The 288,358-nt window shown below is 35.7% G+C and overlaps 2 protein-coding genes and 1 pseudogene across 2 annotated transcripts; all 3 read right to left on the bottom strand.

The window, feature by feature from the left end:
* Nucleotides 1–10,103: 10,103 nt before the first annotated feature.
* GFRAL (GDNF family receptor alpha like) lies at nt 10,104–65,739 on the bottom strand. Its single transcript, XM_004772416.2, is given in 9 exon segments — nt 10,104–10,636; nt 13,371–13,443; nt 13,530–13,625; nt 43,650–43,900; nt 46,779–47,109; nt 47,936–47,992; nt 59,663–59,843; nt 61,328–61,455; nt 65,718–65,739. Coding segments are annotated over 9 exon segments (1,209 nt in total). The 3' UTR covers nt 10,104–10,566.
* A 25,106-nt stretch (nt 65,740–90,845) lies between these two features.
* On the bottom strand, nt 90,846–201,174 carry HCRTR2 (hypocretin receptor 2). Its single transcript, XM_004772409.3, has 7 exons — nt 200,660–201,174; nt 129,596–129,774; nt 121,929–122,172; nt 115,094–115,209; nt 96,270–96,490; nt 93,328–93,449; nt 90,846–91,222 (listed from the first exon to the last, which is right to left on the bottom strand). Exons 1-7 carry the CDS (start codon nt 200,880–200,882, stop codon nt 90,993–90,995), a joined length of 1,335 nt encoding a protein of 444 aa, XP_004772466.3. The 5' UTR covers nt 200,883–201,174; the 3' UTR covers nt 90,846–90,992.
* Nucleotides 201,175–232,255: 31,081 nt separating this feature from the next.
* On the bottom strand, nt 232,256–232,352 carry LOC123389545 (annotated as a pseudogene).
* Between the last annotated feature and the right edge of the window lie 56,006 nt (nt 232,353–288,358).

Here is a 288,358-nt window from a genome sequence, read left to right as displayed (position 1 = left end):
ATGCCCTTCAGCGGACGAATGGATAAGGAAGATGTGGTCCATATACAATATGGAATATTATGCCTCCATCAGAAAGGATGAATACCCAACTTGTAGCAACATGGACGGGACTGGAAGAGATGATGCTGAGTGAAATAAGTCAAGCAGAGAGTCAATTATCATATGGTTTCACTTATTTGTGGAGCATAACAAATAGCATGGAGGACATGGGGAGATGGAGAAAAGGGAGTTGGGGGAAATTGGAAGGGGAGGTGAACCATGAGAGACTATGGACTCTGAAAAACAATCTGAGGGGTTTAAAGGGGGGGGGGGGTTGGGGTAACCAGGTGGTGGGTATTAGAGAGGGCACAGATTGCATGGAGCACTGGGTGTGGTGCAAAAACAATGAATACTGTTACACTGAAAATTAAATAAATAAATAAATAAATAAATAGATCTTTCTTTATTCATCAGAGAGAGAGAGAGAGAAAGAGATAGAGGCAGGCAGAGGCAGAGGGAGAAGCAGGTTCCCCATGGAGCAGAAGCCTGAGGCAGGACTAGATCAGAGGACTCTGGGATCGTGACCTGAGCTGAAGACAGATACTTAACAGACCAAGGCACCCAGACACCCAGAAAAGGAAGTTTTTATTCTTTGACCAACCTCTCTCCATTTTTCCCTAGACTCTGGTCTCTGGCAACCACCATTCTACTGTTTCTAGGAGTTCAGCTTTTTTAGATTCCACATATAAGTAGTATCATGCAGAGTTTGTCTTTCCTTATTTCACTTAACATCATGCCCTCAATTCCACCCATGATGTTACACAAATGGTGGGATTTCCTTCCTTCTCATGGCTGAATACTCCATTATGTGTGTATGTATGGATGGATGTATATCTTCTTTATCCAACAATCCATAGATGGACACTTAGGCTGTTTCCATAACTTGGCTGTTGTGCTGCAATGAACATGCGAGCGCAAATAGATCTTGGAGATCCTGATTTTATTTCCTTTGGATATATACCCAGAAGTGGGATTTCTGCATCACAGGGTAGTTTGTTTTTAATTTTTTGAGTCAACTCCGTACTGTTTCAATAGTGGCTACACCAGTCTATATTCTCAAATGTTCCCTTTTCTCTACTTTCTTGCCAAGACTTCTCTTGTTATTTTTGCTAATGGTCATTCTAACAGATATGAGGGGATAGCCCGTTGTAGTTTCAAATTGCATTTCCCTGATTTACAGTAATGATGAACATCTTTCCATGTGTCTGTTGGCCATTTTTATAGAGATAAAAACAATAAAACATGGGAAAAATAGATTTATTTTTTGTTATTGAGTTCCTTATACATTTTAAGTATTAACCCTTCTCAGACATGACTTGCAAAGGTTTTCTCCAATTTTATCTACTACTCTTTGTTTATGATTCATTTTGCTTTCAGAAGCTTCTTAATTCGATATACTTTGGATGTTTGTTTTTAGGATACCAAGATTATTTCTTAGCAAAAGCTTTTGTTATTAGTTAAAAATTTTACTCAATTTTTGGAATTGTCCATTTCTAAATGTCCTCTTTTCTTTCAAAAAAATACATTTACCTAGGTAGCAGGAACTGTACAACATATTGCTGATACACTGGTGAGAAAAGAAACTAGCCTCTGGCCTCAAGCAGCTGGAAGCCACAGAAAGGGAGAGATCTCATCAAATTACCACACAAATAGGTGATCACACATACAGCAATTCCTTCACAGGAGAGGTATCGATTATTATCAAAGGCTCTGTCAAGCTAGTCCTAGAGGCCAGTGATAACTTCCCCAAGGAAACAGTCATCTAAAATCTACATAGCATGGGATTTACCTTGGTGAGGAGGGGAGGAGATGAAAGGCAGAGCTAATATGAATGTCCGGTGGTAAGAAAGAGCTTCTGGATTTTAAGGGATGAAAACAAAACGATTGTGGCTGGAACACAGAGTGTAAATGAGTTGGAAGCTCCATAAGAGTTTGGGCCAGGGGAGGTAGGCAGGGGTCATCACACAGCTATTACTATTACTGCCAGTCCCTAACAGTAATTGAGCTCCTGCTACCTCCCAACACTGTCTTATGTAATTTATGTGTATCAAATAATTCAATCTTGACAACTTTAAGAGGTACTTACAGTTCCTTAAATAACTAATAAGCAATGGAGGCATGGAGAGTTTAAGTAACTTTCCTAAACTCACAGACTTAATCAGTATAGAATGAGGAGTTTCCATACCAGGGAGTCTTGCTGTGGTGACTATTCTTCCATTGCAAAGTTGTAGAAATTATTGTTTTAGGGCTGGGTTAAGAAATTAACCTGTAGTCTAAAAGCTATGAGATTAAACCTTTTAAGTAATAGAGGGAGAGAGAAGGGTAACAGGGACAGATAGGAGAGTCAAGCATGTATAGGAGAAAAGGGAGGGTTCCTACGTTAGCATCAACAAGAGATAGTTAAAATAGAAACTTCTGTCTTTCACAAAAACTTAAACATTTCTTATGTACAGAAGTACTTATCAGATCAGAAGAACAAGTTTTCCTCTGTAGTTACATATTTTATTATTTTTTAAAGATTTTACTTATTTGACAGAGATCACAAGTAGGCATAGAGGCCGGCAGAGACAGAGAGAGGGGAAGCAGACTCCCCGCTGAGCAAAGAGCCCCATGTGGGCTCTATCCCAGAACCCGGAGATCATGACTGGAGCCAAAGGCAGAGGCTTTAACCCACTGAGCCACCCAGGCGCCTCTGTAGTTACATATTTTAGAAATGCTTAGTGAAGCAAGCATATAAATACTTTGTCTTTCAATTGCCTGTTTTCAAGTGAACAAATTCATTTTATCTAACCATAGGACAGCAGGGAATCAGATCACCATTTCTCCATTTTCTTGATTTTCTCTTAGTACTAAAAATAATAAACAGGCAAGTAATTGCTCAACACACACAAGGTCACAGTTTTCAGGGGCTGGGACACTGCCTATTCCTCTTCTTGTTTGATTACTTTTCTCAACACTTGGAGAAAACATTTTATATCTAACAATCTCCCAAGCTAGGAGCAAGAATAATCACCCTGAGTTTTGCTGATGGCCACATTTCAAGCCTGCATGACATCACTACATACTCTTCATTCTCTTTGTGCTCGGTGATTTCCAGGAGGAAACCCAGGGCCATCTCATGTACTATGTAAGGCCCAGATGTCCAGACCATCCATTTTGTGCTTGCTTGTTCCTTCAGTCAGCTTATTTCCTAGTAGAATCCCATCTTTTATTACTTCCTGTCCTTCCATATCCTTGCACTGGGCGTTAGGAATTCACAATTGGTCATCAACCAACTTATCTTGTATCCTTAACCTCTTCATGTTACTTTCTCTTTGCCCTCATTCAATTCTATCTCATGGGGTGGATATTAGAATCTTCACAGAAGAGTTGTGCTAATGCACTGGACTATGTCACATCAGTTAAATCCAGGAGGAAGAGTCCTGCGCATTTATTAAGTCTAAAATTTCCCAGGTGAGGAGTATACAGGATTGAGAGCCACTAGGTCAATTGTTCTCAAAGCGTAACCTCCAGACCCGCAGTGGCAGCATCACCTGGGGACGTGCTAGAACGCAAATTCTCAGATCACTCCAAATAAACAGAGACTCAGAGATGGGGCCCAGAAAGCTGTGTTTAACAAACCTTCCATGAGGAGGACTGAGTTTAGGAACCATAACATAGGGCCAATGCGACTAACGATTGTGAACTCTATCCTTCCAATTTTAGGCAGTTTCCTGCCATAACTCACTTGTTTCTGGACCCAGAGGTTGGGTTTTACATTCTTCTTCAATCCCTTTCTGCTCCAAGATGTTTTTCCCTGTTGCTGCTTCAAAACATCCCATATCTTTGAAGAGAATATCATCAAATTTAGTTACCCATTATGTGATTCTTTTAGATACCATACTGATTTTTTGTGGGGGTGGGGTGGGGGGGTGGGGGATCATTTACTATTCTCTTAATTCCCTCTCACTCATGAAAATCCTGCTGCCTGGCTCACCAGTTTTGTTTTTCTTTGTTTTCCCCTCTACTGCTATTCCTTGGTGATATCAATATCCTTTCAGTCATCTGTTAACTACCAAACACCTGACCCTTATTCCTTACTAGTCTCATCTGTAATACTTTTTCCTCAATGTCCTCTTCAAATCAGTCTAGCACCCTCATGGTCCTACTAACTATAATTGTACAATTGATTCAGGTCCCATTTTTCTACCTCTCTTGTACCGGAATTCTCACCCAACAATCCCTGATCTCTACTGAGACCACAAAGCTTTGACCGGTCTGTGACCCATTTACCATCTTTCTAATCATTGCCAAAATGACTCAACTAGTTTTTAAATCAATCCCTCTCCCTCTTCTTCCCTCCATTGAACTTATCTTCAAAAATTCAACTATGTCAAAATTCAGCTTTTTACATCTGGTTAGTCAATGGCAAAAATAAAACGGAACAAAAACCAACCAAACAAAAAAAAAAAACACAACTTTGACATATGTATTTTACGAGCACAAATATCATGCCTGATGATTCGAATAATTACACAGAAAGCCCACATACACTTCTTACCATATGCAAAACAGTTACAGTGGACTTAAAAAAGACATTAAAAATTTATTTCTCTCAAAAGCTTAATGTAAATGCTATTAATCTTATTTCAAAGTTGAGAGAACCAAAGCTCAGAATCTAAGTACTTTGTCCCAAATCACAGAACAAGGAGCCAACAAGAATTTGAACAAAGATAAGCTTAGAAATGTTGCTGCTACAATACTTCCCTAATAAGTATACTTAACGCATTCCCCAAAATAACCATTTCACAATCTCTCTTCCATCTTTTCCCCTCAGTTATCAGTTGATGATCTCACATTCACAGAAATTCCAGACACATCCCATGTGCAATGCTAGAAGCAAAACTCTAACATTTGCCTATATTCATGGTTTACATTCTCTCACCTATCTCTTTCCTCTACGGTAACTGGGCTTTTGTGTCTACCAAGTCAGTAACATCTGCTCCAGATCTCAGGGACTTCTATTTCTGCTAACACCAAAATTAAATTACTTGTCCATCATAGATATTTAATGTTTGTGAATATTTTCTAAAGGACTTATTCCACTTTTGTATTTATAGCTACTTCTTTTCTTATGTTTACATTGCCCTAATAATACCATCTGCTCTTCTTAGGAGGCTCATTACTTTTAGCGATTCACTAAATTAGGATTTTCAGGCAGAAGAGCAGCAGTTACACTTATTGCAAAATAGTAAAGGAGTATAATAAATGTAAGCATTCAGTAAAAACTCACCTTATAAAAGTATTTCTGCAAGAACAGCTATGCAACATGATATTTTAGTAAAGTCTCAAAGTATTTATTTAGCCACCTTAAATACATATTCTTTTTTCTAGTATTATTTTATGTAAATTAGTAGGTTTTTAATAATCATGGAAATACGTCTTCCTTAAGCCTTTTTAAAGAACTTCTATCCAGAGGAAATAAAACAGTAATATATATGTTAAAAATTTTAAACCATCACATAAAGGAAATCAATATTCTTAAGAAAACAGAAAATAATTTCATGAGCATACACATATGATATTAAAATAAAAATTAACTCCTTAATTAGTAAACATAGAACCAAAGCAAACTCTGGGCTTGCAAATGAAGATTTTTACTTGAAAGATGGCTGTTCTATGTTTGTAGTTGTATTTTTACCTAAGCATAAAAGATTCAGAAAATATTTTACCTTGTCACAGTTCTCTCTAGTACAAATTCCATTACACTCAAAATGAGTAATTACATATTTTATAGACATATTAATAGACAGATTAACATACTTATATGCAGTAGATAGAGAAATTCTAGTTCTATGAAGTTTTATGGCTTTATCTAAAATTATATCTGACTAAATCTCTGTTTTAAAGGCCTAGTTTTCTTCTCTTTGTACAATCATGATAACAGCTACCTGTGTGATAAATCCCTCATTAAAGAAGATACATTTATTGAAACTGACTTCACTATGCAGAAAAGTTTTGGAAACACCCATTCCCAGAAAAAATTTCTGGATGTAACCACTGTGATCTGAATGGACACTCAAGTCTCAAAGCAGTATGGAGAGAACAACTTGAGATACCGGAGTGCAGTGAGTGATTGCAGCCTGATACTCCTCTTAAAGTTTTGAGGAGCAATGTGTGAAAGAATAGACGAGCAAGCCCATGGAAAAACATTAGTGGGGATCCACCAAATACACACGCTAATGTGGCATGCCTTTAAAGCAGTAATGCCATCATTTTGACGAACAATTCCTTAGATTTTATTTCTTTGGTTGTAGAACTCTCAAATTTGATGTGTTTTTTTTTTTTAATTTAAATTTTTTCAGTGTTCCAAGATTCATTGTTTATGCACCATATCCAGTGCACCATATCCTCTTAATACCAACCACCAGGCTCTCCCAACACCAACCCCACCCCGCCCCGCCCCTGCCAAAACCCTCAGTTTCGCAGATTTCACAGTCTCTTATGGTTCATTTCCCCCTCCGATTTCCCCCTCTTCACTTCCCCTTTCCTTCTCCTTATGTCCTCCATGTTATTCCGTATGCTCCACAAGTAAGTGAAACCGTATAATTGACTCTCTCTGCTTGACTAATTTCACTCAGCATTCCTCCAGTTCTCTCAAAAAAGAAAAAAAAAAAAATCTTTCACTTACTCTTTAAGTTGTTCATCTTCATTTCACTGTACAGGGCAACAAAAGGGACGCAGGTTTCGGTAAGTCCCAAAAATATGTTCTCAGAAGGCCCACAGGGAATTCAAAAGTAAGACTAGTTGGAAGCTCTGCCTTTAGAGTAACAACAAAGTCCTTGTTTTCTTTCTGCCTTAAATTCCTTCCCAAGAAGCCTTTCTGATTCATCTTGCTGAATCTCAGCTGATACCACTCTCCTGACTCCTGCCAAGGAACACCTGTGGGGTTTTATGCAAACCCCTAGGGAGAAAAAGTGGCTGTAGGTAAATATGTAGATGAAGCTAGAGGAACAAAACCCTATAACTGAGGGAATTTCTTTCTTTCTTTCCTTTTTTTTTTTTTTTTTTTTTTAAATAAAGATTTTATTTATTTATTTAAGAAAGAGAGTGAGCATGAGAGGGAGCACAAGCTGGGGTGCAAGAGAAGCAGAGCAAGAAGCAGATGCCCTGCTAAGCTGGAAGTCAGACCTCAGGGCCCTGTGATAATGACCTGAGCCTTACGTAAATGCTTAACTGACTGAGCCATCCAGGTGCTCCTCTGGAGGGAATTTAATCAATGTTCGAATTCTTCTGAGAAGTCTGTCATCTAGAAACCATTTTCACAATGTTGTTTTTTTTTTTTTTTTCCCCAGAAATCACCAACAACCTCTGGTGGTAAACTTGCTTTCTCCTGTTAGGGAGGGAGAGATAAGGAAAATCTTATAAAGTTCCAAATTCAGTAGATCTAGTTTAGATCCCCCTCAGTAATGCCATAACCATATTTTTCTGGTTGGCCACTAGAAAACTCCACATGGATATCCCACTGGTGTTCCAGTGAATGGTCCAAACCTGAAATAATTACTAAGAGCATTAGTCTGGGACGCAAAAGGAAACAAATAGTATACTCAAATTAGTATAAACTCCAAGTTATCTAAAACTCGATGACTAGAAGAGTTTGATTTAGGGAGTCTTTATACAGGTGTAGGTAGTTGTTGGAAAGCCATAAGGAGTAAACCAGTAACTCAGGAACTCAAGAATAGTATTAGCTGAGTCATTAATACTGCTAGTCCTGAAGGGAAAGGGAAATGTTTCTGGAATTCAGAAGGAGAGATTCATGTAGAAAAAGCCACACTGATAGAAACAGTGATACTCTGTTGTGATACAGTGATACAGAGTATCACTGTTTCTATCAGTGTGGCTTTTTCAGCTAGCCCAAGTTGGGCCCTCATGGAGGGATCCAGAGGAATATGTCCCCCCATCTTTTCACTATTGGCTAAACCCAACTGGAAGCCAGAGGACAAGAGAACCTATATTCATACAGGTCAGCCTCCTGGAGTGTATACAAAGCAGAGAAAACTGGTAACAGATCTGAAGCTAAATGGCAGACAGTCTTTTCCCATTCCAAGTTCCTCCTTTCCTCTGAGCCAGTTTTCTAGTTAGCACCATAGTTTATCTACTCTTAATCTCTGTTCCTGCCATGATCTTCATGATATTGTTCTCTGCAAATATCTAATATCAAATCCCTACCATTTTATTTATGAAATATTTATGTCCATGCTTTTCTCTCCTGTCACTGTTACTTTACATCACTCTTAATCTCCAACCTATCATTTCTTAGTAGCATCTATCACTTTCACAAATTACTGTCTTTACTTGTATGTACTCCAAATTTGGAACTCTGTCTCCAGTGTTCAGAACTCTTGTCTCCAGTGCCTAGTAGAGTGGCTGGTACATAGTATATATTCAGTAAATATATGTTGAACACATGAATTAATGCAAAACCTCAGTATCTATTGACTCCACATTACAGTGCATTTTTTAGTAGACTCTGTGACATTAATGTTAGCCATCTTCAGTCCACCATTTACATTTCTGCCAACATGCATCTTCTCATTCATAAATTGGAAGTCACTCCCCTGTTTAGAATTATTTAATGACACTTTATCACTTTCCGAATGAGGAAATTCACTCATTAAACAGCCTTTTTTTATTGACCATGTATAAAGGAAGGGAAATTTGAGATGAATCAAGATTCAATTAGAACATTTACAATTTACTATGGAAAACAATAATGAAAAATAAATCATAATAAGGTCAAGTAGTCCAAGATGGGTGGAGCACTGAGCAGGAGTTCCTAACTCTAGAGCAGGACCAGGCCGTGAGAAAAGGCTTTCTAGAGGCCGGGATGAGGAAGAGTGAAAGATGGGGGTGGGATGGTGACCATGTTCTGAAGGGGCCTGAAAGCTACATTTATGGGATCTTGACTCCTTAGCTACATAGTTAAGAACCTTTTGTGTCCCAGTCCTGATGTTTGTCGGTTTTATATCCCATATTTTCTCAATTTAGACTCCCTATCCAGGGACAGCTGATTATTTAAAGTTCTCTAAATGCTGCATGTGGATCCCTACTTCTGAAATTCTGCCCAAAAAGACCTATTCATTCTTGCTGGCCTAAAAGGTAAGATTCTGTTTTTAAAGGGCTCTCCGTTTCCTACTCTGTCCTTCCCTTCCCTGCTCAACACGGACATATTTCTAAAAGCAACTTGACTTCTTTCCTCAGTTTTCCAGAGATAGTCTGTTTTTCCTGGACATTAGCAAGATCATATTATATAGCAGGGATTTGGAGATAGAAATGCTTACATTCTCTTCATATAATTTAGGGAGCTAACAGACACTGGAATATATAGAACTTCTTGAGAGAGCTTTCTGACTTCCCAAATCATTCTTCCCTGATTTGAAAGATGGGTTTTTCAGTAAACGTAGTCAAATGGTAACTTCAAATTTAATTTAATATAGTGATTTAATCTGAAACATGGTAAACAGCAATCGATATGAGACCAAACAGAAAATGACCTTTAAATGTAAATATATCACTATTTATTAGTATGCTCAGTTTATTGAATATTTGTGTTCCTGTGCCACTATAGATAATAAAACCTCATATGTATTCTAGGCAGTGATACTAATATGATTGCAGACAGGTAAAAAGCACATATGTATCAAAAAGTAAACTAACAAACATCTTTTTCATGATTTTCTAATCACAGTTGTACTTTGGTGTCAAATCAGGCCAAAAGTAACATATGGAAACAATACAGACTATAATAATTAGAGTATTAGTTTATTATTGCAGAAATTCATAGTAGTTAGCATAGAAAAATTAAACTCATGAGTATGTCATTACTGAAATGCACATTGAGTTTTTCAGGCAATGTGTTACTCCACATTTTTATAGGTATGAAGTAAAGACATCAAGTTAAAGAAGTGAAATTCAACAGTATTTAAGTTACAAAAACCAAAGATCTCATTTCTGATATTTAAGACCAATCATCTAGACAAATATATGTAGGAACTTAAAATCAATGATAATGATGTAGCTAATGATTTGAAAATGGATGAGTACACAAATAACAAATTATACTGGATATCTCCATTAGCATTTTCCTTTTGGCAAGTCAATGGGAACTTATAAGATTGATCAGGAAAAATAAACCCTGCTAACTATATCATATTTTGATGTAACTAATTACTATTATATAGATTCAAATTTATTATGAAATAAATCATGCAGACTGTAACTTGGGGTAACATATTTTGCCTTCAAGGAAGACTTTAATTTTCTACCAGTGTCATAAAAGTTACCACCATACATTTTTACTTGAATACTTTCTTAAAAAAAAAAATCTAACATCATGCCATTATTACTATTTCTTACATTATTATTCTTAACTATCTAATATCAATGAATCCGTCTTCACATTTTCTTTATTGATGACAGCTGGGATATTCTGTTGACTGACTACAAAGACTTCCTGTAAAGAAAGTGGTTGTTAATGATCCGTGACTCTTAAAGAATCAGTCTTCCAGGTATTTGGATTGGTGAATGATCTCTTGTTTGACTTGATATCCTGGAAGTTCTATATAAAAGTAAAAGTTAAAGTTAACAACATGCCATTTTAATGATTTTACAAATGAGCTTCTATGTGCTTATATTTCTGGATGGATTTTATCCCTGGAGAGAAAAATACAATCAAGCTCCTGAATGTAAAGTCTCAATAGTCAAATATTCTATAATCTTTCTAAGAAGTATACATTTAACTGTGATTTCCAAGGAATCATTATTTTAAGAGTCTTTTAAATTACATTTAAGTTTTAAGTTATTTAAGACTTATTTCATATTTAAAATTTATTTATATTAATTTAATTTATTTATTTTAGAAAGAGAAGGGGTGAGGGGCAAAAGGGGAGTGTGAAGGAGAGAAACAGACTCCTCACTAAGCAAAGAACCCAAGTGGGGCTTGATCTCAAGGACCTGAGATCATGACCTAAGCTGAAATCAAGCACAGAAGCTTAACTGACTGAGCCACCCAGGTGTCCTGGTGCCTCAATATTTAAGTTTTAAATTATTGGCTTCTCTACAAATTCCTCCAAAAATTCAGGGTTGTTTTAATTTCACATAACACGAAACAAATGTAAAAATGTTAATTTGTGTTGCAGAAAGGTATTCCCAAATGCCTGAAGTGGCAACCAGCCTTCTTTCATTAAAAGGTGCTGGTCATCCCTAGTGTAACATGGGTTTTGTTGTAACTGATGATTTTGTTTATTTTGTCCTTTCCATGATGGCTTGTAATTTTGTCATTTACTTAACCCTAGATCATTTACTTTCTGGATCTTTCAGATTATGGGTAAAGATTATTTTAAATTGTATGGAAAATAATTTGTAACTACATGTGGTGTACTTAATAGTAGGAATGATTTGCCTTAAAATACACATTAGAGAAAATTCAAGATTCTTGTCGAAAACACCCACACTGAAATCCAGTAAAGGGATAGGCAGATGAGAAAGAAGGTGATCTTACACAGGGGATTTTGAAAGACAACACCTTACTTATCTGCGGTATAACAGTAATCTGTAAAAACGCAATGTGGTAGATATGAAGTTTATACATTATGTGTGTCTAAGAAATAAAGATTCAGAACCATTAAAATAAAATTTTGGCTAAACAAGAAAACCCTCTGTGTCTCTCTGAAATGATATGTCTATAATGAAATAGGTAGGCAGGTCCAGTAACTGATAGTGCTCTCAAGTATTTTAAACCAGACAAAGTCAAGTTTAATAAATTCCAATGCTATTAACCCCCTTAGAAACTAGAGCTATTTAGCCTTTAAACTGTATCTTGGGACCCAAGGAACATCTCATACACATACCATTTTAAGGCCTTGGAGAAAAGCAGTTTGGGTACTTGTGTTGGTGAGCACCAAATGAAATGCTCCATGGGTTGGGATCCAACGAGTGGATAAGTAGATACTGCATTTAAAAAATTCATTGGAATATATTTAGGCAGGGTGTAAACTCATCAAGGGCCTGACCTGTTGGTATTGCCATATACCTCCCCACGTAAGTATTTCATTTTATCTGCCTGCTTGTCAAGGTCTTAAAGTGAGAGATTTCTGGAGGGGCCATCAGTATACAAGCATTGAGTAGTGTACTGAGTTCTCTGTGATTGCCATAAGAGAAAGGTCTATTGCCATTGCTCTTCTCTAGACTTCATCTTACTGATAAATATATTCTGTGTGTGTGTGCCTATACATGATATAAATGTATATATGCAAACACATATATTTCTTCATTGCACGATACTCAAATGAGACACAAATACACACTCGTGTATAATGAACAAGAAAACAAACATCAGGGGCTTCTGGGTGGCTCAGTTGGTTAAGCGGCTGCCTTCAGCTCAGGTCATGATCTCAGTGTCCTGAGATCAAGTCCCACATCAGGCTCCCTGCTCAGTGGGGAGTCGGCTTCTCCCTCTGCCTCTGTTGCTCCCCGTGTTTGTACTCTCTCTTTTTGTCAAATAAATAAAAATCTTAAAAAAAAAGAAAAAAGAAAATGAACATCACTGATTCATAAATATGAAGGTTTTTTTTTTAAGTGAAAGGTAAGCAAATATACACCGTTTTATGTCTATTGGTCAATATTAAATAAGTGGAAAAATTTTAGATCCTGGACATATAGAAATATAGACATTGATAAATCTCTAATGTAAGTCCCACATGTTTGCTGGAGCATTACCGCATTCCAGCAATGAGGACAGCCAAGGAAAAAGATTTGGAAAGAGTGAATTAATGTGAGGAAATAGTAATGAGTGTTTCTAAGGGTACCCTGTGAAGTCTCATTAAATGCTTCTTTTAATAACTGTATATTAATACATGAATACAGTTTATTAGCATATAAGAAACTGAAGAGGAAATCTTCAGATAAATATAAACCGTACAAAGTCCACAACAGCTCTGTTAGGTAAGCTTATGATTGCAAATGATTTGAATGAGGAATGCAGCAAAGTTCAACTTGAAATTTGTAGGAAAACCAGGGGAAAGATTGATAACAGTTTAATTGGGGGGAACGATGCACATGTGCTGCTAAAATGCAACATTAAAGAAAAAAAAATCTCCCTGATCACATTTCTCTTGCATCTGAAGACTTACAGTAATGTTTCCATGGACCTATCCCACATTAAAAAATGATTTAGTATGTCTTAATGGAGAAGCTTTCATTCTCAGGCCCTTTGTAGGGTCTGCCATTGTGAAATGTGCTGTAACCAGGCCGATTCTGTTCCAGCCCTTCCCTTCTGAGTTGTATCCAGTTACCTCAGCTTGAGCATAACCAAGAGAAGGATTCCACAGGTGACCGTCATGCACATGACAGCATAGATTACTTCTCCTAGAAATGAAAGATTAAAAAAAAACAACTACTGAATTTTTGAGAGAGAATAAATAGTAAAAATAGAGGATGGATTTTTAACTGACCATTGAAAGGGGAATGAAATCCACTCAGAGTTATCTCCTTTGCAGGCTTTCTTTTATGCAATGCCATGCCTTTGGCATTAGACAGATTCAGATAATCTGAAAGAAAATAATGAAAATTAGATTAGAGTATTTAAAAGTCATACATAACTTTTTTCTAAGGGTTGTAATTTGTTTTATATTATATTACAAGGTAGCAGTTTATTTCTGATGCTCTCTTAATAAAATCTGATAGGTGAGGATGAAAGCAGGAGCACGTTCCTTACATTTTAACAGGTTTTTTTTTTCCACCTTTTAATAAGATAATTTCTCTACAGAGATTGCTGTTTTTTTTTTTTCCCCCAAAACCATGATTAGGGAAGTACATTATACTTTACGACAGTTCACTGTACCTTATATACAGACCAGGGGTAAAAATCAGCAACTTGAAGCTACCCATTGTAATATTAAAAAGTTTCCTGTTTGTTTTATGGGCATGATTATTCCAATGTGCTTTTAAGGATATTTCATTTCCCTAAAATACTTTGTATTTATGAATCTTAAAAAAAAAAAAAGAACCTTGTTTACTTATTTGAGAAAGATAAAGAGAGGGAGAGCACAGAGGGAGAATGAGAGGGAGAATCCGACTTCCCACTGAGCAGAGAGCCGAGGTGGGGCTCCATCCCAGGACCCTGAGGTCATGACCTGAGCTGAAGGCAGAAGCTTAACTGACTGAGCCACCCAAGCACCCCTCTATTTAAAAATTCTTATCAAGTCCCTAAAACAATCACTCTGTTCACCCTCAGACTTCAACATCCAACTTTCCTTATTTCCCTACTCTGTCTCTTGGAAATTCCTTCCCTGTCTATTGTTGTCAACTAACTTTTGTCACACTTACGGGAAAGGGTCACAAAAAGGGTCACTTTTATGGAAAAGTCAGTCTATGGCCCTAGTCTTTGTGGCAACATTTTGTTAAACACATTTCTATCTCACTTCACAACTCACAAGATAAAAAGATGGGATCCTTAAAACTAATTAACGGATTCATTTTTAGTGACATTCATTGATAACTTTGAAGTGAACTCACCCTTAGTTTTGATTCAGTTCAACACAGATTTGAATGTTAAATATACCAATAGCCCAATAACCAATTTCTTTGATGATGAAGATTCAGGTAGGATTTGAATCTTTAAAAAAGGGCAGGGGAGATAAGATAAAGTTTCCCCTTGAGAGACTGGCTGTCCTCTCTGTTTCGTGTCCTTAGAGACCTGAAAGTCCGAGTAGACTATTGTTTGTAGAAATGAGTGCATCAAATAGTGGAATCCACATCTGATGACAATTAGTGACAAGAGGCTCTGAGTAGGAAGGGAGATGGAAAGACATATTACCAATAGTCCCATCTAGTCCTTTCCTTACCAAGAGTTGTGGCTGTACACAAGCCAGCTGCTTGGAAGCCAAGATTTGAGGTCTAAGTTAGGAATAATCAGCAGAAAGCAGAGGAGACAGACTTCAGATCATAACAAAGCTCTCAGTATGGGTCCAAGAGAAGGAGCCAACATAAGAGGTAGAAAAGGGAAGATTTTGTTATTAGAAAACCCATTTTCAAGGAGTCTGAACTCTAATACAGTGAAGATGTTTTAGTTTAAGATTTTTTAAATTTCTAGACTTACATATTGGGTTATCATATATTTATAGAAGTCTGACTTTCTTAGGAACTGAAAAATCAATCTCTTCTAAAAGCAAAAGTAATAGAGGTAGAGTGTGTGAATTTTTTTTTTTCAATTTTGTGGTCATAAAATACATTTTGTTATTCACTATAAAGTTGGAATGGGAAAACTAAGCTATTTTAAATAATATCATTTTTATACTAGTGGTTCCTTTTTTGGGGAAGCATTAATTTTAATCAAGTTGATCTTACAGATTTGGTGAAATTATATTAAAATTTTATATTCAAATCACTTCAGAATATGAAGGATAGTTTTGTTTTTAAAAAAATTCTATGGCATTTTGCAATGTTTTAATTCTTTTAAATTTAAAATTCTATGGCATTTTGAGGCAGATCCATGGCTTACATATAGATGTATAATGTACATTGGCTAATTATTTGAATGATGCTATAGTATTTCTTTATGAAATTCTATCCCTAAGTACATTTGGTCTAGTTAGGTACCATGATTCATCTTTACATAAGAAAAAGGTTACTATTCTGACAAATTAGGCTGCCTCTTAAATATATCTGCCTAAGGTAATTGTTAAACATTCACCTACCAAAGTTTAGAAAGAATCGTCTCATTCACTAAATTTCACTCACATGGAACTCATTAACAAAGTTATAATAGATCAATGACAGAAATGTTAGCTAATGATCCCAGTGAAAATTTTAATGTGTCTAGCAATCACTCCACAATCTTAAATATTGCACCCTAGGAGGATACCAAGTATCAGTTAGAGAGATTAATGTTACAGAGGGTTTCTTGGCTACTGAAGCCCATTGGAGATTCTTCCCTGCCTTTTATAAACAATGAGGTTTACAGTGTTTTATAACCATGAAATTAAAGTCGGCAGAGTTAATAACCAACCTCAGTCCCACACCATCTGCTATATTTATAGATAAACACTGTCAGTGACTTGTTTATCTTAACTCATACCCTAGAGGAGTTAAACACTATTATGAACTATATTGTAAAATCCCTGTACATTTGACAGGAAATCAAGATTAATTTCAGGCCTATATTAAGAACAAATTTAAATAGTGTTCTCCTCAAATGACTACAGAGATGTGATCATTTCTTTTTTTTTTTCTTTTTCTTCCAAATTCTTGTGTAGCAGTGGCTGAGAGCTGATGGGATCTAAAATTTACATTTTATAATTCTTATGAAATGGTAAATGCATAAATAAAGATACAATAGATCAGATACAAAATAATGATTTAAAAAGAAATGTCAGAATAGTTGAAGTAGAAATTAAATATATCATATAGTGCACCTTTGTAAATCTTCGATTAAAATTCTGTTTACATATACAGGTCTGCATGGAAGAACAATCTTGACAAAGTGAACATTTTCATACAATAATTAAATATGTTTTATAGCTTTTTAAAACATTGCTAACATGTCACATAGCATAGTTAAATGTTATTGGCTTCTTTCCATTTTTAAATAAAAGGCTGCCAAAACCACGACAAAATTTCATTGAGAATAAAAATGCAAGGATGACCTTCTTGCATATCCAAGGGTTGAGGCTATTTCTAATTTGATCAATATTTCATTATGGTCATCTGAAGATACATCAATTCCCAAATTGGAAACAAGTTTTGAATTTTTTCACTTAATGATCAGTAGTGAGAGTCCATGTATCATGGACCTTTCTATCATTAGTGTATAAAAATCACCTTCCAAAATGGATCTAAGAGGCATTGCAGCTGGGGAGAAAGGAAAACATATAAACATCTTTAAGTTTGGAAAAAATAACACATTAATAACATGATAAACCAAGGTATTAAACCCATATGATGACAGTATAACATCACTGCTAAAATGTATGTTGTAAAGAGTAAATTGACCAAATACATGCTTTCCCTAAATAATAACATGCAGCATCTTCGTTCATTTAGTTGACAAATTCAAAGAAGATGAGATGATGTCTTGGATTTATCTTCTTGCACTATGTATGGCTAACTACGTTTGTCAGGCGCCAGGGGGAAAGGGGAACTTAGCAGTATTAGCCTGTTGGTTTGCAAACCTCAGGAGTTCCCTGGATGAAATCTGTTAACTGATTCTCCATACACAGAGGAAAAGGAAAGACTAAAGAAAGAGGCAGACCCCTCCAGATTGTTAGGTGGTTGTTTTAATAAGCAAGGGAACTTAATGCATGGGACTTGCCTTGGGCAGTCACGAGATAGTAGATCTTAGCACTCAACCACTAGAATTTTAAAAGTTTATACAGAGGTCTTAAATGGGGCTCAGTCACATCTATAGTCCATATGGTCACAACAACAACACATTGTTCAAGACTGCATCCTTGAAACAGCTCTGGCTATGGGAACAGTGAGTAGAATGTTACTCCAAGAACAGGGGAGGGGGCAAGGAGCCTCCCGTCTCCCTGGTACAGCTCACAAATTAACCAGCAGTAATATCCTTTGGATAGCCTCTTCCAACATAGTCAAAGGATATGAAGTTTCAGTTATGCAAAATGAGTAAGTCCTAGAGACCTACTATACATCATGGAGCCTATTGTTAATAATGCTATTTTTTACACTTAAACATTTTCTGAGAGGGCAGCTATTAAGCTGAATGTTCCTACCACACACGCAGAATAGTAATAAAAAGGGGATAGGAAGAAACTCATAGAGGTAATAGATATACTTATGGGACCGACTGTGGTGATGTGACTTTCATCATGTATATTTCTCTTCAAACTCATCTAGTTCTATCCATTACATATATACAGCTTTCTGTATGTCAACAAAAACAAAAGCAAAAAAACACATATTTGGATAAGCATGCACTGGAGAAGATTTGCCTTGATCTTTTGTCATGAACCAAAAGCTCTGTGTTAGTAACTGACTGTATTGAAAAATCTGGCACGTCAAGTTCTTTGGCCCTTGGTTGAGTAACAGTGTTACCCACACATCTAGTAGACTGCTTAGAGATTATAATGAGTCTGAGCTGTTCACATTTTCCTCAGTAGTTTCTGCAAATAATGAAATAGCAACTGAGGAAGCAATTAGAATGCAAATTATGCATTGCTACATAATAGCCAACACTAGATTAGATAAACACACTATGATTTATATATGATAAATATGCATAAATATACTATGATTGTTTTAGAAGGCAGCAATTTTAAATCTTGGAATTAAAAATATCTGTCACCTGTGGGCTCATGCAAAACAGATCTAAAGATATAGATTGGAGATAAGAATTAAATATTCATGTTTAGAATATATATCAATAAATATATAAGTATGCATGTATAGTAGAATCACAAAATTGGATAGGATGACTTAGATTATCTAATTCAAACTTTAAAGGCAATGATCCATTCTGCTTCATTATTGACAGCAGTAAACACTATTCCAGGAATAAGCCACTTAATATCTTTTATCTTTCCACTATTATTGATGGTCAGTTCTAGTTAAAATATAAAGTACTCTCCTAGACTTCTCTTTTAGCAACTTATGATGATAAATCTACCTTCTTAGCCTAGCCCTCTGGCTGCTCCATATATATGTGTGTGTTGGTGGAAAGAGAGAAAGATCAGACTGTAAGTAGACTACATGGAACAATGCTTTCCAAACTTTAACATTGTTCTTGTTTTACCTTAAAATGCCAATTCTGACTTAGTAAGTCTGGGATGAGACAGAAATTCTGCATTTCTTATAACTTCCCAGATGATGTTGATGCTGCTAGCAGAACATATATTTTCTCTGTGTGCCTGTGTGTGTATAGAGTATATACAGTGTATAAACACAGACCTACACAAGGAGAAATACATGTACATACTCATAGAATAAACAAAATGCTTTACTTCTATAAATACGGTGCTTAATACTTTAAAAGGCATTTTGACAAACACTGCTAAACTTCACAGTATCTACCAAATAGGAATTACTAGCTCAACTTGATTAAGAAACTCAGACTCAGAATAGTTGTCTTATCCAAGGTCAGAATTGGTAAATAGTGAAGATACAATCCATAAGAAAATCTTCTACAATATATATGTAAAATTTACCCCGTGGAGGTCACAAAAATTATGCAAAAACATTTTCAGTGTTTTCTAATATGGCAGCCATCTGTATTAAGTGATAAATTTTGAAAAGTAATAGAGACAAGTTGTATTTGATAGTGTTGCACGATGAGAAATATTTCATAGTAGTACTTGCTTGCAAATGTTCATGATCACATATTTCTGTTGCTGAAATCTACAATAGAAGAGGTGACACACATCTAAATAAAGCTTCTGAAATGACTCACATACATCTGTATGATGTTTCAACTTGCAAACCCTATTGAAATATGTTCATCATTTTCAGTGTAATGAAATAAATCAACCACTTTAACTTTGACATTTAACAGAAATATTAAAGAAATGCTGCAATCTTTAGAGCAATTATCTTAGACTATGTTATCAGTGTGAGCATTTTCTGTTTTTACAGATGTAAAGACTGTACATAAAGCTTTCCAGCATATTCAGCAGGCAAAGGGCACACAAAGCATAATGCACAAAAGATCGGTTGTAACTGTTTAAAATCAGATTTGGCTATTTCTTTGGTTGCTAAAATCTATGTCTACATTGATACAACCTGAGTCAGATAAAAATATAAAATAACCCCACTCTCTACAAAGTACCTCTATCTGGAATGAATTTATTGGAAAAAAAAATGTGTTCCCAAAATTGAAAAGTAATTTTTACCTTGAATTATATTTTACAAGCACTAGGAGAGCTTGTAATGAGACAAATGTAAGATAAGAATGGGAATAGTTTACACCATATTTTATCAACTTCATAAGTTTTTGTTTTCCTATATGGAGATTTCTTATAGAATTTTTTTTATGAAAAAGTATATGTGGCAAAACATTGTCTACTTGATATCTACTGATACCTCTACTTGGAACTGAATGATTCCCTAATGTCTACTGTTTTGAAAATGTGTAAGACTTTACCTGGCAGCTTCCACAATTTTTCATAGGCTGATTGAAAACACCAGGGACAAGAGAGCTAGGGAAAAAAATGAAGAAAAGGGATACATTTTGGAAAGTCTTCATAGACATTTGGGATGACGAGATAATTCGAAAGTTTTATAAATTACTGGGTTTTTAAAAGGAAAAAAAAAGGTATATAATTGCAGTATCTCTTCCCTAAACATAAATTTACAAATTTGGGGGAGAAAGCTGAATATAAAAGTATGATATATGTAGTTAGCTTTTCTTAGATAGCAAACTTCTTAAAAATAGACACCAGATTTATCTAATTTGCAGTGTAATATGGCTATCATAATGCCATGCCTATGCAATTATCTAATGGTCAAAAGTATATATTAGCAATTTTACCTTTGATATAGCATATCTGTCAATGTGTACTATCATCATGTATAGTGTATGATTATATAATGTTTAGTTTTTTATATTTGCCATTGACAAAGGGTCATTAGATAAATCACATATTTTTCACATATCATTATCATTTTTAATGAAAATTCAAGGACACCTAGTTGGTTTAGTCAGTTGAGTGTCTGACTCTTGATTTCGACTCAGGTCATGATCTTAGAATCCCAGGACAGAGCTCTGTGCTCAAGGGAGTCTGCTTGAGAAATCTCTCTCTCCCTCTTTCCCTCTGTCCCTCCCCTCACTTGTGTTCTCTCTCTCTCTCTCTCTCAAGTAATAAACTAATCTTTAAAAAAAAAATAAAATAAATAAAAATGAAAAATCATTGTCCCATCTGTAATGAATGCATATCATTATTGATCAATAGTAATGTGTTAAGAAACTATTTGCCTAGTAATTAGTTCTAAAAATCAGGTCTGTTTACTGATAGACAAAGAGTAAGTATCTTGATCATTGGATTAGGAGATATCTGAGAACAAAGAATTTTTTTTTTTTAAGATTTTTATTTATTTATTTATTTCATAGATAGAGATCACAAGTAGGCAGAGAGGAAGGCAGAGAGAGGAGGAAGCAGGTTCCCCACGGAGCAGAGAGCCTGACGCGGGGCTCGATCCCAGGATCCTGAGAACATGACCTGAGCTGAAGGCAGAGGCTTTAACCCACTGAGCCACCCAGGCACCCCGAGAACAAAGAATTTTGAGAATTTTTCTAAGCTTCAGTTCTCTCATTTGTAAAAATGAGACCAGAATACCTAGGTTCACAGAATTTTTTTGAGAATGAAAATATTAAAACTAATATTAGTATCAATAGGGTTTTTGGAGACGTCTGTGAGAAAGAATGTACAACCATAGGGAGGAATGGAAGGGAAAGCAAGGATAAGAGAAGCGATTCCTTTGATGGGTCTTTCTCTTTTCCTCTTCCCCTTGGGTCCTCCTTCTCTTCTTTCCTTTCCTTGGAAAGATCTTCTTGAGTCAATTCACTGAAGTAGAATCTTTTGGCATTTCTTATTTCAGAAATCGGACTTGAAGTCAACACAGTAAATTCAAAGTTTGTCAGAAGAGGCAGAATTGTCTAAATATTTCTTAGGAAATGCTAGTTCTATAGAACCCGTTTATGTGTTAGGCAAATTAAAGATCGTATAAACAAATTACTTTGGAAAATTTTAGATTAGACAAAATAAATTATGTCCTGGCTGCAAGTGTTTTACAGTGTTTTGTTTTGTTTTGTTTTGTTTGCTGTAGTAGAAGGGAAACTTTACCTAAGTTTATTTTCTCCATGGAATACATCTAGTAATCCATTAAAAAAGGAAAACAAAACAAAACAAAACCCTTGGAAAACATGGCCATATCTGATTGATAGACAAATATTTATATATTTAGGGTAGGCACAAACTGTTTATTGCAGCTTCTTCTTTTTGTATAGTTAGTGGAAAGTCAGAAAAGTCAGACTAATGGTATTTTGTGTTCCTGAATACAGGCATTATTTATAATCCTTTCCTCTACTAGACATACATATATACAAGCAAGTGATACCACAATTTCTCTTGTTCTCTATTCTTTAGAGTTAAACAAATTTTTTAGCCTGTAGCTTGGGAGATGCCTGACCCCCAAATGCTACTCCTATTACCCCTTAGAGAGGTTGGTGTGATGCAACATTAATTCCACATTTGCTGCCAGTTAATCTGCCATAAGTCAATTTCTCATTTGTCCTCACGAGATATGGAGAATTTAGAATCTGCCCTCTACTTAGGAGACCCATTCCAGCAGAATGAGGAGTTCACGGATCATTTACATCTAGTCACCTATGAATGTCCACAGGACCATGTGGCAGAAACCACCAGACCTGGACCCAAGTAAAGGTTTTCCAGATAAGTAATTACTTCCTACTTCAGAGCTAGCACAATGGCAGTCAACATGGGAATATATTGGTAGGATGATACATGACTTTGCTCTTATGAAGTCCTCAATCTGCTTTCAGGTAAGGGCAATAATTTAAATAAAGTGAGGTGGGAATCAACAAGGGACAGCTAAGGGAAAGGTATGCTTTGAGGAATGGTGAGAAGTAGGACCTGATTTGCATTCTGGGTGTTCTTGGGAATCAGATGAAGCTTACATGTGGGAAGGATGAAAGCAGGAGCAATGGAGAGCAACAGGTGTCTTTTGCAGACAGAAAAAATGCAATTAAGACACAGTTGGGCAATTAGTCTAGTCATAGTGAATCAGCTGGTTTGGTGAAGAAACTATGAAAAAATCAGATGTGAGAAGATGAAAACTAAAAATAGGTGGTAGAATCTATTGTAGAGAAAAGAGACAATGGATGGGTATATTTAAAACAAAGAGATTTTTGTTGGAAAACAGAATGGTGCAGAACATAGTAGCATTATAATTAGGCATGGATCAAAACTGCCTCTGTCTCACCTCAGCTCTGTCATTTTAGGCAAAGTTACTGAGACTCTGTTCCTTAATCTTTAAAATGGAATGATGCCTACCACAACGCTTATTGTTAAAAGTCAAACCAGATGATATGTGAGAAGAGCATGAAGTACTCATTCAATAAATTACATCCTTATGAAATACGATATAGCTTAGAGTTTTATTTGATATTGAAAATGCAGAGGACTAAATGAAAAGTGACTTTTAGGGACGCCTGGGTGGCTCAGTGGGTTAAAGCCTCTGCCTTCAGCTCGGATCATGATCGCAGGGTTCTGGGATCGAGCCCCACATCGGGCTCTCTGCCCAGCGGGGAGCCTGCTTCCTCCTCTCTCCCTGCCTGCTCTCTGCCTACTGGTGATCTCTGTCTGTCAAATAAATAAACAAAATCTTAAAAAAAAAAAAAAAAAGAAAGAAAGAAAAGTGACTTCTCGGTTCTTCAGATGACATGATGTTTTAAAATACTTCAGTGAATTGGCCCAAGAAGATCTTTCCAAGGAAAGAAAGGAAGAGAAGCAGGAAGGGGTAGAGAAAAAGAACCACCATCAGTTCTTCTCTTACCATTGCTTTCCCTTCTATTCCTCCCTACAACTGCACTTTCTCATGGAAATCTCCCAAAACCCCATTGATACTGAAATTAGTTTTAATGTTTTCATTCTGAAAAAAAATCTGGTGAACTGGGGTATTCTAGTTTCATTTCACAAATGTGAGATGGAAGCTTAGAGAAATTCTCAAAATTCTTTGCTCTTAGATATCTTCTAATCCAATGATAAAGATAAAATGAATGGTCAGGGTGGAGAATCATTGATAGTGAATTGAAAACATGATTTTGGAAGTGGACAGGAAGGAAATCAAATTCTAAATCACATTATAATAGGCTAGTGGAAAGTTCTTAATGAGAAAGAGAGAAGAAGTCAGGGATTTTTTTTTTAAGATTTTATTTATTTATTTGACGAGAAATAGACTGCACAAGTAAGCAGAGTGGCAAGCAGAGAGAGAGAGAAGCAAGCTCCCTGCTGAGCAGAGAGCTGATGTGGGGCTTGATCCCAGGACCCTGGGCTCCTGACCTGAGCTGAAGGCGGAGGCTTAACATACTGAGCCACCCAGGAACCCGCAGGGACTTATGTTTAATAAGGTAAAGGCCTTTGAAAAACCCAACAGTTGGTAGAGATTAACAAGATATAGGGATAGTAACTGCTAAGCCAGTTTTACTAACAAAAAAAGTATCTATTTGGATCAATAAGAGATGTTATACCTCAGAAGTTCTCTTTCAGCTACCCATCTGTATTAAAAGAACAAAGCAATCAATGTTGGATCACTATATTGTACACCTGAAACCAATATAACACTGTATGTTAACTAACTGGAATTAAAATTAAAACTTTAAAGAAAGAACAAAACAATTCAAAGCAACAATATTTCCATTGTAGAGGAGGAGGGGTGCTGGAATGGAAGTTTGGGCCAAAGAACAGTGAGAGAAATTGACTGGGTGGAAGCAGCCGCATAGACGTGTTGGAAGGAGCTATTAGGGTTGTAGACATATGCTTAGTGTACATTTTCCATGTAATAACTACCATATGTACTTTAAACAATATACCATTGTAAGTTTCAGGCTGTTATACTAAGAAGAGTGAGTGAAGAGAGATGCAGGTATTGAATCATGGTTTTTCTAGAAACTTAAGACATCAACAGGGGCATCTTCCTACACAGACCCCAATGACACATAGCAGTCTATCACTAAGATAAGCTGCCTTTTGAAGAAAACCCCACGATCTGATTTATATGGCTTCCCTCCTTGCAGATTACCTTGACTCCCAACTAAAGTAGACATATAATCTGGAACTAGTGAGCTCTAGCCTTTTTCTTCGGTTGAGTTATTCTGAAAGTCCCTACCATAGGCCTACAGTGAGATTCTGGCCACCTGATTCAGGTGCTAATGTAATAGTTAAGAACCGGTCCCAGAGTTCTGACACACTCAAAGCTTATCAGAACTAGGAAAGCTACTCTCCATCCTCAGTGGTAATCAAAGGAAGCCATTTTGCCCTAAGCTGGAAGCCAGCAGGAAAGAAAGGGACAATAGGCAATAGTTTCTGTTACAGAGGCACATTTTCGTAACATCACCAAGCACTCACTCTGGGCCACAAAGAAGGTTTCCGGCATTCTTTGCACTCTTTTATCTAGTTTGAAAACCAATTTGTTTACTGTGACTTGTGCCACAAGCTGCAAATAAATGCTTTCCAAAGAGTAATGAGTGAGAAGAAGAAAAATTATGTTGTGTCCATTCTTCAGTTTACTAGATATCTATGTGATGTTAGAGCATTCTTGCAAATTTGAGACTGAGAATGTTTGCTGATGTTTGCAATCTGCAAAAGGTTTTTCTGAAGCCACCAAAAAACTCTAGAAAGTGGTTTGAGACAATCTGATATACTAATGGAAGACAAATGATTATCATTATCAGTGAATTCTTAATAACTCTCTACTACTTGCTCACCTATCTTATCTATAGGATTTTATTTGTCTAAGTACCAAGCATTCTTTAATATAAGGGGTCTCCCTTTAAGATGATATCCCAGTATAGAGGTGCCAGGGCAATAACTATTAAGTGCCCACATATGGTGTTTTATGGGTATACATGTGATGCTATTATACTGTTGTCACAAGAATAGTTGGCTCTTTAAGCCAGGAATACACATGCTCATAATAAATTATTTTTATGACTTCACATACACAATCATGATGCACAGAAAGTATAAAGGAAAGATTGCTTATTTTATGCAGCTTTGGCACTAACTCCATCCCCAATTATAGGCAACAAGGGGATTGTATGAAGCCAATGAAAGCACAAGAGTGGAAAATGGAAAAGATAACACTATGCTTTCACATACTGAAACCTGTTATTGTTCAAATTGTAACAGTATTGTTGTTTTATTTCCCTCCATGATCTTAAATGCTCCTTCCTTCTCTAGCGATGCCAAAAGTTGAGTTGTCTCACTCATCAATGGCAACTCTTTAATCTTTCTTTTCTGGCTCAGAGCAAACAACAAAGGTAGTCATGGGTGATTCATACCATCATTCATGCTCAGAGGCAGGCTTTTCCCCCTCCTTTAAAAGCACCCAAGGCTTTAAGGGTAGAGGTGGGAGAAAGTGAAGGTAGGAGACAGCTGTTCTGTTGTTTCTGTTGAGGGTTTGTACACTTCAGTGTTTCCAGATTAAAGCTGTGTGAAGCATTTTCTGCAAAATAGGAAGCCAAGCCAAATTTGCTGGGTTTCAGGTCTGCAGACAAAATTTAAACCAGCTGGATTTTATTGGGAACTTTTGCATGCAAGTAAACGTAGTGGTGAAATTAGAGCCAGTGTTTGTCTCCACTGGAGTGGGCTACATCTTTAGGGGCTATCCCCTCCATGTCTCTTCCCTTGAAAGAGTTTTGAATTTTGAAAGGTCCTAAGAGAAACTTTCCAGATTATTCCTCAGAGTACCCATGAAATCTTAGCCAATGAAAAGCGGAAGGCGCAACCAGATTTGATGCCTTCATAGTCAAATCTTCAGAGAGATGAGAGGAAGCTTGGTCTCTTTCTGTGATCTGATTTTAAATTACCTCAATTAAAATAGTTAATGATTCTCTACACACATATATTCACCAAAACAAAAATCCTCTCCCTTTCCGACCCCGCAACACACACACATGTGCCTAGTCGAAGTAGCAAATTATGACAAACTTACTGGATTTGTACATAGCAAAATCCCAAACCATATTCTGAATATGCCCTAAGTGAAAATTACCATGTTCTTTGCTAAAATAATGTAATTATATGGTTTTAAATATATAAATAGAAGCAAATATACATGTCTTATTAAGACTGGATAGTGAAATTGGAATATGTTATTTATGAAGTTAATTATAATTTGGGCAATGAAACCATAGAAAATAATCCAACACTAGACAAAGCCATTTTTATTACAAATCTCAATTTAGATCTTGAGGAGAATTAGTATTTTTCAAGGGCAAAAAGAAATAAAATGCTACACCTTTTCTTTCTTTCTTTTTTTTTTTAAAGATTTATTTATTTATTTATTTATTTGACAGAGAGACATCACAAGTAGGCAGCAAGGCAGGCAGAGAGAGAGAGAGAGAGAGGAGGAAGCAGGCTCCCTGCTGAGCAGAGACCCCCCGATGCGGGACTTGATCCCAGTACCCTGAGATCATGACCTGAGCTGAAGGCAGTGGCTTAACCCACTGAGCCACCCAGATGCCCCAATGATACACCTTTTCTTAAAATTTTAGTGTAATCATAGGAAGAAAAAGTTCTTGGCCGTCTTGGGCATAGGAAATATAAATCACTTCAGATCTGTTCTTTTATAGACAGCATAGAAGTCTGCTGAAAGTGCATTGGCCTCAAAAATATATCCAGTCATCTAACCCAAGAATAATAACTACATCTAATATCAGAGGTCATCTATTTCTGTTAAACATTATCAAAATTTAATATGCAACAAATCTGAGAGGTCTAGGGAGAGGATAACTGACTTCCTCAATACCACCATGTGTAGTTAGGGCTCAAACTTGTTTCCTAGTTCTTGTTCTTTATATTACAACATACTGCCTCCCATCAAATACATTTTTTTTTCCTGATAATCACTTCGTTATATAGGCATCAGGTGACAATTCTAAATTTCCCATCATTAGATATAAAGAATGTATTACAGTTTTTAACATCAAAGTTTCTGGTGTCCAAAATTTCCTCATTTAAATTCTGCATTTATTGTCTTCTGTGTCACCTTGGACAAGTTACTAACATCTAGGAGTCTCAGTTTCCTCTAGGGTAAGAGGAGAAGCCTCTACTTCATGTATTGCTTGTGGAAATTAACCAGGACATATAAAATGAGTAGAATAATGTCTCTCACTTAGTAAATACTCAGGTTGTAGGACCCTGAGTAAGCAAAAAACAAGTAAGCTAGTGTTCATAGTCATGGTACAGCTTTAAATTGGGAAGCAATATCTTTAGATGTTTATTAAACCTTCATTTTAAGGATATTATATCTATTATAGCTTCAGTTTCTGCCGTGTTATCATTTTACAATGTTGAGATGAGTGTGCAAGCAAATCTATTAAAAATATTCATTGCAGTTTGTCAAAAAGTAGGATTAATTTCATGAGTTTGTCCAGATCCCAATATTATTAACATTATTAACATTGATACAGCATTTTAAAGATGTTCTCCTGGCCATTAGACCTTCACTCTTTTTGCAGTCTCTTTGAGGCAGGTGACAATTTTCTAGAAGAGCACCAACAGCTAATAGTCATGGATTTCATTATAAGTGAAGTCAGCTGTGAAGCTAAGGGCATGGGAGAAGCTAATCTATAGACTCTTCCTCTCTATACCAGATTGGTGCCTTTCAGAATAGCCCTGACCGAGTACACCACCAAAGAGGTTAGAGCATTTCAATAGTCTAATCTGATAACAGAGTCTAACTTTCTCAAAGCTATCCTTGAGAGGTTAGGTAAATCTAGGGTGAACTGATAGGTCCTGAGGTTATTCTATGTGTGGAGGAGTTCAGATGCAGATTCCAACTACCAAGACAAAGTGTTTGTTTGTTTGTTTTTATTCAAAGTGTTCTTTAGACTTACAAGAGTTAATATGGGAAGTATGACTTACTCAAATACATTAAGTTTTCATATTCAGGGTTCAAACAAGTAACTTTATCTAGTGGGTTCTACTCCACCCCTCTCCCCTGCCACCCCAACCCTTTGACTTCTCTTTATCTCCAAACCTAATTTCACTCAGTGTGGAGCACCCATTCTATACCATGTTTTTTCTCAAAACCATATATTATATGCTAAAACTCAACTGATGACACTATTCTGATGTTTTCTGATCATGACTTTTATCCATCAGATCAATGGTTTTCACGTGGACAATGGAATTTGAGGGCCAATTCTAGTGATCCATGTTTACTTTTTCATATTTATAACATGACAGTCTTGGCACTAAATACATCTGGGATATATTAATAATTTATTCATACTTAATAAAAAACAGACATCATTTCACTATTCTTTAATCAAAACCAGTGCCTCTTTTGCTATTGACTCTGGGGATGTTTTATTGTGTGGGGCTAAATGGGAGGTGATGAGATCTTCTGCTTCACTAACTTGGTAAGGAAATTGAAACATTTAAGAATCATGATTTTTAAGATGGTATCTTTTTTTTGCTGTTCCGAGACCAAATCCAATGTCGCAGGGGAAAGTTTCCCCACATCAACAAGCAATTCCCAAGGCATCAGCTAGGTGTCCTTTAATTCAACTCAATTCTGATACCACTACTCTGAGATAGTGTCGGATTCCATAGGTCAAGGTTTCAGCCCTATGACACCTTCCTCCTATCCCCACTTAAGATGCTAGTTCCAAGTCCAGGTTCTTAGCTATACTTCGGAATAACTGGTTATAAATTACAGGTTCCCACGACCTCCTCTTTGGGTTCAATTAATTTGCTAGAGTGTCCAACAGAACTGAGAGAAATGTTTTGCTTCCTGGATCCCTGGTTTATTATAAAAGGATATATATTAGGAACAGCCAGATGGAAGAAGTGCATATGGGAAGGCATGGGGAATGAATCCAGAGCTTCCATGTTCTCTCCAGGTGCACTACTCTCCCAGAATTTCCATGTGTTCTCCAAACTCTGTCCTTTTGGGTTTTTATGGAGCCTTCATTACACAGATATGACTGATGAATTCACTAGCCATTGCCTATTGATCCAAACTCCAGCCCCTCTCCCCTCTCCAGAAGTTGAAGCTGGGAGTGGATATTGAAAGTTCCAACCCTCTAACCACTTACTTGTTTGATTCCCCTGGCAACCAGCACTCCATCCTTAGGCTTTCCAAGATTCACCTAATTAGCAAAGGACACCTTTATCATTATTGTCACAGGAAATTCCAAGTGTTTTAGGAACTCTATGCCAGGAACAGGAAATATATATTTTTTATTATAAATCACAATATCACAGTATTTCAAAACAACCAATGTTGAAATGCCTCCAATAGAAGTACAGAAGTGTATGCTTATAGTGAAGACTCAAGAGAATATTGCTAGACTCCAGCTGACTTCAGGAAGAACCAGTGAGTATTCTAAGCCAGTGGTTCTTAAAGTGTGGTACTTGGTCAAGCAGTCTGTGCAACACCTGAAAACTTGTTGGAAATGCAGATGCCCAAGTTCCATCCCAGACCTATTGAATCAGAAACTCTGTGGTGAAGACCCAATTAATAACAAGACTTCAGGTAATTGACATGAAGCTGAAGTTTGAAAACCACTGTTCTAAGCTACTATACAAGAAGAGTTTTAGAAATTATAAGAACATCTACTTAAACTCTTTCATGACACTAAGATTCATAGTGTTCATGAAAAAGAGATTGCTACATTAACAAAATGCATTAGGTCGATTAAGTGTAGTCTATTTCTAAATAGTAGGTTGTTTTATATGAGACACATAAAGTATTTTACACACATACATGTGAGCATGTGCACATGCACACACATACACAAAACACATAAAATTAGTTTTTATTTTTTTCTTAAAAGATTCTTAAGAGGTTGTTTAAGTCATGTACTCCAAGTGTAATCCCTAGACCAAACATTAGGATCACCTGGGAGCTTGTTAGAAATGCAGATCTCAGCAACACCTGGGTGGCTCAGTGGGTTTAAAGCCTCTGCCTTCAGCTCAGGTCATGATCTCAGGGTCCTGGTATCGAGCCCCACATCAGGCTCTCTGCTCAGCAGGGAACCTGCTTCCTCCTATCTCTCTGCCTGCCTCTCTGCCTACTTGTGATCTCTCTCTGTCCAATAAATAAACAAAATCTTAAAAAAAAAAAAAAAGAAAAAAAAGAAATGCAGATCTCAGACCCCACCCTCACCTACTGAGTCAGAATCTGCACTGTAACTGGAAAACATGTGGTTCTAATATAAAGTTTGAGACCAATTGTCTGAATTCATTATCTGCCCTAAAATTATCCAAAGATAGGATGACAGTTCTCTTGAGAAAACATGATACTTTAAATAATCTAGAAATAATTGTCTCCCATGCCACCTATGTGACATCATATCATTTTCTAAATCCATCAAAACCCACTGTAAGAGTTAATTTTATTGAATTTCACTATGTTCTGGATATTTCATTACACAAATTAACTGATATAACCTTTGCACCAACATTTTGGATTAGAATTGATTATATTTTCTATTTCACAGAAAATACATTGTGGCAAAAAGAGAGTAGTTTTTTCAGTTATCTATCTTACAAATGGTAGAGAAATTATTTAAACCCTCACATGCTGGTGCCATATTGTCTCCGTACGGCTGTGCTCTCTAATAAGGTATATTAGCATTTCCAAACATATCACCTGATTATTAGAGGCTTTGCTTCTTCTTTCTTTTTTTTTTTTTTAAGATTTTATTTATTTATTTGACAGAGGGAGAGAGATTACAAGTAGGCAGAGAGGCAGACAGAGACAGGGGAAGCAGGCTCCCTGCTGAGCAGAGAGCCCGATGCGGGGCTCGATCCCAGGACCCTGAGATCATGACCTGAGCTGAAGGCAGAGGCTTTAAACACACTGAGCCACCCAGGTGCCCTCCCTTTTTATTTTTTTTAAAGATTTTATTCATTCGATAGAGATCACAAGTAGGCAGAGAGGCAGGCAGAGAGAGGGGGAAGCAGGCTTCCCACTGAGCAGAGAGCCCCCAACCTCAAAGAAATATCCAGAATTCTAGGACTACAAATTAAATAGCATAAAAGCCAAAAGTTACAGAATTTACTATGACTCTAAATTTTTACACTGGTTGGTAACTAAGTTATTCTAAAGAACTGGTTTATTTATTTTTTATTCTTTTCATTGCTAACTTGTAACATAGATGCCTGTTCTCTAAAGAATTTAAGAGTTTGCTATTAATGGAAAACAAGATCCTAAAGGAATAATCAGTAATTTCCAAGAGGAAAAATATACACTTACAAGTGAGTCTCTATGAATTTGACAGACTACAAATTCACTATGGAGCCACTTTAATCCAGAAAATACAAAATACTAGACTATTTAGAGGCTATGTTATAAATATGAATACAGAGGAGAGAAATTCTGTTGAGTGTTCCTTGGAAAACCAAGAGACTTTTTTAGCACCTGGACTGAATTTGAAGGAAACTGGACCTAAATTAGAGTTTTGTGTAGAAACCAAAAAATAGTCAGTGGTTTTGGCTAGGTGAAGTGATTTATTTAAAGCCAAAACTTAACATAAAGCTTCTGGAATACTAACCTATGTGAATTGGCCATGAGAGAAGATGGTGTGTGTGTGTGTGTGTGTGTGTGTGTCCACATGTGAGAGACATAGAGTGGGAGAGGGTTGGGGATATTTTTGCAATGGAAATGTCTCCCAAAATTCACTTAGCTCACTGTTTTATTTATAGTCTATATTCTTCCTTCCTCAAATAGATAGTGATCAGATGATAATAAAATTAAGAATATGTAAAAATGAGTTTGAGCCTTCACGAATCCACATTGCACAATCTTTAAATGACTTCGCTAAAAATAAATGTAAAATTTTATGTAAGATAACTATGTATTATGTACCTTTACACATATATGGGTGTGTTTAATGGACTTTCTAGTAAAATGCTCACTAACGGAATGTTATTTTTAGATAGAGACCTTCACTAGGAACAGACATGAAATGTTATAAGGCAAGAGGAAATGCAGTCAAATAATCTATACATCGAATGCAGAAAAACAATGAATAAAAGGGTCTTACTAGCAATCTTGATATCTAAGATGAGATGTCAATAGAGATGGGTGGAAAGAAGCGCTACACAAAGGAAATTAAGTGGTAGAAAAAAGGTACAAATAAGAAGGGCTCTTTTCTTAATTGTCTCAAAAAGCCATACACATTTTTAGGAGTTTATTAATACTTCAAAAAAAGCAAGCTACTTTTGCAAATCATTGGGAGATAAACTTTTTTTTTAAATCTTTTTGTTACTAGAGCTAAGCATATCATAGAGTTTGTTTAAAAATACACATATTTAAGAGGAAAACTGTGTCAGGATTAATTGCTTATTTACAGTGTTGACAACCATCTCAGGATCAACTGTAAAATAGTTTCCTACTATTCAGACTTTTTGAAAATAGGTCTATGAAGAAGAAAAGTGTTGGGAAACAGAAGGGGCTTGAAGTGTTTTTATTCAAGTGAACAGTAGTAGCCCAGTCTTGTTTAATTCCTGATTCTTTTGGTCAAATATTTGAATTGAAAATTCCAGCTTAAGTAGAAGCATAAATGAGTATGGCTGTTAATAAGGAAGCTGTATTATTAGAAGTGTTCTAATCAGGGAAAGAAAAACAATATTCAGAAGACAGTGCTGACACTATACATTGGTTCATTCATTCATTCATGTGTTCATTCATTCATTAGCTATTTATTGAGTGGCTAATGTATGCCAACTATGTTTTTAGGCACTTGGGGTAAAGCAGACCACCTTGAAAGCTGCGTGATATTAGTCTTGCCTTTCTGAACACAGACGTTTCTCATTCTCTGAGAGGTGTGAGCAAAAAGAGGCTTTGGGACCTATGGCCGGTGACCAGGTTTTTCCCACATGTGGATTAGAGCAGTGGTTCCCAAACTTGGTTGAAAATCACAACCACCTGGGTCATTTTTTTTTTTTTAAATATAGAGTTTTGAGCCCCACTCCAGGCCCACTGAATCAGAATAATTGGGTTAGATAAAATGTATTTTAAACACATTCTCTATATTTTTCTAATTAACAGGTTTGAGAACTAACAATTTAATGTCCATCTTCTTAATACTTTGGGGTTGCCTTTGTGATCATCAGGCTCTTCATTAACATTGTAAAGATTGTTCCTAACAGAATTGGGGAACCAGCTGGCTTTAGTGAAACATTAATATAGAAATTCCTAACAATGTGCGTAGTCTCTGTAAAACATTAGGGAAAGACACTCAATGCTTCAGTCCTGGATCTGGGACCAAAAACAATGTTTTTTATGAGCTGGACAGTTAAAATGTACAGAATATTTGCTGTGTAAAGGGCACTTTTTCCACTTAATTTCATTTACTTTCTAGATAAATATAGAATTTCTGGCAATCCCTAATAAGAGGGTTCCGGCTCAGATCCCTCATGCTCTGGAACAAGGTTATGCCACTGACAGTGGAAGATCATTTGCTATTTGAAATATAGCTCTTAATAGTCTACTGAGTATTATAAGATCCATTAAATCATTGGTTCCCAGAAAGAAGAACATTGTATATCAGTGCTAACTGTAAATGGACACCTGTCACACCACAGATCCACTTAGAACTGGCCTTAGAAGATAGTGGTGAAGGGAACCGGCCAAACGTGAGCAGTACATCTGATTGTCCCCTTTGTAGAGAAGAAGGTGGATAGAAGTTAAAACTGAAGTAATAAACTTCTTGATTAGAGAGATGAAAAGAACAAACCTGGATGACTGTAGACATGGTGAGGCAAATGAGGGAAAGAGACATATGGAAACACCCATGATAGTGGTACTAAGAAGGTAGATCTTTTTATCTTGGGTTAATGCCTTGCACAATATCTACTACAGAGTAGGCCCTCAACAACCAGGAAAATTGATGATCTACCTTGTGGAAGCAAATCTTACCTCCTATTCAGCCACCCAAGACCTGTGCAATGAGTGTGAAGAGAGAGCAGCTGTGGTGACAATGACAGTGGTTATGCATGGGCCCCACAGAATAGATTGTCTCTCTCTAAGGCAAATCCATCAGAGTTCTGCTAGTAATGAATACCAAACCTCCTAGCAACAACAGAGACCTACACTGTGCCCACAGTCTGGCAGGTAGGTGGCAGATTGATGATACCATTATCCTTTCACTCTAAAGGAGGCAACGATGCATATGGATGCATATGGATTTGTCTTTGTTCCTTATCATCAAAATGCTTCCCCAAATGCCTAATTTGTCTTTGTGCAGATGCAACATGACAGTGTTTACCTTGGCCTTTGCACCATACACGTTCTTCTTTACTCCTCAGTGATTTTCTGTCACTGCAGCGTGAAATGTACTTTGGGCTCCACTCCGCATTCACTGATACACTATCCACAATTTCCAGAGAATCAAGGCTCATGGGACCACTCCTCAGAAATGTAAGACAGGATCCAAAGGATCAAGGTTTTCCCCTTTCTTCTACCATACAGTTCCCCTTTCTTCTACCAGACAGTTCTATGATACATTTCTCCAAGCACCTTGAAAGGTCCCAAAAGGAGCAAGGCAACTTGAAAGAGCTAGAGTGATAGTGTGAATTCATTACTCTTGATGGCATTGTGCAGAGTTTTACAATAAAGATATGACTAGGTAGAAAAACGGTTGGTTTTTCAAGCAGAGACCAGCTAAAAATGAGGACTACCCAACACTGAAAGCTGACTGCCTCTGGATTCCAAATAGTAAGAGGTAAGATTGAAAAAAAAATCTCCAATCATAAAAAACCCAGCATTTCTGAGTTAAACAAATTGACTCAACTATGCAGTGAAAATCAAATTAAAGGTATTACATTTTCACTTACACTTTCACTTTAGTCTATTGTTCAAATTAATCATTACATGAGAGAGGGGGGCATAGCGTTGAGGAATCAAGGAAATAAGGCTGACTTGGAACCCAAGTACCCAAGTCAAGAAGACACTTTTTTTTTTTTTTTTAAATTATGGTTACTGGCACATATAGCTGAATAAAAGTTAAAAAAAAAAAAGATTAGAAACATAACACATTTTTTAAGAGATTATATTGCCAAAGGAGCCACCAGTCCATTGGCAAAAAATCTGTGACCACTAAACTTTTAATGCCTTAAACAGTGAACTGGATACAGTCTCTGAGACCTCCATATCCCCCAAGGAGGGTATTTTCCTCAAACCTTCTTCAGATATGGCTATGGAGGAAGATGGATAAGAAAGAAACTTCCAGAGTGCAAAATGGGAACCAGAGAAGGTAGTCCTTCCCAGTTAACAAAGAAAATCCACACTGCAAGAGAAGCTTCACAATGCCTATTAAGCAGGATTTCATTACTGTGTGCTATTATCCTCTCATTTTCCCTTGGAATGGAAACTTTTACTGAGGTTATGTTATCCCCGTTATATGCTATGCCTGTTACTGTATATATGTAGTACACACACACACACACACACATACATATAGGGTGTGTGTAGTGTTGTGTTGGAGCAGCTAACAAAACAAAGAGGCACCTCACAGACTGTTAGAAGATAATCACAAATGACACTACAGATAGAGGGCTGATACCCAAGATCTATAAAGAACTCAAACTCAACACACACAAAACAGATAATCCTGTCAAAAAATGGGCAGAAGACATAAACAGACACTTCTCCAAAGAAGACATACAAATGGCTAACAGACACATGAAAAAATATTCATCATCACTAGCCATAAGGGAGATTCAAATCAAAACCACATTGAGATACCACCTTATACCAGTTAGAATGGCTGAAATCAACAAGACAGTAAACAATAAGTGTTGATAAGGATGTGGAGAGAAGGGAAACCTCTTACACTGTGGGAGGGAATACAAGTTGATGCAGCCACTTTGGAAAACAGTGTGGAGATTCCTTAAAAAATTAATAATAGAGCTACCCTATTGCAATTGCACTACTGGGTATTTACCTCAAAGATACAAATGTAGTGAAAAGAAGGGCCATCTGTACCCCAATGTTCATAGCAGCAATGGCCACAGTCACTAGACTGTGGAAAGAACCAAGATGCCCTTCAACAAACTAATGGATAAAGAAGATATGGTTCATATATACAATGGAGTATTATGCCTCCATCAGAAAGGATGAATACCGAACATTTGTATCAACATGGATGGGAATGGAAGAGATTATGCTGAGTGAAATAAGTCAAGCAGAGAGAGTCAATCATCATATGGTTTCACTTACTTGTGGAGCATAAGGAATAACACAGAGGACATTGAGAGATGGAGTGGAGAAGCGAGTTGGGGGAAATTGGAGGGGGAGACAAATCATGAAAGACTGTGGACTCTGAGAAACAAACTGAGGGTTTTGCAGGGGAGGGATGTGGGGGGGTTGGGTGACCGTGGTGGTGGGTATTAAGGAGGGCATGTATTGCATGGAGCACTGGGTGTGGTGCATAAACAATGAATTTTGGAACACTGGAAAAATTATATTTAAAAAAAGTTGCTGCACACAAATGTATGTATGAAAATCAATCAATTTCTATTATTCAACTATAGTTTAAAAATAGATTTGATTTGGAAGATTTGATTTAAAGCAGCAATTGTAATATTTAGTAATATCTAGAAATAATTATAGCCAAAGTTATATTAGAAAATTAATATTGAGAAGTTATTTTTATTGACAAAAACTTACTGAAAGTCATCAAGGAAAATCTACATACATGTACTGGAAGGCTCAATATCATTAAAAATATACAAAAACAAATGTCTGGTGGCAAGTAAAGAGTGGGGAGAGAAGGAGCGTTGAGCCGTACCCAGGACGCCAAGGGGTGGGCAGGCAGTTGAGAACCTGTAGGTCCCTAGGAAGTGGCAGGAGGCAGGAGCATATATGAGATAAGGCTCCAAGCACTGCACTTATGCTCCACTGGAATCTATTTACAAAACACAAATTCAGTGATGCAATTATTAAAAACTTCAAGAACATGAAGCCCCAAGCTCAGGGCCCTTCTGAGCACACAGCCTGTGTGACTATGCTGACCATATGCCCATGAGACTAGCCCTCCTGACACCCATGTCTTGCTTTCACATAATGAAATTTTGTTGGTTTACTGGGCCTCAGAATTTTTAATCTCTTGGTGATTCTCATATGCAGTAAAGATTGAGAACTAACTGTCCTAGACAATATCATGTATGCGTATTTCTGTTATGTATCATGCATATGTGTACTGCTGTATAGTTTACCTCTGAATCTGGGAAGAAAGGATGGGATATGAAGAAACACTTAAAAAAAATAAAAAAACAGTTTAAAAAATAGGGACACCTGGGTGGTTCAGTGGATCTGACTCTTGATTTTGGCAGGTCATGATCTCAGGTTTTTGGGAGGGAACTGTGAGTGGGACTCTGTGCTCAGCAGGAGTCTGCTTGTCCCTCTCCCTCAGCTCCTCCAGGAACTCACTCACATACCTCTCTCTCAAATAATAAATAAAATCATTTTTAAAAAACAAAAAATAATGGTAATGTTCTTTATCTTAAATTGAATGGTAGATATATTATTTTCTATACATGTCTTTTTTTTTAAGATTTTATTTATATATTTGACAGACAGAGATCACAAGCAGGCAGAGAAGCAGGGGGGGTGGGTTGAGGGGAGGAAGCAGGCTCCCTGCTGAGCAGAGAGCCCAATGCTGGGTTCAATCCCAGGACCCTGAGATCATGATCTGAGCTGAAGGCAGAGGCTTTAACCCACTGAACCACCCAGGTGTCCCCATACATGTATTTTTTAAAAAATCATTCCCAAATTATGCTTTTTTCAGGTATAGGTAACATTGTGATATGCTAGTTTCAGGTATACAGTGTAACGATTCACAATTCTATACATTACTCAGTACTCATTAGCATAAGTGCACTCTTAATCCCCTTCGCCTATTTCACCCACCCACCTCCTCTCTGGTAACCACCAGTTTGTCATATATAGTTTAAGAGTCTGTTTTTGGTTTTGTATTCTACTTTTTCTTTAATAACTATTAATGGCAGTGGAGATTACCCAGTTGAACAATGGTTGACTATTCAAGAAATGATTTTAAAACTTCCTATTTACGTAACCCAGATAACACATAGCAGGTCAAGATCTGAGCAAAAGCCCAAATATAACAGATCATCACTTCTCCCTAAGAGATTATGAAATTAAGATTATTTTAAGAGGTGTGCAGATTAGTGAATTCTCACATATCAATACAAATTTCTGATACAGGTAACAAAAGTTCCACTTACCGATACTAAAAAAGGCAGATGTTTCAGGCAAAGAATATGAGTAGGTCAAAGACAGAACATTTCCAACAAACCACTGAACAAATGTTCAGCATCACTTATCATAAAAATGTCAATTAAAACATTAAGATTTTTCTAAGAATGTAATTGGAACAAGCTTTTTTTTTCTCCCCGTTTTAACCAAATTTAAAAATATAAAAATCCAATGGTCTACTAATCTCACTGTTTGAAATATAGTCTATTGAAATGCCAATTAAAATGTGCTATGACATTTATTGTAACAATGCCTATCATAATAAACAATCACTTTCAACATAAATGTCCACATTATTAGTTATAGATTAAATAAATTATGGTATACAAATGTGTACACATGTGTGTGTGCACATATACCGTGGGATGTTATGCAACTTTAAAAAAAAAATAAAGTCATCAAATATGTATGTATTACAAATGTACCACCATATATTTTCAAGTTAAAAAGCAAACTGTACAATGAATTCTGGAACACTGAAAAGAAAAGAAATAAAATAAAATAAAATAAAATTATAAACAAAAACAAAACAAAACAGAACAAAAAGCAAATTGTAAAGAATTATGTATAGTTTCATTCCATTAAAAAATATGTGTATATGTATGCATCAGTGTGGGGGGGCATGCATGCATACATGCATACAAGGTTTTCAAGTTACATATGTATTACAATAAAAAAAGTTTCAAAATAATGTGCATCGACTTTGTTAACCTTGACTCTCTTTAAAGAATGGGATTAGGGGCAGAATTTTTTATTTCTGTTTTCTTTAAATTTTGTTTAAACTTCTATTATATCTGTATTGATATGCTTTCCATTCCCCATAGGATTTAATAGAGAAAGGTAGTCTCTTTTTATTTTTATTCTTTAAAAATCATTCTTCAAAAAGAAAAGAAAAAAACTGAGTCTTTAAAGGCAGAATAGGGATGTGTTCAAATCTCTTTTACTACAGTTGACATTAAAAAAGGCAATGTTGAGCAAGGCAAAATAGAACATTCCTGTCAGTGCCAGGTACCCTCACATCTGCAGACTGAGTCCTTCAAGGGAACAAGGAAACACAGCAGTGCTCTTTCTGTTCCTTCCACTTCTGGAAGCTTATCTGTCTAAACCAGTTCCTCTCTCCTCCATTTTACCCACCTCTCTCTGAGCTCTGTCATAAATTTGCTCTGTGCTGCAAGATATCGGGGAAAAGGAAGTCTGTATGGATCCAAACGTGTGAAGTTAAGAGGAAGTTGGTGGCCAAATACACAATTTGTTCAGGAAAAAGCTAATTTGCCTAAATCCAGTCCTGCACGCAGGAATGGAGGTAGGTTCTTCTGCCTGTTTTCAAAGCTAGCAGAACTAAGAGGTTCCCACAGTGAGGGCTTTGGAGCATGCGCAGATTAGAGCTTGTCTTTACCATTTCACAGGCAGGAAGGAGAACAGAGCAGCCTCCATAGCAGGTTCCAAGTCAGCCAGCCTGGGTTTGATCCTAAGGCTGCTGCCTGCTCCCGGGTGTAGAACCCTGAGCAAGCCATTTTATCCCTTAGATTCCTTTTCCTCATGTATGAAATGGAGAAAATAATAGTATCTAACTCACTGAAATGTTAAGACTAGATGAGAAAATGTAACTGAAAAATAAGCATTCAATAAATGCTAACTACAATTACTTGTAATTATTATAAGACTGGCTTGGAGACATCCATGCCGATTATTTCCAGATGAACTTGTGCTCCAAGTAAGTGTTTTTCAAACTTCAGGCAACAACAGATTAGCTAGTCATGAAGTCATTTTAGTGGGAGTAGTCAGCATTGTAATTAATGGACAGTTAATGGAACAATTAATGTAATAGAAGACATTGCACATCAAAAACTAATGTAACATGCCTTGCCTTCTGCCATCTGGGGTCAAATGAATTTGAAAAATAATGCTTCTAAGCCAAACAAAGGTGGCAAACTGAAAATCTTCCAAAACTACCCTCTCAGCCCTACTCCATTCAGCTCCTTTCAAGAAGAGTGAGCCAAAGCTCAAGAGCTTTACAAAGGAGCTACATGGACGAATCATTCTGATGATGCATGAGCAGGCCACAGTGATGTGAGTACTCAGGGTGGAAACATGTTAGGGAAATGGTTCCTTCAAAACTGTTGTTGTGCTTCTTCTCAGTACCTGGAACAGGGAATAAGGGTTTGTAAGAACTAGCCAGGCTGAAGGACTTAGTTCTTGCTTTGTTTTGAAACATTTCCTATCAATTCAAGAACTATGACGGAAGGCCATGAACGTTCCTTTAATTCTTCAAAGCTATCACTTGAAACTCCTACTTTTAGTAAGTGATGTTTGAAAAGAAAATCTCACAAAGTTTAGTCTAAGTGAGTAAAGAAAGTGAAAGAGTTTTGAATCTTCATTTGTCCAGAACATTACATAGTACTTCGATGTTTATGGCTTTTTAAGTGTCCATTTCTCTTGTTTTCCTACAAATGTTTTTGGCTGTGTACAGGTTACAGCAGCTAAACACAATGCACATAAAGTATAACAATGATTAAAAACACATGGGAGAAAAACAGACTCGGAACTGGAATTAGGTTGTCGGAACTGGCATTTTTAGGAACTGATTTACTGCTGACATATAGAATCTTCCTATTTTTTTTTTCCTGGATATCATTTAATATGGAAAAACCCACTTATAAATTACCATGGTAATATAACTGTATTTATTTCTGCTGGTTTAAATTATTTTATTTGGTATTTCCTTCCATAATTCTATTAACCATTCCTTATAAGTACCTTTAGTTCTAACAGAATTATCCACCTAATATTCCATTATTTGGAATATGGCTCAACACAAGTAATGTTACAATTTTCCACTCTGTATCATGATTTCAATTGAATATGAAATTTGATTTGAAATGGTGCTAATTATAGAAATTGTAAAAATTCCACAGAGACCTCTGTTGGAATTAAAACCATGCACTCTGAGTTGTGTATCTATAATCTAATACACAACAAATCACAATTTTGATCACATTAGTTAATGTGTATCTTTTTAGTATCTAAGAAAAAAGAAAACATTTAAAATGTGTGTATCTATATATAGTTAAATGGGCATGGTATAGATATATTTGTAACAATATCTGTCAAATTTGTGTAAATATAAAAATCTGGTTTGCAATAAAACAGTAAACATCTATGATTTTCTCCTGGGAATAGTATTTGCAGGTTCCATGGTTACAATGAAGAGCCAGTGGGCCTGGGGTTATTTTAAGACATGGATAGCTATAAGGACAAACCCTTGAAGATGGATGACAGAGATGTCTTGAATTAATATGTGATCACATCCTTAGATTTTTTTTTTTTCTCTATAAGATGCCTACACATATTTTTGTCAACCACTTGCTTATTCTGAGGCTCTGGACCAATTAGTAAAATTCCTAAATCTCAGTTTTTTAATTCATAATATTGAGTAAATATTACCTTTAAAGAATATGTTTCCAGCCTCTCATTACAGGTAGATGAGCAGACATGTTAAAGACCAAAAGCAGAAAAACTAAATCCAAGAGTCAATGTTTTACAGAGGTTGGGACAGCTGTATTAGATGATTAAATTAATGATCACCCAAAGACTCTATTATAATATAATATAATATAATATAATATAATATAATAATAAAAATATATATCCTTGTATAGTTTCCTCTCATAGTGATTCTAAATTTGGTTATGGGACTTTCTCTGTCCAACAAGACATTAGCAAATGACAGATGTACTTACCAATTATCTGACAGATGCAGATAATTGGTAAGTACATGCAGATCAGGGCTTACCTGCTGGGAATGCTGATATCACCTGTGTAAGAGTCCAGAGTCAACTGCTAAAGAGGACACATGAAGAGAATCATGCATCCCAGTCAGTAGTGCTTGCTGGATACCATCTTGGACCATCCAGCCTCAGCTGAATCCCTTGATGACAGTAGCTACTTGAGTGGCCCCCAGCAGACCATCAGAAGAACAACACAACTAAGCTAAGCCCATTGTCCAGAATTATGAGCCAATAAGTGGTTATTTTAAGCTTCTACATTTTGGGGTTGTTGTTCATGGTAGATATCTGACATACCCAGTAATCTTGTAGGATAAATCCTGCATGCTGTTGATATTGAAATCAATAAATGATACCTAGGAGTGGCCAACCATATACATTAAAACACATATACCACTTACATATAAATGAGTAAAATGACAAATACACAAAACATAATCAGAAAATACATTTTAAAATGGAATAGCAGGTGCACCAGTATGGCTTAGTAAAAGGTTGGGCATCTGTCCTCAGCTCAGGTCATGATCCCATGGTCCTAGGCTGGACCCTCACATCGGGCTTTCTGCTTAGCAGGGAGTCTGCTTCTCCCTCTGCCTCCTCAACCTGTGCCTCCCCCCCACTGGCTTGTGATCTCTCTCTCTCAAATAAATAAAACACTTTAAAAAAACTTTTAAAAAGATAAAATGGAATAGCAAACATAAGGTTGTCTTTGTTAAATTTTCTATGCTGGATTATTACTTTGTGCTGCATAGACAAAAAAAAAAAAAAAAAAGTATGATCTACTGAATATATATAACTTACCGAAACATGATCTTCTATGAAGCATGTGTTGGAAAATCTTACACAGAGATTCTTCACTTTGTGCAATGGTCCTACAGGTGCACTGTACTTGAAGGACTGTCCCAAAGGTACCAATATAAGCTGCTTTGCAGTCATCACTTCCTGAGCAAATGAGGTCCTGCTGGCTTAAGGTACTGACGCAGAGCTCATCTTCATGGCACTTTCTAGTCACATGCTGCCAACATTTTGACTGAAATGTTCTATAGCGCCTCCTAGAAAGAATCAAGAAATGCAATTCCTCTGAATAATATTATCTTGCAATAGCACGTGATGTTGCCTCAGCTAATGAAAGACTGGCCTCAAACAAAAGACCTTCTAAACCCCAGTACATAGCTGAACACAGAGTTAATACATACAGGCATTCTAACAGAGACTGTCAAAGAAGAGAAACCTTGTGAATTATTTTCCTTTTGTGATGAAAGACAGAGGCTAAGTTTAGGATTCCCTGGATGAATCATCCTTCACTACTAATTTTAATTCAATGGGTGATGCTTTGCAGTATAAACTACTTGGTGGAATTATTAGCAGGATTTTTGAAGCAGAATGTACTTTTGTGGCTAGCATTTGGCCACTGTCTCACACCAAGTGATTTCATATAAGTCTCTTGACCTTTCCAGCCAGTTCTCACACAGGACGGAAGGTACTATACCTTTTTCTCAATATTTCTGAGCAGACTAATGAGAATTTATAAAAACTTTGAGCTTCTCCGGCAGTAAGAGCTAATTTAAAGCAAGAATTAGGAGTTTATTTAATGACTGAGATAACCCATTAGAATGATATCAATTCATAACTTTTCTGACTACGTATTTGATTTGTGCTATACTAGATTTGAATGAAAAGTCTGGAAAATGTACAATAATTTCATTTTTAAAACTTTCACAGAAAGAAGATATTCTCAGTGCAACCAAGGATATTAATCTGCCTACTTAATATTTATCACCTAAAATTACTTCTTACCCTTTCTTGAACAGATCACTGTCAAACAAGCATGAAAACCTTTGAGTATATAGGCATTTATTATGAGCTTACTTGTCCACATGGTGCTACTCCACTTATCCAGAAATATTATTTGTAATAATTTCATATTTTAAGTAACTTTAAAGGAATCAGTTTTTTAATGTTATGGGAAAAATAATCAGTGCCTATTAAAGTTTATATTTAAGAAGTTCCTACAAAAGTTTTGAGCCAGAAGAACAATTTAATGCAGTTAAAAGTTTTATGGAAAATATTATGTAAATCTAAGTGTTGACAGTATGGTTTATCATTTATGAGTTGATAGAGAGTAGTTTGTACCTAGGAGTCATTTACTCATTTTAAAATATGTGTTTTGCTATAGTTAAGTCGTGTGACTTATCTACTCTTCGAAGTTATTTCATTCAGAAAATTAGCTGTGAAATTCAGAAAAAAATGCAAATGTGACAAATGTGATCCTTCTTGCTCTGAGCTATCACACACTAGACTACTCTTCCACATTAAATGTTTATTTTGATCTTCAAGTGATTTTGCTATTTATGGAGTTTTATTTATTTAAATGAAATTAAATAGTCCCAAATTCAAGACACTGGGAAAACTGATATGAAGTTTTTTTTGAAGAGAAGCAAAAGATGAATCCATCTATTAAATTATATAATTTAATGTTGGTTGTTTAAATAAAGTTACTTAACTTGGTAACATCAATGTTACAAATCATTTTGATTCATCAGATTTATTCAGTACTCTCATTCTTTGCTGCATTTTCTTATTCATCCAAAGAGGCCCACTTCACTGTGAATTTCTTACCACACAAAAGATAAATTCATCTTGAATATACAAGGAAATGTGTTAATGAAGACTGTAGTGAGGGAAAGAAAAAGTCAGTGTTGAATTAGATTTATGGCTCCCAAGAGTAATTACCTGCAAAGGTTCCGTCTAGTCTCAACTAGCAGCAAGAGTAGAAGTTTTAAAAAGTCAACCAGTTCATTCATACTTCTGCTCAACATCCTCCAGAACCCCTCCCTTTCCCTGGGAGCAAAATCCAAGTCCTTAGTGTCCCCCTAAGCCCTATGTGATCTAAGCTTGCCTGCCCCACCATTCCAGTTTAACGTCTAACTGCATCTCCTACTGCTCTCCCCCATGTTCATTGCTTTTTGAACATGCTGTATTTTTTCCTCAACACTGGTTGACCTGTTTGGTATCTCTTTTTTCAGATGCTTACTGAGAGAGGCTCACTTTCCCACATCTTCAAATCTGGTAAAATGCTCCCTACTGGGACCTCACTGTTCGCACTGCAGCTCTTTCTGCCCATTCACAGAGGCACTCATTCTGTCCTCTCCCTTTGCCTGTTAATCTCTACAACACTCATTACCTTAGACTATACCTTTTGACTTATTATCCTTCTCCCCCTACTAGAATATAGTTTAGGATTCCCTGGATGAATCATCCTTCACTACTAATTTTAATTCAGTGGGTGATGCTTTGCAGTATAAACTACTTGGTGGAATTATTAGCAGGACAAGCATTTTGCCCTTGTATGCACTGATGACCGAAGAGTAGTAGGTGCTTGATAATTATTTATTTAAATAAACAAATACATGACTGTCATTACTCCCCTTGAAAATCAAGGGTGTGAGGTTGGAAAGAGGAGAATGGGTACATTTCTGACATCATAGCATACATATGTGCTGGGGATGTCCAAACTGGAGTCAAACTATCTTCTCCTCCCGGATCTCCAGCCTAAGAGAGAAAGATTCATTTTGAGGTTTGAAGAGGTGCCATGTCAAAACTCTATGGCATTTAAACTGACATGCCAGGCAGGTCTATTTACTAATTCATTAGTCTCACTTGGGTGTATAATTATAATAATACTATTTCATGGCTACCAGATCCTGACACACTGAATTCACTTATTCCAAAAACATGTTCTGCATTTGAATTTCAAAAAGACACTACACATGTACCCCAGATTGAAAAATACAAGTCGTCTGGCTTTGTTTACATCATGTTGGATGAGGGTGGGAACTCCAGCTAATGTAATGAGATCAAGTGTTAGGACTGGACTGTAACAAATAAGGTGCCGAAATAAGAAAGTAAGGTATGCGTGTTTTTACTCACCTGCATAATTCATCATTTCGGCAGCTGTGAATTACATCGAGGCAAGTAGGGGGTGGAACTATGTTCACTGCACATGGCTTGCTGTGAAGAGCTTCTTTGGATTGCTGACAAGGGATATCAGATTGAGCACAGTCACAAAAAGCCAACATCTGGGCAATGTTAAAAGGCATATTCTGATAGAAGAACCGTATGGCTGCTTGGCAATGTTTCACATCGCACAGATTTCCATTTGCTGAGCAAGCTTTAAGGTAAGGGGCCAACTGTGTGTTACAGACCATATCCCCTACACACGCCTCTGCCACTTCCAAACAGGACTGGATTCCTTTGATTCCTGAAAGCAAGGATATGTCCAGGTCATGGAAAAGTAAACACAAATCTGTACATACAGAATCTGCAAAACACTGAGAAGTCTATGAGCAAAACGCAATGATGTACCAATGTGCTACTTGGGGCCAACGTTACTTTCTCCGCAGCCCTCCCCCAAGAGTTAGTATAAATTAGCAGTGGACTATTTGAATCATCTTTCATTTATACTGGGTACATATTGTGATCTAGAAACCATGGGGAGTGTGTAGGGCTAAAACTGAGTGGAAAAAAAAAATCTTGAGTCCAAGTTTCTCAAACACAAACAATAAATCCTCAGAAATTGCATTTGAGATCTATAGCTTATGGTGAGTTCATGGGCTCAAATCAAAATGATTTTTGTTCTGTTGCACCTTTTATTTTGGGCAAAAATCTTGACTAAAGGCTCCACAGAGTTATGTATTTATTCTAGCACATAAAGATGTTCATATTCTGGAAAACACAACTACATGTGAGTGCTTCCACAACCCCCCCCAAACATATATACACAAAAACAGCCTCAAACAATTAACTTATGTGATCAAAATACCTGTGAAATTTAACCAAGATCTAGTCTTTGGTTTTAATTATAATGTATTCCTCAGCATAATTGTAAACAGAGGATGGATAGGTGAAACAGTTACTTAGATACATGAATGGAAGAAATACAGTAATTTTGTTGCAATATTAGACTAGTAAAAAACCGCAGAATTCATTTCATATTGGCATATCTTTAAGAAAGCTAGTAACTATGTTTTAAATTATACTGTCTAGTATTTACAGTGTAGATAAAAAATACAATGTATAAAAATTACCCTGATAGGGAAGAGTAGTTAGATTCCACTTGGATTGATTATCCTCTTCCATGTTACCTAGAAAGAAAATAAAGAGACTAATTCACTAGTAAACAATTTTTAAATTTAATAGAAGAATGTGGGTTACATTTTTATTTTATTTTGTTTTATTTTTTAAAGGATTTTATTTATTTATTTGACAGACAGAGATCACAAGTAGGCAGAGAGGCAGGCAGAGAGAGATGGGGGAAGCAGGCTCCCCGCTGAGCAGGGAGCCTGATGCAGGGCTCGATCCCAGGACCCAAAGGCAGAGGCTTTAATCCACTGAGCCACCCGGCGCCCCTGTGGGTTAATTTTTAAATGAATAATCAGGAAATAATCTATTTGAGCTCATGTAACACTTATTTAACCCTTGATACACAAAATTAGTTTAAGAAAAACACCCCCCCCACACCCCGAAATATCAAGTGAGTTAAATAGCCCTGCTCTGAGGATTTAGTTACTTGAAGATTTAAACAAATGCTGACAATCAGACCATGTGTACTGAAGTAAACAAAGAATCTGGGGAGAAATTACAGAAGCAATATTGTCTGAATTAAAAAAAAAATCCTTCCTAGTAGAGTCTTAATTAAATTGAAATACAATTTAAGGATGATTTGCACCTCTGATTATGTTAGTCTCTTAGAATTTCTAGGAATTATAATCACAGAACTAGAGAATTGTGTTGATGGAAGGGAACTCTCTGGTCAGCTACTTCCAAATCTTTCATTCAAGAAGTATTGGCTGAGTCCCTACTATGTACCCAGTGTCAGACTGAAGACACAGATATATAGTTCCTGTCCTGGAGCATCCACAGACTGGCACAGAATACAGAGATCTAATTAAAAAAAAAAAATCCAAACAAAATATAAGGAGTGTGAATAGACATTTGCATAAAGTGATAGGGGAAATAGTATGATCAGATTTGCATTTTAAAATAAAATTGAATTGTTGCCATTGACTATTAGGATAGTGACTTCTGTTATGATTTCATGATTCAATTTGTCCTTCATTGAGCTGCCTGCACAGCCTCCCTTCCTGCCCATCTGCTGCCCATAAAAAGAAGGTATAAGCACAAGAAAATTCTTTTTTACCCCCAACTGGGTCCAGAATCTGTTATTTTCTCAATTTGCTACCACATTGGCCCAAGATAGCATGCATTTCTCTGTTGACCTCATCTAGGCCATGGGCTTATTTATCATCTATAAGTGAATAACCACCCCCCTTAGACTTACACCTATTCTACAGATCCCATTTTGTTGTGTCATACACAGAATTTAGACAACAATTCCATATGTGGGGCTGCTAAATTTGATATATTTACTTGGGTATTTTATATCATTTTTGACTTAACATGTCCCAAACTGACCTCTGACTTCTCTGTCCCTTACTGAAGCTTCTTCCTCCTATGGTTGTTCTTGTAGTAATTAATGAAAATAATGGCAGCCGTATCCTTCTAGTAAGTCAGGACAAAAACCTTGAACTCAGCCTCCATTTCCTTTTTTTTTCCTTCCATCCTCACATGGTTTGCTATTAGCAAACTATATCCAGAACTGACAACTTCTCACAGCGGTCCATCATCTCTCAATTTTTCTCTGTCATTATAAACGCTTCCTAACTGGTCTTCCTACTTGAGCCTTTGCTTGTCTTCCAGTCAATGATCAATTAAAAAAAATCAGGATTATTCTTTTAAAAATAGGAACAAGATCATGACAATCTCTTAATGAAAATTCTTCAGAAATTTTCTGTATCCCTGAGGGAAAGAGCCAATGACCTAGAAAGTCCTACCTGATCTTGTCCTTGTTTTATTTCTGATCTTACCTCCCACACTCCCATATTCTTTCTTCTACCTATGTGTCTCCCCTTAGCTCTTCCTCAAACCTCCAGACACAGGTCCAGTTGAAGGCCTTTAACTCTCCATTTCTCCTACCTTAACTGCTCTTTTCCCAAATATCCATTAGGTTCATTCCCTTACCTCTTTTAGTCTTTGCTCAAACAGCAACTTAAGAGTGCAACTTCCTGGCTATCCTCTTAAAATTACAAATCACCCACTCAGACCTCTTTTTCCCCCTCTGCTTCAGTTTTCTCCTTAGCACTCACGTTGTTTAAAATATCCATCTTATGTGTGCCTGAGTGGCTCAGCTGGTTAAGCGATCGCCTTCAGCTCTGGTCATGATGATGGAGTCCTGGAATGGAGACCCGCATCAGGCTTTCTGCTCAGCAGGGAGTCTGCTTCTTCCTCTGACCCTTTCTCATGCTCTCTCTCTCTCTCAAACAAATAAATAAAATCTTTAAAAAAAAAATCCATCTTATGTCATTAATCCTTCTAATTTTCTCTTTGTCCCCATACTGGATTCTGTGGCCCAGTACTAAGACACCCCCCAGGCTTTCATTTCCTCGACTGCAGAAAATTTGGTTGGGTGATGACAGAAATCAGTTCCTTTCTAGGCATTGCCATCATTTGAAGAAAGTTGCCACAGATAAGGTGACAGATTTTCCCAGGGAACAGCTCATCCAGAAGGACTAGCCCCGAGGAGTGGGGCAAGGATCATGTCCCTTTTGTCAATGTTCATTCCATGCCCAAACTTCCTGTGGAATAAACAATATTGGTTGAGGCAGCTACTCTGTATTTCAGCTTCTCCCTCCACCTAATCCTGTTTTCTTTAGTTCCTTCTAGCTTCTGTTCCTAAACCCTCAGCTCAAACACATCTTTTGTGTGCAAACCTCTGTCTCAGAGTCTGTTGCCTGGGAAAATGATTCAAGATGCTCCTCAATGTAGAGTGTAAACTCCTAGAGAGCAACAAGTTGTGTGTTTCGTTTGCTTTTCCTCCAGGTCTGAGCACATGGGCTAAGACATGGTGGGGACTCAAAAGAAAGATCTATTAAATAAATAAATAAGAGCATGTAACCGCAATTTATCTATTTCTTTAATTTTTGAAATCTCCTAACAAACAACAACTTCAACAACAAACAACTTCTTGAATGAAGGCCAGGTGTTTGTTTTGTTATTGTGTTTTGTTTCTTTAAATCGTGCTGTATAATACCTAGCACATTTAAATGTCTCATAAGTATTTTCCAAATGAATGAATAAGTGAATACAATTAACATTATGCTAAAACCTTTTAGCATTTGCCTTGCTTGCCTCTTAATAATCCATTTTGGACAAAGTCATGGCATTCATTTTTTATTTTTAATTTCCTAAGAGAAACAGGCAGAAATGACAAAGCAGGGATCAGAAGTTAAACATTCTTTAATTAATATACGTTCCTAAGTTCTTCTTTAGAATACCAACCTGAAAAAAAGTCCTGTTTGAATCCATCTTCATAGTTGTCACTGAAAGCTGAAACTTGATTCATCTGAGCATCCTGTATACAAATGTCTTCAAACAAACTTTTCCAAATTTCAGTGCACTCTGCTTTTGAAGGGTCGTTGCAATGACAATTCCACAATATCGTTTCTTTCAGGCTTTCTCTTAATGCAGCACACAGGTAGCCTCCATCGAGGGTCTTGCATTGTTCTGATTCCTTCCCGCAGGTTTTCTTAAAATTTTCATACAACAGAGAGCAATGTTCTGATTCTTGGCAAATATGTGCTGCTATGACACAGTCACTCTCTTTTCCAACCATTACTGATGTGTCTTTCTGAGGCAGCCATTGTGTGGTATTTGACTGTCCAGCCAAATGTAAAGACAGAGCTGATTCTTCTTTAATTAAAATTTTAAAAATTGACAAAAAATTAAATAAGTTCATTTACTTGTGATATTTTAATGTTTTACATAAAGTATATAAACTTATTTTTTAAGGCATATTATTTATTTTAGAGACAGAGATGGAGACAGAGTGAGTGAAGGGAGGGGCAGAGGGAAAGGGAGAGAGAGAATTCTCAAGCAGACTCCACGCTAAGCACAGAGTCCTACCTGACGCTCAATTCTAGGACCCTCAGATCATGACTTGAGCCGAAATCAAGAGTCCGGCCCTCAAATGACTGAGCCACCCATGTGCCCCTAAGCTTATCTATTGTCTTTCAAAAACCATTAAAAAAATTTCAAGAGGGCTACAACAAATGATCCTGAATTTCTAAAAATTAGAACACGGATTATTGATAGTTTATATAATCACATAATGGTAATGCTCAATTGCTTTGGATGACATTTGGTTCTTATTTACTTTTGTCCAAAGTTTCATTACATTTTGATGATGACTGGTAGAAATCATGTGTAACTTAAGATACTTATAAAATAATAGATTATTTCCCTTGTATAAATTTTTAAAGATTTTTTAAAATTTATTTATTTGACAGAGAGAGATCACAAGTAGGCAGAGAGGGAGGCAGAGAGAGAGAGGAGGAAGTAGGCTCCCTGCCTAGCAGAGAGCCCGATGTGGGACTCGATCCCAGGACCCCGAGACCATGACACGAGCCGAAGACAGCAGCCCAACCCACTGAGCACCCAGGCTATATGGATTTCTCTTTTCTACTAGAAATGTACTCAAACTGTTTCTCCACCTTTTTAAAAAATTATCATTTTCCTCTTAACAAGCATTTTTAGACCTTTATTTTTCTAAGTCACCAACCTCCTTGTAAAATTTTAATTCCACAGATATAGTGTATATCTGTTTGGGAACTGGATGAATATCTCTGATTTAAATATAATAAAGAGTAAAAGATTTTTTGCCCAACCCCATGCACCAGTTTTCATCCCCTGGAGGTTTTATTCCTCATTGAGAACACATGTTCTACTAGATAGTTCCAACAAACCCATAATTCTATGAAAAAAAGAAAAGATGAGATGAGAAAAACAACTTCAACATGAGACTCCAAGTCAGCTTAGCATAGGCTTTATGATGTATACTGTCTACTTCTAAAACATCTTATCTTCTGAGGTACTTCAAAAAAGATATCCACAATAAAAAAATTCCTTGACCCTACCATTCTTCCAAAAGTCTTTTTTTTTTTTCTTTCTTTCTTTCTGGAGTATATGATCTTAAAAAAAAAAAGTTTAACTTTTTTTTGTTAAATTATTTTTCTTTTACCTTAGTTTCTACAAGACACCCTTATACAAGACATTAATTCATGATATGAAAATGTTTACTTAATAACTGCTAGGGCACCCTTATAAGCACTAGTCTAAGTCTAGCCTCTGTAATGCTGCATATGTTTGAAAACATACACTACTATAGCATTTTGCACATTTCTCAAATAAATCAGGCTCCTTTACTAGAATAGAGGCCATCTCTTCTATTCCTTTTGGCTAGCATGCTTACATCCATAAGATACATCTGATTTAATGCTGTCCTCATATAATTAGTTCTATTACACATTGGTAATTATATATTTTGAAATAATCTGTAAACCTGTCTATATGTTCTATCAAACTGTCTATCTAAATCTTTCTATTTATATATTTAATTAGCTGGGCTAAATGAAGTAATATGGCTAAATGTCAATTTTACTCTACTATGTTTTCAGCTATCAAGAGCTGGGACTGTTTTAGTCACCTCTTTTTTTTTTTTTTTTTAAGATTTTATTTATTTGAGACAGAGAGAGTGAGAAGTTGCAGGTGGGGAGGGGCAGAGGAGGAAGGAGACCATTTCAAGCAGGCTCTCTGGTGAATGCACAGCCCAATGTGCAGGGCTTGTCTCACAGTCCTGAAAGCATGGCCTGAGCTGAAATCAAGAGTCATAAGCTTAGCTTAACCAACTGAGCCACCTAGGTGTTCCATGTTTTATTCAGCTTTATATCTATCCTTCAGCATTTATAAAATGTCTACACATATTAACGAAATAATAAATACAGACAGACACATGATTTAGGGTCTCAAAAATATGTTTAACGAATTTAAAGTACTTACACGATATTCATTGGTCATTTACTAAGTATCAGGTATCAGGTACTACACTGGGTACTTTATCATATTAAGAAAAAAGGAAAGAAATGCTAAAGCTGATTTGCTCAAGAAGTTTACAAGATATCAATGAAGAATAGAAAAATACATGCCTATATATGTTGGGGAATGTTTTGAAAGTCTAAAGTGGGGAGAGAAGGAAGAAGAGTGGGAAGGGGACCAACGGGGGAGTAGGGAGGGACAGAGAGAGGGAGAGAGAGGGAAAGAGAATAGATCATGGCTTGCTGGACTGATGATCAAAGAGTCTAGGAGGGTACCATAGTTAAGATAGGATGATTGATAAGATTTTAATCATTTCATTTCTCACTCTAAGCTCAATGAAAAGCAATCAGCTAATGCTTCCTGTATCCATAACAACTAGGTCTTGTCCATCATGAAGTGCATTTGTGAGGCTATGTCAGTGTTCTCTTCTACAATGTTTTTATATTCCTGGCTTATCAATATTGCCACATAGTTGTCTTTAGTAAGTGTCTATTGTGTGTGTAGGGGGAATGGGGGGGACTGATTTCAGTTTAACTGATTTAACTTTGTATGTACCTGTTGACTGGTAACTATATTTTTTTAAAACCTGGTGTGATTAGAAGTGGCTAGAGAGATAAAAATTAAGTTGTCTTGTCATGGTGAAACAAAAGTCAATAAATATTTTAGTATTTCAATATGTCTTCATTTCAGCCTACTTCAGTCAAAAACTAGTAAAGACCTATTAATTAGCTAACTAATCTCATTTTGGGCTCTATCATTTTTTATGCCATCTCAGCATTTCTAACTGTTGACTATTTTCTCTCTATCCCTTTCATTGACTTCAAAAACTCTTTCTGTAGTTTTTTTCCATGTCTTTGAAATCTTTTTTCTCTTTAACTAGATCATGAATGTCATTATCAAAATCTTTATATTGTCACTTTATAGCCTTTATAGGCCAATCTTATCTTCCTTCTTATGGCTTTATCTGCTTCTTATAAACATATAACTCCAAAACCTGTATGTCTATTTAATTTTATCTTTTTGTGTGTGTGTCTATTTTAGATTACTCTCTTCAGGGCAAGATCCATGTTTCCATATGCAAACTAGATGACACACATTCCTTCAATTCTTTTTTGAAATTATTTGTATCATGTAAAACTTAAAACAAAATGTTAACATTCCTAACAGGAATGTTCCAAAGCACGCTACAGATGCAATGTCTCCAAAATATTACTCATCATCTCTGTCCCCAATCCTGTACTTTATTGCTTCTTCCCTATCTCAGTGTATCACGGTATCCTGTCCCAAGCCAGCAACTTGTAGAACATACTTCATACCTTTCATACTCCTCATATTCAACTGTCTCCAATGCCTATCAATTATAATTCATAAACATAACTTACTTTGGCTTTCTCCTCATAGTCCTCAGCACCAATGTGTTAGTTTAGGCATGCATCACCTCTCTCCCACGTGATTTTGATGACCTTTTAATTGACATCCCTGGCCTGCATCTTTCCCTCCCCTTTGTTCTGTCCTTTGCACTCCTGCCAGTGATACCCTTTGAAAAGCTGATTCTGCATTCCTCTGTTTAAAATGCATTAAGAGCTCCTTGCAATAACAGTTTGAAGTCTAATCCCTTTAGAAAGATCTCTAAGTTCAGCTTTCCTCCTTCTTAGAACATCTGGTTTCTTTCCAGCATCGTTTCCTAATACTGCTCTGTTCTACAGATCAGCTTCACAAAGGATTTGTTTCTCCTCAAATGTGTTCTGCTTCAATCTATTTCCTCTGTATAGAACATCCATGTTGTCTAATGAGCCAAATTAACCCAAAATCCCAAGTCTGTCATTTCTTCTATGAAACCTTCTGAGTCACCATTCTTTATTCGTCTATAACTTCAAGTACTTTGTGAAGGAGAGAGAGGGGGAGAGAGAAAGAGAGAGAGAGAGAGAGAGTGTGTGTGTGTGATCTAGCATGTTTCACATTGAACAGGTGATCAGCACTTACCATTTTAATTAAGAATTGAACTAAAAGTAAATAATAAAGGTACCTTGGAAATCCTCAAACATTTGGAAATTAAACAATAGTATTATAAATAAACCATGAATCAAAGAAGAAGTCACAAGGGAAATGAGAAAACATTTTGAACTGAATAAAAATGAAAATACAACATACTAAGATTTGTGGATGGACTAAAACAGTACTTGGGAAGGAGATTTATATAATGAAATGATTATAGGAGGAAAGACAAAAATCTCAAGTCAATGATATAAGCCTTTATCTTAAGAAGCCAGATAATGAGGAGCAACTGCAAGTCAAATCAAACACAATAACCAAAAATAATGAGCAAGACTGCGAGACAGAGAGAGACAAAGAGGGAGGAATACACAAATTCATCAGTGTCTGAAGGAAAGAGAAGATACCACTGTAACACCTATAGACACTTAAAGGACAATTTGGGGATAATAAGAACTTAGCAGAGAGATAGAAAAAGGTAAAAAATAAATAAATAAAATGGAAACTCTAAAAACAAAAATTCAACATAAATCCAACAAATGGGAACATTCACTGAAAGATACGAACTACCAAACTCACTCAATAAGGAATAGGTAAGTGAAACAGTCCTATAACAACTAAACACATTGAACATTTTAAAGCCGTCTAATAAAAAATAGCCCAGGTATCTGCACTGGTGAATTAAATCAAACATTTAAGGAAGAAATAATACTAATTCTTTGTATCCTGTTCTAGAATAAAGAATAGGAAGAAAAACTTCCCAGCGCATTAAGAAACCAACATTATTCAGACAATAAAATCGAGAAATACACTACAAGAGAACAATATTCCAATATCCCTCATGAACATAAATTAAAAACCCTTAATAAAATATCAGCAGATTGAATCAAATAATATATAAAATGAATAATACATCATCACTGAGTAGTATATAGCCTCAGAATAAAGGGTGAGAACAAATGTTCACAAATCAACAATAAAATTCACTATATAAAAGAAAAGTAAAACATAATCATTTCGATAGAGGCAGGAAAAATATTTGCAAAATTTAACATTTGTTTATCCATTCATGATAAAATCTCAAAGCTAACTGGGATATAAGAAGGAATTCTTCAGCCTGATAAAGGGAACCTGCAAAGGACCTACTGCAAAAACCATTTCTCTGAAGACAGATAAAAAGCAAGGATGGCCACTCCCAAGGATCCTATTTAACATCATCTAGGAGGTTCCACCCAGAACCATAGAGCAAAGAAAAGAAATAAAGGCCTACAGATTGGGAAGGGAGAAATAAAATTCTGTCTACTCACAGATACGAATATTTAGATCTATTCGGACAGTCCTATAGATTTTACCAAATAAAAGATACATAAGAACTAATCAGTGAGTTGAGCAAGTTACAGGATATAAGGTCCAGATAATATATCAATTTTATTTTGATAGGTTCTCTATACTCAATAAGTCACTATTTACAACAGCATCAAAAAATGAAGCATATTTGCATATATCAATACAATGTAAGAATTATATACTGAAAACTACAAAATATGATAAAAGAAATCAAAGAGATCCTAAATGAATGGGCAGACATATCATGTGTCAGTTCTATCCAAACTGATATATAGTTTCAATGTAAGCACCCCAAAATGCTAATTTTTTATAGAACTGACAATTCGATTGTAACATGTATATAGGAAGTCAAAAAATAGCCAAAACAATTTTTAAAAAGAACAAAGTTAAAGGAATTATACTACTTGATTATAAGAACCCCCATAAAGTTAAAATAAGTAAGACCATAGAGTATTGGCAAAAGTACAGAAATACAGATTATTGAAATAGGATAAGAACTCTAGAAATAGAGCCACTAATATACCACCCAAATGAGTTTTGAAGGTGAAACTCATAGTCTCTTTAGCAAATGGGTTAGAACAGTTGTTTATCCTTACAGGGAAAAAAAAAAAGGAAAAAACAAAAGGAATCTGACCCATTGTTTGTACTAAAATCAAAAATTAACTCAAAACCTAAACTACATTAATTTCTAGACCATATGAGAAATATTTCTGTGATTTGGGGTTGGATAAAGATTTCTTAGATGCAACATCACAGGTATTATTCAAGAAAAAAAGTTGGCATCTTGCCAACTGGGTGGCTCAGTTGGTTAAGCAGCTGCCTTCGGCTCGGGTCATGATCCCAGCGTCCTGGGATCAAGTCCCGCATCGGGCTCCTTGCTCAGCGGGGAGCCTGCTTCTCCCTCTGCCTCTGCCTGCCACTCTGTCTGCCTGTGCTCGCTCTCCCCCCCCCTCTCTGATAAATAAATAAAATCTTTAAAAAAAAAAGAAAAAAGAAAAAACTGGTTATCATTAAAGTTTAAAAAGCAAAAGACTTCTTTCTGGGGGAAGATATTCCTAAGGAAGTAAATAAAAAGACATAGAGGGGAAAACATTGTTTCCAGAACACATGTTCTGATAAATCCTATTTGATACAGAGAAGCAACTCTTAAAACCCAGTAAAGAAGCCAAAACTCAAATTTAAAATGAGCAAAATTTTGAAGAGATGTTTTACTAAATAATGTGTACAGATGACATGTAAGCACATGAAAATATGTTCAACATTACTATTATTTAAGTGGAAATTAAACCTACAATGTGAGACTATTAAATATATATTAGGATGACCCGCAAACAAAAACAAGTAAAAATCAAAATCAAGTGCCACTGAGAATGTGGAATGACTGAAACTTTTATACATTGATGCTTACATCAAATTTGGAATATAGTATGGAAGCTCTCCATAAAGTCAAACATACACTTTACCATATAAACCAACAATTTCTTACCCAAGAGAAACAAAAGCTTCTATTTGTAAAAATCTTGTATGTGAATATTTATAATTTCTAAAAATCTGGAAACAATGCAAATCACTTTCAATGATGAATGGATAACCAATGTGTGGTATACAATGGACTAGTACTGATAAAAGAAAAACTTGTACATGAAACATTGGTGAACCTCAAATGCATTATACTAAAAAAAAAATCAGGCTCAAAGGCTACATGTTATATAATTCCATTTATGTGAAATTCTGGAGAAAGCAAAACCACGGAACAGAAAATTGTCCAGTGAGCTCACCATGTATGATTTGAGAGGTGGAACAATGATAGATGAGAGGGAAATGGGATATTGGAAGAAATGGTGTATTTCTTAGGAAATGAGAAGTTGACTGTGAAAGAAGAGGCAAGGACCCCATGACAGCATGTGCATTCCCAAGCTGACCACTTTTCAGAGAGCACAGAGGAACACTGAGGATCCAAGCATTGATCACTTTAGAACTATTTTATCCACATATCCCTTTGAGAATCTTTATGAACTCTTAAGGACACACGCAGAATACTTTGATGGCCACTACCTCAGTGTCGGCCTGGCTCTTTGAACAGGCAGTAAATAAATGCATATTAAATGATTAAATGATCCTACCGAAAGGCAAGTATAATTCTAGATACATGGTTATATTTTGGAATTTCTCTAATATCTCTAATATCTTATTTGTCTTCTATCATTTAGATCTTGTGCAAACCCCACAAATACATGAATTGAGCAAGTGAATCTATAATCCTAATGAATTATAATTGAATGAAGCTTGCAATTATGGTTAGCAACTTCAGAAATATGTTAGGTACTTACTGAGATCCACAGCTCACTGAACCTTAAATTACACAGAGAACTGATCAAATTATCAAGAAAGGAGAATTAATTAAATTACATAGATGTGGTTAATTTTGAAACTCTACTTTTCTTTTTCATGACTGTAAATATTTCTGTATAACAATTTATTGTTACCTGATTCATTGATGCATGGTTCTCCAAGCAATTTGTTAATAGTACAATAGAGGTTATCAGTGCAGAGACAATCTTCAAATTGGAAATTACTTTCCACCAAGGACTGGATGCTCAGGTTACAGTTTGATGAGTCTTTCATCTTGCAGAGGTTACCTGGGTTTTAGTCAAACATATAATATTCCTGATATTAATCTGAATATTGTCCTATCCCAAATGCTTTTAATGTATTAATCTGAGTAATTCATTATTATCATAAGATTTTTCTGGGGTTGTTGCAAGAGGTCCACAGAAGTGACTTTTTAAGCACAAAGTTTCTTTTTACTGACTTTCTCCCTAGCATTTACTTTCTAAAATAGATTAAATCTTGCTGTATTTTAAAATGACTTTGTCCCCACTTAGAATGCCAATTTTTACTCTTCAATAGTAATCAAGGCTGTCCTTATATGAGGTGATCAGAATGATCTATAATCTTCATCACTCTGTCAGTTTAGCTATTTTATTTGCCATTTGTCATAATATTCTATTTTATTTTGTATGTCATTCTAAGATTATAATAACAGACATGCAGGTGGCTCAGAATTTACCATGAGAAACGAAGTGGTCCTGACAGTAAGCACTCAGTAAATATTATTGAATAATGAATCTTTCATAATTACCAGTATTTCATTTTCTGCTTTAATTTACAAAGCCATATTTATCTACCCAACAATTTTCTTTACTCATTTTTCTGAATAAAACTACTTGAATTCATTTCATCTGTGTATTTGAAAATATTTCTATGTCAGCTTCATGCATGGGATAATTATGCAAATATTACTGCAATTCACTGAAAATGACTTGCTATTTGTATACTGAAATAAATGTTATAATTCATGACACATTGAAGTAATATTTTAAATTGCCTTATGAAATATAATAAGAAGCTTCATCATCAAAACCAATAAGAAATTTTTTTTGTCATTGTCTTCTAGTCTCATCTTAAAGTTACTGTGTTACTTTGAGCAAATTATGCCTTTAAAATTCTTTTCCTGAACTGTAATAAGAATGTTGGGTTAGATAGCTGTAACTGTCTTTGGAGTTCGAACATTCTCAACACTTTGGGACTTTCCTCAAATATTTGGAATGTAGGACAAGTTAAAAATAAAAAAAAATATTTTAAATTGTTCTTGACACAGTTGGAAAGGAAGATAGCATATCTTCTGCAAGAAAATAAAATGTGAATTACAACATGTGTAACAGGTATTACACACATACAAACAAGTAACAGTGCTTTTGATCATCACAAATGTTATTTTTCCTATTTTATCATTGAGATATTCACTTGTAAGCAAAAAGATATTTGAAAAAATGTTGTCATACTTCTGACAAGCATACATATAATTATAACATTGCATGTGGTGATGTAAGTAAAAAAAAATAAACCAAAAAAAACCCTGAAGTCTTCCATAAAGCTACCCACAGTGCAGTAGGACTCTTGAGTTTTTGTAACCACATTTATTAATAAGCAAGTGAAGGTAATCATTGGAATATCAAGTCTGAGTTAAGTTGTTTATAGAGCAAAGCTAGCTTAGTTCCCAGGATAGTGACAGAAAATATCCAAATCTATTTTTATCTCAGTAAAAGGAAATAATTTGAGTATGGTTTCAATAATATTTTACCTGAAACGTTGCAGGAATCTTCCATTAGTCTCCATGCATATTTACACCCATTTGCATCACTTAGGCATTGCTCTCTTAAATACTTGCAATCAGTCATTTGGGGAGTGGATTCATGTTCCAAGGACAGTGCCATAGCTGAAATAACAACAGTAACAGAACAACAACAGCAGCACCTTGGCAATATTGCAGCATGGCATTTGTTTACCTCGAAACTAAGTTATTGATGATAAAGAGCAGAGTTAATAAGAATACAATCTCATACAATCGTTACAAGGGTGGAATGGCTCTTAGCTTTAGTTCTAGCTATAGATTTGTGTTTCTCCTCTAGAAGATTCTTCAATGAAGAGTTTACACTTGTGGGGCGCCTGGGTGGCTCAGTGGTTTGGGCTGCTGCCTTCGGCTCGGGTCATGATCTTAGGGTCCTGGGATCGAGCCCCGCATCGGGCTCCCTGCTCCGCAGCAAGCCTGCTTCCCTCTCTCTCTCTCTCCCTCTCTGCATGCCTCTCTGCCTACTTGTGATCTCTGTCTGTCAAATAAATAAATAAAATCTTAAAAAAAAAAAGAGTTTACACTTGTCCTCTCATTTGATGCCTTTTTGTGCCTCAATTTGTATTTTTATGACTTACTCTATTGAAACATCTCCTTAAACTTCTCTATTCATCTCCAAAACGTCAAGCTTCATAGTTTCAGGACTTCATCTTGCCTACTTTTATCACTGAGCATTTTGTGACCATTGCCATTTCCATCTTGAAACTCTCTCTTCCTTTGTCAACCCCCTCTTCTAGTTCTCTTGATACTTATTCATTTGATATTTTCTGACCATAGTTAGAATTCTTCCCAGGGTCCTTGTCTTTTTCTGGTAAACTATATTTTTAGCTTACTGTCTGTCCTCAGGTTTTTCCCATTCTCATTTCATACATTCTCTATGTTTATCTCAGTAAACATAGAGAAACATACCATCCTAATTTAACTAAAACCTCTAGATTGATGATTCTAAAAAGCATCACCCAATCCCATTATTTTTCAGTCTTCCAGTTACATCTGTTGATATCTCCACCTAAACATTCCAGACACATTTCCAGAGTACCCTATCTTTCTATCATCACCACTCCCGGGTAGACCACCCCGCTCCAACAATTTTAGCATTTTTGTAAGTACCTGCACTAGAAACCTTGGATTCATGACAGACTCCTTTTTTATCCCCAACTTCACTCTCCTATATTCATTTTTGCATAGTTTTCTGATTCTCATTTTGAATATCTGACCAACTCACAAATTATTCAACGTGCCTCCAGTTTCACTTCACTCACATAGGTTATTACCCCCCCCCCAAACCTGCCTACTGTACCATTCTAGTCCTGCCATTTCTCTGCTTCACCCTTTGGATGGTTCCTCATAGCATAATTCTCATATTCCTTATCACATGCACTGTGGGGAGTCCTTGGACATTTATAGTTTCCCAAATGCTCCATGTTGTCTTGTACCTCTGAGTATTTCGTCCATGATTATTAGTAGGGACTCCATTTCTTTTTCTTCTGGAATAGTTGTTGTTTTTGTTTTTTTTGTTGTTGTTGTTTTGTTAACACTCAACACAATGATCACCTGTTTTATGGAACACTTCCCTGACTTCAATACTCTCTGTTCCTTTATCCAAATTGATTTAACACACCTCATTTGTTTTGCGATCTCAGGATTTCCCCAACCATAGCTCTACTGCTCTGTAATAAAAATATGTATTTACATGCTTGTCCACCACTGGGTTCTAGGTTTTTATTAGATAGGCATTAGACATAATTCATAATCGTATCCTCATCATCAAACACAACACATTATCTATGTATATTGACTTAAACCAACTTTAAAAGTTAATCATGAGTTATAAATAAGTAATTGACACTATAATAAAAATAACATCTTTCAGATATTTACAAGTTATTTTGGGTAGAAGAGAAGTTTCCAGTCAGTTTTTCATAAAGTAGCAAGGCTAACTTAGTATATTGTTCAAATTACCTGAATTGATTCTGCAAGCATACAAACTGACACTTGATTAATCAATCCATAGAAAAATATGGGAACTGCAATTGAGTTATAGAGACAATATATTAACTATAATCAAGACACCTTAATATGTTTCAGAGACAAATTATTTGGATTTTTAAAAAGATGATATTAATTATGAATCACCTGTGATAATGCAGAGTTTTATAAGCTTCAAGTAAAACCTATAATCTTGTCTTTATCTTAGCTCTTCCAAATCTTTTCTCTTAAGGAGAATCCAAGACAACTCATAGGATCATATGCTCTATTTGCTGGGTCACTGCATTTGGAGATTAGGCCCAAGGGTATGGTTCAGTCACAGTTTTTCCTTGTTGAGGGCTACAGTGGAAATTGACATATCAGCCTTCTGTTTTTTCATGTGTTCATGGATAGCCGCACCTAACCAAAATCCTGTCCTAGGTTAGCAAGTCTAAAGAAAGAGAGTCCCTTTGATTTTGGCCCAAAGTCATTTGTTTGAATCCAGCTATGAAAGACCCTCTGGTATGTTGTGTCAGAAACTCAACTTATAAGAAATCAGAATTTTATTTGACATTGATCATTACATTTTGTGAATAGTTCCCTCAGAAAACTTATAGTTGATAGTGTTCTGGATATACCATCAAAACATTACCAGTACCTCAGTCTAGTGATGGGTAATGTATTCTATGTATTATCTTTCCCCAATTTATTTCATTTTCTTCCATATTTAAAAATTTAAGTCCCTCTTGATTGTTTATTTTACATGATTTTCCACACCTTCTATTTGGATGAAATACTGAATCTACTAGGAAAACCATCTCAGTGATCTGGCCCAAAAGAATGAAAATAACTTTAGCTTTCCAAAATTTTAGTCATTCCTTACTATGATTTGTAGTCACATATTTAATCCAGGAATTTTCAAGGATTCTCTTGAAATGCTCAGTGAAAAACAAGATCTGTTTTAAAATAGTAAAATGAAGAATACTGTACATAATATCACCCTCTTAAGGCTTATCATGATAATACATGTTATATTTTAAAAATTCACTATGTCCCACATTTCTTTGGCTATAAAACTTTCCCACATCACAAGACCTACTTACTTAGAAGATGTTAAACAAGTATGGGAATACTGGTTACTACCAAATAGTACAATTTTGACCCTAACAATATTAGAAGTCATTTCCTTCCTTCATGCAACCTAATGCCAAGGTTAATTTAGAAGTGAAACTTGAAAACAAGCGGCCATCCTTGCTTTTCAACTGGGGCCATAATGAGGTTGTAATGTATTTTGTGTGTTCTGTTTTATTGTTGCCTTATCTACAAAAGTTAAAGTTTCTGAGATTTGTCTTTATACCTAAGAATAGAAATAAGGAAATATTAAAATAAATACAAGAAGCAAAATATCGGGCTAATGAATATTATTTAAACTAAAGAAAAAAAACCTGAAGATATATAAAAGATTCCATTCCTTCTTCCCTTAATTTTTTTCACTTGATTTATTTTGATTCTCCTTTTATGTTCAACATAATTTGAAATAACCTTCTTCATTTTCATGCCCACAATTATGTTTTTAATCATCAATAGCTATTAGTGTAGAGTAAGCAAAAACTATATTGGCTTTGTTTTAATGAATGGAATATTAATATTCAGCTATAATAATAACTATCTCTTTCCTGAATTCATTTTATAGATTCTACTAAATTCTGAAGAAAATATAATAGCTTCCCCAATGACACATGTAGTAAGTAGATCTTTGTGGATTCTACTTTGAGTATAAATGAATTATTTTCTATCAACATCTTACAATACATTCACACTATCCAACACAAGAGGGATAAATCCAAACCTTATCTCTAGCTCACAAAAATTGACTGAAATGTGAAGCATCCGATGGGATGTTGTTTTATTCTTCAAAAGGACTCCTAGTTTGTAAATATTAATGCTTTAAAATTAAGAGAACTAAATGATAAATTAATCTCATTTTAATTTAATTTCAAAGAAAAATAGATAATTTGAAATTTGTCATCTTATAACTTATAAATAGATACTGGACGGTTTCATTTCTCAAAGACTCTATTATATATGTGAATTCCATAAATCCCAATAAATAACTCCAAGTAACTGGATTATCTTACACAATAAGAGAGAAACAACCTAAGAGATTAATGTGATTCCTGCAATACAGAAATGTGTTTTCTACAATAATAAGTGTACATTTTTGAAACAGTTATAAACCACCTTAAAGTATACATTTGTAATTGATACTTCTTACTATAAACCCATTAGTTTAATCAACAGATAAGTCAGATAAGATAGCTTTCAGTTCATGAAGAATTGGTGTTACACATCCAGGTAAACTAGAAGAATGATTTACTTACCAAAGAAAATGAAGACCATCATGCTGGACAACTTGGGGATATTCACCTGGAAGAAAGGCAGATGTGTTCACTCCAACCACTTCTTAACAGTAACTGTCCAGATAAGGCTTCAGCTTCTGCTCTTGCTTCCTGAGAGCATTACTGATTCAAGTCAGCTTCCTTTGTCACCATCTCCTCACAAATCCTTCCTGAGCTGTGAACTTTCCTAATTATGTCCAAATTCAATTATTTTCTTCTGAGCATACTAATGTCGGATATTAGGCTTCCAAGAAAGCCCACAAGCCAGATACTAAGAAATGATACATACTCAGCACATTTATGAGAAACGTTTCATTTTCCCTTTAACTAGAATGCTAAACTGTGTAAAAGGCTCCCAACTGTACCCCAGAAACTTCCTAGGTGCTTAAGTATCCTCAGTTTCTACTTCATTAATTAGCCTCATTACAGCAATTTTATGTCCTCTGAGAATATGGAAAAGGAGAAAAGTGATAAGCAGTGAGGTAGATATGTGGAGAATTCAAGTTCCGCTGGAATCAAACCAGTGTGCTTCATCTTCCCCAATAAGAAAATGTCTCTCTATGTGCCACACATTCCAGTATACTTTCAAATTGTACTGCTTCAGCTGCAATTCCCCAAACCCACCAGAGACAGTGAAAGTGTAAGAAATGACTCCTTGTAGGGGCACCTGGGTGGCTCAGTGGGTTAAGCCTCTGCCTTCAGTTCAGGTCATGATCTCAGGGTCCTGGGATCGAATCCCACATCAGGCTCTCTGCTGGGCATGGAGCCTGCTTCCTCCTCTCTCTCTCTCTCTCTGCTTGCCTCTCTGCCTACTTGTGATCTCTCTGTGTTAAATAAATAAAATCTTAAAAAAAAAAGAAAGAAAGAAAGAAAGAAAGAAATGACTCCTTGTAACAATGCAGAAATTCCTGGCTCCCCTAGGAAGGTAAGCATCCACTTGTGTTCATCACTTGAAAACTGTTTTACTCCTAGCTTCAGTGAGAGACATTGTTATGTTCTGAATATTTATGTCTCCACACAAGTTCTTAGGTTGAATATCTGACCCAGTAAAATGATTATATGCACAGGCAGAGCCTTTGGGAGGTACGTAAGATGTCAGGGTGGAATCCTCCTGAGTGAGATTATAAAAGATAATGAAGTCTTATAAAAGAGGCTGCAGAGAGATCCCTTTGTTCCTTTCCCCTGTGGGGGTCCAGCTGGAGGACACCAGTTACAACCCAAGAAGAGGGTCCTTGTGAGGATGTAACCATGCTGGCATCTTAATGTCGGACTTCTGGTCTCCAGATCTGTGAGAAATAGATTTCTGTGGTTTATAGGCTACCAGACTATCGATTTTTGTTATAGTAGCCTGGATGGATTGGATTTACCTTGTATTTCATCCTATTCTTCCTCACAAGACCCTAGAACATGTCAGCTCCACTGGACCATCATGAGGCTTCCACTTTTAAAACACCTGAGACCTTTCTGTTATGGATCCTTGGAAATACACAAGACTGTTTTGGCAAGAAATCAGGAGAACACAGGTGTGGATAAACTACTATCTTGAGATGAGACAGAAGCATTTTGTGTCCACAGTGACACAATAGAAGAAGTGTTGTTTCCAACTGCTCATGTTTGTTTTTCACTAGAGAGAAGTTACAACGTATTTCAGTTTCAGAATGCATAACGGAAAGACAGACCTGGGAGTCCAACGAGTTGAAATTTGTTTTTCTCTATAAATATAAACAACTTTGTCCTGGAAGGTGTTTATATTTACTTACTCCTCTGTAGAATGTTCTGATTGTATCCATAGTTGCCACATACGTTAAGTGTGCATATGGGACTTACTTATATCAGCGATCAACGAATGCCTATTAGGCTACAGCCAGTGACTTAATTATTTAACAAAAGAATTATACCATACGATTATTTACTTATTTCCTTGTAAAGATACTGAGTTATGAGCACCTGGGTGGCCCAGTTGGTTAAGCATCTGCCCTAGGCTCAGGTCAGGATCCCAGGGTCCTGGGACCAAGCCCCACGTCGGGCTCCCTGCTCAGTGGGGTGCCTGGTTCTCCCACTCCCTCCCCCTGCTCATGCATTTTCTCTCTCTCTCTCTGCTCAATCCATCTCTCAAATAAATGAAATCTTTTAAAGATACTGACTTCCTAAACTTGTATTATAAACTTTACTGAGATTATTGTTCTTTTCGATGTAGGTCACCTAAAGCTGGCTAAAGCTAGAGAGAGATTCAGTGGCTCTGTTGGTTCACAAACTGCCTCCCCCACACCCAACAGGGACTGCAAGGAGAGCCCAAGAAAGAGACAGGACACTGCAGACTGGTAGGCAGCAGGTTTAATAAGCAAGGGAATTTACACATGAGGCTTTTCTCCAGAAGCCTCAAGATGAGTAGATCTCAGCATTGCCTGCTAGAATCTCATGGAACTCTTACCTGGATTCTGTCATGTCTGTGGTTCAGAGGATCTCAATCGCACAGTTCTCTCTCAGCGCTGCATCCTTGAAACATCTCCCGTGGTGGGAGTCGTAACCGTAAACTGCATTCCAAGAACAGGGAGGGGTGAGGAGCTTCCTATTGCCTAGTTTCAGATCTCTCCGGTCAATTGGAGGTCATGTCCTCTCAATGACCTCCTTCAACAGGCTCCCACAGTTGAAGAGTCCAGGGCTAGAATTGACTTCGGGCATGTTTTAACCTTGTTTTAGGGCCTGAGTGTTTCCCCCAACCCCACCATGTTTCTTAGCTGTTTCCTTCTGTGTCCACTCCATTCTTAGGCAGCTTCTTTCCCCTAAAAGGGAAGAGGACCATCAGGCCTTTGGCGTACATCCTTCTCTCTTCAAAGCCAGAGCTGGCAGTGTGATTCTTTTCATAGTAAGATTCTAGATTTGAGTCACATCAGTCTCATGCCCTTCCTTCTCACCAAGTGGAACTGTACCAAATATCCAGTATCACAGATACAGATGGGACTGGTCCTATTCCAACCACAGAAACTGATGGTAGGAGAGGGGTGCATCACCAAGGAAGTCAAGGTATTAGAAGTCAAGTGAAGGGATCTGGGCAGGAAAAAAAAAATCTCATCAAAGCATCTAAATTCTGAATTAAATCAGGGCAACCACAAGAAAAATGAACTAATGAAACAAAGGAAAAGAATACCAAAACACAATTTCTTGCTCAAGAAAGGTGATTCAGTTATTACTTATAGAATGAAATGATACCCAAAAGCTAATGTTAAGATACACAATGAATGATGCTAATCTTGGCCAAATAGGTATAGCTGCTGAGGTCTAATACTTACGGGTAGAGAAAACATCTGTGCCAATATACCTACTCATCCCATAGTAAGAATCAGGTGTTTCATAATCTGAAGCAGAGGTTTTAAGCATTTTTTGGTCATTAGTTCCCTTCCTCCATAGAACTCTCAGAATATTTTTACAGGAGCACCTGGGTGGCTCAGTGGGTTAAGCCGCTGCCTTCAGCTCAGGTCATGATCTCAGGGTCCTGGGATCGAGTCCCACATTGGGCTCTCTGCTCAGCAGGGAGCCTGCTTCCCTTTCTCTCTGCCTGCCTCTCTGTCTACTTGTGATCTCGCTCTGTTAAATAAATAAATAAAATCTTAAAAAAAAAAATGAATATTTTTACAGGTACACATTTTGTTTTAAAGGATTACAAAAGAAAGTAATCATATTGAAATATATTCACCGGGCACCTGGGTGGCTCAGTGGGTTAAGCTGCTGCCTTCGGCTCAGGTCATGATCTCACGGTCCTGGGATCGAGTCCCGCATCGGGCTCAGTGCTCAGCAGGGAGCCTGCTTCCTCCTCTCTCTCTCTCTCTGCCTGCCTCTCTGCCTACTTGTGATCTCTCTGTGTCAAATAAATAATAAAATCTTTAAAAAAAAAGAAATATATTCACCAAAATATATTTTTATTTATCCATTTATTTATTTATTTATTTTGCTTGCACCAAAATATATTTTAAAACAAATTTGTGAGAAGGGTGCCAGGGTGGCTCAGTCTTTTGGGTGACCAACTCCTGATTTCCCTTTGGGTCATGATCTCGGGATCTTGGGATCAAGCTCTGTCTCTACCTCCATGCTCAGTGGGAAATCTGCTTCTCTTCTTCTCTCTCTCTGCCCCTCCTTCTGCTTAGATGTTTGCTCAACTGTATGAACTTGTTCTTTAAGATATAAATAAATCTTTAAAAAAACACACTCAAATTTATAAGAAAGCAAAAATTTTTAATAGTAAATACAAAAATTCGTGGGGGTAGTTTCTAATAATACTGTAATTTCAGTTTACTGACAACCATAAATGCTAACTTGAGATATTTTCTATAAATTCAATGTCATATAAAACAATCTGTCATTTCTACCGGTGAGAAGACAGCACAAGAAGTACTGAATTTCAAGAGTTTAGTAAAAATGGAATACGGCTTGGTCCCAAGCAAATTTATAGATACTCCAGATTAATAAACCTTAATGAAATGTAAAAACAAACAAACATACACCAACATGGGTACTTGCAAATCCATTAATTGCTTGGAAACTGGCTACTGAATCAGAACATTTTATAGGTGAGAGTAAATGATAAAATCATCAGCTTCAGTAGTTTACAACAATGGTGCGAGATTTTAAAAAGTGTCTTATGTTTTAAATAAATTGCTATTGATAAATAAATGAAAAAGAAAGCAGAGATGCTCTGGTTGAATTTGGGTGGGAAGGCCCAAGTTCTGTTAATTGGTTTTTGCCATCACCATTCACAGCTGTCATTGAGATATCAAAAGATTCCAGAACTCTTATTCAAAATTCAGTGATCTCATTTGTTAAATTATTTTCACATAAAAAATCCATTCTTATAACAATTAAATGAAATGCACTCAGCCTTGCACCTTGTCACTGGGCAAAAGATATCAGGATGTATATTCAGTAAACATTTACTAAAAGCCTACTATATCCACAGTTCTTTGCAAAGCCAAAAATAAGGAATGGTTCCTAGTATCATTTAGGTAAAATAAGGTGCAGATGAAACTAAGTATAAAAAAGAAAAAAAAATTGCTGAAAAAATATAGTATATGCACTTCCGAAGTGAGCACAGAATTGTTGAAAAATAAAAATATAGTAAATCAGTTAAACTTCTACATATTAGACATTTATTAGAAGACATTTTAGAGCATAAGGCAACTACTTTCTGACTAATGACATTTGACTTCTCCCCAACAACTCCTGCATTGTTTCAATATTTGTCCACTTAATATTTTGTAAGATGCTCATATCTAGAAGAGAGAAATAAAATCTGACATATATATCTGGTGATGAGTTCCTTGATTTTAAGGCCTATAAATAAGGCTCTAAGATGCTTAGTAATAAAGGAGACATTATGCAGCAAATGCGGGGGGTGGATAAGAGACTCACTGTCTTTTACTGGAGATCTTCACCAGAAAACAAAAATTAAGTCAGCATGATGATATACTTAATCACCTTGCCATGAACTGCTCACTGGTCTCCTCACTAACAAACTGATGGGAGATGGCCATGATTTAGGAGACAGGGCACCCAGGATTGAGAGAAGAAACTGAGAAACAGCATAGAGACAACCTTGAGGTATGTTTGGGGGACTAAGATGAACTATTATCTTTGAAACTCATGGTGGGTAGAGAGGAAAAGAGAAATGACCAGATTATGGGTAGCCTTTTATACCTTACCAAGGAGACTAGAGTTTATCCAAAAAGAAAATGGAAGCTTTGTTGAATTTGAAACAGGAAGCAACCAGGTTGATGTTTTTAAAAAGTGCTTGAGAAGTGCTATGGAGGATAGTTTGGAAACAAGGATGATTGCCAGTTTTGAGGTTATTTCAGTAGTTCAGGAGAGACATGGTAATGGATGAACTAAAAAGACTGACAATGAAGAGGAGACGGTAGATCCAAAATACTGAACAATTTGAAATTTATGGGATCTGGAGACCCTTTGAGATGAAAGAGGGGGTGGAGAGATGGAAAAACCCTGGAAAAGCCACTTACTGAGGCACTCATCTCATAAGTATATGCTCTATATATTTTATAGAACTCTATCACTGAAGAAGTTAAACATTAGGATGAAGCAAGAGTTCCTATGGTCTGTATGTCACTGGAAAAGAGCCTGCTGTATCCAAGACAGCTCTGCAAGACAGCGTTACCTTGGGGAATTTCTGCTATACACAGTCTGGCTCTCAATCTAATTGGATCAAGAGTGGATTCATCCTTTAGGAGTTCACTAACATAAAAAAAGGTCATAGAAACATTAATCATACTACCAATTTATTTATTCATAAAAAGAAACCTAGCTCGTAACCAATATATTTACTTCATGGAGGCATGCCAATAGCGAAAAGTTGGTAGATGAAGGGTTTGGGTTAAGGAGATTATATTCTTGCCTTCCTTGGGTAAATTAATCTATTTAATCATGGCAGCCCAATCTGGACACAGTGATAACTTTTTCAGTGAAACAGACAGTTTTCCTTCCATGGTTGTGTTTTATTGATTTTATAGTTTAGGTTTTGGTAGATAATTTCTTTCAAGTTCCAAGAAAACATTCCAACTCTAATGTAATAATATCCTTGGACACAAATAATTAAATTTTATACCAGAACATCACATATAATTAGGCTAACCCTAAGGGTCAAAGGTATGCTATAGAAGGTTTTGTCTATGAAGCAGCTAATATGTCTAACTGAAAATAGTTCTATATTTGACTTTGAACTGTTGTATAACTTCTATTAATGGGGTCAGATTTTCAGGAATTAGTGACACTTTTAAAAACATAATCAAGACCAATTGTAGAAAATTTTCTTTTCCTACCTTTGCATCTGCTCTCTGTTTCCCATTTCATGGTAATTAAATTAGAGTCTGTTGCACATTCTTACCATCGTGGTGGGAAGATGCTATGTGCCTTCTGATTTGGCAAATTTATTATTAATGGAGAGGGAACCGCTTATTAACAGATCATCTCAAAGCCCTATAGATTTATTTTTAAATTTAACATAGTTTTTCCTTTGGTTATAGGATATAGTAGCCTTTGAAATGAGGTCATCCACAGTGCAGTCATTGTCCTCCAGAGACGTGAATGATTGGGGGTAGTGGATAGATGCTTTTTGCTGGATTATAGACTGGATGATTTTTGTAAGACTAATTCTCCCGGGGAAGTATTGAAGAAAGGCTCTGGACATCCCATGGGAGAGATGTCTTACAATAATATATAAGGACATATTATTTTCAATATTGTTTTAAGTCTGCGGGAAACAGATTTATATTGTTTAAATTATCTTCTTTTTCTTCTCAAGGTAATTTTTTTCCACTATAAAATATTTGGCGCTTATGTATAGCATTTGAAAAATAAGAAATGAAAATATTTATATTTAGGCTACCAAGAGATATTTACTTTTTACATTTTGGTGTATTTTCTTTGTTTTGCTTTCTTTTTTAAAGCATCATTGTTAGATTTATATATGCATTTGTACAATAAAATGTTAATAGCATCTTTTAAATATTTTTTTGTCATCGCAAAGGTAAAGAAAAATCAATGACTTTATCACTGATGAGTAACATGTGAATATTTGGTTATATTTCCTAGGCCTTTTCATACATACATGTATCCATATGTACCCTACATATCATTTTTCAAACCATACATAACACAGATATATTAATAAGTTCTAGATGGTAATAATATGAAAAAATATGGTGAAAGTATCCATTTTAAATTTTCAGCTATTTCCATTAAAACTACACTCGCTTTATGGATTTAAAGAAAAAAAAATTTTTTTTTAAGTAAGACTTTTTGGGGCTCCTGGATGACACAGTCAGTTAAGCCTCTGACTCTTGGTTTTAGTTTAGATCATGATCTCAGGGTCATGGATTCCAGCTCTACACTGGGCTCCGGCAGTTAATGAGGAGTCTACTTAAAAGATTCTCTCTCTTTCTCCCTCTGACCCTCCCACGCTAGCATGTAGTGACTTTCTTTCTCTCTCTGTCCCTTTCAGATAAATAAGGAAATCTTTTTTAGAAAATCAGGTTTTTCAAACCGTAAATTTTAAGATAGAAATCCAAATAAGTAAAATTCTGTGACTAACCCATAAAATAAATGCTTTGTCCATGTAATGCATTTTTTTTTTTTTTTTTGCATGTTGCAACTACTCAGCTGTTTTTGGTAAATATGCAAGTAAACCTACAGTCATTGGTAAAAATTCAGAAAATATAGAAAATTCTAAGAAAATAAAAATAATGTATAATTTCATTCTCAGAGATAAATGGTGTTGAGATTTGATGTGCAACTTTCAAAAATTTGCCAGGCATAATTATAAGTATTCACCATATATAATTTAAGATTATATGCTATATACTGTTGTATAAATTGGTTTGTTCCGTTAACAATGCATCATGAACACCTTTCCATGTCCATATATAAATATAAACACTTTCTGATTTATGTCTAGGTGGTACTCTATTCTTTAAACTTTATTTAGTCTAATATTCTTTCATTCATTCAACAAATATTTACTTTACATGTACTACATTCCAGGTACAACTCGTGTTTTATAGCTAGCAAATTAAAGAGACACAGATTTTGCTTTCATAGAGTTTATATTCTAGTTGAGGAATATAAGAATAAACAAATCAAAATTAAATACCATCTATCTTAGGTAACTGTAAATCTAAGAAGAAAAATATGGCAGGAAAAAGGAGACACAAAATGCCGGAGTTATAGAGAAAAGAATTACTATTTTATATAGGATAAGTAAGTGAAGGGACTAGACACACAGCAGAAAAAGTGGAGAGAGATCCCAGGCAGAGAGAGATAGGTAACTACTAGATCTGCTCACAGATGAGCTATTAGGCCACTGTGGCTGGGGCAGAGTGAGCAAGGGGAAGAATAATACATCGGGTCAGACAGATGGTGGGACTTTGTGGGCTTATAGTATGGACTTTGATTTTTTTTTTTGTTTTTTAACTTGAATAAAATTAGGAGCCATTGGGGAGTATTGAGCAGATTTCTTTGCTTTGTTTAAAAGGATCCTAACTGCTGCTGAGGAGAATAACATATGGGGAGTCAAGATGATAGCAGAAAGCCTATTTGGGAGGCTAGTTCTGTGCCCTGGGTGCACTAAACTATGAGTCTGGGATGATGATAAGGAACTAGGAAGAAATGACGAATTGAGTGAAAGGAAATCCATGAGAACTGGACATCCTTGAAGCCAAGGAGAAATGTTTCCAGGAGAAGGGAGTAATCCACTACTAATAGTTCCAGTAAAATGAAGACAGAATATTCATTTAGCAATGTGGAGATTATTGGCGATGATAATAAGAGAAGTATTTATGGGATTTGGGAGCAAAAACCAAGATAGGGTACATTCAGGATAAAATGGAAGTAAAAAAAAAAAATTCTGGTAATTGGTTATTACCTCTTCCAAGGAAATTTCCTATAAAGAGAAGCAGAGAATCAGGAAAGTGTCTGGAGAAGGATGTGTGATCAAGGAAGAGATTGGAGATATTAGATTACATTTATTCTACACCTTAAACACGTTTCCTGAAGGCAAATAAAAATCAAATGAGGCTTGAGTCATGTCTATAATATAATCCTGGCTCTTCCCTCTAGCTCTTTGGCCTCTCAACTGGAAGCACCCACCTCAAGTCAGCTTTTTCTTGCCCTGCTGTGGTGTTACTGCTTGTTTTTCCCTCTCTGTATTCTATGTCTGTGTGCTGCCTCACTGGAACTGCTAATATGTTATATCATTTTAAGCAGATTATCATATGTTTACTTTCCTTTAATTCTTTCCTGGAAAGGACTTTGTCTACTTAATTAAATTATCATAAAATCATACCCAACAGCGTTTATTTGTTCCATCTCATTATAGATTTCTAAATAAATTCAACTTCTCTGTTGATGTAAAGCTGATTTCCAAAGCTCATATTTTCCTAATAGGTGAATTGCTACAAATAGGGCCAGAGATTAATCGTATCTGAATCTGAAGCTTTCCACGTAATCTGAGCTTTTCTTTCCTGAGATACTCAGAACAAATTTTCCTTTTGAATCAATTAGCATTTTCTGCAGAGTATTATTTTTCCTCTTTATTTCTCCACATTTCCAATGCATCAGGGTTTTTTTGTTTTTTTTTTTTTAAATCTATGCTATGTAAAAACTATCCATAATGAGTGTCTTACAACAATAATGACCTTCACTCACTGTTTCTGTGGGTCTAGACTTTGGGAAAGGCTTGCCAGTGTAGTTGTGGCTCAGGAGTTATTTCGGAAGGAAGATCTCAAAAGCATCTTCAGAACTTGACTGGCTCCTGCACTAGGAAGCTTTGAACACCTGGGACTCCTTGGGCATATCCCTATCTTTATGGAGTTTCGCCACGTGGTCACTCTAGATGGGAACTTCAGGATAGCTGAGCTTCTTACATGTCAGTTCAGGGCTCCCACAATGTTTGTCTCCAGAGAAAGCCAGATGGAAACCATTATTGCCTTTTGTGAGTTAGCTTCTCAGTTTATGCAGCATCACTTCCACTGCACACTATTGGTCCAGGCAATTGCAAAGTTCTCCTAAGTTTCAAGGAGAAATAGAACCTTCACCTCCTAATGAAGGAATACCAAGCTGGAGTTGTAAAGATAGCATGTGGGATTGGATATACATTGGTGCGGTGGCCATCTTTGAAAGATTACAATCTGCACTTGTCTCAAGCACACAGATCTGTTTTCTTTTCAAATCTTATTTCTTTCTCAACAAGATTATGTTCTTATACTTCAACATAATCATCGGTTTTGCCACTTTATTTTTTTATTCTCTCATCATTCTCCTGGTTTCACTTCCTTGTCTCTCACCCTGAAGCTTGTTAAGAAATTTCTTCACTCTAGTACTCTCAGATTCTTCTACTTAAGAGCCTTAAATACACTACAGCTGACCATCCCTAAATTGAATGAGCTCTGTGGCTGCACTATTGACCCATCCTGGGGAAGACTGTATGACCATGTTTTTGGTGGCAACATCATCATCGTCATTATTACTATTACTTTCTGTCCTCACCTAAAGTATTTGACAAAGGCAAACAGCACTTGGTCAACTAGTTAAAAATATTCCCCATTCGCAAAGATGGGTATTTTATAAATGTGATAAATGTAAACATTTATCACATTATAATTAAATTAAATTATATCACATTATAAATGTTTACATTTATCACATTTATAAAATGTACCCCATTTGCAAAGATGGGTATTTTATAAATGTACCTTTTCACAACTCTTGCCAGCAATTTTAGTCTTTTTCTAATAAAAATTTCTCTTATCTTCTGTTTTAATACCTCAACATTTAATTTCTAAAAATAGAAAATTAGTTCATTTATTTTCATTGTCTTTAATAAAATAACATGTTTTATTTTTCATTTTTATAGCTATATCTGCTTCACATCTATTGTTTTGAAGTATTCTCTATTTTTTGAATAATAACATATTTTAAACTTTAATTTTATTTTAAATCAACTATTATTTCAGAGCATGTTTCTTAACTTTTTAAGCTAATATATGTTTAGCACATGTCACATGCCAATAATGATTCTAAGTGTTTTATATATGGTGAATCATCTGATCCTCAAAAGAACCTGAGGTTTGCAGAAACTCTTATGATCCTGGCATTATGATCATTACACTGAGGTAAAGAGAAGATACGTAAATTTCCAAGTTTTCTACTACAAGAGTAGGCTAACTGTCCAGTTTATGTTCACAACCACTATATAACACTCCTTCTATTAATGCTAAATGTTATCACATTATTATTAAATCAGTTTGTGATATCTCTATGTTCTTGCCTTTGTTAAGATTTTCTGAGTGGCCAAACACATTTTCAATTATTTCAAATGTTCCAATCTCTTAAGATAATTTATATTGGTACTTTTCAAGATATAGAGTAGTATTAAGATGTAAGTTTTAAATATATATACTCACATATATTTTTATTTTTGTTTGATGTATTACTTTCTGCAATAAAAATATTAATATTGCCTGATAATCTTAATTTTATCAAGTTTTTTTATATTGTCTGTATTTTGCTCAATTATATTTTAAAATTTATTGTCATAAAATGTATAAATTTATGGTGTACAATGTATTGATTTGACACATTTATATATAGTAATATGATTACCACTATAACATTAGCTAACACCTCTATTTTCTCACATAATCATCATTTTGTTTATGGTGAGAACTTTAAATTTCTAGCCTTTTACAACTTTGAAGTATATAATACAGTATTGTCAACTATAATCATTGTGCTATACATTAGATCTTCAGAAGTCACTCATTTTCTATTTGCAAGTTTGTACACTTTGACTAATATTTTCCCAATTGCCCCACCTCCCAGTACCTGGTAAATTCTACTCTAAGAGTTTGGCTTATTTAGATTCCACAAATAAGTGACATCATACATGTATTTGTCTTTTTCTGTCTGACTCATTTCACTTAGCATAATGCCTTCAAGACTCAACCAGGTTGTTGCAAATAGCAGGTTTTCTTTCTTTCTCATGGATGAATAATATTCCATTGTATATGTGCATATACAACATCTTCTTTTCTATTCATTTTTTGGTGGACATTTAGGTTGTTTTCATATCTTGCTTGTGTGAGTAATGTTTCAATAAACATGGGAGCACAGGTATCTGTTTAATATCCTGTTTTCATTTTCTTTAGATATATATACCAAGCAGCGGAATTTCTGGATCATATGGTAGTTCTATTTTTAATTTTTTGAAGGACTTCCATATTGTTTTCCATAGTGAGTGCACCAATTTACATTCCTACCAGTAGCGCACAAATGTTCCTTTTTTCTACATCCTCACCAGTACTTGTCTTTTGTCTTCTTAATGATAGCCATTTTAACAGATGTGAGGTTTGATTTACATTTCCCTGATGATTAGTGGCTATTTGGGTATCTTGTTTTAAAAAATGCCATTCAGTTCTTCTGCCCCCCCCCCCCTTTTAAATCCAGGTGCTTGTTTTTCTGTTATTGCATTGTAAAATTTCCTCATGTAGTTTGGATATTAATCCCTTATCCGATATATGATGTGTAAATATTTTCTCCTATTCCATAGGTTTTCTTTTCATATTTTTTCATTGTTTCTTTTGTTGTGCACAAACTTTTTAGTGTGATGTAGTCCCATTTGTTGATTTTTTGCTCTTGTTGCTTATGCTTGGGTGTTATATCCAAAAAAATCATTGCCAAGGACAATGACAAGGAGATTCTTTTCCAATTTTCTTGTAGGGGTTTTATAGTATTAGGTCTTATATTTAAGTTTTTAATTCACTTCAAGTTAATTTTTGTGAGTGGTGTAAGAAAAAAGTATCATTTAATTTTTCTGCATGTGGTTATCCAGTTTTCCCAACACTACTTGTTGAAGAAACTATCTATTTTCCATTAAGTATTCTTGGCTTCCTGGTCAAATATTAGTTGGCCATACATGTGCTGAGTTTATTTCTGGACTCGCTATTTTCTTCTGATGATGATCTATGTGCCTGGTTTTGTGCCAGTATCATATTATTTTGATTACTAAAGCATTTTAATATAGTGTTTTTTTAAAAAAATATATTTATGGGGCACCTGGGTGGCTCAGTGGGTTAAAGCCTCTGCCTTCGGCTCAAGTCATGGTCCCAGGGTTCTGGGATTGAGCCCCACATCGGGCTCTCTGCTCGACAGGGAGCCTGCTTCCTCCTCTCTCTCTGCCTGCCTCTCTGCCTACTTGTGATCTCTGACTGTCAAATAAATAAAAATCTTAAAAAAATGTTTATTTATCTGACACTTAGAGAGAGTACAAGCAGTGGGAGCAGCAGGCAGAGGGAGAGGGAGAAGCAGATTCCCTGCTGAGCAGGGAGCCTGATGCAGGATCCCAGAACCTTGAGATCATGACCTGAGCTGAAGGCTGCTGCTTAACTGACTGAGCCACCAAGGTGCCCCATGTTAATACTAATACAGTGTGAAATCAGGAAATGTGAGGCCTCCGCCTTTTTCTTCTTGTTCAGGACTTCCTTGGCTATACAGGGTCTTTTGTAGTTCCATACAAACTTTAGGACTTTTTTTTTTCTATTTCTGTGAAAAATGACACATTTTTTACACCTTCACAGAATGTGAAAATTGGAACATCGGTTTCAGTGTTCCAGTTGAACATTGTCAATGGAACATTGATAGGAATTACATTAAATGTAATGTAATGCCATTAGAATAAGTACAGACATTTTAACAGTAATTCTGATCCATGAACATGTTATATCTTCTCATTTATTTGTGTCTTCTTCAATGTCTTTCATTAAAGTCTCATAGTTTTCATGGTACAGATCTCTCATTTTTGGTTAAATCTAGTCTTAATACTTTAATTTTTGATGCTATTCTGAATGGGATAGTTTTCTTTATTTCTTTTTCAGATGTTTCATTGTGACTAATAGAAATGCAACTGATTTCTGTATATTGATATTATTTTCTGCAACTTTACTAAATTCATTGATTAGTTTCAATAATTTTGTTGAGCTTTAAGATTTTCTATATGGAAGATTGTATCATCTGCAAAAAACAAAAATGGTACTTCTCCATTTTAATTTGGAATCCTTTTATTTCATTGTCTTGACTCTACCTAGGGCTTCTAGTACTATGTTGAATAAGAGTGGAGAGAGTAGACACTCTTGTCTTGTTCTTGATCTTAGAGGAAAAGTTTTCAACCTTTTGTCATTGACTATGATATTGGCTGACTTCTGCTCCTGCCTAGGCGAGTAATTCAAGAAGGTCTGAGGACTATAGGCTGGGGACCCTGAAATGGGATTTTCAATTTCATTTGACAGCAGGTGGCCCCTTGAGGAATAGCAGCCCAACTGTATGCTACCTCACTAAAGAACGTCTAAGACGTGGACTTGGGGCAGATTTCTATGTGAAGCTCCTTTAGATATTTATAACAAAAGAGGAGAAAATGTAGTTTGCTCTCTTCTATTTAGAGTAGACATACCTACACTCACAAACACAACTCACAAGCCCACACTCAAAGACAGAAGGGGAGAAGAGAGAATCCTCAATACCCAGACCTGGACGCGAAGGCCTCTATAAGCAGGGAGCAGCTAACAGAGCAAGTTGTGGTGTTCAAGGTGGTGGAAGATTTTTGGCTCTAAGACTAGCAAATTGGCAACAGTATTTGGGTGCCTGGGGCAACATATGCCAGAAGGAGGGGGCCGGCATCATTGATTTAGAGTGAAAAAGAAAGAGGACAGCTCACAGGGTGAATATCTACCCAAATTTTCCTTTCCCATAAACACACAGAGTCAGGAAAAAAAAACATGTTAACAAGAGGAAGACAAGTTCACAGATGTATTTAAAGCACGTCAGCGACAGAACAGCACTCCCTCTGTTAAAGTGGATGGTGGCTGAGATCCACTGTAAATAGAATTAAACAGTAATGTGACTTCACTTAGTCCCCAAATCTTCATCTAGATATTAAATCTAATGTTTATTTTCCAGCCCCTTTGCCACTGCCTTGGCCGAGACCCAGTCGTTATTCTCGAGGATGAATAGTTCCATAAAAACTTATCTGAGATCTAAGCTTACAATGTCCAACTCTCAAATTCACCAACTACAGCGCCATTAATATACTCTCCAGAACCCAAATCTAATCACATCACTCCTCTGGGTAGAATTCCTAAGTTGTTCTCCATTACGTAACACAAGTTTTAAATTTCCTTAAATATTGTAAAAAAAAAAAAAAAAAAAAAAAACCATAAACCTTCTTACCATCTACCGCCTCCCACCAACGTCTTTTTTTTTCCCCTTCTTTATCATTGGCCCCTGTTGTCCCTTCAAATTGTGTGCAAATCCTGAAGGGGTCATGCTGTGGCTCATGCCTATTGCATTGTGGCTCTGTCCCTTCTGCTCAGAACGCCTTCCTCATCTCTGCTTCAAATTCCCGCAAAGCCTTTTGCTTCCACAGCTACCTTTCCTTAGGCAGAGCCAAAAATGTCATCCTGTCTGATATCTAGCACCTAACAACTGATTTTTTTCTCTTTGTTTACATTCCTCCTTACAAAAGGGTCAGCTTCATGTGGGCAGGAATTGAGTCTTTCAGCTGTATAACCCTTCTTAGTATAGTGTTCAGGTGAGTTGTAAATACACAGCTTTTGTTCTTGATGAACAATGCCTCATACTGTTCTTCAAGCTTTCCAGAATTCAGTAAAGTAAAAGTACAACATTGGGTAGGGGCTCCTCACTGACTAAGAGAGTCAACAAAGAGGTATTGAGTGTTTACATCTTAGCAGGCACTGTGTGAGGCCCAGAGGCTGACACACAAATCTTATAAATAGAGCCTAGTTCCTGCTCTCAAATAATTTATGTGCTACTGGGGGAGAAAATGTCCAAATCTAATTTATTGAGGAAATATTAATATCTCAATAAAAATAACTGGTACTGAAAGGAGAGAAAATAATTGGACTCTGAAAGGATTTTTGGTATATTACTGAATTAATAATTTCTGAGAGGACAGTTGTTTATACTTCTTTGAAAATGTTTACCTTTTCAGTCTTAAGAAAATCATAACTGAGATGTTCACTGGGATATGAAACCTATCAGCTTGGAAAGGATTTAAACAGATTTGACATTTAAAAATAAAAGATAAAATATAGATATAAGGAAGGACACATACTTTGCAATGAAAAAGGTACAGCTTTCTAATAATATTTAGATTTGTTAAATCAATCCTGCAGAGCCAAAATGTTTGAAAGAAAAGGAATCCTTCTCTCAGAGTTGGAAAAATGCAGTAGGATTAGTTTTAGATTCCAAGGAAGAGAACTCTGCTGCTTTTTCATGGTATCAGAATGGGGTAAGTTCTACTTACTATAATAGCTCTCAATAGAGGGAATAAAGCCATATTTATTAAAAAAAAAAGCCTCATCTGCAGAGGTATTCAAAATGGATAATTTGCTCTTTTTAAAAGATGAATCAATAAGGAAATTATAAATAGCTCACTAAGAGAAAAGGCAGGATGACCTACTCCTGCCCTCAAACATACAAGGTTAAAAGTAGAGATTGGGGGTGCCTGGGTGGCTCAGTGGGTTAAGCCTCTGCCTTCGGCTCAGGTCATGATCTCGGGGTCCTGGGATCGAGCCACGCATCGGGCTCTCTGCTCGGCGGGGAGCCTGCTTCACCTTCTCTCTCTGCCTGCCTCTCTGCCTGCTTGTGATCTCTCTGTCAAATAAATAAAATATTTAAAAAAAAAGTAGAGATTGGACAATAGGAAGAGTTGTAGAGGATTTACAAGATCAAATTAAGCAAATTCATATGGTCTTAAGAATAATTTGTAAATAATGAAAATTTTTTCAAAACAACTTCTGCAAGATCAAAAACTAGAAGGGCCCCCGATAGAAAAAAAGAGGGCAAAGTAAGTAATGTGGTTCATGCCAAGGTCAACTCTCCATCTGGAGAAGTGAGTCTCTGGCATGTAATTCCAAAAAAAGAGAAGAGTGGTTGGCTCTCATGGCTGGACTATCAAACTCAGTAAGGTTTTATGCCTGGCTTGAATTTATTTTGGACACTATCTGAAAGAAGGCACTGTGTTGTACAGGAATTGTCATGATTTTCATTAAAGCAAAAAAGTAAGAATTTTTTTCAAAGTAAACAATGTCAGGTAATGAGTGTTGTGCTACCTGATGATCTTATTTTTCCCTGGATGGGGAAGAAGGTCAATCCAAGATGTGACTGAAAAACTAGGACTAAAATGAAAGGGTAAGGAATCCAGTAGTCCCTTTGGGTTTGAGGGACATTATAGTGAGAACACAAGCGTGAGATTAAAGGATAATAAATTGTTGCCTTAGAATAAATGAATGGGGTTTTGCACTTCAGAGGAGGGTGTGTTGCCATAGGAGATAATAAGACACAAAGTGCAGCCTCTGAACTGCACTAGCATAACTATGAGTGGTTTGGTGAAGAATAGTGGAAGTCAAAGTTTTACACACTAAGGACAACAAAGGAGTTTAGGGCTGGGTACGAGGTTCACCATCTACATGCATCCCTGGCTGGAGAGTGTGACTTCAATCCAGGAGCTAATGTATGTGAATGAGGGGAGGAGAGAGCAAGAGGCTGACACTGCTGGCAAGAGGCTTGACATTGCTGGCAAAAGAGAGAGGTCAATGAGGATAAAGCCCTCAGAAGGGCCAGGTTTTACTGATGAATGGAAAAAACAGTCATCTGGGCCTAGGATGGGTGACAGGGAGAGTCCCAATTCTATGGTGATTGGAGAATGGGAATTAGTGTTCTCAATGTATGGTTTAATTTTGTTTAAAAAAAAAAAAGACGGTCTAAGCACTGTAGATTCTGGGAATATAGGGCATTTTGTTCTAGTGAAAAAGTGGTTTCACAGAGCACTTATTTTTTGGGAAAAAATAAAGCAAAAAGATGAGTTGGAGAAAGAATTTCCATGTGATTTTTAGTAATCCAGTAAATCAAAAGGTTATTTATCAAGTAGCTTCTGTATACCAGGCATCATTCTAGGACCCAGGAATATAGCAGTGAACAACACAGAGAAGGTCAGTGGCATCAAGAATCTTGGATTCTTATGATTATTTATATAGAATTTTGGAGCAGAGAGGCAGTTTATTATAGACTTCTTTTCTTCACTTGTCCCAAATTATTATAGCCATCTGAATACCAGTCTAATAAACAGAGAAAGAAAAAGAAAGCTAAAAAGAAAGAAAGAAAGAAAGAGAAAAAGAGAGACGAAGGAAGGAAGGAAGGAGAAGAAAGAAAAATGAAAAGAAAAGATAGAAGAGAGAAAGGGAGGGAATGAGGGAGGTAGGAAGGAAGAAAGAGATGGTTTTGTTTTTAGAGAAAAATCGGTCTAGAACAGCAGAAATGTGAAACCTAGATATTTGTGTAGGAGAGGAAAACTAGCCACCAAACTAAAAGATATAATTGAAGGGAGGACTTAACCAAGTGAAGAAGGGACAACTTTAAAATTCTGGGGTGTGACATTAGCACACATTGGGGAATTTTCTCAGACTAAGTAATATCTATCTCAGGTTTTTTAAAGATTGTTTATTTATTTTAGAGTGAAGGAGAGAGAACGTGAGAGGAGGGAGGAGACAGAGGAGGAGAGAATCCTCAAGCAGACTCCCTGTGGAGTGAGAAGTCCCATGCAGTGCTGAATCTCAGGTCCCTGCGATCACGACCTGAGCCCAAATCAAGAGGAGGCAAACCATGAGACTGTGGTCTCTGAGAAACAAACTGCGGGTTTTGGAGGGGAAGGGGGTGAGGGGTTGGGTGAACCTGGTGGTGGGTATTAAGGAGGGCACCTGTTGCATGGAGCACAGGGTGTGGTGCATAAAACAATGAATCTTGGAACACTGAAAAAATTAAAAAAAAAAAAAAAGAGCTGGCCTCTTAACCAACTGCTCCAACCAGGCGCCCCATCTCAGTTTTATATATATGTTAGACATACACACACACATGTGTATATGACAATTTTTCCCATTCCTTAGTGAATATTCTGCATGGTTAGACATGGCTTTGTAAACGAGTTCTCCCCTTCATCTACCTATATCATATAAGGAGAAGTCTTCAATCCGTGTCCCTGTGAAAGAGAAGGTCATTTCCTTCTGGACATGATCTTTTATCACACTTGCAACAAATTAAACTTCATGTTGTCATATACTAGTAAGGATTTCTCAGTCCCACAAACATTTTGTTTGTACCCTTCTCTCTTTGGAAACTATCAGCCTAACTCAAACAGTGTGAAATTAATTAGAAATTGATTACATAATCAACAATAGATTTTTTTTTTTAACTGATATATTTCTGCCATCACATAGGGGCTGGAAGTGATGGATGGAATAGATGTTCTCTTTCCAAAGATGACCCAAGTAACCACCTCCTTAGACCTTAAATCCCTAGTGACCTGCCATGCCCTTGGCCTAAGAGTCTCAAAGTTGGGATCCCTTCCAAGTTGAGACAGCAAGCTTAGCTAGGGCTTGGATTGGGAGCTGACACAGATCCAAAATGCCACTGATAAACATAGATATTCTGGAAAGAAAATAAATAACTTATGTTGGGGAGGGCTTAGAATTGTAATTTTTGGATATAAAACTGCAAAATTTTTTCCTTTTTCCTTGGGCTTTGCTTCATTTGTTCTCAAATTAACCAATTGCCATGGTCCACCTCTAGAGATAACAAGAACCCGAGACACTGAATCACCCCTATTGTCTGGGGCTAGTCTGAAAGAAGGTCAGGGAACTCTGTAGGGTAAGGAGGGCTGTTAGGGGGAGGTCTGCTCATGCTTAGCTTGGGACTACAGCTGGAGGAAGTAGGGAAAGCAGCACAAGGACAAAGAAGTGCTTCCAGAAACTTTCCTCATCATCATTTCCCATTCATGGCCACTGGCCTTGATGAAAGCATGGATGAGTTACCTCTCTTTGGGGCTAACTCCGGGAGCAGAAGCAGCCAAGTCCCTAGTCTACGATGATAGATTTCTCAAAGCAAAACACCTTCAGCCATGAAATAGCCAGTCTTGGGATTTTACTCTGAGAGTTTCTACTCCATCTTTAGAAACCATCCCATAATCAAATCACATTTCTCTAGATGGAATCAACTATTTACCTGTCCAGTTATTTGGCTCCCTTTTTGATACAAGTTAGAATAAACAGTGGTGAATAAAGCAGACTTTTAAAGAAAAATCCTTGACATTTGATTCTGTCATTTATCAGAATCATTTGAAAAGCAGAAAATATACATTTTAGAATTTATCACTAACTAAAAAGAGCCCTAAAGGTTTTACATACAATGACCAAGAAAAAATTTGCATAATTATGGAAATGCCATACTTATTAGTCTAATAATAAATGGAAAATCACAAGGTCACTGTTTTCTTTAAATCCGAATAAGATACAATCTCTTGACTCTGATAAAAATTCCAAAATTTAATGATACATGTCAGTGTCTTACCATATTTTTAATGAAATATTTCTTGTTAATCTTAACCATCCTTAGTTTAGTACCTGCTCTTAAAAACAACCTTAAAAACATTTTACATCATGATTATCCTTGGTTATATAAACTTATTGGGAAAAGTATTTTGATCATTAAGTACCGCACCAGAGGGCTTAATTTAATCCTTAACTGCAGAGATCTGACACTAGTTATGACTGAATATCCAATGTCTCAAATCAACAACAGCGAGATTTTTCATACAATAGAGAGGGCAGTGTGAATGAGATTATAGAATTCTCAGTATGGTTTTTACTGAAAAGGTACATAACGAGCATCCTTCATAGTCGGTGTGTAGTCCCATCGGATTTTATAAGAAATTTCTTCATGAACACACAGGAAATCAGGCACAAAGAACTGAAATGTATAAGATAACTGTTAAACAAGTGACATAATATTACACACATGGGATACAACAATTATAGAAATACATTTCAGAAAAAACTTAAAAGATATTCTAACCCCAGACAGTATAAAGCAAATTTAAGAGAATAAAAATACGTGGCAAATGAGAGGGAGTTTTTTGCTCCCTCTTTAATTGCAGCAGTATTCTAGAAAACAATCCTCTTTGAATTTGGGAAGATAACAATGTTTTCCATGCCTTTTCTCTTCATTTTCTGAGGTACATAAAATAGTAGAATAGACTTAAATTGACAATATTTTTGTTTACATATTATCTCTAAAAAATCAGTATTTTGCTTCATGCCATTTGAAAACCAATTGTACATAACCTAATGGAATTTACTTTTTTTTTTTTTGTAACTTGTAGAGAGTAGAAAAGTTGTCTGTTGTAAAATTAGTTGGGATTGAAAAACTTTCTAAGTTGTAATGACTAACCAGATTTTTTTTTTGCAATATAGTTGATTACTATTCTGATTTATATCAAGCATGAGAGATTCTATTATTATTATACTGGCATTAAAACAGTAATAGCCCTCCTCAAAATTTGTGTCCATACGCATGTTTGGGTATTTGTCATTCTGATATTTCAGGTTTATGTATATTCAGACCACATTTTACAAGCATATTTACCTCTGTCTTTAATAAAACAATTCACACTGGGAGTGAAATTCAGTATCACTGCCTAACACTTTGCAATTAATTCATCAATGATTTGTAACAGTTATTTGATATCAAGGAAATGATCCAAGCCTTGGAACATTTAAGTCATTTTCCTCAAAAACTAGGAGTCATCTTTTGCCAAGAATGAATGAATTAGAATATCAAAGTGTTCATGGGTTTAGAGAAATGCAGAAATAATGAAGTTCAAATGGATTCTCTATTCAAAAAAATGATCTCATCCTTATTGATAACAAAATTTCAGTAACGCTAGTGACATTTTACATTAAATCTTTAAAACATAGCAAAACAGACAGATGCATATTCTATGTTGAGAATAAAACAGTTGCAACACATTCTTTTCATAAGAAGTCTCTCATTTGTGTTATTAACACATAATGAGGTGAGAAGTTGATGCTTTGCTCCATAAGATTGGCAGGCTTTGGAGACAACTCTTTCTTTACCACTTGTCCTAGGAAGGTAACCATACTCCATCCAGACCTCTCAGAAGGGCTCCAGAATTCACATGTTGAAAGCAATGCATACAGTCTGCTATTCCATCAACACGGTTTCTTGCAAGTTCTGGTGTGTATTTGTTTTCCTTCCAGGCAATGATCATTCTTAGAAACTATCTGTTCCCACAAGACTTAGCTTTTAGTCAGTGTAAGTAAAATTGGAGTTTTAAAAGTTTTAGTTAGAAACTCAAGTCATCCAGGTATCCGTAAAAGTACACAAGTGCTTTAAAACCAGTCTTCTCTCACACTGTGCTGTTCATGCAGAACAATTGGTTCATAAACCACTATCTCTTTGAATAAGATGATACTGAGTGATGTTCCACATTCATACTCAGGCTCTTCTTTCAGACCTCCAACCAAGTTGACAGGAGTGATGACAATGGTCCCTGTGGCAGATACCTGTGCAGTAAAATACTTAATTTTGCGTGGGCTAATTAGCAGGTGCCAGGTGGTTATTTGAGCAGGGGTTCTCAAATTTCCAGATGTTTTGGGAAAACCTGTAGGGTTTGTTAAGACACAGAGTCCTGAGTGCCACCCCCAAAGTTTCTATTCAGCAGATCTGAGATTGCATGTCTAGTAATCTCTTAGGCGAGGCTGATGCTGATGGTTCAGAAAATGCATTTTGAGAATCTATCATTTAGAGCAAAGGCATCTTGACTTCTGAGTCTGTTCTTAACAGGCAGTCATTCTGAGCCTCTTTCTCTTTCTCTCTGTCCTTCAATCTCTCTCCTTAAATGATAAAGAACTAGACTATATTACAGTCTATAATTTAGCTCTTTTTCTCTGATACTACTTAGGCATTGAGGCATATTATCAGTATTAGTTAAGGGATCCTCAAACTGTTTAAGATGTTAGCTCCCCTCACATTCTGAATATTACAACACTCCTCTCATGTAGCATTAACAAGAAAGTTCTCAAATGTACAGGGGAAAGGAGGGGAGAGTTATAACACTTTGCTTTTGTCATTATCTTTCTGATAATTAGCAAGATAATTTTAATAAACCTTGTCTGTGAGGGTTGTTTTTTGCTTTGAGTAGTAAAAAAGCACAAGGTAGCCCCCAATTTTAAAACAGGAAAATGACTTGTGGACAATTTGCTTGTGTTTTCTTTTGGAAAGTGATGGGTTGGAAAATAGCAGGCAATGAATGAGATAATTTTTAGGGTCTGTAAAAATCTTCCTTAAATGTTATGCTCCACATCTTTTGTTTCAATAAAATAAGGACACCTGTTGCTGTCATGCGAGAAGAAGAGCAACTTTCATGAACATCTCTTATTTTCAATTCAGTTTTCAAGTGAATATTTGAATTAGAAGCATTTTGAGGAGGGAACAAGGTAGATTTACTCAGTGCTTTGGATCACAGCTCTCACACTTGTACAAAGTACGTCAAGTGGCTAGTCCTTTGTATGTGAGTCAGGAGCCAGCACTTCCCTCCTAACCACCTGCAGGCCTGCATGGAATTTGCTGACATCAACCATGTCACTGTAATGAATCAGAAACAAAACAGGACAACTTTCCTGCTCACATCCCTTGTTGGTTGCTTCACTGCTCCACCCACGTTTGAATCTGCCCCCCAGAATGCTTTGCTGTCCTGTAAACTCTATCAACATGTGTCCCTCAGTAACTGAGAGCTCTTGTGAAGGCACGTGTACATCCGTCCCTACCTCATTCTCCAGCACCTAGCACAGTGGGTGCTTGTATTTGATTAATGTTTATGAAGTTCAAATAAATGCAAATATTTATCATCACATCTCCATGACAGTAGTAACTGTCCCCATATGTGACATAGTAGTCCACAACTCCTTTTCTTTGTAAATTGCATTCTTAATTTAATTCAGCAAGGCCAACTGTGACATTTTTATGGGTTCTACCCATAAAAGAATTCTACCATATTCTCAAATATCGAAGTCTTTTCTTAGAGATGGAGATTGTTAGTATTTGTAGTTACTCCAAAATTGTTATGTTAATACAGTCTTACTGGCCATATGTTGAGATGAGAAATGTGAGCAACGGTAAGGTTACAAACCTGAGAAAATTGTGTAAATGGGCGATCAAATGAATGGAAATTAAAGTTTAATAGTAAATATTTTTGAATAGTTTTGAAAGATAGCTTTTGATTATCTAATATAATATGCTATTTTATATATAAATATTCTTTCAGATGTCACATCATAATGACAGTCTTTTGTAATTTTTTTAAACTATGAAATCAGCTAACATGTCTGTTGCTAATTCAGAGTTAGTAATTGCTACTTCTTTTAAAAGAAAATCATTGGATTACTCTTGGTAATTTTTTGCAACCAAGCTGAAAGTGAGAGAGCAAAATAAAAATTAGAATTAAAAATATGCAAACATTTAATTGACACAAATTATAATACATAAAGCTAAAAGTGAATAGCCTAAAATTCAGTTGAAAGTCAAACTTCTAACATGTTTAAATCAAAAGTTGAGAAATTATTTTAAACTGACTTTTCTTTTTATTTCCATAGAGTAATAGATTAAAAAGAGAAAGAAGGAAAGAAAAAGAGAAAGAAAGAAAGGAAATTGTTTTAAAAATTTCCACAAAGTAATTTTAGCTTCAAATCATTAGGATAGTAAAGTTTGTGTGTACAGAGATTTTTAAAAAAAGAATAGTTTTACCCAGATATCCCTGTCCTATGAATGAAAATACTACCAGCTTTGAAGTGGCCCTGCTCCGTTGGCTGCTGGGAGTGTGCTTATGCTGGTGAGTACAACTTGCTCTGAGAGTTTTGATATGTTGTCAAAGTTGCTGATCTGGGTGGTCAGAGACTTCCGGCTCTCTGTGCTCCTTCGGCCCCGGGTGAGCCGGTCCTCCTGGCGATGATGAACTCCAAGGCAGCAGCAAGAAAACGCAGCTTTAAATTCCTCTCGAAACTTTCCTGGCAAACCAGGGAGAATGAAAGGAAAAAGAATTACACATCAATAGGGTTCAACAAATCATGAATAAGATATAACCCAGTAGCTCCCTTGAGCCAAACCAACAATGAGGTACAATATTTTGCAAAAACGGGGAAATCGGAAGAGGAAATTGGGTTACTGGAAGTTTGGTAGACTCTTGACACAATAAGGTATTTCCATAAAATAATATAACTGATTTTCATGTATGATGTTTGGAGTTGGTTTCTTTTCTTTAGAGTCAAACCTTCTTCATTTGCGATTGTGGGTTTTTACAGATAGCTGTAAAGAAAGTGATCATTAGTAGGATGTCCAGAGGTATTTAATAATTTCAAAAATGATGAAATCTGTGTTGTATATGGCCACGACAGTGCAGAAATTACCCCTGCACTGGACTTTGAAGAAACTGGTCTACTGACACACTCAGTTCAACAAAGAATCTAGAAAAAAAAATCTTAACATATATAGAAAATTTCTTAAAGTTTCATAATCTGCATGAGGCAGAACAAAACAAAACAGAAGAAAAAAATTACCTACTTTAGAAGTTATTTCTTGCCTTTAAATCACTGACATGAAATTGGAGAAGTATGAAAATGAAACAGTCACCTTTTTAAGGATAAATGAACAGGATGGGGAATCATCATTTCTCTTCTCTGAGCTTCTATCACCAAAGCAGGTGATTGAGTAATTACACATGAGAAGTGAATGTTCAAGGGACTTGGACAATTGCAGGCACATCCCAGGTCTCCACAGGTTCCAGCCACCTTCCCTGCCTTAACCCACCCCACAAGTGCACTTTAACTTGTGGCCTTGACTCCAAACACTTCTTCCTGTAACTTTCTAGGAAGTTTGATCTGCTTAGTGCAAGGCTCAGGGCTTTAGTCATCTCTAATCCCAAGGCAACAGCTTCTTCATTGCTTCCAAAGCCACAGTTCCACATGGTCCCTCAAACCTAGCACATGAGCAGTGAGTTGTCTCTGGTTATCTCCGATCTAATGCCGTCTTTATTCTGGAGACAGGTGCTGGCTGTGGCAGGGGAAGGCAAGAAAAAGGGCAATTCAATACAAAACAAACCCCACATTTATATCACCTGAGTCTCTGAAAGGTGAAATAAAGCAGGTTTTTACATATTTATATATAGGGTATATATGCCATGATTGAGGAAAAAACAATGAAAATTGTTTAAAAAAATCTAATTAACTGGTCATTTGTCTTCTTCTTCTCCTTCTTCTTCCTTTTTTTTAAAATAACCCATATAACCTACAAGGCCAAAGATGAAGTTGGAAAATACACATACTTTATTAAGTACACAGTAAAATGAATTGCTAAAATTATCATATATTTGGAGATAGCAATGAAACAGAAAGAGCCAACTGGTTAGAGAAGACGACAGTGTACAGATGTAGCTAATTAAAACACAATTCTAAAGGTCAGTCAGGCAAAATGTTTGTAAATAAAACAACTAGTTAAATGATTTTTACAATTACACTGGTTTCATACACTGAGAAAGATTAAATCAGTTACAGATGTATGTCTGTGCGTGTCATTTAGCTTGTATGTTATTTAGAAGTCAAGTCATTTTTTGTGGTCAGTGAGAAATCTTGAGATAACCCCAAGAGATGTTACTCACAAGAGAAATGTAAATGTAGAAAAATACCCAAAAGTGGAAGGGTTCCAATTCAATCTCAGTGAAGCAATCTCAGTGTTGGCAAAGGAAATAATATAGCAAGTCTGTACTACTTTCAGATAAAATTATTTTACAGGTTGGTAAATCATAAATTTAATGTATGGCAAACAGGGTTCTGTGTTCTTCAATTCTCACAATTTTCACTTTCCTCCTACTCAACATTTCTTGTAAATTTGGTGGGAAAATGCCTTAGATGATTTTCTCTGATGAGTCAGGTAACATGTGCTCCCTCTCATAAGGGCAAAACCTCAAGTCAAATTAGATCGGGGTGGGGGGGGGAATCTCACTGTAGAGCAATTAAGCTCTTCACACATTTCAAGAGTGTTCAAAACCTTCTGGTCATTGATTCCTCATCCTTGGTAAGGATTGTGGCTTACATGGAAGGAACAGTTGAAAACTCACCACTGAGAAAATTATAAATAATTGGGTTCGCAGCACTATTGGCATATACAAGCCAGTGTGAAAATGTAAACCAGGCATATACAGTCTCTCTGTCTTCTGTGTGGGTAAACATCCCAAATACTCTGTAGGAAAAACAAAACAAAACAAAAAGCTATCACTGGAAATCCAGTGTGATTTTGAAAAGTACATTTCAAATAATGAAATTCCTGGGTGAATGCAGCCCTTGATGGAAGCTGCTTAATTAACTCCTGTCCTCCTCTGCAACAGGCACTGGTTTATGATGCCATATTGGGTTTAGAAAAATGTTGGTACCTGAACAAAATCTCCATAGCACAATTAGCAAGTCAAAGGCAAATTCTAGCAGGAATGATCTCTTTCCTTAAAACAACAAATGCAATACTATTTCTGGTGAGTAAGAGAACAGAAGTCAAATATATATCTATGTCCCTTCTTTTGTTTAGTTTCTAAGTACAACTGAACAATGTTTGTTACTACTCCATTTTGTGTGTCATTTAAAAGGCCTCCTAAACTGCAGTCTTTGAGTCTTTCTTCCTACCTGCCTTTGTGCACTGATCAAAGTATCACATTTTTTTTCAACTACCATTTTCCCAGCCTTCTTGAAATTTGAATTCTGGGACTTCATTACAGTCAGAGGGAAACTAGTTTTCTGTAGGCAAAATTCTGGTAACTTCTTAAAATACATGAGTTTTAGTATTTTTATTATTTTAAACTCTGAAAAATATTTCATTATTTTACCCTTAAACATCATTTTTAAGATGTGTTCCATGCTCAGAAATATCTCATCTTTCAAATTCAATCCACTAGCCAATATCAGGTAGCTGGTAACTAACTACTCAATAAATTTTACAGGCTGAAGATGATAACACATTTCCTGCACGATCCTGCACCATTGATTGTATTCGATTACATGACAGTGCCCATGATAGAAATGCATTTCTGGAATGAAGTGATCCTCCGTGGAGTACTGGAGTTTTACAAAAATATCATATGGAGTGGACTAACCTGGACAAATAGAACTAATAGTATGTTCTGACCCTCTAGCATAATATATCTTTGAAATCCTAGACAAACCAGAATTGCTTTAAAGAAGCTGGTTTTAACTAGTCAGGCAAAAAATTGTTTTAATGGAGAGTTTAGGGATGTCTAAAGGAAATACAAGCATAACCTACAAGGGCAAACACAGAGGTAAGAATTTGAAGAAAAGGAGTGTTTTTCTCAAGTCTTGTGGAAAAGAGCAGAATGCTTAAAAAATTGAAAATATTTTAATGTAGACTTTCTTCCTAGCCATTTATTTTCATTGGAAAGGGAGGACTTTAACTTAAAAAGAAGAGAACTATTACAGACAAGTAGATATTTGGAATTAGGTAAGAACCCATTAAGTGGCGAGATGCAGGGAATCCCAATGAGCAATCCAGAGAGAAGTAAATCTGACTTTTGTTGAATTTAGACTGAGTTCCATAAAAGTACAAAGAGTTAAAAAAAAAAAAGGAGAAAATCATTCAGTATCATAGCATGTTTAAAAGGTTCTTAAGAATAGAAAACAACATCTAGCCCAAGAACAGAATAAATTCGTATGGGATTTTTGTAATCAAGAAAAATAAGACTGAAATAATGAAGAGCTATGGAGGGCAAAGTAGCTTACAGTTTCTTGTGAGCCAGTACCTATCTCAAGGCCCCATGCTGCTGAAAATCTCATGCCTTTTAGACTGCATCTGTACTAAATAATACTACTAAACAAAAGTTCATTTTCCATTGGAAGACTTATTTAGCAATCAGAAACAAGGGCCAAGAAGAATGAGAAATCTTTGCAGCTGGTTATACCACCTTTAGTGTATAACTCTGGCCAAAGCTGCTGCTCTCCAGAGTCTCCAGCTGTGAGGAATATGATATTGACTCTGAATCAGGGAAAAGTGAGAGGAGCAATCCTAGTTTAAGTTTGAAGCCCATTATAAACAAAATTACTATTACCTTGGGGCCTGTCCGTTTGCAACAGTTATGGTAATTCCCAATAAAGTTGGATGGCTGTGAAGTTCATGTATACCACAGCCCCTGCATTGGCTGTTCCTGTCAGTCCATTGTTTTAACTTAACATTGTATCTGCAGCCTAACAAATAACACATTTTCTCTCACTGAAAAGGTACATGCTAATTTTTATTAATAGTCATCCTGAGCTCTTGACTCAGTGACTTGAGGAAATGGCTTTGTTCTATTTAAAGATTCAAAACGAAGTATGAGCCCTGATTCCATTTGTGTGTGCGTGCCTGTGTGTTCACTCACAAATGCTCTTTTTTCCCCCTTCCCCTATGCATTGATTTTCCTTCTGAAAAAATACCCTTTTAAATATAATTAGTATAATTAATATACTAATTAGTATAACTAGAATGCTAAAAAAAGATCTCTATCTCTTTTTTTATTTTTTAGATAGAATTGTGTCATAATTCCCTATGTATGAGAACAAAGCTTTAGAAAACCCCATTTGTTCTGATCAAAACAGAACTTCAAGCTGTAAATGAGGTTTTTTTTTTTTTCGTTTGTTTTGTTTTGCTTTTGGCTTCTGGGTTTTTTGTTCATTTATTTATTTATTTATTTATTTTTGCATTAGAACTTTTTCTCCATCTAAGACTCAGCAATTAGCTTGAAGTCGTCAGGGGAACATCTGTTTTGTGTCTGCCATTCAACAGAGAACTTCCACGGACAAGTATATGTAGGGTCTGCGCACTCTAAAAGGCTGTCTCAGTTACCTGTTAGGAACAACAACACAATGAGTTATCTGGCCTGACACTATCTAGGCAAAGGGTTTAGATTTTTCTCTGGCTTAAGGAGGGGGAAAAAAAAAAAGAATAAAAAATTTTTTAAAAAAGACAAAAAACTTCTTCACTAAGAACCAATAAATTTATTTTCAAATAATAGATGAACTTTACCTCTTGAGCACGTTGAGGATGCTAATTGGTAGATAGCAAATTGCAAACACCAAAAGCACAACCATTAGCATCCGGGCTGTTTTCCGTCTGGCTCGGATCTGCTTTATTTCAGCGGCCACAGCACTAATCCTGGACTTGGTCTGCTGTCCTGGCCCTCGAGGCTGTGAAGCAGGCTGCAGGGGCTTCCACTTTCTCTGAACTACGGATGATGTTCCAGGGATCTAAAGGGAGCAGAGATCTTTATTGCCACCTGACTCAGGGAAGTTCCACTTCAGAGAAGCAACTAGAAGATACAGGAAGGAGAGTGTTCTGAACGCCTGTGGCCTGGGGAGGCTTGAGAGCCTGTTTCCCCAAGAATGTCTGCTGAGTGGAGTATGTTCTAGAGTAATACAGTTGAGTACTGGAAAGGAGTTTGGGGGGGAAGGAAGTTGAAATCCCATTTTTGTCAAGGTCTAAAGAGAGCTGCAAATGGAAAAGATATCTCTTTATGAAAGAGAAGTTGTACATCCAGACAATAGAATATTATTCAGTGTCAAAGAGAGAAATGAGATATGAAGCCAGGAAAAATAGTTAACTTAAGTGCATATTATTCAGTAAAAAAAAGCCAAAAGAGAAGACTACATACCATAAAGTCTACAATAATATGACATCTTAGAAAAGGTAAAATCAGAGAGATAGTAAAAAGGTCAACGATTGCCTGGAGGTAGTGGGGGTGTGTGTTGGGAGGTTAATGGGCAAAGTACAGAGGATTCTTGGGGCAGTGAAAATACTCTGTATGATGCCATAGTGATGGATACATGTCATCATACATTATATGATACATTTGGAAACATTGTCTAAATCCATAGAATGTACATTAAGAGTGAACCCTTAGGTTAACTATAGACTTTGGATGATTCTGTGTCCATGTAGGTTCATCGCTTGTAACAAATGTATCAGTCTGGTGAGGCATATGGATAATGGGGTGGTACTTCATAAGTGGAGGTAGGAGACATTTGGGAAACCTCTGTATCTTCCGCTCCATTTTGCTGTGAACTTAAAACTGCTCCTAACAACAAAACAAAACAAGCAAACTAACAACAAAAGCCAGCTCTTACTTAAAAGGAGAGAGAAATAAAGCTGGCAAAGAAGAGCTGTAACAGGACAACCATCGTATAATCTGATTAGGTATTCTGGTTCAGCTCAGATACCTCACCTTAGAGAGGGGAAACGTTAACAGGTAATTGCGAAAGTAACCTGAAAAGATTTTTTTCATGCATCAATACTGCCATCTGCTGCCAGAGGGACAGATAGGACTTCGCTACCTAGCGCTTTTTATTAGATTCTGTTTCTCAGGTTTGGTCAGTGGAAACCTTGAGTGAAGCAAATAAAAAAATAAATAAAATATTCTCTGATCCTTGCTAATTATTGTTATGAAAATTGCTTGAAACTCATTTTGTGTTCCAGTCTGGCTTTTTAAAATGCATACAAACAGGGGTGCCGGGTGTGGCTCCATCAGTTAAGCCTCTGCCTTCAGCTCAGGTCCTGATCTGAGTCCTGGGATCCAGCCCTCCAGCCCCTTACGCTTACTCAGTGGGGAGTCTGCTTCTCCTTCTCCCCTTACTCCTCCCCCACTGGAGCTCACACTCACTCTTTCTCTTTCTCTCAAATAAATATAATCTTTAAAATAAACTTAAAAAAATAAAATGCATAAACACAGTGAGAATCCCTTGTGGTCTTACATTAACATTTCATATGGCTGGAATTTGTAACAACAGTTAAACAACTTGTACTTCTCCATTTCTTTTCAAAGTTATTTGATAATAGCAGGGAGTCCTTCCAAGTGTAATATTTTCTTAATTATAAGCTCATGAAGATTGATAGAGTTTAGTGAGCAAAACAATAAAATTCAGCATGCATAATTTTTTTTTTTTTTTTTTTTTTCTCCTTCATTTTTTTTTTTTTTTTTTTATTTTTTATAAACATATATTTTTATCCCCAGGGGTACAGGTCTGTGAATCACCAGGTTTACACACTTCACAGCACTCACCAAATCACATACCCTCCCCAATGTCCATAATCCCACCCCCTTCTCCCAAACCCCCTCCCCCCAGCAACCCTCAGTTTGTTTTGTGAGATTAAGAGTCACTTATGGTTTGTCTCCCTCCCAATCCCATCTTGTTTCATTTATTCTCCTACCCACTTAAGCCTCCATGTTGCATCACCACTTCCTCATATCAGGGAGATCATATGATAGTTGTCTTTCTCTGCTTGACTTATTTCGCTAAGCATGATACGCTCTAGTTCCATCCATGTTGTTGCAAATGGCAAGATTTCATTTCTTTTGATGGCTGCATAGTATTCCATTGTGTATATATACCACATCTTCTTGATCCATTCATCTGTTGATGGACATCTAGGTTCTTTCCATAGTTTGGCTATTGTGGACATTGCTGCTATAAACATTCGGGTGCATGTGTCCCTTTGGATCACTACATTTGTATCTTTAGGGTAAATACCCAATAGTGCAATTGCTGGGTCATAGGGCAGTTCTATTTTCAACATTTTGAGGAACCTCCATGCTGTTTTCCAGAGTGGCTGCACCAGCTTGCATTCCCACCAACAGTGTAGGAGGGTTCCCCTTTCTCCGCATCCTCGCCAGCATCTGTCATTTCCTGACTTGTTGATTTTAGCCATTCTGACTGGTGTGAGGTGATATCTCATTGTGGTTTTGATTTGTATTTCCCTGATGCCGAGTGATATGGAGCACTTTTTCATGTGTCTGTTGGCCATCTGGATGTCTTCTTTGCAGAAATGTCTGTTCATGTCTTCTGCCCATTTCTTGATTGGATTATTTGTTCTTTGGGTGTTGAGTTTGCTAAGTTCTTTATAGATTCTGGACACTAGTCCTTTATCTGATATGTCGTTTGCAAATATCTTCTCCCATTCTGTCAGTTGTCTTTTGATTTTGTTAACTGTTTCCTTTGCTGTGCAAAAGCTTTTGATCTTGATGAAATCCCAATAGTTCATTTTTGCCCTTGCTTCCCTTGCCTTTTGCGTTGTTCCTAGGAAGATGTTGCTGCGGCAGAGGTCGAAGAGGTTGCTGCCCGTGTTCTCCTCAAGGATTTTGATGGATTCCTTTCGTACATTGAGGTCCTTCATCCATTTTGAGTCTATTTTTGTGTGTGGTGTAAGGAAATGGTCCAATTTCATTTTTCTGCATGTGGCTGTCCAATTTTCCCAGCACCATTTATTGAAAAGGCTGTCTTTTTTCCATTGGACATTCTTTCCTGCTTTGTCGAAGATTAGTTGACCATAGATTTGAGGGTCTATTTCTGGGCTCTCTATTCTGTTCCATTGATCTATGTGTCTGTTTTTGTGCCAGTACCATGCTGTCTTGATGATGACAGCTTTGTAATAGAGCTTGAAGTCCGGAATTGTGATGCCACCAACGTTGGCTTTCTTTTTCAATATCCCTTTGGCTATTCGAGGTCTTTTCTGGTTCCATATGAATTTTAGAATTATTTGTTCCATTTCTTTGAAAAAGATGGATGGTACTTTGATAGGAATTGCATTAAATGTGTAGATTGCTTTAGGTAGCATAGACATTTTCACAATATTTATTCTTCCAATCCAGGAGCATGGAACATTTTTCCATTTCTTTGTGTCTTCCTCAATTTCTTTCATGAGTACTTTATAGTTTTCTGAGTATAGATTCTGTGTCTCTTTGGTTAGGTTTATTCCTAGGTATCTTATGGTTTTGGATGCAATTGTAAATGGGATTGACTCCTTAATATCTCTTTCTTCTGTCTTGCTGTTGGTGTAGAGAAATGCAACTGATTTCTGTGCATTGATTTTATATCCTGACACTTTACTGAATTCCTGTATAAGTTCTAGCAGTTTTGGAGTGGAGTCTTTTGGGTTTTCCACATATAGTATCATATCATCTGCGAAGAGTGATAATTTGACTTCTTCTTTGCCGATTTGGATGCCTTTAATTTCCTTTTGTTGTCTGATTGCTGAGGCTAGGACCTCTAGTACGATGTTGAATAGCAGTGGTGATAATGGACATCCCTGCCGTGTTCCTGACCTTAGCGGAAAAGCTTTCAGTTTTTCTCCATTGAGAATGATATTTGCGGTGGGTTTTTCATAGATGGCTTTGATGATATTGAGGTATGTGCCCTCTATCCCTACACTTTGAAGAGTTTTGATCAGGAAGGGATGTTGTACTTTGTCAAATGCTTTTTCAGCATCTATTGAGAGTATCATATGGTTCTTGTTCTTACTTTTATTGATGTGTTGTATCACATTGACTGATTTGCGGATGTTGAACCAACCTTGCAGCCCTGGAATAAATCCCACTTGGTCGTGGTGAATAATCTTTTTAATGTACTGTTGAATCCTATTGGCTAGTATTTTGTTGAGTATTTTTGCATCTGTGTTCATCAAGGATATCGGTCTATAGCTCTCTTTTTTGGTGGGATCCTTGTCTGGTTTTGGGATCAAGGTGATGCTGGCCCTCATAAAATGAGTTTGGAAGTTTTCCTTCCATTTCTATTTTTTGGAACAGTTTCAGGAGAATAGGAAAATGTAGTTTAGTTCTTCTTTAAATGTTTGGTAGAATTCCCCCGGGAAGCCGTCTGGCCCTGGGCTTTTGTTTGTTTGGAGATTTTTAATGACTGTTTCAATCTCCCTACTGGTAATGGGTCTGTTCAGGCTTTCTATTTCTTCCTGGTTCAGTTGTGGTAGTTTATATGTTTCTAGGAATGCATCCATTTCTTCCAGATTGTCAAATTTATTGCCGTAGAGTTGCTCATAGTATGTTCTTATAATAGTTTGTATTTCTTTGGTGTTAGTTGTGATCTCTCCTCTTTCATTCATGATTTTATTTATTTGGGTCCTTTCTCTTTTCTTTTTGATAAGTCGGGCCAGGGGTTTATCAATTTTATTAATTCTTTCAAAGAACCAGCTCCTAGTTTCGTTGATTTGTTCTATTGTTTTTTTGGTTTCTATTTCATTGATTTCTGCTCTGATCTTTATGATTTCTCTTCTCCTGCTGGGCTTAGGGTTTCTTTCTTGTTCTTTCTCCAGCTCCTTTAGGTGTAGGGTTAGGTTGTGTACCTGAGACCTTTCTTGTTTCTTGAGAAAGGCTTGTACCGCTATATATTTTCCTCTCAGGACTGCCTTTGTTGTGTCCCACAGATTTTGAACCGTTGTGTTTTCATTATCATTTGTTTCCATGATTTTTTTCAATTCTTCTTTAATTTCCCGGTTGACCCATTCATTCTTTAGAAGGATACTGTTTAGTCTCCATGTATTTGGGTTCTTTCCAAACTTCCTTTTGTGGTTGAGTTCTAGCTTTAGAGCATTGTGGTCTGAAAATATGCAGGGAATGATCCCAATCTTTTGATACCGGTTGAGTCCTGATTTAGGACCGAGGATGTGATCTATTCTGGAGAATGTTCCATGTGCACTAGAGAAGAATGTGTATTCTGTTGCTTTGGGATGAAATATTCTGAATATATCTGTGATGTCCATCTGGTCCAGTGTGTCATTTAAGGCCTTTATATCCTTGCTGATCTTTTGCTTGGATGACCTGTCCATTTCAGTGAGGGGAGTGTTAAAGTCCCCTACTATCATTGTATTATTGTTGATGTGTTTCTTTGATTTTGTTATTAATTGGTTTATATAGTTGGCTGCTCCCACATTGGGGGCATAGATATTTAAAATTGTTAAATCTTCTTGTTGGACAGACCCTTTGAGTATGATATAGTGTCCTTCCTCATCTCTTATTATAGTCTTTGGCTTAAAATCTAATTGATCTGATATAAGGATTGCCACTCCTGCTTTCTTCTGATGTCCATTAGCATGGTAAATTCTTTTCCACCCCCTCACTTTAAATCTGGAGGTGTCTTCGGGCTTAAAATGTGTTTCTTGGAGGCAACATATAGATGGGTTTTGTTTTTTTATCCATTCTGATACCCTGTGTCTTTTGACAGGGGCATTTAGCCCATTCACATTCAGGGTAACTATTGAGAGATATGAATTTAGTGCCATTGTATTGCCTGTAAGGTGACTGTTACTGTATATGGTCTCTGTTCCTTGCATAATTTTTAAGAGGAAAATGTGCCAACAAGCACACCATAGCCCTGTGTTGGTTCTAAGACTCCGTGGTCCTTTGTTGAGACTATTCAACTGTTGCTTTTATCTCCGTGCTGCTGGCCAGGACAGACCCATGTGTTCCTGTGCTCTCTCAGAACACACGTTGGAGGGACTCTGCTGCTTTATACATCACAAGATCCAGGTGTGTTAGATAATCTTTGCAAGCAGAATTTTACTTTGATTTCTATACATATTAATATGGAGCCTCTTTTAACCATAACTATTCTCTCTCAAAAAGAAACAAATGAAGTTAATGAAAACCTGCCCTTATGTAGAAAAACATGTGACAAATTATCTCTCTTCTAGCTCTTTGTGTTCTTTTATGTAGACTGATTTTTTCACGTAGTGGTGGTCCTCTACGTTTTTCTTCTCTGTGTTACTGGTTGGGGGCGGAGGGGGTACAGAGAATGCTTTCTCCTCTGTGAGTCTCTTTTTAAATAGTCATTTTTAAAATAATTGAGGAGAAACTGCAATGGATGCTAGAAAGTTCCAGAAAAACTGTAGCATGAGTAACCATATAAATGTCTGCTAAATGATCTTGAACTGTTTTCTAAATGATCTCTGAGAGATCATTTAAACTTTAGAAATTCTCTTATTCAGTGCTCCCCTGAAGGAACGAAATAATATCCTGCATCTAATTACTTCCTCAACCCTCAGAAACAAAGTTCCCATAAAGAGAAACTGCCACAGGAAGCATGCAACCAGAATTAAACACAAACAAATAGAATTAGTGATAACGTCCTCTTTTAGATGATGATTTAAATAAGGATGGAAGATGTTTAATCTGAATTCATCTTGAGGAAACCCACAAATGTCCCCATTGATAAGTTGTCTAGGTCTAGAGAAGGTCAACCTAATGATAACAGAAATCGCTGATAGTAACTGAGCACCAGGAACTCTGCATAATCTTGAGTAATTATTAATGCATTCCTAAAAGTAGATTATTATAAACCCTATTTATAGATGATCAAGCAGACATTAAAAGTTAAAATATCCATGTCTACATCTAACAAGTCAGAATTGCTCTGTCTGGCTGCAGAGCTCATCTTTTCCCATTCTGATGTAGGGTTTCCATTTATAAACTTCAACACAATGTGTTATGGAAGACAGCAAATTTTTAAGTATGTGCCTAGTTACATGAAATAATAATCATACTAAAGGGCATTGAGAAATCCAGCCTGGGAAGCTGTCCATCTAGAAAGGTCTTCCCCTGCCATCTCAGGAAGGGCTCAACAATCCAACTGTGTAAAGCGTGTGTGTGCACACATGCGCACGCACACACACACACACACACACACACACACACTTCACTTTTATTCCACTATTTTAAATGAATTTTAAAATAATCTTTGATACAAAAATACATCTTGGAAGAGGTCTTGCCACAATCATGAATTGGAGATATCTTGTAAACGATGGACCTTGAAACCTGCCCTTTCTTAAACTGTGTTTGTGACTAGGATTAATTTTTAAGAAAAGGGAAACATGCTGTATACATTAAAAGAAGAATAGAGGATATTGTGAATAATGAATAAATTTGCAAATTTAAATGAGATGGATAAATACCTTGAAAAACAAAGATTACCAAAACTGACACTAAGGATTACCAAAATTGGCACTATGATCCCAAACCTTGTTAAACAAAAACTCCAGGCCCAGATAGGTTCATTAATGAATTCAGTCAAATAGTACAAAATAAATAATATCGATCTTATGCAGACTCTTTCTGAAATTCAAAGAAACAATAATACTTTCTGAATAATTTTATAATACTACAGATATCCTAATAATCAAAGACATAACAACAAAAGAAAACACAAAGATGAAAAATTCCTTAAAATATATTATCAAATAAATTAGCAATATGCAAAAAGGATAATAAAATTCACTCAATAAATCAACTTGATTTATTCCAGCAATGCAGTGTTAATTTAACATTCAAAAATTAATCAATGTATCATATTAACAGAATAAGAGACAAAAATATGACCATCTCAATAAATAAAGGAGAAGCATTTCAAAAATTCAACCCTTTTCCATGATAAAAATTTCAGTAAACTAGTAACATGAGGAAACTTTACCTACCTGGTAAAGGGCATCTATAAAAAAGTCTTCAACTATCATCCTACCTAATGGGAAAAGATGAACACTTTCTTTTAAGACTGAGTACAAAACAGCAAAGTCTTTTCTCAACATTAAAATATGAGTTTTACTCAACATTAGCCAGTATAAGAAGAACAGAAAAATAGATAAAAGGTACATAGATTTATTTTATTGGGGAGACATTATTGCTTACAAAGTAAATCCTAAGGAATTTCTAAAACTCTACTAGAACTAATCCCTGAATTTAGAAATATGCAGGACCCCCAATCAAGAGACAATCCCTTGTATTTCTGTGATAAAATGATTTATGACATATGTTTCATGGTCCAGATGACGAAAATATATTTCCCAGATATATCTGGTCTTCATCTATAGTTCCTGAACATGCTTTGAAAACATAAAAGGTGAAATGGGTGTCCTATTAATGAAAGTAACTTAAGATCAGGAACTAGTTGCCAGGAGGACCAACCATTAAAGGATGGTAACTTTCAGTCCCACTCCCTGACCACTTGGAAGAAGAAAGGAGCTGGAGTTGAATCAGCTAACAGCCAAAGACTTAGTCAATCATTATATAATGAAACCTCTTTAAAAATTCACAGTGACATGGGTTTCAGAGAGTCTCTAAGTTAGTGAACATATGGAGATGAGTAATGAATGGCATACCTGGAGAGGACATGGAATCTTCTTGACCTGTGTATCTCTTTATCTGGCTGTTGATTCATAACCTTTAACAAATCCTTTAACAAACTCATATCATCAAATTTTGAGATTTACAGTAAAGGCATATACATAATATTTATGTACATATATGGAATTTTGTGTATCTTGGAAAAAAGAAGAGGCTCAGTCTGATAAATACAATTCTGGAAATCAACTCATTAAAAAAATGCTTGGAAAATATGTCACCTAAAACAATTCTGTGCAGTTATGAAGGAACCAGTAAGAAGTCACTTAACAGCCAAGGAAGGGAGTATGAATATTCAAAGCAAAGAGAAGAAGAAAGACAGATACAAGGGCTATGGGAAAATAGTATTTAAATAGTGAAACTATGAATGACATTATTCAATGCTAGCAAATGACTAAGCAAGAAATCCCTAGGAAAACTTTTTTTGGAAATCATTGATGAGTTTAAGTAGGAACTGTTTCAATGTAGTGATAGGATTTGAGTAAGAATGAAGTGGGTTGGGAAATCAGTGAGGGTGGCAGGTGGTGAGAAAAGGAGCCAAAAAAGGGAAATGCCATGAATTTTAGCTAGGAGGAGGAGGAAGAGCCAAGAGTTAAGTTAGTAACTGGAAGAGTATGAGAGTTAGGAAGATGTTTTTTCTTAGTACTTAAAAGTTCCTACTCCAGGAGGACAGATCTTCTTTATCTTTCTTCTAGTCTTTAGCTCATTACCCATTTTACCATAATAGAGTACAACTGATACTTGGAAGGTGCTATCTCATATGAAGTGATCTCTATCTTTCTCTGTCTGGCAGGAAAAATGGGACTTTTTTTCTAATTCCTTATACTACCATTTGAGAATGATGGAGCTCTAAGACCCAGTGACTTTTTTTTTTTCTGTTCAACTCTATGACCTCTTGACTTTTTTTTTTTTTTTTTAAACCCTGGCAAGCCCTTTTAGAATTTAGATGAGCCTGCTTAGCCCACAAGATGAGGATCATAACTGTTTTATCTGTCCCATCTTTTGGCTTCATTGTCAAAATAGAAAGATCTACTTTAAGGTTCTATAGACAACCCTTATGGACTACAATGGACTACTACTGCCATCCATGATCTGCTCACCCAATCCCCAAACTCAAGGCTCTTGTCCTTTGTCCATCCCCAGAATGTGTTGACTCTCAACATTACTCCATCACACAATCAGCTCTTCTTTGTAGAAACTGGTTTCCCTTTTCCTTCCTGGAATCCAACAAATGGTTTTTACTGATTAGATCCTCTCATGCTTCTGTATTTCTATGGACCTTAAAATCTTTAATTATAACCAGCCTTTGGACAGTTCCCCTTATATATTCTCATTGCATCAACAAGTCGATGGTGTTTACCCTGTTTTCCTTCCCCCGAGTTTGAGTAGGAGAATTTTGTAAAAGAATCGCCTCCATCTTTAATGTTTTTCTTATTTTAAAATGCCCACTGTTTTTTGTTCTCTTAAAAAAAAAAAAAAGATTTATTGAGATATATTTATATGTCATTAATTCACCTTTTAAGGGATACAGTTAAGTAGTTTTAGTGTATTAACAAAGTTAATCACGGTTATCACACTATCACTGCCTAATTCCAGAATATTTTCATCACCTGGAAATTAGACTCCAAATCTATAATAAGTCACTTCCCATTACTCCATCCTACTATCCTCTGTAACTACAAATCTTTCTGGTTCTAGCCTATTCTCTACATTTCATGTGAACAGAATCATAAAATACCTGGTCTTTCGTGTCTATTTTTACTTAAGAATAATTTCAAGATTCATCCATGTTGTAGTATGTATCAATAGTTCATTACTTTTTATAGCTAAATAATATTCCATTGTGTACATATACTACATTCATTTATCCATTAATGGACATTAATGGATAGCCACTTTTTGGCTACTATGTATAATGTTGTTGTGAACAATAATGTGTAAGTTTTTACGTGGACACATTTTCAGTTCTCTTGGGTATGTACCTAATGATTAAACTGGTAGGTCACATGGTAATCCTTAAAGATTTTGAGGAACGGCCAAACCATTTTCCAAAGTAGCAGCATCATTTTCTACACATTTTCTTCACATTTTTTCCATTTTCCAGCCATATAATGATAGTACTAATTTCTTCACATTCTCAACACATTAGAGTACTAATTTCTCCACATTCTCTCTTCACATTTCTCCACATTCTCACCAACCGTATAACGAGAGTACTAATTTCTCCACTTTCTCACAAAGATAAGTAATTATTATTATTATTATTATTTTTTATTTGTCAGAGAGAGGGAGAGAGAGTGAGCACAGGCAGACAGAATGGCAGGCAGAGGCAGAGGGAGAAGCAGGCTCCCCACGGAGCAGAGAGTCCAATGTGGGGCTCGATCCCAGGACCCTGGGACCATGACCTGAGCCAAAGGCAGAGGCTTTAACCCACTGAGCCACCCAGGCGCCCCTTGAGGAATTTTCCTTTTTTACAATATTAGGTCTTCCAATCCATGAACAGGAAATGTCATTTCATTTATGTAGTCCTTCTTTAATTTTTAAATGATGCTATGTGATTGTATATGTTATATATTTCTTCTATTAGACGTATTGCTAAATGTTTTACGCTTTTTAGAGATGTTTGAAATGGAACTCTTTTGTTAATTACATCTCTGGATTGTTCTTTGATAGTTTATAGAAATGAAATTAATTTTTATCTATCGATCTATTATTTTCAAAACTGGCTGAACTTGTTTTTAATTTTTTTGTGTGTGGATTCTTTAGGATTTCCTATAAACAGTATCATGTAATCTACAAATAGAGTTTACTTTTTACTTGTCAATCTTGATGCATTTTGTTATTATTCTTAATATTATTTCTTCAATAACTGAGCTGGATAGTATCTAGTTCTATTCAATTTTAAACAGAACTGATAAGATCAAACATCCCTATCTTGTTCCTGATACTAGCAGGGGAATATTCAATCTTTCACTATTAAATATGATGTTAGCTGTGGGGTTTTGTAGATTTTATTATCAAATTAAAGATGTCTCTTTTATGCCTATTTGGTTAAGTGCTTTTATCTTGAAAGGGTGTTGTATTTTGTCAAATGCTTTAGCTGCATTTATTGAGATGATCATGTCATGTGGGTTTTGTCTTTTCTCTTTTAATATTGTATGACTCTTTTTGATTTTCATATGTTAAACCCACATTGCATTGGTGAGCTAAATCACACTTGGCCATCATGTATAACCTTTTTTTACATATTGGGTTTGTTAGCATTTTGTTGAGTATACTACCCTATATTCATAAGTGTATTAGTTTATAGTTTTCTCTTGATATCTTTGTCTAGGTTTAATAGTAGCATACTACTATCACTTATGGAATGAGGTAAGGAATATTCCCTCCTATTCTGTTTTTTCAAAGAGTTTGTGAAGGTTTGGTGTCAATTATCCTTTAAATATTTGGTAAAATTCAACAGTGAAGACAGTTGTGCTTTTTCTTTGGGAAATTTCTTTATTACTAATTTAACCTCTTCATTTATAATAGGTCTATTCAAATTTTCTAATTCTCCTTTAGACAGTTTCAGTAGTTTGTGACTTTCTACACATTTGTCCATTTGCTCTATGCTATCTACTTTGTTGGTGTACAGTTATTCATAGTATTCGCTTACTCTTTGTATTTCTGTAATGTCTGTGGTGTTGTCCCTCTTTTACTTCTGATTTTAGTGATCTGAATCTTTTCTCTTTTTTCTTGTAATTATCTGTTATCTTTTAAAAGAACCAATTTTCAGTTTCACTGACTTTTATCTACTGATTTTTTAAAAAGAATTATTTATTAATTTTAGAGGGAGTGTGTGCAAGAATGTAGGAGCGGCAAGAGAGAGCAAGAGAGAGACGCAGACTCCCCACTGAGCTTGGAGCCTGATATGGGGCTCAATCTCACAAGCCTGAGATTACAGACTGCGCCAAAACCAAGAGTTTGGGATGCCTAGGTGGCTCAGTGGGTTAAAACCACTGCCTTCAGCTCAGGTCATGATGCCGGGTTCCTGGGATTGTGCCCTGCATCGGTCTCTCTGCTCTGTGGGGAGCCTGCTTCCTCTTCTCTCTCTGCCTGCCTCTCTGCCTACTTGTGATCTCTGTCTGTCAAATAAATAAATAAATAAATAAAATCTTTAAAAACAAACAAACAAACCAAGAATTAAGTCTCTTAATCACCTGAGCCAGCCAGGCACTCTGCCAAAATTTTATTTTTAAGTAATCTCTACACCTAACATGGGGCCCAAAATCACAACCCAGAGATCAAGAGTTGTGTGCTCCACAGACTAAGCCAGCCAGACACCCTGACACTCACAGTTTTGGTAAACTTTCTTTTAATATTACTATAGCCACTTCAGCTTTCTTTTGTTAGTGTTTGCATAGTAAACATTTTTCCCTACTACTTTACATTTAATCAATTTGTGTCTTTGAATATGAGATACGTCTTTTGTAGATAACATAGAATTAGACATTTTATGTTTGTTTGATCCATTCTGCCAATCTCTGGAGTGCTTAATTAATTTATATTTAATTATTGAATTGGATTATTTAATCATTAATTTGATTATTAAAAGGAATAATTTACATCTGTCATTTTACTTTGTTTTATATATATTATGTCTATTTTGTTCCTCTATTCCCCCATTGCTGCTTTATTTTGTGTTAAATAAGTATTTTTTAAAGAGATTTTATTTATTTATTTGACAGAGAGATCACAAGTGGGCAGAGAGGCAGGCAGAGAGAGGGCAGAGCAGAGAGCCTGATGCAGCTGGATCCCAGGACTGTGGGATCATGACCTGAGCTGAAAGCAGAGGCTTAACCCACTGAGCCACCCTGGTGCCCCAAATAAGTATTTTCTAGTATACCATTTTTATGTTCTTTTTTTTTCTTTCACTATAGTTTCTTAAGTATTTTCTTGGTGGTTGCCCTGAGAGTTACAACTACCAGCCTAAATAATATTTGGATTAATGGTAATTTGATTTTAATAGCATATAAAAATTTTGCTCCAAATTAGCTTCATTCCCATCTCCTTCCTTTGTATCACATCTTTACATTATAAACTGAATCTTTACAGTTTTATAATTCTTGCTTTATGCTGTTATCTCTTAAGTCAAATGGGAGAACAAAAGTATTACAAAGAAAAATACATTTATACTCTTTCATATTTACCTAGGTAGTTACTTTTACTAGTGTTCTTTATTTCTCTGTGTGAACTTGAGTTACCAGCTTTTGTTTCTGCCTCTGCAATTCCAGTTTGCTGTCTATTCCCTCACACTAGACTGACTTGTCATCACCTACCATTAATTATTTTAAGTTTTCTCAGAAGAATGTTGAAGAATAAAGAACAGTAGAAAAGACTGTGAGAAAAGTTGGGACAGGAAAAGTTTTCAAATTTATACTCCCTAGTAAGTTGAAATTTAGTTCAGACTCAAATATCAGTTATGGTTTATGGTTCATCCCCAGTTCCTCCAATAGTACAGACAATAGTAGGTGCTTACCAAATGTTTTTGGAATGAGTTAACATGAGTTCATATGATGATTAAAATTTAAATGCTGAATTATCTGAGGTCCAGAACTGGAAAGAATATTGTTATAGTCACATAAACTAAAATTAAGTGGGTCTAAAAAAGAAGACTTTTAGAGAAGAGTCTGTAGAATTTCCAGACTGACTAAATTCCCTGAGTCACATTGTCAAAAAAGAATTTAAGTAATAATTGTAGCAAAGCACTGGTTAAGTCTTTTAATAAAGCTGAAAGTTCTTGAGAAAGTCAGACAAGGTCATACACTTTGCTCACTAATAATCTTACACTTACAATTTCAAAGTATATAACAGATTCCATGCATCTGTAATTTTAAGCAAATAGGATAGGCCCTCCATTTGATGGCTCACTTGATTTAGCCAATGGCACACATAAGGCTTTGTAACTCTGTTTATAGACATTAACAGTTGGAAATTGAGAGTTGCTCAAGCAGAATTCTACATAATCACCCATTTGGGGTTAATTTACTTTATAGTGGCTGCTAAAGTGAGCTCAGCTGAACTTGTCATTTTCCATTCCAATCTGTTTTGTAAATGTTTTTAGTTTTACAGCCCAAGCATTTTACTGCAAATCTTTTGGATCTTATGGTTTATGCTAACCAGAACAATTCATCAAAAGAATATGGGTTACTTCTAAACCTGCAGTACAATTTTGAACGTTCTTTAGAGTTTGAGACATGAAGAACTATAAGCTTAAATAATGGAGAAATAAACTGGGCAGAGTTTAGCAGTTACCTATTCAACATTTTTTTGGAATACTTTCTTAGTGCAAGACACCATGTTAAGTGTTGGGGATTCAATGATGAACAAGACAGATTTAGGTACCTCGAAAGAGTTTTAAAGTTATGTCAACCTGTACATAAATGAATAAACAAATAAAAACTTCTATTATATGTAGTATACACTTATTAGTAAAAACTATGGAAGTAGGGAATGATCTTAACACTGAACATTCCTGGTCAAAATCGCAAACTCAATCTAAAACATCTTCATTCCTCTACGCTCATTCAATGATTTTCTCTTTCAAGAAATTTTTCAAATTCCAATTTTTCTATGAATATTTCGCTGAGTAACTGGGAAATGGATTTCCCGATGTTCTCTTCTATAAAAGTGTTCCCAGAACTTTCTCTTACTTTTCTACTCACTTTTTTCTTATAAAGTATTTATTGAGCAACTGGTATGTTCTAAGCATATACAAATTGGAGGGATAAAAGATGAAGAAGGGTAGAGTGTACTGTCTTCAGCTTTAGAGTAGAGCAGATAGACAAATACAAAAGGTTATTATAATGTTACTGAAAAGTACTATGAAAATGGAGCACCTGAGTGGCTCAGTCAGTTAAGTGTTTAACTCTTGATTTAAGCTCTGCTCATGATCTCAGGGTTATGAGACTGAGCCCCATGTTAAGCTCCATGATTGACAAGGAGTCTGCTTGAGATTTTCTCTTTCCCTTTCCCTCTGTTCCTTCCTCCTTTTGCACTCTCTTCCTCTCTTTCAATAAATAAATAAAATCTTTTAAAGAAGTTCTATGAAAGAGATCTATTTAAGAAAGTAGTCACATACATGGATTCAACACATACTTGTTATTTTAGATCTATCGGCAGAATTAGTTGAAAGAACCAATAACAGCATATATTGTTAAGGTATTTTAGTCAATGAGCACTTTCTCTGCTCTAGGCATTTGAATTAATTCATCAAATAAGTGTAATAATTCTATGAGATATCTACCTCTACCCTACTTTAAAATAATAAAAGAAAGGCAGAGAAATTTAAGAAATTGACAAAATTCATGCATCTATTAAGTTGTAGAGTCAGGATATAAACTCATGCAATCTGGACCTTGAGTCTGTGTTTCTGACTTCTTTGGACTATATCATTTGTGAATATTCACTTCTCAGCATGCAAGAAGATTCCTATTGCTCTATGACTTGTAGCATCTTTCTTTGAGGGAAGGATTCTTTCCTTCGCCATGGTCAGGCTTAACCACATGGCTTGTTTTGGTCAAAGAAGTATGAAGAGACTTAACATTATAGCAGTTCAAAGCAAAGATCCAAGAGATGTTGTATATTTCTTCCCACGTCCTTGCCTTTTCCCTCAGTCACAGAATGGCACATCCCAGAGAATACTGTTCCCTTAGCCTGAGTTCTGAAATAAGACAGTAAGTAGAGCACAGCCACAGCCTGTCCTCACTACTGACATGGAACATGAGTGAGACACACTGTTGGGGCAAGCCACATGCATTGTTTTTGTTGTTTTGTAAGAGCAGAATAGGGGCACCTGGGTGGCTCAGTGGGTTAAGCCGCTGCCTTCGGCTCAGGTCATGATCTCGGGGTCCTGGGATCGAGTCCCACATCGGGCTCTCTGCTCGGTGGGGAGCCTGCTTCCTCCTCTCTCTCTCTCTGCCTACTTGTGATCTCTCTCTGTCAAATAAATAAATAAAATCTTAAAAAAAAAAAAAAGAGCAGAATAACCTAGCAAAAGCTGACTAGTATAATAAAACTTACCAAGAAGTAAGTGCGATAGTAACAAACACCCTAAAATATGTGATATCGTGGCCAGAGGAACAGCATTGAAGAAACTATCATTGGGAAAATATAACTCGTGTTCTACAGTAGCACACATTTGTTACCTTCGTTGAAAAGACTGGGGGTTAGAATGATAGTAACTATTGGTACTGACTGCATTTTAAAGGTTATAAAAATAATTGTTGCTTTGTAAAAATAAAGGAATAGAAACAATTCGGAATGAAAGGATATACAAAGTTGAAAAATGCGACTATTGCCCGTATTCAACCAGTAAAAGATACCTTGAAAATTGCTTTGACTAAGAAAGGTTGAAGGAGACCCAAATTAAGACTCTTCCTCAAACAAAGACCAGATAAAAGTTTAGTGAATGAAACAAGATGGGATTGGGAGGGAGACAAACTAGAAGTGACTCTTAATCTCACAAAACAAACTGAGGGTTGCTGGGGGGAGGGGGTTTGGGAGAAGGGAGTGGGATTATGGACATTGGGGAGGGTATGTGCTGTGAAGTGTGTAAACCTGGTGATTCACAGACCTGTACCCCTGGGGATAAAAATATATGTTTATAAAAAATAAAAAATTAAAAAAAAAAAGGTTAGTGAAGTCTTTTTAATGAATTGAGGTGTCCCAGTAAATTCCATCAGTTGGGTAAAATATATCAGAACAAACAGATTAAGGGCATGGCTTTCCATGAGCCTGATAAGCTCTAAGTACTGGCAGTAAGTGTAGAGAAAGAGAGAGATACATCTCCAAGATATGTGGCATTTTAAGATACAATTTGTAAGTCCAAGAGGATGAGTTATATTCTTTGTCTAAACTTGGTGATTTACTTGCACTCATCAATGTTCAGCTTAAATGTTTCCTGCTTGCAATTAGGTACTCCTCTGCCACACCTCCCTCTGATCCCCAGCTTATATTTATTAAGATGATTTTCACTCTGCATCTGACTCCCTCCTCCAGTCTATGAATTCATCAGTGAATTTGACAGGAGCTTTTAGCTTTTTATCAGATACACATACAAAAGAAATACGATAAATATTTGATAAATGAATAACAGAGAATGAATATACTTGCTGATGTAGCAAGGTTATCTAACAAACTACAATACTCCCAAATCAGCATGATAAACTGTTTCTAAAAGTCGAAATTCTGCCTGATTCTCTACTGTGCTAAAAAAAAAAAAAAAAAAATCAGATCTTTGGAGCTGGAGACTTAACACGTAATAAAAGTACATAAATACATAATAAAAGTACATAAATTACATAAAAATACATAAATCTGATATAAAAGACAACATTCTTTACATACAGTCTCAGGAAATGTTAAAGAAATTTTTGTTATTTTTCATACAAAGTAAAGTTTATAATATTAGTCCTAGACAAAAATCAAGTCAATTAATCACAGAACAATACAATTTAAAGTCATTTAGGCAGTTCATAAATACACTCCTTAAATATCACCCTAAAAAAATGCTGAGACATATTTCCATGACTTGGGCCTCATTATTTTAGAGGAATACACAATTCTTTGGTATTCATGTTATGTTCGTTCTGTCTATTCTTAAATTTTATTTATTTTTTAAACATGTATTTGTTTATTTTAGAGAGAGAATGTGTTGGAGGAGCAGAGGGAGCGAATCTTCAAGCAGACTCTCCACTGAGCACGGAGCAGATGACATCAGGACCCTGAGATCATGACCTGAGCCAAAATTAAGAGCCAGCCACCCAACCAACTGGGCCACCCAGGCACCCCTCTTAAGTTTTATTTTTAAGTGCATCCGATAGAAAACACAAGGAAATTATTTGAAAATACATACCTGGCGACACCAGAGTTTACGAAATATTTGCAAGTAGGCCAACACCATAAGACACAGTGGTGCCATGTATGTCACCAGAAAGAAACAAATATGATACATCTTGGGGTAAATTTCACCTGGAATGAAAGCCAAAACAACAAAATCTTGTTTTATAATTCACAGATTTTTTTTTAAAGTTATGTCTGTCCATGTTTTGCCTTAAAGTACACATTTAACTCATGATTCTATGATTTGATATATGATATGTATGATTTCACTGGCATATTATACACAAACACACACACGCAAATACTGTAATATCATATTAACTGCTTACACTTAGTATACACATGTACACTAAATGTGAAGTCTTAACTTTATTTAATGTACTCAGATAAGAATAACAATTAGCCATTTCTTAATTTGTGCTAACATAGACTATCCAAAGTCAAGATTTCATTTATCAAAAAAAATTTTTCTGTCTGATTATCTCTGGCTAATTACTAAAAACTAATTTGGATTGCGCTACACTTGAAATTGCAATAAGAAACAAGATAATCTAACCTAATTGTTAATGCTTTTGGGAAAAGAATGTAAACTGAGTTGATTTCCTTATTAGAATATAAGTTTCTTGAGAAATGGGAAGCTATTCCCAGTTGTACCTCCATATACAATTGTGGAAAATTTTTGGAAAAATAAACACAGTGAACACTTAATGGTTCTTTTTGTTGATTACTATAACAATATAAAATTTCTCTTTCAGTATGTTGTGTGTATACATATATATGTATGCATGTACTTTTAATAAAAAATGTTATTTTTAGGGTTTTTTAAAGTTAATTTTTCAACAATTATGGTGTTGTTTTTTTTTTAATATTGATCTTATTTACTTAGTCATAAGCACCTTAGGATTGTAGTGATTTCTTATCATTAAGTCTATGTACACAGGTGATACATATCATAGATTAGTTATTTATTCAAGAGTCAATCATTCAATTAAGTAATAACATTGTGACTTAATATAAATTTTTTGGCTTTTTAAAATTTATTTGTTACTGACTTTTAATTATTTTTATTCATTATTTTAAATATTTTATTTTTAAGTAACCTCTACCCCCAATATGGGGCTCAGATTCACAACCCTGAGATCAAGAGTCACATGCTCCACTGACTGAGCCAGTCAGGTCCCCCTACTGACATTTTAAATGCTTTCAAGGATATTTTTCCTATACTAGTATTTGAATATATCACAGTGATCCAGCTACTTTTACTTAAGTGCAAAACAGGAAACAGAATAAATCCTACATGTATTTCATGGATATTAAAGGCCATACTTTGATATCATTCCAATTGCTAACAAAAGAAAATCTTTTTTTTTTCCTACTTCTAAGAATTAAGCAACCGAATTTGACTTTGATGTTGGCAATTAGGTTAGTTCCATACGATTACTGAGATACCATGCTATCAGCTCCATGCATTTTATTTTTTTCACTGCTTCAGAAAGGGCATATAGAACCATGAAGACTCAGATATGTGATCAAATGTGCTAAGGGCATATAGAGTCAAGATTAACCAATAATAACTGTGAAGATGACCACAGTAATCGCTAAGTTTATCGGTATATTTTAAGTGTATCTATGAGTTGAATATCATCCAAAGTCTTGAGTTCATAACCTTATCCTACTTAGTTAAGTTTAGTTGAGTTGGTTGATTTTAACATTTTCCTTAGTGTTCCTTCTAAAACCCTGTCTTCTTTATCTGGTCAATATTTTTCTTCACTGTTATCTCCAGAGGCCAGCAGGGTGCCTGTGCTAGCTGGGCGGTCTAAGAGATGGATTTGGGGCATCAGTTTTAGCTCCTCTGTTGCCCAAGTGGCCCACACCTAGCTCTTCAGTTGCTAACTTCCTTTCAAGTTTATCCTGTAAAACAGGCCAGTGACAAAAAAAGCAATAGAATCTAAGCAGCCTGAAGAGAGGGATGACAGCCTTCCCTTCAAGGGCTGCAGCCTGAGCAGCCTTCCATAAACCCATTTCCAAGGAGCTGGGGGATGACCTCAGCACTTCCCAGACACCTGAGAGGCCTTCGTTTTGAAGAAGGTGTCCCATGACATCCCCACATAAAAATACAGCTTTGAAGCCGACATACCTGTGAAGCCCTGATGTCACTACCTCAGACTAAACTGAGAGAGTAGAGGGGGATAGGTTTGGTAGGTTTGAGAGGCCATACTCTTCTTTTTTTAATTGTAGCTATGGATACTTTTCACTGTGGTAACAGTTCGGGTTTTGAACAGCTGGGAGAGAAAGCTCATTCTGCTGTCAGTATATTTATAAACAGTCGGTAAAATATGTAATTGGCTGGCAAATGTGTATTATGATAATGAGCACGCACACAGAAAAGTTGATCAAGTGAAATTACACTTGCAGGCTGGGATTGAATGTTTTAATAAAGAGATAATTGGGGAAACACGGTAGTCTTAACATTCTTCATTTCATGCTTACAGTCTAAGCTAATTGAAAAATCAGAAATGTCCCTGGAATTTTAAATTATATGTTTTGAAGCGATCTTTGCAGTCTCTCTGCACTTGATGAACAATGTCTTGAATATATTTAAGACATTTATATATAACCTCGAATGTAGTGACAGGAAATTTGTTCCACTTAAGTATTCATACTATAAAACCACATTTTAAAGACTGACAATCATTCAAAGTTGGTGTTTCTACTCAACTGATAAATAGACACAATCTAATAAATTCTTGCATGTATATCAAACAAATAAATAAGGAGAAAATGTGGATCTTTATTTAGTCACTGACGTCAGAGAGTAAAGAATAATATCGTATATTAATAAGACAAGAATTAATCTCAGAGAAGTTAGGTCCATTTTGAAAAAACTTGTTAATCTCATTATCCAAAAAACCACAAACATTTTCTCTTTCATGTTACATACATTAGGGACTCAATGGCTGAGTAAATTAACTTCTTAAATATTCAATATAAACTGTCTTTTCAAAGTTTAAAAATCCATTAAAGTTTACCTAAATCTTTAATATATTTTACTATCTTCTCTCTAATAAATATTTTCCATATATTTCAAAATCTTATTATATACCAGATGCTATAGTTAGTTTGACTATAAAAAAGGGCTCCGTTATTATTTCTTTCAGACCACTGAAGAACAATTCAGCAGTAAGCTCCAAGAAGAGAGATTATGAATTCTGGTGTCTAGAAAAATGTTTGGCTAACAGCATATCATTAAACATTGGATGACTGGTAAGACAATTATATATTTAGTGCAAAAACAAAGTTACTTTCCTTCCAATAGGAACTATTCTGTAAAACTATGCATTTGTAAATCAAGTAATCAAAAAACTGTGGCTATAATTCTGGAATAATTTTAATATTTTGGAAGTAAGAATTAATGTAACACATACCAAGACGTACTTTAAAGATCATTAAAATAAATATTAACACATTTATTTGTTTTTGAGTTATCAAGTGTGTCTGCTGGAACTTAGGGTTTGTGGTATTTTTTTTTTTTAATAAGCCGTAGGGAATAATAAACATAATGAGTTGCAGAAATAATTTATTGATAAAATATAAAATATTTCTGGTAATATTTTCAGTAAAACTAAGAAAGAGTTCTTAGTTATTTTGTACCACGAGCAAGATAGCATTTGCAAGGCTTTCCTAAAAGTATTTTGATGGATATGGATCAAATGACCACATTATTCATTGACTACATCCATGCTGGAATATATTGGCTCTAAAACAATTACGATATAACCATCTGCTTCTATAACTGTGTTACTGATTTAACTTAGGATAAAAATAAGAAATATAATTCATGAATTAATCTCAAATAGAACATATTTCACAACAAATTTTTTAAAGTTGGGCTAAATGTTTTTGACTGGAAAGATGTTTGAACTCTGAGAGCCAACACTGTAAAAGGTAATTTCCTATGGACTTTTTAGGTTGTGACTATCACACACATGTCCAAATTTAAACGTTTTAAACTGATCGTGAACTTCTAAATAGTCTATATTAACAAAGTTTATACTATGTATAATGACCAAAATGGAAAGAAACTGGTTTAATTCTTTCATATTCTTCTTTGAAAACATTAAGTGATTAACAACTTCTTTTAATATTCAAAAAGTTAATTTCATAAATTTCATTGTTTGATTTCGTGGATGATAAACTCAATTTTGTATTGCTTAATTTAAGCCTTTATGATCATGTTAAGTAATTGTGGGCTAATATAAAATCATTTTCAAATAGTTTTCCTCAATAACTTCTGAAGGCTGAGTTTAGATTTTTGAATACTCAACAGTAGGTGCTCCTGGGTGGCTCACTAAGTTAAGTGACAAACACCTGTTTGAGTCCCCTATCCAGCTCTGTGCTCAGCACGAAGCTGTTTGAGATTCTCTCTTCTCCCTCTGCCCCCGCCCCTGCTTGTGCTCTCTCTCCCTCTGTCTCTCTGTCACTAAATAAATAGAATACATAAAATTTTTAACAAACAAACAGACAAATAAATACTCAATAGTAGTCATTGTTACAGCTAGATAATAAAATGCTAAACATTGAAATGTTTTAGATATTTATATTTTTGCTCAAAGTAATTAGAAAATGATATGGTTATTGATTTAATCAGAATGACTGACAGGATTCCTTAGCTCTGCAATCATTTTTGGTAATGAAAGTGAATGCTAGAAGAAGAAAAGAAGGAAGGAAGGAAGGAAAGAAAGAAAGAAAGAAAGAAAGAAAAGGGAGGGAGGGAGGAAGGAAGGAAAAAAGCAAGAAAACAAACAAAAAAGAAAAGGTTATAGAATCAGTCCACAAACTTATCAACTAATTACCAAAATATTTCAGAGAAAATACTACTGATACAGGTTAAATCATAGGTGGATGTTTTAATCTATCATTTTCATAAACTTCAAGGATGCAACTTTTGAGTTGGAAGCTTAATTTTAAATATACTTCTTTGCTTCATAATCTGTAAATAATTTATGGCTCAATTTCATTATTAATTAACGAACACGTTTCGATCAAGAGATCTTTAGGCTGCTTTCCAGACAGAATTCATTGTATAAGAATTGCGTAAGACATGTCACAATTGGTCCCCAAACAACCTTCTTTCCAAACACAGTTCATTAGGCTGCATATCCCTACATGAAAGAAATTAGAGGTTTGGATCCTCTTTTCTTCTTTAAGGGATAGTGCTCATCGTTTGGGTTTTCTTGCTTCCTGGACACCCTTTCCTTTGTTCCCCATCTGGAGAACTTCTCCTCATCTTTAATTCTTTGCTGAAATGTTAGCAGCTTCTTTGTAAACTTTTGTTCACATGGCCAGGACTGAGTTTGTTCTCACATTTGTGTTCCTAGCACTTTGTACACCAGTATATTAAAATACGAATCACACCATAAACATTTGTTTACTTGCCTTTTAGCCTCACTACATGGAATGTGTTCCCCTAGGCAGAATATATTTCTTTCCAGGTTGGCATAATTCCTGGCATATCCTAAGTGCTCAAGATGTTATTTGAACATTAAATAAATGGGACTTAAGACTCTTAAGAAATACTCTTACCATTTTGGAATTTTCCATTTGTTTTGTTTTTTGTTTTTTCCTACACCGCTAAATGGGGAAAAGATGAAGAAGATCCAGAGAAAATACAGCAAGTGAATTGCTAATTCGTTTTTGGGATAAGAGACAGTAAACTGTGACATTTTAGTTAATGTAAGACTTGGGATAATATATGAAAAATAATCCCGGGGTCATTTAAATTTTACCTTGTTGTCGTCAAAGCATATGACTTATTTTTCAATTCGTGCTTTTTTGTTTTTCATTGTTTCAAATCAAAGTATCAATGTAGGAGTTCATATAAATTCAAAGAGTCAAAAATACCAGATCTATAATCAATGGGGCATACAGCTTTTGTTAATACATTTTTAAATAAGCATAAATGTGCATCTGGCAAATAAAAATTCTTTCCTAATGTCTAAATTCTCTATGATCCATTGATATATACTTATCCAGATGAAGACATATCATTTTCCTCAAATTTAATGTAATAATTTTGTAACTAGTTCATGATATACTCAAATGCAGGATTAGTTGATTTCCTGTCATTCTTTGCTGTGTCCAGGTTTGTGCCATTATTAGGCATTGAAAGAAGTGTTTCCACTGTTACAGAAAAACCTCAAAGGCTATCACTGAGAGTTTTGAACCAAAGGAACATAAGACCTCCAAACTTTTGCTTGTTTAAATTTAATTACCATATGTAAATATTCATAAGTAATATAATTCTTAAATCAGAAAACAATTATGTCAGTGATATAACTTATCATCTTAGTATGTTACAAATAAATATATCATATGGAGATAATCTGACTCAGAGAAGAGCACAGGTCCACATACTCAACTCCAGTCAGGTTCCCAGGCAAGACATGGGTTTAAAATGAAAATTCCCAGTTATATCTGAAGTCCATTAAGGAACTTGACACTCTTCCTATCTTGTAAATGTTAATTATTCCAGAATACATATTTGGATCATATAAAGGAGCTTTTGTTTTTTTTTAGAGAATTTAAGAAAAGCTGACATAATCAAATCTGAGTTATAGGAAAAATCCTTCCTTTCATTCCCTATTTGAAAAATATGAAAACCAGCTAACTACATAGTATTTCCAAAGGACCGAGTAGGCAGACTTAATCTGTGAAACTGTTGCTTTTCATGCTTCTGCAAAACGATATTAACAGGTGTCAATAAAATGCACAAGGCCAGCTTTATAATGGCCATGCAAATAATACTTTTAGTTGCACTCTTGTCCGCTTATGGACCATAATATACTCACCACCCCAGCGCTCATCACACACTGTAAAGAGAGTGGTTTTATTGGCTAAGCCGGGAAGCATGGTGCTGCACTCCATGACGATGGCCTGAGGAATCATTATAATGCAGGAGACGATCCAGATGATGACAATGCTGTTCCTGGCCCTCTTGGCTGTGCTCTTAAACATCAAAGGATGACAGATTGCATACCATCGATCCAAGGCAATGCAGCTCAGTGTAAGGACAGACACTGACACGGACACAGTCTAGAGAGCAAAAGAACACAGAACAAGAGAAGCCCTTGGTGTTAAATGGATCATTCTTAATGGACTTACTGTAGTAGAGAAAGGGTCACACAGATAATCAGGTTCAAAGTTGTGAGAAAATATTTCATAGAAGGATTTTTAATAAATAATAATATTAAAAATATATTAGGAAAACAGCTTTCTTATTAAACATGGTAAAGGTGCTATGAAAACATTGCAATCATTTTATGCTAAATGTGTTATATGACATGTCTTGCTTTTAAAATATCATATGGAAATTTGATTGCAGTGCATTTAATTAGCATTTTTTAAAAATTATGGATACCTCAGTCTATATTTTCAAATAACAAACGTTAATTGTACATTGGTTCATTTCCAGCATGTTGTACCCACAGGCAAGTATTATGTTAGAAGCAAATTCTCTACGGATCTCCTCACCAGAGTTTGCTTATTGTTGGTGTAAACAACTCTCCTCTAAAACTCAAACAGGTTCATCTAGTCCAGATTTCCATAATTAACGCCTTCATAAGTGGTACTTTAACTTGGAGCTTTAAGAAAATAGTAAAGACAACATGTTAAGCATGCCTATACCCACATGATCAGTTGATGTAAATATATGTAATATATACTCTTAAATGGATGAACCACTGATTCCAGTATCACTCTCAAAATCCCATCTCTAAAAAGAAACCTCATTCCCTTTTCTTTTCTCTCAGTACTTACAATAAGTATTACGTGATATAGTACAGTTATTTTCATTTAATTAATTGTCTGTCTTCTCTATTGGAACAAAGCTCTGTGGCAGGAAGGACTGCTACTGTTTTTGTTTATTTTCACAACCTTGTCTCCATACCTACTTGCACAATGTTTGATGGGCTTAATTTTTTTTTTTTTTTTTTTTTTTACTTAAGGAATAGTTATAAGCCTCGTTCTAAAGTAATAAATGTGGTCTGGTCCTCTTTCTCATATTTCTGGTTCTATTCTAGTTGTATTGTTGTATTGATCCCACCCTGTGTCGAAGGTAAGCCATCTTTATTTCTTACCTCAGGACCTTCTTTGTGAACTCATTGACTTTCCGTGCATATGACTGAAAAGGATCTAAGAGCCTGGGCAGTACAGGAGAAAAGTCTAATAGTTGGCTAATTAGTTGACTAATAGTCATGGATATAGTCAGGATGACCAATTTGTTTTACATCTCCCACCATCGAGTTGTGCAGTGTTGGATTACCCATTTTACTGTTTTGTTTTGTTTTGTTTTGTTTTTAGATTTATTTATTTATTTGAGAGAGAGAGAAAGAGCACACATGTGCGTGCAACAGGAAGGAGGCAGAGGAAGAGAATCTCAAGCAGACTCCCCGCTGAGCCCAGAGCCTGACATGTGGTTCAATCTTATAACCCATGAGATCATGACCTGAACAGAAATCACGAGTTGGGTACTTAAGCGACTGAGCTACCGCGGCACCCCACCCATTTTATAGTTGTAAGCCAAAAGCACATGTGTTGCTATTTTTCCTGTTAAGTGAGTGAAACTTACAGGATACAGTTCTTGTTACTCTGATTCTTTTATTCTTTCTGGAAAAGGCAGTATAGTTGAAATCAATTCTGCAACCAGGTTTCCTGAGTATGAATCCAATCTCACTTGATAAATATATGATCTTGGCCAAGTTCCTTAGCCTCCCTATACTATAGTTTTCTCATCTGTAAAACTGGATGATAATAGTGCCCAACCGTGGAATTACAGGGAGAGTCAGATGATATGTGAAATGCCTAGCCCTGGTCTGTCCCATAAATGCTTTGTAAGTGGTAGTTATTACTTATTATGATTATGGCAATGATTATGGTGATTATACTATTAGTTTTCTCTTCCATTCTCAAGCTTAGCAGTCTAGCTTTTAATTGGAACAGGCTGCTTTTTAGTGAGAAAAAAAAATCACAGAAATTATAAGTAAAAGCCTAAACTAGACTACATTATTGAAGGTTTTATTGCATTTTAAATGTAACTTTAAAGGCTGAACTCTATCAGAGAAAGTTTAGATTGGTTGATGACTCCTGAGGATTATTTGGTCCACGGTAGAGCTAATTCGAGTGTCCTTCTCAAACCAACCACTTTTTTTCCCTTGCAAATATGTCAAGCACCCAGGGGCCCCAATACTATTGGTAACTTGGGAATAGAACCCATGGTACTTTAGATCTGCACAGCTGACCTTTCCTAATTTCTGGGCCAGGGCTATACTTATCCAATTTAGCTATCAGAAGGGTAAAATGCTCAATAAAGCTTAGTGATTTATCATTCATGAATTCTAATCAACATAAGTTAATGGGATAGAAATAGCATGGCTCAAGTTAAAAAATAATTTCTAGTATTTTCCTTTACTATTAAATAGCAATAATTAATTTAAAAATAGTTCACTGGAAAGACTGCCATCCAGTCAACCAAGGAACAGTTATCTGTTACATGAGAGAATATGCTGTTAATCTAACAGTAGGATCCATTGAATGGACCCTTGGCAATTGATGATTTAATATTCACTGTTTGACTACTGTATTTGCTGGTGCATAATACATACTAACGTCCAATTAATGACATTTTCTTGGGAGGGTATATAAAGTTGCATCTTATCCCGAGTGATTACAAATGAGTTTCTTACGTCTTTCACTCCTGGGAATGTACTTCTGTGTGCCTTTTTCACTTAGAATTTGATATTAGCTTAAATCAACCAGGTACCAAATCATTTGAGAATGAATCCAGTCTATGGTATGAATGTTATAAATTAGGTGGGATAAGATGATGTGAATGTCTGCTATAGGCACTTGACCTTTTACCCTACTATGGGCACCCTGTGGTCAGGGAATGCTGGAGACTTGTTCCAGTAAATGATGAGTCTGTTCTATGCTAGCATATAGCTATGACAAAAGACCTCAAAGATCGATGGCAAGTAGAAATGGAAATTCAGGGGCACCTGGTTGACTCAGTCAGTATAGCATGAGACTCTTGATCCTGGGTTGTGAGTTTGAGCCCCACATTGGGTATAGAGATTACATTAAAATTTTTTAAAACTAAAGAAAAAGAGAAAGAGAGGGAGGAAGAAAGAAAAAAGGAAAAGAAACAAGTTTTGTTATATCATAGATCTGGACAGAGGGACTGATAGACTGGAAGGTGGGTAAGTGTTACTGAGAATGAAGGAGCCCTATTCTACCACCTATCACCCACCATCTCCATCTCAGGTGGCCTTTTGTTCTTCTTTTCCTGACATTGCCTATACAGAGCTTCTTCTGCAGTTGAAAAAAAAAAAAAGTCACTCTAAAAAGTACCAACTGCTCCCATAAGTGTGAGAAGAAAAATGAAACATGTCTTAATTTTCTAAGAAATTTATGTTAATTATTTGATACATAGCCCAGTTAACGTTAATAGTCTTAGATTTAAGGAGTTACTAAAGATACAAAAGCGTCGTTTGAATTATTCAGCAAAGCTTTATTACATTTGTGAGATTTTTAAGATTTTTGAGCATTTCGAGAAGTGTTATTATATATCAGTCATAAACCTAAAGGTTTCTTTATATTGTATTTAGAAGAAAAAGGACATATAGGTCATAGAAAATTAATACATGTCCTAAGAATATCAAACATAACTGAATAACCTTAAAATCTGGCTGGATAAACACTTTTGTGATATGTTTTTAAACATTCAGTGGGACATAAATTTCATATCAGGGACTGATATGAAACTGAAACATCAGTTTCAGAATATCACAACTAAGGGAAAACAACTATTCAAATTTGAATGAACAGCTTATTGTTCATTGATACTATTCATTCCATTTGGGGAAATTCTATGGAAAATGGGCAATAAATGTTGAGAGAATTTGAAGATACTAGTTTAACTAGGGCACCCAGTTTTTTGTGCATATATAATTTTTCATCAAGAAGTAATGCTGAATGAGGTAATGAATGGATCTAGTCTTTTTCACTTGACTTACATCTTGTGGTTACTCTGTAGTTTTCCTTGGCCTATGGAGGAGAGATTCAGTTGAGGTCTTGACTAGACAGGACACTATCTATAGAGAAGCTAACAAAATCTCCCAGGAAAAGAAGATATTTCATCACAGTAGGACTTGTTAATAAGTTGTGCTAAATGAAATAGTACTATCAATAATTTTAAGAGGGACCCATGTCTTGCATCACTCTCTGGATACACACTACATCTAGACTGTCCTTGACTGTTCACAGAAGAGTCTGGAATACCTGGTCTATAAGAAGTTATTATGTACAGTTGGATCATATGAAGAGAGTATGTATAGTTTTATAGAGCAGGATTGTACTTACTACAGGAAGATCCACTCCTCCCTCATCACCCCACTGTTCATTGGGGAATCTTCTAGTTTGTAGAGAGAGCGTAAAGTATTCTCGCTCAGCCAGTAGAAGAGTCCGGACAACAGCAGGTATCTAGAAACTTAAGAGGATCCCTCAAATTTTCCCCTGGGTGGTTATTAAAACCAAGAGATGGTAAAATATTAGAATTCTGGTCTATTTGTAATGTCTCCTATGTCTCTAGGCAAAACTTAAGACTAATTTGTTACTTATTTTTTTAAAATAAGGATACTTTTCTCTGTTGCTCAATGTACTACTTATCTCAAAACAGAAAAAGTTACTGAATTTTATTTTTGTAACACATTCATGGTTTTCATCTGATTGACACAAACTAACCTTCTAGCTAATGTTTGCAATAAAGCTTACAATGTCCATGGCATTTTACACTTGCTATTCTGTCAATGATGTCTAAACTTATCTAAAAGATTACCACTTTTCCTTATGAGGTTATTGAAAAACTATTGAGCTGAAGATCTCTTCAAAACACTTCGGATCCAAAGGCATAAATGAAACAAGATGGGATTGGAGGGAGAGAAATCATAAGAGACTCTTAATCTCACAAAACAAACTGAGGGTTGCTGGGGAGAGGGGTGTAGGGAGAGGGTTGTTGGGTTATGGACATAGGGGAAGGTATGTGCTATGGTAAATGCTATGGAGTGTGTAAACCTGGCGATTCACAGACCTGTGCCCCTGGGGCTAATAATATATTATATGTTAATAAAAAATAAAAAAATTATAAAAAATAAAAAAACTTTTAAAGATAAAAAAAAAAAAAACCAACCTTGAGGGGGAAAAAAAAAAATTCAGATCCAAAAGCTTAATCAACATAATTTCCAGCAATGGCTATTTATGTCTCCCCCCAACTTTTGTTTTTAATTAAAACTTTATTTTGGGGGTACATTTAAGATCACAGCAAAATTGAGGGGAAGGTACAGAGATTTACTATATGTTCCCTATCTGTCCCATTATCAACATCCCTCCACCAGAGTGGTACATCTGTTACAACCGATGAACCAACACTGACACACCATCATCACAAGAAGCCCATAGTTTATATTTTGGTTCACTCTTAGTGGTGTACATTCTATGCATTTAGAAAAGTGTATAATGACAGGTACCCACAATTACACTATCATATCACAATTTTCTGTGCTCATCTCTGCCACCCATTTATCTTTTTACTCTCTCTAGTTTTGTCTTTTCCAGAATGTCATATTATTGAAATCATATAATATATAGCCTTCTCAGGTTCAGCTTCTTTTACTTAGTAATATGCATTTGAGTTCCCACATGTCTTTTCATGGCTGGACAGTTCATTTTAGTGTTGAATAATATTCTACCTGTATGTCTGGATGTACAACACTTAATTTATCCATTCTACTACTGAAGGACATCTTGGTTGCATCCAAGTTTTGGTGATTGTGAATAAAACTGCTATAAACATTTGTATGCAAGTTTTCGTGTAGATGTAAGTTTTCAACTCCTTTGGGTTAATACCAAAGAATGCAATCGTTGGATCATATGAAGAGAGTATGTATAGTTTTATAGGAAACTCCCAGAGTGTGTATCAAAGTGGCTGTACCATCAGCAATAAATGAGAGCTCCTAGTGCTCCACATTCTTACCAGCTTTTGGTGTTGTCAGAGTTCTAGAATCTGGCGATTCTACTTGGTATATAGTGGTATTTCTTTGTTGTTTTAATTTGCATTTTGCTTATGAGGTATGGTGAGGAACATCTTTTCACATGCTTCTTTGCCATCTGTATATCTTATTTGATGAAGTTCTGTTCAGGTCTTAAGGGCCATTTTTTTTTTTAATTGGGTTATTTCTTTCCTTATTGTTGAGTTTTAAGTGTTCTTTGTATGTTTTGGATCTCAGTACTTTATTATATGTATCTTTTGAAAATATTTTTTTCTGGGTCTCTGTCTTCCAATTCTCTTGTCTTCCACAGAGTAGAAGTTTTTAATTTTAGTGAAGCTGGCTTATCAATTATTTCTTTCAAGGTACATGCCTTTGGTATCGTATCTAAAAAGTCATCAATATAACCGAAATCATCTAGGTTTTCTTCTTTGTTATCTTATAGGGGTTTTATAGTTTTACAATTTATACTCAGGTCTACAATCCATTCTGAGTTAATTTTTGTCAAGAATGTAAGGTCTGTATCTTATTTTGTTGTTGTTGTTGTTGCTGTTGACATGTCCGATTGTTCTACCTGCACCAATTTTTCATTATTGGCAGCATATTTTCATTCCTTCCAAATACTGTGATCACCATCTGGGAACTGGATGGAGTAGGGAATGAGGGGTGGAGGATGGTTACAAGAAGACAAGCAGAGAATGGCACAATCTCATTCAGTGTCCAGTTGCTAAAGAGAATCCATCTCTTTGAGGGATGTGACTGTGCTCACTAGTTTAAAAACATTTCACTTTCAAAAATCTTTAGAACTATCAGAATATCCATCACAAAATTATTCTCTGAAAGTATTTGTTCTCAGTTTTTTTATGGTATTATTCATTATTATCCTTTTCTAATAATTGAATCACAAAGAACTTATGTATTTGTCTTGATGGCACACATTCAATAAAGCAGAACAGAGCTTCCAAACCTGGTAGTATGATTCAGAACCAACACTAAAATCTGTTTACTGTATTTGCTTTGATCACATAGCTTTAATTTCTCAGTGTGAAACAAAACCACTTATAAAAATAGACAGAACTTGCTTATTTGAATAAGAGTCTCAATCATTAATTTGTTCAATTTCCTCATTTTACAATGGAAAAATTAGACATCAAAGAAATAAAAGGGTTGTCAGCATCTAATGACTTGAGGATTCTGTTCCTTTATTTTTTTTTACCCAGAACTTAACTTATTTACCCCAAAATATCAAATATTACTTTTCTCAACTTTGCTAATTCTGTAAGCAAGTATATTTGTCTCTTAGCTCACTAGTTAACCTAAAAGATGATTACAAGTGAAAATACTTTTCAATATTTAATAGAAGATACTTTTTCAGTAACTTCTGTGTTTGGATCAAAAGAAGTGTGAAAAACAATTACCTGTAAATATGGAATAACTTTACAGAGGGACTGTCCAAAGAACCAGGTCTCAGTGATGTCCACCACCAGTGTGGCCGGGAGGCAGGTAATTGTCACGAGCACATCAGCCAGAGAAAGGTTGACTATGAAGTAGTTGGTTACCGTCCTCATGTGGTGGTTCTTCCACACTGCCACACAAACTAATTTTGGGGGGAAAAAGAATAGTTACTATTAAGGACTAAATATTCATATCCTCACAAAATTCATATGTTGAAATCCTAACACCCAGTATGATGGTATTAAGAGGTGTGTTTTAGGAGCTGAATAGATCATCATGGTAGAGCCCTCAAGAATGGGATTAGTGGGGGCGCCTGGGTGGCTCAGTGGGTTAAGGCCTCTGCCTTCGGCTCAGGTCATGATCCCAGGGTCCTGGGATCGAGCCCCGCATCAGGCTCTCTTCTCTGCAGGGAGCCTGCTTCCTTCCCTCTCTCTCTCTGCCTGCCTCTCTGCCTACTTGTGATCTCTGTCTGTCAAATAAATAAATAAAATCTTAAAAAAAAAAAAAGAATGGGATTAGTGGGGCGCCTGAGTGGCTCAGTGGGTTAAGCCTCTGCCTTCAGCTCAGGTCATGATCTCAGGGGCCTGGGATCAAGCTCCACATCAGGGTCTCTGCTCTGCTCAGCAGGGAATCTGCTCCCCCCCCCCCCCGCAACCCTGCTCTCTGCCCGCCTCTCTGCCTACTCGTGATCTCTCTCTCTCTCTGTCAAATAAATAAAATAAAATAAAAAAATAAAATCTAAAAAAAAAAAGAATGGGATTAGTGTCCTTATTAAAGGGACTTCAGAGAGATCCTCTGATGCTCCCACCTCTTGAGGACAAAGTGAAAAAACTGTTGGCTATGAACCAGGAAATTGACCCTCACCAGACACTGAATCTGCCACATCCTTGATTTTGGACTTCTCAGATTCCAGAATTGTAAGAATTAAATTTATGTGACTTAAGAGCCACCTAGTATATGGTATTCTGTTATAGCAGCCCAAATAGACCAAGACAATAACTATACAAAGAAAATAGGTATTGATCCTGTAAAGAGCACAAATAACTATTGAAAAAGGAAGATGATGTAAGACTATACTGTTTTCATTGAATCAGTCAGTCTGTGTGAATGTTGAATCCATGCTTAACCTCAGTTCATTTACCTTACAAGACATTTCTCAATGGATCATAATACTGCATTCATTTCTACTTGATTTTGAATTGTGATTCCCAGAAGTTTAAGAACGATCTTTCATTCTTTTTTCTATTCCCTCAGTGCTCAGCTTGTAGTAGAGACATAAGAAATATTTACTGAAGTGAGATGAATTAGGAGCCAGCTATTTTCAATGAACTGTAATATTTGCCTCAACCACGATGTTTACCCCATCTGTCCTCTGCATTTGGAACTTTTAACTGATAAAGAGGTTTAAAAGATAAAAGTCAACAATTTTTCAGCTCCTATTATTGGCAAACACTGGTCTATATGGTTCATATCCTTAGGTTATTTAATCTTGATAATCCTAAGGGAAGATATTGTTACCATCATTTTATACATGCAGTATTTGAGATACAGGGAATTTGTGGAGCTTGGCTAGGGACAATTGGCTCATAAAGCACAGAACTACAGCTACAACTGGGATTAAGCACCAAGTAAGGGTTATATTTTTGCTGGGGGGGTGAACTAGTTAGACCAAAGCACACATAAACTCTAGAGACTCAATCCTCTTTCCTCTCTATTACTCTTGATGACCTCTAAACATCACCTCAAACAGACAAATTTTTAAATACTTCCAGAGTCAAGTCTTCTTCATTGCCTCTCAGTTTATCCTCATTTTTAAAAGCTGTTCTATCTTATTCATTTGCTCTTTATGGAAGGAACATCCAGTTCCTCAATTCTCTGTGTGGTGTATCCAAAGGTTACATAATCACTGCCTCAAGAATTATATAGGTGTAAACACTGCTACCCACATCTATTGATGGGTTGCTTCACTGTCAATAACTGTGAATTTGCCTTGGGTACCATCAACCTGTCAGAGCTGTCACCTATGCACCCAATTGATGCAGTGATTAGCAACCTTACAGAGTGGAGAAATAAAAGCACATTTTGTTAAATTTATGTCACTAAGTAGATTTCTTTTTGACAATTATGTCCACTTTATAAAAGTTTCATAAGTTGAAGAAACTGAAATTATCATCACCAACAGATGCTAACTTAATAAAATCTCTGAATTCCTGAGGATTTAATTTTGAAAACTTCACATCTTTCTCTAATTCCAGTACATTAGTGCCCAAAAACTCAGATGAACTTTGTTAGGATAAACCATAGTCTTTATTATTTGAAAGTGATACTCATTAATGTTTACTTCCAAGAAGCACTTGAAGATACACACACACACAGGCATACTAGCAGTTGACTAACACATTACCACAGCTTATTATGAGAAAATTAATATAAGCATTGCACCACTGATATTTAGTCAACAAATGGTCCAAACGATACAATTTTGGATTTAGGAAAGAAAATAAGACTTAAAAAATACAAGCAGTTCTAGATTGACTCTCAATACCCCATATTTTGGAATAGAGACAATGATGGAAAGACAGTGTTAATGCATTATGACTAGGTATATGAGAAAAGTATATTTTTAGGAAACATTTCTATACCATTTACTATTTATTATACCATTATACTATTTAATATTTACTATGCGTCATGCCCTGTTCTAAACAGTGTGAATTATTAAATACTTAAATTCTCATTACATTTGAAGTGATTGCTATTACTATTCCTGCTTAACAGTTGTGAAACTGAGGCTAGAGAGATTAAGGAAACTACCTAAGGACAAATAGTTTATAAGTGCTAGAGCTTAGATTTAAATCTTATCCATTGTGCTATGCCATCCTAATATATCTTTTTTTTTTTTTTAGTATAGTTGACACACAATGTTACATTATTTTTAGGTATACCACTTAGTGATTTGTCAAGTTTATACATCAAATGTGGGTATACCATCTGTCTTGTTATATTACTATTACAGTATCATTGAGTGAATTTGCTAGGATCTGCCTTTTATTTCAATGATTTACTCCTTCCATCTGTTACATCTGATAAGGGGTTAATATCCAAAATATATAAAGAACTTATACAACTTAACCCCCAAAAAACAAACAATCTGATTTAAAAATAGGCAGAAGCCCTGAATAGTCATTTTTCCAAAGAAGGTATACAGATGGCCAACAGACATGTGAAAATATGCTCAACATCACTAATTGTCAAGGAAATACAAGCTGATATCCAAGATCTGTGAAGAATTCCTCAAATTCAACATACACAAAACAGATAATCATGTCAAAAAATGGGCAGGAGACATGAACAGACACTTCTCCAAAGAAGACATACAAACAGCTAACAGACACATGAAAAGATGTTCATCATCATTAGCCATCAGGGAGATTCAAATCAAAACCATATTGAGATACCACCTTACATCAGTTTGAATGGCCAAAATCAACAAGACAGTAAACAACAAGTGTTGGAGAGGATGTGGAGAAAGGGGGACCCTCTTACACTGTTGGTAGGAATGCAAGTTGGTGCAGCCACTTTGGAAAACAATGTGGAGATTCCTTAAGAAATTAAAAACAGAGCTACCCTATTGCAATTGCACTACTGAGTATTTACCCCAAAGATACAGATGTAGTGAAAAGAAGGGTCATCTGAACCCCAATGTTCATAGTAGCAATGGCTACAGTCGCAAAATTGTGGAAAGAACCAGGATGCCCTTCAACTGACAGATGGATAAAGAAGATATGATCCATATATACAATGGAGTATTATGCCTCCATGAGAAAGGACGAATACCCAACTTTTGTATCATCACAGATGGGATTGGAAGAGATTATGCTGAGTGAAATAAGTCAAGCAGAGAAAGTAAATCATCATATGATTTTGCTTACTTATGGAGCATAAGGAATAACATGGAGGACATTGGGAGATGGGGAGGAGAAGTAAGTTGGGGAAAATCAGAAGGGGAGACAAACCATGAGAGACTATGGGCTCTGAGAAACAAACTGAGGGTTTTGGGGGGTAGGGGGTAGGTGGAGAGGTGAGCCTGGTGTGGGGTGCTAAGGAGGACATGTATTGCATGGAGTACTGGGTGTGGTGCATAAACAATGAGTTTAGGAACACACACACACACACACACACACACACACACAAATAAAATTAAGAAAAAGGGAAATACAAATAAAAAACACAACGAGATATCATCTCATACCTGTTAGAATGGCTAAAATTAAAAAATAAAAAAAAGAAGAGAGAAAGCGATTGGAAGAGGGCAGTGGAATAGGAGGACCCTAAGCTCACCTCATCCCACAAACACAACTAGATAACTATCAAATCATCCTAGATACCCCAGAAATGGACTTGAAGACTGGAGAACTAACTCCACAATTAAAAGTTGAGAAGAGGCCAGAAAAAGAGAGTAGGAAATGAAGAGATGAAATTTGTGAGAGAAAGAGATCATGGTCAATGTGGTGCGGAGGTAGCCACAGTTGCAAACCTATCATGTAAGAAAGAAGAGCTCGAGATAGACTAGCACACAAGGGAGTACATAGGGAAAACAAATCTCCATAGCAATTATGTTGGAAAGCAAGAGGGGCTGGATTTCGTGAGTTCTTCCAAACAGCAGGGCTTAAAGCCTGGAATTTTATATTCAGTGGGCTTTACTGGAACAGAGCCTGAAGGACATTGGGGCTGCTCTTAGAGAAAAGGAAGGGCAAATAGCCTGAAGCCATAAAGCATGGAAACAGAAATCTGAAGTGTACTTGGGGCCCACAGTGGGGAGATTATTCATTCATCTCAGAGCATGTTCCAAAGAGGCAGCATTCAAGAAGAGATTCTTCCAGGAACAAAGGAATTGGACAATGCCATTTCCCTCCCCATCCCTTAGCATAAGTACATGGCTACCTGTGGGAAATAGCACAGTGTCCACACTGGCTACCTAACTTGCTTATATCAAGACCCACATCAAACTCCAGTGGAGCTGCCCCTCTCAATCATGCTCTTCTCAGTCTCAGCACAGTGCCTCACCCACCCCTAGAAAAAGTGACCCAATCCCTTGCTCACACTGTGTTTCCCAATGTAGGAGTTTTGGAGAGTCTCACTTCTTGAAGCGACAGTGACAGAACTTATTTCATAAACAGACAAGACCACACCTAGTTGAAATATGTTACATTCTAGCCAGGGACCAAACACTGCCCACAATGGGCAATGAAAGCCTCTGGTGATGACTGACCTGAAGGACAAAGCAACAGGGCAAAATAACAGCGCACACAGCACATGTGGAGACACTCCTGGAAGCACCACGCCCTGGAGAACATGGGATGCTATACAGCAACCTCTTTTTCATAAGGCCATTACGTTCAAGAATAGGAGATGTAACTGACTTTCTTAACACATAGAAAAGACAAAATGAGGAAGACAGAGGAAGTTATTCCAAAAGAAAGAATAGGACAAGGCCACCGCAGGAGATCTAAGCAAAAACAGATATAAGTAACATATCTGACAGAGAATTTAAAGTAATGATCACAAGGATACTACATGGACTTGAGAAAAAAGTAGAGGACATGAATGAGATCTTTAACACAGAAAGGAAATAAAATAGCAAGGAGAAAAGGCTCAATAAACAAAATGAGAAACATGCTTGATGGAATGAACACTAGGTTGGAAGAGGTAGAAGAATGAATCAACAACCTAGAAGACAGAGTAATGGAAAGTACTCAAACTGAACAAAAGGAGGAGAAAAAAAAGATTTTTGCAAAATGAGAATAGACTTTGAGAACTTGGTGACTCCATCAAATATAATAACATTCAGATTACAGGAGTCTTAGAAGAAGGAGGAGAGAGAAAAGGGGGCAGATAATTTATTTGAAGAAATAATAGCTGAAAATTCCCCAAATCTGGGAAAGGAACAGATATACAGATCCAGAAGGCACAGAGAACTTCCATCAAAATCAATAAAAGCTGATCCATCCAAGGTATACTGTAACTAAATTGGCAAAATAGAGTAATAAAGAAAAAAAAGACTCAAATGAGGTAACTTATAATAGAAAACTCATAAAGCTAACAAAGAATTTTCAGCAGAAACTATCCAAGCCAGAGGGGAATAGCATGATATATTATAAGTACTGAATGGGAAAGAAAATGCAGCCAAGAATAGTCTATCCACCAAGGTTATCAGCCAGAATAGAAGGAAAAATAAAGAGTTTTCCAGACAAACAAAAATTAAAGGAGTTCATGACAACAAACCATACCTATAATAAATATTAAAGGGTACTCTTTGAGGGTAAAGAAGAGAACAAGAGTGATAGTATAAAGGTAGGAAACATGAACACAAAATCAGTAAAAACGAATATTTCTATAAAAAATCAAAGAACTCACAAAATAAAAGAATGTAAAACATAACAATATATACCTAAAATGTGAAGAGAACAGGAGTAAGAATGTGTTCAAACTTAAAAGACCATCAACTTAACATAGACTGCTATATGCAGAAGAGGTTTTTTACAAACTTAATGGTAATCCATATCAAAAACCACTAATAAACATACAGAGAATAGAGAGAAAGAAATCCAGGCGTATCACTGAAGAAAATCAACAAACCATGAAAGAGAGAAAGATAAAAAAGAATCAGAGAAAATCTTCAGAAACAACTACAAAACAAGTCATAAAAAGACAGTACATATCTATCAATAATTACTTTAATTATGAATGGACTAAAGCTTCAATCAAAAAACATTGAGATGTCAAAATGGATTAAAAAAACAAGACTCATCTATATGCTGCCTATAAGAGACTCTTTTCAGACCTAAAGACACCTGCAGGTTGAAAGTGAAAGGATGGATGGGGGCACCTGAGTGGCTCAGATGGTTAAGCATCTGCCTTGGGCTTAGGTCATGATCCCAGGATCCTGGGACTGAGTCCCTTGTTGGGCTTCCTCTTCAGTGGGGGACATGCATCTCCCTCTCCTCCCCACTTGTGCTCTCTCTATTGCTATTATCTCTCTCAAATAAGACAATAAAATCTTAAAAAAAGAAAGTGAGAGGATGGAGAGATATCTATCATGCAAATGGTTATTAAAAAAGTCAGACTAGCAATACTTATATGAGACAAAATAGACCTTAAAATAAACATTGCAATAAGAGACAAAGGACACTACATCATAATAAAGGGGATAATGCAATAAGAAGATATAACAATTGGGAATATTCATGTACCCAACATCAGAGTACCCAAATACATTAAACAGTTAATAATAAACACAAAGGATCTAACCGGTAATAATACAGTAATAGTAAGGGACTTTAATACTCCACTTACATCAAAAGACAAGTCATCTAAACAGAGGATCAACAAGAAAACAATGACTTTGATTGACTAGACTAAATGGATACAACAGATATATTCAGAACATTCCATCCTAAAACAGCAGAATACACATTCTCTTCAAGAGCACATGTAACATTCTCCAAAATAGATCACATAGTAGTCCACAAAACAAGCCTCAATAAATTAAAAAAGACTGAAGTAATACCATTTATCTTTTTTGACCACAATGCTATAAAACTAAAAATCAATCACAAGAAAAAAATCTGAAAAGACCACCAATAGATGGACGTTAAATAACATGCTATTAAACAATGAATGAGTCAACCAGGAAATAAAAGAAATAAAAAAGTACATGGAAACAAATTAAAATAAAAACACAATGGTCCAAAACCTTTTGGATGCAGCAAAATTGTATCTAAATGGGAAGTTTATAGCAATACAGCCCTACCTCAAGAAGCAAAAAAAATCTCAACTAAACAACGTAACCTTACATCTAATGGAGCTGAAAAAGAACAACAAAAAACATAAAACCTTCAGAAGGAAAAAAAAAAACAATAAAGATTAGAGCAGAAATAAGCGATATATAAACTTTGAAAAAATAGAACAGATTAATGAAATCAGGAGCTGGTTCTTTGAAAAAAAAAAAACAATAAAACTGATAATCCTCTACCCAGACTTACTGAGGAAAAAAAAAAAAAAGGAAAGAACTCAAGTAAATAAAATCACAAATGAGAGAAGAGAAATAGCAAACAACACCACAGAAACACAATTATAAGAGAATATCATGAAAAACTATATACTAACAAATTGGACAAGGAAAAGAAATGGATAAATTCCTAGAAACATAAACTACCAAAACCAAAACAGGAAGAAGTAGAAAATTTGAACAGATCAATTACTAGCAAAGAAATTAAATCAGTAATCAAAAAATCTCCAACAAACAAAAGTACAGGACCAGATGGTTTAACAGGCAAATTCTATCAAGCATTTATAGAAGAGTCAATATCTATTCTTCTTAAGTTATCCCAAAAAATAGAAAAGAAAGGAAAACTTCCAAATTCATTCTATGAGGTCAGCATTATTCTGATACCAAAACTGGAGAAAGACCACTAATAAAGAGAACTACCAGCCAGTATCCCTGATAAATATAGATGCAAATATCATTAGTAAAACACTAGCAGACTGAATCAGCAATACATTAAAAAAAAATCATTCCCCATGATCAAGTGGGATTTGTTCCTGGGATGCAAGAGTGGTTCAATATTCGCAAATCAATCAACATGACATACCACATCAATAAGAGAAAGGAAAAGAACCATATTATCATTTCAGTAGATTTGGAAAGACCTTTTGACAGAGTACAACATCCACCCATGATAAAAACCCTCCACAAAATAGGTTTAGAGGTAACATACCCCAACATAATAAAGGCCATATATGAAAAACCCACAGTTAACATCATCCTCAATGGGGAAAACCTGAGAGCCTTTCCTATACGGCCACAACAAGACAAGGATGTTCACTCTCATAAATCTTATTCAACATAGTACTGAAAGTCCTAGCCTCAGTAATCACACAACAAAAATAAATAAAAGGTATCCAGATCAGCAAGGAAGAGGTAAAACTTTCACTACTTGCAGAAGACATGATGCTATATATAGAAAACAAAGACACCACTAAAAAACTGTAAGAACTAATAAACAAACTCAGTAAGTTGCAGGATACAAAATCAATGTACAGAAATCTGTTGCATTTCTATACACTCATAATGAAACAGCTGAAAGAAAAATTAAGAAGATAATTTCACTTAAAATTGCACACAAAATAATAAGATACTGAGGAATAAACCTAACCAAAGAGGTAAAAGATCTGTACTCTAAGAACTATAAAACACTGATGAAAAAACTGTAATACAACACAAAGAAATGGAAAGACCTTTCATGGAGTGGAAGAGCAAATATTGTTAAAATGTCTACCCAAAGCAATCTACACATTTAATGCAATCCTTATCAAAATCCAACATAAAAGTCCTCAAAGGGAACATAGGCAATAAATTCTTTGACATCGACTATAGCAACTTTTTTCTAAGTATGTCTCCTGAAGCAAGGGAAAGAAAAGCAAAAATAAACTATTGGGACTATATCAAAATTAAAAGCTTATACAAAGTGAAGGAAACAATCAACAAAACTAAATGGCAACTTACAGAATAGGAGAAGATATATGCAAATGAATGTCGAACAAAGGGTTAGTATCCCAAATTTGTAAAGAACTTATAAAACTCAAATCCAAATAATCCAATTAATAAATGGATATGAACAGGCATTTCCCCCAAAGAAGACATACAGACGGCAAACAGACACATGAAAAAATGTTCATCATCATTTACCTTCAGGGAATGCAAATCAAAACCACAATGAGATGTTACCTCACATCTGTCAGAATGGCTAAAATCAACAAAAGAAACAGGTATTGGTGAGAATGTGGAGAAAAGGATTACTCATACATTCCTACTGTTGTTGTGGATGCAAACTGGTATAGCCACTGTGGAAAATCATATAGATTTTCCTCAAAAAGTTTTTGTTTGATATTTTATTTATTTATTTCATAGATAGAGAGTGAGAGAGAGAGGAGGAGAGAGCGCATAAGCCGAGGGAGTGGCAGACAGAAGAAGAAGCAGATGCTCTGTGAAGCAGAGAGCGTGATGTGGGGTTTGATCCCAAGACCCTGAAATCATGACCTGAGCCAAAGGCAGACACCCAACTGACTAAGCCACCCTAGTGCTCCATAAAAAGTTAAAAATAAAAATACCCCATTATCCAGCAATCACACTACTGGGTATTTACCCAAGAATACAAAAACACTAATTCGAAAGAATACATGCACCCTATCTATGTTTATAGGATCATCATTTTTTACAACAGCCAAACTACAGCAGCAGCCAAAGTGTACACTAATTGACAAATGAATAAAGGAGATGTGGTACATTAATATTATGAAATATTATGCAGCCATGAAAAGAATGAAATCGTGCCATTTGCAATGACATGGCTGGAACTAGAGTATGTAATGCTAAGTGAAATCAGTCAGTCAGAGTAAGATAGATACCAAGTGATTTCACTCACCTGTGGAATTCAAGAAACAAAACAAATGAGCAAAGGGGAAAAAAAAAGGACAGAGACAAATCAAGAAGCAGACTCTTAATTATAGAGAACAGAGGGGAGTGGATGGAGGCATAGGTGAATTAGGTGATGGAGACTAGGAATGAACTTGTGATAAGCACCGGGTGATTTATGGAAATGTTAAATCACTATATTGCACACTTGAAACTAATATAACACTATAAATTAACTAAGTGGGATTAAAGAAAAAATAAAAAGGCCAGGAAAAAAGAAAACAAGAAACAAATATTAAACCAGTGTTGGCAAGGATGCAGAGAAAAAGGAACTCTCATGCACTGTTGGTGAAATATAATTTGGTACAATATTAAAAGCCACAATTTTAAAAAGCACGGAGGTTCCTCAAAAAACTAAAAATAGAAATACCATATGATCTAATGAAAATTCCCACTAATGAAATTGGGTATTTATCCACATAAAATGAAAATACTAACTCAAAAAGATATACACACCCCTGTGTTTATTATATCATTATTCACAATAGCCAAACTATGGAATCAACCATCTTAATATATCTCTGAAATAGAAGTTGAAAAAGAAGCTGTCATGTCACTGTTTGACAGCCCTTTAACATAGGTCCATAGAATTTGGGAGTTGGAGATCATTCAGTCTAAATTGACATCTGATGTATAAATCATCTCTGCAATATTCCTGATCCATTCCATTTGAATATTTTTTAATATAATTTTTTATTTTTTATAAACATATATTTTTATCCCCAGGGGTACAGGTCTGTGAATCACCAGGTTTACACACTTCACAGCACTCACCAAAGCACATACCCTCCCCAATGTCCATAATCATTTGAATATTTTTAATAGTGAGGAGATCACAACTTGCTAGAACCCTTGAGTTCTTTTTTGTGGTGGTTTTAGCTGTAGGAAGTTCTTGTTCATGTTAAGTTGATATCTGCTTTTGTGTAATTTTCTTGGCTTCTTAATTCTTTTCTGGAACTCAAGGAATAAACCTTATCCACTTTTTCTTACATTTTACCTGTATTTGTTTCTAGGGCTACTGTAACAAAGTACTACAAATGGGGGGGTCTTAACCCAACATAAATTGGCAGTTTCCTAACTCTGGATACTAAAAGTATTGGTATTAAGAGGTGACCAGGTGTGATATTAATTAGTGTGTCACTGAAGACCTTGAAAAGATCTGTGCTACATATAGCAATTTCATTTTAAGCATTTTCAAATCTATTTAATTTTTGTAATATTAAAATAAGGTATAAACATGCTAACTGAATTAAGTCATACGCAAAGGCTAGTAATTGCATGATTCCACTTAATGTGAAGCATTTAGAGTAATCAAATTCATTGAGACAGAGTAGAACGGTAGTTGCCAGAAGCTGGGAAGAGGGGAAAATAAGGTGTTATTTTTAAGGGGAAGAGGGTTTCAGTTTTGTAGGACATAAAAGTTCTGGAGATGATGGTGATGGTTGCACAATGTGAATATACTCAACGCCGCTGAGCGATAAAATGGTTAAAATGGTAAATTTTAAGTCATGTATATTTTACCATAATTTTTAAAATTTCATGATAAAAGGATCATAAAATGGAAAATAAATTTTTGAACCATATTGATGTCCCTCAAAAATCTTTTTTTTTTATAAATGTGGGTCTTGAACTCACGACCCTGAGATCCTGCGATCAAGACCAGTGCTGATCAAAAGTCAGACGCTTAACCAACTGAGCCACCTATGTGACTCAAAAATCTTAAACACAGATTGAAAATACCAGGGGACAATCTTAATTACACATTTCATAAGTTTTTTAAATGAATAGCTAAATAGTGAAATGCAATTATTCACAAATATTATACTTCTAATGTATTAATGGCAGTTTTAAGATGACAATCACATGATTCTATATACAATTTTTATTATTTGTAAAATCAAGGTATTATTAGTATGTTGTAATATTATAATTTAGACATATATTAATGAAATATTGTTAATTTATTGGTTGTTTATTTACACATATGTAGGGGTATATAAGATGGTAATTCTTTGATTATATTACATATGTATAAGATCGTTAAACATGTTAGAAAACTTCAAAAAAATAGTGTAGTTCCAGCCTTTGCCACAAAGTGTCAGTGAAAGCCTTAGAAACTGCTTACAGTGTTCTTTAAGGTTATTTTAAACATTAACATTAAATTCTTCATTCAGTCAAATGCTCTGCTCCTGATCTGCAAAATTCATTATAATGTAGATATAAATATATTTGTTTCAATTAGGATTTTCTAGACCAAAAACAATTTCTAAGACAGGATACAATGGTCCACATCTTTTAAACTACATATAAATAAATGAGTTAGCTGAAATAAAACCATTTTCTAAATGGAAACAACAATAAAAGGAATTGAATACACATGGAAGATAGTCTATATTTAACTTCTGCAAGAAATTTATCATGAAAGCAGGTCATGGAATGGGGCATCTAAAATCATTAAAGAGTATAAATTTAAGAAGCAAGAAAGTTGATTTCTGGTCTAGCCCTAAAAGGGTAAAACAAATTGCATGAAACCCTGAGGCATTTTCCTTTTTTTCACCTTTAGTGCACTTCACAACTCTGGTATTGGCCCATCTTCCTACTGTTAGTTTTGCCTTTTTCTCTTCCTGGCCCAGTAGGCCAATGTACCTGGCTCAACCTCCCATTCTCCACCTCTACACCTTGGCAACATTGTCTATAAATCTCTCTGTCTGTGCTCAAAAGAACAGTAAGCAAATGTACCGCTTCTTTTTCTGCAAGTCTGATAGAGGAGACACTGCCAAGAGGCAGTATGTGTGAAATGTGCCACCCAAAAGGATATTTAATATTAACAGAGAGCAAACAAAACAAAACAAAAAAACATGACTATAAATGCAAATATAACAATATATTTAAAATACATCTCTGTTTTGTTTCCTCAAGAAAATATAGAAGTCTATAATTTGACAAATATGTTCTCACTAGTACCTGTTTTTTATGCTAATGCAGGCAGGGGTATTCTCATGGAGACTAATGATGTCACTGTGGTGTTGATGCCAGGGCGGTAGTGTGGGGGAATAATTAAGAAACCACAGTTTATAAATTGGGAAGAGTTTAGACAGTATCATCACAAACACAAATATGCCGGGAGGAACTGTACACAGAAGAATGTTATAAAACAGAAAGACAAAGGAGATAATAATTTATAGGAATTAAGTCCAAAGGAAATTCTTCAGAGAGGTAAAAATACAGTGAGAAAAGTGGGTAACTAGATTTGACTTTTCGGCTGTCTGTGAATGGTATGTTTGCTTTCAGGGAGAGGCTGAACCACAAACTGGCACCCATACTTTGTATGGGAGTTTCCAGGGACCAAAACCATGCTGCTACTAATAGGTATTGCTGAGCCTTTATGGCTGACCTATAGGTAGGTTAAGAGGGTGGAAGACAACATAACATGATCTTAGCACCTGCTGTTTTATTAATGACTATATTGGGTAGCTGTAACTTGACTTCAGTGGAATTTCTTTGGGGGGATATATCAACTTTATGGTTATCCAGGTCTCATCATTTTTTACAGATAAATCACTAGAATTTCCTCTCCCAAGTCTGGATCTCTACCTCATCCTCAGATCAGTTCAGAGACACAGAGTCAGACCTTGTCTTCAGTCCCTTTGTACCACTTAACACACGAGTGACTTTTCCTTTCCTGGATGTTTGACTTCTATTTATCTTCATGCCTACAGTGAACTTACCTTTTGGGTGTTGTTTGTAGAAATATTTTCCTTGTACATCATATATATATCTTAAATGCTCTTGTCTTTTTCTCCCATATTCTTGAGACTTTGTTATTACTTACTTTCACAAGTTTCATTCTCATTTCTAGGAGACCAGTTCTCAAAGTTATAACTCTAGTTCTTGGCTCTCTTCTGCTTTTCATATTAGAATTTCTAACTTTAATGTTTTTATCTTCTAGTTTTTCCATCTTTACTTCACATTCAACCCATGGATTATGAAAATGTATATAAATCATGTTAAAGCATTTGGGCATTATCCTGCAGATTATGGAGAATCACGGAAGGATTTTAAGGAAGGTGGTAACCAGATCCCACCTTTCGTAAAGCACTTAGAGAGAATGTAGAAATTATACATGCCCTTAAACTAGGAACAGGGGGACCACATTTGAGACTGTTTTAGAATTCTAAGGAATAAGTTGGCAATGAAAGAATGGAGGAAAATTAATAAAGTCAAAAAATAATAATTAGTTTGAAATATAAGGCCTTATATTAGATATAATATAATATCCATATATTATATAGATATAAATATTATATCTATATAATATATAGATTTAATATATATTATATAATATGATATGATATAATATAGAGGGATTAGATATAAGGATAAGGGAGTTAGGAAAACAGGAAGATAAGCAGTATTTTGCTTGGATGTAGGGACAAAATCATGTTGCTCACTGGACTATGAAATAAAGGAAAATAAGGTGGATTCATTTGGAAGTAGAGGTAAAAGATGAAGTATTCCCTTTTTCATATGTGAGTTGGAAACATCTGTGAGCGATCTCACTGTTAATATCCATTTTGCATATGGATATATGGGTCTATATTTCACGAGATCTATTTCAATTATAGGTAAATATTTGAGATTAATCAGGATAAAGATAGCAATTAAAGCCAACTGAGTAAATAAGATCAACCAAGGATAGAACTAGAGTAAAAAGGGAAGGACCCACATCATACCTAGAGAACTGTGCAATTTTAGCCACATATTTTGGATGGCAAATATCCAAGTAGTGTCAATGTTCCCCTGAAGTACTAACTATAATACTGAAGGAAACGTTGGTTTTACTATTACAAAATAGTTTCTGTTTCTAGTAGTGAGAGTTAACCATGCTGCAGACCAAACCTCACATATAAACCGGCATGTGTTTAAAACCTTGGAACACTACCTTTGCAATGAGTTGAAGGGACAGTATTCTGAAGAAAGGAAAGAGGGAAAGGCAAGAGGGAAGATGTTCACCTGAAATTTAACACTTCTCTTCTTCTCAAAGCTTTTGGCGATTTGCAAGCACCAGTTAAGCACAGAGGAAAAAGCAGTAGCCAATAATATAAGAATCTGAGCAGGAAATTGAGTAGTCTTACTGAACAGAGGGCAACATTGGAGCGCAAAGTCTGACAACTAGGTACACAACTCTGGCTTTCAGCCACACCACCAAAGAGCAAACTCTAGTAAGGATGAACCTGAAGGAAGCAAGCTCTCCTAAAGAATGACACCTAGCTCCTAATGTTTCCATTTACTGATTGGATAAAAGTTTTCTGTTCCAACACTAACAGCTTGCCAAAGCAACAGCAAATTCTCTATAGAAGAAGATAACATCATCTATAACATCAAATAATTTTTGCACTTTTCATATGAAATGTTACCAACACAAAAATGCATCAGGGATACAAAAAGTCAGTACCATGTGATCAAAGTTCATAGCAAAATAATAAAAAAGAATAAAGTTTTCAGAAACTTTAAGAGAATTTAAATAATAAGTTCAAGAGATTATGTATTATGTGGAATGTTAATAAAAAATTGGGAAAATATTCAAAGGGAAACTGCAGAACTTAAAAATGTGCTAAGTGGAAACATGATAATGGTTTTAGTAGATTATATAGAGCTATCTAATAGGACTACCCAAACTAAATCTTATATTAAAATATCTAAACTAAAAAAAATAGAGAAAAATGAAAATGCAGGAAAGAATATGAGTAATTCATGGTGCAAATTCTAAAATACATGTAATTGGGTTCTCAATATGTGAGAAGCAACAGAGGGAAGTATTTCAAAAGGTAGTAGCCAAGAAAACACATTATCTAATAATTCTTTTTTAAACTTCAAAAACTAATTAATAGCTGGGGTGCCTAGGTGGCTCAGTCGGTTAAGTTTCCAACTCTTGATTTCATCTCAAGTCATCATCTCAGCGTCATGAGAGCTCCACATTGGGCTCCCCACTCTGCGGGGGGTCTGCTTGGGATTCTCTCTCTTCCTCTCCCTCTGCCTCTTCTCTCTTTTACCCTCTAAAATAAATAAATAAATCCTTAAAGAAAAAGAAAGAAAAACTAAAAGCCAAAAGTAGAGTTCTGGAACACATCTTTGGAAATCTCATTTCAGATTAAATTAGTAATTAATCAATATATTATCTTATTCTTCAAAATTTTTAGCAATTATTAAAAGATATAATAAAAGGGCATATTTGTTAAACTTGAAGATGGCACAAAACTGAGAGAAACGATATTTTGGATTCCACATGATTCAAAAGTTCTTGTTAGGGTGGAGCAATGGGGGAAACTTAATATGAGCTATCATGGAAAAAAATGTAGTCCTGCACTTAAGTTCAAAAATCCATTTTAGGTACACTATATTTTACTATTAAAAAAAAAAAAGACCAAAGACATCTATCAACAGATATCAGAAGTGCTACAAAGCTAAGCCCAGGGGAAATATAAAACTACACAAAGTTATATGATAGTAAAACTGCTGAAAACCAGTTACAAAGGGAAAAATCTCAATTCAAGTGAAAAATGCATCATTATTAGTGCATTATAATGACACTGACAGCTATATTCTGAAAAGAAAATAAATAAGAAGCTAAAGGACAATAAAATGTTCTCATCAGCATGTTGAAATAGCAAAAATCTAAAATTGTACATTCAGTGAAAATAGACTTGATAAATGAAGGTGAAAGAAAGTTGTTTTCAGACAAACAAAAACTGAAAGAATTCATCAACTACATTCCTGAACCAAAGGAAAAACTAAAGGTAGTTAGACAGAAAGAAAATCAACTCAGGTATAGTACAAAGCATAAAAAGTAATTAAAAATAATGGAAATGATAAGTATGTGGATAAAAATAAATTATCATTGACTATATAAAATAATGATAAGCATCATATCATCACCATCTCATTATCATCATGTTTTGTGATGTTTTAATAACAACAGGAAAAAAAGAAACAAAGTTAAGTGAAGTTAAGTGAGTGTCCCAAATATATTGCAGTGTTTAATAAGTGCTAAACATACAAATTTATATTGAAATGTATTCTCATGACAGAGTTGTCATCTTCAGAGAAATATCTAGAAGAATAATAAGGGGTGCCTGAGTGGGAAGGTCCGTTAAGCTTCTGACTCTTTATTTTGGCTCAGATCATGATCTTAGGATTGTGAGACTGAGCCCTGTGTTGGCATGGAGCCTGCTTAAGAGTCTCTCTCTCCCTCTTCCTTTGCCCCCTCCCACCTCACTCTCCCTCCATAAATAAATAAATAACAAGTGAATATATAACTAACAAGCTAAAGAGGAGAAAAATATTTTTTGAAGGGTCAAAGTCAAGAAAACAAATTAAACAAAAGGGACAAAGAGAAAAGAGAGAGTAGGATGGTAGATTTAAACCCAAAGATACCAGTAATCACGCTAAGTTTAAAGGTATCTGAAACTTTAATTAAAAGCCAAGGATTATTAGATGGAATAAAAAAAAAAACAACTGAACCATATGCTGCTTATAAGTAGCATACTTTTAATAAAGAGAAACAATGAAACTAAAAATGCAATAGTAGGGAGATTTGTCTTTTAAATACAAGTTTAAAGAATAATGATGTATCTAAATTAATTTTGAACAAACTAGATTTTAAGGGATGAAGAATTACTCGAGATAAGTAGGGAAGTTTTTTAATAATGAAAGTATCAATCCCCCAGGAATATAGAACAAGTCCAATATCATAGCCTCAAAGATATTTACAAAGCTAATGATAATACAGCCAAAGTGGGACTCATGGAGGGACATTATAAAATATCTTTCTAAGTAACTGGTAGAATAAACACAACAAAATCCATTTCAGATTCGCTTAAATAGCAAACTTGACTTATTATTTCTACAAATTTCAATCTCAACCTCAATCTATTGGGAACACTGTATCCCAAAACTGAAGAATGTACATCATTCTAGAGTATGCATTGTATTTGAACCAAAATTTACCATATTTGGGACTATAAAGTAAGTCTCAGCACAATTCAAAGAATGAAAATCAGAATAGATATCTTATTTGAACTTAGTAAAAGTAAGCTAACTTTCAACAATAAAAAAATTGAAAAAACCTATAGATGTTTGAATTTTAGATATGCACTTCTATATAACACATGAGACATAAGCTAAAACAAAATAAAAATTAAAATATTTTGAACTGATAATAAAGTATAAACTATCAAAATCCTTGACATGAATAAGCTAACGTTATGCTCAAAAGTCTATTAATAGCTGTAAGTGAATGTATTAGAAAATAATAACTGAAAGTCAAAGATGTAGATATTCATTTCAAAATGGCAAAAGGATAACCAAAAACTAAAACCAAAGACAGTAGAAAAAAAAAGAATTGAAATAATCAATTATGGGATAAATATACAAGAACTAGAATCAAAAGCCAAAAGTTGAAAACTGTCAAGATGATTAACTTCATAATAAGGTGAATAAAAAACAAAGGAAGAAGTCAGAAGTATTAAAATCAGAATTTTAAAAATGTGACATTATTATAAATCTTATGTACATTAAAGCTTAGAAAAATGTAAGAAAATATGTTATTAAATTTCAAAATTTAGGTGAATTAGACAATTTCCCTAAAAATATAGTACATCACAATTGACAGAAGAAGAAATGGAAAATCTGAGGTGACATATCAATTTGAAAAATTGAATGTATAATTGGAAAAAAGAAACTTTTCATAAAGAAAACTCCAAATCCCTATAACTTTACTGATGAAGTTTTCAAAACATTAAAGGTATAAATTACATTTTTCAAAATTGAAGCAAAGAGAACATTTCCCAATCTTTTATGAGGCCAATAAAAATCTTGGTATTAAAGACTTGGAAAAGGAATTTCAAGGACAGGAAGTCATGAACTCATGAACTCTTCTGAAAATAAATTTTAAATTGTGAATGAAATAGTGATATGTGTAATAAGAACATTCCATTACTACCAACTAGGAGATTTCTTTAGGAATGTAAATTTGCTTAATGTGAGAAAGTCACTCAATGTAATTCGCAATACCAATAGAAAAAGTGTATAAGATTTATAAGATATTTCAATAAATGTAGGAAAACAATTTGTTGTAACTCAGCATCCACTAATAAATTCTTAGCACTGTAGGAATAGAGGGGCTCAATCTGAAAAACACTGTCAACAACAATGACAAAATTTGCTAATTCTCATCAGCTTTCCCCCAAAGATCAGGAATAAGTAAATGATTCTTCCCAATGGCCATATCAATTCAGCATTGTGCTGGAGTTTGTACAATAAAGTAATAAAAAGAAATAAAAGACATAACGTTTAAAAAGGATGCAATAAAACCCATTATCCACAGAGGGAATAATTTTGCAAGTAAAAGTATAGAAGAGATTACGAGTCACTTATGGTTTGTCTCCCTCCCAATCCCATCTTGTTTCATTGATTCTTCTCCTACCCACTTAAGCCCCCATGTTGCATCACCACTTCCTCATATCAGGGAGATCATATGATAGTTGTCTTTCTCTGCTTGACAAACTGAGGGTTGCTGGGGGGAGGGGGTTTGGGAGAAGGGGGTGGGATTATGGACATTGGGGAGGGTATGTGCCTGGGTGAGTGCTGTGAAGTGTGTAAACCTGGTGATTCACAGACCTGTACCCCTGGGGATAAAAATAAATGTTTATAAAATAAATAAATAAATAAATAAATAAATATGCAAGGAAGGCAAAAAAAAAAGTATAGAAGAATCAGCAGATAACCTATTAATTTTACTAAATGAATTTATCACACGTGGATATGAAGTAATACATAAAATACACTAAATCAATATATAAAAGGTATAATATAGAGAAAATTTTGTTTCTATAAACTACCCACAACTAGAAAATGCAATTAAAAAGATGACATTCATAATGTCATAAAAATATTGAATATCTAGGAAAGATTTAGTGAGAGATGCATCCAACTTCTACACAGAAAATTATAAAATAGGGGTGCCTTAGTGGCTCAGTTGGTTGAGTGTCTGCCTTTAGCTCAGGTCATGATACCAGGGTCCTGTGACTGAATTGCACATGGGGTTCATTACTCAGCAGGGAGCTTGCCCCTCCCTCTGCCTGCTTCTCTCTCTCTCTCTCTCTGACAAGTAAATTAATAAGAATCTTGAAAAAAAAAAAGAAAAATTTCATGAGAACTGAAAAACAAATAAATGGAGGAATAAAGCCATATTCATAGAAGAACTATTGTAAGAATATCAATTTTCTCTAAACTTAAAGAGATTCAATGTAATCCTAATCAAAATCTCAGCACGTTTTTCAATGAAGAGTGACAAATCTCCCATCATTGTGACCTTGGGATAGATAAGCATTTCTTGAGAAGATTTCCCTTAAGCATTTCTTAAAATGATTTCCTTAAAAATATTAAACAAAGGAAAACTTTGATCAACTAACCAGCCCCAAAGTTAAGCTGCATCAAAAGTGCATAAAAAAACTGGGTGGCTCAGTCATTAAGTGGCTGCCTTCGGCTCAGGTCCTGATCCCAGGGTCCTGGGATGGAGACCCACCTCAGGCTCCCTGCTCCAGGGGAAGTCTGCTTCTCCTGCCCCCCCCTTCCCCCGCTTGTGTTCCCTCTCTCTCTGTCAAATAAATAAATAAAATCTTAAAAAAAAAGTGCATAAAAATGCATGCCACAAAGTGAGAGCAGATGTTTCCAATGCATTTATTTATACAGGTCAATTTGTATAATTACCTTTTGATGTTCATGGGTTTTGCTTTTGCTTCTGTTTTTGTTGTTGCTTTTAATATATGTTTTATCAAGTATCACAATGCAGAAATATGTACAAATGAACAAAAACATAAATATATCACTAGAGAAATTGTACTTGCCCCTGTAACTACAACCACACCAAGAAAAAGAATATGGCCCAAATCCCAGCTCTATTCACATTTCCTCTATACCAGTATGCCCCTGCAACCAAAGGAATCCATATTCTTATTTGCAACACCACAACTAATTTTACCTGTTTTTAACTTTATTTAGATGGAATCAAAATACATGTGTTATATTTGATCTGACTTTCCCTCATTGTTATGTTTGCAAGTTCATTCATGTTATGTGGGTAGTTATAGTTACATAATTTTTATTACTACATGACATCCCAATGATCAATTAGATTGTTATTTACTTGCTCTACTATCGATGGACATTTTGATTGGTTCTAATTCAGGACTACTGTAAACAAGGCTTCTATTAGCATTCTTGTGTTTGCCTTTTGACAGACACATGTATCAGTTTCTGTCAGTTACATATCTAATTGCTATCATAGAGTATGCATATGAGTGTCATTACTACATAACTGTCAAAGAGTTTTCCAAAATGTTTGTTGCAGTACCTGTTTTTACTCCCTACCAGCAGGTGTGAGTGTCTCAGTTGCTTTATATTTTTGCCAACACCTAGTACTATCAGTCATTTCTCATGTTAGGTATTTTACTTGGTCAAATTTAACACTTTTAAAAAATTTTGGGGTATAGTGGCTATTTGAAAATGGAAGAGAAAACTAAGAAAAAGAATTCAAAATCATAGTACCTACTTAGACCTTGGCACTATTTCTATCATTTTGCTCATATAAATCCCTGGAAGAGTTTGCATCTGAAAGTGTCTTTGATGAAGACTGAAAACTATAGAATGGCCTTTTGGATAATAAGGCAGACCACTTTAAATGTGTTTTCACCTGACCCAGAGACTGCAGGAAAACTTTTCTGTTGGGGTGTAAGTACATTAAAATTATAGAAAGTCCACTCTCTGCTAGAAAACATACGGATTTGTAATTTATAGTGATTTTTGTTTAGGGACATAGGTAGATCTGCTACTTATTACTACATGCTTAATTTAATAAATAATTTAAAACCATATTTCACTTGCCACCACTGAATATATTCACAATAACTGAGTAAAGAAGTGGATAGGGGGACTATTTGCATCTTTCCCATGTATTACTAATTTTAGGTTTTTCCTGGATTCTGACATTCATGTGAAGTTTGATAATCTTGTATAATAAGCCTTTAAAAACAGATTTATCAAAAGACGCGCTGGGTGGCTCAGCTGCCTTCGGCTCAGGTCATGATCCCAGCGTCCTGGGATCGAGTCCCACATCGGGCTCCTTGCTCAGCGGGGAGCTTGCTTCTCCCTCTGCCTCTGCCTGCCATTCTGTCTGCCCGTGCTTGCTCTCTCTCCCTCTCTCTGACAAAAAAAAAAAAAAAAAACAGATTTATTAATATTCAGAAATATATCTTTGTCTCCCACTTGGCTATGTAAAATGTATCTTACTTTTCTCAGATCATGAGATATTTACTTCTCCAAATCACTGCTAAGAGTCTGGTGCAATGTAAAAATATTGTTTTCTGAAAGAAAGTAGTCTAGTTTTTAAATCATCAATCTACTTGTATTGAAGTTTTTCTCTTCAAAAATAATAGATGCTATGGAGGTAAAGGTCACACATTTTGGTATTTAAAAAAACCCAATTCAAATCCCAGTTTCAGTGTCTTTTTACTGTTGTGAAGTTACTTAACATTACTCTGCTTCAGTTTTAACATGTATAAGATGGAGATACTTGTATCTATCTCATTGGATTGTTTTAATGAACATTAAGGTATTAGGCACAAAGCTTACAACATAAATGCAAAATAGATGTCCACTAAAAATTACATGGTTTTCAACAGAGTGAAGCTTAATAAAATTCTCCCCCAGTTATCACAGTCATCCAAAAACAAAGACTGCTAGCACTGGAGATTATATATATATATATATATTTCACTGGAGTGTTGCCTGGGTGGCTTAGTCAGTGAAGCATCTGTCTTGGGCTCAGGAAATGATGCTGGGGTTCTGGGATCAAGTCCCTGTTGGGCTCCCTACTCGGCAGGTAGTCCGATTCTCCCTCTTCCTCTACCTCCCCTCACCCCAGCTTGTGCTCTCTTTTTGGTGATGCAACATGGGGGCTTAAGTGGGTAGAAGAAGAATCAATGAAACAAGATGGAATTGAGAGGGAGAGAAACCATAAGTGACTCTTAATCTCACAAAACAAACTGAGGGTTGCTGGGGGGAGGGGGGTTGGGGGAAGGGGGTGGGATTATGGACATTGGGGAGGGTATGTGCTTTGATGAGTGCTGTGAAGTGTGTAAACCTGGTGATTCACAGACCTGTACCCCTGGGGATAAAAATATATGTTTATAAAAAATAAAAAATTTTAAAAAAATTAATTAAAATTTCACTGGAGATTCTAATCTTTACAGGATAGATACACTTGACCTATAATCAGTGATCAATAAACATCTCATAATTTTAGAGCTCGCACTGGGTAAGGTAAGATGATATCCTTTCAGATAGCATGTCAGAGAGAGTAATTTTTTATTTTAACTCGATGCAAGAGAAAGAAAAAAAAGACTGTCCACCTGGCTCCTCTAGACAAGAGCGATGGCATAAAAGGCTGCAGCTGTTCAAAACTCACATCCAATGGATTCAGTGAGAACTCCCAAGAAAATAGGAATTGTGTGGTGCATTTTAATGAATGAATATGTAAAGATTGTATTAATTAATTGTCCATTTGACTAAGTAATATTCATACCCCAGTGAATGGATATGAAAGTGAATTACATGCAAATTAATGTAAATAGTTGCACATTGACAAAGAGAGAATGCTCTTTGGAACAACTATTAGTATTGTTAAGTTTTTAATTATAGCTGAAACTAAATGTTTCTGTCAGAATAGATCTTTGAAATTAAAAAAAGGAAATAATTTGATACATAAAAATATGTTTAGGAAAACAGGTTAGGACACATCTGTTCTATAAAAGATGGTGGACAATTAACAAAGATTGAGAAAGTAATCACAGTAGGAGAAGCAGGGTGGAGGTAAGAAGCTTACAAACTTCATTTTGAAAATGTTAAATTTGATGTGCTTAAGGCATCTCCATCAAGAAATATGCTGTGATGTAGTTAAATTTAGAGCAACAACAAACAAAAAGATGTATGACTGAAGAGTCACCTAGGATGATACAGCATTGATTAAAGGGAAGCCTTGTCAAAATAAGCCCACGATGTCTTATCTCAGAATTTTGTAAGTCTTGGCAATCTCTTTCCTTTTTAATGGATGAGTTTATTGCATTTTTTTTTCTTCTTCTTCTTCTTTTTTTTTTTTTGTCAAGTAATACTTTATAATAACTGAAGAACCTGTGTATTAGTTTCATACATTTCTAACTTGAAAAGACATGACACAGACATTTGTTGGTACAAATTCCTGCTTCCTTTACTTAAAAAAATATGTCTTGGTTTGATTGATAAATCAACAACCTCAATACTTTTAGTTGTTAAAGTGGGTGTTCCTTTCAATTCTGTTCTCCATTAAAACAGAGAGAATGATCCACTATAATTTCATATGGATATTTTGTTCTTGCTTCTTTCTAAAAGAGTATTATTCTCTCCATATGTTTAATTTTGTTACCATAACTTTAAAAAATGAAAAAAATGAAAATTTTTGATGGTCAAAGATTAAAAAGTACTCTTACTAGAACAGAACTAAGTCTATGCCTATTATAATAAGTGAGTGCTATTTACAATTTTCATAGGCTTTTGCTTAGTTACTGAATGTGTATAATGCTAGTGTAAGTAGAACATTGATGGGACTATATTTTTCAACAAAATTGTGTCTTTTTTTCAGTGCTTACCCACCCATACCACATCTCGGAAGGACACTGTAGTCTGTAGTCTGGAAGTGGCATGGGAAAGAACCCAGGGACATGGATGTTATGGGAAGTAGCAATTACCTGCACTAATCATGAAAAGAGTAAATTATCTGATCTTTCTCACTGACTCACAGCCCCCAATACAGAATTTGTATAGAACTGCAGCAAATTCTCTGCCATTCCAGACAATGGTTGGGGTGTGGGGGTGGGGGAGGTAAGGGGGGAACAGGCTCTGAATCAGAGAAAGATACAGAAGCCAATATGCGGTATGGGCCTTGGTCTTGTTGGCTAGAAATGAACTAGAAAGGAAGCCTTTGAACTGTTTCCCTGGGTAGTAACATTCAGAAGGCTGAGCCACACTTGAGTTTTTGCATGGATTATTATTCATTAATTCATTATTTCAACATGTATTTATTAAAGATAATATTTTAGTTTGCAAAAATAGCTTATACATGTTTTCCCATATGATCATTTTGTGCAAAATACAATACCATGTACTGTGGCTTGAATTATTTTAATCCATTTCCAAGTATTTGTGTATCCATTCATATTAAGTGGAAATTTATATAGTAACTAATATATACCAGTCATTATGCTGAGTGATGGTAAAAAATGTTCTGATGTCATTTCCTCAATACTTCTCCCTGCACATGCTGGGATAGAACAATTCAGGAGAAATAATTTCCCTAACTCATCTCTGTAAATCATAATGTATGTGTTAAATTAATTTTAGTTCATTTAAATGGATTCCCTTTCAATTCATGCATAAACTCTTCTTTAATCCATTTTATACATTTTGAAAAAATTCTTGAACTTTCTGAATTAAGTCATGACTGCTGCTGGTCTATGAATTACACTTTGAATAATGAAACTCTAAAGATCCTGTCTTCTCAAACTCTTTCTAGTTGTTGCTGCTGTTATTATTACTAGAGATATCAGTGCAAATAGCACCCATTTAAAAAAAAACTTTATTAATTCTATGGTCATTGGTCAAATCTGAGTCATTGTTATATCTAGATTGATAGTACACTTATCAATTTAATAGTACATTTACATATAGTACATTTACAATTTAAAATGGGACGCAGAGATCATGAAAAAGTCTCAGCTATTTTGTTGTTAAAGGTGTCATTTTAGAATAAAGATAAAGAAATCCAATTGTTTAAAAAAGGTTTAAGAATACGAGTGAACTTTGTGTGTAAGAAGTTTTCACTTGATACAGCAAGTTGAATGAGACCTCAACAGATAAGTGGAATGTAGATGAAATATCAGGGGCTATTTGTTTGCTGCAAAATATTGTGTCATGCTATTAGAAAAATGTTTGGTTTACTTATAATATCTATCAACATTGCAACTAGTAGTTTACTGGAGAAATCTTTGTGGGTTTAATGAAAAATAATAGATGTAATCAATATTATGACTTGACTCCTCAATAATAGTCACAGACCATACATTGTGGGAAGCCCTACGTTTCAGTCTACATGTCAAGCTCGTGATGCTTGAAACAGCATCACAAACTGAATTCATAAGCTAAGGGTGGCCAAACCCTACAATATCATGTCAAACTTTCACATTTTGATTTTTATAATTAAACTCTCTATTTATTTTTTCCAAATTGGAAGCAAAAAAATCTTGTTCACCAGGTTTTAACTTCTTTGAAGTCATATACACAAATTTCAACCCTTGGCTTTGCCCACACATTCTGCTTGTCTCATCTTCCCCTGCTCTATCATTCACGTTATGCTAAATGTCCACATGCTCTTTCTGCTATGATTCTGTTATTCATCACTGTCTGGGTAATCCTCTCACTACTTCAACCATGACTTCTGCATTTGTTCTGAATCTTAACTGACTCCTCCCTCACTGTCCGCTTGTACCACAGTGCCTCAGGCCCAAACAAACTAACCTAATGAAACATCTATCAGACTCCAACCAGTGCCTAAATAATGTCTTGTTTTCCAACCATCAAATTATTACTTGTTTGGATAAATAATAATTGTTAGGTCCACCTTTATATGTTTTCTCTGAACTCTTCGTACCATGGCATTGATATCTTCATTATATAGATTTATCTATACTCCTAAATCTCAATTTCATTTTAAGTTTAATTCTGTTTATCTTTCCTTTTTGTCCTTTCCTTGTTCACAATAGAAATAGACTCCTCATTTTTAATTCCTTCCATTCTGTCACCAAGTATAACTAAGAGCATCTACTTTGAATCAGGTACTTTGCATCACGGGGAAACTTGAGATGCATATGATGTAGTGCCTGTACTCAGAATAATCCAGTTTCCATAGGAATAGAAAACAATTTTAAGGACATCCAAAGACAACTGATATTCAAATACTCAATTCTGTGTAACTGGCTAGATATATTGTACAAGAATAGCTTTTCATGCTGTACCAAATTCCCCTTCCAATACACATTTTAGAACATTAATACTTTTTATGTTACAGAAAATTAGGATGGATTTTATATGGGCACACACACACACACACACACACACACACACACATTCGAGACACTGGTATCAGAGAGAACTGATATCCAATTCAGGTTCCAACATATAATAGTTCTGTGACTTTAATCAATGTAATTCAATGATCTAAAACTAATGGGGACACTAATCCCAGCAACATGTAATTAATGTAAAAATGAACAGAAATAACACAAACTGGCATCTCTATGCCTGACTCCCAGTAAACATCCAATAAATATTTGCCAACTGAGTGGCTGTCAATTATAATGGGTGTCACTACTAGTGTATAACCTTAGCTAAGTCACTTAAATCTCTTAAGCCGTAAAGGTAACTCTGGGATAAAAATAGTTCTGACCTCATAGAATGTCTTAGGGCTAAGTGAAGAAATCCAAGTAACAAAACAATGCCTGGCATGTAAAAGAAATACTCAGTAAACATCAATTATGATTAATATTAGATTATGATAATTTTTTCTTTGTTTACTTCACCCATATTTAAAATTTAAATTCTATCACTTTCATAAGTAGATGCATTATATTTGAAATGAGAACAGCTCTTTTAATGAAAAAATGCTTCTGTAATATCTATGTCCTGCTTTCATCAAATCTTTGATACTGTAAACAATCTTCTGGGATTTGACATCACTCCACAAGCTCATAGAGCTCAGAGATTGAACATAAGTACAATGTACTTCAGTGTCCTTGAACTTCCTTTATGCATATTGATATTTTTTTCTTTCTGACTTCATTCTGAACAAATAGAAAGCACTTTAAAGCGCTTTAACTCATATTATGTTAAAAAATAACAATTTATCTTATATTGTAATATGGGTTTAATGAAGCTTATGAAACCACAGAGGAAAAAAGAAAAAGGAGGATAAGAAAGGAGAAAACTGAATACAATGGAGGAGGCATAAGGACCAGCACACTCTCTAAAGATAATATGTATGGTGACATCTGGTAACTACTGTTCTTTTAAATATCCCATGGATTCCATAACCCAATGTTCCTGAACTTAAACTCATCTTGTTTACCCCTCTCATTACACACTGATGCCCTGTGAAGTACGGACAAAACAGTCTGGCCTGTCTCTCGGTATCATTAGCATGGAATGCAAATGTTTTGTCGATGATAGGTATATGAAGTAGGGCTTACCAAGTATTTTAAGTACAAAGACCTTTATGTAAGGCAAAGAATGCCAAAAGCATTTGGTAGTATTTATACTTAAAAATAAGTTATTATATTTAATAGAAATTATGTTTTAGTTTCTGTTAAGAAAAGAGTTATAATCTTAATTTAATTATAAAATGTTTAAATGCACTTACAGTTTATTAATTACAGGATCTTCGTTCATCTGAAAAATATAAGTATGTGCACATGGGATTATACTGTGTTGAAATTACTGTGTTGAAATAGTTGAATATCATTGAACGAATGAATGTATGCATTATTTACATTTTCCTTATCCATATGCACATCGATAGACACTTAGGTGGTTTTCCACCTCTTGGCTATTGAGAATAATGCTGAGAATATTGAGAATAATCCTGCAGTAATCATGGGAGTGCAGATATCTCTTCTAGATCTTGTGCTTTATTCTACCATGGTCAGAAAATATACTTAGTATGATTTTAAGCTCAAATTTATTAAGACATGTTTTGTGACCTAACATGTGCTCTCTCCTGGAGAATGTTCCAAGTTGTGCTTGAGAGGAATATGTGTTCTGCTATGTTGAGTAAAATATTTTGTCTGTCAGGTGCATTTGGTCTATAGTGTCATTCAAGTCTTCTGTTTCATTATTTGATGTTCTGTATGGATTTTCTATTCATTATTGAAATTGACATACAGGGTGCCTGGGTGGTTCAGTTGGTTAAGCACCCAACTCTTGGTTTCAGCTCAGGTTGTGATCTTGTGGTTGTGGAATTGAGCCCTGCATGAGGCTCTGCACTCAGTGAGGAATGTGCTTGACACTCTCTCTCTCCCTCTCCCTTTTGTGTGGGCTCTCTCTTTCAAATAAACAAATAAAATCTTAAAAAAAAAAAAGTGAGGTAGTAAAAGAGCTGTTTCTCACATTGCTATTTCTCCTTTTATTTCTGTCAGTGTTTACTTCATCTATTTGTTTCTGATATTGGGTCTGTATAGATTTATAATTGTTATATATTCCTGATGAGTTCACCTTTATATCATTATAAAATATCCTTTATCTCTTGTGATAGTTTTGACTTAAAGTCTTTTGTCAGATGTAAGTAAGACTCTCTTGGTTAATATTCATATGTAATGTCTTTTCCCATACTTTCATTTTCAGTCTATGTGTGTCTGTGAATCTAAAGTGAGTCTTTTGTACACATCGTACAGATGGATCTTGTTTTGTTTTTTCTATTAACTAGTCTTTTTATTGGGAGTTTAACTCACTTATATTTAAAGTAATTGCTATAAGGAAGGACTTATAATTGCTATTTTGTAATATGATTATTTTTCTGTCTTCTAGGATTTGTTTTGTCCTTTTTCTCTCTTGTTGACTTCTTTGATTGGTTGATTTTTCATTTTGTAGTGATATACTTTGATTCCTTTTTGTTCTTCTTTTATTTATCTTCTTTAGGTATTTTCTTTGTAATTACCATGAGGCTTATATAAAATATCTTATTGCTATAAAAGTCCATCTGAAGCTAAACACCACTTAACTTCAGTTGCATGCAAAAACTGCACACTTTTACTTCTCCTCTTCAACAGACACTATATGTTGTTGATGTTAAAATTTATATCTTTTTATATTATGTATCCATTAACATATTTTGTAGTTATATTTATTCTTCATACTTTTGCTTTTAACTTAGAATTAAAAATGATTTACAAACTACCATTAGAGTATTGTTTTATTCATTTTTTGTTTTTTATTTACCTTTACTAGTGAGTTTTATATTTTCACATGCTTTTGTGTTGTTCAGTGTTCTTTTGTTTCAGCTTGAAGAACTTCTTTTTTCTTTTTTTATTTAATTTTATTTTTTCAGTTCCAAGATTCATTAAAGAACTTCTCTTAACATTTCTTGCAAAGCAGGTCTAGTAGTGATGATCTCCTTCAGTCTTTGTTTTTCTGGGAAAGTCTTTATATAATCTTCATCTTTGAAGGACAGTTTTGCCATGTATAGTATTCTTCCTTGGTAGTTTCCTTCTTTGTATACTTTGCTCACTCTTCTGGTCCTGAGAAATCCACTGATAGTCTTATGGGGGCTTTCCTGCACATGAGGAGTTACTCTTCTCTTGATCCTTTTGAAATTCTTTGTCCTTGGCTTTTGGCAATTTAATGTTTCTCATTGTTGTCTTCTTTAATTTCTCCTGTTTGGAATATTTAAGGCATCATGAATATGGATGTTCATTTTCTTCCCCAGATTTGGAAAATTAGGGGCCATCATTTCTTTAAATTAGCTTTCTGCCCCTTTCTCACTCTCTCCTCCCTCTGGGACATCCATTTTTTTGTCATTCATTCCTTTTGCTCTTCTGATTGGATAACTTCAAATGACCTGTCTTCAAGTTTACTGACTTTTTCTTCAGTTTGATCAAGTTCATTATTGAATACCTTTAATGACTTTTTAATTAAATTATTGTATTCTTCATTTCCAGAATTTTTGTTCTTTTTAAGTTTTTATTTTTTTAATATTCTCATTTTTTTCATGCTTTATTTTCCTGAGCTCATTGAACATTTCTTGTAATGTTTGTTTTGAATTCTTTCTCTGATAAATCATATACCTCTGCTTATTTAGGGTCAGTTACTAGGATTTATTTAATGTTCTTGATTGGGCCAAGTCTCCTTGTTTCTTCTTGTGTCTTATAACTTTGTGTTGGCATCCACATGTTAAAATAAAATACAAAAACAAACAAAAACCAATCTGATTCAATTTTTTTGAACACGCTCTGTACAGGAAATGGCCTTTATCAGTCATCCTATTTAGAGATTCTGGGAACCTCTCAAACCTCATCTATGGATGAGTCTTCAAGGTGTGTGTGTAAATTCCCAATTAGAGATACCCTTCCTTTTTTTCCCCAGGAGATTGTAATCTCTTATTCCATCTGGTGCTTGTCTATTGTACTGTGGGTCTTTTGGAAAAATAACAAGTTGCCAAGCTCTCTTTTGTTCACTGTGGCTCACCAGGCATCTAGAATATGTGGGATTCCATCAGTGCTCTGGGATAGGTTTGTGGCATGCTGTGAAGATGAGCTGTGGTTGGTGAGTGCCACAGATTTTTCTACCGGTTTTGATGTAGCTCATTGCATGTTGTTTGGGATGTAGAAGCCTCTTAACAGATTTCTGAATTTGTCACAAAGAAAACTGGTCCATGCGTTGTAGAGCTGGTATGACTGATGGTGAAGAAGGGGGTCTGGGACTTTCTATTTAATATCTTGCTGATGTCACCATGCAGTTACTCAATCATTTTAAATTCTCCCCACATTTCTAGTAAGTGGCAAAACTCTTGGCAAATAATTTAAATAACTGTTTTTTGCTTTATATGTTAAAAATCTTAAGATGTCTTAAGATTGTCACCTTATTTGAAACTTGATCTTTAATAAACAACCAGCACCCTCTGTACCCACCAAGGCTGTGCATGTTGCCATTTCATGTTCTTTCTCCTTTATTTTATTCTACCTGCCCAAGCTCGTCTTCCATACCTCAGGCCTTTATGCTCTGTACTTGTACCTTCTTTTTCTACCAAAGTTTTGACCTTGTTCTACTGTTTTTTTTCTTTTCTTTTCTTTCTTTCTTTCTTCTTCTTTTTTTTTTTTTTTTTTTGTCTGCCCTCTCTCCTGCTACCTCTCTTTCCTTTCATGTACTTTAATTCTCTTCTTTTCCCGGAGAGTCACCTAGTTATAATCTGATCTACACCAGAATGAAAACCATGATTCACAGCTATAATGCCAATGAAAGAGCATAGCAAGTTATCCCCAATAAACAAATGAGCACTCATCTTTTCTAGTATCTCTTTGAGGCACTGACATTATTTAGGATGCCTAAACAGTTGGACTTTTAAGCTAGGCAACCCCTTGCCAGGTAAATTGATTTTTGATTATATCAAGGAAATATTTGCATCACTTATGATATAGTAGAGAGTAGCTTAAACTATATGGACACTTATTATTTAACAACAATCCAGACAAATTCTGTCTAAAGTTTAGGTCAACACTTTGTGAAATAGAAAGGACCCAATCTCTTTTTATTCTTCCACTATGCCATTTCAGCACATGGCTTTTACCCTAAACTCAGTCATCAGATAATTATAAGATGTCTACCTCAAGTCTAGCTATCATACTTTCTCATAACTGCATCCAAGTCAGAGCCTAATAATAGGCTCTGGAAAATAAGGTATTCCAATACAGATTGCTATTATTTATTTTTAAAGAAAAATAAGATATTCCAATACAGATTGGCTCTTCTGGTGCTGCTTTTGTTTTCTGTTAGATAGCAAAACTTTTATTAGAATCTCCAAAATTTAAATCCAATTTGCTAAAAGTTAATTGGCATGTCCACCTTCAGATCAGTCATTGGGGAAGGGAAACAGGATTGATATGGTTGCTTTAGAAATATCATGATTCATCACTGACGCTTAGCGTATTGCTACTTGAACAAAGTTGGGATGCCTATAGTAAGGAAAAATGAGAATGTCATGAATAGGTATCTACCCATGCCCACCTTAGTGTAATTTCCAACGATATATAGCATTGAGGTATCAAAAGTCCTCCACTCACACTAGAAACAAACCTTATACTTAGGATAGGAAACTACAACCATAAGGACTTTTTAGGACATATCATATTCATTTGCAACCTCACTACTGGCATAGAGAATATATGAATTAGCGCTGGACATTCAGCATACAGATACTGTAAAGACAGGTATTTCTCTGTGTGGGGTGGTTAATTTAACATTAGTAACTATTGGGGCGCCTGGGTGGCTCAGTGGGTTGAAGCCTCTGCCTTTGGCTCGGGTCATGATCCCAGGGTCCTGGGATCGAGCCCCACATTGGGCTATCTGCTCCACGGAAAGCCTGCTTCCTCCTCTCTCTGCCTGCCTCCCTGCCTAATTGTGATCTCTCCCTCTCTCTGTCAAATAAATAAATAAAATCTTAAAAAAAAATAACATTAGTAACTATTAAGGACTTACAGAGAGAGCTTGTGCTAAATAGGGTATAAGATAGCCATGATTTCTACTCTCACAGTATTCATGGATGTTGATGAGGTACCATTGAACAAGTAGTAATAATAAGGTAGTTGTTGTGAACAGTCCAGCATCCTGTGAGACTATATATCTTAGTATCTTGGGAATTATTAAAAGCTTCCCAGAGGAAATGATATTCAATTTTAGACCTAAAGGAGAAGTAAGAGTTGGCCAAGCAGCTCCACAAAAAGATCACTGTATGTGCAAAAGCTCAAAGTCAGGGAAGAATGATGCATTCAAGGATCTCAGGGAAGTTTAATAAGGCTGGATGGCAGAGTTTGGAAGGAAAATTATAAAAGATGGGACTAGGTCAGGAAGGGCTTTTGAAAATACAAAGGCATTTGTAACTTGTCCCCTCCTACAACAGAAAGGGACAGACAACACATTGAGTCTGAATTAAATTAAATACTGAGCAAAATGGGGATTGTAGGAATAAGAAAAAAAGGGTCTATCTTTTCCTACCAATATTTAGGCGATACATCTTTTCCAGAACCAACCACAGTATTACTTGCCAGCATTTTGGCAGTGAGAAGAATTTTTTTTTTAAGATTTTATTATTTATTTGGCAGAGAGATTGCATGAAAACATAAGCAGGAGGAATGGCAGGCAAAGGAAGAAGGAGAACAAGGAGCACGACCCAGGTCTCGATCCCAGGACCCTGGGATCATGACCAGAGCTGAAGACAGATGCTTAACCAACTGAGACTTCCAGGTGCCCCTAGCAAGATGAAAATCCTTTGCAAAATACTTGTAAAATTGAAGGTCTAGGACATTCACAGTGTGAAATTTACCATACCTTTATAATTTTTATTTTTTATGACCTCATGATCAAATTCTATAAAATACACTTGATCTCAGCCAAAAGGCAGAGAAGCAGTCAAATTCTATATAATAGACTTGGTAATAGTCTTAAGAAATAAAAACAATGTCAATTGAGTCCAAAAGGGCTCCTAAATCCAGAAGAATGTGGCAAAGTCAAGTTGTACCAGTCAAGGTCTTTCTGTTGCAAGCTAAAGAAACCAACTCTAGCATATGAAAAGAAGTAGAAATGCGTTGTAAGGATGCAAGCATGCCTTACAGAGCCCAAAGATGTTCATAGCTGGCCATTGAAAGGGACTATGGTCAGGAAATGGAAAATCATCAGGGATATATCTCTGTGTCTTGTTCTCTGTCCTATCCTTGCTTAACTATTTGAATCTTCTCTTTGTTCTCTCTGTGGACTGGGTTTCTCAGATCCCCCCGCAAGAGTAGAATATGAGAACCTGTCTCATTCCGATATAAGTGCTGTCAGAGATGAGCTACAGCTTCTTAGTTCATATATAAATTTTAAGAAGAAAACATCTGAGTGACCCCAGGACAGATGTCCACCTGTAGTCTACTCAGTAAAGATTAGAACTACAGGGCTACAGAGTTGGTTTCTCTGGACATCCAGTTGTACAGTTTTGGAGAACAGGTCCCTCTAAAAGATGTCATTTTGAGCTAGGAGAAAACCCCAAAATTCTATCACAGCACTAACAAACTAAAGACTTTTCTTATTCTAATAATTGTCTTAGTAATATAATTGTCATTACTAAGACAATTATATATATATAATTATATATATATATAAATTATATAGGCATACTATATCTATGACTATACCAGCCTAAGAAATAACACATTTCTAATAATCCTCTGTATCTATGTATTTATTTGTTAAAATAAGAGAAGCTTGCTGGGGTACTGGATGGCTCAGTTGGTTAAGCAGCTGCCTTTAGCTCAGGTCATGATCAAGCCCAGGAATCAAGCCCTGCATTGGACTCCCTGCTCCGTGGGGAATCTGCTTCTCCCTCTTTCTCGGCCCCTCCCTCCTGCTCATGCAGGGTGTCCCTCTCAAATAAATAAATAAAGTCTTAAAAAAAAAAAAAAGAGAAGCTATGCTGAGTTAGTGAATTTTGAATGGTGCTATGCTGAAAGATAAACTTAAGGACATTTTTGGGAAAACTCTTCCATTCAATGAGGTATTCTACAAGCTTTCTCTAAGCCAAATTTCTTGATTGATAAACCCCTTTCACTGAGACTTTAATAACATGATTAAGACCCCTTTATTATCTGACTCATTAGTACATGAATTCAGGTAGTTAGAGATTAAATTGTTATCTCACGAAGCATGCTAATAACATATAAAAAAATATAATTGTTTAGAATTCCCTTAGGGGGTTCTACTTTAATGGATTTAGAAAATAGTCTAATATCCATTACTATAGTGTTAACATAGCACAAAACTCAATATGCAAGGAGTTAGCTTCAAAAATACATCTATGATAAAATAATCACCACAAGTAAAATAAAAATAATTTTTTAATTACCTCAAACACTTTTGAGTACTTCACATCTTTCTGAAAGATGCTTCAGCAACAGCACCAATATTTGGGCCTCGAGTTAAGGCCCAAAAGACTTGGTTAAAATGACAATATAATTCAACCTAGTCCTTGTATTCTAAGTACTCAGTTTAGCTCATTGAGAATCCTAGTAACTAATGCTTTTGCACAAATGACAATTTAATGCATGATTCTTTCATTTACATAGTTCGTCTAAGCCTGATGTTGATTAAAACATAGCTCATCATTGAGTCCATCTAAATATACCTATACATATTTATCATGGCTGAATTTCATTAAAGGTTTAATCTGGAGGTTCTGAACTGCACATCCCAGCAGAAAATGGCAAGAATGAAACGGGCTTAAAATGTGAGGTGCAACTTCATCCATATGAATCAGAGTAGAAATTAATAGATGACATGGATAACACCCTGGACTAACCTTCCTGTTCCCATCAGAATATACATCTCTGCAGGATGAGATCTAATCAGAGATGAGGCAGATTTATGAGTAATACATTTTTAAATGGGGGTTTCCAGGTAAGATTCAGAATTCTGCTTTTTTTGTTAAACAAAAAATAGCTCTTGTTAAAAAGATTAAATGTCACCACACTAAGGGAGCAATCCATAGATGTTCACAGGTTTTCCATATATAAATCTCAAGCCATACCCTATGATGATGTCATTAAAGCTCAGCTAGATCCAAGGAAGGATACATTAAAACAAGAAAGGTTGGCATGATTTTAAAAGGCAAATTTGTTCTAGGATCACACAGATTATAAACCATTTCTTTTAACATCCGGAGTTGGAGCATATTTTTTAAATGGATACAGATAGACATTCAGCAACAGTTTATTGCATGCCACCTCTTGATACTAGATACGTTTAAAGGATAGAAAAAAGAGAGTTGTACTGGTTTGCTTTTAGAAGAAACCTTCCTGGTCATCTGGTCTGACCTCCCACTTAAGGCAAAAATCTTTAGTACAATAGCCCTATTACAGTGAATTGTTTAAACATTTAAAGTGTTAAGGAGTTGATGTCATTATTCCAGCCTATTCTGTCACTTAATTCTTATGCATTCTTCTATTGTAAGCTACAATTTTCTCCCTGTGGTTTCTACCCTTTTGTCCTAATACAACACCAACAAAGTATGAATTTGGTCCTTGTTTCCTACATCTCATTATCTAATAGGACTATTACGTTTATTTCAAACCACTTTGAAGAGAAATAATCATTGAATTCATCGACTATCCAAATCTTTAACTTAATTTCTGCCTTTAAAAGAGTACAATGCAAAGAAAATGTTTTGTTTTATATATTACATATTCATTTAGAATGCCAACAAATGCTTTGATAATTGGGTGTTTTTATTTTACAATCTAAGAACACACACCTATAAAATAAGCTGTTCTTACCTTGTTAGTGAAATGCATTTATTTACTGATGACTATAAATTGGCAGTACTTCCAAATTAATTTTCAATCCTGCTGTGAAGTACAGTAAGAGGACTTAATCTCAACAAACTACAAATTTCTGTATTTAAATGCCAGAGTTCTTCGACTAGTGAGATATTTTGGAAGTTATTTCCAGTTCTCCCATTTTATAGAAAAGCAAATCAAGGCCAAGAAGGTTAAGCATATTTCATATGATCACACAACCATTAGGTGTAAAGACAGGAATATAAGGAAGTCTCTTGTCTTTTCAATAGATTTTTTTTCTTACTGCATGATAATCCTGAACTTGAAGAATTACTTTAAGTCAGTGATAATTCTCACACATACAAAATTTATTCTACAATAATCATCAATTATTTTTGCCTATTCTGATGTGATCTTTTTAAGGTCATGTTAAAAGTTTTTGGAATTAATTAAATGATAAAGTCTTTCTGATGTATAATAATGCATATAAAGCCTTTCATGTTTTCAATAAGTGTTACATATCTTATTTTTGCAGTTATTATTTTTGATATAATTAGGATGAGCAAAGGACATGAAACTTAATTCTCAGTTTGTTGCTATTTTTAAAAGCATCTGTGGCTTTTGCAAATCCTGATAGGTAGATGTTATTTTTCACCATATTCCTTGCATTCATTTTTCCTTTAAAATAAACAAAGGCTTATTAAATTCTTAATAACTTCACAGTTTCCACTATCTCTAGTTTCTGTTTGAAAATCTACCTTTTCAAAAAAAAGGAAGAAAGAAAGAAAGAAAATCTGTATATTTTCTTGCACTTTACCTTAACTCAACTTTTAAATACATTAACTAGTTTCATAAAATAAATATAAATAGGAAATTAAGTATTTTTTCTTTCAAAGATGAATAAAATTTCCAGGTGTAATCTTAGTCAAAGATCATTTCTTTTGTATAGTTGTCTTGCAATGTCACATTTTTATAATTATTCATAGTGATTCTCTAATTTTCAAATTGCTTCAAATATTATGAATTCAAATAAAATTTTTAATTCTTATAAAAATTGTTAATTTGTATAAATACACCCACACTTATATTAAAACTGTTTGAACCATAATTTAGTCCTTCCTTTCTACTATCATATATCTGAAATTTGCTTCAACCAATACTTAGCCTTCACTTAGTCTTATTAAATGCTTCTTGGATCTTTAATAAACATTTATTTAGGCCTCAGACTTAAAAAAAAAAAAGTAAGAAAATGCTTTCAAAAAGTGAAAATGTTTGGAAACATTATTTAAAAAGCATAAAAAGTCATATTTTTTGAAAAATGAAAATGCAAATATAATAATAAATATATGAGAAAATTCAGACTAAGTAAATTATAATAGATTAAACATAGCAATGTCTTATTCCAGGTAGTCAGAGTAAAGATTAAAAACATAGATAAGAATACAAATGATAAGGGTGCCCAGGTGGTTTAGTCAGTTAAGTGTTTTCCTTGGGCTCAGGTCATGATCTCAGGGTCCTGGGACTGAGCCTCACATAAAGCTCCCTGCTCACTGGGAGGAGCCTGCTTCTCCCTCTGCCTGAGGCTTCCCCTGCTTGTGCTTACTCTCTCTCTCTCTCTGTCAAATAAGTAAATAAAATTTGAAAAAATATATATAAATGATGATATTTCTCTTACCTAAAAATCAAACATACGAGTCAACCGACCAACAAAAAACCTTAAGAAATCACTCATGAGCATATTCTGCCCTCCAAGCACTTTCTATTTCTTATTTTATTTTAATAGTAAAACTCATTGAAGGAATTTTCTACATCAGTGTCTCTGAATTTCTCTTCCATTCTCTCTTAAATCCCCTCTAATTGTCCTCTTCCTATGCCATAATGCACCAAAAACATTCTCACAAAGGTCATTAATGACACTCACAGTCTTAACCCTCATGCCCATTCTCGTCTTCCATCTCACTTGATTTATCAGTAGCACTTGACATAGCTGATTACTCTCTCCTTAAAACAGTTAAATATCTTGGTTCCCTTAGATTTCTTCCTCACTAATCATTCTTCTCAGTCTCTTCTCATGTTTCATTGTTTTTCTAACATTTTTTGGAGCATATCACATCTCAGTCTTCAGGTATTTTCTTTTCTATATATTCACCTACTTAGTGATCTCATCTAGGTTCACCACTTTAAATACCACCAAATACCTGCTGATTTTTCCCTAAAAATATCTTCAACTTCAGCTTCTATATCAAACTCCATTCCCATGTATTTAAGTGCCTATGCTTCTCCACTTGGATAGCTATTAAACATCTCCAACTCATATATCTGAAAATAAAATTTTGGTATTTTTTATTTGAACTCTTTCAAATCCAAGCTTTCACTTCCTTAGGACAATAACTTTGGTAACATCCTTAAGTTCTTTCTCTCTCTTTTTTTTTTCTTTTTAAATCACTTTCCACAATTCATTTGTCAATAAATATTGTTGGCTCTACTTTCAAAATACGTTCAAAGTATGGTAGTTCTCACTATCTCTCCCTCCATTGCTCCCACTTTCACTAAGCTAGAATGTTCTTTACCAAATCATTGCAATAGTCTATGAGGTAACTCTCTGCTTCTCTTGGTCCCAGTCATAGCTCAGGTTTCCCTAGAAGAAGATTCTAAGAAAATAATTCAAGCAAATGTAGTTTATTTGGGAAGTGTTCCCCCAGAAATACTGTTGAGAAATAGAGAAGTGATATCAGAAGGAGGAAAACTAATAAAAATTATGTCATGGAGCAAGATCCCAGTAACCTGAGCTTACTAAAGAGGGAGTCCCTCGTGATAATATTATAGAACATACAACTTAGAGTTATTCCACCCAAGGAGTGAGAAAGACCAATGGTATTTGTCTACTAACCCTGACCCAGTGGTTAAGAGTGCTTCTGGTCTGTGCTCTATGGTACTTTCAATCAGCTGGATATGTGGGCATTTTAGACTCTTACAGCACTTATAAGAGAACATAGAAAAAAGCTTTATGCAAAATGTCATAGGAAATGAAAGTCAGGTTCTGGAGTTAAGCATTGAGATGATAAAAGTAGAGTTGATACAGCATCTAATATGTCCTCACAGTATATTTTCAATCCAGCCATAGAGTGATTCTGTGAACTGTATTTACATTCACTTTTTTGCTCAAAACATCCTAATCGATTCCCATTTCACCTGGAGGGAAAGAAAAAATCGTAGGTCTTTACAATGACTTACAAGTTCTTATGAGATACTCCATTTGCTCCTCAACTATATCTCCTTTCCCTGCCATTAATTCCTTACTCTTCCTCATATAATCTAGATATGATTCTACATCAGTGCTATTATACCACCTGTTCCCTTTGTTGGGAATATTCTTTCCTAGGATAGCTTCACAGGTTCTCACTTCTTTCCATAAAATTTTGCTCAAATGTTACTTTTCATGGAGAACTTCTCTGGCCATCCAATATTAAGGTAAGTTCATACCTCCCTAGACATTTCTTAACCCCTCCCCCATTTTATTTTTTTCCATAACACCTAGCCTCATCTAAAAATTTTTATGTACATATTTTACTTATCACTTTTGTTGATCGTCTCAACTCTCAGTAGAAATGAGCTCCACTATTTCTGTCTAGTTTATTTTTCTACTTCCCATACTTTTAACACAACTGGGCACATGATAGGCCCACTAGGGAATAAACAAAAACAAAAACAAAAATCTCTAAACAATGATTACAATATTGAATGACACTAAACGTCACTTTAATAAGAGAGATAGTAAAAAATCAAGAAAAACAAAATATTTCTCAAGCTCGCGGTTTGCAGGTTATTTGTCAAATAAGTTTTTATATATATGACAAATGAAAAAAATCCATCCTTGTAAAAATGTTTTTATATTGTCATATATAAATATTCTTTTTTAAAGCTTAGAGCACACAGTTTATCTTTTTATAGAGGCAATTTTAGAGTGGGATTTAATTACACTGTTGTTCTCAATTCTGATCTTTATATTTCAATAAAATCTGGAGAACTCTGAATGATAAAAAGTAATGGTTTCTTCTAAACCAGTTGTTTTCACACTTTAAATCATTTCAAATATATTTTAAACAATTTTGATGTTGAACCAAATACTACATAGATAAAATGAGAACTGCTAAGGCTGAAGTGATGTGTGTGTGTGTGTGTGTGTGTGTGTGCGTGTGTGTGTAAGAGTGTTGTTCCTTCCCCCCATACTACTTGTCCCTGCTATGCTTTTGAGAGGGCCATATCCAGAAAAAAGTCATTCTATGAAAATAGATCGGCTCCTGAATTTAGGTATTTATAAGACAAGGATCATCAGGTCTAGGATTCAGTTTGACTGTTCCTTTAATGAGGTCTATCACCTTCACAAAAAGGAGATATCTTGCTTATGAATATTTAATACATATTTCCAGTGGTATTAAGATTTGTGAATGGGCAAAAGGGAATGAACAAGAATAAGTGGTAGAAAGGAAAAGAATAGATCTTGTATCTAGTCGGTATCATTTCTTGTCTGAAAAGCAAAGATAGAAATGAAAAAAACTATCCTGATTATCAAAAATTTTCTTTAAAATTTAGTTATAATTTGGTTTGAAAAGTTTTCTCTATTCTTCTTCCCAAATTTGAGAGCCTATGGACTTTCATATAACCTAATGTGAGTGTGGGGACATTTTAAAAATTTTTTAATATTGCTTTATCTCAAGTTGTTTTCTAATACTGATTCTTAAAATTGCTTCTTGAATAAATTTATTATTTAGATCTATGGTCAAGAAACATTTGAAACCAATAAAAACAGTAATTGTATCATAAATTTGAACAAATATAAGTAGATGTTAGTAGATGATTTTGACTTAATTTTCTAATACTTGTTATAAAATTTGCATGTGATATGTGGATCTAAATAGTCCAGAAAAAAATAGGTCTACCCCAAATTTTCCTGAAGTGTAAACTATTCAATTAACCTCTAGTTAGGTATAAGGTGGAATGTAGCTCTTAAGTTTATGTAAATTCTTCCTAAGTGTTGTATGTGTCATATATGATGGGTTCATTTATTCTCTTGAAAAATTAGTTTTGCATGACTTTTTTTTTTGCTACTAATAAATCAGTGTAGCTAAAAAAGAAATAGGATAATTTATGCATTATATCTATTATTTAATAATATATTCATAAATTCACAAAAAATCATCTCGCTTTTTTCCATTGTAAATTAAAATTGTATCATTGTAATTTACTTTCATAATTTCACACACATGTGTTTTGGAAATGAACATAAGTGTATTTTAATGCAGTTTCTCTAAGTTTTCTGTTCAGGATTTTCAGAATAATTAGCATGACCTAAACAGAAAGAAAGTAAAATGAACAGCTAAAGTCTGAATGGAATTTTACTAATTGCATCACTGATGCGTTTGGATGGAAATTCTTGGGCTTGTCCTTCTCTCCCTAAAGCAGAATAGGACAAATGGCACCAAGGAAGACAGAGAAGTCTGATACATCTGTTCTGCCTGTACCTAATTCCAAGATACAAAAAGCTTCAAGGACCAAGAAGAAAAAGAAGTGGTCATTCTCTAAAATTTGGGAAAACTTACCACACATCTATCATTCTTTCTCTTTTTTTAAAAGATTTTGTTTATTTATTTGACAGAGAGATAGAGAAAGAGCACAAGTAGACAGACAGAATGGCAGGCAGAGGGAGAGGGAGAAGCAGGCTCTCTCCTCATCAGAGAGCCCAACATGGGGCTTTATCCCAGGACCCTGGAATCATGACCTGAGCCAAAGGCAGATGCTTAACTGACTGAACCACACAGGTATCCCACCACACATCTGTCTTAATTGATATTCTTTTTTATTTATGTTTTTTTATTTTTTATTTTTTATAAACATATATTTTAATCCCCAGGGGTACAGGTCTGTGAATCACCAGGTTTACACACTTCACAGCACTCATCAAAGCACATACCCTCCCCAATGTCCATAATCCCACCCCCTTCTCCCAAACCCCCTCCCCCCAGCAACCCTCAGTTTGTTTTGTGAGATTAAGAGTCACTTATGGTTTGTCTCCCTCCCAATCCCATCTTGTTTCATTGATTCTTCTCCTACCCACTTAAGCCCCCATGTTGCATCACCACTTCCTCATATCAGGGAGATCATATGATAGTTGTCTTTCTCTGCTTGACTTATTTTGCTAAGCATGATACGCTCTAGTTCCATCCATGTTGTCGCAAATGGCAAGATTTCATTTCTTTTGATGGCTGCATAGTATTCCATTGTGTATATATACCACTTCTTCTTGATCCATTCATCTGTTGAGGGACATCTAGGTTCTTTCCATAGTTTGGCTATTGTGGACATTGCTGCTATAAACATTCGGGTGCATGTGCCCCTTTGGATCACTACGTTTGTATCTTTAGGGTAAATACCCAATAGTGCAATTGCTGGGTCATAGGGCAGTTCTATTTTCAACATTTTGAGGAACCTCCATGCTGTTTTCCAGAGTGGCTGCACCAGCTTGCATTCCCACCAACAGTGTAGGAGGGTTCCCCTTTCTCCGCATCCTCGCCAGCATCTGTCATTTTGTGACTTGTTGATTATAGCCATTCTGACTGGTGTGAGGTGATATCTCATTGTGGTTTTGATTTGTATTTCCCTGATGCCGAGTGATATGGAGCACTTTTTCATGTGTCTGTTGGCCATCTGGATGTCTTCTTTGCAGAAATGTCTGTTCATGTCCTCTGCCCATTTCTTGATTGGATTCTTTGTTCTTTGGGTGTTGAGTTTGCTAAGTTCTTTATAGATTCTGGACACTAGTCCTTTATCTGATATGTTGTTTGCAAATATCTTCTCCCATTCTGTCAGTTGTCTTTTGATTTTGTTAACTGTTTCCTTTGCTGTGCAAAAGTTTTTGATCTTGATGAAATCCCAATAGTTCATTTTTGCCCTTGCTTCCCTTGCCTTTGGCGTTGTTCCTAGGAAGATATTGCTGCGGCTGAGGTCGAAGAGGTTGCTGCCTGTGTTCTCCTCAAGGATTTTGATGGATTCCTTTCGCACATTGAGGTCCTTCATCCATTTTGAGTCTATTTTTGTGTGTGGTGTAAGGAAATGGTGAAATAGAAACCAAAAAAACAATAGAACGAATCAACGAAACTAGGAGCTGGTTCTTTGAAAGAATTAATAAAATTGATAAACCCCTGGCCTGACTTATCAAAAAGAAAAGAGAAAGGACCCAAATAAATAAAATCATGAACTAAAGAGGAGAGATCACAACTAACACCAAAGAAATACAAACTATTATAAGAACATACTATGAGCAACTCTATGCCAATAAATTTGACAATCTGGAAGAAATGGATGCATTCCTAGAAACATATAAACTACCACAACTAAACCAGGAAGAAATAGAAAGCCTGAACAGACCCATAACCAGTAAGGAGATTGAAACAGTCATTAAAAATCTCCAAACAAACAAAAGCCCAGGGCCAGATGGCTTTCCGGGGGAATTCTACCAAACATTTAAAGAAGAACTAATTCCTATTCTCCTGAAACTGTTCCAAAAAATAGAAATGGAAGGAAAACTTCCAAACTCATTTTATGAGGCCAGAATCACCTTGATCCCAAAACCAGACAAGGATCCCATCAAATTTGAGAGCAAAAGACCAATATCCTTGATGAACACAGATGCGAAAATACTCAACAAAATACTTAATTGATATTCTCATCAACTCACCTCTTTCTATACGCATGCAAGCACACAACATGGAAGCAAGCAGAAGACAGGTATGAGTCTTATTTATGCAAGCAAAAAAAATGCAAATAGATATAGAGCAAAGAAGAGTGAGGTAGAATGAATGTTTGCTTGGTGAGTTAATATCTTTTATCTTTTAGGCTCAACTTTATCACAAAAATTAAAAACCATAGCTAATTCTAGTTGAGTTATACGATGTCATAGATTGTGGAGAAAAGACTTCAATACTAGGCCCCCAAATCTGTCTTACCTATTTAATAAATTTAGATAGGTACTGTGCTCATAAACTTGACACTATAGATTGAATCTGGGAAAGATAAGCCACCAGCACTCAAGTGGGCAGGAAGGGGAGGTGGAACTCCACTGGAGCTTACCACTAGGGGAACTGGGTATTACTCCTTAAATTTAAAAATGAATGATAATGGTAGGGGATGAAAAATATATGAGTAAAGAAAAAAAGAATTTGAACTGAAGACTCAAAACAAGGTATAGTTAAAAACTATTCTAAAAAGCAGATGAAAATCTTGAGAAATATTTTGCTTGAGTTTTTCAAAAAATGAAAGAGTACAGTGGCCTCTTTGTAAGAAGAGTAAGGACCCATGAATGAAGTGGGGCTGAACAAAAAGTAGATGAATTAAAAATAAAACAGTACAATGAGACATGAAATTCAATGGAAGAATTTAAAAGCTAGAGGTTCTGGAAGCTGGAACCAACACTATGCAAAGAAACATCCCAAAACTCAGAAGAAAAAGAAATACTAGTAAGAGCAGATACCAAATAGAACAGACATACAGTTTAAGAATTATATGTATTATTGAAGAAAATTCAGGAATAAGCACATAGAATATATGAAATAATACAAACGTTTTCTAAATATAAAATTCAAAGCAGATGGAATATATTCATACAATATCAGGTATAAGCAATTACCAGGGAGGGAAGAAAACACATTACATCTCAAAAAGCAAAATGATTAGCTTTGACTAAAATTATTTCTTCACAACACTAATGTGCAAAGACTTTTTTTTTTAAAGATTTTATTTATTTGACAGACAAAGATCACAAGCAGGCAGAGAAGCAGGCAGAGAGAGAGGAGGAAGAAGGCTCCCTGCTGAGCAGAGAGCCCGATGTGGGGCTCAATCCCAGGACCCTGGGATCATGACCTGAGCTGAAGGCAGAAGCTTTAACCCACTGAGCCACCCAGGAGCCCTTGTGCAAAGACTTTTGAAAAAAATGTATACATAGTTAGACTTTAAAATTTTATTGCTAAAGAATTTTATGTCTAGTCAATCTATGTTCATTTGCAAAGTTAGTGAAATTATACTCTTCAGGGAAAGAAGAACTTGGATTCACAAAACTGATACATGTATAAAAATCAAGACATTAACACTGAAAAAACAAAGTATGAATAACTATAGCTGAATATTGAAACCAATTATATAATAGAATAATAAATAATTTGAAACATGTATACAAAATGCAAAGGAAACTGAAAACTACTGTACAAAATAAGAAATGTGGAATATATATTAATATTGTATAAAATATAGTGAGCAGACATGAAGAGTCAATATATTGCAAACAAGAAAAGTCAAAATTGGGGTGGGTGGCTCAGTGGGTTAAGCTTCTGCCTTCCACTCAGGTCATGATCTCACTGTCCTAGGATCTAGCCCTGCATCAGGCTCTCTGCTCAGCAGGGAGCCTGCTTCCCACCAAACCCCTGCCTACAGCCTGCCTCTGCCTACTTCTGATCTCTGTCTATCAAATAAATAAAATCTTTTAAAAAAAAAAGTCAAATTTGTACATACTGTGTTGCCATGAATGGCAAAAATAAGAAATTACTCTGTAGATTTTAATATTGAGAACAGGATCAAGGAAATTATAAAGAAGTATATGGACTCATGAAAACTAAAATCAGGGAAGAAGGGGAAAAAAGCAGTTAATGTTTTTACTAATTAAACAATTAATAGACTTAAAAACAACCATTGTAGAATCAAGCTTGTGAGACCCACTTCAAAATCATTAAAATAAAAATAAAAGAAAAAGAAAAGAAAAGAAATAAACATGAAAGTATATGTAGTAAAATTGGGGGCATGGTGGAAAGGACATTTTTAAGTATAGAGAAACTATATAGTAAAAACCACCTAGAGGTGCTAGGGTGGGTGGCTCAGTTGGTTAACTCAGGTTTTGGCTCAGGTCATGATCTGAGGGGTATGAATTGGGCCCAGGATGGGGGGGGGGTGTGTGGTCTGTGCTCAGCAGGGAGTCTCTTCCTCTCCTGCTCCCTCCATCCACACCCATACTTCTCTTTCTTTCTCTCAAATAAATAAATCTCTAAAAGCTGTTTTTAAAAACACCTAGATTAAGTTAAAATTCTTTATAAAAGTATCTTAAATTATGTGCATTTTCATCTTGATTGCTGCAATCAAAGTGGTTCTACCAGACAGAAGAATCAGACAGATGGAGTAGTAAGTGGTAGAGCCCAGGTTTGATAGGCACCAAAGATCAACTTTAACTGCTATGCTGTGCTCATTCACATTCATGACACAGGATGTAGATTTTTTAAATGTACTCATTCAAGTCCTGAGCACATTGAGAGTATGCAGTAAATAATGTTTTGATGGTTTTAGATTTTTGACTGACTGATTAAATCCTTCCCTTATGAATTTTTCATTTCATTCATACAAATGGAAGAAACCTGGAATTTTAATATAATATTTTTCTCACATCATCAATTATAGTGAATGTTTTCCCCCTAGCTTTAAATCATACCCAAATTACATGTTCTTGGTAATTTTTTTCAAAATAAAACAAATGTAATTATTTTAAAGTGCACATAAGAGACATTTAACACCATTATCCCTAAATGCTTAACTGTATTTTGTAACATTCTTCCTATTGGCTTTTTCAAAATGCCTATATTACTAGAAAAATAAACCTAATTTGGATATGTGTACCTGAGGTAGATATATTAGGAGGAGATAACTTTACAGACTTAAAGAAACTAACTAATATCAAAGGGTTAAAAAGAGAACAGTTATGACTCAGTTATTCATAGCAAGTATCTACACTGCCCAAGAAAGAAGGTCACTTCACATTCCTAAAAGTATTCAGTGCCTCCTTTTCTAAGCATCTTTAGTTAGTAGTCTTTATATTTTTGGGATGCTGGCCCATCCCTAACTTTGTGACATGTTGCATTAAAAAATGATAAAACACACAATAGCTTCATTCTGCAAATTAGAAAGTTAGGCTGGATGATAGTGAAGGGAAAATTTTTCATAATTTGAAGTGGATATTTATGCTTTCTGTCATCCAGCATCCATTTCCTGTTCTCCTGTGACCTGATTTTTCTTTTGGGGGAACCCCTCAAGCTTCTCACTCTTTATATAAGTGCATCCAGTGGCCTTGCTCCTCTCTGTTCCTCTCTCTGGGAGTGGACATGTGATTTAGAGCTGGCCAATCAGAGCACCATTTCAATTCAGTCCTCATTAGTTAAGAATGGTACTCTGACCCAAGCAAAGTCAACTTGGGTTCAATCTAAACCAAACTTGGAATTTAGGCTTGAGCAACCAAAAGAAGAGGAAGACATTTTTCCCACTGTAGTTGAACTTAGTACATTCTAGGTCTGGAGTCGTTGGCAGCCATCTTGTCATTGGGAATTTAAAAATGAAACCAAAAGAAAAGTGAGAAGTCTGGAGTTGGAGACAGACCAGATCCCAATGATAGTATTAGGACCTCTGAATCCAGCTGTCTGTAAAATACAGTCCTGGATTTTACAGTTCCTTGAGCCAATAAGTAAGGTTGGATTTGGGATTGTAATCAGAATTAAAGGTAAGCTTGAGGTTAGGAATGTGGTTAGGGTTAGAGCTTCTGTTAGGTTTGGGGTTAATATTAAGGTTACGATTAGATGTAGGATTAGGGGTTAGTTTTAGGGTTTGGGTGAATGTTATGGTGGGACAAGTTTTATGCTTGGGTGCAGTGAGAGAATTGTTAGCTTTAGGTTTTGAGGTAAGGTTGTGTTTAGTTTTATAGGTGGCTTTTGGGTTATAGTTAGGATAGGGTTATGGCTATAGGCAAAAATTAGAGTTAGTTTTGGGGTTAAAGTTAGCTTATGCTTAGAGGCAGGATTGTTAATGTTAGGATTTGAGTTTCCTTTGGAAATAACATTCTCCTTGACACATTCTAGTCAGGGATCCTTGAAGGACCACCCAGGCTGAAAGTACATGTATCATCTTTGTCTTTCCACAGAAACTTAGAGGGCAATCTCTGAGGAGTATAACTATGTCAGTGAATAAAGTATCACAGCTTCTTATTTAACTTCTTCATTTTATTCTTTATTTTTTATCTTCTCACTTACCTGTATAATGCGGGTTGGTTCCTGTTTTATTTTATTTATTTATTTTTAGATATTTTGTTTATTTACTTGGTAGAGAGCATGAGCTGAGGGAGAGAGGTGGCAGGGGGTGGGGAGACTGCCAGATGTAGGGCTCAATCCCAGGGCCCTGGGATCACCACCCAAGATGAAGGCAAACACCCAACTAGCTGAACCACCCAAGTACCCCTTAATTTTTGTTTTAATCAGTACTTTTCAGTACTAATTATCCAAATCTAATGAATATAAATAAAATGAAGATCATGCACCTGGGAGGAAGTAGTCTCACTAGACCTAGGAATTCCAACATCATTTAGGGTTCCCTTCATTTCTTGGTCTCTATGTCTGGAAGTGGGCCTAACTTTCCCACTACAAATGATTTTCTTCTATGTGGCAAAACGAAAGATCTAACATCACTAGTTCTAATCATACTAAGTAGCAAAATCTTAGGTTAAAAAAAAAGTTCATTTATCTCCCAAAAATCACATGTAACATCCAACAAACTCTGATTATTTCCATTTAGATCAATTTATCATCTTTGCCAAGCACTATAGTGGGAGATGGGAAGTGATTAGTCCTTTCTATCTCTTATTCTGAGAGTGGGATAATACTTTTTTTTTTTAATTTTTAAAAATTTATTTGAGAGAGAGGGAGAGATCACAAGTAAGCAGAGAGGCAGACAGAAGGAAAGGGGGAAGCAGTCTCCCCACTGAGCAGAGACCCTGATGTGAGGCTTGATCACAAGACTCTGAGACCATGACCTGAGCCAAACACAGAGGCTTAACCCACTGAGCCACCCAGGCACCCCTGGGTTAGTAATTTGACAGTTTCTTCTCTCTTTCACCACATTTGCATGAAATGACAGTTTCTGAAGGAAGGGGTAAAAATGCTATGCCAAAAAGGACAAATGGGTTATTGGAAAGAAAAAAAGTAGGCCTCTATTAACAGATCTCTATGCTATAGTGACCTTTAAAATTGTTGCCATTTTAGGCATTATTGAGATACATAGGATTGCTTTCCTTTTTAACTTCTATACTCTTTCTATGCCTGTCTTCACTACTCCCAGTCTCTCTGATTTTAATTTAAGCCATATCCTCTGGTTTCATCTTCACTGGGTACCTAGAACAACATGATACAATATTTTTCTCAAGACACCTTTACCTAAATACATTTAAAAAGTTCTAAGCTAGTCTTCAAATCATTTTGGTACATTTCCCTTTCATTTTACTAGTGTGTTGTGAGCGCGCACGCGTGCGCTGCGCCCACGCGTAATGTTTCCCTCCCTGAGGTGTTTTATACTGTGGTACTTCTATCTAAAAAAAAAAAAAAAAGTCAACCTCCTATTGATTTTTTTGTTTTTTATTCATTTACCCTTTGTGTTCTGTACTATTACTGAGTATCTTCTTCATTCATTCTTTTCCCTTCCTGTCCTTTATTCTGAAAGTTAGTGACTTCCAAAATCATCATTTCCAGAGTGCTTCTGGTAATAATTTTACTTGAAAACAAAACTGGTAGAAACAATGTGTCTCTGTCTACATTATTAAATTTTTAAATATTTATATGAATCACTCCGTGTTTGTTTTTAATCTAATCTTGTCTTCCCAAATGATTATATTTTCATTAAAAACAATACAATTTTTAGTTTTATAGAAATTCAAGAGGCCAACATCTCTTTTGTTAAAAAAAAAAAAACAAAACAAAAAAAACCCCTCAGATTCAATGATAAAGAACTGTCATTAATACCTCATTGTTTTGGTATCCCAATAGTCATATTTCCAGCCTGCTCAGTGACAAAGGCATATAATTAAATATCAAAGTTTCAGAAACTGAACAGAATAGAATCTCCCAAAGTAAATCTCAAGTTTATTTCTATGACTTTGTTCATCATGCTTATTATAAAATTAGGTTCTAATGTTAATATTTTAAGATTCACTGTATTGATAGTGAAGTAAGAATAATACATAGAGTTAGCATCTTAAATATATTTTCTAATTTGAAACATGAAAATGAATATCTATTTTTAATTATATACTGAATTATTTTCAAAATTCCACTATATGAGTCAGGTCTCTATATAACATATTTGTTATTTTTTAAACAGAATGGGTTAGAATATAAAAGTATAATGTTTAAAATAAATTCTACTTCTTTATTACGTTGTTCAAAAATAAAGCATTAATTTCTTACAAAGAAAAGTCACATAATCACTTAAAACATCAGCATAAAATATTTTGTCCTATTAGAACTTTAATTAAATGAACTTGCAAATGACCAAAGTCTCCAATATTATCATTCTTAAACTTACTGCAGATAAAGAAAAACAAGCATTAAGGGATTTTACTTCCCTTTCATAATGTTAAGTTACTAATACAAATGTAGAAGATATGGTCCTTTTATCTCAACTCTCTATGACCATGAAAAATAAAGGGAATCTAGACAAATGAACAAAAACCTTATTTAGGACACTATTTTAAAATGTTATGAACAAAGTAAAACTTTACCCAGCATTACAGGGGCAGACAATGATTTTGAGATTTATTCATTTCTATTCCATTGCTAAGGTGATAACAAGCTGAGAACCAGCAGTAAAACAGCAACAGAGAAGGAAAGGACATGCAGAGGTCAGAAAGCAAATGGTATTAACATATCCATTAAAGGAATTAAGTTTGTAGTGTTGTAGTCTTACATTGATAAAACCAGCCGGGCTAGCTCTGAATGACTTCTCTTTAAAAACCGATTTTTAGTAATAAAACAACCGAACTATTACATTTGATGAGAAATTTGAAGATTATAATATTTCAATCAAGTCTCACAGGTAAACAGTTAGATTAGGATAGGAGCAGTGGGAATTCCTTCATAAACTGTGGTTTGCCAGAGAGGTGATTAAATCCCAACATTTGGAGTGGAAGGGAGAAAAAAGTCTCAAGGACAAAGACGTTTTTGAGGAAATGAAAAGCTGGATGTTTTTAAAGTTTACCTTGTTTGTGCTGTGTCTCTGCAGCACTTTTTGCTTCATCTTCTGTCCCTCCTGTCATTTTCTTCCTGTTGCCCCATCTTTTGTGTTTTTGTTTCGCTCCCATAGTAATATATTGCATTTCTGTCCTTTCTAGGAGATTATTAACTCTTTGAAGAAAATCATGATATGTCTTTTATCTTATTTCATTCTAGTATCAAGGAGAATGACTGGCAATAAAAACATGTACAATAATTACTGAATGAATGAATGAATGAATGACGGTTTTCTCATTCTTCTTCTTCAATTATAACCACTTAACAGTAGCATACCACCCAGACTAGAACTTTGGAGAATATCAGTATCTAGGCTGCAAGGTACTGATGTTTTCTCTTGAGAAAATGGTATCCCATGACCTTCCAAAGGCATCAGTCCCTATGAAATTGCAATTATTATCCAGAAACTTTCAATGAATTTTTTTCACTTCTTTCATGTTTTCTTATACTCACACAATGCTAAAAACAGAACTTTAAACACTTAATTATAATGTTGAATAGAAAAATGGACACAAAAACTACAACATATATCCTATTCTTGTGTTATATTCAGGACATATAGATTAATATATAATACTTAGACATTACCTGCAAAAGAGGAAGACATCTGAATTTTATAAAGAATGAATTTAAATTGTTTTATCTATACTTATTTTATTTATCAATACTCTAAGTAAGCACAAAATGACAATTTGGAATCCAGTTGCAGATAATGTTGAAGATAATGGCTTTATTTCCTTTTTTGGTTTTTGTTGTTGTTGTTATTCTTTATTTGTTTTTAAATGTCATTCTTACTAAAGGCCAAGATAGTAAAACAACAACAACAACAACAATAACAACAATAAATATTTTTCTAGAAATGAAAATAGAAGGTTTACATTTAAGTTACTTGAGCTGAAAATAAAAGAAAATCAAATATCTGTAACAAATTACTCTAATAACACCTTAAAGTACATGTTAGTATACATAAGTTCTTATGTATGTATGCAATATATATATGAAAAAATTAGATTTAAATAATCCAAATATGAGTTAATGTAGTCCAAAATAAAAATGTCTATTCCTTAACCTACTACAGCTAAATATGTCTCAAGTTTTATAAATTTTTTACATTATTCTTGTAACAGCTACTCTTCGGAGGTAGGATATTTATAAACTTGAATATATTGAAGAAAAAAGTAGGTAATCATCTGTCTGCAATGGATTACATAGAATTTGCTAGAGTCTTCTGTTTCCTCCTTGTCTCCATACAGAGGATTAAGGATATCTCAGTGAAAAATTACATTTCTAAAATCATAGTGTAGACAAGTCCTTGGAGGAGGGTTTTTATTCCTTGTCTTAATCCACATCTACGCAATATTTCCATATTTTCAATATTATTGCCAAAAACTTTTTGATGTTTTTAGAATTTCACATAATCCTACCATCTCTTTTTTGTGACCAGCAATTCCTAATATTTATTATTTAATAAATCAGCACCACTAGATCTAAATCAGAGACAGTTCTTCACATATCTTAGTGTGGTAAAACACCTTTCATTCTCAAAACAACCCTCCAGTCTTTTCCATGACATAATTAATTAACTAAATTGATTATATTTAGCAATATTTGTATAGATTTGTATAGATAAAAATTGTGTACTGACTACTATAATAATAAATTGAGCCAATCTGTACATGGATATCTCTGCTTAAAATGTTATATAACTAAATACTACTTTGAAAGAGTAGAACACGTGACCCCAAAATATACCACTTAGCATGAGGCTCATTTTGAGCTGAAGACAGTCAACATGCAGAAAACTCAAGGAAAAAACAAAACAAAAAAAACAACTTTTTTAAAGAAGATTTTATTTACTTATTTGACAGAGAGAGAACACAAGCAGGGGGAATAGCAGGCAGAGGGAGAGGGAGAAGCAGGCTCCCCACAGAGCAGGGAGCCTGATGCAGGTCTCAATCTTAAAGGCAGTCATTTAACCAACTGAGCTACCTAGATGCACCAAGAAAAATATTTTTTATCTTTTCCTTAACTACTTAAAAGAGTTTGGATTCTTTTAAGGGGGCCTGGTCCAAAAAGAGATCTATCACCAGAGATGAATTTTTATTTGAAAGTCCTATCTAAATGCAGCACAAGCATCTAATTACTAAACAACTGGTCTTCTTATTGTCCTGTGAGTCACCCTCTTCCCCTTTGAAGCTCTGGGCTCCTATCACATTCCTTAGTTCAAGATAGCATACAAACCTCAATTGACCAACTTGGCCTTGGGTCACATATCTTTGGGGCTCTCATACCTATGAATTTTTTTTCCTCTTATTAATCTGCTTTCTGTGAATTTAATTATTACACCAGTTGAAGAACTTAGGAATAAGGGAAATTTTTTCAACCCCTACAACTTCAAAGTTATCACTGAAAGAACTGGGAGCACTGGCACATTTTAGCCCTTCCTTTTTCTCCTCTAATTCCTATTGGCCATCATCCTACATTTTCTTGTTTTTCTGCCTAATCACATTTCAAATCAGGTCTTTTAACCTTCTCTCTTCTGATATGTCTTTATTGACACAGTTGAATTTGTGTCAAATGTACAACTACCTGACTTTGAAAGTTGGCTTCCAAAAATAGGAGGTCTCAAATAATAGAAGATTTACCTTCATTTTTTCCTATGGCAAGGATTGTCATATTCAATGCACTATAATACTATTTATTTACTTATTTATTATTTTAATTTAACAATTATTTAAATTCAATTTAGTTAACATATCATGTCTTACTAGTTTCAGGGACAGAATTTAGTGATTCATCGTTGCATATAACATCCAAGGCTCATTACATCAAGTGTCCTCCTTCATGCCCTGGCTTGACTTTTTACTTAACCTCCTGACTTCACATTCAAATGCTCATTATACACTTAGCTTTACTTTCTCAAGTTTAAAAAGTATGGCACCAAATTTTTTATTCTCCCTCTCTGCTTCCAATCTGCCCCTTTCCGCAGGGTCTCATATCTCAATAAACAACACCACCACCAATCCTGATATGAAAATTTTGATTCCTCTCTTTCTCTCACACCCATACGCAATTTCTCAGCAATTGCATATACTAATATATACTAATTTCTCAGCAATTGCATATGCCATTGATTTTATTGTCAATATATATTATATATGTATATTATATATATATTGCATATGCTGTTGATTCTATTGTCAATGTATATTTTATATATTTTTTCCAGTGATTTCAATAGGCATTGCAAAAAATGTTTTGCCACTTGATATACCCATCAAGAAATGTATATCCTGTGTATGCTTTCAATTATTTCAGAAGACGCTAAGTAATTCTCACATGAACTGTATACATTGCTTGCATAGCCACAAAGAAAAACATCACTCTGAGTAGCAAACTAATTATGAATGGCATGTGGGAGAGCAAGCCCGCTTTCCTACTGGACAGATCTACATGTGTACTCCTCTAGCAATTGAAACTTAAACCTGCCTTGGCCAAATTCATCATGACTTCTCTACTAATGACACTTGATGTTCTTTCTCTATGTTCTACATTAAGAAAAAGACAAATAAGATAATCATTGTACCTTAACAAAAAACTTCCGTTATTCAGAGGATTCTTTTCCATTCCTATCAATCCCTATATCTGATGAGTTGCTAGTTTCTCCCTCCAGAATGTCTTTCATACTTTTTCCCCTTTTTTCTGTATTCAATTCTATTTCCTTTACTCTCATAATCACTTTCTTAAAGAGTCTCAACAGACTCAATAGACTCAACTATCTTCCCAGTATCTGGCCTCTCATAATTTCAACCCACTTTTACCATTTCCCTAGATTAATTTTTCTTTGGGAAGCTCAGATATATTAAAACGCATTTCCAAATAACTCCAGAGATGTCAAACTTTTAAACTCCAGTCCATCATGATATAATACTACAGGTAAGACTGGAGCAGATACCCATCAAATAAAGACTGTGGAAGTAAAACAAAGCATTAAGGGAGATGACTTAAAGTCCCTATTTTTTTGAAACCACCCAGAAAAGTTCATGAAACCCTGTGTTTTAATGGAATTCCTTGGATGATGTTTCAGCAAAGTTATTTATATATCTACAAGCAATCATAAATTTACTCCTATTACTTCATCAATGTAGGTGTCATTTCTTTCCAACCTTTGGAACTTTTCAAAAGTCTCATGCTCTTATATCAAAAACACCTCAAATGGTACCTCCACAGTGACAAAGTACCTCCTACCCCAAATCAGATTCAACTTTTATGTTTCTAACATTTAACATATGCCATTTCAGTAACCCTCATACTATAGTTTATTGTTTACATGTTAGTCTTTCTTACAAGATTAGAAATTCCTTGTAGGTAAGGACCATGCCTCATTCACTTCTCTATTTCCTCCACAGAATGTAATAGAATAGGTTATGTGCTGTGGGTGTTCAATAAATGTTTGCTGAATGAAATAAGAAAAGGAAATAGCTTCAAATTAGATAAGCCCTAGAAAACCAGTGTATTGGTGCAAGATTGCTTTATTTTTTGGTGTATGTGCCTTTTGTTGCTACATTTGGACTGAGACTGCTGATTCTCTCTGTTGCTTTTACCTCCATTTAGATCACAAAGACATATTTGCATGACCTCAAACTAGCAATCTGTAGATACTGCCATTGTTGTTGATGGTGACTCAGAACTCAGAGAGGCTTAATGAACTCCTGTTTACCACGACAGAAAATCTATGTTAGGCTTGACTAGCTACTGCTCTTCTTCCCCTCCATTTCTGTGGCTGGGTACTGATGATGACTTACAGATCACCAAGGCAGTGTTGATTAGACATTGGAACTTCAGTTGAATTTACAAAACAATGTGCATGAGAATTTGTATTTTCCTTATATTATGCATATCATATTTTTCAATTTGCTATGTGTAGTAGCATAGCTATGCTATCCATGGAAGAATGGAAATGGAGAACAGATATCTGTATTTACCTACTGTTCAGAAAAGGGGAAGCCAAGTGATAATATGTAGTTATTCAAACAACTAACATGATAGCAGCTCTCTAATACTAAATTTCACTACCTGGGAAAAAGGAGCAAACAATAGCCCTATCACACAGGTTGTTGTAGGATTAACTAAGACAATGGATGGCAAACATTGATAGAATGTTTGGTAGAAGACTTAGTAATTAGAGCAATATAGCAATTCAAAAAAAAAACTACCATGTCTGGAATTCACATGATTCATAATATAAGAAACATTAATAAAATTGGTCAGTAGGTCAAAGATCTGCTAGAACTAGCCATACCTCCCAAGACTTTACATAAGTTTTTTCTTCCTCAAGATTTATTTATTTATTTGAGAGAGAGAGGGAAAGCATGTGTATAAGTGGGGTGAGGGGCAGAGGGAAAGGGAGAGAGAGAATCTCAATCAGACTGCCCACTGAGCATAAGCCCCATGTGGGGCTCCATCTCATGACCCTGAGATCATGAGCTGAGTTAAAATCAAGAGTTGGATGCCTAACAGACAGAGACACTTAGTGTCCCACAACTGACTTCAATTTTTAAAAATTTTTAATTTGGTGGATATTTCAGGAATTAGAAGACTGAAATTAGTCAAAAGAGTTTATTGTCTCCTTACCCCTCATTAAATGAAATGTCTAGAAGTATCTGGTTATTACTGACATTGCTCTTGCCCTCTACCTGAAAGCAGGATTTTTTTTTTCAATTGTGTGAACAGTGTAGTATATCAAAATTGACATAAGTCACGGGATGAGAAAGAATGACAAAGAATTCCTAAACCTGAGACTTTGTGGGCATTTCTGAAATATCCTGGGCTCGGGGTGGGGGGATACTTTTGGTCTTTTAAATTGCAGGGAGTGCAGAATCACCATAACATTCAGTCTCATCTCTTCTATTTCATTGGAGATACCAATGGTTGAATGTTTCCTTAGACTTTTATAAAACACGCAAGACTACTGAAAGTTGCTTTGAAACAAACACAGCTTAATTAAGGATTTTGTATATTACATGTTCTTCTCAGTTATTGAAGAAATATGTCATGCTATTTGGAAGGATTGTGGTTCAACTTCCATGAGAAAAGATGAAGAAACCTGCCATAGTCTATAAATCCCATTCCTTTTCACGGGAAGAACAGAATAGTATCATGGTAATATCAAGGACATCTCATTACTGGGAGAAATTTTACAATTGGTCTCTCATAATCATTACTCTCATAATTATATATTTATTTTAATGTGCATATTCCTTAAGATGTTTGAAAACTCAAATTACTGAGGTTTTATTTTTAGTTTTTATGTAAAAGGAATTTAAAGCCTGCAATGTTTAATAAATAAATATTATTCCTAAGGAATTCCTCCTGGTAGAAGTCCAGTATTTCATTTGGTAGATAAAAATTGTTGTACGTCCAACACTGTCCTAGACATTGAGGATATACCTGAAAAAAAGAAAAAAAAAGAAAAAAAAGAAACCGCTCTCATAGAACTTACATGTGACTTGAGGGAGACAACAGAAAAACTGACAAACCAATAATATAATTTCATGTAGTAATAAATTCTACGACAAAAATAAAAAAGGATGGCATCCCAATACATGAAAAGGGACTCAGAGGGATCCAGCGTAGGCCTTCTTAGAGGCCTTTTCTGAAAGTGTGACAGGTGAGCTGAGCAGAAGCCAGCTGTGAGAGGGTCAGAGGGGGTTATAAATTGTGAAAACTCTAAAGCAGGAATGCATGGAGTCAGTTCAAGAAAAAGAAATGATGCTGGAAGGATGGGTCACCCAGAGGATACTCCTTCTTACAATGTGGATATTCATTCAGGGAGTTACTCATCTCTAAAGTCTATATTCCCTTTGTATCCTTAAAGTCTAGTTCATTTACTCAGGGGATAGTTGAAAATATCTCTTGAGTTTGTCAAAGTCAAGGGATTATATAGAGTTTTTAGAATTTTTCAAGTATGGAAGGTAGATTCTTTTTTTTTTTTTTTAAGATTTTATTTATTTATTTGACAGACAGAAATTACAAGTAGGCAGAGAGGCAGGCAGAGAGAGCAGGAAGCAGGATCCCTGCTGATCAGAGAGCCTGATGTGGGGCTCTATCCCAGGACCCTAGCCCTAGGATCATGACCTGAGCTGAAGGCAGAGGCTTTAACCCACTGAGCCACCCAGGTGCCCTGGAAGGTAGATTCTTAATCCTGGATGGAAAAACAAAAACGACAACAACAACAAAAAAAACCCAAAACAAAACAAAAAAAAAAATGAGGGTGTATTAAAGTCATATTAGTCATATAATGCAAATACCTGTGTGTATACAGGTGTTTTTATTTGTATGTGTTTTTAAGTTCTTAAATTTTTATTTTCCCCTTTTTGACACTAAGTTCTGTTTCCCATCTGACCAGTTGCAAAATTCACCATGCCTGGGGGAAAAACACATAGATTTATAAACTAGGTAACCTTATTGACTTTCAGGAATCTATGAGTCACCATCACCATCTCTGATGACTTCAAAGAACAAGGTCTTTCTAGGCTTTCCTGTGTCTACAATATAAATCAAGTCCGAGCACATAAATGTCCCAATAATTATGAAGTTTTTTCCTGCACCAGCTGGTGAAATTTGTTAATGTATTTCTTTTTGAGCTTTCTAAGATGGGGGAAATTTTATAGTAAGTATTTTCATTGGAGAGATTTAAGTTTTTAACCATTCTTTTATAACCAAAAATTGACTCAGTTTTACACAATGACAAAACTGTTTGATAAGCACTTAACCATACCTCTCTACTTCTGTCTTTGAAAGATCACCACGACCTGCATATTTTAAGAAAGAAAAATTGGCTTCAATATGATATTTATAAGGCATATGGTTCTCTACCAAAGTGGATGACTCATCAAATTCATTCTAAATTGATAAAATAAATTATTACAGACAATGGCTTTCTGACCCCATTTCTAGCAATGTAGTGATAAAATCAAAGTCCTACATGGTTGTAAACCACGTGTTTTATATATTCATTTTATAGTCACTACGTAAGAATAAAAACTCTCTGAAAATTTACACTTGATCTTAGCCAAAAGGCAGAGAAGCAATAAAACTCTCCGAAAATCTAGAAAAGAATGCTGCAATTTTTAATCACCTCTGTATTCTCATTGTGAGGAAAAATAGCAAAAAAAGCGTTTTAAACTAACCACAGTTTTAGAAATTCTGTAGTGTTACCATGTCAGCTTGGGGGGAAATGTTCCCTGTAATTCCCTAAGGGCCATCCTGGGGTCAATATAGTATCATTTTAATTATTTGCATGATGAAATTCCCATTTAAGATAAACTTTCAAATGAACATACTTAGAAAGTTACAAATAATTTGGAGTAAAAATTTGGGGCTTTAGTTGGAAAAAATTTTAGTTGATGAAAAATTTTCATCAGGTCTCAAATTTTTATCTTTTGAATTTCAGTATGATGTAAAAAATGACTTAAAAGCCAAAAAGATGGATAACTAGGAGCATAGTGACCCATCAAAACCTTAAAAAATAAGTCATTACAAAAATCGTTTTAGTGAAAAATTATACAGAATACTAGAAAATGTTAATAGAGCCATGGCATGTAATAATCTTAAGTACCTCTTTCAGGATTCTTAATCCTGCATGTATACACATGTATACACACACAGACATATGAAAAATTACTTTAAGGAGAAATTACTTCTTGGGGTACCTCGGTGGTGCAGCTGGTTGAGTGTTCAACTCTTGGTTTTTGTTCAGGTCATGATCTCAGTGTTGTGAGATCAGGGCCCACATTGGGATCCACTCTCAGTGTGGAGTCTGCTTGAGATCCTCCTTCTCCCTCTGCCCCCTCCCCTTATAAAATAAATAAATGTTTTTTTTTAAAGCTTTAAAAATGAGAAACTACTTCTCACATTGAAATAGTCTACAAAGAAGACAAAGACATAGCAACAGGTTTTCTATATTTTAGTCATTTTCCTCTTCCCTCCTTTTACTTGTTTCCTCTCCATTTCTCACTTTCTGCTTTTTTCTTTTCTTCCTAATGCAACATAATAGCAAGTAGTCCAAGAGTAAGAGGGAGAGTGAGCACTCAAGATAGAAGCTGTAATGTTTTATAATGGATCTCGAAAGTGATATTTCTAGCTTCCTAGAGTTAATTATCTAGAAAATATTGATTATATCTTTTATTATCAAATTTTGTTTTCATTTAAGCAGGCTTGATTAAATGAGACTCAAACAGGACACAAATCCTGGTGTGAAAAAGTTCACAGACATTTATCCCTTTAGATTTATTCTTTACATTACCCCTACAATGCTCTCATGAGAAATGCAGACTAATGATGGCACTCTCCTTTAATCTTCAAAGGCCTCACTCTAAACTGCAGTGTCAAAGCTAGCTTAGATCTCTGGTATGGTACACAAGGTGTTTCAGAACCCAATCCTCATCTACTACTCCAGCTTCTTCCCTGGACTCTCCTCATGCACTTACTTACACTCAAATTACCCAATTGCTTAGCATTCTCTTCATAGCCCATGCTATTTCACGCCTCTTTGATTTTGCTCATGTTGTTTCCTTTGCTTAGAACATCCTTACCCAATTTTTTTCACCTGTGTAACTTGAATTCGTACATAATATGCAGCACGGGTGTCATCTCCTCCTGAATCTTTCTCTAATCCCCCAAATGGAACTAAGTATTCTTCTTATATGCTACTGCATCCTGTAACCCATCTATCAAGAGTACTTGTCACATTATACTGAGATTATCTCTTAATATGTCTCCCTCTTCAACCAAAGTGTAGGCTCCTTGGTTTCTATGATCGTATCCTAGATTCTTAGCACAGTAACTGGCACAAAGTCTCCCAATATTTATGTTATTTACATTGGCAAGATCCAAAATGTGAAGCAGATGTATCTTATCAGCTTCTCTTAGGCTTATGCCATTAGGTACTTAATTCCACTAACTCCCCTTGTTCTGAATCCATGCATGTTACAAAATACTTTTACCCATTGCATAAACAAAGACAGTGTTCTCTTATACTTTCTGTAACAAAGACAGTGTACCCTTATACTTTCCAATCCTGTTTGCCGTTAGGGTGATAAAATATGACTGGCTTTGGCCAAATGATTATGGGCATGACTGACATGTGTTGACATTTGGCAAAGGTAGTTTAGAGGCAGTATTTTTTCTCAGTTTACTCTTCTATCCTGAGGCTGCTCGATACTTTATAGGCTGCCTAACAACTTATCCCTGAACTTAAAAATGTTAAGCAAGATACATTTATTATCTCACAACTTCTAAAGTATCTATGAGAAACTTGGTAAGAGTTCTGTCTCAGAGTGTGTCCCTAAGTTTCAATAAAGCTAGGGGCTGAGGGGAGGATGATGCTATGTTATCTCAGACTGGATGAAGGATTTGTTTCCATGATCATACATGCGGTTGTTAGCAGGCCACATTTCCTATATGGTTGTTGCCTGGATATTTCAAACCTTTACCATGTGAGTTGCTCACAAGGCACCTTACATTCTCCATAGCAAGATGTCCAAGAGCAAGAGAGAGAGAGAGTAGGAACTCAAGGCAGAAGCTGTAACCTTGGGGTGCCTGGGTGGCTTAGTGGGTTAGGCCTTCAGCTCAAGTCATGATTTCAGGGTCCTGGGATCGAGGACCGGCTTCCTGGCTTCCCCCCTCTCTCTATCTGCCGGCCTCTGCCCTCTCTCTATCTGCCTGCCTCTGCCTACTTGTGATCCCTCTCTCTCTGTCAAATAAATAAATAAAATCTTTAAAAAAAGAAAAACAAAATAGTATTTTAAAAAAAGCTATAACCTTTTATAATGTTATCTTAAAGTGACATACTGTTACTTCTGCTGTATGTTATTGGTCATCGAAGCCGATTCTGGCACAGTGTGAAAAGAGCTACACAGGGTGTGACTATCAGTTGATGCAGGAACATTGAGAACCAGTTTGGTTATAACAGAGCCCACATGTTAAGGTGGTACGTAAAACATGAGGGACGCCTCAACCTTGTGTAATTGTATGAAACAGACTCTCCAACCTACATTAAATGTTAAACAGACAAAAAATAAACTTCTGTGACATAAAACCAGTGAAAATTTAGGGTTTACTTGCTGCTTTGGCATAACCTAGTTATTCAACCAGTGAAGCTCTTCATGTAGATATGACTATCAGAAGAGACTATGATGATTGGATGGACTTCAAGTATTCTAAGATTCATAAAAGTGAATCATTTTAAATAATTAATTTAATCATTAATTTTAAATAATAAAATCATTATTTTAAATCAAAACAGTAGAATTCTTTCCTTATTTTCTTTTTTGCCAGGTTCGTGAATTTGGTTAAAGTGTGTCTGTACTCAGAACATTGACAAAATCATGTATCAAAGACATCATAGCTAAAGGCCAAAGGTGGTTATCATCCCTTAACCTGGTCTCTTGGAATACAGGAAACTGGCAAGCTTTCCCCAAGCTGACATATAATCCTTTGATATCTCCAGTTACTTAAACTTTTTAAGTAATTTTAAATCACTTTAAGTCCTTGATTCATTAAATAATACCTATCTCATAATATTATGAAGAATAAGTGAGACAATATATATGTAACAATGTCTTCTGAAGAGTAAAATACTGCATAATTATTAAACATTCTTCATATCTATTTAATATTGAAACAAAATTACTGGAAAAGATTCAATGATGATAATCCCAAAATATTTTTAAGAATAAAGTATATATATATATTTATTCTGAAAATTTGTTTTTTGTTTATAAGAAAATTATTCTGTTGGAAACAGAATATACATATTCAAAATATATCCTATATCTATTTGCTTGGTTAAAAGATAATCCCTCATTGGGAACAAAAGTAAAATGAATAAACTCAGCCCAAAGAGTCAGCAATTCAAAAGACTCATCATAGATGTTATGTATTTCATCCATTAGTGTCGTAAAGTGTTCCAATGTCTGCATTTAAAGGTCATTTCATGTCTGGTGTGATGGGCAATGCTCTTTGGACATACATAACACCATTATGCTCCAGGAACATATCATTATGTGATATAAAGATTGACTTATTCAATCAAATCAATAGAAACCTGTTATTTTTTTTAATTATTTTTTTTAAAAAAATACACGAGTAGGTTTGAAAACCAATAAAGGAAAGAAATATCTTTGGATTATTTGATATATTAAATGTTTAGGTTCTCAGTCTTAAGTTGTGTCTAAAGACAGCACATTCAATAGCAAAATAATCCTTGGACACAATTATCTAACATTTACCCAATGAGTCACCCCACCCCCATCCCAAACAGGCAAAAGCATTTTTGGCAGCAACTATTTTACCTTGAAATTTTGTCTTGTAAAGTAACCCCAGCCTGACCTTGATTAGCTTATCAAATGAGCTCATCCTCATAGCTGAAGAACTGTAGTCTATCAGAGATAGAGGATGGCAACATGCCAGAACAACTCTGTAAATAGTCTAGAGGGCACATCTAAGCATCATTTCCACTCTTTTTTCTTCTGTGTTTCTGTCTGAGTCAAGATGAGAAACAAGGGAGACAGGATGAAGTAATGGAACACAGCTGGGCCATGGGACCTGATCAATCCATATTTGAAACTTAGTTCTGCTTCTTACTGTCTGACTAAACTTCAGAACAAGTTAAAATAGCTTTTGAACATCATTTTCCTCATTTGTAAAACAAAGCTATTAATCTCCTTTTAGTTTGCTATGAGGCATCAATAAAATACATATATACATTGTGGAGCTTAGCATTCAGGACTTAGCATTTGGTGCTCAATAAATATTCTTCATTTTCCTTTGCAGTAAGAAGGGGAACTAGAGATGAATCCTCAGGCTCTTCTAACAAAGGTCACTGACTGACTCCTATTAGTAAGCCAGTACTTAATAGAATATGCATCCCTATAATTCTGAGTTATGTCATAATGCTGTAAGAAGAAAGACAGAAAATTATTTTTTCTGTCTTTTTCAGCAGTGGATACTCCTGAATATGGGGAGCTGAGTGAGACTCCAGCTAACATAGCTGCAGTACCTAATGATTTGCAAACATATTCTAGAATATAAAATGATGAAAATTAATGTATGTATATATATAATATATACATATGTAATATAAAACATATATGTATGTCTTAATGAAAAGAATAAGAAATTTTAAACACTAGAATACTGATAGAATACTGTATTTGCATTTGAGTGTTAGATTTGGCCTTTTTTGAAAATTGTTATTATTTTCATTATTTCGATTTCCTCATTTTTTCCAAATATAGGAAGAATCCATTACATTTACCTCATCAGTAGCATATATTGTGTAATTATTGTCTGTAAATGACACATGTTGCTGTTATCTATGAGGTAACCATTTTAAAAGTTATCACTGAGATTCTGTTATAAAATAACACTTCGTTATAAAATAAATAAAAAACATGATTTATTTTACGAAGTAAAGCTAGGTGGTTATGTTTTTAGTCAAAGTGTGGTGACATCAGTTTAATACTTATTCAGATAAGCATATTTTACTTTATGTAACTAAAAATACAAAAGTTTAAAGCTCCATGGCTACTATTACATTTTACCCCCATCATTCATGACTTCTATCAGGTCTTGGCAGAAATGAGTAATGTATTATCTCTAACATCCTTCTGTCTCCTGTGTAGGAAAGGGTGGGTTTAGAAACACCCACAGATGTGAACTGGTCATTAGAAGAAGTAGGAAATAAATGTTTATTAGGCTTAGAAGTAGTACAAACTTGTAACTCTTGTCAGCTGCATATCTGGGACATATGATTAACTCTGTAATAGGCAGCCCATTACAGATCTTCCACCCATCTCATCCTCCCAATTTAACTTAAATGTTATCTGGTAAATTCCTTAATAGACAGTGCACTTCAACTGAGTTAAATCAACATATTACCTGTGTATGTGTGTGTGCACACATGCTATTTAAAACATTAATAGTGACAGACCAAACAACAGCCCAACAGCAACCCATAACTCTGAGTAGGTAGGACCCAGTGCAAGCAAATTTAAGCTGAAAGAGAATATTATCCTGATACTTAGCAATGACTTTCACTGAGAGCTGAGAAGGCAATGTTAAGTAGTTAGTATGAAGGCACTAAACACATATTAGGTGATGAGTGGGTGGAGCCAGTATGGAAAAGGAGAGCAACATGTGCCAACTCCACTTTACTAATAGCTTTTAGGAAACATCTCAATTAAGAAAAAGGCAGAACAGTGGTTGTAAAGAGCTACAGAGCTGCAGAGTGATCATGGAAGCAGAAGACAGCTGCAAACTACATCAGGGAGAGATTTCAATAGTGGGAATGAAGGGATAGAAATTAGCACTCAATGCCTACTATGTGTAAGAAAAATACAGACACACACATCTGTGTCCTTCTCTATATGTAATATTATACATAAGATTTCTATAAGGCCCGTATTATCAACCTTAATTTTCAAATAGAAAAAACAGAGAGTTCAATAACATGCAAATGGTCATACAAGAAGCACCAAGCACAGCTGGACTGTTGAATGTTCTCCTCAGTTTTCATATGGAGACAACAACAGAAAAGATAAAAGCATTCCAGCTTTAAAAAGAAATCATGATATCTTTGAATGCAGAAGTAAGATAGGTAGAGACTTGCTCATTTCCTCCAGCTGTTTAATGCTTGAGTTGACTAGAACCCACCACTCTGTCCAGTTTCAACTCAAGGAAAAATAAGTAGGAATAACATCAAATACATTATTCTCAGTGTCCCCAAGAGCCCTCCCCCAACACATATTAATTTTAAAAACATAATATTGTTCAAAATGTACTGGTCAAATAATTGAATGCATCTATTTGGCTATAGTACAAGACATACTTAGGAACAGGTTATATGTGGCATAATTTTGAAGATACTGGAAAAACACTGTGTCCAAAAAGAACTCTGTCCTATCTTCTTTCCTGTGACCTAAAATTCTATAAGTAGACATGCATTTGTCTTTTATTAGAATGCATATACTCATGAAATTTAATGTAGGGTAACTTTTGTCTTATTTTGAATGACTTGTGTTGCATTTTTTTTCAGAAAAATGTTTTTCATCACTGGGAAGAAACACATGATACAGATGGGAGAAGGGACATGAGAGAAAAGAACTGTGGAAAGAAGAAAAAGAGGTGGAGATGATCAAGGCTTTGTCATTCTACATCATTTTACAAAGGACATTGTAGGGGAAATGACTTCTAACTGATCACATTATATCTGAAATTTCAACAAGGTTGAAATTTTCCAAGTAGTCAGTTACATGAAAGTGCAAATGGTGAGTAGATCTGAAGGGTCAGGGATTACATCTGCTGCCCACACTGTGGTCTTTCACCTTCATACCTAATAGTTGCCTCTTTATCTTGCTTGAATAATGTGATTCCTTGTCCTACCACTCTATGCATAAAATTACTTTTACCAAAGGGGCAAAAAAGCAATTCTCCATCTAATCCGTTTTGCAAATTTGACAGTGATATCAAAGAGCAGGAAGTTGTCTGTGAGTAATGAGACACTGATCATTTGTTTAAATGTCAAACTTAAACTTCATCAACTTTCAGGGAATATGTCAGTAAAGAATGGGTTTCGGTTCAACCAGGGAGGATTTCTGTGTCATTTAGTCCTTAAGAAAATAGCTGTCAGTGTCTTGAAAGCCCAGTGCTTTGATTAAATTTTTCTTTTTAAGCTGAATGGAACTGGCCATTTCAGCACTTGGGGCTGTGGACAGTGCTCTTTTCCTTGACACTGTGAAATACATAGAGGTGTTCCCTTCTTGAGACTAAAACACTCCTCGGGCTTGCAAACACGTACCCCTAAACTATGCAGTTGGAATATAAAGACTAGGCATCAATATTCTGTGTAAGGCCAGAATAAAGTAACAGCAAAGGGAAACAAATTTCACCACAGAGATTAAGCCTGTAATAAAAATTAGGGAAGGGGAATAGTTGTGATTTGCAGCTATTCCTGCAAAACAGGTCAAAGTTTTACTGCAATGCAATAACATTCCTCTCTGGATAGAATTTTGTTGGCGACAATGACAGAGCCATTAACCCTTCATGGTAATTTATTAACAGTGGACATAGATGCAAAAGAGAACAGGAAGTACATTTAATAGGCTTGTAGAAAACAAGGAGCAAAGAACTCATTCTCTCAATGCTTTCTAGCTGTAGAGTAGAATACCAATGGAGAATTCTGGATCTGAGCTCAGAAGAAATGCAGTTGAACCTGAATTATGTTCTTTAATAAGCCATTTCATTTCTCTAAGTCTTGTTTCTTCTTCTGTCAAATGTGGGTTATTTTGAGGTTTAAATGAAGGTATATGTGAAGGAGTCTGGCACATGGTAGGTACTCGATGAATGTTCAATTTAGATTACTTACTTATCATTAAGTGTTGACATAACACAGTGATATGTTTCTACGCTGGCGGCTATGTGCTTTAATAGTTGTGACTCTAAGAATGGATTCCATGAAGGGAAATAAGAAAACCATTATTATTAACACAATTATCTTTATAACAAAGGACCCTAAGTGTGTGTATTTTCACCTTCTTCCACCTTGTTTGCATCACCCAAAGATTCCCTTTATGTTTACCTTTAAAACATCAACAAAATAAAAGTGCCTGAAAACAATACAGTATTATTTAAAGAAAAAAAAAAAACGTTTTCAGAGGATTTGTATCTCTCTTAAAAAAGATAATATTATACTAACTCTCCAGAATGCTTCTCAATCACATACTACCAACTACCCTGTCTGCTGAATTGGTGAGAGAGTACTTTGAATGCTTCCTACCAGACTGACACATTTGGGGAGAGAAGGTAAAAATCAGATTAGTGCTGAAAACCGGTAAGTTCCTTACCACCTCCGTTGCAGCTACAGATTCCTTGCTTTGGACTTCAAAGCCACTCAGCCTCTCTCACCTTGCTCATCTACCCTTTTTGTAACTGAAAATCAAGAGCATCTTATCCTAGCTCCCCCCCCCCACACACACACACCGCGTCTCCTCCTGTCATTTTTAACAGATTGCCTCCACACTGCCCTCTGCATTTGAAATGCCTCCTACTCTCCATTCATCAAGGTACACTCTCCTTCCATTCACAATTCATGTTAACTCGTCCCTCCCTTCCAAAGCTCCTTTTAAGTGGATTCCCCAGCTGCCCTAATAAAACTACATCATCACAGCCCCATACCACACTGTACCCCCTCCCCAACACTCAAATTGTGCCAAGCTGGGAAGCCCGTGGGGAAAACTATGTTTGCATACGAACTCAGAGACAAATAGGGAGTCTAGCGTTAGCTTGGTCTTGTCTTTGGACAAAAATAAATAAATAAATAAATAAATAAATAACGAAATTTCCCCAAGCCTGGCAACAAGCATGCTGGGTGGGTGGGGGGGGGGCGGCGAGTGGTTGAGTGGATGGATGATGAATGGATGGAAAGGCGGATGAATGATTGAGATCTCTTTGGTACTTTTCTCAGATGCCCCTCCTTCTTGCCGGCTCCTGGCATGGTTCCTGTTTAATTTAGCTTCAGTGCGTGAGTGCACCTCCGTGCTTCACCTCTGTCTCCGCTCCCTGCCTTTTTATTACCACCTCCAGACAGAACCTAACCTCCTCGCCAAAGGGCACTCTACCTAGCTCACAAATCCTTTGTGACTTCAATGGCCACTGAGAGCTCGCTCCTTAGGAGCACGGCTTTGCCCTCTGCCAGCTTTACCTCTCCAGAAAGCCCCCGAAATCCCCGACTACGTACGTTACACAAAAGGATGACGAATTTCCCTATACTCAACAAAATCCACCTGGAGACCCTGTTCTTACCCGGCTCTCGCCACCTATAACCGAGATGATCGCAAAAGAAACGCGCTTCCCCTCTTCTCCTGAAGAAAAAGAGATTACCATTCCAGGGCTTGGTCCTGGTTCCGAAAATCAGAAACTTTTTTTTTTTTTTTTTTTTAAATAGGAAACCCTACCCGGAGAGCAGCGACTGCTTTGTTTGCATCCCAGGGGGAGGGAGGGGTCTTCAGAGCCTTTGCAGCCTGGGGCGGAGGGGACGTGACAGTCCTCTGGAGGGCTGCCCGGGACCAGACTCACCCAGGACGTTCCCAATAAGAGCCACCACGAACACGATGATGTACCCAGCAATCAGGACCCACTCATATTCTTTCGGGTGTAGGTATTCCCTCCACAGGTACCGCAGGAATTCCTCGTCGTCATAGTCGGTGGGGTTCAAAAAGGGCTCTTGAGTTTCATTCAGCTCCGAAGCAGATGACCAGTTGCGACAAGGGGGGGAGTCCTCCAATTTGGTACCGGACATCACGGGCTCGAGTCCGGTTCCGCTCAGTGCCGCAAGCCGCTCTTCGCCTGCCCCATGAGCACTGTGATTTGCGGTGCGAAAGGCGGCGCGGAGACGCGAGAAGGGGCTCCAGAGCAGAAAATGACGTGAAAAGTTACTGAGCCAATGCCTCCGGAGTCTAGTGCCGGGCAACTTCTGCGGCGGCTTCTCTGTCTTTCAGACGATTTTGCACCGCGAAGAGAGGTGGCCGAGGAACTAGGGACCGGGCACTGGAGGCTGCAGCAATGACACCGGGAGGAGAAAGCTACCTCGGGCTCGGCTCAGGCTCAATTACTGCTCATTCCAGCACCGAGTCCGCAGCTCGCAGCCTCCACCCGCGCTGAGGGAGAGCTGAATCCGAAGGGGGTTGGGTGGGGGGTGCGAGAGTCATAAAAATTGTTTTAACCTATTTCTCCGTGGGTTAAATCTCCCGCTTTTCTACTTCTCTCTTCCATTTCTCACGTGCAATTTCCATAATCCATACACAGACGTGTAGGTCTATGGACATAACAAGCATGTTCACTTATGGTTAATATAGGATTTGTTGATGCATTTGCCTTTTTAATGTCAACATAAAAGTAATGAAGAGGAGCCACTGTGTCCCTTAAGCAGGACTGTGCAAAAGTCTTTTCAGGCAAACATTTTCACATTTGTTTGGCTTTTCCAACTTAGCACTTGCTGAATCTTGAAGATACCACCTCCACTCTCCCTTCTCCAAACTGGGGAATGAGACCATTTTTTGAATTGAAGGATATATTTAGCTGGAATTTGTACTTGCAACACCAAGTGTCCTAAGAAACACGGCCGCAAAACTTGAAGGACACAAAGGTCATGAATGTGCTAATAGTTAATGTTGTCAAGCAAAAGAGACATCCACATGTTTAACAGATTCTTAGGATGCTGTAGTAGTGTAAGCAAAAATGCTCTCTGGTGAATAGCACACCCCACTGGTCTTTCTTCTTACTGACTCAGGGCTGATGTCACCTGCCACTCTCTAATGTAATTGATTTAGTTTCTAAGAAGAATATTTTGGGATTCATCACAGTGTGAGTCCAGGATCCTTTAATTCTCAATATCCACAATAGGAATATAGCATTTGACTATATTCTAGACATGGGGAGGGCCTCTAACATCACCAAGCCTGAACTCTGGTTAATATTAGAAGCCTTCTAAGATATTGCTGATGTTTTCCCAACTAGTTTGGATGGACCACCCCAATTTATATGACTTCCACCATTATGGGACTGCTCTGAAGGTGAGAAAACTTCTCCTTCCATTAAAACAATGTCTTAAACCAACATCTAATTTTCTTAGTCTTCCACCCTCAATACCTAGTTTGCTGCTTGGTGCTACGCGGAATAAGTCTTCCACGTGACAATCCTTCACGTATTTAAAATAAGTATCACAGTCTCCTTCCCTTTCCTCCACTTTTTCCCTGATGCAATAAATATCTGTATCTAATTATCTTTTTCAAATGTCACAAGACACTGCTGGTTTATATTGAGTGTTAAGTCAATCCTCCTAGCCCTACGCTAATCATAATTCATCACAGTTATTTTGTACTTTATAGTTGAAAAATTTTTTCGTACAAATTATTTTAAAACCGCTAAGGAGCTGACCTGACTAGCCTGTTTTACAGATGTGGAAACTGTTCTGGAGAAATTAAATGATTTACCAAAGGTCAAGTAACTTATCTGTGGCAAGACCATCCATTCGATTCTTTTGATCCTAGCTTGGGGTTTCTATTATTCTACAGATGTCATATTTCACAAGAAATACTGTTGTCATATTTTTCCCATCTACACTAGTCATTTTTGTTAAATATTTGTTTGAGAGAAAGAAAAAGAAAAACTGAGCAGGGGCTCCATCCCAGGATCCTGAGATCATGACCCAAGCCAAAGGCAGACACTTAACCAACTGAGCCACCCAGGTACCCCAAGCTATAGTTATTTTTTAAGAGAGGAAAATAAATAGGCATTTGATTTCTTTGACAAATATTTACATAGTGTTTCTATTCTACTTTCGGTGATACAAGTTAAACAAGGTTACCACTTTCATGTACTTTACTTTCTAGGGAAGTTAGAAAGGGAACAAATCAACTAATGAATGCATAAGAAAATAATAGAAAGGGATAAACGTTATGATGAAAACAAAATAGGGTGAAGTGATGGTGAGTGGAGCATCCCAAAGGCCATGTTAGAAACAGATGGTCAAAAAGGCCTGTGTGAAGAGGTGACAGCTAAGTTGGATACCCACATGATGTATGCATATATTAATTTTGTTAATTTGGGGTTTAACGAGATCTTACATACTGCTGCTATTATCCAAAGCATTAGCCATTTCACCAGACCTCCTGTTATCAGTAAATTCAACAAGCAGGCCTTCTGTGGCTTCATTCAGGTTCACTGATACAAATCTGCTAACTTTATCCTGTGGTATAATGTGTCCCTCTGATTTATTAATGTCTTTTTTTCCTCTTCCATGCACAATTCTTTTAAAAAATGGGAAAGGTTGTGGCTACTCTAGTTGCAATCTATATTCATCAACATCTTCAAATTTCTTATCATAGATAATCCACAAATATGGACCCAATATGCTGTTTTCTGTACTCAGTGCATTTAGGGTTATCGTGTGTATGGCACTTCAACTTGTTTATAATTAAGTCTGTTCTTTTTAAGTCCTCTACCTGCAATTAATTATCACTCTTTACTAAAAGTATAAATAAGGAGAAAGGAGAATAGATTCAAGATTTTATTCTGATATCTGCTTTTTGTTGTGACAAGCCTGGATTGATCTTGAGAAGTATTCCATTTCTTTATGTCCATAATTTATTGGGCATTTTATTTTAAATACATGGTACTCTATTACCATACAAAAATTCACCCAAATCTTCAAATTATTATTTTATGTTTTGTAAACATGTTAGAGATGATAAATATTACCGTACTCATTTTGATGTGATGTCCTTCTTTAGATCTCTTGGTATCTTTTAGGGCATTTGAAAATAATTATTAGTTCTATAGGTATTGTTTTCTTCACTGCAAAATCTTTCTGTTGGTTGTATGGAAAAGGAGTCAGCCCGATATGGCATGACAATTAAAAAAAAAATTCCAAATTTGTCTAATGATGACTTCTTAAGGTTGTTATCAGAATTTAATGAATTGATTATTTTTAGAACAATGTCTGGTATATAGAAGGAATCTGAAAATGTTTGTTGGATAAAATTTAAAACTGTGTGATTGAAAGGTGTGAATATTATTTGCTTTACATATCAATTCCTCTGTTTGTATTTAAAAAAAAAAAAAGAGAGAGAGAGAGAAATGTAGCTCAAAATAGCCTGAGTTTAACTATCCATCTTATATCTTTTTCTGTTGCTTTTAGCTCTTTGACTAAACTGAATATATTAAAAATGAGAAAGAAAAAGAAAATAAAACTCAAAGCCAGATTTTTTCCCCTCAGTGGTAGTGGTTAGGTTGTTCAGAGATCTCAGATTACTAGGGTTGTTCCAGATTTTATATTCTTACTCCTGATGCCAGACTATACTTTTCACAGTCTATAACTTTATGAACCCATTTCATGAAATATTTCTGAGTATTCCCTATGTGCCCAGGGGTTTAGTTAAGAGCTGGAGGCATAAAGATCAGTAAAACATAGTCTAGCTTCAATGATCTTATAGTGCACCAGAGAATTAGAAATGTTATGATTATAGAATCACTCTGGGAGTTTCTAGGGTAGAAGGATGCAGAGAGTGTCATGAGAACATAAAAGAACACCTAATTCAGCCTGGAGAAAACCAAAATGGATGGCTCCCCCACAGGGAAAGTCACTCTTGAGCTGATTCCTTTAAGAGAAAGAGATTGCTCGTTGGGTAGGGATGGGAAGTGTTCAGGCAGGGAGGGCAGGATCTCCTGAAGACTTAGAAGCAGGAGAAAACGTGGAGCATATAGACAAAAGCAAGGTAAAGTGAACAAGGTCAGGCTTTCTCAACATTTCTGGCAATGATGTAGAAAATGGATTATAGATAGTAAGACTGAAGACAGGGTACTAGGTAGGAGAGTAATAGAATAATCCTGTCACAAGGGAGATAGTGGTTCTAAAGATTGAGAAGACATGAGTGTTATAAAAAAAAAATAATAATGGTTTGAATAGATATCATCCAGAAGACAGCAATCTTGTTTTACTTTCTTGAAGAAGGTTGACTACATGGTAATAGGATGTTTGAAATTTATTTCTCTGTTTTGCTGTGTATTTTGAAGAATAAATTGAAGAAAGAAACAGAGGGGAGCCTGGGTGGCTCAGTGGATTAAGCCGCTGCCTTTGGCTCAGGTCATGATCCCAGGGTCCTGGGATTGAGCCCAGCATTGGGCTCTCTGCTCAGCAGGGAGCCTGCTTCCTCCTCTCTCTGCCTGCCTCTCTGCCTACTTGTGATCTCTGTCTGTCAAATAAATAAATAAAATCTTAAAAAAGAAAGAATGAAACAAAGAAACAAACAAACAAACAAACAGAAAAGTGTCCCCTGATTGAAAAGGAGTTGTTTTCCTTCCTTCTTTTCTGTTGGAAAGAAAATAAAATCAAGTCTGAGAACTCTCCATAATGACTGTACTGAGCTTGCGTATTATACCCCAAATAAATGCATTAGTTTTACAGGAAGTTATCTGACATCTCTAGACTCCAAAAACCACATTTTCTTATAATATGGCCTTGTTAAATCTTTCTGGAAAAGTCCCTGGTTTATGGAAGGGCCTAGCAATTTGTTTTTCAAGAAAAATAAGGGAAACGGACCTCTGATAACTTATTCCTCTTAGGAGAAACTCTCGAGTGGGTTACTGAAGATGAAACAACTTCATGCCCTAGAAGACTGAGACTTTTTTCCCCCCAGGTAAAATGAATTTATTTAAAACAAGATATTACTTTTTTTAAAATTTTATACATATATATACTATTTGATTTTTACAACTTAAAATTGTATTAGCTATGACAAGGCTCATAGCAGCAATGTCTACAATAACCAAACTGGAGAAGGAGACAAGATGCTCTTCAACAGACGAATGGATAAAGATGGTGCAGTCCATATATACAATGGAATATTGCTCAGCCATCAGAAAGGATGACTACCCAACATTTGCTTCAACATGGATGGAGCTGGAGGAGCTTATGCTGAGTGAAATAAGTCAAGGAGAGAAAGTTTATTATTATATGGTTTCACTTATTTGTGGAACATTAGGGATAACATGGAGGATATTAGGAGAAGGAAGGGAAAATTGAAGGGGGAGAAACCAGGGCGGGGATGAACCATGAGAGACTATGGACTCCAAGAAACAAAGAGGGTTTTACAGGGGAGGGGATTGGGGCGACAGGTTAGCCTGGTGATGGGTATTAAGGAGGGCATGTATTGCATGAAACACTGAGTGTTACACACAAACAATGAATTCTGGAACACTACATCAAAAACTAATGATATATTTTATGGTGACTAACAAGAAAAAAAGACTAAGGCATTTATAATCAAAATTACATGTTGCAAAGTACTATAAAACATTCCTGTCTCTTTTTCTTCTCATCCTTCTTTTTCTCCCTCCCTTATTTACTTGTGTCTTATTTCAGACTAGGTTCTCTCTGTTCCTTCTTGCCTCCTATCTTGCATGATCAGATCTGACATGTTCCCTTCATGGTTCTTTGATTCAACAATCTATGAAAGTCATGCTCTATTCCTACCCTATGTTGAGCACAGATACACACTGTTCTGCTCTTATTCAGGTTTTGTCTCATGAAAAGCATAGAGGAGTAAGCAAGTAATTTAATTTAGTAAAACAAATGCCCTTATGTGTACATCTAAGGAGATCTGAAAGTGAAGGAAGAGACATTTACTCTGTCAGAGTGGAGCCAAGATGACTACTGGCGATGTTACCTAATCTCATAACTGAAGAATGCAGAGTGGTAACCTCCAGTGGGAGAGATTGGAGAGACAGTTGGTAGCAGAATGGAAGCCAGTAACTCTTTTGTGAGGCGCCATGAATAGTCAGCATTCCAATGAGTGCTTACATGAGCTAAGCCCTTTGTGCCAAGCACATTGCATTTATTAACTAACTTCTTGTTAGTTATCACACCAATTTTATAGAGGAAGAAAGTGAGACATGGAGAAGTAACTTTCCCAAGTTCACATAGCTAGAAAATGGCAGGGTCCTTGACCAGAGTGGTCATGATCTAATTCCAGAAATGTGTATTTTTTTTGCCATTACTCTGTTCTGTTCCCATAGTAAAGAACCAAAAACTTTGCAGTATGGTGAGCTGTTTCCGTTATTAGTAGTAATAATACTATAAAATGTTGGTTCTTAAAGAACACATTTGTAAAATTATATACATTTTATATATTTTAACATTTCTGGTTATCTTTTAAGTAACACTGAAGAACAGGATTTCAGGGGAAATTATTATGCCCTTCAAGGTGAAGTCTCTCCAGAGAAGATCAATGTCCCTCTATGTGCTCTTAGGTATAAATGCTTTTGTTCATACTATACACTTAAGGTCATAAATGTCTACTTCATCTTTCAAGGTGAGGTCTCTCCAGACAAGATCAATATCCTTCTATGTGCTCTTAGGTATAAATGCTTTTGTTCATACTATATACTTAAGGGAATAAATGTTGTCTATTTCATCTTTTTGCATCCAGAACCTAGCACAACACTTTGAATGTAGCTACTCATTAATCACTACATGTTGATCAGGACTGAACTGAGTTGAGGAAGAGATTCGTTTACAAAAAGTGATTTTTATGAAAAATTATATGTACCTGTCATGTTGGTTTGTAGGAAACCATAGAAATTCCTGAAAATGCAAATATATTATTGCCTATTACTATGAAATATTTATCTTAGAAAGGACTTAATCTTTTTGTCCATTGTCCTACTGTATTAATTCACCTCTTTCCATAACCTAAAGGTCTTTTTTCCCTTTTACAATGGCAAATGGTTAAAATGGGAGAAAAATAGGGAGTAGAGAAAGATATAAGTTTCAAAGCAATCCTATGGTAAAGCACAGGCTATAACTTTTGGGGTGCTTACCCATTCTAGGTATCCTTCACTGAGAACTACTCATTACTCTCAGCCAGTCTGAAAGATGGCCTCCCAGAAAGAGTACTAGTGCAAGACCTGCCTTTCCAAACATCCGTCCCTGGACTGCATGAGATCCTGCTATGTTCTTGGGCTTGGGTTCATTGAGATACCACTATGTTCTTTCAGCAAATATTACTCTTTTCTTGGGCTCATTTGACTGACTGGGCTTCCCTGCCTTGAAAATAATAATACTTGGCTGAGATAGTGGAAATTTACTTTTAAGAAAGCAGTGGATTTGGCATGTAACCATTAAGGCACATGACCTGATTTTTATTATAAAATACATCATTCATTTTTCTATGTCACAAAAGTTAATCTGATTATATATTTTTAAAGACTTCATTTTTTTTTTGAGGTAGTTTTAACTTCACAGCAAAATTCAAAGGAAAGTACAGATTTTCCCATATACTCCCTGCCCTCATACATGCACATCCTGTCCCATCATCAACATTCCCCAACAGATTGGTACATTAGTTACAATTGAGAAACCTACATTGATACATCATAATCACTCAAAACCTGAACATAAGTTTTCAACTTCTTTGGGAAAGAACCAAGGAGAAAGTTGATGGATCATATGGTAGGGCTATATTTAGTTTTATAAGAACTCACTAAACTGTGTTCCAGAATGACTGTACCATTTTGTATTCCCACCAACAAGAATGAGAGAGTTCCTGTTGTTCCACACCCTCACCAACATTAGGTGTTATCAGTGTCCTAGAATTTGGCCATTCTAATGGATATATAGTGGTATTTCATTATTTTAATATGCATATCACTGATAACATTTGCTGTGGACCATCTTTTCATATGAATTTTTTGTCACCTGTATATTTTCTTTGGTGTGGTGTTTCCTAATGTGTTTGGCCCATTTTTTAATCAGATTGTATATTGTTTTGTTAAATTTTGTTTTGTTTTTATTTCTTGCAAATCCCCCAGGTTTAGGTATTCATTTTTAAAAACTGCATTACTGAAGCATAGTTGGCAGACTAATGTTATATTAGTTTCAGGTGTACAACATAGTAATTTGACAATTCTATATATTACTCAATGCTCACCACAATAAATGTAGTCACCATCTCTCATTATACAATGTTGTTATATCTTCTTGAGTTTTAGGAATTTTTTGTATATTTTAGATAACAGTCCTTTATCAGATGTGTCATTTGCAAATATTCTCCCAGTATATGGTTTGTCTTCTCTTCCTTTTGTTACTGTCTTTCACAGAGTAGAAGTAATTGATTTTAACAAAATCCAGTTTATCAATTGTTTCTTTCATGCCTTTGGTTCTGCATCCCCAAAATCATAGACGTGTCCAGGGTCATCTAGATTTTCCGCTATGTTATCTTCTAGAAGCTTTATGGGTCTAAATTTTATATTTAAGTTTGTGATAGATTTCTGAGTTAATTTTAGTGAAGGGTATAAGGCCTATGTCCAGATACATTCTTTTTGTTTTGTTTTATGTGTGAATGTCCAATTGTTCCAGCATCATTTGTTGAAGAGACTGTCTTTGCTTGTTTCACCTTTGCTCCTTTGTCAAAGATCAGTTGACTATATTTACAAGGGTGTTTTGGGGCTATTTTTTCCATATCTCTATCTGTTTATTACTTCAGTAATAATCAGTCTTTTTAAAAAAATTTTATTTATTTGAGAGAGAGAGAGAGAATGAGAGAGAGAGAGCATGAGAGGAGAGAGGTCAGCAGGAGAAGCAGACTCCTTGCTGAGCAGGGAGGCAGATGTAGGACTCGATCCTGGGACTCCAGGATCATGACCTGAGCCAAAGGTAGTTGCCTAACCAACTGAGCCACCCAGGCACCCCAATAATCACAGTCTTGATTACAATAGCTTTAGAGTAATTCTTGAATTCAGATAGTGTCTGCCCTCCAACTTTGTTCTTTATTCAATATTTTGGTTGGATATACTTCCCCTATGCCTCTCCATATAAAGTTTAGAATAATATTTTGATATCCACAAAATAATTTTCTATGATTTTAACTGAAACTTCAGTGAATCTACAGATCAAGTCAGGCAGAACTGACATCCTGGTAATATTGGGTTTTCCTATCCATGAACATGGAATGTCTATTTATTTAGTTCTTTGATGCCATTTATCAGAGTTTAGTAGTTTTCTAGTATATAGTATAGTATACACACACACACACACACACACACACACAACATATATATATATATATATATATATATATATATAGTATATATTTTGTTAGGCTTATATTTATATCTAAATATTTCATTTTTTTGAGGAATAAGTAAATGTTTTTATATCTTTAACTTTAAATTCCATTTGTTCATTGCTGGAATGAAAAAAAAAGCAATTACTTTTGTACATTAAACTCATACACTGCAGCTGTGCTATAATTGATAAACAATTCTAGGAGTTTTTGTTGATTCTCTTGCATTTTCCATAGACAAAGTCACCTATAAACATTAGTGAACAATACCGGTTTTATTTCTTCCCAGTCTGTATACATTCTCTTTCCTTTTCTTGTTTGCTTACATTAGTGAGGACCTGTACTGCAATGCTGAAAAGAAGTGGTAAGAGGGGACATTCTTGCCTTGTACCTGACTGTAGAGAAAAAGCTTCAAGTTTCTTACCATTAAGTATGATGTTTGCTGTTATGTTTTTTGGTAGACAATCTTTCAGTTGAAGTACTCTTTATTCCTGGTTTACTGAATGTTTTTTATCATGAATGGGTGTTGGATTTATCAAATGCTTTTTCTCATCTATTGATATGATCACGTGATTTTTTTTTTAGTCTTTTGATGTGATCAATGTATTTTGAATGTTGAACTTGCCTTGCATACCTGGGACAAATCCTGCTTACTTGAAGCATATAATTCTTTTTTATATTTTTGGGATTTAATTTGCTAAATTTTTTTGAGTATTTTTGCATCTAAGTTCATGAGAAATATTAGTCTGTCATTTGGTTTTCTAGCAATGTATTTGTCTGGTTTTGTAATTTGAGTAATGCTGGCCTCATAAAATGAGTTAGGAAGTATTCTTTCTGCTTTTATTCTCTGAAAGAGATTTTAGAAAATTCTATTTCAGCAAATATACATGGTACATAATCTATATTATGGTGAAAGATATCCAAGTACTGAATTCTAATGATAAAAGCAACTCTTCAAGCTTTTACTCAGCTAAAAATGCAGTCACTGTATGGCATAGTGCCACTGTGAAAACTTGCATTGAGTGAGAATCTTCTTTTGTTTTTATTGTTTATTTTCTAATAGAGATAAAATTCATGTAACATAAAGGTCACCTTTTTAATAACTTTACATTATATAAACCAGTGGTTTTAAATGTATTTATAAGGGACAACCATCACCACTACCTAATTCTGGAATATTTGCATCACCCCGAAGAAAACCATATCCTCCATTCATCTATCCTCCTGTATGCTGGAGTGTGGGTTTAATTCTTCTAGAAATTTCCTATAAATTGAATCACAGGATATGTGGGCTTTCATTTCTGGCTTCTTTTATTTAGCATAATATTTTTTAAGGTTTATCCATGTTATAGCACATACCAGTATTTTTTTTAATGGCTGAATAATATTCTATGGTATGGATATATCACTTTTCTTTATCCATTCAGAAGTTGATGGATTTGGGGGTTGTTTGCACTCTTTGGCTGGTATAAATATTGCTGTTCTAAAAACCCACATACAAGTTTTGGTGTGAAGTTATGGCTTCAGTTCTAGTAACTAAATACCTAGTAGTATTATGGTAACTCTATTTTTTAAGGAATTGCTAAACTTCTTTCTACAGTGGCTATACTCTTGTACATTACCACTAGCAATGTATAAATTTTCCAACTTCTTCACATTCTTACAAATATTTGTTATTTCTATTTTTTATTATTATTGTAGGTGTCCTCATGGACACTCAGTGGTATCTCATTGTACATTTAATTTCTATCCCCCTAATGACTAATGATGCTGAACATTCTTTCATATTCTTCTTGGCCATTGTGCATTCTCTTTAGAGAAATAGCTATTCAAGTTGTTTACCTATTACTTCTTGGTATTTTTTTGTTAACTTGTAAGCATTTTTAAAGATATATTGTGGTTATCAGACATATTTATAACTCTTTATGCTTAATATATCTTTTGATAAAAAATGATTTTTATTTTAATGTTCAATTTATCTATGTTTCATTATTCTTGCTTGGTATTACATTTAAGAAGATTTGTCTAATCCAAGGTCACAAAGATTTACATCCATGTTTCCTTTTAATATTTTTATTGTTTTAGCATTTATATTTAGGGCTCTGATCTATTTTGAGTTAATTTTCATATGCAGTGTGAGAAAGAGGTCCAAAATCATTTATTTTTATGTAGATATTGAATTGTCCCAGCACTGTTTGTTGAAAAATCTCTCTTTTCCCCCCATTGAATGGTCTAGGTACTCTTGAAAATCAATTAGACATAGATTAGTGGGTTCATTTATGGACTCTGAATTCTCTTCCATTGATCTATATATCTATACTTAGATCACTATAGCAGTGTTTTGATTACTGTAGGTTTGATGTATGTTTTGAAATTGAGAAGGCTAAGTCCATCAATTCTGTTCTTCTATTTTAAGATTCTTTTGGCTATTTGGAAGCTCTTGAAGTTCCATGTTAATTTTGGGGTCAACTTGTCCATTTTGGGGAGAAAAAAGCGAAAAAGGCAGTTTGGGAATTTTATTTTATTTATTTATTTATTAATTATTTATTTATTTGACAGAGAGAGAGATCACAAATAGGCAGAGAGACAGACAGAGAGAGAGATGAGGAGAAGCAGGCTCCCTGCTGAGCAGAGAGCCCTATGTGGGACTCGATCCCAGGCCCCTGGGATCATGACCTGAGTCGAAGGTAGAGGCTTAACCCACTGAGCTACCCAGGCGCCCCAGTTTTGGAATTTTAATAGAGACTTCTCTGAATTTGTAGATTAGTTGGCAGAGTACTGATATTTCAATACTGTCTTCTAATCTATAAGCATAGGATGTTTTTCAATTTAATTAGATTTAGTTACTTTCAAAAATATTTTATTTTGAGCATGCAAAATTTACAATTATTGGTAAAGTTAATTCCTAAGCATTTTATTCCTTCTGATATTATTATAAGTGGAATTGTTAATTACATTTTATTTTATTTTTTTTCAGTGTTCCAAGATTCATTGTTTATGCACCACACCCAGTGCTCCATGCAATACATGTCCTCCACCCACCACCACCAGGCTCACCTCTCACCCTACCTCCTTCCCCTCCAAAAACCCTGTTTGCTTCCCAGAGTCCACAGTCTCTCACGTTTTGTCTCTCCCTCCGATTTCCCCCAATTCACTTAATTACACTTTTAGATATTTCATTGCTAGTGTATAGAAATACAACTGATTTTTGCATATTGACTTATATCCTAAAACTTTGGAGAAATCCTAAAACTTTGGAGAACTCATTATTAACTCTAGTAGTTTTGCATGTGTGGAATCTTCGCATTTTTCTATATGTAAGATCATTTCATCTGGACAAAGATAGTTTTGCGCCTTCCCTTCAAATTTAGATGCCTTTTCTTTTGCCTAATTGGCTAGAACTTCCCCGTACAATGCTGAATAGAATAAATGACATTGTACCTCCTGGTATTTTTCCTGACCTAAAGGGGAAAGCTTTTAGTCTTTCACCATTAAGTATGATGTTAGCTGTGGGTTTTCAAAGATATTCTATGTCAAATTGTGGAAGTTCCCTTCTATTCCTAGATCACTGAGTATTTTTTGTCATGAAAATGTGTTAGATTTTGTCAACTTTTTTCTATATGTATTTGTATAATCTTGTATGGTGTTTTTGTTTTGTTTTTCCTTATGTTATTACTATGGTGTACTGCACTGGCTGATGAAGTTTAACCAGTGTTGTGTTCCCGGCATAAACCTCACTTGTCCATGGTATATACTCTTAATAAATTGCTGAATTCAATTTGTTAACATTTTCTTGAGGATTCTTGTATCTCTATTTATAATAGATGTTGGTCTGTAATTTTCTTTCTTGCAGTATTTTTTTCAAGCTATGATATCAGAGTAGCTCCAGCCTCACAGAGAGATTCTGGTTTTGTCTTCATTTTTGCTAATTACTAGTTGTTTGAAACTGAGGAAGTCACTCAACAACTTAAAGCTTTAGAATCCTCATCTCTGGATGAAAAATAACTCCACACAAATTATTGTTAAATGAACTTACTATGTAAGTTAAATGAACTTACTATGTAAGTTCTATATCAAATGAACTTACTATGTAAGTTAAATGAACTTACTATGTAAGTTCTATATCAAATTGCAAGAAGTGTTGATGTAGGAGTTAAGAATAACAGCAAGCGAGTGGAAGGGTAGAATTAGAAACATATGTACCTTAACCAGGATTATATAAGGGTTATTTCTATTGGTTTTCATTACAGCATCTATAAAATAAGTTATATTCATTTATTTGTGTTTCAATAACCACATTAACAACAATAATATAACTATAATGATAATATATTACTAACACTGTACATATTGAGTGCATACTGTCCACATTTATAAACTTTTTAAATTCTCATAACCTCACAATGAAGATATCATTATTTTCCCTCATTTTCTAAATGAATATGGTACAGGAATACCTCAGAGATATTGTCAATTTGGCTCCAGACCATTGCAATATAGCATTTACTGCAATAAAGCAAGCCAAGTGCATTTCTCAGTTTTCCAGTACATATGTAATTTCGGTTTAGACTACATACTATAGTCTTCTAAGTGTGCAAGAACATTAAGGCTTTTTTTTTTTTTTAACTAAATTTGCCTTTTAATAATGAGAGCAATTTGCCATTCCAGAAATAGTTATAGGGAAGAAAAACTGTCCCTATAAAAATGAACTCATCAAAACTATAAATATTGAAACTTTTTTTACTTCTGCAATTTGAAATACTGGCTTGCAATACTACCCCCTTCATTTAGCAACATTCCTGTACCATCATATATTGAAGAGAAAAGAGTATTACAACAAAGCTTAGTTTAACATAAGAATCCGTACAGTGATTTTTAAACATCTTTGGCCTTAGTGGTCTTTCTTCTTTTATGCAGGAAAAATGCTGCTGCAGTAACCAGAGTTTGGGAGAGAACATCAGTATTCAAAGAACTTAATTGTGAAGTATAAGGAATAACCTGGAGGACATTGAGAGAAGAAGAGAAGTGAGTTGGAGGTTTAAAGAAGGAAGCCATCTCCATAACATAAAAGCACAAGGTGAAGCAGCAAATAAATGCTGATGTAGAAGTTACAGCAGGTTACCCAGAAGATCTAGCTAAGAGGATTATTGAAACTCTAGACTAAATAGCAGATTTTCAAGGTAGAGAAAACATCCATTATTGGAAGGAGATGCCATCTAGGACTTTCATAGCTAGAAAGGAGAAGTCAATGCCTGGCCTCAGCACTTCTAAGAATAGACTGACTCTCTTGTTAGGAGCTAATCCTCCTAGGGGATTTTGGAGGGGGGATTATTTATTTTAGTCCTTTATTAAATACACAAGATATACAAAATTACAAATGTATATTTGTAAATACACAAAATAAACAATAAAACGATAACAACAATTTCCTAGGGGAAATTGGAGGGGGAGACAAACCATGAGAGACTGTGAACACTGAGAAACAAACTGAGGGTTTTGGAGGGGAGGTAGGTAGGGGTTTGGGAGAGCCTGGTGGTGGGTATTATGGAGGGCACATATTGTATAGAGTACTGGGTGTGGAATACAAACAATGAATGCTGGAACACTGAAAAGAAATAAAATAAAAGGAAAACAACAACAACAACAACAAAGAACTATGTACTGATAAAATTCCAGTACAGCAAGTTTTCCAAATTGCAACTTGTGGTGCACATAACAGTGAATGAGGCTCTGGATACTACAAACAAAGATGCATATTTTAGACAATCTACATCAAGTAAAAAATTTTTTTTTCACAGATAGACATCAGCTATTACTTGAGGTTCTAACAATCTTAATCAGTGAAACAAATGCTTGACACAATGTAAATTTACTGGGTAGGTAACTAAAAGACCAGGTGTTTGGTAACAGTATACTCAAACCCAAGTGTTAGGTCTTAAAAAGAACAGTGTACATACTTTAATTAAAAATGCTGTAAAAAGAACAGTGTACATACTTTAATTAAAAATGCTGTATTTGCTAAAAATGCTAAATATCATCTGAGTTTCTGGCGAGGTGTCATCTTTCCAGTGAAGGGTCTTGCCTTGATGCTGATGGTGGCTGTTCAAGGTGGTAGCTGCTGAAGGCTGAGGTAGCTGTGGCAATTTCTTAAAATCAGACAACACTGAGGTTTGCTATGCCAATTGATTCTATCTTTCATGAACAACTTGAAACATGTAATGCCATTTGGTAGCACTTCACCCACAGTAGAGCTTCTTTCAAAAAAAAAAAAAAAGTCAAAGCTCTCAAACCCTGCCACTGCTTTCCCAACTAAGATATGTGATATTCCAAATCTTCCATTGTCATTTCAACAACTTCCCAACATCTTCACTAGGCATAGACTACATCTCAAGAAACCACTTTCTGTGCTCATCCATAAGAAGCAACTCCTCATTCATTTACGTTTGATGACGAGATTGAGATTGTATTTCAGTCATATCTTTAGACTCCACTTTCTAATCCTTGTTTTCTCTCTCTTTCTATCACATCTTTCCTCCATGAAGTCTTGAACTTCTTAAGGGGGGTTGGATTCAATTTCCTCCAGCTTTTGTTATTGCTGATATTTTGACCCTTTCCCATGAATCATCGATATTCTGAATGGTACCTAGAACAATGAATACTGTCCAGGAGCTTTTCAACTTACTTTATCGAGATCCATCAAAAGAATACTATTTATGGAAATCATAGCATAAGGAAATCTATTTCTTACATAAGACTCAGAAGTCAAAATTACTCCTTGATCCAAGGGCTGCAGAATGGATGTTGTATTAGCAGACATGAGAACATTAACTTTGTCCATCTCCAACAGAGCTCTTGGGAGACCATGCACTATCAATAAAGGGTGATATTTTGAAGGATTTTTGTTTTTTTAAGCAGTAGGTCTCAACAGTAGGCTTAATAAATGCAGTAAACCATTTCATAAACAGATGTATTGTCATCTATGTTTTGTTGTTTTATTTATAGAGCACATTGATTCAGTGTAATTCTTAAGGGGCCTAAGAATTTTGAAATGGTACAGGAACATTGGCTTCAATTTAAACTCACCAGCTGCATTAGCTCCTAACAAGAGAGTCAGCCTATTCTTAGAAGTGCTGAGGCCAGGCATTGACTTCTCCTCTCTAGCTATGAAAGTCTTAGATGGCACCTCCTTCCAATAATGGATGTTTTGTCTACACTGAAAACCTGCTATTTAGTCTAAAGTTTCAATAATCCTCTTAGCTAGATCTTCTGAGTAACCTGCTGCAGCTTCTACATCAGCATTTGCTGCTTCACCTTGTGCTTTTATGTTATGGAGATGGCTTCTTTCTTTGCACCTCACAGACCAACCTCTGCCAGCTTCAAACTTCTGCAGCTTCCTCACTCAGGCTTCACAGAACTGAAGAGAGTTAGGACCTTGCTCTGGATTAGGCTTTAGTTTTAAAGAATGTTGTGACTGGTTTGAGTTTCTGGCCAGACCACAAAAACTTTCTTTCTATCAGCAATAAGACTATTTGCTTTCTTATCATTCATGTGTGAAAAGTGAAAAACACTTTTAATTTCCTTCAAGAACTTTTCCTTTGGATCCATTCACAACTCGTCTATCTATTTGGCACAAGAGGCCTAGTTTTCAGTCTACTTGAGCTTTAACATGTCTTCCTCACAAAGCTTAATCATTTCTAGGTTTCCATTTAAAGTGAGAGATGTGCAAATTTTCCTTTCACTTGAACACTTAGAAGCCACTGTAGAATTATTAATTGGACTAATTATCTCTCTCAGATAATAGGGAGGCTTGAGGAAGTGGAGAGAGATGAGGGAACGGCCTTTGGTAGAGCAATCAGAACACACATAACTTTTGTGGATTAAGATTACCATCTTATATGGGTATGGTTTGTGGCACCCCAAAATGATTACAATAGTAACTCCAAAGATCACTGATCACAGATCACCATAACATATGATAATGCTGAGAAAGTTTGAAATATTGCAAAATTTACCAAAATTACCAAATTACCAAAATTACCAAAATGTGACATAAAGATACAAAGTGAGCAAATGTTTTTTGGCGAAATGGTGATGGTAGATATGCCTGATTTAGGGTTGCCACAAACCTTCAATTTATAAAGCCACATTATTTGTAATGCACAATAAAATGAAGCCCAATAAAACAATGTATACTTATGGCTGGCAGTGAATTGCTGGTTTGTATGGTGGATCTATTTTTAATTTTCTAAGGAAACTCCATATTATTTTCCATACTGCTTGGACAAATTCATATGTCCACCAACTACATATCGACGTTTCCTTTTCACCATGTCATCACCAGTTACCACCATCTCTTATCCTCTTGGCGATAACCACTCTAATGGGTATGAGGTGATATCTCATTAAAGTTGTTATTTGCATTTCCCTGATGATTAATGATATTGAGTATCCCTCCATATGTCTAATGGTCATGTTCATGTTCCCTTTGGAAAAAGTGGCAATTTAGTCCTTTTGACCACTTTTAAATCAGATTGCTTGTTTTGTTGTTGTTTTTAAGTTATCAGATTTCTTCCTTTATTTTGAATATGAACCCCTTACCTGAAACATTGTTTCAAAGTCTTTCTTCCAATCTATAGATTTTCTTATTATTCATTTAATTATTTAAGAATTTATTTATTTATTTGAGAGAGCGAGCAAAGTAAGAGGGCATAAGCAGGAGAAACAAGAGAGGGAGAGGGAGAAACAGGCTCCTGGCTGAGCAGGGATCCTGAAGCAGGGCTAGATCCCAGAACCATCATGACCTGAGCTAAAGGCAGAGGCTTAACTTATTAAGTCACCCAGGGATTCCATTATTATTTTATTAATCTTTTTTTAAACTGTGCAGTTTTTGAGTTTTCATATAGTCCTGTTAATTTTTCCTATTGTGTTTTAGCTATCAATAATTTTTTCAGGTTTTTATTTAAATTTCAGTTTGTTAACAGTGTAATATTAGCTTCATGTGTACAATAGAGTGATTCAACAATTCCAAACATCATTCAGTATTTGTGATGAATCCCTATCACCGATCTAAGGCATCTTCCCACCCACCTCCCCGCTGGTAACCATCACTTTGTTCTCTATAGTAAGAGTCTGTTCATCCGGTTGCCTCCCTGTCTCTCTTTTTTTTCTTTGCTCATATGTTTTGTTTTTTAAATTCCACATGAGTGAAATCTTATGGTATTTGTCTTTCTCTGATGTATCTCACTTAGAACAATACTATCTAGCTCCATCCATATTCTTGCAGGTGGCAAGATTTCATTCTTTTTTATGGCCAAATAGTATTCCATTATATAAATATACCACATCTTCTTTATCTACTTATCAATTAATAGACACTGTACTATTTCCTAATTTGTCTATGGTAAAAAATGTTGCTATAAACATCAGAGTGCATGTATCCTGTTAAATTACTGTTTTTGTATTCTTCTAGTAGATACTTAGTAGTGCAATGTTGGATCATAGGGTAATTCTAGTTTTACTTTTTTGAGGAATCCCCATACTGTTTTCCACAGTGGCTGTACCAGTTTGCATTCCTACCAACAGTGCAAAAGAGTTCTCCATTCTCCACATCCTCACCATTACCTGTTGTTTCTTGTGTTATTGAGTTGAGCCATTCTGACAGATATGAGGTGATCTCATTGTAGTTTTGATCTTCATTTTCCTGATGATCTGTGGTCCTCTGATAATACAAATGTGCAACAAAATTTTGAGACACTGTCCTATATACTGCCTACTCAAAGTATATTTCTCAGACCAGTAAACCAAAATAACCTAAGAGCTTGCTAGAAATGTAGAACCATGGGACTTACTTAATCTGAGTCTATATTATTAGTAATATCTATAGGTGATTCATATGCATGCTGAAGTTAGAAAAATATTGATTGAAATTTAGAAGATAAATTAAACAAAATTCCAAATTTTGCAAATAATATGTGCAGAAAACAGTTTGGGCAAAAATACTGGTATCAAAATTGTCTGTAAATTAATGTTCAGGAAAAAAGAAAAGCCTTCATTTTTATTTCCACTAACCTTTACCCTAACTTGATATTCTGATTTTATTAATCAAATGTCAGGTGCTTTATCTGCAAGATTAATTATTCCAACTTCTTTCCAATAAGGCATCTTACATTTGCCCAAGACTCAATTAGCATTTTTGACCTTGAAATGTCAGTTTTGTTATAGATCTGTATTGCAAAAATTAATATCTGCAAGTCTTTCAGTGTAGTAATAAGAATTTTATAACAATGTGGTACTTTTTGCTATTATGTGAATGAATTATTGCTTTATGTTAATGCGAGTATCCTTTTTTCAGCTTTCATGACATTCACACTAGATATTGTATGTTGTGTGTTGTTGCTTTCTGAGATAAATGTTGAATATATGGGGCACTGAGTGGCTCAGTGGGTTAAAGCCTCTGCCTTCAGCTCAGGTCATGGTCTTAGGATGCTGGGATCGAGACCTGCATCAGGGTCTCTGCTCAGTGGGGAATCTGCTTCTTCCTCTATCTGCCTGCCTCTCTGCCTACTTGTAATCTCTGTCTATCAAATTAAAAAACAAATCTTTAAAAAATGTTGAGTATATGTCAATTCCAAACAAATTTCATAATTATTCTCTATTCTTTTGTCATTTATTAACTTGGAAATGTTTGCTGTTTGTTTACCTGTACCAAAACATTTCACAGAAATTTTTTTATGAAGTCTATACAACTAATACTATATGCTATTCATCTTGAAATTAGGTGTATATAAAGCAAATATGAACAGATCTAAAAAGGAGAAATAGATAGCAATACAATAAAAATAGGGAATTTTAATATCCTCTACTTTCATCAATAAATAGATTGTCCAGACAGAAAATCAGTAAGGAGGCATTGGACTTAAATGACATGTTAGACCAGATGGACCTGGCAGACATTTATAGACAAGCCATCCAAAAGCTGGAAAATACACATCATTCTCAAACACACATGGAACGATCTCTAAGATAGATTGTATGTTAGGTCACAAACAAAAACTTGAGAAGATTAAAATCATAACAAGCATCTTTTCTAGTCACAACAAAATGAAACTAAAAATCAACTACAAGAAAACTGGAAATTTTACAAATTATAGAGATTAAATACCCCTGAACAACCACTGAACAACTAATGAGTCAAAGAAGAAATTAAAAAGTAAATTTAACAGTATCTTGAGACAAATGAAAATGGAAATACGACATACCAAAATTTATGGGATGCAGAAAAAGCAGTTTTAAAAGGGAAGTTTATAGTGATAAATGCCTACATTAAGAAACAAGAAAGATCTGAAGTGAACAACCTAATTTTACCCCTCAAGGAACAAGAAAAAGCAAAGTAACCCTAAAGTTAGTAGAAGAAAAGAAATAAAGATCAGAATAAAATTATATAAAAATAGAGACATAAAGAGAATAGAAAAGATCAATGAAACTAAGATCTATTAAAAAATAATCAAACAAAGGAATCTTTAGACAGACACAAAAAAGGAAGAGAACTGAAGTGAATAAAATCAGAAATGAAGGAAGAAATGTTCCAACTGATAGTACACTAATATAAAGGATCATAAGAAATACAATCTTATGAATAATTATAGGCCAACAAATCGGACAACCTAAAAAGAAACAGATAAATTCCTAGAAACATGCAACCTACCAAGACCAATAACAGACCAATTATTAGTAAGAAGATTGAATTAGTAATCAAATACCTCCCAAGAAACAAAAAACAAGTACTAGATGGCTTCACTGGTAAGTTTTAACAAACACTCAAAGAAGAAATAGTACCAATTCCTTCCAAATTTTTCCAAAATATCAAAGAGGAGGGAGCACTTCTAAATTCATTTCATGAAGCTAGGAATGCCTGGTTGGCTCAGTTGGTTAAGCCGCTGCCTTTGGCTCAGGTCATGATCCCAGCATCCTGGGATTGGTTCCTGCATCGGGCTCCTTCATCAGTAGGGAGCCTGCTTCTCTCTCCACCTCTGCCTGCCACTCTGCCTGCTTGTGCACATTCTCTCTCTCTCTCTGATAAATAAATAAATAAATATATAAAATCCTTAAATTCATTTCATGAAGCTAGCATTACCCTGATACCAAAACCAGGCAAGAACACCATAAGAGGGTGCCTGGGTGGCTCAGTGGGGTTAAGCCTCTGCCTTCAGCTCAGGTCATGATCTCAGGGTCCTGGGATCCAGTCCTGCGTCAGGGATGCTGGGCAGGAACCCTACTTCTCCCTCTCCCACTCCCTCTGCTTGTGTTCCCTCGCTCACTGTGTCTCTCTCTGCCAAATAAATAAATAAAATCTTAAAAAAAAAAAAAAAAAAGAACACCTGGGATGCCTGGGTGGCTCAGTTGGTTAAGCAGCTGCCTTCAGCTCAGGTCATGATCCCAGTGTCCTGGGATCGAGTCCCACATCGGGCTCCTTGCTCCGCAGGGAGCCTGCTTCTCCCTCTGACTCTGCTTGCCACTCTGTCTGCCTGTACTCGCTCTTGCTCTCTCTCTTTCTGACAAATAAATAAATAAAATCTTTAAAAAAAAAAGAACACCATAAGAAAAGAAAATTATAGGCTAATACCTGTATAAATACAGGGGAAAAAAGAAACTTAGGTTGGAAAACCAGTTAAGAAAAATAAAATTCAGTATGCAAAATGCAATACATGTTAGAAGAGAGTATTATCAAACAAAGCAGAGGGAATGAATTCCCTACCAATGGCTGTGCTTTTATGAAGGGGTTGTAATTTATATCATGAACTAAAGGTTTAGGATTATTCTGGTCTATGTAAACAAGGGAGAGAGCTCAGAGAGAATGAATACCAGTTGTTTGTTTATTGTTTAATGAGAAAAAGATATGTTCTGGGGAAAGAAAGAAGTTTGGGGTAACTACAGCGTAGCGTGAAAGGAGAGAGAAGAGGAGGTAGGAGGGGCAGTGGGAAAACTTGTTCTGAGATCTTATAGGCCACATGAAAGAGGTAATTTTCCACAGGTGTGTAGAATATTCAGAGATTGTCGCATGTAAGCAACACTAAGAAAGTGTGTTTTGGGGAAGAATACTAGATTTTAAAGTGGAAAATAGAACAGTATGGAAAAAAATCAACAAGGACCAAGTAGGGGGTTATTATACAAGATTATAAATGAATAAAAAAATTTAAAGTACATCAATAATAAAAGGAATGGGAAGGAGGAAGTGCATTTAAACAGCATTTGGGAAGTAAAATCTATAAGACTCAGGGACTGGAAGAATATGAAAGGGAGAGGAATTTAGAAATGAACCGAAGTATACTAAAAACTTCTTACAGTTATATGCTAATGATGAGGCTAACAATAGATAAAAATAGGGAGGAAAAGGCATTTGGGTAAGAAAGACATTGGTGAGCTTAATTCTGGCATTTTATCCCTTTGGAAGATCTTGGCATAGCTCTTTTTATTATTATTATTATTATTTCCATTTTATTTTATTTCTTTTCAGTGTTCCAAAATTCATTGTTTATGCACCACACCCAGTGCTCCATGCAATACATGCCCTCCATAATACCCACCATCAGGCTCACCCATCCCCCCACCCCACCCCCTCCAAAACCCTCAGTTTGTTTCTCAGAGTCCACAGTCTCTCATGGTTTTTCTCCCCGTCCGATCTCCCCCATCTCACTAAGGAGACAACAGCATACACTAATTCAGAGCCTGCAGAAAAATAGGGTCTAGTCAAGAGGATTCAGAATTCATTAACACACACAAGTGGTCACTGATGGTGAATGCCTCACATCACTCAGAAATTGATAGAAAGAAGACCTGAGTCAAAAATCCTATAAACCATCAATATATGGAGAACATGTGGAAGAAAATGATTCTGCAGACCCCATTGTTAGAAAACTGTGATCCTGGGTGTGGTACTTCCCTGTGTGTAGGTCTCCTTCTCCCGTGTTAAATGGACGCCATTGTTTCCCATCCCCATACAGTTATTGTGTGGATTAAATGAGATGCTAAGCGCCAAACATTAAAAAGAGCTGGCACAAAGTATATGCATTGAATAAATGTTAGCTATTATTATAAACAAAATGTTCGCTATTATTACAAACAAAATGTTCTTTAGCTTGGCTAGGCTCTCCCAAGGTGATATCAGTCAAACATACAATTCCAAATAAGACCAAAAAAAAAAAAAAATAGAAAGCATTTGTTAAGCAAGTCAATAAGTTTCTGGCAAATCCTCCTTTTGAACTAATTTTTTTTTTTTTAAACTTGCATTGGGAAAAGCAGAAATATTTGGGATGACAGTGTTAATAGTAGAGCTCAAATGCTGGGTCTGTGTCTTTAGAAATAATCACAGAAACTGGATAATTTTATTCTGTCTTTCTAAGGAAAAATGCCAAAGGAGACTTGGTAGATAAAAATGGCAGAGAATCTAAACTTAAAAAAAAAAAAAAATGTCTATTACATACTACAAGAAGTCCAGAAACCCAGACTCCTCAAGTTGTGCATATTAAATGTCTGTACAGTTTTTGTATATCAGTACCTCAATAAAGCTCTTCTTTAAAGAGAGAATTTGAGAGATGAACTTTCAAACTACTTAAGCTCATCCTTTAATTTGATGGTAATTAATAAATACTGGAAACCGCTATTTTACTAACTTAAGTAATTTTAAAGTCGCACATTTTGCTTAATAAAACTCCTTCTGATTATTTAGAAATAATAGTTTTTATACAAAATGTTTTAATGCAAGGACCTCTTTATTCATCTCTCTACCTACCTACCTAGCTACCTATCTATCACCTGTCGCTACTTATTTATAAATTATGTCCAGGTTCTAAGATGTTATAGGAATAGATACGCATTTCAAAATGTCATCTCCTCACCTCAAAATATTCTCTCTGTTGACCACGTTTAATGGGCTTGAATCATAGGTGTTTCCATGGATAGGAGTAATGTGGATGACTCAGAATTATGGGTCTGGTAATACATACAGCTGGAAAAATATAATTATTAAATCTTGTTCTGTCCATTTTAGCTCATTGTTACTTCTTTAATTTTAAAAATGCAAAATCAAATACCTGGATAACTTTGCCACAAAAAAATAAGAAAAAGGACACATTTACCATCCATCAACTATTAATATATTCAGGTTTTCAAAAGTCCTTTAAAAAAAGAAAAAAAAAAGTCAAGTCCTTGACACACAGGTTTTAAGAAAATAAACTTGCCATTAATGTCACTGAAAAAAAAAAATTAGTGAACCGAAATGTACTCTAAAACATGCCATCATTTCTCTTAACAATTCTTTAATTCTTTGTTAAATTATTTAATATTTAATGAAAATAAATCTCACAATTTTCTTTTATGTATTTTATACTAATTTACTCTTTTATTAACCACATTGAACTTTTCTATTTTTTCTTTGATGATTATAATATGAAACATTTCACTGACGTAATTTACAATATGTTTACAATATTTTCTTATTATTTGGTTCCCTTTAAGTTATGAAGAAAATTTTTTACATATTTTATATGGTTTTTGATAGCTTTTACTCTTGTTTTTCGCAAGTTTCTTTGTACACATCTCATATTTGTGACATTCTAAAGAGGTATGTATAATAGTTATCACTAATTTGTGTCTGTTAGAACAATTATTTATTTCCTGACTTACTGCTCTAATTTCTACTAGTGGTTGTTTACAGATTTTAAGACATCCAACAGCTTGATCCAAACATCTCATAAACTATTTTATCCATCTGAATTTTATCTTCTTTTATTTTTCAATTTTTATTTATTTATTTATTTATTTAAAATATTTTATTTATTTATTTGACAGACAGAGATCACAAGTAGGCAGAGAGGCAGGCAGAGAGAGAGGAAGGGAAGCAGGCTCCCTGCTGAGCAGAAAGCCCGATGTGGGGCTCGATCCCAGGACCCTGGGATCATGACCTGAGCCGAAGGCAGAGGCTTTAATCCACCGAGCCACCCAGGCACCCCAATTTTATCTTCTTTTAAATAAATAATAATCTGTTCTACAGAGATAATTTTTGCAGAAGTCATATTCCTTAAACAAAATCAGTATCTTTGTTAGCAATTGGAGCACAGTATGATGTAATGTGTTGAGAGTTAAACTTGAATTTGAGAGTATTTACTTCTCTTGCCTTCACGTTGTAAATGTACGTCATTGCTTCTCTTTCCTAGCTTTCTCATATTCCTGTCACCGTGTCCATCACTTGATAAGTGACCAATAAACACTTGCTGAATAAATGGGCACTTACTAAACAGCTAGTGATGCAAGGGGCAGAATTGCAGGCTAGGAGATGAATCCATCTCCTAGAACCCTCCTTTCCTCTATGCTTTTAATCTCTGTCAGGACAGATATACTGGTATCTGATTTAAAATAGCACATTCCAGAATGCTTGGGTGGCTCAGACAGTTAAGTGTCTGCCTTCGGCTCAGGTCATGATGCCAGGGGCCGGGGTAGTTCCCACATCTCCTCGCTGAGCAGGGAGCCTGCTTCTCCCTCTCCCTACCTCTCCCCACCCTTGATAGCTCTTTCTCTCTTTTTCTGACGAATAAAATCTTAAAAAAATAAACAAATGAAATCGCACATTGCTTGTGAGTATACATCTGCAAGACCATATTAACATTCTTTTTTTAGACAACTCTGAGTCCATAGAAGAAAAATGAGATTAATAAAGACATAGGTCGAGTCTCTGGTTCACAACGTGCTTTTGCATTAGTGCTTTAGTTTCTGCTCCATAAAATGGTGCTAGCGCTCTCACAGTATGTGCATCTGTGTGTGTCCATGTTTTTTTTTTTTTTAACACATAATATATAAAAAGCATTCTGTCAAATCTAGATCTCTATAAATACGAGTTGTGGTTATTCAAGAAAGACCTGATGAGAGGGAAGGCAACAGTTGTTTTAAATGGCTTCCTTTGTTGTCCCTTCCTCCCCTCTATCCTCTGCTTCTTCCTGAAAAGAAAGGCTTTTGATTATGAAGTCATGGCGCAGGAAACCATGCCGTGAAGATTTGAGCATGGAGTTTTGAGGAAGGACCGAATCAGATTATGAGGGAGGAATTAGGCGAATACAGAGCAAGAAGGCACTCTAATCTGTAAAAACTCTTGCAAAACAAGCCTGAACTCCTTAACCAAGCATGTCAACTTGTTTGTAGACCTCAATATTTTTAATGTAATGAGAAAGAAAAGGAGGAATAGACAAGCAAGGTGGATGAGAGGACGGAGACTTTGGGGGAAACGTCATGTTGCTTCTCCTGCCACTCAGAAAGAGAGAGACGAAATTCAACAAAAATCAGAAGCACCACTCCATTATGCTTTGTGGTTTACCTGAACAAGAGGCCAGGTTCCCCAGGCATAGGCAGATGTTGAACTGTCCTGAGAATCAGCTATAATCTTCAATAGAGTCAGTTAAACCACCATGGCGTTATTTCATGATAACAATGACATTTCACAGAGATATTTTTGAAAAGTGGCCCTGTCAGCTTTAACTATTTCAAGCTGGTCAATTTTATGCCACCTGAATTTCAAAGAAAAGCTCTCTTTCTAAAAATAATAATAATAATTAATAATAAAACCGTAAATGATCACCTTTAGATTCACTTAATTTACCTGGGGTACAATTAGATTTAGTTGCAGTTCAAAATGATGCTCAGTTCTTCTTGGACCAATTTTGAGAAAACACACAGTCCTTTGCTGAAGTCAAATCAGGACAGATTATTATGCATAACAATACCCAGCATTTGTAGAGTGCCATGCTTTGAAGTTTATGGTTTTCTCAGTGCTTTTAATATACATTATCTCCTTTGATCCTGCCCCCATTATATGCGAAGCAGAAGGCAGGTATCATTCTATTTTACTGATAAGTGGGACTGAGACTTTAAGATTTTAGAATTGTCAGCTTCGTCAAGGAGTATTAAACCAGTAACCAAACAGTCACAAAATTCAGTTGTATCAGAACTGGACTTCCAGTCTTTAACTTTGTATATGAACTTGTGCCCTAAATGAGAATAGTAACGTGTGTCTGGTATGTGAAGATGGGTTTCTGGATTGCTGCAGATGCCCCAAGTGGTCTCCCTGCTTGCACACTAATCCTTTGTAGGCTAGTCTCCACACTGTGACCAGGGAAGTCCTTAAAATACAAATTTAATCATGTCTCTCTCTCTCCTACCCCAGAACCTCCAATGCTGCCATGATATCTAAAAGTGAATCTATAATTTTCATTTTGACTTTTTGAAGTGCCCCAAGATATAGTTTCAGGGACGTTTCTTTTAACTTCTCATGCCAACGCAGCCACATTTGCTTCTTTCCCAAGACACCAATGGCACTTTAACCTTGGACTCTTGTATGCAATACTCTCCTTCCAGACACAAATACAATTTGTGCTTCTAAATTTGCCCCTCCAGTTCTGTATGGTTGACTTAGGTCTCTGCTTACTCTCAAGACAGAGATAGAAATTCTGAATCTCTAAGGAGTAACCCCCACACACAGTCATCATCTATGTCCTTACCATCTATAGTCCTAGAACCTGCAAGAGTGCCTAGTGATACTAAATACCAACAAATATGTGTTAGAAAAAATAAATAAATAAGTGGATGAATCCAGTTGTGAGGGAAGAGATATGTCAAGGTTGAGGTGTCCATGGTTGGTTGTTCATATGGAAATACATATAAGTGTACTGGAGATGTGAGTAACTACCTACTTTGGAAGCACTTTCTAACCCTCTGGTTATTTAAGCCATTTAAAATGGCACATACTAAAAATAAATAAATAAAAAAATGGCACGTATTAAAATTCTGGTTCTGAAAAAAATTTAAAGATGAAAATTATAGTTCAGAAGAAATTAGTTCATATGAAGTAGTGTTTATAACCAAAAAGCACAGTTTTTCAACATCTGTTCCTCAACCCACCAGCTTGAACTAAAATACTAACACCATTGTAGCAGAGACATATTGCTTTGCAACACTGGCCACATATTTTATCTAGTAGAAATTCAATTTTAATTATTAGTTTCTTCATTTATTGAAAGTATTCATTTGATCAAGTTCACCTCTATAGTTTAAATTGCAGCATTTCACCCACATACATTTTGTTTAAAGGAGCACATCTTACTTGCTGGAGACAAATATGTAATATTCCTTACAGTGGATTAAGTCTCATTATATTGAACACATGGAATATCTTTCTAGGCAAATTTTTTAGGAAAAAAAAAAACTCATGTTTTCAGCATGCATGAATACTTAAAGGTTTTTCTTTTTTTCCTACATACATGCTATTTCACTGATCGTGTAAAATGGATTTAGGAAAAAAAAAAAGTTCTAAAAATGACCATTGTTTCTGACCTTAAAATGAGCTCTAAGTTTCTTGTACCTGCCCAAAGGAGGGAAGAACAGAGTATACTATGCTTAGATCATCAGCAAAAAGAATTAGGAAAGGAAGAAACTTTAGAACAAAAAGTTCCTCTCACCACATTTTTAATTGTCCAATCCTGGCTCTTACATGTCACACAATTTGGTCTTTCACTATATCAACCCAACAAATTTTCAATAGCAACTAAGTTTAGTTTTGGCGCTTTACAGTCTAGGGACTGCTCACACACACACACACACATACACACACACACAAACACAACTGTCCCATCGATTCTTCACAATTACCCAGTAAGGCAGGTGTTCTATTTATACCTTTTTTATACTCAATAAACCTGAGGCTCAATGAATGGTATAATCAAAAACCAAAGCAAGGACATTTGACTCTGCAGCTCATTCTTTTTCCATTAAATCGTGCTGTTACTTTGACTTCTAAGATATAAAATTGCTCTGGTCATTTACCTAGCTATTCTCTCAAGCTTTCTGAGTTCAGAGCAATATTGAATGATAATCCTTCCCTATAGTTGTCAGAAACTTCTAGCTATTAAAAAAAAAAAAATCACAGCTCTACCTCTCTGAAGTAATAACAGTTGATCTTGGGAGTTTTTAATGTCATGATACCAGGAAAAAATAAATTAATAAGCAAATCTGTTGCTATACCTATTCCTTCTCTCTGTTTGACATGAAGTTGGATCCACCTAAAATCTCAGTTCCTAAACAAGGACTGACAGTAATCTCAGGACAATACAGGCTGTTGTTTTCACAGAGTGTAAGGAATGTTTTCACTGGCTGCCTTTCAGAAAGTTGGCACTTTAAACGTGGCTAGCATACATGATGTGTTTGGGTTTAATTTTAAGGGATATTATCTTTTGACTTTGTCATTTATGGAAAGAGAAATCATAGAAAACCCTGGTATGAGAAATTATTTCATAATTTTAAAAAATTTATTTGTGTGTGTGTGTGTGTGTGTGTGTGAGAGAGAGAGAGAGAGAGAGAGAGAAAGCACACAAGTAGGGGGAAGCAGGCAGAGGGAGAAGCAGGATCCCCTCAGTGCAGGGAGCCTGATGTGGGACCCGATCCCAGGACCTGAGCAGAAAGCAGATGCTTAACTGACTAAGCCACCTAGGCATCTCTTGTTTTAATACTCATTTTCCTACCTGTGAATATTACTTATCCAAAATCATCATATCAGGAGACTTCTAGTACTTAGTCACATCCAATTCTCTTCCCCTTCTGGTCTCACACAAGCCTGAGAGTTACTGCCTTATGACTTTTTGGATAATGGTTTGTGAGAAGAAATGATGAAGTATTTAACTGCTGGTCTGAGACCCTTCAGTGCTCTTTCCATTGCCTCAGCAACTAAGAGACATGAAGTTCCAGATGGTGTAGCTACAAGATGGGGAAGCTTTAGAGCCAGGGTCCCCATGTGGAGGACACCCTGCCAAACCATGTGAGCCATGTAAGCAAGGATGAGAGAGTTTTTGGAGTAAGCTACGGAGATTTGAGGCTGTTTTGTTACTGCCTATCCTCATTAAATATTTTAAGCCTCAAAAGAGCAAAGAGTTGAATTTAGAAGTTCTTGATGACATCCAATTTAATAATTTCATCAATTTGGGTAAGCTACTTAAATTTGTCGAGTTTCAAATGTCGGACTCCGGTAGGTTTTGCAGGCCACAGGCACGAGGAGAGCGTCCAGGCCAGCCGGTAGCTCCCCTTGGGGCTGAGCGGGATGGCGAGTGTCGCGAGTCCAGGCGCATTAACGAACCACACCAGACTCGGGGGATCTGTCGAAGCAAGATCTCACTTTATTGAGCGGGGTTGCAGCTTATATTGGGTAGGGGATGGGAAATGAGGTCAGCGGGGAGAGAGCCTATGGGGTTTGGTTACGTAGTCAGTAACTGGGTAGGGTGTGTTGGGCGAGAGGAGGAAATATCAGCAACTTTCATGAACAAGCTCAAGCAACAGAAGGTGAGTAAAGATGCTCTTATGAACAGAGGAACCGAAACCGCCACGTTGGCGCCAATACTGCCTCGGTGGCGCCTTTTCTAGCCGGAAGAGAAGGCAGGCCAGCGCCATCTTTGCTGTGCCCAACATTCAAATGCTTCCTTTCTAAGATAGAGATGACAAAAATATTCTCTATGTACTTGAAAGAGTGACTATAAAGATCAAATTGCATAGTGTAGGTTGAGTCACTCTATAATTTATATTCATAAGTGTGGTGACATATATTTTTTATTTGTTTGAGATTGTGATTTCTCTGATTAAGGGAATTTCTTTCCTTCATCTACTACTTTCCAACTCCATAGAAAAAGGAGACAAGAAGACCAAAGTTAGGGTGTAGGAGTGAAGAGGAGCCACTCTTTGTTTGTTTTAATCTATTATTACAGGCATACGATAGCTCTAATAATTAAACTCAAGATTTCTTAGAATCAGGTATTTCAGATTCAAGTTCACTTCCATGACATCCAGCAGTATCAAATTTGTCTATATACTTTTCCTCTTTAGCTTTGAGCATCAGAAAACTAAGACGCCTTCTTCCATTTCTTTCAGCAAAATGTAGAGTATAAGTAAACTAGGTGTTCAGAGAGCATCAAACCAGTTTCTACTATTTCTTAGATTTTTTTATGCTTTAAAATATTTTTTGAACAGAAAATATATGGAGCATTTCATGAATTTGTGTGTCACCGTGGGGCTGTGCTCATCTTCTCTGTATCATTCCAATTTTAGAATATGTGCTGCTCAAGTTAATCTGATTGCCCAGTCCAACAAAACAGAAAGACCACTGAAGCCGGTAGGCATTCATTGGACATCTTTTATTGATTGAATGGACACAACAGAGAAGAGAAACCAACATACAATTAACTTTATACATTTTGAGCTATGGAATTTGACCATGTTTTGTGTCCTCTCCACAAAAAAGAGGACGGGGACATGGTGTGACTCTTCAAGTTATCACCTAATCTCTCCACTGAGTAAGCAAAACAATGCAGTCATTAGAGACACCCCCGAGGTAGTAACCGAAAGTGGGCTCTCTGAAACCTGATTGAATCCCAGCTTCACTGCTCACTAAGTTACTTTGAGCATGCAACTTCTTTATGCCTCAGTTTTCTAATCAATAAAGGGTATATTGGGGACGCCTGGGTGGCTCAGTGGGTTAAAGCCTCTGCCTTCAGCTCAGGTCATGGTCTCAGGGTCCTGGGATCGAGCCCCACATCATGCTCTCTGCTTGGCAGTGAGCCTGCTTCCTCCTCTCTCCCTCTCTGCCTGCCTCTCTGCCTAGTTGTGATCTCTCTCTGTCAAATAAATAAATAAAATCTTTAAAAAAAATAAAGGGTATATCGTAATAGCATGTAATTTACACAGTAGTTTTAAAAGTTAATGAGCTAATATATGCTATGTTTAGAAAAAGGCCCATAACCTAGTGAATACTGTATGGCTTACTTAAAACAGTTGCCTTGTAATCAAACTCCAAGCTATTCTAACACAATGTGAAGGAATTAGATGCTCTAAAAGATGCAGGTAGTTGGTGGGAAGAGAGAAAACTGAGTTTTTTAGCAACTTTCATGAACAAGCTCAAGCAACAGAAGGTGAGTAAAGATGCTCTTATGAACATTTTATGACCTCATGACTGACTAGAGGTTTATAGAAATCTTAAACTTTTGGGGTCCCAGTTTGTGTTTCTTTCTATGGAACATCACATTTAAGTGAACTAATTATGGTTTGTATCTAAACTGAAGTGTAATCTGCCACAAAATTATCCCTTCTTATTTCTGATAAAGGACGCTTTTCTGGTTACTCAAACATGAGAATTCAATGTGATTTGGGGTTTTGGTTTGTTTGGTTGCTTTTGTTTGTTTGTTTGTTTGGTTGGTTGGTTGGTTTTTGTTTTTTCCTTTGATCCTACATCTGTATCTCTCTCTTAACATGCAAACAGTAGCCAAAACTGTCAAATATTGTCACCAAAGGGTCTTTCCCACTCATTTTCTATTGCCATTTTGCAAATCCAGACCCTTATCTTCGACCACCTCAGTGTTCCTTCTGCTACTAGTAGGCTTCACCTCCCCTTTGCTAGAGTGACTAGAAGAGCTGTTTTTTTTTTTTTTTTAATTTCTTTCCAAGGATATAGACTTAAGAAAATAGTCATTTGTGTTCACTTCTACTACTAATTATTTAAGGAATGAATCACTAAAATAACCAAGTGGTAGTTTTTTTTTTTTCTTAATATGGTAAGCCACATATAAATTTACAATGGTAATGGCCAACTTTATGTATGATACATATAAATTGAATGGGCACACATGCATACACACATATACACATACATACACACATATATACATGCATACACATGTGTGTATATATATACATATATATAATGTGGCATTGTTTCACATATATGTATACTTTATACATATATATTTATATGTATATATACATATATTTATATATATATATATATCAAACCATATATATATATGCTTTAATGTCTTCCTTCTTAGAAGATACAATGTTTCTTCACCAGTAGATATCCATGCTAGCATGAAAACAGATGTTGGTCATGAATTCAGATCCAATAAGAAATTACAGACTTTCAGATTATTATGCAATAATTGAAGAAAACTTTGAAATGGATATCATATTTTTACTTTGGACATTTGCTAGTTGACTTGATGCATACCCTTTCTGAATATCATAAGGGCCTCCATAGTACACACACATACACTTATGGAAAGCAAACAAGTGGGAGGAATATGCTTGTCAGCTTCAATTTTGTATACATAAAAATGTATGACAGAAGGGACTGAAAATATAGGAGCAAAGAGACAGGAAATGTCAAGCTTGATAGGTTATGCCAAGGGAAAAGATTTACTCTAAAAATAAGTCCTACCACTTAACCTACTGCTGTTAATTTGATTTTATATTCAACACGAATATGTTGTGTCTATGAGTGATTAATTCTAGATTGTTATTCTACTAAGCTACATCTTTTGTTTTTCAGTGGAGTTTAGCATTTCAAGGTTCGTAATCTCTGATTGTCGTTCAGGACAGTTTTTAAAGAATTGCATGAATGTAACTGAACAACACACTATTTTGTCCCCTATTGTTGCCCAAAGGCTCCTGTACCTTCAAAGTTATAATCATAATAGATGTGTGTTTCCAGGTAAAAAACTTTCTCCCCCATAAAGGATGACTCTTGAAAATCAACCACAAGCAAATATAAAATAATATATTCCAAACACTTTTGTTTCCCCTCATGATTTGCAGTTTGAACACAAATGAGAGAAAAATGGAGTTGGTCTGCATCAGAGCTCCGTTGCCCCCTTCCAATGCCCCTCAATCATTTTCTCCTTCCTTCAGACCTGACACCTGGCCCCAGCCTGTAATAGCTGTCCTACTGGAGTACTTCATCTTCGAATGACTGTTCACATGTAATTTTCCCAAAAACATTTAATTTGAATATGCTGCACTCCTTCTTCTTCCTTGTTCTTGATGTCAACCATTTAACATCTCTGTTGTTAACCTACTCTAAGGATGGCATGCACAATGTATCAGTGCTCCCCTTTTTTGTGCCCACAGCACATATAATCAATAACCACATTCTTTACTGCTGAGTCTAGACATCTCTAGAATTCTTTTTCTTTTTTTTTTTAAGAGTTTATTTATTTATTTGACAGACAGAGATTACAAGTAGGCAGAGAGGCAGGCAGAGACAGAGGAAGCAGGCTCCCTGCCAAGCAGAGAGCCCAATGCAGGGCTTGATCCCAGGACCCTGGGATCATGACCTGAGCCAAAGGCAGAAGCTTTAACCCACTGAGCCACCCAGGTGCCCCCATCTCTAGAATTCTTATCCCCATTGCCTTTTGCATAATTTCAACACTCAATTATGGCTAAAACCTATTTGCCACTCCTAGGTTACTCATTCTCATTTAAAATACATGCATTGTAAAAGAATTCATGATAATAATAATGGATCTCAAATTTATTGTATTTTTATTATTAAGTTAAATTAACTATATATGTATAAATATATGTATATATATATATATATATATATATAATTATTTTATATAAACTCAACCTCATGGATAGGCATTGACTTGTGTGCATGTTTACTCAAAAATGAAAATGCTATGATTATAAATTTTATTAAAGAGATATCTCTATATTTTTAAAATAACCACATATAGCTATGTTTTATGACTATGTTTTATGACTAAAAAAGCTACTTTTTTAGTCTACAGAAAGAAACTATCAGAGTATGGATTTAAGGCAACTTTCTTTATATTATCCCCAAATACACTGACTCAGCTTGATTATAACACTTGCCACATTGTTTTGTAATTGTTTCCTTTCCTCTTTCACTGACTATGTCCTTGGAAGCAGGAGAGCCTCCCTTCTCTCTGTATTGTTAGCACACTGCATAGTATTTCCACAGGGTGTTGCTGTGGCAAATGTTTATAGAATAAATAACTGATGGAATGAATAAGATATTTTGTAACCAATAGTCTTTTTTTTTTTAAAGATTTTATTTATTTATTTGACAGAGAGAGATCACAAGTAGGCAGAGAGGCAGGCAGAGAGAGAGAGGAGGAAGCAGGCTCCCTGCTGAGCAGAGAGCCCGATGCGGGACTCGATCCCAGGACCCTGAGATCATGACCTGAGCTGAAGGCAGTGGCCTAACCCACTGAGCCACCCAGGCACCCTGTAACTAATAGTCTTATATTACTCTTTGGTCATGAGATTAATTCTATTTTTAGCAATTCCAAAACATTTTAACTTTCTAAGCCCAGGGAAATGCTGTGCAATGACTATTTTCAAATTTATATTTTGCCTTAAAATAATCCCCCCCCCTTTTTTTGATTGTTAAAATATAACATAAACTGACCTGGGTTTGTTCTGTTAATCAGTTGATTTAATGTTACTAATTAGTTTAAATTGTGAAATTATTATTTAATAGCTATAATCCTTAAAACTGTATAAGTAATTATACTCATGTAGGAGGCTATAAAGGTTTAATATTCACACAAGAATGTGAACTTGGAAGTATCTTTGAAAGAGTTAAAAACAAATTTTAAGTAAATTGAATCATTTTGGGCCTTATGAGAAGTATTCAAAACCTGAATTTTTTAAATAAACATTCTTAAAAAAATAAATTACATCCATTCTTCTCTTTACCCAAATAAATTCCCATAACAGAAAATATCTGAAAATTCAGACCCTTAGAATAGGTGAATTACTATGTATTTATTTTCAATAATAATAATATATGTAAAAAAACTCACAGACCACCCTTAAAGATATAAATTTCTTAACCATATCAAAGTAGAGATTTTTAAACACAGAAAATGCTGGCATACCGTTAGATATATCTGAAACTATCCTTTAAACCTTTTTGATTAACAGCATGGTGCTAGGTTCTTCAAGTAACCCCATGCCTTCTGAATCCTCAGCTTAAATTCACCACTTGAAATTCTAGTTTGCGTTTTACAATTTACCTAGCACTAGTCTTTTCCCTTTCCTCCTTCAAGACCTAGACTTTGTTAAATCCTGATGGTTACGATTAAGCCCTACTTAAGTCTAACTCTGTTTGACACTTAAAATGGTTTTGCAAAATTAGTAAGAGTTAATCAAATGAACCCTGGGCATGAACCCTATGATGGACCCAGGAACAAATATGTGGGTTGGTGTAATGAAAATACAAGGTGAGGGAAAAGGAGTAAAACTAGATGTGGGTAAGTAGATTAATGAGTTAAAGAGAACTTGCTTACGAAGACAACTTGCATGGGAGTCTGAATGCCATCTTGCAGAAGAAGGGGAATGGCTGAAGAATACAGGCTGAGAAGGATGCAGGGCACTGACTGGAACCTAGAGGATGAGTTTAAGAGCAAAAGGGAGTGGTAAGCGGAAAACCCTAGAAGTGGTTACTGAATTCATCTAGACAAAGTACTAAAAGAAGGGACAATTGGAACAGAGAGAAAACAGACTGAAAAAAAAATTATAAAACATGATACTGCATGCCAGGGTATGGAGATTGAAAGGAAGACACCGCGGCATGACTCGTAGGCTTCTAGTTTTGACAATAAGCAGATTATAGCACCATTTACAGAGCTTGGCCCATGTGGGGAGGTGTTTCCATTTTGAACATGGTGATTTTGAGATGAGTAGGGTATGATCCAGGGGTAACAATTAGCCAACATCATGATACCTGAGTGAGAAAACTCAGGTCATGATGTGGGCTGGAGGGAAATATTTATGAGTCATTAGCATATGAGCAGTTTTCAAAAGCAAGAAAGTTGCAGCCAGAATTGCATAACCAGTATCAACAAAGCATGAGTCAAAGGTAATTTATTAGGGAACATGGATTTTAAGGCTTAGGCTGACAAAGGGATGACAAAATAAAAACAAAATGAAACAAAAATCAGAGCTGTTGAGAACCATTAAAAAAAAAAAAAAGTTTTCAGGAACGTGAGGTCAAGAGTGTCAGATGCAGAAGAGAAGCATTGGACTTGAAAGCCTGTGTGTGGGACACCTGCATATATCTTGTCTTTTTTGAATGTTTCCAAATGTCTTCATGGTGATGTTATTCTGTTAAATCAATGATAGGGAGTTCTAGTGTGCTCTCTTGGTGTAAACCCACCACATTCTACCCCGCCTTCAGATTACAACTAAAAAAACCTGTTTAAAAAGTCAAAACACCTACTACCTAGGTACTTTAACAATAAAAGCAGGCAGATTGTGAGGGGGAGTCAATATTTGAAGAAGCAAATGACAAGGGAGTGACTTTTCCATTTTCTTTTCAGGCTTTATCCCACTGGGCAGGTACTAGTCATAGAGTGGCACAGCAGTATGGTGGCTAAAACCCCAACAGAAACTCCAGCTTCTACAAGAGGAACCAGGAAATGACTGTGGAGGGAATGATTATGACAGGTTCAATTGTTCGATCATTGAAAAGAGCATTTATCTGGGATTCAGGAGACCCAGTTCTCATCTGTGTTTCAATAGTTAAGTTCTGTTTGATTGAACTCCTTTAAGCAATTATGTTATTCTGTGAAAAAAAAAAATGACTAACATGACACTTTCCTGTTTAATGTCTCATAACTGTGATAAATATCAAATATAGCAATGTACTCAAAAGTGCTTTAAAAGATCATAAATTTATATTTAAATATGTTACTGAGCAGATTTATATTTCTGTTAGTTTAGCATTTGTGGCATTTTTAAAATATGGGTTCATATGCCAGACATCATCCAGAGTTAAAGTTCAAATAATTATCATGACTAAGCTTATCTCAGTATATTTAATGCAATTGTTATTTGATCAGCTGACATCATACTGTAAATGCTGTTTTTTTTTCCCCTTGTTTTTCTTCATCCTTTATAGGCAATTATAGATAAAGTGTCTTAGTCTTTGTCTGTCAGATGTTTTATCTAAAGCTCCATATCTCATGAGCAAGGAAAACCCATTTAACAATGATGGGAATCTGCTCTTTATGGCATGTGACTTCTTCACACTTCTCTTTTCTCCACATAATTGTGGTTCTAAGAGGTTTGTGAACCAACTTAATAACTTGGAACTCATATCATTTAGACTGTCAGTACCTTCTGTAATTGTGACCTTTGAATTTCTGAACCAGTGCCACTGAAAGAAGGGCTTGACTTTTTTTTTTTTTCCTCTTTAGAATGGTATTTGGAATAATTACTGTTTTGGATATAATCATTTGGAAGCAGATGTCCAGATCCAACTGAATACAGCACTATGAATTCCTTTTGAATCAGTTGTATTCTGGGTATTTCAAAAAGAAATAATTTTGATTGTAACCACAGATTCTCCCTTCCCCTCCTCTCCTCTCCTGTTTGCTTTCTCCTTGTCTTTTTCTCTTCTCTTCCTCATGCTTCTTCTTTTTATTCATCTCGCTCTTTTTTTTTCCTCTTCTCCCCCCCCAAACTCTTCCTTCTCTTTTCTCTCTCCCTTTGAGGTATATTAGCCCCCACCTTTTTTTTTTTTTTTTTTTTTTAGTTCATTAGCCCCTTTTATTTTATCTTAAAGGATAAACCATTAAAAATATTTATTCTCTGTAATTAAATTTAAACACATCAAAGCACTTTCAAGATTATGCAGACTTAAAATTAGTCAGATTTCAAAGGAAAGTAATTTGCACTAACAAAATAATTTAAGTCCCATATGTATCAATGAACTACATGTTCTATTCTGTTTCACTGACCATTTCACATAAATAAAAAACTTCTGCATTTGAACAATAGTTGCTGGAAGAGGAAAAAGTCTCAAGCTTTACCTAGTATGCCATTTCTCTTCAAAATCAGTTTATTTCTATTACCACAAAACAAACATATTGCCAATATTTTCTAAAAGTTAAAAAATGGAAATATGTCTTGAGACAAAAATACATGCCACTTTAAAACAGAATATTAGGTTAAAAATTTTTTTTGAGTATCTGTGACATTTTGAAGCTCTGTGGAAACACACACTTAGATAATTTACTACATTACATAAACACACACACACACATACACACACACACATCCCTCATAGAAATAATCAATATTGGCCTAAAATGAGACTGAAAATATAAATATTTAAGTTCAAAGTAAGAGTAATATTTGCAGTCAATATCTATTTATTATTTATGTTTTATGCTCTCTTGGTTCAGCTATTATCTCAGATTAAGAAACAGCTTAAGTATCTATAAATCTACTAAAATTTACATATAAACTAGGCTGACATGTCAATTACTTTCCATCTAATTTTAAGGATTATTGAATAATAATAATACTAACAGAGATGATAGCTACCATTTTAGAGAATATGCCTGGCATGATGCCATACAATTCACCAGCACCCCCCCCACACACACATATACATCCATAAATTTCATCAACACAATGATCTTTATGCTACAGGTAACCACTCTGAGGTCAGAAAATTAATTATACCACTCAATTTTAAATAACTACTGCTACAGTAGTGGGATTTGAACACTGGCCTGATTATTCTTTTAAGCAAAAAAAAAAAAAAGTTCCTACTTTGTACTAGGAGATAAGAATATAGAAATGATGAACAACTAGATCATGTGCTCAAGCCATTTACAGTCAAAACTGAGCAGGTAAGGGGGCATCTGGGTCCTGGGATCGAGCCCCTCATCAGGCTCTCTGCTCGGCGGGGAGACTGCTTCCCCTTCTGTCTCTGCCTGCTGCTCTGCCTATTTGTGATCTTGCTCTCTGTGTCACATAAATACATTAAAAAAAAAATTGAGCAGGTAGGTTACAGATTCATAAGCCACTAGAACAATAAAGTATATAGATAAATACAACTTAGAAATATTTACATGATAAGGTATAAAGCTAGAAGGGAAAGGGCAGTACACTGATAGAGGAAACCTTTCTTCTGCAGACACTATAGGAGAATTCTCACCCATTGTTCTGCCTTCTGTCACCCGACTATAACTCAAAGACTATGACGTGCACATTTCTAATTTTAAGGCATGGTTTCTGAAAATGTAGCACTGTCATTGGAAAGGATGGATCTTTTGGTTGCAAAAGGCTTAGTGCTCCCCACCCACCTACTCACTGATAATCAGCTTGGAGTTGACCCTACACTCTGTACTCTGAGTAGGACAGAGAGCAGAAGATTAAACTACCAGCCCATATGAAACTATCCTATGGGTCAAAGTGTGAAGGGAACAATTCTCCCTTATCGGGATGTGGAGTGTTCCTCATAATATCGCCACTTTGCCATCATCATTCACAGATTTAGGAAAATAAATTTTAAGTTATTTTAAAGATTTTATTTTGTACACAATAAAATCAGTAGCACTTTCCTTTTCCATATCAATTTTTTGTCTGTGCATGGGATGTTGTGAATAAAGAAAGTAAGAAAATTAGGTTGGTTCTGAGTGTTTGGATAACTTGGAATTTGGTGGAAGCATTGTTAGCTGAGAGTAGTCAAGTCACAGTGAATAAAGAAAGTAAGAAAATTAGGTTGGTTCTGAGTGTTTGGATAACTTGGAATTTGGTGGAAGCATTGTTAGCTGAGAGTAGTCAAGTCACAGTGAACAGGAACACACCTGAGGAGGGAGTGCTTTGCTAATGTGTCAAAATGCGTAACTAACATGAAGTCCCTGAGGGAAAGAAGGGTTTATAAGTGTGTGAGGGACTCCTTGCAATGCACATAGATGGCTATTTTCATATGATTTGCATTAAAAGATCAGTTTATTCTACATCAAAATAAAAAAGTTTCTACACAGTGAAGGAAACAATCAACAAGACTAAGGGGCAACTATGGAATGCGAGAAAATATTTCCAGTTGAATATATCCAACGAAGGGTCAGTATTAGAAGTACATATGAAGAACTGATAGAACTCAACATCCAAAAAACAAATAATTAAACAATAGACAGAAAACATGAACAGACATTTCTCCAAAGAAGGCAAACAGATGGCCAAGAGACACATGAAAATACTCAGCATCAGTCATCATCAGGGAAATGCAAATCAAAACTACAATGAGACATTACCTCTCACCTGTCAAAGTGGCTCAAATTAAAATACAAGAAACAAGTGTTGGAGAGGATGCGGAGAAGAAGGAACCCTCTTGTACTGTTGGTAGGAATGTAAACTGCTGCAGCCACTGTGGAGAACAGTATGAGGAGTCCTCAAAAATTTAGAAATAGAACCACCCTATGATCCAGTAATCACACTCGAGGGTATTCACCCCCAAAATACAAAAACTCAAAGGATATAGGCACTGCTAGGTTTACAGCAGCATTATTTTACAATAGCCAAATTATGGAAGTGGCCCAAGTGTCCATGGAGAGATGAAAGGATAAAAAAGATGTGGTGCATATAAACAATGGAATATTATTCAGCCACAAAAATAAATGAAGTCTTAGCACTTACAACAATATGGAAGGAGCTGAAGTGTATAATGCTAAGTGAAATAAGTCAGAAAGACAAATACCATATCATCTCCCTCATATTTGGAATTTAAGAAACAAAACAAATGAACGAAGAAAAATGAGAGAGAGAAAGAGAAAGGAGAGAGAGAAACCAAGAAACAGACTCTTAACTATAGAGAACTGATGATTACCAGAGGGGAGGTGGGTGAAATAGGTGATGGAGATTAAAGTGTGCACTCCTCGTGATGAGCACTGAGTAATGCACAGAATTGTTGAATCACTATATTCTCTGCTTGAAACTAATAGAACACTGTGCGTTAATTATACTGGAATTAAAGTTTAAAAACTTAAAGGGGAACCTGGATGGTTCAGTCGATTAAGTTTCTGACTCTTGACTTCAGCTCAATTCATTATCTCAGGGTCCTGGGATCAAATTCTGTGTCAGGCTCCACACCCAGCAAGGAGTCTGCCTATAGATTCTCTCTATCCTATCCTTCTGCCCCTCCCCTGACTCATGCTCACTTTCTCCCCCTCTCTCTAATAGATAAATGTTTTTTAAAAACTTAAGGAAATATGGGCACCTGGGTGCCTCAGTTGGTTAAGCATTTGCCTTTGGCTCAGGTCATGATCCTAGAGTCTAGGGATCGAGTCCTGCATTGAGCTCCCTGCTCCATGGGGAGTCTGCTTCTCCCTCTAACCTTCTCCCCTCTCATGCTCTCTCTCAAATAAATAAATAAAATAAAATAAAATAAACAAGGAAATAAGTTTATCACTTTGTGACATCATTAAAAAAATGCTGCCCTCAGAATAAAACTACTGACCACTATAAAGCAGTTTGATTTCATATAGCAATTTTGCTCAAATCTTAGTTTTAAAAATGCAACTACATTTAGTTTCACTTTTCATCATCATGGATTTCTTGATAATAATACAAAGGCAAACATCTATTTTTTTATATTTTTTCATTTTTGATTTTTGTGTTACTTAGCATTTATGTTGTAGGCAAAATTATTTAAAATTATATTTTCAACTGACAATATGGATAGATGGTTTAAAAAAGGAAATTTTTAGCATAGATTTGAAATAAATGGAAATGCACAAAAATCATGAGGGATAGTCAGAGAAACCCATGAAGTGTTGTGACAGCCATCGTATCTTTCCAGAGGCCAACCATGTGCATAATAAAAAGGTGGAAGTATTCTTCTAGCCACAATGAGTAGGTGGTTGTTAAAAATCAACAGTAAATTTAGCAAGTCAAGGACACACCAAAATGAATATCTGAAATACTAGTTTCATTGTTGTGAAGTTCAAATTAACATAAAATGCAATATCTTAAAAGAGGAACCTGAAACAAAGCAAAAAAAAAAAAATTGTAAAACTATCCCTCTTCAATACTAATATATAAATTTATTTTAAAAATTAGGCCTTTTAAGATATATATCTAGTGAAAAAAAATGTAAAGGGAAACAGCATACATTACATACACTATGGAACCCCTTGAAAAAGAAAAGAAGTAATAAATATATTCATGTCGCTTATATATGTATATGTATATATCTACATATGTATCTATCTACTTATCTCTATCCCTCTTAGGTATGGAAAGAGAGTAACAAGACAAAAAGATATTTATATGCTCATAGATGTATAGATTATCTCTGAAATAAAAATTAAGGGGCACCTGGGTGGCTCAGTGGGTTAAGCCTCTGCCTTCGGCTCAGGTCATGATCTCAGGGTCCTGGGATCAAGTCCCACATCGGGCTCTCTGCTAGGCAGGGAGCCTGCTTCCTCCTCTCTTTCTCTCTGCCTGCCTCTCTGCCTACTTGTGATATCAGTCAAATAAGTAAAATCTTAAAAAAAAAAAAAAATCAAGAAGCTAGTTGCTTTAGAGAGAAAACTGTCAGGTAAGTCAGGTGGATAGGAGACCCTGCATCAATCGTACTTATATTCTCTATCTTGTTCAAACATTCTAGCAAGCATGCTAATATCCATTTCAGTAATGATAATAAATAAAACCACACACATAAACAAAAAAAATCATAAAATTGTAAAGAAATATCACTAGAAATATTTTGGTATCTACAATCACAGCATCTGTACTGAAAGCAAGATAATGACAAACATAAGTAAGCCAACGATCAATAATTTTAAGTGCCTTTTTTCACTTGCAGAATCACCTTGGAAGGAAAAATGAGCACTATAAGAGGGGCTTCCATGACTCTTTGCCCTGTGAAAAGGGTCAAATCTGTTTAGGATTGGAAAAAAAAAAAAATTAGTTGTCTTTTTAATAGCCACCCTGAACATGGAGCACTCTTTCAGCCTTAATGAGTGTTGTTCGCAGAAGGGGCCCCTGGCCACATGCAAGAGACACATGTGCAGCAACAGTAGATTAACTTTAACTAGTGTCATGTTGGACCTCGCTTGATCTACTTACCGTGATGATATCTGAGAAAAAACTTGTAAAATGTGTAGCAGTTAATAACAATTCAAGTAATTACAATTAATATTAAATAAAAATAGTTCCTAAGTTATCTTTCAGAAAGCAAAATATCTCTTCAAACAATTTCTAGAACATAACAGTTGTTCAATAGTTATTTGGTGAAATGACTTTTTAACAAACTTACAGTAAATAAATTAAAATAAATCTATTCCCTGAATGTTCATAGTGTACCATTTCCTAAGAATATTTTGCTTCAATGTGTGTCCCTCTTGGTTTTTTTTTTTAACTATTTCTCAGTAAGTCAAAAGAAATGGTTAGACAGTAACTTTGCTATATTTAATGACCTCTTTTGTAATTATATGAACGATAACCTTGAAATCTCACTTTGCTCTGCCTTCCTGGGGGAAGGTGGCGGTAAGAGTTTTCAACTCGAGGTTGAATTCTCTGTCTCCCTGGAGGAAAATAATCAGTGAAAAGGGGATGAGAGCTGTATGGGGTTAGTAATTCCATGCATTTTAAGAATGAAGAGTGGCCACGGTGGACAAACTCAGCAGATTTGTTTTTAGTACTAAATTTCCATCAACACTACAAGGTACTATAATCATTTTCTTTTTCTTCTTTTTAATCTACACTTAACAAGATCACACTAATGAAAATGAAACTTTAGATTCAGATCTAGAGTGCTCTTTGTGGTGTTATAAGCAATTTGCTTTAGTTCCCAGTCTAAAAAACAGCATAATTAGTGTGACTTAGCTGACGAAAAATACTTGGACTGAGAGTTCTCTTGCCAGTAGAAAAGACTGGCTGCTCCAACACCGCTTTACTCTGAGACATACATGCGATTCTATTCTCAACAGGAGAGTGTTTTTAATGACATTTTCAACAATGGACTAAAAACATTGCTTTGCCCCATTCTTTGGTACATACCGCTCTGAGCACTTCTTTGCAGTGATTACGATGATATACTCATGAATTAGCAGAAAATATAATTCGAATTCATACATATGCATCAGAATTCTTAAAATACTATGTCAACAAGACAATACCAGGAATTTGCAACAGTCAGCATATAATGATGAAGGCTCAGTGATTTGCATATGAAATATTACCTGACCCTAAGGGGGTTCAACAATGTGCTGGCAGTGTACTTGGTATTCTGCATATGGCATTCCATTAAAACTTCAGAGCAATCCCTACTATACAATAAATGCTCTTTCCCTCCCAATTATATAAGCAAAAGCAACCCCATGCAATACCTAGTATTTAATCCTCAATTGTGTAAGTGACTTGGCCAAAATGCTAAGTGATAAAGCCAAATTGGAACCCAAGAAATTTCACTGTATATTCTAAAGCGCTATAAACCCTGCAATTCTGTAAACCTTGAGATGGATAGGAAAATCTTTTGTTCTGATGGTAAATAATTTAAGACCATAATTTGTTAATAAAGAAGTCCTTGGGGACATTCCTGACCCCTTCGGGCTTGGTGCTGTCCAACTGGAATTGATTTTTGCCCCACCCCCCGCCAAAAATTGGAAAATTTTAAATATGCTTTGGTTTATTTGTTAACAGCCATGGTATCAGAAGAGAGAACCAAAGGAGACCCTTCCACCCTTTGCCCCTGCCCCGGGCAACCCCCAGGAGCAACAAAGCAGCCAGACATCATTAAAGGGCCCTTTAGGGTCCTTGCTTTCTTGCTGCCTCTGGAGGTAATAGGTAAGTTGCTGTGGGATCCTGAATCTTAGCTCCCCAGCTTTTGTGTTATGAGCTTTCAGATTTAATTTGAACATTTCTTTTTCCAGACTATATTCAGAAACTAGCCAGTGTCTAGTAGGTCCTGGGTCTAACTTAGAAACTAAACCATGTCTGTGTCTGACGGGGTCCAACATAGGCACTGGACGGGAGCTAGTGTGAGGCATCAGGTAAACAAAATCTTGTTTTAAGGCTAAACAAGTAGGTTAACCTTAACCTTACCGAAGATAATCTCGAATTTCTGTGGCCACAGTAGAGAACTTTTAACCATCTTAGATAAACATATACATTTACAATATGCCCTGGGGAAAAAGCCTCTCAGCCAGGCACTCACAACAAAGGGTAAAGGGAAAATTATTTTTCCTCCTATACAGTTTCCATGACCAGGGTGAGACCCTCTGGGACACCTCACACACTGTGAAGCCTGCAGACAGTATCCTGGGAAAAGCCAGCAAAGGGTAAGAATTCTTAACAAAATCAACTGATCCAAATTTCTACCCACCATGCCTAGTTGATAGAGGAAGGCAGAATTTTACAACACCCCTTTGCAAATTCAGACTGACAAGAAAAAACATTGGTTATTGATTTTTTTTTTTCTCTCCTAGGAATAGCCATCACCTTCTTGTTTGTCTCATATGTGTCTTGAGGAATTGGCGTGGCAACTGCCGGGTTGGAGGCCCTCAAAATATGGCCAGACAGTGAAGGGGAGCAGACTTGGCCACCCCAAAATAGGTCTCCTTAGCATAAGGATTACTTGGAATCAGAAATGCTTTCCCTCACCTTCAACTGCCTAAGTTTACACTGGAAAGGGAACCTAACCAGAAAGGGAGCCATTACCAGGGATATCTTTTTATCTAAAATGTTATCTGCCTAAAAGATTTTCTAAACATCTCTTGCCTTCCAATGAATGGCCTTTCTTCTCTTTGCAACCCCAGACTCCTACACCTTTCCTTAGCTCTGGATATTATATAAGCCCTGTTAACCTGGCAGCCTTCTAAGTCCATATTTTTATGGGACTCCCGTAATACACATTTTTTAAAAAGATTTTATTTATTTATCTGAGAGAGAGAGAGAGAGAGAACATGAGAAGGGGAAGGTCAAAGGGAGAAGCAGACTCCCCGCGAAGGAGGGACCCTGATGCCTGACTTGATCCTGGAACTCCAGGATCATGACCTGAGCCAAAGGCAGTCGCTTAACCAACTGAACCACCCAGGTGCCCCCAAATTTAACTACTATTAATCTATGTGACTACTATTAATCTATTAGACTAGCCAAAAAACGTAGAAGAGAGGAAGGGAAAAAATGTCCTTCCCCTTCAACAGAACTGTGGGTTGCCTCCCATCTATGGCCAGATATGGCTAGATAGGATTGTGGGCTCCACTCCATTTATAGCTAGGGTCCTACTGACCATTTCCAGTTCTCAGGAGAATTGTTTAGGTGTTTCTTTTGGTTAACTTTGGGATTTGCTCTGGATCTTGGAAGTGTGGCACCTTTCGCATCCTCTTTGAGGACTCCCCTTATGCCCACGGGGTCGTTCAGTGTTGCGAGGAATATTTACTATTTGTCCTAGCTAAAACCTAAAAAGATAGGTAAAAGGATTTTTCTTGAGCAGCTCTATGGTTAGAAGTTGGCTAAATTAGAGGCTGTTGTTCAAAGCCCGATAGAAACTTTTTTTTAGGTCTTCTCCTCTAAACTAAAATAAAACTGTATACCCAGATGGAAAGAAAAAACATTCTGAAGCCATTGTGGAAGAATGTACTAAAATATGTCAAAGATACACAGCTCTAAATCTAGAACACAGGGATCTTTTGATTTCCATTTTAGCTTAAATCCATATCCCTAATATAAAGAAGTAAACTATGAATCCTGTAGCTCAATGGCTTGGTCAATATCCTTATCATTCAGGTTGCAGCTCAGTTCTTTGAGAAATTAAAACGACTATATATGTCTTACAAATGAAGTCTTTGGAAGAAAAGAAGTGTGGCTCTAGAAAAAATTCAAAGCCCACTTTTCCTTTTTGCCAATCCCTACCCTGCCCAATTAGTCTCAAAAGGTATGTAGATACTGTACAGGATCTGGATTTGGGAAACACAGCCTTTCTAGAGAAACTTAAACTCTTTCCCTCTGGTTGTGAGATGTAGGTACGTGGTCTTCTCCAGGGCCTCAAGGCCATCTCTTAAAATGCAAACTTCAGGGAGGTAATTCTCAAGGGATAAACCTGAATGTATATATATAAAAAAAAGTTGTACAAGATGTGTGGAAATGGAATCTTGGAAAAGAAATTTTATGCATGGTTGAGCTGTCTAAAATTTGAATGGATTTAAGTTTTTAAAGAATGGACTCATTAAAAGTACAGTGGTACAGAATTAGAATTTCATTTTCTCTCTGTTAAAAGTACCATTTCTTGAACTACTGGTTTTCTTTTGATGAGATATTGTGAAAAGTGTTTGTTTGGTTGTTTTACCTTTTGGGCAATCTATCGGGAAAGCAAAAATTTGTGTCTTACCAATACATAGGATTTCTGATAACTTTAAGAACATAAAAGTGAAATGAATAGGAATATCCAGAACTAATGGAAAAACTAGATTCAAGTAGAACAAGGATTAATAACATGGATCCAATGAACTAATAAATGTGATTAACAGTTTTTTTTACCACCTTTCCTTTGAAACATTGCTAGTTCCTTAATGTTTTATTTCTCTAGATTTAAGGAAACATTTTTTCCTCTATTTTTTGTTAAGCTATTGTGACTTACAGTAATTTTATAAAGTATGTCTCTTACTTTTTCTCCTTACCCGATCTCTCTGGAATTCAGAAACTTATTGAGTATTCTTATTTTCATGGCAATACAGTTATTGCATCAGTTCAATAAGAATCTATTCCCTTATAACAGCACATAAATGGGAACCTTAGTTATATTCCCAAGGCTTTGACTGGCCATATCTGAGAATTTGAGTACAATCAGATATGGCCAGACAGTTTCAAGGAACGAAGATTGATTTCACAGAGCTAATCAAATCCCTTTGGAAGAAAACAGTCTGGAATCTTGCTTAAGACATTCCCAGCAGCCTTACCAGGTAAGGTAGGAAGGTCACTTCCTGGCAGTCCCAGAAGCCTCAGGTTATCTTGTGACTCTCAAGAAAAGAGAAATTCACCCAAATCTATATGGACTGGCAGGTGAACTCTGATGGTGAATTCTTGGTTTGCCTTCAAGCTAAGATTTCTTATGAAAGGTTGTAGCAAAGCAGACTGAAAGGAATAGATATGGTCACTGTTGTTGGTACACTTCTATGTAGAGGCTGCTTTTACACAATAGGCTTGAGCAATGGAAACCTGAGCAACATCAAAGGGCCCACAGGGACTACCGAGCTGACACAACAGGTCCACTAATTGACTCACCTCGAAATAGCCACGGCCCTAATGGCTCAATGGGCTACTTACAACCAGGAATAGCTCCAAAAAAAGAGAAAATTCCATATGTCCCCATACTTCTTCATTCAACCCTACAACTATAGGCCCCTCTTCACCACCCTGAGGCAGACAGTCCCTCCTTGGTGGCCCTGTCTACCACTCCCTTGCAGTATATTCCCCTCCCTAAACACCAGCCCCCTTCCAATCAGAACACACCACATTTCACAGTCCTCAGGCCAAGTTTAATGAAGTTAGACTTATTTTGCAAACCAATGAGCCTTACTGTGATTATATTTGGTAGAAATGAGGGTCTTTCAGTAGAAAATTATAACACAACCTTATGACTATCTAATTCTAGTCCTGTTCATTGTCTTTGTGGTTTTATAAAATATCCACAAGCTGAACCGGATCCTGAATTCTACTTCCCTCAAATATCTGGCTACAACTCTCCAGACTCATGTTGCCAGTTTTCTCCCACTCTCCTTATTTAAATGACTAAGAACAAACGCTGCTCTTGAGCCTCTTTAGAAAGGACCATACCAGGTCTCCTCGCTGCTTAGATGCAGCCAAACTTCAGGACGTTGACTCATGGCTCCACATCCCCCAGTTAAATATGGCTTATCCAGACCCTGGGAATGGTTTACCAGCTGGAGATTTAAAATTACAAGCAACCAAAAAGGTTTCTCCCGAGAAGCAGATGGCATCTTGAGGTGGAAGCTCTTTCAATATCCCAGATCAAGATCTTCATCTCCAACATTAAGTCTTTATTTCTTTCACTTTTTTACTACTTGGTTCTTCTCTCAGTGCATGGCAAGATGATGCCCCTTAACTTTGGCAACTATCACTGAATCTACTGCTAGGGCCATAGCTATATAACAAATTCCATAGGCTTTCTGACTAGAATGGTTTTCAATAATAGAGTTGTTTAAGATTACATATTAGCTTAACACAAAGAATCTGTGCTACAGAAAAATCTCCTGCTATACCTGGATCAACACCCCTGGTATGGCATCTTTATCTCTGACCAATCCCAAATTTGGAGAAGGGTACCAAAACATGGATAAAATTTCATGGTGTATATGAAAATAGTGTCATAGTGAGTATACCATATGAACATAGAGTTTGAGCTACATTTAAGGTAGAATTAGGGGTGCCTGGGTGGTTCAGTCAGTTAAGCATCTGCCTTTGGCTCAGGTCATGATCTCAGGCTCCTGGGATCAAGTCTCACATTGGGCTCCTTGCTCAGCAGGAGCCTGCTTTTGCCTGCAGCTCCCTCTGCTTGTGCTCTGTCTCTCTCTCTCCCTCTCTCAAATAAATAAATAAATAAAGCCTTTATTTAAAAAGGTAGTATTTAAAAAAGGAAAAAAAAGTAGTCTAAATATGTAAGTGCTTCAGTGCACCTACGTGGCTCAGTTAGTTGTGTCTGACTCTTGATTTTGGCTCAGGTCATGATCTCAAGGTCCTGAGATCAAGCCTCACATCAGGCTCTGTGCTGTGTGTGGGGTCTGCTTAAAATTCTCTCTCTTTCTCTGTTCATGTCCTCTGCCCATTTCTTGATTGGATTATTTGTTCTTTGGGTGTTGAGTTTGCTAAGTTCTTTATAGATTCTGGACACTAGTCCTTTATCTGATATGTCGTTTGCAAATATCTTCTCCCATTCTGTCAGTTGTCTTTTGATTTTGTTAACTGTTTCCATTGCTGTGCAAAAGCTTTTGATCTTGATGAAATCCCAATAGTTCATTTTTGCCCTTGCTTTCCTTGCCTTTGGCGTTGTTCCTAGGAAGATGTTGCTGCGGCTGAGGTCAAAGAGGTTGCTGCCTGTGTTCTCCTCAAGGATTTTGATAGATTCCTTTCGCACATTGAGGTCCTTCATCCATTTTGAGTCTATTTTTGTGTGTGGTGTAAGGAAATGGTCCAATTTCATTTTTCTGCATGTGGCTGTCCAATTTTCCCAGCACCATTTATTGAAGAGGCTATCTTTTTTCCATTGGACATTCTTTCCTGCTTTGTCGAAGATTAGTTGACCATAGAGTTGAGGGTCTATTTCTGGGCTCTCTATTCTGTTCCATTGATCTATGGGTCTGTTTTTGTGTCAGTACCATGCTGTCTTGATGATGACAGCTTTGTAATAGAGCTTGAAGTCCGGAATTGTGATGCCACCAATGTTGGCTTTCTTTTTCAATATCCCTTTGGCTATTCGAGGTCTTTTCTGGTTCCATATAAATTTTAGAATTATTTGTTCCATTTCTTTGAAAAAGATGGATGGTACTTTGATAGGAATTGCATTAAATGTGTAGATTGCTTTAGGTAGCATAGACATTTTCACAATATTTATTCTTCCAATCCAGGAGCATGGAACATTTTTCCATTTTTTTGTGTCTTCCTCAATTTCTTTCATGAGTACTTTATAGTTTTCTGAGTATAGATTCTGTGTCTCTTTGGTTAGGTTTATTCCTAGGTATTTTATGGTTTTGGGTGCAATTGTAAATGGGATTGACTCCTTAATTTCCCTTTCTTCTGTCTTGCTGTTGGTGTAGAGAAATGCAACTGATTTCTGTGCATTGATTCTATATCCTGACACTTAGCAAACTCAACACCCAAAGAACAAATAATCCAATCAAGAAATGGGCAGAGGACATGAACAGACATTTCTGCAAAGAAGACATCCAGATGGCCAACAGACACATGAAAAAGTGCTCCATATCACTCGGCATCAGGGAAATACAAATCAAAACTACAATGCGATATCACCTCACACCAGTCAGAATGGCTAAAATCAACAAGTCAGGAAATGACAGATGCTGGCAAGGATGCGGAGAAAGGGGAACCCTCCTACACTGTTGGTGGGAATGCAAGCTGCTGCAACCACTCTGGAAAACAGCATGGAGGTTCCTCAAAATGTTGAAAATAGAACTGCCCTATGACCCAGCAATTGCACTATTGGGTATTTACCCTAAAGATACAAACGTAGTGATCCGAAGGGGCACGTGCACCCGAATGTTTATAGCAGCAATGTCCACAATAGCCAAACTATGGAAAGAACCTAGATGTCCCTCAACAGATGAATGGATCAAGAAGATGTGGTATATATACACAATGGAATACTATGCAGCCATCAAAAGAAATGAAATCTTGCCATTTGCGACAACATGGATGGAACTAGAGCGTATCATGCTTAGCAAAATAAGTCAAGCGGAGAAAGACAACTATCATATGATCTCCCTGATATGAGGAAGTGGTGATGCAACATGGGGGCTTAAGTGGGTAGGAGAAGAATCAATGAAACAAGATGGGATTGGGAGGGAGACAAACCATAAGTGACTCTTAATCTCACAAAACAAACTGAGGGTTGCTGGGGGGAGGGGTTTTGGGAGAAGGGGGTGGGATTATGGACATTGGGGAGGGTATGTTTTTTGGTGAGTGCTGTGAAGTGTGTAAACCTGGTGATTCACAGACCTGTACCCTTGGGGATAAAAATATATGTTTATAAAAAATAAAAAATTATATATATATAAAAAAATTCTCTCTTCCTCTCCATCTGCCCCTACTCTTACCTCCTCAACCCCACTCATGCTCTCTCACTCCCTAACTTTCTCTAAATATGTAAGAGCATTTACTAAAAACATACAGTGATACTATTATGCCTAAATATGATCTTAAAATGAGAAGAAACTAAGCCCTTCTTCCCTCAAATGCATGTCTTTCAGATGCACCATTATTACAGAAAAATAAGCCATTACTTTTAACACAAAAACCACATGTCCTTTTCAGCCTCCTTTATAAAAGAAATGTTTACTCAGTTAAGTTCATTTTCCTGAGCACATGCTCTAATTTGTTTCTACTTAAATATCAACACAGGAAAATTCCCCATACCATGGATTATTATTTTGAGATAATTAGAGAGAGCACACTAAATGTATATGGCAGATCAACACAACCATACATATCAAAGCCGCTACTGAAATTGTGTCAAAAATAGAAAAAAAAAAGGATATCTCAGAAGTTTGGTTGTATAATATATTCCATTTGAGATCGTATACAAAGGCTTGGAAAATACTCAAAATTGCAACATATTGTAGAACTTCAAAGGACAAGTAAAAAGCATGTAAATGGTTTTGTTTTTGTTTTCCTTTGTTCTCCTTTTCTTGGGTTGTGAAAGAGGAACTCACTAAATCCCATCAGGAGCCATGCCTAAGAACCAGTGAGCTAATAGAAGCACCATAGAATCTTAAGGAAAAGAATTTATTCTCTATGACAGACGTCATGAACTGTTCCCTAAAGCTCACAGGAAGCCTATGGAAGTATCTTACTTAGACCATAAAGAGTTGGATTTTTTAAAAAATGGAATTATTAATCAGCATTTAAAATGAGGATATTTCTAATATTTTAGATTTTCTTTCTAGTAACTCTGATCCCCCATTTGGTGGCTGCCGTTGAATAGCAGCTGCCTCTCTCCACGCCTTTCCCCTACCCTGCTTTCCCTCTGCCTACTTTTTGTCAGGTTCCTACGGGCATCTGAGTTTACAACTCTTGCCCTTCCCTAAGTTTCATCTCCAATTTCCACATTTCTGTTCATGGCACACTCATTTACATAGTATAAGCTCAAACAACTTTTCAGTCTTTTTTTCCCCTCATTCTATGTTTATCCTTTATTCACCGCCAACCAGTCATAGAGTCCACATGGCCAAAAGACATACTATCACTGACCTCCTCCAGGAAAGAAGATTTCATGCCTATAATACTTTGGGAGGACTACTAGCTTAGTATCTGATCCTTTCTTCTAAAACTGAACCCCAAATTTAACTGGCCAGAGTACTTTTCTTAAATTTGTTTACCTTTCTACTTATATATACATACTTATTGTTCTTGTCAGGATATTCTGTAGCTCATCCTTAGAACGATAACCATTTTTGCCCCCTCCCCTCAAGTGATTTCTTTTAGAACACCTAGGGATTTCCTTTACCCTCTGTGACCAATGACCTCTCTTTTCCAAGATCCTTCAGTGCTGATTATCTAAAGATAATGATATCTTATCTATCATCTTATCATTATATAATGACACAATGCTAATTATTTCCTCTTAGCTTCTTTTTTTCCACCCTTAATTCTCTTGTCCTAGTAGGACATAGATGCTTCCAAGGTACAAACTAGGTTTTCTTCTGCATATTCAGCAATGTGGTGGGAAGTATATGATATTTTATTAAACATAGTTTTTAAATGAAGTGAGCTGAATTTTATAAAGCAAAATACCAACCTCATATGATCTAATTTTTAGCCAAAATAAAGAATCTTTGAACAGGGTAAGGAACAGGAGAAGGAACCAGCAACACACTGGTTGAGAGTGTGTTGAAATTCACTTAGGTTTTGATGGTATTCAGACAGACTAACATTTGGATTCCTACCACCACCTAACTGTTGTGAGATCAGAATCAAATTCTTCAAGCACAGAGTTCCATAGTTCTTAGTAATAAGCCGAAAATAACAATTCAGGCTATCATATCAACCTCCCAAAAGTGTCTCAGGAATGAAACGGACTTATCTATTTAACATGCCATTTACACCGCCTAGGGATGGATAGCATTGAGCACTCACCAAGTACTTTGGAATATTAGAATTGTATTTTAGAAAAAGGAAATAAAAATAAGGTCATTCAAATAGAACTCATCACAGAGCTATGTTCTACATGCAAAGAAGTAAAACATCTTTAAGAAAGAGTGGACTAATTTCCATAAGGAGAGTAAAGTACAATTTATTCACATATTCATTTATGAAATAGTTCTGCATGTCCTGGTCTGCACCCAGAACCATGCTAGACAGTGAAGATACTGTAATGAGAAAAACTAGACACAGTTCCTAACCTCATGGGATTAATAAGCTGGTAGAGGAGACAGACATTTAGAAGAAAAAATAACAAATATCATGTGTGTTATAAAAAAGGAATATGCAGTACCATGGTACAGCATACAGCATATATCCAGAGAATTTAACGCAGAAGGAAAGGGTTTCTGTGACAGTTAATTTTATGGGTCAACTTCATCAACTTGAAGGGCTGCACAGGTAGCTCATATAACATTAGTTCTGGGTATATCTGAAGGTGTTTCCAAAAGAGATTAGTATTTGAATTAGTAAAACAGACTGCTCTCCCAGTGCTGATGGATATCATCCAACCAATCTACTAAGGGCCTGACTAGAACAAAAAGGAGGAAGAGGGAAGGCTCTCTCTGCTTGAGCCAGGACATCCATCTCCTGCTACCCTCAGACATCGGTGCTCCTGGTTTTTAAGACTTCAGACTGGGCCTGGGACTCATCGTACCCCATACTGTTCATGGCTTCAGGTTTGTAATGGAGCTCTACCACCAGCTGTCCTCAGGTTCTAGTTTGCAGATGGATATTGCTGGAACTTTACAGCCTCCTTAACTGTGATGAGCCAACTTTGCATAATAAATCCCTTTTTGTATATTCATATGTAGTCTATTGGTTCTGTTTCTTTGGATAATGTTGACTCATATAGCTTCCCTGAGAAAGTGACTTTTATTCTAAGACCTGAAAATCAATGCATGTTGACCAGGCTAAGGGACAAAGTGGGGAGAGGAGTGGAGGGAAAAGAACAGACATGGGAGTAGAAAAATGAGGTGGATTTAGGAGAATGTATCTGAAAGTGAATACTAAGATGCTTGGCTGAATATGACACCCAAGAAATAAGACCAGCATGGCTGAATGGAAGCCTGGACTGGAGGATCTGCACACAGAAAAGCTAAGAGGCAGAAGCAAAGTCTATACATCAAAGTCTTATAAATATATTCAGGATTTGGGATATGACTGTTAAGGATGACAGGATTCCATTGAAGGGCTTCAAATATGGGAATGATGTGGCCATACTAATTTTTCTTATTGCCTTTGGGTTTTTTCCAATGTTTTTATTTTGAGATAATAGTCACCATGACTTTGAAAAATAACTTTTTCTTGGAAAATGATTGGAGAGGAGGAAAATTGGATATGAAGAGATAGGTAGAAAGGCTAATTGGACATAGTAATGAAAAAAATAATAATAAAGGCTACCATGGTGACTGAAGTATAGTGAGTATATTTTTAATTTCATCCTTTATCTCTTTAGGGGATATTCCATTCCCATTGCTAATCTAAATGGTGTTCTTGAAGCCAACACCATTCTTCCTTTTTTGGGGTTCAATGCCAAACTAGCCCCCTTTCTCATCACTGTATTGGCCCTAGAGTGAATTAGATACCAATATATATTATTAAATAAAGATGACAAACCAGATTTTTTTGAGGAACTGATAGGGATGCTGAGGTAAAGATAATCTTTCTACTTGTGGGAAAGCCGATGCTAAAGATCATATAAGTCTGAGTTGGGGCATCTTTCCTGTAGCCCAAAAAGAGCAAGCTTAAAAAGCTAACCCAGTGGAAAGCAGAGCTCAGTGGTAATTTGGATTTCTGTCACTGAAAACTACAAAATCCTGAAATCAGCATGGTGGTGGAGGGAATTAAAAAAAGAAAAAGACAGAACAATATACTATATAAAACTGAATTGAAAAAGAATATAAAGTCATTCTTAGCATTTAGTTAAAAAAGAGCTAGACTCCAATTTAATATATTAGCTATATGGAAGAACACTTACACATGCAAGATACTCAATGTTTGTTGAATTTCATCTGATGAAGAATGAGAAATTAAAAGTAGAATATATGTATCCATTTATTTTCTCACCAAATTCTATCATAAACATGGTATAAAAATGTCTAGCCCTAGCTTTCCAAAGCACAGATGGCGTTCACAATTTTATTTTCTATTTTTCTGTCTCTCAGCACAGCCCTGAAGTAGTATGCTACCCAGGTGGCAGAACCCAGTGGCACTTCTGGATTCATTCTATATATAGTCATTTGCGAGGCAGGCTGCTACATGGCTCTGGTCTTTGTTGGGTTTGGCAATCACTCTGTTGGTTCTAAAACTATGAACTCAGTGAGTTCACGTAGTAACAATTATATTTTTTAGCAGTATCCGAACTACATCATATCTGTGATACTTTTCCACGAAGTCTTGCTTAACACAGAATGATTTGAAAATAGACTGAATAACCAGGACCTAGGTTAGGGCAGTTTCATCAACAATAATAACCCTGTGTTTGCTTAACACATTTCCACTAAACATGGGAAATAGACCAAATTGTATCTAAGCATGCCAGTGGAAGCTACCTACATTTTCTTTTATTTTAGGGCTTGATATTTCCAAGAAAGACAACACATTAGTAGAGTGTGGTTTACTGGTTTAAGTCGCACTGCCTGCACTGTCACTTACCCAAGCTCTAAAAGAACTTTACTAAGGGATTTGTGATTACCTGTAACTGCAGACTTTTCTTTGCTATTGGACTCGTGAACCACACATTCACACTTATCTAACAACTTGAAGAAACATTTCCTTCCTGTAGTTTCTATGACCCTATGCTTTTCTGATTCTCCTGAGCTGTTGACACTTCATTTTTCAATTTCTTTTTGCCTTCTGATTCTGTGAGCCAAGATTCTATTCAAAGCTGTGCATACCTCACTCTCCACATCTCGTTCTCCCTGACTTAAGTTCAACTCCCTATTTCTATCAAAAAGAAATCTTGCAAATATATATATATATATATATAACCATCCATCCATGCAAATATATATATATATATATATATCCATGTTAAACAACATACTCAAGGTAAAACAATCACATTTCTTTCTAACTGTATCTTTAGATAATGTTTCTTCAAATTAAGTGAGGCACAAACAAAATATCATTTATCTTGAGTACTAAAAACAAAAAGGAACATATTTGAATATTTTATTTTCTTAAATGTGGTTAAATAAAATTTCTCATAAAAAGCTATAAAATATATTCAAAAAGACATTCTATCCTCATTCATATTAAATTGTATTTTAGAGAGAAAAGGGGGCACCTCTTTTTTCCTCCCATGTTTTGACTTAAGTTTTTGCTTTTTTCATAGCTGCTTTTGCATCACAGCAAAAATATTAATATACCTACTATTTTCCAAAAGTTGATCTCCAGTAACCTATACAATTTATTTTTATCTGCATTTAAATGAGAGGGTCTCATCCAACTAGATTCCTTTACTATGTGCTACTGTATAATTGGGTGAGTAGATGTAATATTAATTGCTAGCTTCTTTGTGACACTGAGCACATTTAAATAAAACATCTACATTAATCCTGATGATGACACCATGAGGTAGCTATACCAAGTATTTCAGCTAGTATTTGAACTCAGATCAGCTTAATCCAATGTCTACACTATTTCTACAACACCAAGCTTACATCCTAATAAATAAAACATATTCCAGGCAATGTGCTACATGGTATGCTTTCTCTTTTAATGTGGCCATTGGGTTTATAAAATTCTGCAAATGTATTTTGTTGATCTATTCTAATCTCATAGTTTCTAACTTTTACATCAAAAGCTATGAGACCAAAGTTAAGCACTTTAACCTGTGCTTAAATAAACGCACTCATAAAAGCACAAGAGAGCTATTTAAGATTCCAAAATAAAGCAAACACTGGAGACTTGGGAACAGTTCTTAATGACTTAACTTATTCCTTAAGCATGGATTTACAGAATGGCAATCTAACATACCAGCAGCAATAATTAATTTTTTACCTTTGCTATCAACTTTTCAAAATATTTATTTCCTGTACCTGGTGTAATTATGTTGACAAAATCACCTCAATTCTCACTTTACATTTAATGGCTTTGATGGTAAATATTTTGATGTAAATATTTGTAAAATATTTATTCTTTTAATCTAGAAGTAGGGGTTATATCTTTTTCCATCTTCATATATGAATTAAAATGCCAGCTTTATAAATAGCTCACACTAATGTTGAAAAATGTAAAATCATAATTTCTAAGTTTTACTAAAATAATATATTAACAAGGTAAAAAAAATAAAATATCTCAGAATTTATGAAAATCCCACTCTCGGAGGCAAAAATCATCCCCTTCTTTTGGTTTAGCTCTTTCAATAGTTGGTCCCATCATTTAAATATGTGTGTGTGTGTGCGTGTGTGTGTGTGTCTTGAGTCACCAGTTTCAAAAAAGATTATTGATTCTCTGTTAGAAAAGATGGGCAATTTCTCTTACTATATTCCTAATCTATCGTTCTCCAGATATACAGAGATTATCTATCTATAAAATTGGGGCATGTCGGTGGCTCAGTATATATAGATATATCTATATAGATCTATCTATCTATATATAGACCAAAGTTAAGCATATCTATATAGATATATATAGATATATCTATATGTATACCTGTTCTTACAAGTACATTTAAGCTGTATTAGAAAAGCTCTTTTTAATGTTTTGTCATTTTTTATTTTTTAAGTAGGCTCCACATCCAGCATGAAGCCTAATGCAGGGCTTGAACTCACAACCCTGAGATCAAGACCGGAGCTGAGATTAAGAGTCTGACACTTACTTGACTGAGCCACCCAGGCTCCCCTTATAGCTCTATTTTTGTTACTTCAGTTTTAACCAACAATTTCTCCACCTGCCTGTAGAAGATGTGACTCTTGTCTCTACATTTCCCTCTTTCTTGTCCTTCTTTTTTCCCTTGGACCTCATTCTACATTCTACTTTACATCATCAATTTTGCAAAAATTTATACTCTATTCTTTATCCAAACATAAATCATCAATGGTTAATCTGTCACTTACATCTAATTGTGGAAAACTAATAAAAGACCATTTAAATTTTGTTCACTCAAAACCTAGGCTTGATAGTAAATATGAATATACTGAAAGCTGAAGCAAAATTGGGACGCAGCTCAAACAATAGCAAAAATTCATTCAAATTTGCTTTCCCCAGCCATTGCTCAGGATCCTTAATGCAGGCTGGCTGTGCACTGTGAGCCATAGCATAGTGGATATTCTCTGGGTTCTGTTTGTTTACCCAAAAACTTGCATTATAAAACTTCCATTGGAAGATACCTCAATTAGAGACCATGTAGCTTCTCTTGGGAACAAAGATATAAATGGAATAGAAGAATAGATGCTTCTCTTACCTCCTCTACAAAATCTGGGTAATTTATGATTTGAGATATATGAGAGTCACACAGGAGGCTGACCATGGCGTTTCAGAAGTAACAAAGAGAAATGTCCTTGGAAGTGAGTAAGGCTAGATGGGGACATATCCCTACAATGAGGGCATGGGGATATTCTATTAGATAAGAAATAGTCCTAATATTCTAATAGATAAATACCCTGTGACTCACATGGTATTCTTTCAAGAGATCTCAACAGTTGAGGGTGCAAGGAATTAAGTCCTCCTAGCCAGAGGCAGCATGATTAATAAACGCTGAAGAGGTTAAAGTTGCAGTATACAACAGCTGTGACTCTATCATGTCTCAAAAGAACATATCAGAGTGGATTCACACCCTGTGATAATACTATAAATAAAAGAACCATGAGGCCTTAAAGGCAGCTCTACTGACATCTTTCCTAATGTAGCTGAGGCAATTTCTATCCCACATTTTTTATATGTACACATACAAATAGAGTATTCATTTAAAAATATGGCTTTAATCTTATTATGATAGACTCTCAAAATCAAGAAAAGCAATTAACTGTACTTTCTGTTAGTGTCTATCAATTTTATGTGATAAAATAAGTCATAATTTAAAAAGTTTTTTTAGAAATATATATCAATTTTTTTAAAAGATTTTATTTATTTATTTGACAGGCAGAGAGGCAGGCAGAGAGAGAGAGAGGGGGAAGCAGGCTCCCTGCTGAGCAGAGAGCCTGATGCGGGACTCAATCCCAAGACCCTGAGATCTTGACCTGAGCTGAAGGCAGAGGCTTAACCCACTGAGCCACCAAGGTGCCCCAAATAAATCATATTTTAAAGATACTCTATGTCTAGCTTGATTTTTCTCATCTTTTATATATACCCTAGTTTGTAGTGCAAAAATATGACTTCACATTTGTCCTAACACGGAAGAGTTGGACATGTCAGAGATTAGGAGATATAACCCAAAGAAGCAGGCAGACAAAAATTCAAAAATTATTTATCTATAAATATATAATTATATCTATAACCGTAATAATTATAGACATATAATCATATATCTACAGATCATATGCATATACACACACATACACACACACACATCCTTCAGAATTATATCAAGATATGCATCTCCCCTATTTATCTAACAACCATCTATCTATCTATCATCACAGGTCACAAAAATGAAAAATTTCCAACTGTGAATAAAATAAGAAAAGATGAAAAAATTTGTACTTACCTCTCAAATCTCAGTAAGATTTAGCTTTTATTGAAGAAGGAATTATTGAGAAACCCAGTAAATAATCTCTTAATTCAGAAGAAAAGGATGTATAACAAGTAATCCATGGGAAAAATGCTTAAGTTGCCTGACTGGAGAATCTGTAGCAGGTAGCAATAAAGGAGGACAGGAAAAAGAGGGGAAGTATTTAGCATATCATTTCATTGAATATGTTGTTCAACCTGGACATGTAAATCAGATATACTGGATGGCTGTGAATTGTGTGGGAAACCAAAATGAGAGGAAATTAGCTTTGCAACCGATGGCCAACATGAACTGAACAGAAATGAATAAAATACAAACTGAATACCCCTAACTTGCAATACACAAGTTTCACTGTGAACCTACCATTTGCAAGATCTGCTGGACACATAAAGTGAAATGTGGCAACATGAAGCAAAAAGTAAACCCCAAACCAGAGAACATGGCAAAGTTAATAAGGAAGCTGTTTCAAGAGTAAATGACCAAGTTCACTGCTATCCCAAGTTGTACCTCTGATCATCATTATATAATTCTGGATTCAAAAAAAAAAAAGAAGTTCCAAATAGAATCTCTTTTGTCTTCTATTAATTACAATCAGACACATATGATACAAAATAAAAGCTTAAATACTACCCCATCTGCCTTCTTTCTTACTAAAAAGTAGGAAGAAATAACAAGAAAATAGATAAATGGATTTTAGTGACAGATTTTCTGAAGAAAACAGAAGTTCAACAAAGTTGAAAACAAACTCAAAGGTAAAAGAAGATACAATTAAACAGCTATAGGATTTGAAAAATATACAGTAAAAATTAAAGAAAGAGATAAAAGTTGGTAATATGCAATGAGACACTATGGTCTTCTACCTCCAGTCATTATGAGATAACAATAAATTAATTTTCAGTCTCATCTTTATCATAAAACTAGATAAAATTAATAAAGTCACAGTTTTGATTTGTTGGATGAAAACCAATGCAGAAATGTAATCTCTAAAAGAAGGAAAATAAAGAAAAACCTAAAGGCACTCCAATTCTCTACCTGAAAGCAAATTTCACACTGCAGAGCATGTTGATCTCAATGAACAGAGAGGACTCAGATCAGATTTCAGGAAGCCGGAGGCAGCTAGAAGTTGTAGAACTAAATCCAGACTGGAGGGAGTTAGTAAAAAAAAACGAACTCCAGAAATCTTCATGAAGTCGCATAGAATTCTTGTTGTATCAAGAGATAGACATCTATGGGTCCAACTCTATAAGGCTGGACAATGGGCAACTAGTGATCTTTAAGGTGAATAATCCTTACAGCTCACAAAGAACCTGAATTCATTTGCATTCCCATCAGCTAAATTAAAAAAATTCTCTGGATCACTCAGAGAACACCTCTTAGAGCACCTAATCTACCTGTAATGCAATGTCCAGACTTACTCTAAACAAAATTTAAAAATAGGATCTAAAAAGTTCAAACTGAAGAGCAAGTAATCAACCAGATAACAGGCCAACTCTCTGGAAATAAGTCCACAAAACCAGATATTCAATAGCATAAAATCGGTAATCCCAAGCATCCAATCAAAACTAATGTGCATATCAACAAACATGAAAATGTGATCCATACACATGAGAAAACTTATCTAATAAAAACAGACTCAGAAATAATAAAAGTGATGAAATTAACATAAAAGAATGTTAGGACAGCTATTTTAACTATATTTAAGTATGGAAAAGAAAGCATGGATTTAGGGAGTACAAACATGAGATACAAAAGATAAAAAGCATAACTTCTAGGATGACAAATATAATTTGTCATCAAATTATGAAATAAAAATTCACTAAGATTAACAACAGATAGGACATCAATGGGGGAAAGGTCAGTGAACTTGAAAACAGCAATATAAACTATTAAAAATAAAACACAAGAAAAAATGATTAAAAAATAATAATAGTGACTTATGAAACAATCTCAAGTGACCTAACATATTTATAATTGGAGATCAAAAAGTAGGATTTGAGGGGCGCCTGGGTGGCTCAGTGGGTTAAAGCCTCTGCCTTCAGCTCCGGTCATGATCCTAGGATCCTGGGATCAAGCCCTACATCAGGCTCTCTGCTCAGCGGGGAGCCTGCTTCCCCCTCTCTCTTTCTGCCTGCCTCTCTGCCTACTTGTGATCTCTCTGTCAAATAAATAAATAAAATATATTTTTAAAAAGTAGGATTTGATAGAAAAAATATTTGAAAAAGCAAGTCAAATGCTTTTCAAATTTGATACAATTCATAAACTCATGGATACAAAACTGTATGCTGTCTGTAATTTCTCTAATCATGACAAAGAAGTTGAGTGAAAGAAAAACATGCAACATGCAAACACTAATGCTAAGAAGGATGCAATGACTTTACGATATCAACAAAATAGATTTCAAAATCAAAAATATTACCAAAAATAAGAAAAATTTCATAATCATTGCAATGTCAATTTATTAAAAAGAACTAAACTGAAATGTGTATGCATTCAAAAAATAGAGCTTCAGTATACATAAAGCAAGAACTGACAGAGCTGAAAGAAAAATATATAAACACACAAAGCTATTTGGACACATCAGTCCTCCCCTCTCAGTAATTTAGTAAACAAGTAGACAGAAATTCAGCAAGGATATAAAAGACCTTGGTACTCTCCTTTATCCAACTCGACCCTGAGGATATTTATAGGCAAGTCCAGGAAAGCAGCAGGCTGCGCATTGTGCTCTAGTTCATACTAACATTCACCAAGACATACCATATCCAAGGCCATAACACAGGTCTTAGTAAACTTAATAACAATTTCAATCATACTGAATATGTTTGCCACCAAAAAGAAACTAAATTAGAAATGAATAGCATAAAATATCTATGGAAAAAACCCAGCATATATAGACATTAAAAAGTACACTATAAAATAGAAACTGGGTTAAAAAGGAATCATAAGGAAAATCAGAAAATACTTTATAAAGGAAATATATGTCAAAAATTGTGGTATACAACTGTTGGTGGGAATGCAAGCTGGTGCAGCCACTCTGGAAAACAGCATGGAGGTTCCTCAAAATGTTGAAAATAGAACTGCCCTATGACCCAGCAATTGCACTATTGGGTATTTACCCTAAAGATACAAATGTAGTGATCCAAAGGGACACATGCACCCGAATGTTTATAGCAGCAATGTCCACAATAGCCAAACTATGGAAAGAACCTAGATGTCCATCAACAGATGAATGGATCAAGAAGATGTGGTATATATACACAATGGAATACTATGCAGCCATCAAAAGAAATGAAATCTTGCCATTTGCAACAACATGGATGGAACTAGAGCGTATCATGCTTAGCGAAATAAGTCAAGCAGAGAAAGACAACTATCATATGATCTCCCTGATATGAGGAAGTGGTGATGCAACATGGAGGCTTAAGTGGGTAGAAGAATAAATGAAACAAGATGGGATTGGGAGGGAGACAAACCATAAGTGACTCTTAATCTCACAAAACAAACTGAGGGTTGCTGGGCGGGAGGGGGTTTGGGAGAAGGGGGTGGGATTATGGACATTGGGGAGGGTATGTGATTTGGTGAGTGCTGTGAAGTGTGTAAACCTGGTGATTCACAGACCTGTACCCCTGGGGATAAAAATATATGTTTATAAAAAATAAAAAATTAAAAAAAAAAAAAATTGTGGTATACAGCTAAAGCAGTGTTTAAAGGGAAATTTATAGTTTTAAATAATTATATTTAAAAAGAACATAAATGCCTTCAACTTCAATGTTAAAAAACTAGAAAATGAAGAGCAAACTAAACACAAAATACATATGTGGAAGTAAATAATAAAGAGTAGAAATCAATGAAATGAAAAAAAAACACTGGAGAAAACTAAGGAAACTAAAAACTAATATTTAGAAAAGATTGATAAAATTGATGAGCTCTTAGCTAGACTGCCTATTAAAAAAGAAAAAGAAAAACAGATGCACAAATGTCAAAAAGAAAGAAAAAAAGAAACTACCAATGTATTGCCACACATTTTAAAGATATTGAAAGGATAATAAAGAATACATTGAACTTTATACCAATGAATTTTACAACTAAGATGAAATGGATGAATTATACGAAAGAGGCAAAGTATCAAAATCAGTTCAAGAAAACAGAAAATCTATATATTCCTACATCAATAAAAGTAATTCAATTCATAATGAAACATCTTTCTACAGTCAAATAGTCTCAGACTGCTCCATTGGAGAATTCTTTCAAATATTTAAGAAATAAATCATGCTGATCTTCTAAAGCTCTTTCAGTAACAAAGAGAAAGGAACACTTCTCAACAACTTTTACTACGCCGGTATTATCCTGACAACAAAGACATTACAAGAAAAAACATTAATGAAACACTGAATTTGTTTTCCCTTAAGACTGTGGACAAAGCATAGAGATGTAAACTCTCCTTATTTTGATCCAAAATTGTGTTAGAGGATCTTGCTAGTAAAGTAAGGCAAGAAAAAGACATGAAACACATATAACTTGAAAAGACGAAACTGAAATATGTCTTTGTTTAAAGATGACATGACTATGTGTGTAGAAAATCCTAAGTTATCTTTTAAAAAGGTATTACAATTAATATAGATTTAAAATGTCACACAATCCAAAAGAAATGTGCAACATCAGATGCATACTAGTAATAGCTGTTTAAAATTGAATTTAAATTTAAGAAAGTTTTAATAAGATTGATGCAATTATTACCCACGGAAAGTGAGAGAACACTGCTGAGAAAAATTAAGAAGACCTAAATGAATGATCATGGGTCAGAAGATTCTTACAGCTAAGATGTTAAATCTCTGTAGATTCAAGGTAAGCCCGTTCAAATGCTAGGAGTTTTTTCCCCCTGGTGGATAAGCTGATTATAAAATGCATATAGAAATGGAAGGGAACTAGAAGAGCCAAAACACTTTAAAAAAAGAATCAATTTGGAAGACTTGAAGTACTTGATTTCAAGATTTATTACCATGCTGCAGTAATCAACACAGTATAAATTAGCATAGGAATAGACATAAGAAAACAATGAAAAGACAGAGTTCAGAAATACACCCACACATCAATGAAACAAGATGGAATTGGGAGGGAGACAAACCATAAGTGACTCTTAATCTCACAAAACAAACTGAGGGGCTGCTGGGGGGAGGGGGGTTGGGAGAAGGGGGTGGGATTATGGACATTGGGGAGGGTATGTGCTTTGGTGAGTGCTGTGAAGTGTGTAAACTGATTCACAGACCTGTACCCCTGAGGATAAAAATATATGTTTATAAAAAATAAAAAATTAAAAAAAAAACAAAGAAATACACCCACACATATATGGTCAATTAATTTTCAAAAAAGATGCAAAGGCAATTCTATGTAAAATGATAGCCTTCAACAAAGATGCTGGAATAACTGGATTTCCAAATGAAAAATAGGGAACCACAACACTTACCTCACGCCATATGCCCAAATTGTAACAAGTGGATTATAAATCTATATGCTATACTGAAAAAATATTTTTTTAAAGGGAACATAGATATCTTTGCAACTTCATTGTAGGCAAAACCTTATAAAATGAAAATTTTACTTCACACATGACCCAGAAATTTCACTTCTAGATTTTTACTCAAAAGAAATGAGAAATTATGTTCACCCAAAGAAGTGAACACAAATGTTTATAAAAGCTTTATTCATAACAGCCAAAAACTGGACTGGAGTTTTTTTTAATTTAGCATAACAGTGCAATGGGATATATTCACTAGTATCAAAGAATAAACTTCTGATGAGCAACACAGATGAACACAATAACATAATGCTGAGTCAAAACATTATGATTTTATATGATTCAACTCACTTGAAATTCTAGAACAGATAAATCTAATTTAGAGCAATCGAAAGTAAACCAGTATTTATCTGGGGGGAAGAATGGGTCCTGAAGGATGGGGATGGATTAGCAAGGAGCAAAAGGGAAACTTCTGTTGTTAGAAATCCTATATCTTGATTGTGGTGGTAATGTAGGTGTATATATTTGTGAAACAAAATATAAAATTTGTTCATTTTGATGTATGCAATGATGTGTCAGTAAATTTAAATGAAAAACAAAACATCATTAGGAGTAGTTAAACACATTAAATACAGAGCTGATGATAAAGTCAATACAAGAGAGGACAGGAGCAAAAACAGTATAAATTTGAGAAGATACCTAACAAATACATAACTGTCACTTTTTATGAAAAATAAGTCAGATATAAGAGAAAAATATTAAGGACATAATAGAGCAATGTTTTTCTGAATTAAAGCAGAATCTGCATATGTAGTCTGATATTGCATTATGTACCAAGAAAATCCAATATAGACTAATGACTGAGACATGTTCTGAATTAGTACTGACCTATGGGGATAAAACAATTTAATAATAATAATAGTTATAATAATAATGATTTACATGTGTGTAGTGAATTGAATAGTGTTCCCCCAAAATATATGCACAAATCCTTACCTTGATATCTGTGAATCTGTGACCTTATTTAGAAATAGGCCTTTGGAGATCTAATAAAGTTAAGGATAATGGAATGAAATTATTCTGGATTTAGGGTGGGTGTCAGGGAAGATTACTGAAAAGACATGACTGCTGGTTGACCTGTGAGCTGGACCCAAGCACTCAAGGGCTCTTCCTTCCCTCCACTGTCCTCAAAATGTGGGTTCCTGCTGCCTTTCCTGCTTCCAGAGGCTTTCCCAAGGAGACAATGATGTGGTGTTGGCAACACCTGCACAGTATATGTGACTGAATCCAGGGAAGTCCTCTTTATAAACTTTAAAGATTTGGCAGGCGAGACAAGAACGCATTCATCTTGCAGCCACCCTAAATCTTGTATGTAAGTTTCCTTTGCTTATTAAAACTGCCATCTACCAACCTGGAGTGGCCTTTTTCTTCCATTTCTCCTGGTCCACTAAATATAGAGGACCCTATACCCAGCAAGCTTCTGGGAGGATTCTAAACCAATAATTGGTGAGCCAGCTAGGAGATTATAAAATTTGGTCTTGGGAAAGAGGCATTCACAGGGGAAATCCCAAATTGGCCACTACCTTCTCTGTGGGGAGAGGTGGCCCCTATGTGAGATATTGTAAACTATCTTGAGGATATGAGGACAGCTGAAAGCGCCAGCCAGTCTAATGTACTTGTTGGGGGACTGCCCACAGTGCACTTCAGCAAAGAAGAGAAGCCCAGGCTGTGGCAGGCTGGCTTCTACTATGGGCCATTCACCTGGACACTGATGCCCAAGTAGAGGCTGAAGCTCAAATTAGAACATTAGAAGAGCTGAGGCTACAGAAGGTGTGTAGAAAAGGAATATCAAGGAAGGAATTTTATGTGCCATCAAGCTATGATTGGAATGGATTTTTGTAAATTAAAAAGAAAATAAGAGTTTTATTATCCAGCACATAGTGGTGCACAATTAGAATTTAGTTTTCTTTCTGTTAAAATTTAATTTTCTGTTTTCTTAGATTATTGATCTGTTCTTATAAGGAAGTATAAACAAAGGCTTTTCTTTACCTTTAATATAAGCTGCCTATGAAACAAAGGTTCTGTATTTTTATCAGATCTTTGATTACATAAGGAACTGACTCTTTGCTATTAAAAAAGCCAGGTGTTTTACAACTGTGTGACTTTTCATTTATGTTAAATTTCATGAGAAGCATTGTCAAATAAGAAAAGATGCTAAATTTTCTTTACAGTATATTTGTATGAAATTCCTAAACCTGATATGCCCCGGTATCCTGGTGTCAGTCATCATTTGAAAATGTATGTCAAGGAAATAACCAAATTCTCTTGTCAATTGCTGCAGTAAATTCTCATCAGATCCTTCATCATGGCCATTTTTAGGTCTTGTGTCGTTTGTAGATAGTTACTGTTTTACTCTGATGTTTAGGCAAAAATTTTCTACAAAAATGTTGCATCTTCAAGGAGTTAATGGAAGGCTGACAAGTACACGTTTCTGATCATTAAGATCAATTTGCCTTCATGTGGGAGGGATACTAACAAATCTTCCAAGTACTTTCCCAAGGCTAACTGCATAGCCCCACAATAGGTCATGAAGTTTTAGCCTGAAACCTGTCCCTCTTCTTTTCTTCATGTCAGTAAAATAGGCCCATTGCACTGATGATACAATGTTAACAGGTGAAGATTTGCCTCTGCTGCAGGAACATCTGTGATGTAGAGGATAGGCAGTGAACCCACAGAAATTCGAGGCCTTGGCATTGTTGCAAAGCTATGGGAGTTTCTGGTTAGGTAAGACTCATGTTGCTTCAAATGCCATAGTTGATAAGGTGCAATCTCTCCAACCCCTAAGACTGTGAAGGAAGTGCAAGCCTTTGTAGGGATTTGGAGGTTTTGGGTGACTTTTAATGCCCACCTGGTTCAGTGCCCTCCCCAATCCCTTATACTGCCCAATTAAAAAAAAAAAAAAGACACATGTGATACTGCAAATCATAACCACAAGCCATCTCTGGGATGGAAAAGTACTAGTGATGTAGATTAAAGCTCTGGGCATTTCCTAAGCAGGTTACCATCTGAGCTAGATGTGTTATGACTTTGGAGGGTTATGAGTTAGGCACTGTGGCAAAGTTAACAAAAGGTGGAAGAGCCCCTAGGATTTCAGCCCTTGCTCTGGAAGAGAGCAGAAATCTGATACATTTCCCTGGAGCAATAGCTCCTAACGGTGTATACAGCAGTCTTTCAAGTAAAACGTCTCATAGCAGCCAGTGCCACAGCCAGTGGGGCTGAGCTCAGAGTAGTCTGGATGATGGTTACTCACGAGCCCTTGCCATTAGCCCTTTGCACTAACAGTTGAGCTATTCTAAAGGGATTCACCCTATGTCTCAGATGATGGGAAGCTGAGGGCTGAATGAAGATGAGTTTGTTGGCAAGAGCCTGAGGCAAATCTAACTGTTTTCCATGTATCGGTTCATAAGACATTGACATGCCCTGACAATCAGACAACTGATGCCTTAGCTCAGGTACAAGTTTTAGTAGGCCCTTCAATAGATACAGAAGACAGGGCACATAGAAAGAATGGCCACCACTGGGGCATCTGGGTGGTTCAGTCAGTTGGGCATCTGACTTCAGCTCAATCATGATCCCAGGGTCCTGGGTTCTAGCTCAATGTAGGGCTTCTTGCTCAGTGGGAAGCCAGCTGATCCCCAGGCTTATGCTCTCTGTCCAATTAATAAATAAAATCTTTAAAAAAAATAATGGCTACCACTCTGCCCAAGTAGGATGACATATTGTCAAAGAAGCATGGTTGCCCTTAAAGTACAGTGACACAGATAATGCAGTAATAGCAAGTCCTATTTGTTCTAAATAATGTCCAAGGCAAGGCAAAAAGAACCTGGGATCATCCACTAGAGTTCCCAACAAGTGAGGGATTGAAAAGTTGATTATGTTGGCCTCCTCCCTTTGAGTGAAGCTTCAAAAAATGCCTTGTTTTATATGGACATTGCATTTGGCCTAATCCAAGCTTTGCCCTGTCATCATGTAAACCAGGGTGCCACCCTCTGGGGTTTAGAGAAACTAAATACCATGACAGATACCCTTGTTGAATAGGCAGTGAACAGAAGTCACATCTCGAAGGTCATGATGTGCAAGACTGGCCAAAAGAACATGACATTGAAACTAGGTCTCATCTCCCCTACAACAGCCAAGCGGCAGGGCTGGTAGAAAGGAAAAATGGAGGATGAAAATACTAGAATAAATTATTAACAGATAAAACTACCTTGGTTAGGTGAACTAAAGTACTATCTCAGGCTTTAATACATTTGAATGATCAACTGGTAGGGCCTGTGTCCCATGTGCCAGAATGACACCTAAGCTATCATCCAAAAAGAATGTTTTGCATTCATATGCAATAAACCTCCTAATGGATCATCTTTATTAAATCACATGCAGACAAAAATTAATGTCCTGAGTGATCCATCCCCCACTTAGAGGGCTGCAGAAATCAATGGTTTGGATTATGGGGGTCTTAGTGGGAAAAAGTGGCCCCTGGTTTTGAGAATCATTGTCTTAGTCCATGTTTTCTCTTATATGTGCTTACTGCTGCTGTAGAATCTTCCTCCAGCATAGCCAGCTGGTCAACAAAGGAGCCACCTCCATGGCAGTGACACCCTTTGTGACCTCTCAGGGCCCACTGAAGAAAAGAGTTGTGTGTGAGATTGTAAGAGCTGATCATGGGGGAGGGTGAAGGAGGTGGGAGGTGGGGAGCTGGAGTGCTGGGGAAGTTTATCAAAGAGGCTTAACTGCCAGTTGAACTGTGAGCTGGACCTTTGCACTTAAAGGCTCCTCACCAGCACCCCCCTCTCCCAAAAGCTACTGTGTCCTTGAAATGTGAGTTCCTCTCGCCTTTCTTGCTCTCAGAGACTTCTCCGAGAACATAGCCTTGAGAGATTAATGTGGTGTTGAGAATATGTGCATAATATACTTGATTGAATCTAGCTAAGATCTCTCTATATAAAAACTTTTGAGATACAGCAGGTAGGTCCAGGGATCCATTCTTTTTGCTGCTGCCCTAGGCAAGGCTCACATGTAAGCTCCCTTTGCTTATTAAAACTGTCACCCACCAATCTGGAGTGGCCTGTCTCTTTTCTTCTCTTCTGCATCTCTTCCTGCCTTCTGAGTACTGGGGGAGGTTGAAGATGACACCTAGGAATACCAAGAGTGTTGTGAACCACCAGTAGTAGGTCCTAAATTCAGTGGCTGCTGCCCTTAAAGAGAAAAGAGAGGGAGATGTGACACATAGGGAAACAGAGTAGGAGGCCACATGAAGAGAAGAGCAGAGATTGGAAATGTTCTGCTATGAGCCAAGGAGCTCCAACAATTGCCAATAGCCGCTATAGAAGAGGAAAGAAAAGAAGATGAGAAAAAAGACAAAGCATATGAAGAAAGAAAGGAGGAACAGGAACAAAGGAAGCAGAGAAAGAGATGGTGGGCAAGAAGGTCAATAACATAGTGGGGTAGGAGTCAAGATAGCAGAGGAGTAGCAGACTGAGATGACATCAGGTCACAGGGGTTCAGCTAGATAGTTACCAAACCATTCTGAACACCCACAAACCCACTAGGAGATCAAAGAGAAGAAGAGCAGCAACTCTAGAAAGAGAAAATTGACCACTTTCTGAAAAGTAGGATGTGTGGAAAAGTGAATCTGAAGTGACAGGAAGATAGACCACAGGGGGAAGGGCCTGCTCCTGGCAAGTGGTGGAGCACAAAATTCAAACTTTTAAAGTCTGCTCCACTGAGGAACATCACTCCAGAGGCCAAGCGGGGGTGGAACCCTCGCAGGGATGGGGTGGTCTCAGGTCCTGCGGGGTCACAGAAGGATTAGGGGTGTCTGAGTGTAGCAGAGCTCACAGGTATTAGAGCAGGGAAGCTTATTACAGAGACAGAGGCAAGGGGTAAGCTCTTAGCTTTGGGTTACCTTAAACTGTGATCTGCAGCACAGTCAGACTAATGCTTTTTGAGCAGGGACTCCACAAGTGGCAGATCTGGGGAGACACACCTTCCTCCCTGGAGGCAGGAATTTGCTGCATTTTGAGACTCCAAATGGGGCTGTGTACCAGAGATGGAGGCACTTGGTCACAGGCCAGGTGAGCTCAGAGCAGGGCCAGAGACCAGGGAGATGGAAATGATTGAGTGCTTTTCTCTGAGGGTGCACTAAGGAGTGGGGCCTCAAGCTCTCAGCTTCTCCAGGCTGGAGATTGGGAGGCTGCCATTTTCATTCCTGTCCTCCAGAGCTCTACAGAAAGCGTTCAAAGAACAAAAGCTCCCTAGAGCGAACTCCAGCAGATAGCTTAGCCCAGCCTCTGGCAAGGGCAGCGCAATTCTGCCTTGGGCAAAGACATTTGAGAATCACTGGAACAGGCGCCTCTCCAGAAGATCAGCAAGAACATCCAGTTAGGACCAAGCTCACTGATCAAGAAGAACAGTGGAATTCCAGAGCAGGGGAAAGGAAAGCATGGAATTCATGGCTTTCTCCCAATGATTCTTGAGTCTTGCAAAATTAATTAAAGTTTTTAATTTTATTGTTGTCTTACTCTAATTTTTTTCTTTCCTCTTTTTTTTTAACTAGTTTATCTTAACAATACCTTTCTAAAAAATCTTTTTTTTTAAATTTTTTTATTTTTTATGAACATATATTTTTATCCCCAGGGGTACAGGTCTGTGAATCACCAGGTTTACACACTTCACAGCACTCACCAAAGCACATACCCTCCCCAATGTCCATAATCCCATCCCCTTCTCCCAAACCCCCTCCCCCCAGCAGCCCTCAGTTTGTTTTGTGAGATTCTTTTTTTTTTTTTTTAAGAATTTTATTTATTTATTTGACAGAGAGAGATCACAAGTAGGCAGAGAGGCAGGCAGAGAGAGAGAGAGGAGGAAGCAGGCTCCCTGCTAAGCAGAGAGCCGGACATGGGACTCGATCCCAGGACCCTGAGATCATGACCTGAGTTGAAGGCAGCAGCTTAACCCACTGAGCCACCCAGGTGCCCCTGTGAGATTCTTTTTAAGCCTTTATTATTATAGTCATATTTTATCCTTCATTGTATCTAACTTTATTTTTTGTATACATAAAAGGTTTTTTCTTCTAAAGTTTTTGGGATACAATTTCTTCTAATGGATCAAAATGTCCCCTAAATCTAGAACAGGGCTTTGTTCTAGTCTCCAGCCTGAGCAAATTCTCCCCACTTTCTTTTTCCAACCAACTTACCTTATCAATTCCTTTTTTAGAATTTTTTTAATATTTTCATCTTTAGAGTCATATTCCATCCCTTCAACATGTGTATGTGTGTGTGTGTGTATGTATGTATATATATCTATATATACATATATATAGATATATATATATCTTTCTTTGAAAATTTTGTGACATAGTTTCTTCTGAGACCAAAATATACTCAAAATCAAATGGGTGGCTCTGTTCTATTCACCAGTTATATATACATATATATATTTTTTTCTTTTAATTTAAAAAAAAATTTTAAACTTCTTTTTACCCTCTTACTTCTTCCCCTGATTTGGGGTCTCTTCTGATGTGGTTAGTGTACATTTTCTGGGGTCTTTGCCACCATTTTAGTCTTTTATTCTCCAGTTCATATATTCTTATCTGGATAAAATGACACAGTAGAAAATCTCACCACCAAAAAAAAAAAAAAAAAAAAAAGAAAAAAAAAGAAAAAGAGGCAGTACTGAAGGCTAGGGACCTAATCAATATGGACATTGGTAATATGTGAGATCGAGAGTTCAGAATGATGATTCTCAGGGTGCTAGCTGGGCTCAAAAAAGGAATTGGAGATATTAGAGAAGCACTGTCTGGAGAAATAAAAGCTCTTTCTGGAGATATAAAAGAACTAAAATCTAACAAAGTTGAAATTTAAAAAGCTATTAATGAGGTGCAATAAAAAATGGAGGCTCTTACTGCTAGGATAAATGAGGCAGAAGAGACAATTAGTAATATAGAGACCAAATGATGGAGAATAAAGAAGCTGAGCAAAAGAGAGACAAACAGCTACCAGCTACTGGTAGCTTCTCTTTTGCTCAGCTTCTTTATTAGGGTAGAATTCAAGAGACAAGTGATAACATAAGATGAAACAGTACTAGAATAATTGGGATTTCAGAAGAAGAAGAAAGAGAAAGGGGGGCAGAAGGTATACTGGAGTGAATTATTGTAGAGAATTTCCGTAATATGGCAAAGGGAACAAGCATCAACATCCAGGAGTCATAGAGAACCACCCTCAAAATCAATAAAAATAGGTCCACACCCCGTCATCTAATAATAAAACTTACAAGTCTCAGTGACAAAGAGAAAATCCTGAAAGCAGCCCAGGACAAGAAGTCTGTAACATACAATGGTAAAAATATTAGATTATCAGCAGACTTATCCATAAGACTGGCAGACCAGAAAGAATTGGCACGATATATTCAGAGCACTAAATGAGAAAAACATATAGCCAAGAATACTATATCCAGCTAAGCTGTCATTGAAAGTAAAAGGAGAGGGGCGCCTGGGTGGCTCAGTGGGTTAAGCTGCTGCCTTCAGCTCAGGTCATGATCCCAGGGGCCTGGGATCGAGTCCCACATAGGGCTCTCTGCTCAGCAGGGAGCCTGCTTCCTTCTCTCTCTCTGCCTGCCTCTCTGTCTACTTGTAATCTCTCTCTGTCAAATAAATAAATAAAATCTTAAAAAAAAAAAAAAGAAAGAAAGTAAAAGGAGAGATAAAAAGCTTTCAGGACAAAAAAAAAAGAATTTGTAAACATCAAACCAGCCCCACAGGAAATATTGAAAGGGGTCCTCTAAGCAAATAGAGAGCCTAAAAATAACATATCAGAAAGGAACATGAACAATATACAGTAACAGTCACCTTCCAGGCAATACAATGACACTAAATTCATCTCTTTCAATAGTTATCCGGAATGTAAATAGGCTAAATGCCCCAATCAACATACACAGAGTATCAGAATGGATAAAAAAATAAAACCCATTAACATGCTGTCTAAAAGAAATTCATTAGACCCAAAGACACCTCCAGATTTAAAGTAAGGGCATGGAAAACAATTTACCATGCTAATGGACATCAAAAGAAAGCTAGGGTGGCAATCCTTATATTAGATAAATTAGATTTTGAGCCAAAGACTATAATAAAAGATGAGGAAAGACACACTATATCATATTCAAAGGGTCTGTCCTAAAAGTTTTAAATACCTATGCCCCTAACATGGAAGCAGCCAACTACATAAACCAATTAATAACAAAATCAAAGAAACACAACAATAATACAATAATAGAGGACTTTAACACCCCCCTCACTGAAATGGACAGATCATCCAAGCAAAAGATCAACAAGGAAATAAAGCCCTTAAATAACACACTGTACCAGGGGGACATCAGAGATATATTCAGAACATTCCATCTCAAAGCAACAGAATACACATTCTTTTCTAGTGCACATGGAACATTCTCCAGAATAGATCACATCCTGGGTCACCAATCGGGCCTCAACCAGTACCAAAAGATTGGGATCATTTCCTGCATATTTTCAGACCACAATGCTCTGAAGCTAGAACTCAATCATGAGAGGAAAGTTGGAAAAAACAAATACATGGAGGCTAAAGAGCATCCTACTAAAGAATGGGACAACCAGAAAATTAAAGAAGAATTGAAAAAATTCATGGAAATAAATGATAATGAAGACACAATTGTTCCAAATCTTTGGGACACAGCAAAGGCAGTCCTGAGAGGAAAATATGTAGTTATACAAGCCTTTCTCAAGAAACAAGAAAGGTCTCAAATACACAACCTAACCTTACACCTAATGGAGCTGGAGAAAGAACAGCAAAGAAAGCCTAAACCCAGCAGGAGAAAAGAAATAATAAAGATCAGAGTAGAACTCAATGAAATAGAAACCAAAAGAACAGTAGAACAAATCAATGAAACTAGGAGCTGATGCTTTGAAAGAATTAATAAGACTGATAAACCCCTGGCCAGACTTATCAAAAAGAAAAGAGAAAGGACCTAAATAAATAAAATCATGAATGAAAGAGGAGAGATCACAACCAACACCAAAGACATACAAACAATTATATGAATATACTATGAGCAACTATATGCCAGCAAATTTGACAATCTGGAAGAAATGGATGCATTCCTAATGAAACTGAACCAGGAAGAAATAGAAAAGCTGAACAGACCCATAACCAGTAAGGAGATTGAAGCAGTCATCAAAAATCTCCCAACAAACAAGAGCCCAGGTCCAGATGGTTTCCCAGGGGAATTCTACCAAACATTTAAAGAAGAATTAATACCTATTCTCCTGAAACTTTTCAAAAAAAATAGAAATGGAAGGAAAACTTCCAAACTCATTTTATGGGGCCAACATTATCTTGATCCCAAAACCAGACAAATACTCCATCAAAAAAGAGAATAACAGACCATTATCCTTGATGAACATGGATGCAAAAATTGTCACCCAAATACTAGGACCCAACAGTACATTAAAAGCATTATTCACCACAACCAAGCGGGATTTATCCCACAGCTGCAAGGTTAGTTCAATATCCACAAGTCAATTGATGTGATACATTAATAAAAGGAAGAACAAGAACCATATGATACTCTCAATAGATGCTGAAAAAGAATTTGACAAAGTACAGCATCCTTTCTTAATAAAAACTCCTCAAAGTGTAGGGATAAAGGGTACATTCCTCAATATCATCAAAGCCATCTATGAAAAACCTACCATGAGTATCATTCTCAATGGAGAAAAACTGAGAGCTTTTCTTCTAAGGTTAGGAACATGGCAGGGATGTCTGCTATCACCACTGCTATCCAATGCAGTACTAGAAGTACTACCCTCAGCAATCAGAAATGACAAAAAGAAATTAAAGAATAACAAAAAGAAATGAAAGGCATCCAAATCTACAAAGAAGAAATTAAACTATCACTCTCTATAGATGATATGATACGTTATGTGGAAAACCCAAAACTCCACTCCAAATCTGCTAGAACTTGTACAGGAATTCAGTAGTGTCAGGATATAAAATCAATGCACAGATATCAGTTGCATTTCTATACACCAACAATAAGACAGAAGAAAGAGAAATTAGGGAGTCAATCCCATTTACAATTGTCTCCCAAACCATAAGATACCTAGCAATAAACCTAACCAAAGAGGCAAAGAATCTGTACTCAGAAAACTATAAAGTACTCATGAAAGACATTGAGGAAGACACAAAGAAATGGAAAAAAAATGTTTCATGCTCATGGTTTGGAAGAACAAATATTATGAAAATGTCTATTCTGCCTAAAGCAATCTACACATTTAATGCAACCCTTATCAAAACACCATCATTTTTTTTCAAAGAAATGGAACACATAATCCTAAAATTTATATGGAACCAGGAAAGACCTCAAATAGCCAGAGGAGTGTTGAAAAAGAAAACCAAAGTTGGTAGCATCACAATTCAGACTTCAAGCTCTATTACAAAGCTCTCATCATCAAGACAGTATGCTACTGGCACAAAAACAGACACATAGACCAATGAGACAGAATATAGAGCCCATAAATAGACCCTCAACATTATGGTCAACTAATCTTTGACATAGCAGGAAAGAATGACCAATGGAAAAAAGACAGTCTCTTCAATAAAAGGTGTTGGGAAAATTGGACAGCCACATGGAGAAAAATGAAACTGGACCATTTCCTTACACCACACACAAAAATAGACTCAAAATGGATGAAAGACCTCAATGTGAGACAGGAATCCATCAAAATTGTTGAGGAGAACATAGGCAGCAACCTCTTCAACCTCAGCCGCAGCAACATCTTCCTGAAAACATCACCAAAGGCAAGGGAAGCAAGGAAAAAAATGGACTATTGGGACTTCATCAAGATCAAAAGCTTTTGCACAGCAAAGGAATCAGTCCACAAAACCAAAAGACAACTGACAGAATGAGAGAAGATATTTGAAAATGACATATCAGATAAAGGGCTAGTATCCAAAATCTTTTATAGATTCAAGATCTTTTACAGTTCTTTATGAACTTATCAAACTCAACACCCAAAGAACAAATTATCCAATCAAGTAATGGGCATAGGACAGGAACATATATTTCTGCAAAGAAGACATCCAGATGGCCAATAGACACATGAAAAAGGTGCTCCACATCACTCGGCATCTGGGAAATACAAATCAAAACCACAGTGAGATACCACCTCACACCAGTAAGAATGGCTAAAATTAACAAGTCAGGAAATGAGAGAGGCTGGCGAGGATGTGGAGAAAGGGGAACCCTCCTACACTGTTAGTGGGAATGCAAGCTGCTGCAACCACTCTGGAAAACAGCATGGAGGGTCCCAAGAAGTTGAAAATAGAGCTACCTTACGACTTAGCAATCACACTACTGGGTATTTACGCTAGATACAAATGTAGTGATCTGAAGGGGCACGTGCACCCAAATGTTTATAGCAGCAATGTGCACAATAGCCAAACAATGGAAAGAACCTAGATGTCCATCAACAGATGAATGGATAAAGAAGAAGTGGTATATATATATACAATGAATACTATGCAGCCATCAAAAGAAATGAAATCTTGCCATTTGCAACAATGTAGATGGAACTAGAGGACATTATGGTGAGGAAAATAAGTCAGTCAAAGAAAGACAAGTATCATATGATCTCCCTGATATGAGGAATTTGAGAAGCAAAATGGAGGGTTTGGGGGGTAGGAAAAAGAAAAAATGAAACAAGATGGGATTGGGAAGGAGACAAACTATAAGAGACTCTTAATTTCACAAACTAATTTGGGTTGCCAGGGGGAGTGGGGTAGGGAGCGGGTGGTTGGGTTATGGACATTAGGGAGGATATGTGCTATGGTGAGTGCTGGGAAGTATGTAAGCCTGACGATTCACAGACCTGTACCCCTGGGGCTAATAATACATTGTATGTTAATAAAACAAAAAAAAAAGTAAAAATAAATAACATAGTGCAAGAGGTAGAAAGGTTTATATTAATGAATCAAGAAAATGTGTACTTCAAATTTATAAGAACAGTCACAAGGAGAATAAATTTATAAAAGAGATGTAAAACAAAACAATGGGAGAAAATATTTGCACACCGTTTAACAACAAGAGGTCAATTTTCAAAATATATAAGAAATTCCTAGAAGTCAATAGCAAAAATGAAAACAAAAATCCTGATTTTCAAAGGAGTTATATAGACATATCTCCAAAGAAGATATATAAAAAGCCAAATGATATATGAAAAAATGCTCATTATTGCTAATCATCAGGGAAATGCAAATCAAATACATAATGAGAAATCATCTCATACCTGTTAGGAAGTCTATTAAAATAAATAAATAAATGTGTTGGGGGAGGTGTGGAGAAAAGGAAACACCTGCATGCTATTAGTGGGAATGTAAAATAATTCAGTTACTATTAAAAGCTCCTCACAAAATTAAAAATAAAATCACCATATAATTCAGCAACACCATTTCTGGATATATGCCCAAAGATTTGAAAGCAGGATCTCAAAGAGCTATCTTAATTCTGATATTCCCTGATATTCACAATAGCTAAGACATGGGACCAACTCAAATGTTCACCAACAGATGGATGCATAAAGAACATGGAATATTGTCCAGCCTGAAAAAGAGAAGGAAATTCTACAATATGTGATAGGATGGATGAACCTGGAAGGTATGAAAAGTGAAAAAAGTCCATCACAGAAGAATAGCACTACATGATTCCTTTTAATGAGGCATTTAACATAGACAAAGATATGAAAGTAAGCAATAGAATGATGGTTACCAGGAAGCAGAAGAAAAGACATATAGGGAGTTGTTTAATGGGTATAAACTTAGTTACATATGATGAGAATGTTCCAGAGATTATATTGCACACTCTGAAATTTGTGAAGAGGGTAGATCTAATGAGATCTAAGAAAAACTCCATGCTTCTCCTTTACTTACATTCACAACACTTCTGATACAAGACATGTGGGTTTTCTACAACAAGCAATCCTCTGACACCAGCTGGGTGTCCTATTATTCATTTAATTCTGACACCAGTTAGTGCAGATGCACCCCCCACCACCGCCACCCAGATTAAGTGCTCAGTTCGTTAAACTGTCTTCTCTCTTCAAATGTCTCATCGCATTCCACGATGTCATCTGTGCTTCTGCCCAACTAGCTATAAATCAAGGAGGTCCCCAGGACCCCCTTCTTAAGTTTGATCATTTGCTAGAACAGCTTACAGAACCCAGGGAAACACTTACTTATGTTTACTGATTATATAATAAGATACAGATGAACAGCTACATCATGAATACATATTGTAAGGTCTGGAAGGGTCCCTAGCACAGGAGCTTCTGTCTCTATGGAGTTGGAACTCATCACTCTCCAGCACAGGGATATATCTACCAATCCAGAGTTTCTAAATCCCGTATTATTGGGATATTTGTGGAGTTTTTTTTTAAGTAAGGACAGCTATCTACTCAATCTACAGCCCCTCACCCCTCACCCAGGGGGTAGGGTGTGACTGAAAGTTTCAACTTACTAATTTTTGCTTGATCTTTCTATTAACCTTCCCCAATCCTCTAAGCTATCCAGGAGCCCATCAAGAGTCACCTCATTAAAACAGATGTTCCTAGCATCTAAGAAGTCTCAAAGGATTTAGGAGCCCTATGTCAGGAAAGCTCAAAGACCAAATAGAATAATGCAGTGCTCTTACCATGTAGGGCATTAGAAGGGTTTTAAAGCTCTGTACCAGGAACCAAGGGCAGAGACCAGTATAAATATTTTCTTTCATTTCATAACTCTTGTTAAGTATTCTTATTACAAAAAGTGGGAGACAAAGAGAAACTTTTGGAGGTGATAGATATATTTATTATCTTGATTCATACAAATTTATACATATGTACAAACTCATCAAAGTGTAAATATTAATTATGTGCAGTGTTTCATATACCAAAATTATACTTCAGCAAAGCTGAAGAAAGAGGACAATAAAGTAAAGCAAAACAAAACAAAACAAAACAAAAAAAGCCTTCATGGCTAGAATATTAAGTGGATAATAAGGAAATATGCGAAGTGAGAAGTATTACACAAAAGGGAAGCATTATAATCACATTTCATTAGTTTTAGAAACTATAATTTACTAAATTCACATGCTGTTTGTACTTGGGGGAAAGATTTTAATTAAAGAGGTGTTTTGCTTTAAATTTTCAAAACCAATATCACTATGCCATTAAAATCCCTTTAGTTTTTTTTTCTCATGTGCCATTTAAATGCAATATAGTATCAGTCTCCAGGCATCAACATTTAAATAGGTGTCTAGCCACTACCTATATATATATATATTTTTTTTTTGTCTCAGAACATTTTGGTACTATTTAAGCTCATCTTCTTATTTTGCCCATTAGGTTTGAAATAATGATATAAGATGATGTAAATTCCATAATGAGAAATAAAGCCAATGGGCTGTAAGAACCACAAAAGAGTAGCTATAATAAAACTGTTTATTATCACCTAATATGTTTAGGTTCTGTCATTTTACTTTCTTTATTCTGCTTTTGATTCCTGTGTTTCTGCACCTTTGTTTGATTCAACCATTATTGGCAGTCCTCAAAGATCACTTTATCTACATTTACTACATGTGGACCTCGTCTTCCCCAACCTGACTAGTAGTATAAAACTATGATGAGAGCAAATATTCCAAGTTCTAGGATCCTAAAGCTCCAATATGCTAAAGTCTCTGTTGTATGCTAAGCTGCCTTATTTCCCTTTTGGAAGAAGGTGATAAAAATGTACACATATAAAAAACTACAATTACTGGTTGCCTAATGAATCATTCATATACTCAGTACCTATTTACTGGATGATAACATCTTCTTGACACTATTCCAGACAGTCAGATACTTCTGGAGGATAAGATAAATAACTTAATGGTTCTCAAAGAACTTACAGGATAGTAGGCACAGTTTTAATGAAGCCTTCTTGCATTGCCTGTCCTAATTTCCCTGAATTGACAACTTGCCCTGGAGACCTGCATTGACTCTTTAAACTAGACTCCCAGAGTTGTCCATTTCTGGGAACTTGACAAAAATGCGTTGTGGTCTTCTACATGCTGAGAAAACAAGGGAATCCCACACATGCATTCTACCTTAACAGAACCTTGAAAAAGATAAACCTTAGTATTTTACAGGAGGAAAACAGTGCAGGTTAACACCTAGGAGCTAGAGATGCTCTGTCAAGTCCTGTCATTGCCAATAATGCCCCATTATATCAAGAGGGCTAAACCTTTGGTCTCCTTAGCCAAGACTTCCAGAGACCTCCCATGGAACCTCTGCTAGAGGCCAAATATTCTACTGGTATAATTAGCAAAAAAAAAAAAAAAAAAAAAAAAAAAAAGCCTTCCCTAACATGATAACCCTGAGAATTAGAAAGCTATGTGCTCTTGTATATCAGTCATAGATTCCCAACTCAGCTTTCTTGGGTGGAGTTACTGTGCATTGTGTTACTGAGGAATTGTGCAACAGAGGAGGACATTAGGTTACTTTCACACAGAATTATTGTAATTTTTAAAATTTTTGCCTTTATTTCTCAGAGCAGTTTTAGGCTCACAGCAAAACTGAGCAGAATCTGCAGAAGTTTCCCATATGTACCTTTCCCCACACAGGTATTTTTTTCCCCAGTAACCACATCCCACAGATTAGTACATTTATTACAGCAGATGAACCTATTCTGACACATTGTTAAAATCCAAAGTCCACAGCTTACTGTATGGTTCACTTTTTTTAATGTTTTTTTTTTTTTCTGTTTTTAGGTTTTTTTTTTTTTTATGGTTGACTTTTGATGATGTACATTCTATGGGTCTGGACAAAAGTACAATGCTATGTGCCATCTGCACAGCATCAAATGGTTTCACTGCCTTTAAAATCCTCACTGCTCTGTTTACTTCTCCCTTCCCAACACCTTGCAGCCACTTATCTTTTTGCTGCATCTCCATAATTGTTGCCTTTTCCAGAAGGTCCTGTAGTTGGAATCGTGTAGTTTGTAGCCTTTTCTGACAGGCTTCTTTTAATTAAGATACACATTTTAGCATCTTCCATGTCTTTCCTAAAAGTTTTTTTAAGCTCACTTTTCTTCTTGAATAAATCTTGAAGATTTATTTATTTGAGAGAGAGAGAGAGAGTACTGCAGGAGGAAGGGGCTGAGTCCTCAAGCAGACTCCCTGCTGAGTACAAAGCCTGACATAGGGCTCAATCTCACAACCCTGAGATCATAACCTGAGCCAAAATCAAGAGTTGGATGCTTAACTGACTGCACCACCCAGGGGCCCCTAAGCTCATTTATTTTTTAGCACTCAATAACATTTCAGTGTCTGGGTCTACCAAAGTTTATCCACTCACCTATTTGAAGGACACTGTGATTGTTTCCAAGTTTTGGCAATTATGATAAAGCTGCTCTAGGCATCTATGTGCAGGTTTTTGTGTGGACATAAGTTTTCAACTTCTTTGGGTAAATACCAAGAAGCATGATTGCTATACCAAAGCGCAAGGGTATGTTTACTTCTGTAAGGAATAGCTGAAACATCTTTCAAGGTGGATTTACCATTTGGTATTGCCAACAGGAAGGAATGAGGATTCCTGTCACTCTACCCCCTTAGTAGCATTTTGGGTCATCATCATGTTCCGGATTTCGGCCATTTTAGTAGGTGCCCAGTGATATCCCATTGTTGTTCTAATTTGCATTTCTCTGTATGACAGAGTATCTTTTCACGTGCTTCTTTGTCATCAATAAATTTTCTTTGGTGAGGTGGCTGTTAAGGTCTTTGGCCTATTTTTAAATTGGGTTGTTTGTTTTCTTATTGCTGATTTTTAAGATTTCTTTGTATATTTTGGATAACGGTTCTTTGTTAGAAGTGTCTTTTTCAAATATTTTCTCCCAGTTTGTGGCTTTTCTCTTTTGACAGTGTCTTTCACAAAGCAGAAATGTTTAATTTTAATGAGGCCCTGTTTATTTTTCTTTGAAGGATCATGTCTTTGTGTGAATATCTAAAAAGTCATCACCATACCCAGAGTCATTTCTATTCTCATATCTATTCTCTTTGAGGAGTTGTAGAATTTTGCTTTTTATTTTGACATCTACAATCAATTTTGAGTTAATTTTTGTAAAGGGTATAAAAGCTATATCTAGATTCACTTTTTTCCTTTCTTTCATTTGTGTATGTGTCTGTGTCCTATTGTTCCAATGCCACTTGTTGATAAGACCATTTTTGCTCTGATTTATGGCTTTGCTCCTATGTCAAAGGTCACTTGACTATCTTTATGTGGGTCAATTTCTGGATTCTCTATTCTGGTCTATCAATATATTTGTCCATTTTTTCACCAGTACTACACTGTCTTGATCACTGTAGCTTTAGAGTAGGTCTTCAAGTTGGGTGGGGCCAGTCCCTCAACTTCGTTTTTCTTTTCTTTTCTTTCTTTCTTTTTTTAAGATTTATGTATTCATTTATTTACTTGAACGAGAGAGCAAAGTGAGCCAGAGAGGACACGAGTTTGGGAAGGCAGTGAGCAGAGAAAGAGAGAGAAGAAAACTCCCTGCTGAGGAGGGAGTCTGACCCGAGGCTCCATCCCAGGACCCTAGGAGCATGATATAAGTCTAAGGTAGATGCTTAACAAATGAAGCCACCCAGGCACCCGTCAAATTTGTTTTTCTCTTTCAATGTTGTGTTGTTTATTGTTGATGTTTTGTCTCCTTATAAACTCTAGAATCAGTTTGTCAATATTCAGAGAACAGTTTGCTAGGAATTTCTTTGGTATGACATTGAATCCATAAGTTAGAAAGAATCAATATGGGGCACCTGTGGCTCAGTGGGTTAAGCCGCTGCCTTCAGCTCAGGTCATGATCTCAGGGTCCTGGGATCGAGTCCCGCATCGGGCTCTCTGCTCAGCAGGGAGCCTGCTTCCCTCTCTCTCTCTCTCTCTCCCTCTTTGCCTGCCTCTCCGTCTATTTGTGATTTCTCTCTGTCAAATAAATAAATAAAATCTTAAAAAAAAAAAATAAATATCTTGACAATAAGTTTTTCTAGCCATGAACATAATATATCTCTCCATTTAGTTTGTTGATTTCTTTCATGGGTTTTATATTTTTTTCTCATATAGATCTTATATATACCTCATTAGATTTATACCTAAAAGTTTCATTTTCAGGAGTGTTAATATGAATGGTATTGTATTTTTAATTTCAAATTCTACTTGTTCCTTGTTGGGATACATAAAAGCAAATGATTTTTATATGTTAATTTTGTATCCTTCAATCTTGCTATGATTGCTTGCTAATCCTAAGTGTTTCGTTTATTTTTTGGCGATGGTTCTTGTTTTCTGATTCTTTTAGGCTTTGTTTCATGTACATATGATGATGTCATCTGGAACTTGAGAGTGGTGACTTCTAAGCTCCTCACATGCTAGAAGAAATCAAAAGTACATAATTTTTTTTTAATCTAAATGGGGGATAAATAAAATAATTAGTCTAGTTGATTTAGTTAAACCCTTGGATTTAAAACAAAAACAGATAAGGATTGTATATTTGAAATATGTAAACAACAACAACAACACAATGGATTCTTAAACACAGAAAGAGTATTTCAAGGAACTGGGAAAATATCCTAAGGGACTAAGGACTGAGGATAGGGTAGAGAGAATTCACATTCGACAAAAGCCAGTTCCTGATAAATAGAAAATGTATTTACATCAAGCACTATAATAAATTTTTTTTTAGTACTTTACTTTTTTGGGGGGAGAAGCAATTTTATTTTTTAATTTCATGCTAAATTCACATATGTACATTAAGTACTATGTAAACTTGAATTTAGGTTAGCATTATTTGACTTGAGTAATATCACCTCATCTCAGTTCATTGGAGAACTACAGCTTGGCCCTTCTGCTTTAAAAGGTCAAAAAAGTTGCCAAATTGGAATAGGGCACTTACAATCAAATTTTAAATTGACTCTCCCACACACATTTGTAATTCACTGTGTTAGCTGTTATATTTAGGTAAAACACGTTATCAAGGTTATTATGCAAGAAATTACATCTTTTGCATAAAAGGTCCCTTGGGTTGCACTTAGACTAGTAACAAAAAATATATATACTGACAAAGACTAATCTATATTTGTTATAGATTACAAAAGTTACTGAAAGCCAGAATGAATCTTTAAGGTTGGAGGGACCCTTTAATAGTTAATCTTTGGGCTTAAGGAAGAAAAAATTAAACAGTCCCATACTGCATTTCACATCTCTTAAAAATAGGAAGTGTTTTAGCAGCTTAAAACCTTAACAGTTATAT

The sequence above is a fragment of the Mustela putorius genome, unplaced genomic scaffold (genome assembly GCF_011764305.1).
Source record: "Mustela putorius furo isolate JIRA1106 unplaced genomic scaffold, ASM1176430v1.1 tig00003983_pilon_pilon_pilon, whole genome shotgun sequence".
In the NCBI taxonomy this organism is placed as follows: Eukaryota; Metazoa; Chordata; class Mammalia; order Carnivora; family Mustelidae; genus Mustela; species Mustela putorius.
This window is presented reverse-complemented; position numbering and strand designations above follow the sequence as displayed.

Excerpts from the sequence above, each read along its gene's own strand:
- HCRTR2 (XM_004772409.3), bottom strand. The coding sequence starts at position 200,882 with ATGTCCGGTACCAAATTGGAGGACTCCCCCCCTTGTCGCAACTGGTCA. Across the intron at positions 129,775-200,659 it reads TCTTATTGGGAACGTCCTGG|TTTGTGTGGCAGTGTGGAAG; the intron begins GTGAGTCTGGTC and ends CCCCAAAATTAG. Across the intron at positions 115,210-121,928 it reads GTGTGATGAGCGCTGGGGTG|GTGAAATTTACCCCAAGATG; the intron begins GTGAGTATATTA and ends CTTTCATTCCAG.